The sequence below is a fragment of the Arvicanthis niloticus genome, chromosome 11, assembly GCF_011762505.2.
Source record: "Arvicanthis niloticus isolate mArvNil1 chromosome 11, mArvNil1.pat.X, whole genome shotgun sequence".
Lineage (NCBI taxonomy): Eukaryota > Metazoa > Chordata > Mammalia > Rodentia > Muridae > Arvicanthis > Arvicanthis niloticus.
In genome coordinates this window covers 506,079-711,864 of record NC_047668.1, presented here as the reverse complement: position 1 = coordinate 711,864, position 205,786 = coordinate 506,079, and the positions used below count along the sequence as shown (strand labels likewise).

Here is a 205,786-nt window from a genome sequence, read left to right as displayed (position 1 = left end):
GACAGTGGTTCTCAACCTGTAGGTTGACATTCTTTTGGCAAACCTCTATCTACAAAAAATATTTACATTACGATTCATAACAGTAGCAAAATACAGTTATGAAGTAGAAATGAAAATAACTTTATGGTTGGGGGGTCACCACAACATGGGGAACTATGTAAAAGGGTTGCAGCATTAGGAAGGTTGAGAACTAGTGCTCTAACACCTTTTTTTTTTTTTTTTTTTTTTTTTTTTTTTTTCCGAGACAGGGTTTCTCTGTATAGCCCTGGCTGTCCTGGAACTCACTCTGTAGACCAGGCTGGCCTCGAACTCAGAAATCCGCCTGCCTCTGCCTCCCAAGTGCTGGGATTAAAGGCGTGCGCCACCACTGCCTGGAACACCTTTGTTTTTTTATTAAAATTGATTTATTTTTATGAGTGTGTATGTTTTGCCTGCCTGTATGTATGCCATGTGTGTGGTGCCCACGAGATCATAAGAAGGCATTCAATCCCCTGGAACTGCAGTTATGGATGGTTGTGAGTCATATTGTGGGTGCTGGGAATTGAACCTGGGTTTTCTGCAAGATCAGCAAGTGATGTCTGAAAAAGTCATAAGGAATCAGACTATTAACTATCTACCAAGAAATACCCACACCATGTGGGGAGCGGAGGAAGCCCTTGAGAGAGTGAAGTCTGAGAGAACGTGTGCTGTTGATATGAGTTAACCATGTCAAGGACCCTAGCCTCAAACCCATGTGAAAATGGCAAAGCTTCTCCCCGCATCCACCAGGGTGAGACTTGGAGGCAAATGGCCAAGCCTTCCCTCTGGTCCATGTGTGAATGTGGACAGTGTGTGCAAAAAGTGTTCACCACATCTTTCTCCCCCTGGGTATTTATGGCCTGAAAACTGCTCCTCTACAGAATCTACTCCTACTGAGATTGATTAAATCTGTCTCCTTGACCAAGTTGTATACTATAAACCCTGACTATATGTATATAGTAACTCTGCCTCTTTGTTTAGCTGTATGCAATAACCCTGCCTCTGTGTTTAACTCTATATAATAATACACACTGAGCTTCTGGGGGCAGCAGCTTCCCCACCCAAGAACACAGAGCACCAGAACTCATTTTTTCTGTATGTTAAAGCTGGGCCCCAGAGCGTTACCTGCAACCCCAGTGCTGAGGTGGAGAGGCTGGGAGACAGGCAGATTCCCCGAGGCTTGCTAGCCAGCTAGCCAGCCAAGCTGAAACTATGAGCTGTTCAATAAGACTATTCAATAAGAGATGTCATCTCAAAAAGAAAAAACAGGTGGAGAAAAAATAGAGGAATAGATGCCAATCTCCTCTTATGTACCTATGTATCTCACGTACCTATGTATACAACACACACACACTCTCACACTCACACACACAAATATAAACTGAGTAACTATTCATGCTTTTCAAAACTGATTGGATTCTCTCTCTCTCTCTCTCTGATTGAATTCTCTCTCTCTCTCTCTCTCTCTCTCTCTCTCTCTCTCACACACACACACACACACACACACACACACACACACACACACACACACATTTTCCCAAGATAGGGTTTCTCTGTGTAACAGCCCTGGCTGTCTAAAAACTTACTTTGTAGACCAGGCTGACCTCCAACTCACAGAGGTCCCACCTGCCTCTGCTTCCCAAGTGTGGTGGGATTAAAGATATGAGACACAATTAATTTTAAGATATATGTTAAAAGTATTAGTGGTTCTAGAATATTTCTGATCTAAGAGAGAGTACAAAGAAGCAGAAAGTTTCAGAGATTGACAATAAGCACCAGTGTTCCCTTGTATCTTCATAAAAGATGCTGAAGGGAACCTTGGAAATTGGCTCAAGATACCCCAAGATGAAGCACTCAGCACAAAAGGCAATTTATTTTCCCCAGAGGGACAGAAGGCAGGGATAAGGGACAAAGACATGAGACAGGGGACAAGAGAGAAGGGGCAAGGAAGAAGGGTGGGGGTGATTGTCCCAGAGGACAAGAGATAGCCTCTAGATAGGGAGGAGGCAGATGTGGTCCATAGGCAAATGGTGGGTCTATAAAGGAAAAGAGGGGGAACCTGGTGCTGGAATGATGTGTGTAATTAATTAGGTGAGCCAAGGGGGGCTTTTGATGGCTGGACTTCAATAGTTGAACCTTGGTGGTCAGCCTCAGGAGGAGGAAGTGGCCAAACAGACCTTGGGGGCTAGCTTAGGGATGTTATCTAACAGGGTTTAGCAAGGCAGAGGGAATGGTGGAGAAGGCCTGCCAGGGCCATGATAGCCATGCTGGGCTCTATTGTGTCTTTAAATCATCACAGCGCAGACAATCACAGTGAAGCAGATAATCCAGGAAGACAGATTTGAGAAACACCACCAGGATGAAAATCATGGAGCCCAAATTCAGTGTCATTTGTTTTCAGAGTTTGCTAAGCACTGTGCCATGCTTAAGTTACTTGGGAGCATGGGATTGACTTAGCAAAGCACCTGTCACTGTCACATGTGGTAAGGGTTTTGTTAAAGTGTCACAAGTCGGTGCTTTATAGATTCTTAGGCTATCTGCTGATGTCACCAGCCCAGAATACATTCCTCCTTCTGCTGTGTATGAATCCCAGTATGTAGGACTATCCTTGCATAACCAAACCTTGTATTAATTCACAACTGCTCAGGTGCCATTCTCTCTTAGGTATCTGCATTTCCTAAAGATGAGAACTTAATGTAGCATGTGGAATTTTGTGAGGATATGCGGTCATGAGCCTTTCTGAGGTTCAATTGCATCCCACCCACCTATGTGAAGAGCTTGGCTGTAGGCACCAGAAAGGGGTGTTAATTCTCTGTTAGAGAAAGTTGGTGGTAACAACCCTGACACCTACACATGCCAGGTACTGTCAGGGTTTCACATGAACAGTCTCGTTTCTGGTATATTTTTGCTTAACATGGTGATTTTTAGTTTCATATACTTTCAGAAACACGACGTGATTTCAATCTTATGACAAACTAGAATTTGTCTACATACTGCATCTGGCTTTCCATATGATGTGGGCTGAATCTGTAACTTCAGTCCTTGTGAGTAATGCCACAATTACATATTAACTCTGTGGTAATCTGATTTTTGTGTGTACACCCAGGAGCAATATAGTGGGACCATACAGTGGTTCTAACATCAGCATTTTGAGGAAGCTCCATGTAACTGTATTCCCACTAGCAAGCAGTATATAAGGGTTTTATAGTAAAACATCTAGATTTTTAGCCAGCATTTGTTTTGTTAGCCAATCTACTGAGGAAGACAGACTCTCAACGTATACATTTTAAGCTTTATTTTACTTTATGTGTATTAATGTTTTGCCTGTATGTACATAAAACTTGAGGGCTTTTTGGAGCCCCTGGAACTGGGGTTACAGATAGTTGGTTGTGAGCCCCAGTGTGGGTGCTGGGAATCAGACCTAGGTTCTTTGTAAGAGCAGCATGTGTTCTTAACTGCAGAGCCAGTTTTGATTTGTCTTTCTCTGGTAGGACTTTTGCTTTTGTATTTTTTCTGTTAAGAACTGTCCAATTTATCTGTCCCCCTGTCGATTGGATGAACTTACTGGGCATTTGAGGCCTTCATATTTCTAGACACTGATCCACTAGTGGTGTAGCAAAGGCTTCTCCTGTTGTTCCTGATTTATTGCTTCCTTGGCCGCACAGAAGTCTTTTTATTTCACTCTACTTAGTGAGTCTATCATTTTTTGCACCACTGAAATCCTTTTCATAATGTCTTTCCCTATGTCTATATATTGAAGTGTATTCTGTAGGTTTTCCTTAGGAGTTTCCAAGATTCAGGCTTTTGGTCCATTTTTAACTGATTGTTAGGACAGAGAGAAGAATCTAGTTTTACTCTGTATGTGAATGTCCAGACATCTCAGTGCCACTGGTTGAAGAGGCTGTCATTTCTTCAACCTATGCTTTCAGTGTCTAAGTGATAGATAGGGTGGCTAGAGCTGGGTGTGGTTGCAGGTCCTTCATCTGAAGGCATGAGTTTGTATTCCTTGCTATGTAACCAACTGTCATGCCAGTATCCTTGAAATTAATGTTATTTGGTGTTTGTTTATAGTAGATCTTCAGGTTTCAAGTTTCATGTGTTTTGATCATGTTCACTTCTCCCAAAATTTTTCATTACATTCCTTTTGTGTGGTGTGTGCTCATGTCTCTCTGTCTCTGTGTGTGCACACCCCTGTGTTTAACTTTCGGGACTTATGTATGCTCTTTAATCTAGAATCTAATGTTTTTCAATACTTTGATACTTTTTTCCCCCGAGAATGCATCACTGTTTTGTTTTTTGAGACAGACTCTCATTATGTATAGTCTGGGCTGGCTTAAGAGATCTGCCTCAGCCTCCTGAGTGCTGGATTATAGGCATGCATTAACACACCTGGTGAACTATACAATTGATTTTTTTTTTTCTTAAACTCTGATGTTGAGCCTCCTGAACTATTCTCTTACCTTTTTTTAAATGTTTTAAAATTCAAATCTAAGCACACCATCCCCTTGTTACTTTTAATTTTCTTAATTTTAATCTTCCATATTTACATTATTTGCCAACATATTTCCTGAGAAATTTCCTTAATTTTATATTCTAAATTTCCAACTTGAACTATTCATATTCTTCATAAAAGTTCTTGCAGAGTCTGCTCATGAGTCATGGCCATGTCAGCTTCCTGTCATCTTCCAGTTTGTTTCCTCAAGAGCCCTCCCTCCCCATTGCCTTCTCATCTGTAACTCTCAACCGGTTGCTCATTTTTCACAGCACTGGACAGAAGACTGACTGCAAGCTCTGGGTACAGCACAGCTTCCATTTTTACTGTAATGTTTTTCTAGCCACGCAGCTTGTTAGCAGGAGGCCTTGGACACCAGGACCCTTCTTAGGTCTATTTCACTTCTAGTGGCCACCTTGTACAGTGTGGTTGGGTGGCTGCTGGGAGTTCTGAGAAAAAGAGGATGCAGTCTTTGAACTTCCGAAGTTTGAGGCTTGTCCTTCCGCCATCTATTGCATACAGCATTCCTCATGAGAGGACCTACTTAACACATCCCATGTAAACAACATTGTGCATTCTATTTGACTACTGTGTGTGTGGAAGGTGCAGGCACACACACATGTGGAGGTCAGATGACAACATTATAGAGTCAATTCTTTCTCTCTCCCCCTCCACATGGGTGGGTTCTGGGGACTAAAGTTAGGTAGCAGTCAGGTTTACATGGCAAGAACCTCTATCCAATGAGCATCTTGTTGCCCCGACCCCAATATGTGCACTTTAAAGAACAAATACTTTATAGTTCATTTGTGTAACATTTTATTACTTGTATATTGCATAGTGAAAAGAGGAGAGTCGGAGGACTCTTGGTCTGGCTCAAGAACTAACCAACATGTAACAGGTAAGTTGCTTAACTCTGTTAAACTCTTACTTCCTCACTTGGAAAGTGGAGATGATAACACGTACTTTATAAAACTGCTAAAAACGAGATAGGAACATTGTTTTCCTGTCAAGTATGTGGTCAGACTATTTCTATAGTTTGCTACTATTCGCCCTCTGTTCATTAACTCAAGGCTAACTGTTCTTAATAAATGCATTAAGACAGCTGGTACCAATAGAACACATCAATTCTGAATACTAAGAATTGTAAAAGAAAAATAAACTAAAAGATAGCCCTATCCTTTTTAAATTTTAGTATACCGGCTTTTTAAAAAATATAAAAACAACATCATTTAACCATACTCTCCCATCAGAAATTTTAATTTCACCTAAAGTGGTTTTTTTCCCCTCTTAAACCTACTCACGATGAATACCTACGTATGTGGAAACCCCAAGATTACACGTGCGATTACTTTGCAGTTTTCCCCTTGGCATAATATAAGTAAAATACATAATATGGGCAGTTAAATACATTTCTCCCAAACATTAGGGATCATGATATATATGAAGATTAATTTCTTATGCATTATCCCTAATATAAAAAACAAAATCACAGGTATATTATACTGCTTGTCAATAATATGGTAGTCACACCTAGACATTACACATCCCTGCTAAGGCTTTTTGCCCACCATCAGTATTTTTGCGTGAGCCTTCACAACCATCTGTAGTTGAAAACAAATTCCCTTTAAGGCAACCCTGCATGAAACTGTGTCATAAAATATTTTGTTAAATGAATCTGCATGTGCTGGACCCCCCAAACACACTGCCAGTAACCCCTAAAGCACTACTCTGTAAAGGTAAACAAAAATTTCACACATTATAAAAAATTTCAGCTGCTCTGCAACCTTCCTTTGCTAAAAGTTAGAAACATTACACCACTCCAGCAAGAGATTAATAAATAAGGATTAAATATTCTATCTTACAAAAACATACAGAATGGCCAATGTCAAAGTGAAAGGCTTGTTGGATAACTTCTTATCAAATTATGTTCACTAAGAAGGAGTATCGCATGGTATAAAATGATATAATGCTCACTAAACTCCCTCTCAAGATAATCACGTGAGTTATTTAAAAACACCATGGCACTTTGTTACAAACATTTTTTTTTTTTTTAAAGGACTGTGTTTCTTGGAACTAGAGGACTATTTGTCTCATAGCTTTTATTAAGCAAACTTGATATAACCACCACACAGTGGCAAGAGATTGACTAGCTGTTTCCAGCTACAGAAAATACTGAATTCTATCCTAATGTACAGTTCATTTGATATAAAACCCACAACAATTAAAGCAAGTCACACTGCAGTCTACTGAATTCCCTTAAAACACTCTTCCTTTCAATGGAACATATTCATTCATCTTCTTGTTACTTGGAATTCATCTCTGTTGCTTAGTAACTGTTTTCATGTCCAGCCAGGATGTAGAGATTACTGTGTGCTGTAGGGTTTTCTGTCGGCCTACTTTCCAAAACAACAACCCTAAAAGAAACCAAGGAAAATCTTTAGTATTCACATGGTGTCCACCACAGCCAGTAGTACCAGCTCCTTCCACACTTACAGAGACACAGCCAAAGTCATTAGCATGTTCCATAACTTCCAGCACAGCTGAACAACAGTTGTTTTATATAAAGTATTGACATAGTTGGGGATAGTCTCACCTTATTCCCACTGAACCCAAATATGCTTACTCAGCTATGTCAACAACAGCTGTGACAAATGCCTTAGGTGACTATACTAAGAGAAGAAGAGCTAGAGAATACAAAGGACACTAAGGAGACCTGTGAACTGCGCAGGGTCTTTGAAAACAAACGGTTTAAGGCAAAGAATGAATGGAGTGCTGCCTGGCCTACCTCTTCCTTTTCCCAGGAGTAAAGACAGGGAAAGTATCAAGAGGACTAAAAGAAAAAGGGAGGTGGGAGGAGATCAAGAGCTACTCCATAGCATTTGAATTGTGAGGAGGAGAGGTTTAAGAACAGATTAAGATCAGGCTGGAGAGATGGCTTGGAGGTTAAGAGCACTGACTACTCTGCAAGAGAGGTCCTGAGTTCAATTCCAAGCAACCACATGGTGGCTCACAACCATCTGTAATGGGATCTGACGCCCTCTTCTGGTGTGTCTGAAGATAGCTACAGTGTACTCATATAAATAAAAATAAAAATAAATAAATCTTAAAAAAAAGAATAGAGTAAGATCTAATTCACACAGAGAAGGAAGTCTAGATAGCAAATGGAAGAGACAATTCATATATACTGAATATATTTTGTGTGAATTTTACGCTATAAAAACATACCTTATGCATTGTGGAAATGTAGAAGGAAGAAATAAAATTACCTATCTGCCCAGAGTTAAGCACTATTAATATATAGGCAGGCAAGGGGGCTTTTGAGGAGCCCAGATACCCAAGTTTTATTCTTGGGACCTATGTGGTAGAAGAACCAGTTCTTGTAAGTTGTTTTCTGATCTCTACATGTGTGCACACACAGACACACTAAAATGTTAAAAAAAGAGAAAGAAAATAAAATACAAAAACGTGTGTATATATGAAAGAACCAAGGGGATGCCTAAACAAGAAGATGAGCTGAAGAAGTCACAGTTCAAAGGTGAAATTTTAGAGCAAATTGTGACAGAATAATGAGACATTACAAAGGACAGTCAGGCAGGGAGAAGAGTCCGGGCAAAGGGGAGGAGAGAAAAGCATCAGCCATGAGGTGTCATGGTCTACCACCAGAATCCTTAAGAGTTCCAGACCCACACTTCACTGGCCAGTCCTCCCAGCAGCACGAGTTGCTTCTCTAATTCCTGCTGCCTCCTGGCTTCTGGACACAGTACTTACTGTCATGCTTGCCTTTCTTCTTCATTAAGGAAACCACCATTTTTCAGAAACTCCTTTCTCCTTATAGCCTCCCTTCAAAGGGTCATTAAAACCCCAGTCTCCCGCTCCTTCCTCTTGCATCTAACACTTAAGCAATGTTGAATGGGACTGCCTAACGCCTTACAGTAAGAATGCTCACCAGACAAGGTGAGCTTTTTATGACACAAAACATCCGATGGTTTATGTAATAGTTATTAGGAAGAAACACAGCAGGAAGACACAATGGGAATAAAGGGATGAGAAGTCCTGTTCTGTCAAACGGGTGTGAGCACTCCCCATCTTCACATTTTGTCTTGGCTGAGTTAACTGTCTCTCAAAGCATCTCACCCTGAAAAGACTGGCAACCCAACAGACTAAGGATTACTCAGTCTCTCAACACAAGCATCATGATAAGCTCTCTAAGACTTTTGTAATGGGCTGACAGTTTGGTCAAGAGTTTGATCTTTCCTACTTTCACATAATTAAATCAATACAACCAACCTGTCTGATCCCAGCAGGCGGAAAACTCTTGTTTCATCTGAAATTTCCTGGGTAACCTGTGGACAAAAATGATCATCAGTAACACTATGGCCCTGGTATTGCTTACACAGAAATTAAGTTACACAGTAATTTAACAATCACTTAGTTCTAGCAATGAAAGGGAATAATTTTTCAAAGATTCCCCAAATCAATTTCAAAGTTTATTTTTTTTACTGCCTATCATTCTGTAAATGGGCTAATATTTACAGAACATATAGTCTGGGTCAGTTGCTTTCTGTAAGAATTGTGTGATATGCATTTGAATTCTTTCATTGTTGGGGGGAAAAAACCCCCAAGGCCAGAGAGGTTAAAAGTTACAAGAAGGTCATGTAAGCCTTCCATGGCGGTGAGGTAGGTGTTAAGGGGCACCCTGTTCCTCTTCATCCAGTGTTAGATGACACCTGCTGCTTTCTTCAGTCTTCCAGAGCTGAACCACTATGCACAAGTACTTCCCAAAGAGTGGGGACTGTGGTGCAGCCTCTATCCAAGACAGGGACAGCCACAAGACTGACTCCATCTCCCACTCCTCTCACAGAGTTGCTCTAAGGTGTGAATATGCTTTTGATGATTCCCTCTCTTTCTACTTTTTTTTTTTTTTTTTTTTTTTTTGAGACAGGCTGGCCTCAAACTCAGAAATCCGCCTGCCTCTGCCTCCCAAGTGCTGGGATTAAAGGCGTGCGCCACCACTGCCCGGCCCCTCTTTCTACTTTTATGTGTCTTATTACATCACTTGTTTTCTAGAATCTATTCCTAGATAAAGTACCTCAACTTGGATTGTTATCTTGGTCTGGCTCTTGGGGAACTCAAATTAAGATTGCTACGATTAGTGTAAAAAGTCTGCTAACTGGACCTTGTAGTCTATCTGGAAAGACATAATGAATGTCAATCTGCAAACAATTTAGGTGCTGTATACTCAGGAGGCTAATTTTCATAGTATGAAGTTGAAATACTCTAACTATTGTGGAATGTTACTTTATGGCAGAGGTTAAACTTTAACTAGGTGTGTGTCAAAGGATGAGAATACCAGCAGAAAGACAGAGGTGAGAGAGTAGTTAAAGTGAGATGCATTACAAGCAGGCAGCTACTTGTAACTGGGTATGTGGGTTAGCAGAAAGCCCCTTGCTCTCACATGCCTGAGACCCTGGGTTTGAGTTTCTCAAAAGTGGAAATGACAAAGTGCAGAGTGTGAGAACAGCTAGCATGCTGATGTGCTGGCTGCACACATGGACTCTAGGGAAAGCCTGTCTTGAACACAAAACAACAATACAGTTAGCACTGTAGCAGTGTGTAGGACTACAGATTTTTATTAAACATAGGGACCTGGTGACATTTAGTGACCTGGGTCAGTAAATAAACCAACACACCAATGACCGATGGTTCATGACATTTTTTCTCTTAGAAGTATAAATATTTATTTAAATATAAATAAGGGTACAGATAAACTAAATTCAAAAGCATGAAGATCCCACTCTTTCAGGCAGTTCCATGGATTTATGAGCCTTTGTTGTAAAAGAATCAGACAGCTGGAAAATGCTTCCATCAGGGTGGGATTTGTACCTCAGGGAGGAGGCCAACTCCACCCCCTGCATAAAGGCACCCTGATCATCTCTGCTAAAAGTTATGCTTGAAGACCTTCTAAATCTAGGCTCTGCCATTTAGCTAGTCATGTGCCTACTTCACTGGATCATTTTGAGCCTTAAATGTGCTAATATTTGCAAAATGCCTGGAACATAATAGGTTTTATATATTATTTATAACAACAGTGGCTATGAAAAATATCCGCTAAATGCAAGCAATGCTAGCAACTATATTTACGAATTATAAAATAAAGGGATAAAGTTATGAAAATATTTAGGAGTTCCTTGTGGCTACTGGGAATTTAAAAGCAAAGTATCAAAGTGGACATACAGGAAGAAAGAACGCAGATGTGCATCCTGCCGAGCTATGACATCAAAGGCACTAAGCAAAGCCATGTGACTCAGAGAGGAAATGAAAAAAATACAAACATTTCACCATTAAAACCTGGGGTAGGAATCAAGGGAGGTAATCTGCACAGACTTACCTCATCTGATTTGAAGCTTTTACCCTGCATCCCATGTTTCCAGAAAGCCAACACGCTGTCTTGAAGGCACACTGAGAAAGATGAGGGAGATGTAATGGAAGACAGCAGAGGTCCCGTACTGGTTTTTTTTTTTTTTTTTTTTTTTTTAAAGATTTACTTTTATTCCTTTTAATTGTGTATATGTTTGTGTGTGTGATGTGTGTATATGCAGGTGTCTAATGAGACCAGAGGCAAGGGGTCCCCTGGAACTGGAGTTACAGGCCTGAGAGCTGGACGCTGGCAAACTCTGGTTGCAGCCTGTGTTCTGCACACTGAGCCATCTTTCTGGCGCCTCCCTAACTTTTTAACGAATGATAATGTAAGGCTTTTCAAGTGCTTGGGGCAAAATTCCACTGTCTAGACCATTACTGCTCAACATTTTTGTGATTAGGGAGTGTTTAAACTCAAGTAATTTACTGAGACAGTTACGCAGCCTTCCGAGATATGTGTTGCAGACATTCCTCCAACATGGGCTGACTTCTGATAAGCTGAGTACTGGCACTGACTTCTCTTCCTTATGCTGTATCTTCTGTTTTAACTAATTAAAACAGTAAAAACATGCAGTGGGGTTTTGGATTTAGAAGTTATTCAAGTAGCTATCAAGCAGGTAACTTTTATGTTCATATTTTCTTATAAAATTAATTTTAAAAACAAACCTACTTCATAACCCAAAATTTAATCACGTTGAATATTGTGACCTCAGTCATCTTAGTTAGTATTTTATTGACTATTTTTGTAACTAGAATTAGAAAACCACAAACATAAATACATATAATGGTGGAAAAGATTCAAAATTACTTTTCTTTGTCCTTGTGCTAGGGAGCAAATCGAGGGTTTGTGTGTGCCAGACAAGCGTGGAACCCATGCTTCTCATTAGAATAACAAGGACGTGGTCAGTGCAAGAATGCCGGAGACATAACTCAGACTGATAGAGACAGAAGTATTTGACAATGACAGATCGAATGTTTTACTACATGTGACAAATGAGGAATCTGGTTACTTGTCTTGTTTTTGAGACATGATTTAAAGGGCCTCTCAGAGGATCCCTGTCACCATTTTAAGGTTTACTGAAATGAGGTGATGGCCATCTAGGAGGAGACTTCTGTGCAACAATAAAAATTCTCCAGACAGTGGGGCACATGTGACATCAGTACATCTTACTTAGGTAAGCTTAGGTTTTTTAAAGCTTAGGTTTTCTGCTTCAGGGAGTTAAATTTCCATCACAAGCAAAGGTATTTTTCTATCATCTATTACACAAGAGCACAGCATATTTTATTCATTTTGGTGTTAAGATAGTGCCCAGAGTCCTCATGTACTACCACTGAGCATGCTATGGCCTGTGTCCCTTACCCATGGTGCTACAAGAAAATTCTAATTTAGTATGAGCTCAGGTTAGAATAAAAAACAAAAGCAGAACAACCCCCCCCCAAAAAAAACCCAAAAAATAAAAATAAAAATCCAGAAAGTTTTTAACTAGTCAGAAACATTTTAAAAAGACATATATATAGGTAACTATTATATATATTTCTTTTATAGTACAATAAATATTTGGATCTATCATATTTTTTTCTCACAATTTCTATTCTCCTGGGGAAAATGCTGACATACCAGCAAAAGAGATAAAATTGGAAATTCCACTGTTGTTTGAAACTAGGTCTCACTAGTAGTCTGGCTTGGAACTTGCTCTGTAGACCAGGCTACAGAAACCTTGCACTCACAGGGAACCAATTACTTCTGCTGCCCAAGTGCTGAGGTTTAAAAGCCTGCACCACTACACCCAACGATAATGCTTTAAAAAAAAATCATAAAATTAATGAGCAATATAAAGGAAAATACTAACAAGGAAGCAAACCAAAATGACACACTCCTCTCTACAGCCCCAGGGAAACTGACTATTTGTTTATAATAAAAAAAAAAAAACAAAAAACGTTTATTTTATGTTTGAGATTTTTTTGTTGCTATTGTTTTTTGTTTGCTTTGGTTTTTGGAGGCAGGGTTTCTCTGTGCAGCTCAGGCTGTCCTGGAATTCACTCTGTAGACCAGGCTGGCTTCAAACTCAGAGATCCACTTGCCTCTGCCTCCCGAGTGCTGAAATTAAAAAAGGTGTGTGCCACCACTGCCTAGAATGTGTGTGAATGTTTTGTCTACATTCATGTATGTGTACCACATGTGTACCTGTTGGAGCCTCAGGAACTGGTGTTATGGGCGGTTGTGAGCTATAATATGAACACAGAGAATTGAACTCAGGTCCTCTGCAAGAGCAACAAGTTCTCCAGCCCAGAGGTGTACATTTCAGTTTATGTGTATGGGTTCTTTGTCTGCATGCATGTCTGTGTATCACATGTGTGCACGGTCCTCTGGAACTGGAGTTGCAGACAGTCCTGAGCAGGCACACGTGGCGCTGTAGTGCTCTTATCCTTGGAGGGGTCACTTCAGCACCAAACTTACTTTTTATATAGAAACAGATCTAAAACAGCAGCCATCAACACACAGAAACTGGATTCTAGTGCTAAAGAATTACAGTGTGCTTAACACAATGGTCACTTGACACTAGCACCTGCAAACTTGGAAAGAGTTGGGAAAAGTGTAATTCATTTTATTACAACACTGGGAATATTGAGCATATTTAAAAAACCAGTACCCAGGGAGGGTACCATGATCAATGTAAATTACATGTATGAAACTAATAAAAAAAATCAAAATGAAATTAGTTGAAAACTTAGAAAGCACTCGTCACACAAACTAGTTGGTGCAGTGACAGTGTTTCGGCGCAGAGTTATGAGCCAGCTGCTACTTTAAAACATCCCAGGGAGAACATGACCAAAGCCACCAGTTATCCAAGGTCAGCAACAGGAAGGAGAGGACTTACCTACAGACTCAATGCGGAAGTCAAAACTGAGCTCAGATGCCAGCTTCTTACTGGACTTCAGCTTTCCTTGTAGATTTACAATTTTTACAAATTCTTAAAAGAAATTTTAAAAAAGTCAAGACTGGAGATGAAAATTTCTTAAAATAAGTATAATGTGTTTTATATAGGTATCAAATAATATTCTTAATAAGGTTCAAAGATTTATCTTGGTTTGGGTATGCATAGTAACAAATCACCATTAATATGTCTTAAAAGACAGTTACAGTGCCCTGTTTCAATAGGCGGGACTTCGCTATTTTTAAAATTATAGAGCATATACTGAATATATTCATTTTTTAAAAGTGGCTGCTTTGATGTTTGAATATTTAGCAACAAGTTGTGATTTTCCCCTCACAAATCCCACTGTATTTATCAAGCAGCACTCGCAGCAGTTCCGGGCTGGCCATAGGAGCCCAGTGTGTCAGGGCACGTGGACCAATTCTCCCCAGGCGGCAGGTCTGGGATGGGGGCAAGCAAATGCAGTCTCTTTCCCTCTGTTTTCTGACTTCCTCCCATTAGCTCAAGGAGACTTCAAAACTACGTCTTTAAAAACAGAAATTGGTTTCATCAGGAAGCAGGAAGTCTTGTTAACCAATGTGTTCTTAAGACCGTTACAATATATGACATGGAGATGAAAACTGAGAATGAGGTCTCCTTTGATGATTCACAGACGTGCAGGGTTTAGCAGGAAGGCCTTAGCCCTCTGGGATTCCTGTCATGCTTATGTGTTATGCTAATAACACACTTTGTATCTATTAAGATTAAAAAAAAAAAAAACTGATGCAGTTTCCTTATAGATAACTTTATAACACTTCTACCTGACAGGTATTTAGAGTCAAGTCCCTCACTGAGGGATGGCAAGGAGCGAAGCCCGCAGGCTTCGGGTTACTCAGCTATGTTACTAGATGATCTTACAGTAGTCCAGCCACTAAAAGCAAGCTGTATAGCCATGCTCCAATAGAATCCCAAGACTAGGTCCATCATGTAACACTTACTGCAGGAAGAGAAGATGGGTTTTAGGGACCGGAGTGCCTCCTCTCAGAATCCAAGTGACACGCCTGCTAAGCTGCTCCTTCCTGCCTTCCCTGATTATGCTGCAACATGCTCCCATTAATAACATGTCTCCTGCATGACAGATCATGTAGCATGTGCAAGTGTCAGGGGCCTGAGTGCTTTACACCTGACAAGCCTCCAGACGTTCATGTTAAGTGACTCTGTGATCACAATTTAATGTAACCTACTCTCATAATTACAGCAAGAGGGGACAGTTTATACAGAGATTCCCTAAGAGGGGGACAGTGCTAATGTCTCCATGTGGGCCAAGTGTAAAACGAAAGGACAGGACCTAGGGACAGCAGCTCAGCCTCTTGCTGCAGTGGATTTAGCTGCGCAGTCAATGCAGCCAGGTTGAATAACAGTTTAATTTCACTAAAGGGGTTGCTTTATCAAGTAGTACACTCAAAATAAACTTCAAAATAATACTCACTGTCTAAACACACCAAAACAGTGTCTCTCTCCAACTGCGTCACGTGAATGGAATCCAGCTGTTGGCTGCCTAAGTGGGGAAAGGTTACAGTTAACAACATACTTCAGTAAAGCAGGGCTTAGAAAACCAGCAGTCTGAATCGCGCTGTGATTTACTCTTTGAAATACGGTGAAAACTGTATCTTGTCATGCAAGTATGCATCTCAGTTTAGAAGAACAAATGTCATCTCAGCTCTGACATGGATACCTGAGCTAAAAGTGCATTACTGCTCTAATTACTACTTTTGTTCTAGGAAGGTGGGCTATTGTGATGGTGAAGGGCAGGTATGTGGAAGGAAAGGAAGATACATGCACACAATGGTTAGATTTTGTTCTGCACTCACAACAGATGGAATCTGTCGAGTCCAAAGGAAACTTCACTTTCCCAAACCCCAAAGGCAGTCCAAATACCCAGAAGTGAGCTCAACCTGTGTCCACAGGAGGACTTCTGGCAGTTAGACAGAGCCAGCATTCCTCAGGAACCTGTAACACTAGTTCTCACCTACCAGAAGGAGTCACTTCCCTTACCTTTGGCAAAAGGGACATACGGCTGCCTGCGGTGCCCATGAGCATGTTAAAGCTGGTGCTGACCTCCAGGCCCCCTCAGTACCACAAGTCCTGTTACAATCTTCAGAGTCCACACTGCCATCCTAGATCTTCTCCCTTCATCCCCTAAACTTCTCCAGCTCCTGGGCTTCCCTCCCTGCAGCTCCTCACTCTCCTAACCCTGCTACTCTTGGGTTTCTCACTAGGCTTTTTCTATCTTCTCCCCTCTCCTGCAGACAGCCTGGCCATGTCTTGTCTGCTGGCATAGTCTATTTCTTTCTCTGCTCTGGACTCTCCCAGATGCCTCTATTTCCTCTCTCATATCTGTAATAAAAAAGTTTCTCCTTAACCATACCATGGAGCAGTCATGTGACCAGTTTCTACAGCAGGCACGTGGTCCCTTACAGCCATATCACTGAGCACAATGGCAGGGAGCCTTGTCAAGACAACCAATGAAGCATCTTCCAGGCAACACACCAGATGTATTTTTTTCTCAGCTAATCTAAGTTCATTCACTCACTCAACAAATACCAAGAAATGACCACACTGAGGGCTACCCTAGGAGTCAAGGATCATGCAGTAATGAGTCGGAATCTGCAAAGAACAGAGCTCATTTCAAGGCTACAGCTTTGCCAGCTACAGGCTCTTGGCTCAACAACGAGCACAGCTGGGTTGGATCAGCGATTACTTGTGAAAACAAAGCCTAATGAGGATGAAAGCTGGGCCGAAAGGGCACATCACCAAGTGCAAGGTGATAACCTCAGAGGCCTGGCTCACTCAAGAAGTTCTTACTGGACTGTTTTTATTTTAGCTGGGACAATATTAAAGGTGGATATAATATGACACCTGAGGCACTAAACCATAACAAAATCTCAAAAACCAACTCAAATTCTGAGTTTCAAAAGAGGACTCAATAAATTTCTAGCATAAAGAAGTGTAACCTTCCACACACCATCCTGAAGGAAGAGGGTGTGAATTGCTATGGGTTAACTATGCAACAACTGCAACGCTGGACTATGCAGCACTGCCGGCTGACTCCAGAATGCATGAGTTAAAGGGATACACCACCATCATGCCTGGCCCAATCACTTTTTTTTTTCTTTTTCTTTTCTTTTTTTTTTTTTTGGTTTTTCAAGACAGGGTTTCTCTGTGTAGTCCTGGCTGTCCTGGAACTCACTCTGTAGACCAGGCTGGTCTTGAACTCAGAAATTTGCCTGCCTCTGCCTCCCAAGTGCTGGGATTAAAGGCATGCACCACCACCGCCCGGCCCAATCATGGTTGTTAATAAACTGATTCATAGCCACTTTGTGTGGTACTTGCCTAACCAAGAATCACTTGCATTTTGGCTGCTTACTCTGGTGACAGGAACTTCACAGAGGCACATACCCAACTGCAGACACCATTAGGACCAACCAAGAAGGGGGGGGGGGGGTAACAGCTTTCTTCTTTTCCCGTACTGGGAGTTACAGCTTGGTCCACACAGCGGGAATTCACAGTTGAGGGCATGCAAGCTTGTTAAATTTTCAGTAAATTTGTGAGCCACACAACATCAGGCTTATTGTTTGAAACTGACTATGGTGGTAGTGTTACTTTTTAGGTAACCACAAAATGGCTACACTCCAAAATTATGTTATGAAACTAGGACATCTCTGGGTCACACTGAGTTTTCATTTTAATGTGTGGGATCAAACACAGTCCTTGCGCATGTTAGTCACAAACACTACAAGTGAGCTACATGCTAGTCTCACTCTGAAAGTGACATTAATATGGAATCAATGTTAGCTTCCCCAGTCAGGATACTTAATGTAAGTTATTGAAAGTCAAGAAGTATCAGTGCAATCCTTGTAACACAGTTCCTCACAATGGAGTGAAGACCATAACAGTGGTCTGTGATAAAACTGCCCCAAGTAAAGTTTGTTTGACTTCTGTTTAAAAGTGGCCTAATGAATCACGGCCAACAAATGACAAAACAACACAGCACAACAAACAGGAAAAGGAGGATACCCTCTCAGTTCATGTATTCCATAGATTTCAAAAATTAATTCTGCAAAGTCCTCACTGATAGCACTTTTGAAACAGAGATTTAACTGTTGTTAACCAGCTACGCTGTGTGGCTGTAGAATATCAGAAATCATTTTACCTGCCCAACCACAGCCCCGGACTCTCAACCACGCAGGCTTCCTGAGGGACCTAACCCTATCTGAGTTGAAAGGATCATTGCTTTCAGCATCTTCCGGTGAGGACACACAGCATCTGTCCTTTGATGAACACTTTATTTAACATGTTACCCACAGTCAAGTTAGCTTCATTCGTATTCTTCTCCAGTAGTGAGGTCTCTGGTGGGGCCCAGGATGGCCTGGCTAACTGTCCCCCTATCTTGGCCTCCTGAGTACAGAGAGGACAGGCATGTGCCATCACACCCAGCACAGGTTCACACTACAGCATACAGGCACCATGTTTCCTTTACCTATCCATCTGCTGACACCAATCTAAGGTGATTCATTTCCCTATCTTGGTTATTGTGGAGAATGTTAGAATGAATATGTGTGTGCAGATCTTTTTCCAGAATAATGATTTTATTTTCTCTGGAAAAGAGTACACTCCCAATAGAGACACTGCTGGGTGACACAGCAGCTCTGCTTACAGCCTTCTGAAAAGCCCGGACTGTTTTCCATACAGACTCTGCGACTGCATTCCTATGAGCAGCCCCTCTGCATCCTCGGCTACTGTTCCATCTCTTTGGTGACAGCTGTTTGGACAGGCATGAGATGGTATCTCTTGACAGCACTGACTTGCATGGCCCTGGGTACTGGGGTACTGTTCTCATTTGAAAAATGTATTCTTGCCTGATTTTTCCAAACTTAAACTGTGAGAAAAACTTCCCTGTCCTTCCAGAGTTTTCACTGAGACATGAGTGATAAACCCTTACGTTAACCAGCCAGTCATAGAAAGAACAATGAATATTCCAATGGAAAAGCTCCCATTTCAGAAGCTTCTATCCATTTCTGCAGAGCCAGCCACTGAGGGTAAAGGTGGAGAGAAAAGACAAGATAAACAGACTAGGGACAAAAGGGAATGTTTTCAATGAGAGATGCTAATAAATTAAGAATATATTATAAAACATAATTATTTATTTAGTTAAGCCCAAAGACAAACTGGTAACAATTCAGACTTGAAATTTAAAAAGCTATTTTGTTTATGTGTATGAATGTTTGCCTATATAAGTGCCAGTGTATCACATGTGTTGCCTGGTGCCCACAGAGGTCAGAAGAGGGCATCAGACCCTCTGGAACTACAGATGGCTGTGAGCCACTTTGTGGATGCTGGGAATTAAACCTGGGTCCTCTACAGGACCAGCCAGCTCTTAACCATGGTGCTAGTTCTCCAGCCTGTCAACAGCTCAGATTTTTAAATCATCAAGAATATTTAAAACTTCTTCAGTAAAATTTATTTATTTATAATTTCCTTGGGCAAGAGGGCAAGGAGATTCTTGCTGTCAAGCCTGACAACCTGAGTTCATTCCTAGAACTCACACAGTGGAAGGAGAGAACTGACTTCCACAGGTATGTGCATCACCTATAAATAAACAAACGAACAAAAAAAGAAAAAAAAAAGAAAAAGAAAGAAAAGGGGAAAAAAAAGGCCCTTGGGTAAACAGAGATCACAAACTATGTGTAAGTAATTTCTTATTATTTAGAAATGTAGATAATTTTTTATTTAGAAAATTATGTTTACATTATTTTTTAAAAATAATTTATTTGTATTTTATATTCATTGACATTTTGCCTGCATTTGTCTGTATAAGGGTGTTGGATCCCCTGCAATAGCTGCTACTGATAGTCACGAGCTGCTATGTGGGTGCTGGGAACTAAACCTGGGTCCTTAGAAAGAGTAGCCAGTGCTCTTAATCACTGAGCCATATCTCCAGCCCCTATGCTGTCATTTTTATTAGAAGCCCACAATAGTTGAACTTAAGCCTCTGTCTTTGATACAGGTAAAAGCATGAACATAACATAAAGTGAAAACTACTCACCTGCACCAATTTCTGTAAACCAGGAAGATGCAGAATTCAAGTTGATTGTCTCAAACTGAACTACTTGGTTTGACTCGGTGCCTTTGCTGACAGCCACACAAACCATGGGGTACTCTTGCTCTGGGGTCACCAGCATTTCAAACACATTTAGTGGGCTTGGTAAAGGAAAATCAAAATGCTGCAACAGACAAACAAGAGAAATACAGAAATCTCCAGTTCAAACTGGGTTGTATGAATTCAGCTGAAAGGCTGGTCCTTACCCTGCCTTGTTCTATAAAAGCTCGCTTCTCTGTGATGATGAGCAAGAGTGTTGGTCAGAGAAACTTAAGAGGACTGGCCACATTAATATCTGTGGCTATGATGATTCCAGAAGCATATTAAGTGACAGCAAGTTACAGAGAACATAAAACATTACACACATACTTCCTACTGCCAAGGAGCTGTTCCTAACAGTAGTAATTACAGCTTTAGCAGACTGTAGTCATGCACAGTGCTTTCTCAACAAGGAAAATGTAAGAAAGCCATATGTACCTTTATCAACATGAATTTCTGCATGGGTTCATACCACTGAAGCAGAACAATCCCAGACTGCAAAGCTCCACAGAGGTATTTATGTCCTGTGTAAGGGTTTCTAACTGAAAGAAAAAAGAAAAATCCTAGTCACATATACATCACTGAATTTCTTTTGGTGAGAAAATATAATTAGCTTAGGTAAAGTAACAGTTCAATGACATTCACCTAAAAGTCAAGTGACTTTTCTTTCTATACAGGGTCTCACTGTGTAGCTCTGGCTGGTCTGAAACTCACCTGGAACACACAGAGAGGCCCCTGCCTCTGCCTCTCGAGTGCTGGGATTACAAGATGTGCACTATTTCACTCAGCTTGTGACTTATTTATTTTTTAATGAACAGTTGCTGGCATGAGGAAACCCCAGCAGCATGTGATGTGAATCAACACATGTATTAATCCATCTTGCTGGACCATCTCTGACTCAAGTCTACAACAATCCATATTGGTCTTTCTCCCAGTGATTGCCATCAACCATATCACACAATAGTCATGTGAACAGGCACTTGCCCTAAGCTCTGCAGAACCGTATCAAGTCTTAAGACTGTAGGCTTCTAGACCTTTCTAAGCCACAGATCTTGGGATGACAGCAGACACATGATTCTCCCTAGGATGCTGAAATTGGGGTATGTCATCACACACTGTGTAACACGTCAGTCATTGAAGGCTTGAGAATATCATGGTGGTTCCACAGATGACATTACTTAGTGACAAATCACTTGGTTTGTGTACGTAACAGGTTAAATCACCCAGTGATACACACAGCATGAAGAGACGTGACTGTAGCCAGAGCACACTGTAGGTGAGTATTTTGTTCTACAGAGTATCTTTCATGAAGATAAATATGTAAGCTCATTGATCAGACAAACCAACAACTCCTGGACGTTAGAAGTTCAAGATTTGAAGAGATTGGACCTAGATCTGATCACGGGTCCTGTCTCTATCTGGTGACATAGACAGAGTCAAGTCCTATTTAAGTGGTAAGTGCGACAGTTCTGTAGTAAGGAATGTACCTCTGCTTAAAGCCTATTCACCAACATTCTTCTTCTACAAACACCGCTAAACCCTTGGACCTTTGGAATGCCATGCTTGAACCTCCCATCATGCCTTACATCTAACAACGTAATTTAGGTAGGGCCATCGACACCATACTATTTTAGTATGAGGAGCTGGTCATGCCAGAAAGACCAACAGTGTGACTTTGGGTGGGGGCTTTGGCTCATGTAGCATCAAGTAGTTACTAGATGGGTTGGAAATGAGATTAGCTATGTGGATAATCTCACACCTTCATGATGGAGCCCCAGTAAAAAGTCTGAACGCTTAAACCAACACCTGACTGGCAATGCTATGTGAGTCTCCACCCAGCCACACCACAAGGGACAACAGGATGTCATACTGCAGCAGCACCAAGCCCAGCAGCCTGGCAGCCTGGCAGCCCTGCACTCTGCCTCCTGCTCTTCTTCACACAGCTGTGCTCTATCCTGTAATCACGACCGTGGGCATCACACTTGTCAGTGACTCGTGGAGTCCTCCCAGCAGTTGCTGACTTTGCGGTAGTCTGGGGTTGTGTGGATGATGTATCCAAGCTCCCATACTGACTTCTCCTCTTATTTATACTGCGAGATTCCCCAAGTAATTTAAAAGATATTAAAAGTTCCAACCATCTAGTTTGAGAAGGCATTTACTCACCTATGCAGCATTTGTGGCACCCTTTTGTATCAGGAATCTTCGTTGTTAAGGCAAATTTTCTGAAAATATAAGACATTATGAATGGAATATATTGTGGCCTCCATATGGTGACATATGAACCACTACACCAGAATCAAACAGTAAGGGGCTTAAAAAAAAAAAAAAAAAAACCACCCTGGACTCTTACTTAGACAATGACTTTATCCAGAATTGCTTATCAAACTTCCTTATAATTTTAATGTATGAATATGAATTATCTGTAGTCTGGATGACATGGAAATTAAGAAAAGGAAGCTGTCACTAGACAAGGAACACTGGCAGCTTAAAAAGAAGGCACACATACTCGCAGCCTGAGCAGGATCTAACTGGTCTGCTGTACCTTGGCAGAATGCGGTCGGGAAACCTGTGAGTTTGGATGTGGGCAGCTAACCCTGGCTTTTTGGCTTGCTCAAACAAAGCAATCAGGTTGTGGGAGTAGAGCTGAAAGGTTTTTCCTGTGAAAGAGAAAAAAAGCTAGTTTTACTGTAAGAACAATTTTCAAGTAAAAGAAAATGCAACTAGCCAGGCATGGTGGCGCACGCCTTCAGCCCCAGGAATCAGAAGGCAGAAGAGGCAGGTGGATCTCTGAGTTCAAAGCTAGCCCAATCTACATGGTGAGTTCCAGGACAGCCAGGGCTACATAGTAAAGCCCTGTCTCAAAACAAAAAAAAAAAAAAAAAAACAAAAACAACAACAACAACAAAAAACCTGCCAAAAATGAAAAAAAAAAAAAAAAGTGCAATTACCTTCTAAGGTGATGAGTCCAGTAAGGTTCAAGGACCAAGCAAAACAGAAAAACATGCAAAAACACAACAAACAGACCTGGTTAGTATTATTTTGAAAGTAATGGGTAAACTTATTTTTAAATAAGTAGATAACTCTGTTTAGACATGTTTGACAAATAGGTAATCTAGGAAGAATAAATGTAATCTGATCCTTGTGGAGAAAGAGAAACTGTTAAACATTGTGCACACGTGTTACACAAGCAGTTATAAGAGCACAGACAAAACAGAAAATTCTGCAATGCTGCGCTTATCTCTATGGGACAGATTTATCTATCAGCAACTCATAGAATTACCTTCAATTAAAACTGTGAATAAATTTTAAATGCATAGATTGTAATAAAAGAAAAAGTGAAATAAGCCAGTACTGTGAGCCTTAGTATAGTGATGTAAAACCCACACAGACCACACTGTAGCTACTACGCTTAGCAGGAGATACACGCAACCATCATCTGATTCTGACAACACTCCTTTTACCAGCAGAAACACACCACATAGGCATTTTTTCCTCACAACAATTTCCGTGTTTTCTCAGAAGAGAAACATTCTGGCCAACATAGCACCTTTCTTTTCCCTCCACCTTCCCATTCACACGACCTTGTTCTGATACTTACGCTCTGTTTTAGGAATAATTCTAATTGCACTACAGAAACAAACTAATCAAAAGCTATTCCCTGCCACCCCATGTTATTTCATGAAAGTATAAGGTGTACCATGTGTGTGTTTAAAACTATGTCTAATAAAAGTGGCAAGAGTTACAGAGATTCTGTACTACTGACAAAATTCAGAATTGCTGCTCAGATGCAGTGGGAGGGGCTTCCACAATGATCTTAGGAGCCATGACACTCATGGAGGTAAAGTAGAAGACAAGGAGTGGATTTCTTTCACTGAGCTGGACCGCCTGGTCATGGACATGAAGGTCAAACTCCGGGCTTGGGGGCAAGCATGTTCTCTCTGCCATCAGGAAATCTGTGATCCCTGACTTTTCCTGGAGCATTCCTAAAACATGAGGTTCTAGAGATCCCGCCAGAGCAGAAGTGACTTGGGCAGTGCACTGGGCCAGCTTCAAGACTTTTGTCACTCCTGGGGACTATAATGGTCACACTGGTCTTGGTGTTACCTGCTCCAGGAGGGTAGCTAGTGCTGTTTGAGTGGCCAACATGTTGGCCGAGCTTTCACATTCTCCCTGTCCAGAGAGTACTTGGGGGAAAGGACAGGCAAGCCCCATACCATCCCATGCGATGGGAGAGGCTGCTGTGGCTCTGTGCTGGTGCACCTCATCCCTGATCCCAGAAGCCCTGCATCATTCCTGTTCCTGTGCCTGAGAAGCTGCTGGTGCTTGGGGTACGGATGGTTGTTTCCTATCAGTGAGGGGCTGCACTGCCACCCTGGCAACTTCACCTTTGATGTCATTTCCAAGATCTACAGCTACTTGGCCACAGACCTGGAAAGAGACTGTGTACACCAAGTCTCTCTCTCAGGAATTCACTGACCATCAGTGAAAACACACACCCCACTCTGGTTCAGAGGACCATGTGGCTCCATAAGGGTTTTTATGTAAGAAAAAAATCAAGTGAATTAAGTCTGGTAAAAAAACCAAAACAAACAAACAAACAAACAAACAAAAACCCTTAGAAGTCACTCAAATAGAATTCGGCCTGTTTCTTTTCACAAGAGTAATATATGAATATTTGCTAAATAAAATAAAAAAAATAACAGGCTAATCATAATTAAAACCAAAGACATTAAGTACTCTTGAGAGCAGCAGTTCTCATCTGGTAGGCTGTAATCCCTTTGGGGGATAGAACGACCCTTTCACAAGGGTCACCTAAAACCATTGGAAAACATTGATATTTATATTATAACAGTAGCAAAATTATAGTTATGAAGTAACAACAATTTATGGTTCAAGGTTACCATAACACAAGGAACTGTATGTAGTAGTTAGAATAGGTATGGCCCCCACAGATTCATATGTTTGAATGCTTGGCCCATAGGGAGTGGTACTATTAGGAGGTGTGGTCTTGTTGGAGCAGGTGTGGCCTTGCTGTAGGAAGTGTATCACTGTGGAGGTGGGCTCAGAGGTCTCGTATATAAGCTCAAGCTACACCAGTGTGGAAGTGAGCATCTTCTTGGCTGCCTTCGATCAAGATGTAGAACTCATGGCTCCTCTAACACCATGTCTGCCTGCAAGCTGCATGCTTCCCTCCATGATGATAATGGACTAAACCTCGCAAATTGTAATCTACCCCCAAATAAATGTTAGCCTTTTTAAGAGTTACTTTGGACACAGTGTCTCTTCACAGAAATAAAACCCTAACTAAGACACTATATTAGACCACTGCCTTAGAGCATCTCTGCTTCTTACAAGTCATTTACACACAAAGACTGTATTTTTCATAAACATTGTTATTAGCTCAAGTACAGATTCCGAAAGAATAATATAATATATAATATATAATATATAATATAATAATAATAATAATAATAATAATAATAATAATAATAATAAAATAATTAGATATCTTGTATCTACAAATGAAATCAATCAGTTAGCCTCCAGGTAGATATGTAAGTCTAATATGTAATACTGTTTGGTAGGTGTGGTGGTTTAACTAAGCATAGGTCCTATAGGCTCATATATTTATTTGAAAGCTTAGTCATTAGGGAGTGGCACTATTTGAACTGATTAGAAGGATTAGTCTGTTCGGCCTTATTACCTATGCCAGCCTAGTCTCCTGAATGTAGCCCTCAGCTACTGATCCTGCGCCTTCTTGCAAGCTGTCATGATCCCTGCTGTGATGATAAGCGACTAAACCTCTGAAACTGTAAGGAAGACCTCAGTTGACTGTTTTCTCTTTATAGAGTTGTTTTGGCCATGTTGTCCCTTCACAGCAACACAACAGTGAATAAAACTGGATAAGAACTTCAAGACAAAAGTCTAAAGATATGGTAACATATCCAATCTTTTCACTACCACCAGCTACCAAAAAAACCCAACAATGCTAAAATCAGAACAGGTTGTTCTAGAATGACCCTGTTTAGATAAGCTTTGTATGCCTGTGTGTGTATATGATCCATGTGTTGAATGGGCTAGAAGTAAATATTGAATGCTGTTCTTCAGTTAATGTCTCTCCTGTTTATGAGATAGGTTCGCCTCCTGGTCTGGAACCCACCTACCAGGCTAGGTTTGCTGTGAGCCCAAGGAGCCTCCTGTCTCTGCCTCCCTACTACTGGAATTACAAGTGTACACCATACCTGGCTCTTTACATGGATGCTGGAGATAGAACACAGGTCCTAATGCTTGCTGGAAAGCACTATACAGACTGAGCTATTTATTGTCCCAGACCCCTGGATGAGAAGACTTTAAAACACCAGTCTAAGGTACTTGATATTGATCTAGAACAACATCTGTATTTAGCACTGGGCTGTTATTTTACTTAACCCTCACAACAACCTCATTAGACTCTTGATGTTTTCTGTTGTTTTTAATGACACTGTCCTGTTTTGATAATTAAGAAAATTGAGGCTAAGAGTGGGTGGTTTGTTAGAGTTCATGGAGAAAGGAGACAGCGTGTCCCTCTGCTTCCTCCAGCTACATTGCTAACATTCAAAGGGAGGCAGAGTGCAGCCAGCAATGGTAGAAGTTGCAGAAGGAAATGGGCTGAGCACATAACCACCATGTTCCCCTCCCTTGGTATCCAGATGCAAGAAGGGAGCTGGGAAATGAAGCCCTCACAGAAGACCGGATCCTTTCTCAAACAAACGGCATAGTCATACAGTGTACACTGAAATTACATTTCTCTGCTTGCCTACGGTTTTCACCAACTTACATACCTGATAATGACATTAGTGTATTATTGATGACGTAGAGCCATGTGCATTTCCGTGGAAATAACTGAAGGGAAGAAGAAGATTATTAAACAGTAAGGCTTGCACTCTCTCCTCTTACCCTGTCCTCAAGTCCCCCCATAGTGAAGAGGTGTTGCTGGGGATGTGACTTGGGCACAGCATGGACTTCCCATGCACAGGGCCCTGGGTTCGATCCCTAGCACTACCAAAACAAAACAAATAGTACTATAAAATTCTTTCTTTGTAAAAATTATCAAAACTGTAGGAGAAAACAAAATCAACACAAATATGAAGACAGCAGCATGTCACCCCTTTAAATATTTAAACCACAAAAATTAAGACTAGAGCCCATAAAACAATTTGAAACTATGATACTTTCGTCTAATTTGCTCAAACTAATTCTTTAAGTTAAAATTCTTATTACCTGTTCCATAGTTGCTTCATGTAGCTCATTAAGATTCAATGTGTAAATACCATCTTCAGTTCCAAAAATAATATACTGATCTATAATAGCAAGTTACCAGAATTGATTATCACTTTCTGTAATTGTTCACTCAGATAAGGGCTACATGTAGTGATATTCAGCATGAGTCGGTCACACATTCACAATCATTTTCTAACATCCATGCACCATGTCTCTTTCCCATGTTTTAAAAAGTAAATATATACTGTGTAAGACCTCACTCTCATGCTACCTCTCAACTGAATTTTAAATTGCTGATAAAGTGGTGCATTTTTGCAAGTCACTCCAAATACTCAAATATACATCAAATATAAATCATGACATAACACAAATAATGAATATATTTCTTGTTCAGATGTTGGTTTCTAAATACCATTACCACTAAAAAGAACCCGAGTTTCTGGAAGAGAAGACTGATTCTTACTCTGAGGAAGGTAAGTGTGAAACAGACAGGAAGTAAGGGACTGTCCCCACACTGAAGGACACAGGCACAGACATCCTACCCACAAATCCTGGGAAGATATAAGGTGTCACCTTCCTGAACATGGATGCATGAATCAACCCAAAAGGACTGATGTGGAATTTTAAACTGAATATTAGATTGGAGAAACTGAAGCGACAGAGGCAATGAAACAGAAATATGGATAAGTTTCCTGAATTTTTTTTTTTTTTGGAGATATTGTTCCAGTATACCCCAGACTGGTCTTGAATTACATCTTCCTCATGCATGCCCACTCACACCCCCAAGCTAAGCTATGAGCACAAGCCCCTTTACTCCTAAATATTTTAGCGTGGTTCTTTTGCTGTTGTTGTTAACAAGTTTTATACAGCCAAGAACACTGAGACTAAAACACCAACCATTGCCTGTGGACTTCAAGGACTTGTTATGGACTATCTCATCCTTATAAACTAAGAACATGACGGCTGTGACAGCTCGTTAGCTTCCTCTCAAGAACAGGTCCTATACATTGTTCAACTTTAATGGTCGTCAAAGCCCACCTAAGTAATTAGCTTGTCATAGGTTCCTATATCATTTAGTATCTAAGGTGATAATTTTAAAGTTAATAATTTCAATTCACTAATTATAAAGATCTTCCCTACAATAAATATTTTATAGGAGGTATATACACATATATAATTCAGAAATCATACCTTTTGTATCAGGGTGTATCCAGGATGTTGCACAATTAATTTTCAAAGGGCAGCCATCAAATACTTTTGAAAAACATGCTCCCATCTTTATAAAGAAAGAAATAAGGCTTACTTTATTATGTAATTTTAGTATTTCCAGAAAATCATGCAATGTCAAACTCTTTGAAGAAAATTTGTGGTTTTCCTCAAAACAAAATAAAATTTTAACACCATCACATTTTTTGTCTCCCAAGGGTCATGGTCTTCCCTTTCTTTCCATTTTAGAGTCAACATATCAAATTTACCAAACATCTACATATTTAATGAGCTGCATGAACTTTAAGTTATTACTTCAGGACTAACATTATTTAAGTGAAATAATATTTGATTTCTTCAGCATCATTGCAGTGGTAAGAACTACAGTGTAATTCTAGAATGCATGCAACAGACAAAAGACCAAAGTTTATATTCTAGGTATTAACTGAATAAAGCATCCTATTTACATCTCACAGATACATCTCCCCATAAGATGACAGAGTGAGTGTGAACCCAAGCTTCCGTTTGTTTTCTACTGTGCATAGCTCAATGTGAGAATAGCTTCAGGGCAGAAAGACATTTATCATATAACGAAGAAGGCCCGCCATTAATATCAAATTAAAATTAAGCTGGTTTTTAGATGCTAATCTGAGAACCCACTGGCAGAATTTATAAATTCCCAATTTTGTTTTTCTTTTTGTTCTTGCTTTTCTCCTCTCCCTCTCTGCCCTCCTCTTCTTTTCTCCCTCCCTCCATTCCTGAACTTATCCTCTGCTTCCTCCTCTGATATCTGGTTGCTCAGATGTAGTCTGGAACATAACGTGTGGGCCAGGCTGACTCTGAACCTATGATCTTTCTGCCTTAGCATTAAAGAACGCTAAGATTATATATAGACCTGCTATTACATACAACTTGGTCTCCAAATTTTAACCATTCCACTCAAATTGGGGTATGAGATCAGACTACAGTACATTCATATCTACCCCAACTTTATATTTATAAAATTCTTTCCTTTAGTTGCTGAATGTGTTTGACAGGAAATCTACTTCTACTGCTTCTAAAGAGATTTAAAAAAAAATATTAGCAAATAGGTCTCACAAACAGTCCTTACCAGCACTTTTGGGGTGGGTGGAAGGCCATTGATGGTTGGTTTCTGTGAAAAAAAAAATTTAAGTCATTTTTAATATTGTAAGAAACCCTAGGTTTAAAAATAAAATGTGAGTTGCTTACTATTTCAGTTATTAGATATAAAAATTGTTTTAAAATTATTTTTAGTTTATATATATGGGTGTTTTGCCCGCATGTATGTATGTGCACCGTGTGTGTGCCTGGTGACTGTGGAGGCCGGAAGAGGGTGTCAGATCCCCTGGGACTGAAGTTACAGATGGGTGAGAGCTATCATGTGGTGGGTGTGGGAATTGAACCCAGGCCCTCTGGAAGAACAGCCAGTGATCTCAACTGCTGAGCCAACTCCCTATACATATAAAAGAGTCTTTGTGTTATCTACATGACTACAAACTTCTGAGCTCTAGTGATTCTTCTGCCTCAGCCTCTGGTGAAGCCCACACCACCATGCTCAACTCTAGTTACTTGGGTTCTTATGCTTGCTAAGAGAAACTATGAGTTATAAACAGTCTAAGCACCGGCTGTACTCACAGGGAAGTCCCGTTTGTCCTTTTTTCGAGGTAGCTGCGGAGCTTGTGCTGATCCCTCTGTATTTTCACTGATCAGTTTTGAAATACCATCACCATTTCCTAAGGGAATCATGGTTAAAGTTGAATGAGCAAACAAGAACATTCTGTGAAAAATAACCTTTCCTTGCCTCCATTATTTCCCTTCCTCTTGGGTGAGTGTGGGAGCACGTTGGTTTGTGGGAGCATGCTGGTTCCTGTCAGATGAGTTAATTTATCCTTGGTGCTGCCCTCCAGACTCTTAGGCTGCACAGCATCCTTAGTGGTGCTCTTAAGTTATGACAAATACATTGTGAATACAAATAACATCTATCCTACTGACAGTGATACTCGACAATCTTCCCAACATAAATCAATCTACATGCTCAGCCCTACTTTAAATATCACTCTTACAGCATATTAGACTACTTCAAACATGATTCAGATGCTAGTGCATTTGCCCACTCCTTCTTATTCTCCAAGAATGTCTAAGCACTGGCTCTCCATCCTGCAAGCTCCTGAAGCCCTTTAGCACCTCCAATAACCCACCTCACTAGTCTCCAGCCTCACCTCTCAGAAACGTCAGGGCTCTGCTAGATACAGCTATTGTTTTAGGAAATAACACACACCTGTCGTTCTTTTCTTCCCTCCATCCTATTAACTTTTTAAAAATTAATTACAGAGACCTGTCTTACTATGCTGTTTAGGCTGTACTCTGCCCTGGAGTACTGGGCATGCATCAGCATGTTCAGCCATCTTTCATAATGTTGTATGTATATAGGTATAACTTCTGTCAAGCGTCTACCCTCCTAGTGGGAAGAACATGAGTCTCTGTTCTACAATATTTGGAGTCTACAATATTTACTAAGTGGCTGAATAAGGCTGAACTGGTCTGAATCTTTTACTGTCCATTTGTGTATAATTAAAACACAGAAACGAAGGTCTGAACTGCAAAAAGACTGACTGAAGAAAAGAGGTAGTCTTAGACCCAGGAAGAGAATGGCTTTCTAACCAGTCTGTCTGACTCAACCTGGGATGCTGTGTACTCCAGGGATGTGAGATGCTAGTCGTACCTATAGAGGATGTCTCCGGTACAGGGACACAACTTGGGCTACTCTGTCTTCTGAGGACCTGAGGTGCTCTGGACTCCGGATCAGGGCAACGTTTGACGGTTGATGATTTTTCTTCATCTGGGAGGCTGTCTTCAGGGTAAGTGTTTATCCTTGGCTAATGACAAGAGGGTAAGAAAGTATTCTTCAAAAGGTCACAGTAATCTTCAGCAAAGGACTCAAGTAAGTCACTTCCCAACACAACTATGAATTTACCATGAGGGTTTTAAAATGAGTCCCAACCCCAAATCATAAAACTTTTATAACCAATAAAATTATGCAAGCAGATGCTATGTATTTAATAAGTAGAAACTGACAAAGATGATGACTTAATGAAAAATAGCCCAACTGAAATGTCAAATTACAGTAATAAATGGTGATGATAAATAAACTTTGTATCTCCTTCCAGGCAGTCAAATAGTATTCTAAATGAGCAAAACTCGATTTCTTTCTGGCATCTATTAAAGTACATTATTCCACATAAAAATCACCTTTACAAATGTACTTTTTATCTCCACCTTCTAAAGAAAATTAATAAATTTGAACAAATTTGAACAAAGCCAATGAAATTATTTCTAAAATGTAATTATATAAAGGAGTTATTGTTCACAACCCTTCAGCAGCTTACCTTAGGAGGTAGTGGAGGTGGTATTGCACGCTTAGAGGTTGATCTAATCAAAGAAAAAACTCAATTCAGATGGTCATACATGACTGGACCATAGATGGCACTATCACGTATGCACTGAGAGTTTTATATCCAGAGCCTCTGAGAGACAAACAGTGATGGCGACCTCTGACCTCACAGTCCAAGACTCTATTACAACAGCTACTGTAAAGCTGTACAAAGTCTTTTTCAGTTCTAGTCTGCTGTACTTAATGTGTAATTTAAATTAGATTAAGCTTAGTAGAGAAGTAAATTCAGGCTTTGGGTGCAGCTCAGGGGCAGAGCACATGGTTAGTGTGGTCACGGCTCTGATTTTGTTTCCCAGCAACAGAACAAACAAACCAACCCTCCATTATTCTGGAGCCAGTGGAGACCTGCTTGGAAGAGAGGAAGGTGATGGTGCAAGCTCCTTTGCCGGCAATAAGCAGGGTCCCAACAACAAGGGAACATAGAGAGTCTTTCTATAACCAGAGGTGCTGATGCTTGAGATGAAAGTTACTTTGTCAAGAGAAGCACTGACTGGTATAAAGCAAAGAACAGTGCAGGGAAGCCTGGTGGCAACCCAACAGAGCCTGGGTGACCTGGGAGAGGTGACTCACATGCATGGGGACATTAACATGGGGCATGTCACACTCTAAGCTACCTTTTTGCTAACGTGTTGTATACAGAATCCATGTCATGCTGTATCCCTAAAGGATCTAAATTAATGAAAAGTGAATAAACAAAATCAGGTTGTACATTTATAAAAAATTAAAAAGCAAAATCAAACCTCCCTCCCATCAAAGGTGGCATATGATGCACATGCCTGTAATCTTAGCACCAAGATGGCAGAGGCAAGGTAGACTAGGGGCTCAGGGCCAGCCTGGGCTATATGAGACCCTGTCTTATAACAAAAACCAAATGTCAACAACAACCAAATGAAAATAAAAGCACACAAGAACAAAACAGCCAACAATGAAACTCAGAATTCTGGAGCCCATGGCTGCACGTGCCTGCATGATTAACCCTTTGTTACTCAGGTGAAGGTCCTGAGACCGCTGACAAATGAACACTTGGAAGAACAATTGCATTGGAAACTGCAGCAAGAGCTCCAGGTGAGCAGCTGGCAGATCCCAGCCTGAGAGACAGTGACACCACTCAGTGGTCACTAGTACTTCTCCAGAGCTTTTGGTGAAGTGGGAAACTGCCAGGGTCTCTAGATCCCATTCACTAAGACTGTTGGCAGGGGCTGGCAAACTTCCGTAAGGGGCAGTTCTGAAATATTGTATACGTCAGATGGCATACAGCAGCCACAGCTCTACCAATGTAGGGTGAAAGCAGTTATAAACGGTACATAAAGTGGCTGATATGGCTGTGTCCTAATAAATCTTGACTGTCCCTGATGTTAATTTCATTTAATCTTTCCATATAACAAAATTTTATTCTTTTATTTTTATCCATTTAAAATGCAAATATCCCTTTTTAACTTTTAACTTTTATTGGTTAATTTTATGTGTACATATGCACATGTATATGTACCTGAGTATATGTATATGTGTATGTATACCATATATACGCAACTGCTTGCAGAGGTCAGAAGAGGGCATTGACTTCTCTGAAAACACAGCTATATAGGCAGTTTTAAGCTGCCTGATGTGGGTGCAAGGAACTGAACCCAGGTTCACCTGGGGGTGGGGGATGGGGAACAATGCTCTTAACTGCTGAGCCACTTCTCCACCTGCTCACCACTCCCTATGTGTCTCCACTCCTCTCTTCCCCAGATACCATTCTTTTTTTTGTTTTGTTTTTTTTTGTTTTTTTGTTTTTTTGTTTTTTGAGACAGGGTTTCTCTGTGTAGCCCTGGCTGTCCTGGAACTCACTCTGTAGACCAGGCTGGCCTTGAACTCAGAAATCCGCCTGCCTCTGCCTCCCAAGTGCTGGGATTAAAGGCGTGTGCCACCACTGCCTGGCTGCTTTTTTTTTTTTTTTTAATTTTATTATTATCAAGTCATAATTTTTACTTTTTAACACAAGGGTTATAAACACAAAAATGCAGGATGTGGGGAAGGGGATGACACAGGAACATAGCTGTTCAGGGGGAGTACAGGTATCTTTCAGAACAGGGTATCAGCTGGGTAAAGGTTTAGGGGACAGGTCACTATGACTCTGCCTATGATTCACTTGTCTTTATCTAAGTTGGTACTATCAATCAAGGCTGCCTATTTACAAGGTCTACGACTACTTAGGCTCATAAATTTCCACAAAAGCTGCCTGTTTACAATAGCTTATAGCCATCTGTTTCAGCGTTTTTTCACAGAGACCCAAGACTTTGTGTTAGTAGGCATGTATGTCAGGCCTATTGCTGATTTTAGGCTTATGGCTGATTTTAGGCCTTCAGTATATAAGCAGGGCTGCCCCTGACATCTCCTCCCTTCTCCAAGTATAGAAGAGCCATGGCAATTCTAATCTTGCCAAGGCGGGGATAGAGGCCTGACCTCCAGTAATTAAAGGGGACCTTGTAATGGCTCTGGTCCTCCTGTCGTTGTCCAGTGAGGCATGAGGGCCATACCCATCTTGATGTCTCCAAATACCATTCTTAATGAATGAGCAGCAGCTAGCTTTGACCCACAGGGTACAGTTTGCCAACCTAAGCTCTATTGGCCTAATGTGGGGACCCAGAAGTCCATATTTTCAATGAATTCTCCAGGTAACTGAAACGCACAAACATGTCAACAAGTCAGTGATTCACGGAGGCCAGTCCCTCAATTCACTGTTGAATAAAGATAGGTCTAGAATATGAAGAAACTACATTAGAGAAAAAGAATAAGGGTTTCCTGACCACCACTACAGTATTATGTTCTCAAAGACATCTTTTAATGCATCATCATTACACACAATATATTCAGACTAAACCAAAAACCACACCAGGAATGGTGGCACATGCCTGCAAGTTTGAGGCCAACCTGGCCTAACTAGGAAGTACTAGGCAAGCCAGGGCTACATAACATGATCCTGCTACAAAGCAAACAACTGAAAAACAAAACAAACAAAACAAACAAACAAAAAAAAAAAAGAGAGAAGAAAATAAAGAACTCCCTCCCTCATACAACCCTTTAAATCTTACTAAATAGTTCATGACAGTTTTGTTAACAATGTAAGTCAGAGCTCTACACTGGTAACTTTAAGACAAATCTCTTATCAAAGCTGTTCACATAATTAAGTTATTAATTAGAAAGCAACTTACCTGCCTGTATTTGCACCATCCACAAAAGGATTCCAATGTAATATAAAGTTTGGTTCTGATGACAGTCCCTGTGCAGGTCATAGTTTAGAGTGTTACTTTCACACATTAACCAAGTTATATCAGCTTTGATTTACTAATTACTATCAGCCAAATTATCCGGCTCCAGAAAAACCTGTATGTTTTGGCCGCGAGTTCCTGGGGCATCTAACAGGTTTTATGCCTCCACAATTTGTTCTGTCATTTGACACATTCAGATCAATGACTCATTATCATCTGATGTAAACTTAAGAACTAACTCACTTATATCTACTAAAGATAGCTTTCAATCTGACAAGTAAAAACAAAACAAAATAACCCACACAAATTTTAATTATTTGCATAACTATTCCACTGGCCAAGACAATTAAATAATCCATTAAATGTGTATGGAAAATGCTCATGCATACAGACACAAGCAATAAGAATGGCATTAAAATCCACTAGGAACTGTACTTGTATTGACCAAAAAACATAAAAAAAAAAAAACAAAAAACCCAACAACAACAACAAGAACAACAAAAAGTAGACATTATGGAACCTTCTAGGCCAATCTTAACAATATCTTATTTATCTATTCCTATACATAAAGGATTAAATATATAGTTAATCTCAAAATTGGTGTCACTTTGATATGATGACATATGCCTGACCCCAGCACTAGGCAGCTTAAGCAGGAGGACTGTAGCAATTGGAGGGCAGCCTGAGCTACACCATGAGTGCCCTCACAAACCACAGACAAAGCAAAAGAAGCTATGTAACAAACAGATGCTAGAACCCACAGCAAGTGTTCCACTAACAGCCAGGTGCCCAGTCCCACAGAGAAGATACCATAAACTGTAAAGCAATGCAGAAATGTGCTTAATGAAAATTCAAGAGAGTCAGTAAGGACAGAGTTAAGGGCTGAGTCCAAGTCGGAGTTCAGTAATCACGAGCATCCTTCAAAAGACTGGGAGTACTCAGGTGAGTGGGTCAAACGACGTGGCCTGAAGTACCATAAAAAGAGCCTATCCATAGATTTCTTACACTTCAGAATGAGAGCTAGATTTGTAAAGTCAATATGTATAAAAAGTAGTCACTTTACTTCTTGAAATATTTCTCAGTCACAGAAATGTTTTAAAGTCATAGTTACCATTTCATCCCGGGCTTCCGTTTCTTTTCTCAGAGGAGGTTCAAACTGTAATTTGTCAACTGCAAAATATACAACAGATATATAACTGTATAAAAATACATATACATATAAAGTCATCATCTTACACAGTTCACTTAAGGGATGAAATGAGAACGTCCACCACTGAGGAGACAGAGAGGAAAAAAATCTCTCTTACTTCTACCACACAACACTTTTATATTCACCCAGACAAAGTAACAATCAGAGATTTCCCCTATCTTCTAGGCTTAATTCTTGGCTGAAACTAGGAAATTTAAAAAGTACGTTTGTATAAGAGAAAATGGTTAAAATTTATTGGAAGTAGATGAGAAAAAAAAAACTTTCAAAGATCGCAAATGAGATTAAGCAGCAGCTCAGTGGTGGAGAAAACCTAGCAACATCCATCTAAAGAGAACCAGTGAGAGGTCAGAACAGTGAGTGCTCCTCATCTACAGCCACACCCTGCCTGTGTGTTATCCCATCTCGTCAGGCTGCTTTCAGAATTATGCCACGGATTCAAAGAGCAATTTCTTTTAGATGAAATAGTCCATAATAGAGAAAAGTTTTCATTACCTACATAAAGCTATTATAATTTAAAAAATTTTAAGAAACTAATGTGACGAAAGATCAAAGTTTTTTCAACATTTACACTCATATACATACAAGATTTCTAAATGCAATCTTAGCTCATTGCTGAAAGGCTTTCAGATAAGAGCTAGTTGTATTTATCCTTAAAAACAAGACTTGTAAAAAGTAATACAAACTACTAACATAATTAGTTGTATGGAGCCAAATAATAAATCATTAAGCTTTCCTCCCTCACTCCCTCCTCTCATTTTTTTTTTTTTTTTTAATGGCCTGCCACATAACCCAAGCTAGCCTGGAATTCACTATGCACAGCTTAGGCTGGCTTCCAACTCTGGGTCTTCCTCCTGCCTTAGACTCTTTAGTGCTGGGTGGGATACCAAGTGTGCACAACCACATCTGGCTTAACATTTTTGGTCCTCTAAGAGAGGAAGACATTTCATAAAATGTCATCTACTTAAAGCAACAATCTAAAATAAAAGCTACTATTCATTAATAACAGTTAACATAACCTATAAATATTCTTGTTTTATGTGATCTTGTCTTCAAAAACAAAACAAAACAAGGCAAGGGTTTAACCAAGTCATCTGGCAGGCTCTGAATACTTGTCATCCTTTGGTCTCAAACTTGTGAATTCTAAGATTCTGTGCCACAATACTAATATGCCTATATCTTGGTTGGAGAGAGGGGGCGGGGATCTTTCCTGGCATTCGACAGACTGGGAAGACAAACACAAATCCAAATATAAAGGCCGGAAGGAACATAATTTCTTCCCGGGACATTCTGAATGTGTCACGTTTCATGTAATGAGTACTCTCTCTGAGCTCCATGGCTCTCTGAGAAACCGCTCTTTAAGTCAGACTGTCAGGAACCTCCTGTGTAGAGTCTTGATCATTACAGTGAATCACTGTATTATGTCTGGAAGATCTAAGTCACTGACTTAAATGCAACTCAGACAGCAGGCTTCAAATGACAGCACTGCTAAGCACAGGGCCCAGCTTCAGGAGGCTTCAGTCTATACCCACAGTAGACCCAGAGCTATACACACACACACACACACACACACACACACACACACACCCCTCTTTGCTTTGGGTCACTTCAATCCTAACTCTACTACTCCTCTTCTACCACTTTGTTAGATATGACGACACACAGTTTCCATGGTACATTTTATATTGTTGCAAGGAATTCATAAATATGAATTTGTCAGACTATTTCTTTATCCTTGGTCAGTTCAGCACAGGATCTAAACAGTTTCAATGTGAAATGCCCATGAAAATCCATGTGCTAAGGTTGGTTGCCAGCTGATGGGCTCATAGGGCCGTATCTTCAGAATGGATTAATTCAACGTTGAGTTCAAAATGAAAAGGCAGAAATGACAGAGAGATAAGAGGTGGGGCCTAACTGAAGGCAGTGGGTCATTGGGGACTGCATTGTCTCTGGCCAGCTCATCTTACTTTCTCTGACTTCTCATCCCATGTGGTTGATAGCTTTCCTCCATGATGAACCCCAATTACACTGTTCTGCCTCAGTGCAGGCCCAGAAGCAATAGAGTCAACTGACCATGGACTGAAACTCAAGAGACCACGAGCCAAACCAAATCTTTCTTCCTTTGTTTGCCTTAGATTCTTTGTTATATCAACAGCCAGGTTTGAGAGTTACTCATGCCCACTAAAAATATATAGAAAGAATACATAGAATGTTCATAATAACCCAATACAATACCAAAAGAAGAATGGGCTTGGTGGAATAAAGATTTCACAAGTATGTATTCCTACACAATGGAGTGAACGACTTTCATAGATATGGCTGAATTAAAGGGACCACTGTGTCCAGCTATTTGTCTAAAAGTCAAGAGCAGCTCAAAAGGAACCTATGTGACAGGAATCAGAATATTGATTAATCTGGACTCAGGTAGGGATACACAATGGAAGGGTACTGAGTGTGATAGAGCATGGGGAAGTCTGAGACTGTGGCGAGGTTCTTCAGTGAGCTGTGGGCAGTCCACAGGAGTGTATGTATATTTAAATTTTACATGTGTCACATTTAAGATTTGATCATTTACTATATATAAGTTACCAGCTCGACTTAAAAAAAAAAAAAAACTGTAGCAAAATCTATAATAGAACTGAAACTACTGAGCAAGGAAGAACAGAGCCATAAAACATTCCGGTGTCTGTAGAAGGATAAGTGTTTAAACATAAAAACAGAAGAAAATCATCAGCAAAATAACTCTACTTCATCTAAGGCATACTCTATCAAAGCATCAGCACCCTGAGCACTCATGAAAAACCTCAATTTTGACTAGCTCTAAAAACCAAAACAACTCCCCTAAAGGAGGCTCTTTAGTTAAGACTGAGCATCACAAAGACGTCAACTATGTAAATATATAATATAGTCACACATCTGTGAAAATAAATTTTAAAACTAGATAACAAGACTCTAAAATTTATTTATATATCAATCAGATAGAATTAAAAGGACAATGTGCGCTCCTGGACAGGGAATGAAGAGAAGCAGGAGGGGGAGGCACAGTCCTGACAGACTTTAGAGAGGTGACACTCACAAGCGTGCTGCACTTACCATATGCAGGGGGATTTAGTACTACAACAAAGATGATATCTTAAATCCACGAGAAAAGAGATCACAAGTTTTAACAAACGGCATTGAACCAAAAGGGCTGAAGCAGCTGACACCACTGAAGCTGGCCCTCGCTTTACTCCTAACTTCATGTCAATGGGGTAAGTATCTAGAAAGTGGAATTGCAAACTACAATATACCGCAGAACATGCTTTTTGCAATTTTGGAATCAAGAATATACTAAAGGGGCTGAAAAAAAAATGGCTCCGTGATTAAGATAATTTGTGACTCTTGTGCAGGACCTAGATTTGGTTCCTAGCACCCACATGGTAGTTCACAACCATCCCTAGCCCCAGATTCAGGGGATCCAATACTCTCTTCTGACCTCTGTAGGCACCAGTTACACTCATGCTGTACCTACATACATGTAAGCAAAATACTCATACACACAAATAAAAAATTAATAAATTAAAACAAAGAATATAACATGAAGTACAAAGGCTATACATAAAAGACAAATCAGATAACATTAATAAAACATTATATAGCTACATAAGATAAATACAGTTTTATCAAAGAAGGTTATCTTTGGTATCTGGGCCCACAAAACTTTTCATAAGAAACAACAAGGCTCTGGCAAGATGGCTCAGCAGGCACATAATAAACAAATAGTTTTGGAAAGAAGACAGCAAGCTGGGCACTAGCAATAACAAAGGCACTGAGTCTAGAGTTATTACTGGCTTATCCATGACACACCCTGTTGAGTGAGCAATGGGTAAGGAAAGGCATTCTTTAAAGAGCTGAACATTTGGTTTGAAGAAAATGGACTTAAACTGGGGGTGGGTTGGGGTGGGGGAGGTGGTACACCCTACAGTCTCAGAACTCCAGGGACCAAGGAAGAAAAGTCACTGAGTTTGAACCTGGCCTGGGTAATACAGCCACCTTCCAAAAAATAAGATGCAGACAGTGATTTAATACTTACCTGTAAGAATTCTAATTGGTTCAAATACTTAATGAACCATCTTATCTCATTATGGTTAAAAATCTATTTGTATTGTTAGCATGCATCTCATTTTATAATGAAAGAAATCTTGAAAAAAATACACACCTATAAAGCCTCAATTAGTCTAAGATTTTATAATCCCCCAAAACATAAGAATACCCAGATCAACCCTCCAACACCACCAATGAAATATGTATACCAAGCACATACAGTTTATTTCTGAAGCTGTCCGCTCAGCTCTGGAGTTCCTGTTTGTTGACCTAATGGTATGACGAATGATTGCATGGGGCTGTGAACATAAGCATAACATACATACTTAAAAAATTTCAACAACAAATATGAGGTTAAAACTTTCTTTTTAAATGATTGCTTATTGACAACTATATATATCTACTAAAACATTTCTAAGAAAAACAGCAGCAACACAATGAACAGTAGATGCTGTAAACACATATTCAGCTGTTCCATGTTTATGCCATGGAAAACTTTGAAGGGATTCAAAGTCAGACAAACCCTGACTACAGAGTTCATTTCAGGAAGACAAAGGATATGAACACGTTCAAAGTTAGACAACACTCAGTGCCATTTATTAAGAAGAGAATTACTACTAAAACCTTCTGTACTGGCCTCAAGAACATAGGCTCTGCACTCACTCTACTTGGGGCCCAAACTACAGCAGGTGTTGGCTGTGCAGTATTTGGAGATGCATTAGACATAGAAAGTGATTACATGACGCACGACAGAAGTATTTGCAGGAAGAGCAGGTTGGTAATTATTTGACAGCACTGAAATGAGGTCAGATGAGGGAGCTGTGTGGATAGACTGCATAAGTCACATCACAGAAGGCCTTGACTGTCAGATGATAACTCTGAATTTTTATTTTTTCAGCAGAAGGAAATGTTTGGAGACTTTACTGGAAGGGAGTGGCAGCACCAGGGACAGCTTTAAGAGGAATTTTGCATGTGTATGAGGGTGCAGTATTAGGAGACATACTGGGTAAAGAGAGACTTTAAGCTATGGGGCTAGAGTTCATTAGTTCAGAGTCCCTGGGGCTCTTCTAGAGGACCCAGTTGATTTTGCAGCACCCACAAGGCAGCTTGCTCATAACCATCTGGGATTGTAGTTACAAAGGATCTGATGCCCCTTCTGGCCTCCACAGCACCAGACACACACGTGATGCTCAGACATATATGTATGCAGCAGCAGCAACAACAACAAAAGCTGATAGGCATTTAAAGAATGAATATTATAAATTAAATGAGTAATCTACCACTTTCACCTCTTAGCATAAGTCAGGCTCGTGTGAAGCCATGCCTCCAGTTCAGCCCTTAGCTACCAAATTTATGATGCTCAACAGCTATCAATGGCTCTGAAAGTGGGCTGAGCAACAGCTTTTCCTTCCTCCATTTCAAGGTCTACTACTGTGCCAAAAGATTTCAACAGCTGAAGTGAATGCACAGATCTGGGCTTAAGACACTGTCAGACAGCTGCATGTAGTCCACCTCTACGAGTTCCTCCTGGGCCATCAGCAGCTCCATACTACCTTCCCAGTCTGATTTTTGAACTTGTTCTCTCACTTCCAGCACAGTGGTACAATGGTCCTACTTGAATACAGACTTCATGGATCCATTATGATCTTACTCATCATTGGTATCCCATCTTCCCTTTTCTCCCTATCTAGTGTGTATCTGAAAGTCTAAAATTGTAAGTAATCTCCTATGACTCACATCTAAATAGGCCAAATTCTCCCCCTACAACCAGCATCTAACTCCTGACTAGACCTCTCCATATGGAAGCTGTTCAGTGTAAAAATAAACGCATCCTTCTCCCTAATCCTGACTTAGCTCATGGTTCTGCCTCAGGAAGTCCTTTTATCCACTAGGTTTTCACACTGAGATCTGGCAGCAATTCTCATCCATCTCGGCTGAGACTCACTCACTGTGTTTCACTCTGGCTGTGACTCTGAATCGACTGTCAACTCTATCCTGCTGCCCCTGGTAGTCAGCTCTTTAACAGACTTTAGTCTACAGCCTTTGCATGGTTGGACAGATGGTAGGAGGCTTTATGTCCATGACTTATTTCCTACTCCAGCCAGATTGAGTTGTCTTTAGTTCCCCAAGTTGTATACTTTCTCTGTTACCTTCAGGCTTTCAAAACATGCTAGGATTTCCTCTAGGATTATTATTATAATAAATAATAATCATTTATTATTGGGCTGGAGAATTGGCTCAACAGTTAAGAACACTGGCTGCTTTTGATTCCCAGTACCCATGTGACAGCTCATGAGTGTCTATAACTCTCCTAGAAGATCTGCCACCCTCAACTGGGCAAAACACTTGTACCCATAAAATGATAAAATAAATCTGAGAAAACAAAACAACCCCAAACCCTTATCCTTGCTCTTTTTAATTCTCCGCCATCCTTTAAGCATTTGGCTCTTTCCTGGTGTACCTATGGCATTCCTCCACAGTGCTCTGTATTTCCTACTCCATAGGAATTATCAGTTCTATCAATTTTGTATTGGCGTTCTGAATTTCCTTTGAGAATAACCCACTATCTCTGAATGCAGGGACAGGGTCAGCCTCACATCACTGTACCCATGATATGATGGAAGGTTCTGTGTTTCAAGGACTGGAAAGAACAGCATATTACTAAACTAACAATCAAACAAACAAACCAAAACCAAAAAGGACTCAGCAAGTAGGCAGAAGGAGGGAAGCCCAAGGGTTTGTATCTTTACATAGTTTACATAAGCTGGGAATTAACTAATTAATATCTAACAACATTTATGCTGTAAGTTTTAAATTAAAAGATTAAATCTGCTTGCTGTTTTCAGAAAGGCTTTCCACACAGTGGCTCTGATTTGACTAGAACTCACAGTAGAACCTAGGCTGGTTTTGTGTAATCCTTCTGAGTTCTTGTTTACAAGTCAAATGTCAATATTCCTGCCATAAAATTTTGTTAATCTTTTAAAAAAAGAATTATATTATGTGTATGTGTTCATGCACACATGTGGAGATCTAAAGGACTTGTGGGAGTCAGTTTCTCATTTCACTATGTGAGTATCTGGAATCAGACTCAGGTCTCACGTCATCAAGCTTAGTAGTAAGAACCTTTACTAACCAATCAGACATCTTGCCTGCCCAAGCTTTATTAATCTTAACACTAAAAATAGTGATCTTACTATTAGTGTGTGTGAGGAATTTATGTGTGGCTGGTTTATTTAATGTTTGCAATTCTAGTTAATTTAATATCAAATAAAAATTATTTAACAGAATTATAATTATATGAAGCACTGGGGGAATACATATTATCTTTTAAAGGTTCTATAAAGACTGTTTTTTTTTTTTTTTTTTTTTTTTTTTTGTTTTTCAAGACAGGGTTTCTCTGTGTAGCCCTGGCTGTCCTGGAACTCACTCTGTAGACCAGGCTGGCCTCGAACTCAGAAATCCGCCTGCCTCTGCCTCCCAAGTGCTGGGATTAAAGGCGTGTGCCACCACCGCCCAGCAAGACTGTATTTTTTAAGCACTTAAACAGAACAGTGGTACAGTTACTGAGCAGAAATTTCCTTATTCCTAATGTACATGTTGTGCTTCTACATATGGTACACTCAAAATAATCCCATATTTTCAGAGAAGACATGCATAGTAATAGACTAGTTACACATAATTATACAAGAAACAATACTTATGAAAAAATATTTTTCCTATTGAGGATTTCAACTTACTTCTTTAGAACTACCTATATTTTGTTAATATGCATAAATAGGAAAATTAAAAAATGATCAACTCAACTTACAAGGAGTTTCTTTTATAAAAACTTACATGCACATGTGTTGTGCCTAAACCTTTCCTTCTTGTTCCAAAGTGAGATTCCTAAAGCCTCTATTTCCTAGGCAACAAATGCCATTTCTATATGTTCTTAGGGAGATCACAGCTCATGACAAGCTGCAATCTGGCAGAAGGCACCTCTAGAGTTCTAGGCCTGTATGAGGGGTGGAGGAGGGTGATCTCAGAACTCGGTTGAGAACAGGAGTAGGAAAAGCCTTGGTGGGCTATAATTAAGTGAGTATGTATACAGAGTTTACACTGTTAATTTTTGTGGCTTCACCCATTTTAACTAAGTTGATGGTGTAAATTAAAAAATAAACTCTCAACTGGGTATGGTGGCTAACTTGGGAGGCTGAGACAGGAGGATACCTGAAAGAACTCAGGGTTAGCCTGATCAACATATTGATCCAGGCCAAGCTGGATCCTGTGAGACCTTGTGTATAAAGCCAAAATTAAATGAATAACTGAAATAAATGGAATACATGTTAAAAATCTCCAAAAATTCTCCAGCACTTGCCTGTGTCCCACTCTTACCTCAAAGTCATCGTCATCACCTTCACTGTAGTGAGCGTGGTTGTCAGGATTGTTCACCTTGTCCAACAGCTCTACCGCGAGGGCCCGAGACAGACCTGACTGCCCAACAAAAGTGTGCTAAGTAAAAATCAAACACAATGAAATTTCACAAATGTGCCTCCATAGCTATAGTTTATAAAAAATGTTACCTGTGATTTTTAAGTCAGTAACTTGTAAGAAGAGATGGGTGTGCAGTCTGCATTGAGGCATGGGGGGTACAGAGGTAGAGGCATCGATTGCCTGTGATTGCCTATGATCGCCTATGACCACATCAGACACTTGTGCTGAGATCGGAATGTGAACCATTTCTGTATGTATAGTTAATTTAATCTATATTATTTTGTAAATTATAACCAGCTAAATGATGATGTTCATTTATATAGTATCCTGGTATACAAATGAATACTGTGGGATGTTCCAAAACAGTAGGGTGCAGCATGTTATATAGTCACATTCATTTAATTCAGGTAAATTATAAAGTTTTATTAGGTTGCTGCACTAATTACTTTCTCATACAAAGGTATTTTACATTATATATACATGCAAAATATATTATAAATTTGCATAAATTAAGCAAGCAATGAATTTTAGATGATAAGATTTTGCAGAGTATTCTCAAAGGCTGGGGTCATCAAACTGTAGTTTCGGCAAAATCTGGTGTCCTGCCTACTTTTGTAAATAAAGTTTTCTTGGGGGTTAAAACTGTACCTATGTATGTATACTGCCTATGGGTACTTTTGTGTCACAACAGCAGAACTGCATAGTTGTGACAGAAACTGTACAGTCCATAGATATTTATGTAGATAGAAATATGTAGTATCTGGTCCCTTACAGAAAGTAAGGCTGATCCCTGCACTCATCTCTGAGATGACTAACAACCTAAGTTTTACAGTGTCAACTTTTGTAGTGGCATGTCTAGCTGCCAGGAGCCTCAGAACCCTCTGTGATCCAGTGACTTACAGTCAGAAGCCTTTCAGCAGTTGGTCTTTTCTTGGGGTTTTTAGTTAGTGCTATTTTGACAAAATTATGGAATGTCGATGACCTTCAAATAAAAAGAGACAGTATAAAAATATTTCACTTGTATTAGTTTTCTGCTGTTAGTATATAAAATCATCTTAGGAATAGTTAGGAAGTGAGAAACAACATTCTGCTTTTTCCTTAGGCCTCTTAGTTCCATACAGGCCAAAACCTAAACATAAAGCACAGTATACCCCTTGTACATATGTGCAGCTGTTTTGTCTAAGTACTGTGTAATTAAACAGCAACAGTAATAGACAACTTCAAGCACCGCTCTACAGACAGAAGTCAGCGGGCCGTGTCTAATGCATGATTTAAGGTGCTGTAAGAGCCAAATTCCCTTTTCTTATTGCCTAATTTACAGAGCATTTTTTTTTTATTTCTATACTGAGTTAGATTACATGGAGAGTAGAGAGACTAATACAAGACAATTTAAATTCTAAAAGAATTTCTGGAATTCATAATGAAAGGGCAAAGAAAAATGAATGATTTTGGCAACCAAAAGGATTTCCCTGCTATTTGCATTGATGAAGCACAGAGAGGGAGAAATAAATAAATAAATAAAATAATAATAACAATAACAACAACAACAATAAAAAAAAGAGAAAGAATTCTATTTTCATTACGAATAACAAACAGGCTTCTTTATGACAGTGTGTCAAGATTCCACCAGGGGAAAATAGCTTAAGAACCAAGGAGGTTGCCATACACAACACAGCACATCTCAGCAGAGAAATGCCTCACTGTTTTGCCTGTGGTGACTTGTGAGAGATACTTGAGAGTAACAGTATGAGAGACTGCTAGGGAATCGCTGATGTTAACAGTGTCTATGGAATCTGACCATGAACTTAGTGTTGATATACAATACTCAATGTCCCTGAGTGAATATGAAGACATTCTTGTCACAAAGCCTTCTAGTTCTAAAATGCTAGGAGCTTAAGGCCAGTGTCAGCATAGAAGGGCCACAGAAAAGGGTGACGTGCCTGTCATTCTTGCCATCACTCTAGGACAATCTTGCTCCTATATGAAGTTGTACCCCACAGGTTATGGCATAATACAGTTCAGAGTCTACCAGGGGGAGGGGCTACTAGAATCTGAAATCTCACAGTATAGACTGTCTTATCAAAAAATAAATGGACATATACATTTGGATGCTAACAGACCTTCAAGAAATCCATACAACTAAGAACTATGTTTATGATAATAGAAACCTCTACTTGGTGATTTACTTTATAAAAATATATGTAGATTTTAATCAGAAAAATTTTCAATTTTTGCCACCTAGTACTCATGAACTATATCAATAGTTGCAAAAGAAAAAGGAGATTAAGGTGAAAACTACCAGTAAGTCCTTTGCACACTATGGAAGGATGATGCAAAGGCCAGAAGGACTGGTTGGAAGTGTCACAATATCTGGGAAACTTTCAGACATCACAGTCCAGAAAAGATAACATTTAATTAGTGGAAATAAAAAACACAGGGCAAAAAAATACGACTTTCCAAATCCTTCATGTATTCATTTCCAGCCCCTTCCCTTGGCACACTTCTTTCACCCCAGACAGCAGCACAGTGGAAAGCAGCTGTTTGTGAATGGCAGGGAATGGCAGACATGCTCACAGAGGGACAGCTATGCACCATGGGGCATGCTGCTCAATGCCTGTGAACCCTGAACTGGTCATCTAGAACGTAAGGAACCAACTGTCAAATCTGCAGCATTGTGTAATCTGTAACTCACCATTTAGTTTTGTCCTTTAGCTTTGGAGGCTGGAAATTACTTTTTGACATTAAGAAGAGAGCCCTGAAATAGGAATATTTCAGTTAAAGGCAATACTAAGATACTTCACCATTGCAGTTAACAGCCAGAATGAATATCCTGTTGTAAATTTGTATAAGACTTCCTCATGCAAAGGCCCTCATGCAAAGGCCCTCATGCAAAGGCACTGAAGACATTGCTTTGGACAAAAATTTTTTTTCAAGATTTATTTATTTTATTTATGAGTACACTGTAGCTGTCTTCAGACACACCAGAAGAGGGCATCCAATCCCATTACAGATGGTTGTGAGCCACCATGTAGTTGCTGGGAATTGAACTCAAGACCTCTGGAAGAGCAGTCAGTGCTCTTAACTGCTGAGTCACCTCTCCAGCCAGGACATAGAATTTTTTGATAGCCATGTTTTATTTTCTGATGACACTGGGGGTCAAACCCTGTATGAGCTAGACAAGCAATTCTACTGCTGAGATGTGCCTGCAGTCCTTAGCTTTTTATGTTTTGGGAATGTTCTGGGATACTTTTGATAGTTTTAAAAAAGATCTTTAAATGTCAAACTGGCCCTTCTGTATAAAACAAAGCCATAAAATGTTAGTTTCATTATTGCAGTTATCTATATAACCCATAGTATATTGCAGGGATTTATATAACTGTGTATTAGCTTATTACACAGCACTGACATATTACTTTAAAATTAAATTACAGGTCTAAGCAAAGCCCGCCATTTACAATTATTCTGGCAAATTATACCTATATCCTGATGTTTCCTTTATTTGGACAATAAATTTTTATACTGTCTTACTGTATACAAGCTAACCTACAAGAGTACTCTATGAATTCACCTTTGAGAGAGAAAGGAGAACTCGCTCCTGAATGTATATGCAGTGTTATTTGTGTGAATGTTCACCCTTGCACATGTGTGCAGTGTTTACCTTTCCTGTATGTACCATGTATGAGAGTGTGCTTGCCTGCCCATGTGTGCAGAGGGCTCTCTTCCTTTACTTCTCCATCTTATTTTGGGGGACAAGGTCTCTTACAGAACCCAGAGCTTTGTTTTGTCTAGAAAGGCTGCCCAGTAAAACTCTGGGGATCTGCCTATCCCTAACACCCTAGCACACGGGTTCAGGTATGTGGTGTCATGCCCAGCTTTTATAAGGGTGCTAGGATTCCAAGCTGAGGTCTATAATTGTGTGTAGAAAGCAACCTGCACAGTAAGGCATTGCTCTAGACCCCTGAGCAGGTTCTATGACATTATTTGTGGGCCCCTTACAGTACTTTTACTAGTGTGGTACATGTGAAAATGAGCTCATGACCCCAGAGTAATCAGTATTTCATCTTCCCAAAGTGTTGTAAGTAATGAGAACACCTCATTGGATGAAGGTCAAACATAGGTGGTTGCAGTTCTCCGAGCTCGATTGCTGTTATTCCGACTGCCCAGATGTCACAGAGTTGGTTGTAGCCACCATTCTTTTCCACTGCTGCAACTTCTGGAGCCATCCTAGAGGAGCCAGTAAGTACAGCATGGTTTATTTTTATTAAATGATATAAAATATGTTACTCTTTGCTATGCTCATAGACGGAAAGAAGGAAAAAAACCTTACCACCCTGCCCCACACCCCATTTCATTTTGGGTGGCTAGAGAGACGCCTCAGTGGTCAAGAGCACTGGCTACATGGGGCTCACAAACACTCTAGCCCCAGGGGATCTGAGGTTTTCTTCTGACCTCTGTGGGCACACATGTGGTGCACATATATATATGCAGACAAACCACCCATACACACAATCTCAATCAATCTCTCTCTCTCACACACAACAAAACAAAAACCAAAACCCTAAAAAATACAAAATAAGTAAAATTCCCTATTTAAAAATCCTTACTTCCTCTTCTGAACCCCCTTGTCCTGGAATACCGTTGTCTTGCTCTAGTCTGTGTTAATATTAAACACCTGTGCAGGCCAACATGCCTAAAGGAAGTGAAACCTCGGGAACACGTCAGCAGGAAGCTGAGGGTTAAGGAGCCTGCACATTTTGGAGGAAACTCCTGTAAATGCAGAGAGCTGTGGAGAGTAGAGTGAACAGGGGGACTCAACTGTGACTGAGACCCTGGGAAGGAGCCAGACACAGCCTGTTACTGTTTGGGACCAATACAGAAACAGAAGAACTCTCTTTTGTCTAAACACATCACCAAGTATTAGTAATTCATTTTATTTTAAAAAAGTGTAAATCTGGTCTGAAATTCTTAGAGGGTCTGGAAAGTACATTGAAAACAGACTGCCATGGTAGGGTCTAGATATGAACAACCTACTTTTATACAAGTAAATTCAGAATTCCTTGTGAAAATGATGTGGACCCACTGAAAGACTTAAATATGGAGGCAGCAACTCGAAGCACAGTGTGAGAGGAGGTGAGACCAGGCAGGCAGAGGAGTTGCAGGGAGCTCAAAAATACAGGGTGTGGTAGCCAACACCAGTAACTACAGCCCTTGGGAGGCTGAAGCAGGAGTTATCTTGAGTTCCAGGGCAACCAGAGCCACACTGAAGATCATGTCTCAGTAATCACCACCCTCTACCCCCGACTCACCCCCTTAAAAAAAAAAAAAAAAACCCAAACAAACAAATAAAAAAAAACAAGGGCCTCAAAACACACAGTGATAACATAAGGTGTGATGACGCCACTCAGGGGGAATATATAGTTATGTTGGATACCCCAAGCTACTATTGTTTTTTATATACACAAAACGTGATGACCTACATTTTTTGAAATACATAAGGTATTTTAACTTAAATGTGGAATACATGTGTTCTAAAGTGAGGACATAATATTTATACTAAACTTCTTTCTTGCTGTGATGGGGATTGAACCCAGGGATCTGAGCATGGTAGCCAAGTACTCTGCTGTTGAGTTACACTCCAACCCTTCAAAACGTGAATATTAAAGAATGCTAACATGGAAATGTATATACCTATGCAATGCTATATAACAGCCATGGGCATCTGATGAAAGAAGAAAAACCAATTTCCCTTGAGCCGACGACTAACAGCCAGTTTGAGACTTGGAAGAGACTGAGTGGGAGCCCAGAATCAGCAAATACACTTGATTCCTCTGGATTCCACTGGATGACTGTGTAGCTAACTGGAGTGGCACCTGACTGACTGTGTTTCCTAACTCTGGAGGGGCCTGAGCTTAGTCTGGTCAGCTCCTTGGTGGTGGTATGTGTGCTTCTGGGCAGCAGCAGAACTTAAGGTGAGCACAGGAAAGGTTTTCCTGGGAGGCAGAGCACACGGCCAGAGTAGTTGCAGATGTGTTTACAAGAGGACAGTCACAGAAAGTCTTGAGATCCTATAGATAATCTGGTCTGTCTATATTTCCATCTTTAATTTAAATGACACCATATCCTTAGGGCTTCTTCTGTTATTAAAAGTGGTGTGTGTTAACTGAAGAAAATGAATATAGGAAGAAAATACGGAAGAAAACAAGCTGTGACCTCAATCAAATACAGCTACTGTCTCACATATTTTTTATCTGTGCTTTTTACTTAGAGACAGATTATCTTTCCTAAGACTGTAGTCTATGGCAGTCTATGTACTAATTTTAACTTTTGATTTTTTAAAAAATCATGTCCATCTGGGCCTGATTGCTAACAATTCATCTTAGACAACATCCTTTCTAACGCTGTCATGCTACTCCTCTGAACTGACATGTGAAATCCCCTTAGCTTACTTGAGCCACTATTTTCTTGAGTCTCAATATTACAGCATCGCTGGAGAGCACACTGCATATAAACGCACAAGCTTCTGAAAATTACCACTAGTAAACATGCTGAGGCTACAGGACACAGAGGGGTCAGAGCCTTACTGATAAGACTCTCTACCAACTTTCCCTCTAATATACTTGTGATGGGGTTACTCAGTGACTCCAAGTATTCCAATTTGACTGAAAAGAAAGTAATTCATCTGTGCTTATGCTCATGGGGAAACATTTCTCCTATTTTATGATTTCTTACATGTGTTATTATAACAATTGCGGCTCCAGGCATTTTCCTTAGTGGCATATTCAAGATTTAAATAGTTTGGTCAACTCAGCCGTCCTCCTGTATTTCACTTGCTGTTGATTTTTGTTCCAGCTGGCAGACATGAAGCTTTACACCGCCATGGGGTGGGAACAATCTTTTCCTTTAAACTTTGATGCCGGCAAAGGCTTCGTGCCTCCTCTTCCATTCTTTGCTGACCTCTGCCTTCTTGTTTTTCTGAGTCTCCTATACCCCAGGCTGGTCTTGAACGTGCTTTGAGCTGAGGATGAACTTAGAATTCTCCTACACATCCAAGTGCAGAAAAAAATGTGTGTTGTGTGCCTCCACCCTGAGTTTATGCGGTGATGGGGACCGCGCATGCTTGTGAAGTGCTCTACAAATGGAGCTGCCTCCCCAGCCCAACTCATTTGTTTTTAAGCTTTATTTTATTTTATTTTAGAGACAGGGTCTATGTAATGCTGACTGGCTTGGGACTCACTCTGCAGTCCAGGCTGGCCTCACGCTCACAGAGCATGCCTCTGCATCTTCAAAGTGTGGTACCAGGTCCAGCCCTTTAAACCTTTATATCTAACTCTATCCTCTGGAAGAGCAGTCAGTGCTATTAATCACTGAACTGTCTCTCCAGCCCCCTTATACAACTTATTTTGGCATTATTTATGAGGTATAGAATTACTTTAAACTATTTTCAAAAACATAAATTATCCAAACACCATATATAAACAAACCCAACTTTTAATACAAACTTTGAATGTTGCCTGCTATAGTATTCATTACACTATTTTAAATATTACAGCAGTTTTCTTACATCAGTCTCCCTAATTCTGAGATTATAGGCATAATCCACATGCCAGGCTCAATCTAATGATTAATATGAGGTCTTCTATTATACCCTAAACTATTCATCAATGAGGATGGCAGTGTTTTAGAGAAATTACTATGGCAGTCATCAGTAGGCTACACCACACATGTGGGGCTGTGGGACACTAGTGCAGGGTATGTAGGCTTTAACAACTGGGAGTGTAGTCCTTGATTAAAACAGAAAATTAGAAGAGGTAATACAAGTCTTTCTTTTTAAAGTCTGTATTTTACATAGGCCCTTCATCAAGAGTTAAGGTTCAGATTTGCAAGTGAAGATGTGTGGACAGAGGATTTACTATAGGACACACTGTGACACACTACAGCTTCCACAGTGACATGTTTTCTGTGCTTTCTTTGTTTGTGGGTTTTTTTAAATTTTATTTTAGGGAGGGAGGTTGCATGGGCTAAGGGCAGGTATGAGGGGGCAGGGAGATGAACAATACTGGGGTGCATGACGTAAAACTCAGAGAGAATCAATAAGAAGAAACAAGACTTAGTTCAGTGCAGAGCATGAAGAAATGAGAACAGAATGCTGGGCAATGAGGTCTCACCAGTAAGGAGTACCAATGAAGGACTTCCTCTTCGCAATGGTAGCTGTGATTTTTGCAGCCACACCAAAATCAGCTGGCCGGGGAAAAAAACAGAGCAGAAAATTGGTAGAGTTCTTTTTGACAACTAGCACTTTTAAGTTTTACCCTCAGCACAGCATCATTAATATTTTAGGTATTAATGTTAAGAACTGTGCATAAAGTTAGTACTAAGATCTGTCCTTACTCGGTTCATAACATATTCATTAAAAGAAAATTTCTTAAAATTTTACTAGAATCAAAAATTCATTTTATTAAGTTTATTAAACTATTTTAATTACAATCACAATGAAGTTAATTTGGGGAAAAATGGAAAAACTAAAAACATGCAGAAAACATATACTTGAATTCCTTTAATCCTAAAACAGTAAAAGGTTATTACTTTGTCGCTACTTTTTGGAATATTTTCCTATATACAAAAAATTTTATATTTGTTGTTAAACTCGGTAATTGTGGAGGCTTGAATATGCTTGGCCCAGGAAGTAGCATTATTAGTAAGTATGGCCTTGTTGGAGGGAATGTGTCACTGTGGGGGTGGGCTTCGAGACCCTCTTCCTAGCCTTTCGGGAGCCAGTCTTCTCCTGGAGGCCTTTGGATCAAGATGTAGAACTTTTGGCTCCTCCAGGCTCTCGTCTGCCTGGCTACTTGCCATGTTCCTGCCTTGATGAACCTGTGAGCCAGCCCCAATTAAATGTTGTCCTTTCTGAGAGTCACCTTGGTCATGGTGTCTCTTCACAGCAATGAAACCCTAACTAAGACAGTAATAAAAATTAAGCACACTAGTTCATTGTAGCCATTTAATACGCCAGATTTACTCACAGATTTTCATAAATATTAATGATTTGCTGGAATGTACTCCATGGTTTCTATCTTTCTATCATAAGTAATACAACCAATAGCTTTATAAACATGACTTTTTTCATCTGTAAGATTTTCTCACGTTCAGTGATTTTTCTCCTTTAGGAATAAGTATCACAGGTAATGATTATTATGATTATATATATATATATATATACACACATATATATAATGTTATATTTTATATATATATATATTTGAACTTAAATATCATTTGATTTTTCTGTAAAAAAAATTAAGAATTCAAAATAACATACCTAATTTTACATCCCCATGGTCTGTTAATAAGATATTTGCACCCTAAAATGAAAGCACAAATACTATTAACTAGCAACATACAATCTTTCAAAACCCAGCAATTTAAATATTAATATATTAAGTGAACTTACTTTGATATCTCTATGCATTTTGCCTTTAGTATGCAAATAGGCAAGACCCTAAAGTTAAAAAAAGAATATTAGAAAGACAGTATCAAATATCTACCTGAATTACTGAATAAGAAAAACTAGACTTCCTGTCTGCTGTGGCCTACTGTCTTGCTTCTTGAAAACCAGTATTTTATATATTTTGCCAAGTTTCTTGTACGGTATGGTGATTGCTAGTCTCTGTTACTCCATTTTGACCAAATGTAGAAGTCTATTAGCTTGAGGGCATTTCAGAATTGGAACAGATTTGGGAGGTCACTGTTTATATAGCCTTGTTTCATATGCAGGGAACTAGAATCATGTAACAGGCTGAAGTCATAGTTACTGGGCCTGACTATAAATCTAAGTTGCTGATCTTTCTCTTTGGTTTAGCATCCTGTTACTTAAACAATGAATGTCAAAAACTAAAATATAAAGAAAACTAATCTGTCAGTAATTCTTTTCTATGAGCCCATGATTAGGTTTGTATTTTATTAAATACAATATATTCCTATTAGGTTCATATTGTGGAAAAATAAATTTTTAGTCATTTCTCCCACTTGAATACATGGATTTAAACAAACAAAGATTGAAAATATTTGAGAAAAAAATTTACCACTAATATACATGCAGATATCTTTGTTGTAATTCCTGAACATCAGTAACACAATGACTTAAGCAACATTTATGGCATGTAAGCTATTTATTGTAAGTAATCTACAGGTGATCTCAATGATCAAAGGAACATGTGGGTATGTGTAAATACTATGCCATTTTATGTAAAAGATGAGTAGCTCAAGATATGTATGTATTCTTGGAGTCCTGGAAACAATCCCCCATGTACACGAAGGATGCTCACATGGACAGAATTTACCTGTATTTGTCTCACAGAATGTCTTGGAGCACAAGAAAATGCACTGTATAAACTGACTACAATTTTTCTTGGATTTGATCAATCTAGGTTCATTTTAAAATAACAACTACATAGACATAAAGAACATCAATCTCACTTCTAAACAGACTACATAGTCTAGGAAGCACATGGAAGAAGCAAATCTCAGTAAGTATCAGTTGCGACCCCTCCCTATGTCTTAAAGCAGATGGACAATATTGTTAACACTAATTTTTGCAATGAGTAGTCTTTCAGAGAACTGGAAAAAATAATGCAGAGATGCTGAATCTCTAGTGAAGATACACCTTGTACATTAAAGTTCTCCTAGGCTCTGGAGTAAAGAAGCACACACATGCTTTTATATACTGATGGAACTTAGAAAAGGGCGCTCTGCAATCGATGACCTGTATTTAATGCCAAGCAGAACAAGATCTGCAAACACCCTCCCAATTCTGTAGCAACATTCTGTTCACACTCTTAAAGCTTGAGGGGAAAGGTTAGACAACTTCTTACAACTTACAAGTCTACAGACTCACCCACATTAAACAATGTGAGGTATGGCTTTCCTCAGCTTTGGTGGCAACTCATGCCACCCAAGTACCCTACCACACATGGCCATCTGCACTTCAGCATCAAAGAAGACATGTGACCACTGTGCCCTCAACATCTGCTGAGTAAATCCTTGCAGATCATTCAGCTTTACACAATTACAGCACTGAGGCTGGACTGGGAGAGCACTGTCTTTTACTCTTCAGCTTTTGGACAAGCTACCACTTTACAGTTCCTAACTGTGAAACTGCCTTTCTTGCTACTTACGCAAATACCGTACCTGCAAGGTCTCTCTGCAGACATAGGCTATTTGCAATTCAGATAATGGTCCAGTAACTACAAAGATAAAACAACAAAAAACATATTATCATTTGAAGCTAACATTAAAAACAGTCTAGTTATAAAATGATAAAGCAGAATATAACTTGTACATGTATCTTCTAACTAAGAGCAGATAGCATAACTTAAGAAATGAAACAAATCCTGAGACTATTAAAGTCAATTCTGAAAATAAGATGTTATTTCCAGGCATCTCTGGACAGTGAAAATGTAAAGTATCCATTATGGTTAAAACTTAGTACAAGTGGCACAGGCAGGTCCGTAGAGAGCCAGGACTGTCAGCTCAGTCCTCACACAGTCTCAGGATCAATGCCAGGAGCATGGCTGACCCTGTTCGAGTGAATTACTTATAGAGGCACAGAGCAATGGAGGAAGACCTCCCTCCGCCTGACCTCCGAGAACATGCTAACACATGCATATACAGACTTTTTTTAAAATTTAAATTACTGTGCTTTTTAGTATAATACTTAAAGGAATAATACTCCTTATACTCAACTAAAAACAAATAATAATCAGGCATTATTTTTATTTTATTTTTGGTTTTTCAATACAGGGTTTCTTTGTGTAGCCTTGAGTGTCCTAGAACTAGCTCTGTAAACCAGGCTGGCCTCAGACTCACAGAGAAACACCTGCCTCTGCCTTCTGAGTACTGGGATTAAAGGCGTGGCTACCTGCCCTGCTAACTAACGATCAGGTTTCAATGCTGCAAACAGAAATTTCATAAAAATGTCTCAGAACGCCTTTAATCCCAGCACTTGGGAGGCAGAGGCAGGTGGATTTCTGAGTTTGAGGCCAGCCTGGTCTACAGAGTGAGTTCCAGGACAGCCAGGGCTACACAGAGAAACCCTGTCTCAAAAAAACCAAAACCAAAACCAAACAAAGTCTCAGAACAATTCTTTAAGCATAAAAGGGAAAGAGGTAAAATTTACCAGCTGCATTCATCATATTTTCAATAATTCTCATTTGTAAAGTAAGAGAGGTAAAAATTATATCTAAATAAAGACTTTTCCTAAAAATCATAACTCTTTATGAAATCTTAGATTCAGTGACATATAAATGTTACTATTTAACTAATACTTTTTAAAAATAATAAATGGAGAAAAGAAAATATTCATTCTTATAATACACACACACACACACACACACACACACACACACACACACGAAATTCTAAGAGAATAGTTTTCTTTCTTTTTTAAAAGTAGGGTTACTTTTTACTGAATTTTTTTTATCTTTTGAGACAGGGTTCTATGTAACCCAGGCTGGCCCTGAGTCGTTCCCCTACATAATCAAGGATGTCCTGATCTTCACGCCTTTGCCTCCCACATGCTGGGGTTATGGGTGCACCACCACATAGGCTCTCATTAAAGCTCTTAAGAGATAGTCGACACCACAGTATATTCTGTACTTCTAATATTTATGTGGCAAACTTAAAAAAAAAAAAAGAGAGAGACTGAGTAGCCAAGACTTTTATTTGTTATGGTTGTTTGTTGTGACAAAATTAGACAACTTTAAAGTTTACAGTTGAATGATATGATACATATTTATCATAATTCGGAATTTTACTTACTTTCCGTTTCCCTCCTTAGAGGCAGTGACTTACGATTTTGCATATAATCCTCTCATTTTGCCATGCGTTCACACTCATGCATATTTATAAAAATAAAAATTCAAGAGTCTAAGCATGATCAACTGTTATACATATTTTTGAGGAGAAATATTCAGGCCAGCATATACACAGCACTGTTATAAACTGTTAAGTACAGCTATGTTCCCTCGTCCCTGGCCACCTGATCATCTAAGGACTCATGAGCTTTCTGAGCTACAGCAGTGGGACCGCACTTTTGTTTTTACATCGCTGTGGCTATTTCAGAAGCCACACTGATGTCGATGACTTTCAATGTAAAGACTTTTAGCATAGAAATGTTTTCAAGTACTTTCCATAATTCTGGATGAATTATACATATCTGCAACAGGTCTTATTAAATAAAGAAAAGAAAACTATTTCATAAAGATTTTTTATTACAAATTTTAGAAATTCAAGAGGCTGCCAACAACACAAAAAATGAAACCGTGGAGGCCCCACAAAAACTATTTCTCAAACGGGTTATGAAGAAAAGCCAAGTTCAACTGAGGATACTGTCTAAATTACAAGAATACTAAATATTCTTTCTTTTCAAACTTATATTTTAATAAAAATTGCTAGAGTAATAAACTCCCTCCTGACAGCTCTGGATGTCCAGCTGACCCTTTTTATGACCGTCTTATAACAAAGCTTAGGTAGTCCCTTGGCATACGCCTTTCTGCTTTCTTAGAAATGACACCTAAGTATTTACATAATTTTTAGGCAGAGCTTCAGTTGTGCTGACTGGCCTTAAACTCTGGATGTTTCTGATTGTGCCTCAGAAGCATCTGGGGTAAGAAGAATATACACCAAGCCCAGGTAAAAAGTAAAAACTATATTGTACAGGTATTTATGGATCTCTTAGTTCAGGCTCAAACAAAATTAGCTGAATAACCAAGAGCAACATTTAAGAATTCCTAGTTTTTAAACCTGTCTCTTGGACAAGAAAGAATGTTAGAGACTAAATCTACACAACTCATTTCCCTTGTTAGTTAGAAATGTCAAACAACAATCAGAAAAGGCCAAAGTAGGCTTTAAGATGTAAAGTTGCATTAACAGTACCATGATAGATATCCTGAAGTGATCCGCCACCGCAGTACTCCATGCAAATCCACAGTTTCTCCCTACTAATATGACAAGGAAAAGAGAATTAAGTGAGAGTGTGATTCCAGCTACTGAAATGTGTACTCTACAGGCCCATGGCTGCCTCTCTGGGCACACTGGGCTCAAGGCGCTCTGCAGAGAGCCACAGGGTACTGGCAGAGCCATCCTCCCTCAGCACACGTGAGAGCCCATCAGCTCAGATCTCTCTCAGTTTGAAGGAGGCTAGGATATGATCTGTTCTCCGTTGTCACTCACAGTGCTCCATCAAGGCTGCCAGACAAGGCATGGTCATATACATAGAGGTGCTAATGTTTACATAGGAGGGAAGATGGCAAGAAAACCCTGCCAGATTCAGAATTTCAGACAATGTTTTCAAAATGCACACATATGGTGGCATTTACACAAGAGGAAGGGAGAGGAGTGGGAAAGAGAAAATGAAAAATAGTCAAATGATGACACTCATATTTTACCTGAGATAGCTTCCAAAGTAGGCTACGATGTTGCAATGTTTACATTCTTTAACCATAAATATTTCTTGTTGAATCAAAGAAAAATCATCACCTGAAAAACAAAATAAGTTGGTCACCATGCTACTCTAAATACATAGAAATATGAGAAGACTTGTAGTGAAAATTTTGGTTTTTCTAAAAACCACACAGATATTACGGAAATACGGTTTCACTTTAATCCCAGGTGTGGGATATGGGACTGCTTCAGACTGTTCATAGCAGCTGACTATGATTTACCCCAAGCTCTGGCAGGCGAGTGATTCTGCCAGCTGCAGATAGTTTCTGTGACTGTGTGACGTTTGGAATTCTGGGGACTTGTCAGAGGGTCTATAAATAAATGCTAGGGCTCCAAGTGTGCTGGTGGTAGTTGTTGGTTGGTTTTGGTTTGTTAAGTAGTCGTGCACAAAGAAATGAGAAGAAATTAGATATCGTGACTGTGAAGATCAAACTTGCCCCAAGGAACCTGATGCCCCTAGTCAGCAGGAGGTAGTCTATCCTTTTTCCCTCCATCCTTCTCTCTCTCCAATCTAGTGTTAGAGGCTTGAAAGGGAGGAAAGGGGTAGAGAAGGGTGGGAGAAAGAAGACAAGCTACAAAGACTGTGTTCTGCAGCTGTTGGAGTGAATATTGCAGCATTATCTGTTGTGCCTATTTGATCTATTTAAAACTTAAATTTTAAAAATATTTACATAATATACATTATATAGCCTCATGTGTGCTAGAATAGTACTCTCACCACTGAGCTATAGCCCATCTCTGTGAGTGATCTACACATTAATGAAAGTGGGGTAATGAAGGCACCACATCTTTTACTTGACCAGAGAGAGGGGAGGGTAATGAGACTCTGTGTGCATGCCTGTGCAGTTAGTTCAGAGGTCAGGACTCAGTGTCCTCCATCACTTTCCACTTTATTTGTGAATAGTCTCTCAATGAACCTGAAGCTCGCTGACTAAGCAAGCTCAGCCAGGGAGTCCCAGGGCTACTTTTGTCTCTGTCTCCCAGGACTGGGTTACAGGCACACCACCAACAGCAGCTTTTCTATGTGGATGCTAGGGGTTCAAACTTGGGCACCTACTCTTGGACGACAATTTACCCACTGAGCCATCTTCCCAGGCCAAGTTTCCCCCACTACCACTCTATCTAAACCCCAATGTCCCTTTACGTACAGCAGTTCTGTCTGATAAAATTAGGTTCAACACTCAATACACATTTATTTACAATCATAACTCCTAGTTGGACTGTTCCATTTGCATGCACACACACTGAAAAAATCTAGATTTCATGTAATAATAACATGTGATGTTTATTTTTCTAGGTCTGGCTTATTTTATTTTTATTGAGCTACAACCTCCAGTCCCTCCCCACCTTAAAAACTATTTTAACATAGGGTATGGCTAAGTTGACCACACTGTGGTGGTTTGAATATGCTTGGCCTATGGGAAGTAGCACTATTAGGAGGTGTGGCCTTACTGGAAGAGGTGTAGCCTTGTTAGAGGAAGTGTGTCACTGGGGAGGCAGGGCTTTGAGGTTTTATACATACACACATAGGCGTGCACACACACACACACACACACACACACACACACACACACACACACGCATGCATGCTCAGTCTGGCATGTGTGATCCAGGTTCTCCTCCTGGCTGCCTGTGGAAGATAAGTCTTCTCTTGGCTGCTTTCAGATGAAGATGTACAACTCTTGGCTCCTCTAGCACCATGTCTACTTGGATGCTGCCATGCTTCCTGCCATGATAATGGACTGAACCAACTGAACATCTGAACCTGTGAGTCAGCCCCAATTAAATGTTTACCTTTTAAGAGTTGCCTTGGTCATGGTGTCTCTTCTCAGCAACGAAATCCTAACTAAGACACCCCAGGCTTGAACTCCTATAACCTGCATACTGTAAACTTGCAATCCTTCTACTGTAGTTTCCTTAGCCTAGAAAATCTCTTAAGTTTTAAAGTTACTAATCTATAATCTGGCATTGAACATCAATTTAGAATCTGGCATTAAAGGTCATGATTTTATTATAAACAAACAAAAAATAATTTTAATTTTATTTGTGTTCAAAGCCAAACTGGGAAACAGAGTGCCTTAAGAATAAAATACATGGGGATTGCCTAGGCTTTAAGTGGCACCAATATTTCTATTTCAGCTTTATTCATTTTCTATCACTAAAAACTTTTGTGTGGGGGGCATATGTACATGTGTACATGTGTGGGTACATGTACCCATGCAGAAGTGGAGGCCAAGGGAGGATGCTCAATGTCCCATTCATTGTTCACCTCATTTCTCTGCAGTAGGCTTTCTCACTGAACCTGGAGCCAGGGTGGCAGACAGCAAGCTCTAAAGTTTTATCTTCTGTAGCCATCCCCACAGTGCTGGGTAACAGGTCTGCCATGTAGCTTTTTAGCTAGAAACTTTTAAAAAACAAACAAATGTTTTAGAAAAGATTTACTCTGTGTATGTGTGAGTGTGCAGGTACCCAGGAAGGCCAGAAGAAGCTGCCAGATCCCTGAGTTAGGATTTCTACTGATAGGATAAATGCCCTGACCAAAAGCTACATTGGGAAGGAAGGGTATATTTCGTCTTAGAACTCTCATCCATCAGTGAGGGAAGGCAGGGCAGGAATGTAAGGCAGAAACATGGAAGCAGGGGTCACGGAGGAATGCTGCTCATTGCTTGCTCCTCCTGGCTTGTTCTTACATACTATAGGACTACTTGCCAATGGATGGCACTGGCTGTCATGGGCTGGGCCCTTCCATATCAGTCAATAAATTGTTCCACAAGCTCGCCTACAGGTCCCTCTTAGAGAGGCATTTTCTTACAATGCCCACCCAGTTCAGAATGGAAGTATCCAATGAAGAGAGGGTTACAAATAGTTTACATTGTAGAGTTTTACAGATGGAAAGGATAGACTGTGACAGACTTAGCAGTTAGGAGGCCATGCTGCTCTTCCAGAGGATCTAATGCCTTTTTCTGTCATCTAGAGGCACCTGCACACATGCACACACACTTACACACAGAGGATACATATAAAAGTCTTTTGAAAATGGAAACTATGGGCCTGGGGATCTAGCTCAGTAAATAAGAGTATCTGTGGCACAAGCATAATGACCTGAGCTTTTATTCCCAGAACGAACATCAAAAAGCAGATGTGGTCATATACATGCTTCTAACCACAGTGCTGGGTGCAGGGCAAAGACAGGATGACTGGAGCCTTTTAGCTGTCAGCTTATCTCCAGGTTCACTGAAAGACCCTATCTCATGGGAATAAAGGAAAGAATTAGGGTCGGTACCTCCATGTGTACACACACACAGACACAGACACACACACACACACAGATAAAACTGTTTACTTCTCTTTTTTAAAAGGTCATTAAGGTTTTAAATAGAGTTCTAGGAAGCAAGAATGTCCCACTGAGCTCGAGTAGCTGATGGTCTTGTTCAAAGCACATCTCTATACCTGTCTTGACCTTTCCCCTCTTCCATTCTCTTCTTACACTCCCAGGAAACAGGATTTCCTGGTAGCATAATTAAAAAAAAATCTATTGAAAGATATTAGCACATTCCTACTTATTTAGAAAACTTTAAAGAAATACACTTAGCTTTTTTTTTTTTTTTTTGTAAAATACTGGATTATTTCATGAATATTCCTAACAGCATTTAAAAACAAAATAAAACAAAACAACAACAACAAGAAAATCAAGCAAATGAACAAACAAAAGTATATCACACTAATTATCCAGGACAATGACTTTCTTAGTGGTGCCCAGCTTTAATCCCAGTACTCCAGAAGGAAAGGCAGGAGGATGAGTTCAAGGCCAGCCTCATCTATAAAGCAAGTTCCAGGACATCCAGGACTTTACAGAGAAACCTTGTCTCAAAAAGCTAAAATAAATAAATAAATAAATAAATAACTATGAAAAAATAAAAAATAAATTAAAAAAATCTATTCTCATAAGCAAGATTCACAATACTTAACATACCACAAAGTGCCTATTTTAAAAAATATCCTTGTCAGGTATGGTGGCACACACCTTTAATCCCAGCACCTAAGAGGCAGAGACAGGAGGATCTCTGTGTTCAAGGCCACTGTGGTCTATGTAGTGGATTCAGGTCAGCCAGCACTACATGGTGAAACTGAATAAAGTAAATAAAATAAAATAAAATAAAATAAAATAAAGAATAAAGATCCTGTAGATCCAGGTGCAGGAATTCACTCTGATAACTCCAGCACTTGAGAGATGGAGGTGGGAGGCCTGGGCTACATAGCAAGTCTGATGACAGCCTGGTCTCCTGGGACCTTGTCTCAACAACAAACCAGAATTAATAACTATAAAGAGATAAGAGGAGAAAACAAAGAAAGAGAAAGTGTGTCTAGGCTCTTTGTTGCTGCTTTGGCTGCTGGCCACTACCAGCCACAGACTTGCTGAGCAAGCATCAGGCTAAGCTAAGCATTCAAACCTATGACAGGAAATCATGGTGGCACACACCATCATCATACCATGTTGGGAGCGACCTTGCTTAAACATTAACTGCCTTGTCAGCCATACATGCTTACTGGCACAAAGTCTTGGCCTCTGTGGGAAAGTACTAGCCCAGTTGAGAACAAATAACTATAGATCTTATGGACAGGTAGCCCAGTTGAGAACAAATAGCTATAGATCTTGTGGACAGGTACCTAGTAACCCATTCTGTTCTGTACTTTCTGCTGAACTTTTCACCCAGCCAACATCCTATTCTTGAGAACACCTGTGCTACCCAGAGATACAGCAACCCTACGTCATCCCTCTATCCCTCTTCCTCTCACGGAAGAGGCTGCTCACTATGAATCGGAGCGCTATCGTGATCCACCTAAAACAGCCACGAAAGCCCTAACCTCGGCCCCTCTGCTGACAGGCGCTGCCACACTCCCATCTTTCTTTCCACCACCACCCTATGGGACTTTAGATGTAGTTTTTGATCCACCTGCCATGTCCAGTGCCCGCTGTCAGTTAACTGCTGACATGGCATTCTTGTGTCACGGGGTAGAGAGAGGTAGAGACAGGGAAGGAACAGGTACAGCTGGTTAGAGCTCTCCAACAACTAGAAGCTGAAGTGCTTGGTCTAACACCTCCTTCCCTAGCAGCCGGGACAGGGGCCGTTGCCCCTTTAAATGGCAGCGCTCTGCACCTTCTCCCCAGCAACTGCCTCAGGTCTCTGGCCTTCTGGCTCAGGTCTGTCAGGCATGCTTGGCAGCCTGGAAAAAACTGCCCCCTAAATCGGTCTCCTCTGCTGCTCTTACTAAAGTGCTACAGGGAGCAGATAAGCCTTACAATTCTTTTTGTTTTTTTCGAGACAGCATTCTCTGTGTAGCCCTGGCTGTCCTGGAACTCACTCTGTAGACCAGGCTGGCCTCAAACTCAGAAATCCGCCTGCCTCTGCCTCCCTCTGCCTCCCAAGTGCTGGGATTAAAGGCGTGCGCCACCACCGCCCTTACAATTCTTTTATTAGGCGCCTTACGGAGACTGCTCAGTACTTGTTTGGGGTGCAAGAGCCTGAGAATCCCTTTATTAAACAGCTTGCCTTTGAAAATGTCAACCCTACTTGCTAAGATATTCTTAAACACCACTGTTCTAAGTCACTGGCAGACTATGTCTGCCTTTGTGCAGGGGCCAGAACAAGCCACACCATCAGCTTTGCGACTGGAACCACCCTTCAGAGGGTGGGCTTAAATAACTCTGAAAAGAGTTTTAATTAAACAGGAAAAGAGCATTTATTTGGGCTTCCAAGGTGTTATAAGGCGGTTCGCCCAAAATCTTCCTCAAGGTCCATGACTTAGTGTCTGGTCTCTTTGATTTTGATTTCTTTTGCCATTTCTGCCACTTCTGATTTCTATAATACAAAGTCGCCTCCAGTGAGTGCAGCTTTAATTGCAAACAACCCTTGCAAACAACCTGGCCACTTTCTGCAGGAGTGTCCCCATCTCCTCCAGTGTTGGAGACCTCTGGAAAGCCAGAGAGACACCCCTCCTGCACAGACATTACTGACCACCCTGTGCCCCCACTACCACAGGGGCCGACATTGGGTCAATGAGTGTAAATCCAAAACAGACAGTCAAGGATGCCCCTTACTGCCCCAGAATTCGGGGAAACTTCCTAAGGGGCCACCCTCCGGTCCCCACCCTCAGGACAGGCCCCAGACAATAGGGTTTGTCCCCTAGCAGACTCCCCATCACACACTGAGTCTGTTGCCCAACTCTGGAGAGCTACAAAAAGCAACCCAGGATGGACCTCGGTGCCACCTCCAGCACAGTACTGACCCCTGAGGAGGGCATTCAGGCTGTGCCTACAGGCATATATGGTCCCCTACCCCCAAATACCTTTGGCATTGTACTAGGAAGATCTTCACTTTCCTTAAAGGGACTCCAGATTACACCTGAGGTTATAGACTCTGACCGCCAGGGAGAAATTCAGATTCTTGCAAGTACCACAGGTGGTCCTGTGTTTACACCAGCACAACAGACCATCGCCCAGTTGTTGCTCTTTCCCAAGGTTTCTACTACAAATCTCTACCATAAAGACACCAGGGCCCCAGGTGAGAGGGGACTAGCGGAGGCCTTTTGGGCCCAAAAGACTACTTCCTCTCGCCCCATGCTTACTTTGAATCTAAATGGAAAAACATTTCAAGGACTCATAAACTTGGGCGCAGACGCCACTGTCATCTCTGACAGGTTTTGGCCAGTCTGTCTGCCTGGCTGCTGACAGACTTGGCCACATACTTACAGGGGACTGAGCATTCCAAAAACCTTCAAGTCAGCGCCCAGACCCTCAGGTGGATAGATCAAGAAGGACATTCAGGCACCGTAGTCCCCTATGTGATTCTTGATTTATCAGTCAATCTTTGGGGGAGATATTCTCTCCCAAATGAATGTCTTCAGGTATAGCCCCAACAAAGCGGTGACAAAACAAATGCTGGCCCACGGATTCCTGCCAGGACAGGGATTAGGAAAACAAGCACAAGGTATAAAAGAACCTTTGACTGTGACACAGAGATTTGACTGGCAAGGCTTGGGATCCCAGCCTCAGCCCTTTCCCTAATGGCCACAGTCGTGCCTGCTCCCCAGACTCATGCAGAGAAAATTTCCTGGAAAGACACTGCCCCGGTCTGGGTTGATCAGTGGCCACTAACTCAAGAGAAACTGGCTACTGCAAAACAGTTAGTGCAGGAACAGTTAGCAGCTGGTCACACTGAGCCATCTTCCTCCCCATGGGATACCCTGATTTTTGTTATTAAGAAAAAGTCTGGCAAGTGGAGACTTATAAGATCTCCATGTGGTTAACAGAGTCATGATTCCTATGGGAGCCCTGCAGCCTGGTCTTCCATCTCCTGCTGCCATCCCAGCAAACCTCTTTAAAATGGCTATTAATTTAAAAGATTGCTTTTTCACCATACCCCTTCATCCAGATGACTGTCATCATTTTGCATAGACTTCCTCAAATTAATGTTCAGGGACCCATGGACCACATTCACTGGCAAGTCCTCCCTCAGGGCATGGCAAATAGCTCTACCCTGGCTCAGAAATATGTAGCCCATGTAATCCAACCTGTCATTGTGGCCAATGACAACCTGAACATCAAGAAGTGCTTGGCCACAGACATGGAGGCAGATGTTCACATGTCTCCGCCAGTCAAAGATAGTTGATATATCTAGGTTAGGTATTAGGTTACACTTCTGATTGATATTGAGCATTACCAAATTTATAAAGCCATTGGTTAACATTAAAAAAAAAACTGTATAAAAGCAAAAAAGAGAAGGGGGTATGGGATAGGGGTTTTCTAGGGAGGGGAAATGGGGAAAGCGGATGGCATCTGAAATGTAAATAAAATATCCAATAAGAGAAAAAAAAAAAAAAAAAGAAGTGCTTGGCCACAAATACACATTATTCACTACATGGATGATATTTTACTTGCAGCCCCTAATAGATAACAGGCCCTCTCATGTTTTCAACAACTCCAAAAAGCACTAAGTTCACAGGGACTTAAAATTGCCCCTGAAACGATTCAGATGAAAGATCCTTATTTTTATCTGGGGTATGAACTCGAGTTGGGACAGGTCCATACCCCAAAGATTGAGCTTCAGCTTTCCTCCCTTAAGACTTTACACAATTTTCAACAGTTGCTTGGGAACCTCCAGTTTGTTTGCCCCTATCCTGAGGTTCTAGTTCCCCTCAATGAACTCCTCTCAGGAGACTCCCATCCTTTGTGCCCTCGAGCCCTTACACCCCAAGCCATTTCAGCCCTGCAGCAGATAAGTCAAGCCATGTCTTCCCAAACCTCATTTCAAATTCATTACACTGCCCTTCTTTATTTTATTGTTTGTGCTACAACACATACTCTGGTGGGGGTCTTTTGGCAACAGCCCCAGATTCCCAAAAAGAAGGGATGTCCTTTGTTATGGGTATATCTCCCCTCAAGTCCAAATAAGGTTTTGGCAACCTATTATTCCTTGTCTGCCGCCCTAATTGTTAAAGGAAGAAAAATGTCCAGACAATATTTTGACAAGGATCCTGATATTATTATTATCCCTTATACCTCAGATCAGGTTGAATGGCTTCTTCAATCTAATGATGATTGGGCCATAGCTTGCGCCTCCTTTGTGGGCACCATAGACAATCATAATCCAAATGATCCCCTTATACAATTTGTAAAGATGTATTCCTTGACTTTCCCCAAGGTAACCTCCAACATGCCACTTGAGGGCACCTTGGTGTTTACAGATGGTTCCTGAACAGGCAAAGCTGCCTATGTCATACAAGATCAGGTTATCTCAGTGCAGTCTCTATATTCCTTTGCTCAGCTGGTAGAATTGTTTGCAGTCTTTCAGGTTTTTAAAACGTTACCAATGACCCCATTTAATTTGTATACTGATAGTGCCTACATGGCCCAGTCTATGCCTGTCTTAGAGACAGTCCCATATATTAAGGCTGCTTCTACTGCTTCCAAATTATTTGTGGCGATTCGATCCCTAATCATCAAAAGACAGTGCCATTTTTTTGTGAGACACTTGAGAGCCCATTCCGGCCTGAGTGGTCCTCTGTTGCATGGAAATGCCCTGGCTAACGGGGCCACTGGCGCAGCATTCCCCGCCCTACTTGATTCCATAGATTTGGCAAAACTGGCTCATGCTTTACATCATTTAAATGCCTCTACCTTGCGCCAAATGTTTAAGATTTCTAGACATCAAGTAAGAGAAATTGTTAAGTCCTGTGGCGGATTCGCCACTCTGTTGCCAGGTCCTAATTTTCTAGAGCATTTCTGAGACCCAACCAAAGGACAGAAAACTGCAGTTTAAAGCTCACAACAGTGGCACCAGCATTAAAAAGTGGTGATCACAGCCGAGCCAGATCCTGTCTCACGCCAGTGTGTGCAAGGTGGGGCTTTATTGGTTCACACAGATTCTACTATAAGAATGAGACAGAAATAGTCAAATTATTCATGAAAATAATCATTTTTCTATATATTAAAACAAAAAGAACACAGGGCCAGAGAGAGACAGCTGATTCTACTTTTGTGGCCCAAAATGACTTTGTGTGTTTATCTTTATCCTTAAGGCTCACCTTAGCCTTTCTATAAGTACTAGATGAACCAAAAACAAAAACAAAACAACAAAAAAACCCAATTTCTTTCAGTAAAATATTGACTTAAATATTATAAAATTAAGCTGCCAAGGGCAAATCAGAAAGGCTGTAACAAAATTTAAGACTCTAAATTGTCCTAAATCCTATTTTTAACTACAAAGAGAGAGTTATTATTAAGTCTCCAGATGGCATTTCATTTACTTAATGGTAAAACAAAACAAAACCCTCTTTTTTTATGGTCTACCAGACATAGGCTCCTTCTGGTCATACTGGCAAGTAATTACCTTTTCCTGTCTAACATAATTCTAAACCAGTTCATCTGCTAAGTCAATACAAGGAAGGGCTTTTGTGTTATACTGGCATCAGTGCAATTTATTTAGTTGCTAAATACAGTTAAGAATTCAATTTTGAAATAATGCTGCCAAGAGAATTTTTTCAAAATATCTAAACTGAATCCTAGGAAAATTCATTAGCATGTTCCTGTGTTTTTGAGTTAACATTCCCAAAGTCTGCTACCAAGCATGGGAACCTCTATCGACTTTGGCTTCCCTGACAGTGCTGAAAGAAAAAACACCAGTCCCGCTCAAAAACTTACCATAAAAAAACATAACTACAGGATGCAGAAAACATGAGCATTCCCTGTAAAAGAAAATTCTAGACAACAGTGCTTCCTTTTAAGGAAATGAAAGGAGAAAAACAAATACAGGGACATCCAGGCAGCAAATGAAAGAGAACAGTGATGGCCCTGAGGAGAACAGCCCAATATGGAACCAACCAGAAGCAAGTTGAAATGCCGAAGAAGCCAAGTAAGCCATTGATGCATGGCGGGCAAAAATATACTTACAGAAAAGACGCCTAAAGACAGATAAGCCTGGAGAGAAAACAGGCAAAGCCTGGGTAAGGGGAGGTACTGTGAATAACTGGCACTATTTATTTTTAAAGACTTACTCCTTCCACCTGCCTCCTTCTTTCCCTCCCTCCCTCCTTCCATCTCTCTCTCTCTCTCTCTGCATGTGCAAGTGTCTGTGGTGGCCAAAAGAGGGTGACAGATCCCCTGGAACTGAAGTCAATGGGTGAGTGTGAGCTGTCCAATACGGGTGCTGTGAATTGAACACAGGTTCTATGAAAGAGCAGTATGAACTCTGAACTGAACTCTGAAACTGGCATTCTTAAAAGCAATGAAATTCTTTTAAAAGTCTAAGGAATGATAAAAGAAAAGTTGTGAACGAGAGAAAGAACAGAATTTTAGGGGGAAAGAGTTGCAAAGAGTTCTCAAAAATCAAAATGTAATTAGTCCATAAAGAACCTGGCTTTAAAGACAAGAGCAGACTGCCAATATCCTCTAATACAGAAGCAACTAGTTCTCAGGAAGAGGAGAGATGCACATCCAGGTAGACCCAAGAGCAGGCTCCGGCAACAGTCAGAGGAGAAACGCTGCAGACTTTCTGGCAGAGGAATGAATGACACGACTATCTACTACTAATGACTATACTTATTCAAAGGAAGAATCCAAGTGTGCACACGGTGCATGCTTAGACTGTCCTATGTGCTGAAATATGACTGTGAAGACTGAAGGTCACTGTTCTTGTGGATCATACGTTGTAGGAGAGAAGCAAATATCCATATAGGAAAAGTATCAAGCAGTCACATGCTATGCAAAGCTGCAACCCCACAGGCTATGGGTTAAGTTGCCACTGCAGACACAACATCTAAGCTGAGTGTGAATGGCAAGGAGTCTTCTGAACAAAACACCAGTGTTCCTGGTGGAATGAAGAGCTAGTTTAATCTTGGACCATTTAAATATGAGAAAACAGAGGCAGGAGAGTAGAGAGGGAAACAAAAGAGACCTGCTCAGAGAAGCGGCCAAGCACATCATGCAGGATTTTGTGAGCAAGGCCGTACCTCTGGTTATGACTGCAAGTGTCCCTAGAGCTCAGGGGACGGCTAAGCAGAAGTCAGCTATGACAAACATGGGTGTATGGAATGCAGACAGAAATAGATACATTCACATACATACACAGAGGTCATGGAGAGACAGAGAGACATTCAGGATTTGTTTTGGAGGTAGAACTGAAGGTATTTACTAACATTGATTCTGGAATATATATATGTATATGTACGTACACACACACACACACACACACACACACACACACAACACACACGAAATACAAATAAAGCCCAGTTTGGAGCTTAGCCAGCTGATTTCCAAAATGAGGAAGACTAAGAGAACAAAAAAGAGGGTTGGGAAGACAACCAATGTGTGGGTACAGATTACATTATTCATAATATTTAAAGGGACGTCTACTTGTATGTAGTTATTTTTTTTATTACTGTGATTAAAAACAGTGTCTTGGTTAGGGTTTCTGTTGCTGATTAAATGCTATGATCAAAAGCAGCTTGGGGAGGAAAGGGTTCGCTCTCAGTGTGTCCATCACTGAGGGAAGTCAGGGCAGGAACTCACAGAAGGAACCTAGAGGCAGGAACTAAGGCAGAGACCATGGAGGAAGGCAATTTACTGATTGATTCCTCCTGACTTGATCACCCTGTTTTCTATATTATCCAGAACTGCCCCAGCCCAGTGATCTGGACCCTCTCACATTAATCATTAATTAAGAAAATTAGGCCAACAAATCGGGGGATAGATCTTCTCAGTTGAAGTTTCTGCTTCCCACATGACTCTAGCTTATGTTAAGCTGACAAAACCTAACTAGCACAAACACCATGACCAAGGAGTTTAAAGAAGGATTTATTTGGCTTTACAGTTCTAGAGAGATAAAAGTCCATCAGGGCAGGACTTAGGCTGCAGGTGGCCTTCGTGGCATGAGGAACAGATGAGAGCTCACATCCTGAGCCACAAGTAGGAAGCAGAAAGAGCCAACTCAGAGTTTAAAGAGTGTCTTTAAACTCTCAAACCCCACTTCTAGCGACATACATCCTCCTGTGAGTCACAACCCTTAGGGCTGCATATCAGATGTCCTGAATATCAGTTATTTACAATTCATAACAGTAGCAAAATAGTTATGAAGTAGCAATGAAATAATTTAATGGTTGGGGTCACCACAACATTTGGAACTGTATTAAAGGGTTGCAGCATTAGGAAGGTTGAGAACCACTGCCGTACACTATAGCAATCATCTCATTAAAATTACCACATTACTGCTGGGCAGTGGGGGTGCATGCCTTTAATCCCAGCACTTGGGAGGCAGAGGCAGGCGGATTTCTGAGTTTGAGGCCAGCCTGGTCTACAGAATGAGTTCCAGGACAGCCAGGACTACACAGAGAAACCCTGTCTCGAAAAAAAAAAAAAAAAAAAAAAAAAAAGTATGTAAGTCTCAACATCATTAAATCTACAAAGTCCAACACTGGTTGGTCCTTTTGGAATTTTTTATATTATTTTATTTTTATTATTGTGGAGGAGTGTGCAAGCGTCATGGCACATGTGTGGGAGGCAGAGGGCAATTCTGGGGAGTCAGTGTTGTCCTTTTACCCCCAGAAGGCAGAATAGGGTATCTGGTTCCCTGGAACTGAAGGTCCAGACAGCTGTGAGCCATCATGTGGGTGCTGGGACTGACCCGGACACTGCTGGAAGAACAGCCGGGCTTTCAACCATGGACCATCTCTCCATGCCTCTGTTCAATTCCTTTTTTGTTTGTTTTGTTTTTCAACTTGTCTTTTTGAGACAGGGTTTCTCTGTGTAGTCCTAGCATTTCCTAGAACTCATTTTATAGACCAGATTAGCCTTGAACTTAGAGGTCTGCCTGCCTCTGCTTCTGGAGTGCTGGGATGAAAGGCGTGTACCACTATACAAGCTTCTTTCTTAATAGAGTTGTACAGATTGAAGCCTGCTACTCCAAAACTTCATAGACCACTCTCTGATAAAACTAGATTATGTTTCTTCCAAATTATCAACAGCAAAAATAAAAGAAATTTCAGGCCAATTAAATTCCAGGAAATTAAAAAACTTACAGACAGGGAAGGAAAGACTAAGAACAAAATAAGAGCCATAAAAAAAAGAAGCAGGCACATCTCTGAGTTTGAGGCTGCCCTGGTTTACAGAGTGAGTTCCAGGACAGCCAGGGCTCCACAGAAAAACACTGTTTTGAAAAACAAATAAACAGGTGAAGTGAGATCAAACATGCTATAAGTAACAACATATTGAATATATATATTAATGGAGTCATCTATTACAAAGGGAAAGGTTCAGATTAGGTTACAAAATAACCAAATTATAATTTTTTTTTCAAATGAAACGCCTAAAATAAATAAATAAAAAAGCAAAAACAAACAAACAAAAACCCAATGACTTCAGAAGTATTAAAGTATAAAATGCTAGGCTGGCTGACCTGTATAGGCAACATAAAAGGGGAATTGGCACTATCATAACTTAAAGTCAGGGTAAGGAGAGCACTGGAAGCATGGAGTAGACCTCTTAGGACAGAACACTAGGAGGATAGAGCACTGGGAGCACCAGGAGTGGATGTCTGAGGACAGAGAACTGGGAGCACCTGGGGTTGGAATATCTGAGGACAGTACTGGGAGCACCAGGGGTGGAATATCTGAGGACAGAGAACTGGGAGCACCTGGGGTGGAATATCTGCGGACAGAGCACTGGGAGCACCTGGGGTGGAATATCTGCGGACAGAGCACTGGGAGCACCTGGGGTGGGATATCTGAGGACAGAGCACTGGGAGCACCTGGGGTGGGATATCTGAGGACAGAGCACTGGGAGCACCTGGGGTGGGATATCTGAGGACAGAGCACTGGGAGCACCTGGGGTGGAATATCTGAGGACAGAGCACTGGGAACAGCTGGGGTGGAATATCTGAGGACAGAGCACTGGGAGCAGCTGGGGTGGAATATCTGAGGACAGAGCACTGGGAGCAGCTGGGGTGGAATATCTGAGGACAGAGCACTGGGAGCACCTGGGGTGGAATATCTGAGGACAGAGCACCGGGAGCACCTGGGGTGTATGTCTGAGGACAGAGCACTGGGAGCACCTGGGGTGGATGTCTGAGGACAGAGCACTGGGAGCACCTGGGGTGGAATATCTGAGGACAGAGCACTGGGAGCACCTGGGATGGATGTCTAAGGACAGAGCACTGGAAGCACCTGGGATGGATGTCTAAGGACAGAGCACTGGGAGCACCTGGGGTGGATGTCTGAGGACAGAGCACCGGGAGCACCTGGGGTGGATGTCTGAGGACAGAGCACCGGGAGCACCTGGGGTGGATGTCTGAGGACAGAGCACTGGGAGCACCTGGGGTGGATGTCTGAGGACAGAGCACTAGGAGCACCTGGGGTGGATGTCTGAGGACAGAGCACTGGGAGCACCTGGGGTGGATGTCTGAGGACAGAGCACTGGGAGCACCTGGGGTGGATGTCTGAGGACAGAGCACTGGGAGCACCTGGGATGGATGTCTGAGGACAGAGCACTGGGAGCACCTGGGGTGTATGTCTGAGGACAGAGCACTGGGAGCACCTGGGGTGGATGTCTGAGGACAGAGCACTGGGAGCACCTGGGGTGGATGTCTGAGGACAGAGCACTGGGAGCACCTGGGGTGGATGTCTGAGGACAGAGCACTGGGAGCACCTGGGGTGGATGTCTGAGGACAGAGCACTGGGAGCACCTGGGGTGGATGTCTGAGGACAGAGCACTGGGAGCACCTGGGGTGGATGTCTGAGGACAGAGCACTGGGAGCACCTGGGGTGGATGTCTGAGGACAGAGCACTGGGAGCACCTGGGGTGGATGTCTGAGGACAGAGCACTGGGAGCACCTGGGGTGGATGTCTGAGGACAGAGCACTGGGAGCACCTGGGGTGGATGTCTGAGGACAGAGCACTGGGAGCACTAGCAGTATTGAGGACAGAGCCCACAAGTCACAAGGAAAACAAGCCACTTACCAATATGAGCATTATTGGGCAACCACGGCATCATACATTAATTCCTGTGCTCTGCCTCCCCCTGTAAAATACAAATTCAAGTCCTATGCCCTGCTGTTATCCTCTCCATTCCTACACTCTGAATGGTTCTCTCATGTACTAAGAGTCAACAAATAGCTGTTAAGACACGATGAGCTAAGTGACACAACAAAAGACACATTCAACAAACAATGTCAAAGGCAAGGTGAAGTGGGCAGAGCCACCACCATGCACAGGCCAATGAACTCTTCATCAGCCCTTAATGCTTAACAGGCAATGCTGGAGGCACCATCCTAAAGTGTGGAAGCCTGGACCCCAAACCATCAGTATCTATAACATGTCCATGTAAAAACCATCAGAAATGGCATTAGTTCTGTAAGACAAAACTGTGTATGAGATTTTAGGAGTTCCTCTCTACAGTCAGGCATAGTAAGTGGCAGACTTACTGTAGTCTGCTGTAGTTGCAACTACTTGGGAAGCTGAGGCAGGAGGAATGTCTGAGCCTAAAAGTTTGAGGCTACCTTGGCCAAAACTGAGACTCCTGTCTCCAGAAGAAAAACAAACTAAAAGACTGAATGTTATTGCAAAATAAATGAATAAATAAATAAATAACATTTGAAAAAAAGAGGATTTTAATAGATAAGTTTGGAAGGAGACAACGGTAAGGAATTTCAGCTAAATTTTAAAAACATATAATTATCTGCCAGGCAGTGGTGGTGCAAAGCTTTAATCCCAGCAGTCGAGAGGCTGAGACAGGCAGATTTCTGAGTTCAAGACTAGCCTGGTCCAGAACAGCCTGGACTACACAGAAAAACCCTACCTCAAAAGACCAAAACAACAATGACAACAACACCACTACCAAAACAACAAAAAACATAATAAAAAGGGAGCAAAGAGAAGAGAGAAAGGAAGACAGTTTCTAGGCAGGCAAGAAAAATACCAGAAGCTGGTACAAAAATAAGGATGCACTGAGGACAGACAGATGTGAAGAGTTACTAAATTCAAAGTGCAGGCAACATCTAAAAATCAGTAATAATAACAATAACGATGATGATGATAAACAACCTGACAGAGGGCAGGCAGAGCAGGTGACACGTAATTAACTACCTAGAGAAATGGCCGACATTGAGAAGCATGGCAGGATGCCTGAGGACACCCAGAGACCTGACAGCTGCCACGTATCCAAGAGGAGTCCCGGTGAAGATCTGGTGACAGTGTAGCAGAAGCCAGAGGCCTCGATCCAGACCAATGACTCATTGCAATGAACATTTGCAAGGAAAGATGTGTGGACAAAAGGGCATGCTCTGACATACCGCAGCTTCCACAGTGAGATTTTTTTTTAAAAATTATTTTTTGGGGGTGGGGGAGGGGTGAGGTTGCAAGGGCAGAGGGTGATATGGAAGGGTGGGGGTGCATGATGTAAAATTCACAAAGAATCAATAAAAAGTTTTACAAAATGGTCAAATATTGAGGAGATAGCTCACTGGGTGAAGTGTTTGTGGCACAAGCCTGAGGACCTGAGTTCAGATTCCTAGAACCCTTACAAGGCCAGGTGTGGTTCATGTGTCCACAACTCCAGTGCTACAGCGAGATGTAAGGTGGGAGCAGAGACTCCCCAGAAGATAGGGAGATTTAGTGTGTGTGGTAGTGAACAGACTGACCTCATCTCCAACAAGGTGGAAAGTGAAGACAGGGACCCAAGGTTGTTCTCTGACCTACTCAGACACACAAAGACACTGGCAAAGACACAGACACACACAGAAATACACACACTCACGTACATAGTCACACATACAAACAAAATGGTGAAACACTAGTGTTACATCATCAGTGTTTACTGAAATCTGTTTCCTTTGTGAAGAAGAATTAAATACTACTTACTCTTCATGGGTGACCTCTAATAGGAAACCAATGGCTTTTACAAAATAAGGAAGTGAGAGTTCCAACCTTTCAAAGAGGCTTAATTTATTACCCCATATTTAACCATTAAGCTAAAGAGTATCATACATGATCCAGTTCTCTTTTTCTTGGTGAACATACATGTGTGAGTATGTGTGTATGCAGGCCAGAGACTGACAGTGGGTTTTTTTTTTTTTTTTTTTTTTTGTTGGCTTGTTATCTCATACACTGAGCCAGGGTCTCTCATTTGAACTTAAGAGTTTAGCCATTTGGCTAGTCTAGCTAGCCAGCTTGCTCTGGGATCCCATCTCTGTCTTGCTAGTGCTGGAATCGCAGAAAGGCCTCCACACCCACCAAAGATTTGAGGCTGCTAGAGAACCCAACACTAGTCCTTACAACTGCAAGGCAAGTAATTTACCCAGAGAGGCACCTCCTTAGCTTTGATCTTGTTCTTTTTTTACTGAATCATTTTCTACACTATATGTAAATGAGACCTGCAGATTTTTAAAATGTACTTACCAAGGTGAATTATAATCAAAAGTCAGTCATGTGCCAGTAAATCAGTCAGTATAGGCCCTATGCTCTTCCTATGGGCAGCAAAGAGATAAGTATCTGTGCTTCCTCTTGGATCCATCCCAGCCCCCTGCACACAACATGAGGTGTTTACTCAAACAACTCCTCCAGGCAAGTTTGTTCACAGTCCCATCTATTTAGTTGGTGACATTTTAGAGATCAGTCTATACTTATCACATGAAATAGTAAAAGAATTCTGAAATATCACAATTTCTTATTGTATCAAGAAAAGGTATGGTGTCATTCCAAAATAGGTTATTTCCAAGTATCTGTCTATTGAAATGATGCAAATAAAAAAATAAGTATCTGAAATACAAAAGCCACTCGGATTAAGAATCCCTCATAATTACAACCACGCACTATCATACATGCCTCAGTTTATAAACCAGGCGACCACCTGGTGAGAAGACCACCAAATACTCACCCCCTGGTCTAACACTTTCAGGAACTGGCCAGGTTTTATGTAATTTTTGTTTTCAAAACAAATATCTCAAGGTGTTTAAAAATAATCTTCTGAAACGTAAAGTGATGATCAAATAAGCACTGAGCTAAGATCTTATTTATAAAAAGTAAACCAATCGGGGAATAGCTTATGTACAGATTATCATTATCTTGGATATTAACTGACTTTTTCTTTACAAAGCCACTGGCTCTTCCATAATTAATGCTTTAAATTCATATTTATTAGAAAGCTTTGTTCTTTCACATTTCATACTCCCCTGCCACTCCCAGCAGCCCTGTCTCCTGCCTATAGTCTTTCTCCCATTTACTAGTTTTGGTTTTATTCAGTGTCCCCTAGAATGTTAATTAGGGCTGTGAGTGTGAGTTCTAATTGAATTTTTAAAAAAAAATTATTTATTTATGAGTATTCTGTGTGCATACATGGTGCACATTAGAAGAGGGCATCGGATCCCATTACAGATGGTTGTGAGCCACCACATGGTTGCTGAGAATTGAAGTCAGGTTCTCTGGGAGAGCAGCCAGTGCTCTTAACTGCTGAGCCATCTCTCCAGCCCCTAATTGCACTTTTTTAACGCCTAAAGATGAAGTTAAAATGTTCACTATAATTGCTATAGAAAATTACTTTGTCACTGTGAGTTGATGCAACTTAAAAACTTTTGAACATGTACTTTTCAAATTAAATTTTCTTTAGCAACAAAACAGTCACGTCAGTTGTGACTATCTTTCAATTTAATACATAATTTAATATGATCAATTGGAAATATTCTATTGACCTGAAAGAATACATAAAGACTATTTTAGGAAGAAAAAAAGAGGAAAAAAATACAAAATATTCATACCTTATAACTATATTAAAAACTGATATAACATACCCACAGTAGATAGGGTTTAATCCCTAGCAAAATACACACATACACACTACAGAAATACATACCAGGCTCCAATTTGATGATTTTTACTGCAGCTAATTCTCCTGTATGTACATTTCTAGCCTAAAAATGAAAACAGAAAATTTCAAGTTTGTTAGTTGTATAAATATTATTAGGTACTATGCTAATAAATTACCTATCAACCATGCTTTTAGTAAAACAAAACATCCAAATCTTTATTTACAGTAAAATGAATATACTCATTTTCCTATTAAATATAGAAAATACACAAAGGTCTTTTTAAAAATTACTTTAGTCTCACCTCTCTTACTGTATTTCCTATAATATTTTTTTCTTTATATGTGGTTTATTTTTTCAGTAAAAGGAAAGAAAAAAGCATAGCTAGATTGAGGAAATAAATCCGGCATTCTACTGTACAATACAGTGACTACAGGAAATTATGTGCCGTATATTAACAAACAAACCAACCACAAATGTGGTGACAGACAGGCTTACTCTGACCTGTGCATATACAGTGTATCCACCTGCCAGTCCCAACCTCACAAATATGTAACTTTATCATGTATCAGTTTAAATAATGAACCAATGAGCTGGGCACCATGGTACCAGCCTGCAGCCCTGACCACTGGAGGCAGACGTGGATCCCTTGAACTCAGGATCTGAGACCAGGCTGGCAGCATGGAGCGATAAGAATTTCAATAAATGAATAAATAAATACAATTTCCATTTGGCCAAAACCTTTATGTTCATTTTATACTATAATCACAAGCCACTAAATAATTTTATACTATAACCACAAGCAACTAAATAAAAAATAAACCTGAATGATTCATGTCTAAATTCCCAGAGAAAGCAATCTTTCCCATGCTTACCCCTCCCCATCTATACATGCATGTGACTGTGTATGCCTGTGTGTAATGGAAGATGATCCCACTACCCTCTTCTACAACATTTGCAATGCTGCAATCTTCTACCTATAGAATACAGGTTATACAATTTACTACTGTTGTATATCTAGGATTTTAGCATTCTGTAATTATTAACAAAGGAGTAACTATGTCATAGCTTTATATCTATCCATAGCTTTGATCACATCCTTCATACAAATCCTCAGAAGAAAAACCACTATTTTATAATGGTCTTGGTCAAGCTATAATTAGTGCTACAATGAATATCCCTACAAATATTTCAGCATGTATCAGCTTATCAAATAAGGTAACCTAAACATAGAATTCTTAGCTTAAATGGTATGTGGACTTAAAATATCTGTGCTTCCACATTATTCTAAGAACTGTTTGACACATTAAAAGTACACTTTGTCCTTAAGTGTGGTATGGTATATAATGTACACGCTGGTTTGAAAAACTTGAACTTGTACTCCTCCCATCACCTTGGTGGCGTGTGCATTCTACCAAGATCTAGTGTAGATACAAATTTTTATTGCTTTAAAAATAAAAATATACTTCCTACATGCAATACACAATCTTAAGTGGCTATTCTAAAATGGTCCATATAATAGTTCATTTGTAGTTCCTACTAATCTCACAGATGTTGTGTATCCTTATTGATTCCATACATCTAACATAATAGAATTTCATGTCAAAGCTTATGAACACTTCAAGCTGTTCACACAAGCTGTTAAAACAGCATAAAACATTATACTCTTATCATTAATATCATATCTCATTTTCACTGTGACCCGTTGTATTCCATATGGAAAAATGAAGTTCAATTACTGATAACCTCTTTACCTTTATGTTAAATGTCAACTTTTGGCAAAAAAAAAAAAAAAAAAAAGTATGTGGCAAGAATAACTTTGGTAATCTGCTGGACTGAGTAAATCACAAGAGAGAAATAAGACAAAGAAAGGGGATACATAGAGCAAAGATGCAGGAGGAGACTATTAGATAAGACATCTTCAGAAAGACCCAGAGGCTGAGAAAGCATGGTGGAAAGCAGTAAAGACAGACAAGCAGAAGAGAGGACAACTATTACTGTCCAACGAAAGTTCCAATGACAAATGAATGATGAGTTCACATAGTCCTACTGAGGTGGACTAAGAACATTCTTCAAGTCCCCATCTTTAGTCACTGCTCCTCAAACCATGAATGCATTTAGGAAAAACAGAACCAGAGAAGTTTCACAACTTCTTACACTCTCTTTTTTGTCCTTGAATAAAAGAACTACCCATAACTTCAGGTCTTGTAACTCTTGCTACAGTTGAGCATTTTAATCTCTCCTGGGTTGTAGGAAGACTGTATATACTGAGCTATCCACATGCCAGTGAGGCTGTACAGAAAACATGGTAAGAGGTTACAGAATAAGCAGAATTAATTGAACTCCTGTGATTCTTACTCAGTCGATTATAATGTGTATTAGAAGAAAGACTCCACAATGACGATGGCTATTACACCTTTATTGCTTTATGGTTTTTAGAATCCTTCACATGTTATTTAATTCAATTAATTTAATTATAAAAAGATCCAGCTCAGAAAGTCAAATGGCTGTGTGCTGATCACCAGGCAATGAGGTTCCTGTCAGAACAGAGTGCCCCTCTTTCCTTTTCAACTATAATAGGTACTTGATAAAGTACTTAATTGTATAATATTTAATACTGACAACTTTTATTGAAAAAAATCCACTAACATAATAATCATCTTTCACAATGAACTGATGGTTTCTATGAGGACTTTATTTATTCATTCACTGATGCATGGGGATAAATGCATGCTAGACAAGCTGTATTTCTAGGTCTTTGTGGTGATTTTTAATGTCACAGAATTTATTATACATTAACGTCTCTCTTTTTTTTTTTTTAAAGTCTCTTTTTTTTAAGTCTTAAAAACTCAACTTAATCCACAGAAAAGTCTTTTAAATGTACTGGAACACACACACACACACACAGTCAGAAACCTTCTAACACGTGTAAAATTCACCTTGAAGGATGGGATAAAATCCAGACAAAATTCTTTTCTCATCAGCCTGTAGCTTGCACGCCAGCACCTTTCCTGACTGTCACTTGGTCTAGGACAACCTCTTAAACCCTTCACTGGAATTCTATAGAAAACAGGAAAGCATTATGGACAGAGTGGAAGTTCCGTGCTGGGAAGAAGGGCGGAAGGATAAAGGCAACCGAGAATGCCAGAGAGCCACGCAGGCACAGAAGGCAGTTAAAGCCACAAGTTAAGTCAAGGCTGTAAGTCTTAGGTAGGAAACACAAGGTTTAACACAGGAGACACTGCCTGACACAGTTCCAGACACAAACTAGCTTCAGGATGGATATTCATTATCCCAAGTCTTGCTGGTATCTCAAGGCCAGTTAAGTGTGTAGTCCTGAAGACTGACCTTTGGAAGGCATTCTACCAATCCTGTGAATACAGAGAATACAATACTCCAACTTCCTGTCACGTAAGACTGAAAGTAGACTGAACCACTTTGGTTTTGCTCTTGTTGGTTCATTATTATTTTTATTTTCGCAAACTAAAAAACTGTTTTGGCAAAAAGACTGTAAAACTATCATAGAGTAAGATTTTGTTGTTAAAAAAAAATTAAAATGTCAGCAAACATGGTACTCTGCTTTCTCATCTTGCTAAGGAAACTACTGGTGATAGTGTAGAGTCCATGCTTCCAGGCTTTGGATTAGCTTGGGTTTTTGTTTTTTTTTTTTAAACATTTATTTTCTGTGCATGGGTGTTTGCCTCATGTATGGCTTGCACCATCCACAGGCCTGGTGCTCACAGATGTGAGAAGAGGGATTCAGATCCCCTGGAACTGGATTTACATGTAGCTGTGAGCTGCCATGTGGATTCTGGAAATCAAATCCAAGTCCTCTTGAAGAACAGCCAGTGCTCTTAAGTGCTGAGCCAGCTCTCCAGCCAGAGATCAGTATGATTTTTAAGAGTACACATGCAGAGACATGGACACTGAACATTTGTCTGTTTCTTATAAAGCTAAACAGTTTGAGCATATGATACAGCAATCTCTGTTCCTAGGCATGTACCCAACTGTACTGAGAACCTACTTCTGCATACAAAATAAAACAGTATAAATGTTTATAGCAGTCAATCCATAATAAAATAAGACAGGTGACATTCATGATGTCACATAATAGATAAGTGGGTAACTGTGGTGCATCTACTGGTAATAAAGACAGAAGCCCATAAGCCTTTAGCACAGATAAAAGGGCCTTAAACACTGAAAACTGAAGAAGTCAATCTTACGAAGCTATCGGTATAAATATAATAAGATACACGTATAACCCTATCTACATGAGAAGAAGAGGCAAAGCTTCAGAAATGGGAGAAACAACTACAACCACAACCACAACTTCCATACCAAACCCAACCAACCACAACAAAGGCCAAAGGAAAGAAAAGATGCTAGCAGTGGTTAGCAAGAGAGACAAATAGGTGGCATGCAGAGGGTTCTTGAGGCTGCAACATCATCATGTGCTTGTCAAAAAGCATGCTCAAGGCTAGGAGTAACCCTTTACTTAAATGAAGAGATACACAAACATACCGCACAAATGCAAGGCAGTGAAACAAGGTGAACTTGTACATAGGTTAGGGATAAAGAAATACATTCTGTGTAATGTTGGATCAATTTTGTAACTATAAAAGTGCACAAAGATTAAGTCATCTGTTAAGACAGTTTCAAGAATTATTTTTTAAAGAATGTATCTGTTCAGACACATCAATTTTTAGTGTATAAACTGATGACATGGCTGCTCCTTGGTATGATTAATGGGAGATTTTTATTATAGATGAGAAAGAGACAGAGAGACGGGGAGGGGGGAGAGGAGGAGGAGGGAGGAAAAGAAGGAGGGGAGGGGAGAGAAAAGGAGGGAAAGGGAGGGGAGGAGGTGGGGGGGCAGGGATGGGAGAGAGGGAGAGGAAGAGAGAGAGAGGGAAGGAAGGAGATAACAAAGAAATAGACTGGACTCGGCCAGGGCTGTCCAGAGAGGGCAGATTAACGGGATAAACAACATAATGAGAAGAACAGGAGTAGAGTATAAAGGGGTGGGGGCAGTGGGTTGGAAGGAGAATGAGCAGCTGTGGGGAGGAAAGCACGTGAGGGAGGAGTTTGGGGTAGGGGAGGAGATGCCAGCAAAGACTCTGAAATGTGTAACCAATGCACCAGGTGCTGAAGGAACCTGAAGGCCAGCATGGGCTTGGACATGCTCACAGGCACCACAGGTAGCCAGCCAGAAGTCGCTTCTGCCTGAGAAAAAGGGAAACGACTTCCATTGGTAGAACTAGTTTCACAAGTTCCTGAGAAATGCTGGCTTTCATCTAACCAACAGAAGTGCCCCCATCCTCAGGTTGTGCTCATTTGTGGGTATCTGGATTGCCTTTGGGGGCTTGAGGGGATGGGGTTTCATTTGACAGGAACCGGTATAAACATACTGTTTCAACTTAACTAAAATTTAAAAAGTTATGCCCAAGAACTCCTTACCACCCCCCTCCACCCCCCCTCCAGAATGGCTCAGAAAGAAACAGAGCTTTGGAAAATTTGAAAACAACCACGGAAACTCAGAAAGATGGTATTTTAAAATTCAGTTGCACTGTGTAGAAGCCCGAGTATATGTAGTTACAGAGGTAAAAGCAAAGAGCCACAAACTACAACTCCCACCGACAGACACACTCGAATGTCAGCTCGCCCTGGGAGACATAGTTCTGTCTCTGAAGAAAAAAACTGATGGGCAAACGTTTGTACTCTGTAATTTTCCAGCTGAAATTTTAAAACAGAAAGCAGTACCAGGCTCTTTTATAATGAAAGGCAAAGAGGCTTTCGGGGGTGGGGGGGAGGGAGCAGAATACACATGCTCACACACACACAGAGACTTTTCAGATTCAATTCAAATCAAGTGATCTTCCAGAAACTTAACTATTTCACAATATAACCCAAAGCAGTACTGGATTTCGGAATACTGAATTTTAAAGTCCAAGGCTCCCCTCCAACAAGTTATCCCCCAATGTACTGCTTTTTAAACTAACACACAGAATTTGAATATTTTTGTACTGCTTGCAAAATGAAATAAATTCCCACAGCACTCTATATTAATTCCTATTTTAGTAGGTTGTTTGGTATAATAAGCAGACAAGCATGGTAAGCACCCAGGAATCCAATACAATGTAATTAGTATTGTTACACATCTTAGTTAATTCTTATCAGATGGCTACTCAAATTATTAGATGGAAAAAGAGAAATCCTAATAAATGGGCTTTGCTCTTCTTCACATTAGGTACCTTATCTTACTCCACAATAACTTTCTTCTTGCATATTTTTAGGGTTACAAACTTCATGAAGCCAACTGAAGGCTTTGACTTCACTTCCTCCATTTTTTTTCTTAAATAACTAAAAACAGGAGTCTCAATATTCAGTAAGGTTCTCTATGTCCAGAAAGTGTTTGGTGGGGTCAGGTTTAGAGACCTCAGATATAAGAACTAGAATTATACTACAAAAATTAGCAACATAGCATCTACAAGGTTTTTAAAAAGGAACAGAAGCTCGTTTATACACAAAAAAAGTAATTAATTATGCCTCGGGCTCTAAAGTTCTATGACCAATTCTTTAAGGACATTATTTTTAACAAGTTCATTCATACCACAATACTACAGAGCACTTACTATGTGTCAGGCACTGGTACTAGTGATGTAATAAAACCTGTGCTGTCTTCAGAGAGTTTTTACTGGTGGGGAACTATATATATATAAAGAGGGTAAATAGACCACAGTGTATGAACTCCTGAACATTACAAAGCTCAGGAGTGTTCTCAGCCCAGGTTCGGTGGACTGGAGAAAAGGTTTCCAAGGGGTAAATAAATCCAAAATGAGACAACAGAAGAGATTTTCTGGGTGGTGGGAAAAGGTGCCATTACTGGGTTATGGATGGTGGAATTCTGTGCAACACTCAAGGACAGGAGACAAGATGGGCAGTTCCAGGAAGTCAGTGTCTGCCATGATCAGAAGCCCACTAGAGGGAATGGTGAGAGGTAAGGATGGTCTGAAGCAGGACAGGCTGTACCATTCTCTGTTTTCCTGTAGCCATGACCTATTAACATTGAGGCTTTCCCTCTTACAGCTTAATAAATAACCCAGGCAATTCCCTCGTTACCCCCACTTGCCACCACTCCTGCTGATTTCAACGTTTAGCTCCACCCTCCCACCTCTTAGTCATTGGTCTAACAGAATTTCTGATCCTTCTTGCCCCACGTTGGTATTGTGGGGTGTGCTCCCAAGCTCAGTATATACAGTGCTAAGCTCAGGGATTTGTGTGTACTATGCTCTATTCTAAGCCAAAATTTTTCTTTTCTTTTCTCTTTCTCTCTTTCTTTTCTTTCTTTCTTTCTTTCTTTCTTTCTTTCTTTCTTTCTTTCTTTCTTTCTTTCTTTCTTTCTTTCTTTCGAGATGAGATCTCACTCCATGGCTCAAGCAAGCTTGGAACTAAGTGTAGCCTCAGCCAACCTTGGACTTGCAGTGATCCCCTTGTCTCTGCCTCCTGCATCTGAGGAGAGTCATGTCCTGCACTGACACATCCAGTCTCTCAGGAATACTTGCTTTCCCTCCCTCCCTCCCTCCTCTAATCCGACAATTCCAGAGATTCTTTCACTGCACCAACCAAGTCCTTTGCTTCTAAAGTGCGCCGACTTCTACACAGTTGAACAAATCTGAACAGGAGGATCCTCTCAGGGGAGAGGTCTGTACTTGCAGGGCTTTTCCATTATTAGGCAGACAAACTCAGATTCTCTAGCCAAAATCTGAGCACACGCTTTTTTTTTTCTTTTTCAAAAAATTTTTAATTGAAAACATTTTTTTCCATATACTATACTGATTATGACTGCCCCTTCCAACTCTTCCCAGATTCTCTCCACCTCCCCAAACCGACATCCTTTCTGGCCTCAAGTGTCTAAAAGAAAGAAAGAAAAATAATAAGATTAAAAAGGACAAACCTAAATAGGAAAAACCAAAGGAACAGAAAAGCAAAGAGCCAAAGAAAAAGCCCAAGAAACATATACAGATGCAGAGACATACACATTGGTACACACAGAAATCTCCTAAAAACACAAAATCAGGAGCCATAACAACAAAGAAAAGACCTGTTTAGTATTGGGTCGGGGTGGGGGGTGGGGGGAGAAAAAGCATTGTGAGATAAAAAGCCTCCAAGAATACCAGAGTCTGTTGTGCCTCTGCTGATAAATTTCTAGAGAGACTGTGAGACTCCGCTGGAGAGAAAACAAGTGGTCCTCACCTGGAGACAGTTCTTATGGATGAGAGTTGCCTCTCGCAGCACTGGGACCCCATCGAGCACAAATCCAGAGGACATGATTTTTATCTCCAGTCAACTAAAGCCTTCTCCTCAGTCTGCTAGAACATCTATGTGTCTCCAAAGACTTCTAACTCCTTTCCAATACAAACCAAGTTTGTTAACAGGCAACTTGCTTCAGAAGATCATCTAATAACTTCAAAACAACTTCTTAAGTTAGTGTGCACAGGAGCATACATATGGTCCTGTGACAATCTTTGAAGTTGACCCTCTCCTTCAAACACTTGGGTGCTGAGGACTGAACTCAGGCTGATGGCAAGTATTTTTACCTAATGAGAATCTTGCTGGCTAAAAGAGCTTAACTTTTAAAATAGGAATGATATGGACTTTTAAGTCACTGCTGATGGGTCCAACTGTTTTGGAGACTACCTGGTCAAAATTCACTAAAACTTTAAAACAACTTAAAAAAAAAATCTGATTCTAAAAATGTACTGAAATAACTGAGGACCCATAAAAAGGATCTGTGGATACTAACCAGAACTTTGTTTATATCAAGGAACTATATAGTGGATTATAAACTAGCAGGAAGGCCAGACGTGAGGATTTAAGTTCATTTTCTAATCTAGCAGAGAACCCAGGTTTGGTTCCCAGCACCTACATAACAGCTCACATCTGTCTGTAAGTCCAGCTCTAAGGGATCTGACTCCCTCTCTTGGCTTCTTTTGGTGCCTGGCATGTACACATAAATGTAAAAAATAAAACACACACACATTTCTATAGGGAAAGAAAACCCTAGCAGGTAGCATGGTATGATGGTTTTTGCCTTTAATCTCACCACTTGAGAGACTTTAGAATTGGGAGTTCAGGACTAATATGGGCTACACCAGGATGCTCTATCTTACACACACACACACACACACACACACACACACACACAGAGAGAGAGAGAGAGAGAGAGAGAGAGAGAGAGAGAGAGAGAGGAACAAGAAAAAATGTACAACCAAATAAATAATATAAGAAAGTAAATGTGTATTTACTGAAACTAAAAATTGGGCATACTATTTAAGAAACATTCCAAATATGTCTATATAAACCTGTATTTTAATGACTACAAATGTCTAGACTGCCATCTATGCCTCTTTCTTCTTGTTTGCTCTTTGTGACTGTGATTAAATATTCTAACCAAACAATTTGGGAAGGAAAAGAATCATTTGGTTTACAGTCAGGTTACAATCCATCATTGGAAGAAGTCTAAGCAGGAGCTCGAGGGAGAAGTGAAGGAGAAACTATGGAGAAGCAATGCTTACTGCCTGTTACCTGGCCTCCATCCACATAGCTTTGTTTCTTATACATCCCAGGATCTGACTAGGGGTAGGGCTGCTCACAGTGGGCTGAACTATTCTACAACAATTAACAATTAAGAAAATGTCCCACAGACATGTCCACAGGCCAATCTGATGTAAGCAATCCCCCAATTGAGACTCACTCAGATAACTCTAGACCAGTGGTTCTCTCCCTTCCTAAAGCTGTAACCCTTTAATACAGTTCATGTTGTGATGACCCTCAACCATAAAATTATTTGTTACTTCATAACTGTAACTACTGTTTTGTTACTGTTACAAATCATAATGTAAATATCTGATATGTGGTGTATCTGATACGTAACTGCTAGGCTGTGTCAAATTGACCCAATTAAGACCTATGTCCTTAATAAGAACGTTTTTAGTATGTAACAACATCTTCCTACTGGTAGAGAAAACACAAAGATATTTTCTCTCTCTTTCTCTCTCTCTCTCTCTCTCTCTCTCTCTCTCTCTCTCTCTCTTTTTTTTTGGTTTTCCAAGACAGGGTTTCTCTGTGTAGTCCTGAACTCACTCTGTAGACCAGGCTGGCCTTGAACTCAGAAATCCGCCTGCCTCTGCCTCCCAAGTGCTGGGATTAAAGGCATGCGCCACCACTGCCTGGCGCAAGGCTATTTTCATTTCTTCCTGTATCATAGTTTTCTAAAATGAACCTATAGTACTTAATTAAAAAAAAAAAAAAAAAAAAAAGATGGTAAAGAGAAAGCAGCTAATCCACAGGTCTCGAAAAGAAGGGCAAGGTGAGACTGTGAGTCCCACCCGTGAACTAGCATCACTGCAGAAATAACCCCAAGCGGCCCAGGCAGCTCTGCCACAAGCTAGACAGTTATTAGTCAGTCATTACAAGTTGTTTGTTTTACAATGTATTAATGCACACAGGGCATGCAATACACAGTTGTGATCCTACAATTCAGAAAGTGGAGGCAGGAGGACTATGAGTTTGAGGTCAACCAAGCTATAGAGTAAGACCTGTCTCAAATGTTAAAAATTACCCATGTATGGGTGAGGACAGGCCTCTGGTTCACAAGCTCACACTGGAAGTCTGCTCAGGCGATCCTATTTTCATTAGAGACAAACAAGTACTCTTTGATGCAGAATAAAGATTTTGTTTGTCTAAAATGCTTTGTGTTTTGTTTAATTTATAATCCCACTGCCAACCTAGTCAGTAACAGTAACCATAAATCCAAAGTTCCAAAGCTCGGAGGGCAAAAGGCAGCAGGGCAGGAAGGAGTCTCCTCAGTTGGGTGGGGAGCAGCAACCTTGGTTGAGAGAGTAAAGAACTGAGCCTGAGCTGAGACTGGAAAGCATGAGAATGAGATGACCACAAAGTAATCAGGAGGAGGCAAGTGCCTCTGCAAACTGGTGCTTATGTGCACAATCAAACATTAGTCCATAAAACCCTCCAGCCCTCAGCAGAGGAACAAGCCTGCCAAGCCTCACTGAAATGTGTAGAGAGCTTATGCACCAGGCAGTGTGTGAAGGAAGGGCTGTGTACTTACTTAAAGGTTAATTGGTGAACTGAAAGATGCAGTTTATAGAAGGCCTGGGATAAAGAAAACAAGCAGGAATTGGGAGACTAGGAGATCCAGATTCAAGTCCTGATAGTTTCAATCTACAAACAAGGCAGACACAAGTTTCTTTTTGAGTGAAATACGGATGAAAATACATCTGTTCCACCTCCTTTATAGGATTACTGTGAGAATGTATAGTAAGGTTATGCAAACATTAGTCACTCTTAGTCATTTTAATCCGATTTTACTTTTATAAAATGTTGGAAGGTGGGGGTTAGTATGATTCATGTGCTCAAACACCTGTGAGGACAGACCTGGCCATCAGACAGTCTCCCAAGGAGATAATGATATTCAAGACAGGGAGCTACACTAGCTTTACATTCTTGCCCTTTTCAAAGGCCGCCCGATTTCTCTAACTTAACTCGGACCTTGCAAAATCAGGACGCAAAAGTCTACACAAAGTACTCCACGTGCACCAACACTAAAAATGGTCCAACGCACGAGAAAGTGCTTGCTCTGGTTTCCCTGGTCTTGGGGAAGGAAGTTCTCATATTGCTAAGCAAGCCCAAAACACAAGTATCACTTTTAACAGGCTTCGTCTTTCTTTTCCTGTGTTCTTGGTCCAAAACCACAACTTAAAGTTTAGAAGTGAAACTTTCTAATTTTTGAAAGCAAAACTGAAAACAACAACAACAACAACAACAAAAACCTAGTTAATTTGTATTCTATCCTGTGTATCTTCATTAAAATCACTGGAAATAATCAAAGTAAAAATGCTTCCCTAAGAAAGTGAACAGGGTAATAGGGTCTGTGCAAGACGTGATGACATCGGAGCTCAGAGCTTGTTCTCCGAGATAGGACCATAACCACCTCACATGTGTCTTGTCTACGGTGAAAGATTTCTTCCATAACTTTCACATTTCTATGCAAGTAGAAAGACGTTTTGAAATCATTTGCTCTCAGCTATGGTTCAGAGTCTCACACCCATCATTGGGTCCATGTTTTCTTTTCAGGCAGTCTTAAAACATACTATTTCTGAACTGTAAGAAAAACAAATACTAAGTAAGATCTTCACTAGGTGACTTATAAATAGTAAACAGGTATAACACTTCATCTCAACAAAACATAATTTATTTTCATAGTAATATCCTATTTAACGTAACCTATTTTAAAAGCTTTCAGCAAGGTATCACTGCTTAACAAAAAATGTAATTTATGATAAGATTTTTGAAACACATTCCTTCTTCTTTTACTGTTAGCCTTACTTACAAGTTACTCGCTCTGCAAACTCTAGTGTGAAATTACAGTCTCTCTAATGCCAGTGTCCCAGGACAAACTTTAATCACACCCCTGTCAAAACCATTCTCTCTTAACTTCAGGTCTGAGGCCATTAGGACTCTTGACAGGCTTTATTAAGATTTAATGACTAGACAATACTCACAGAGCAAGACAAAGAAGACAGTGACATATCCTTGCTCACAAAATCAGGCTTTAAAGAGTATCACAAGATTTGGTCATGTAACTGGTGAACTATTTAATTACATTAAATACTTATAATAATTACAATAACTTGTAGTTCTTCTCCCAAAAGTCGTATGGCAATTTTTGTCTTGGTTTTAGTGCCTGCCTCTGAGCTTGCAGTTTAGCTATGGAAACAGGTTCTGGGGATTTGCTAAAACAGACAGGTACCTCCCATTCCTCTAACTACTCAGATGAGCACCTGGTTAACTCCCTCATTTCCAAGGCTTTGCTCAAATCTAACCTCAATGAGGCTTACCCCAACAATCCCTGTTAACTCCTTGACCTGCCTCCTGCATCCCACATGGCATTCTAGATCTGAACCTGTTTAGTTACTTCTTGCTCACCTGTAATCTTTCCAGCACAGTGCACATGTATTGCCTCTCTCCTGCATGCTAGAATACCATGTCGCACAAAGGTAGCAGTCTTTACACACTGTGATCAGTTGATATCCAAGGGCAGTGTCTGCCCCATAAGAGGTCCTAAGCAGACACCCTTCACTTCGATCTCCCAGTTCTCCATCATGGTTCTTCATCAGTCAGTGCACCTCACCCTAACCATCCCAACAAGGAAAATGGGCTGGTACTCACTGGAGGAGTTGGCTTTAGCCTTGTACCACGTGGGTGCTAGGGAATCAAACTCAGGGCGTCAGGCTTGGCAGCAAAAGCCTTTACTTGCTGAGCCATCTTAACAGTCCCACACCTCCATGCTTAACAAATCTGTGACTTTCCAGGACATTGCTTTCTTTTTCAAGATCTACTTATTGAGCAGATACTGTGTATTGGCACAATGCTAGACTACCTGATACAGTGGTTCACCTAAGGTCACTGTTTTCATGTAGTTTTATTAATAATAACACTAATTTCATAAAAAACTATTAATAAAATAATTTAGTAAGTAAAATTGTTATTTTATTATTACTGGAAGACCATTCATGTTTCCTCATTACAATCAGAGCATACAACAGCAGGAGATGGGAAAGAGCAGGTCTCAAGACTTCTATGCAAAGAACCTCCTCAGCCCTTCCTTCTGACAGGACCAGGGTACAGTTTTCTTCTGCTACCTCTCTAAGACTACAGTCCCCTCAGCACTCCTCAAAACTTTCTGAGTGAAAGCTTCCTGCTGACCTCATTCCATGTCACGTGTAGTCTCCCATGCACTGATGATGACTCCTAAACCTGAATCCCCAGTTCAGAGCTCCCAAGACTGAAGTCAAATTTCCTCTTACCTAAGTGACACAGTCACTTATGAAATGTCTGAAGGGCAAACAAACCTGAACACAAAATTCACACCCCACAAAATTTGTATTTCCTGTTAACAGCACAAAAAAAAAAATGTCACCTAAGAAAAACAAACACACCCAATGCCATAATCACCTTGTCTTTCAGACCATGGGCATTTTTTTTTAAAAATCTTATAAATCTGAACTCAAATTCATCTCTCTTTGGTCTCCTACACCAGTATCCAAACTTACACAAACTCTCATCCAGATTATTCAGTAATGGTCTCCATGGTTCAACCATTCTGTATTATTTACCCTTACACCAATGAAACCTTCCTCCTAAAATACTTTAGACTAAAGAAAAAAAAACTACACATTTCTTCATCCCAACAAGATCTGCCATCTTGGTTTTTCCTGACCTCAATTACCCGCTCTTCTTATTGCAAGGGACCTGGAAGGAAGATGCATACCCTTTAAGACTCATTAAGGCTTTTTGGCAGTGCCAGTCCCTAGGTCCCTAGATGCTTGCTCATACTAGAAAAAAACAATTCTAGTTCCTGTCTCTTCTTTGGTTACTCTTCTCCAGTGATACCCAGACCCCATCCCTTAACAGAGACAGAGTTGAGTATTTCTTTCATATACTTTATGGCACTTACCAAGTCTGTTTTCCTGTCTGGATTCCATGCTCCTCTTTGACAGTGTACTTTCTGTTTCAGGCCTGTAGCTCTAGACCCCAGCACAGAGTCAGCACTCACTATTACTATGTACTAAGCTGTTTCTTTACCATTTGATATTAGCATATATTTCAAAGTGCCTAAAACCATTCCAGAATTCTGACTATTGGCTTGGGGGAGAGAAAGGATGCCATGAATAAAAGAGGGATTCATTACAGCAGATCTGACTCATCTAGCTTCCAGAAGAACTCGCGGAAATGGTAAGACTATGTATATGACAAAGCTTTCTATGCAAATTATGCCATTTACAATGGCAAAAGAATCTTAAAAATTGGAAATAACTAATGTGAAACTTGGAGATTCATTCAATGGATCCTTTAAAAAACAGTAATTTTAAAGAAACTGTTGGTCACTGTAGCACGTCATCATGACTGGCATCATAAAACAATGTAAGTCATTTCAGAAACAGATTCAATTAAAAACATTTAGTAAAAGGCCTGAAAAAACTATATTATTAGCATATTTATTACATCTGGGCAATTTACTACCACTAATATCACTAAACAAATATTTCATAGGCATTGGTCTGTTTGCTATAATACAGTTGTAGGATGTTGCCCTGGAACGAAACATGTCACTTTTGGATAATCAATCGAAGAGTTGAAAAGAGTTTAAAGGAAGTACATGGGTCCCTTACTCTAGATTTACACCCAATGAAAGGTGAAGGGATCTTAGAATTCTCTGGACACTAGCCTGGAAGCAATTTTGGTATAAAATGGCAGAGGTTCTCATGCTGCTGCTGTGAACCATGGTAATGACTCCAAGCTGCTCTGTGGACAGGAGGTGGGGGAGACACTTTATCCAGATTTTCCCTTCCTTTAGCAAGTGTTAAATCTTACAAACAGGATCTGCCTAGCTGGGACTTAGCCCTTCATCCATCACCCACCACATTCTTCTCCCCTCCACCATCTCCTGCTCTACTCTCAAAGATTTCCTCCATTTACCCACATCTTAACGTTCCTCTCCTTTCAAGCAGAGAACAGCCATTTAAGATGGAGTCTGCACCTCTTGGGAAAGAATGGAGGTTCTCAGGGGACCTGTGTGTTCACAGAGTGTAAAAACTACAAAGAATCTCAAAGCCAGGGTACTTTTAAATTACTACTTCATAATATAGCTCAGGCATAAAGACAAACTGGGATTCGTAAGAGATGAAGAGATGAAATTATTTCTCACTAATTAGTTTACTAGTTTGCATCACAGATGAAAAACACTTCTGAAGTGCCCCAGGATTTTCAGTTTCTTAAAAATACAATCAATCCGGTTTAAAAAAAAAATTCCAAAGTTTCATGTTCTAGGCATGTTAAGGAGTAAGTATAAACTCACAAAATTCCACAGGACTTAGATCACTGATAATAAATACACTATGAAACAGCTTTTCAGAAATGTTTTCCCAGAGAACTCAAGTTATTGAAATTTGTAATAAAAACAGACATGCAGCTATCGTTAAAACAAAACAAAAGGGTGCGGGAATACACAGAGAATTAAATACCAGCACTGTTGTGATGTCAAAGTTAAGTGCTCAGATAACTAGGTGACAGAATCACCTAGAGCCCTCTGTCACCCTCTTAGATCCTTTACTCCGTATCCTGCCTAATTTTAGGTGTTAAGATACAACAAAATGGGGATGGGTGGGTGTAAAATCCCTGTCCTTGTGAGGATTTATACTATTGGTCAAAACAGACCAGTAAAAAAAAAATAAGTGAAACACTGGGCTAGACAGCATAAGTATAGTGATAGTTAGGTATGTCTAAAGGGAAGGAAGCAAGACACTCACTGTCTGGGGAAAAGATACTGAACAGAGGAAGTAGCAAAAACAAAGACTCCAAAGTTCGAAGATGCTTATTGTTGTTTAAGGAAAGTCTGCAGGCCAGTGTGGTTAGAGCAGAAGGGAGAGGGAGGGTGGTGGGTGAGGTCAGAGGTCAGGGTGAGGGGCTGGGGCTTACTACAACTGAGTAATGTTTTCCTGGACAGCAAGGACAGCAACAGGTGGAGGAGGAGGGAGGGAGGTGGTCCCAGGTAATTAGAACACACCAAGCAGAAAAAAGGCACACCAATGTCTGAAGGCTGCATGGCACTCAGAGGCTGGCCTAGCCCTCAAGGAATACACATAATACTGTGAGCTTGATTGTGAAAGGCGGGAGGGCGAGGTGGAGTGGGAAGCATTTAGCCTCTGATTGTGGAGTTGTAGAAGTGAGCAGCAGGACCAGGAAGCAGCTGGGTAAGGAGGAGGCAGTCAGCTGTCCTTTTAATGTAAACACTGCTTTCCTAGGGAAGGATGCAATCCTTCCAGAGAGCTGCTCAGGTCGTTATTCTGTAAAGAAAAATGTGGAGGTCTTGGCAGGATCCTTGTGGGGGAAATGCTCCCTTTAAGTTTTCTGTGTAGTAGGGGAGAAAGGGGGTCGGGTGGAGCAAGAACTAGAATTTAGAGTATTGTATAATTAACACGAACGGAATGGAACTGGTCTAACTTACAGTGAATCATAAGACAAAGATGACTTAAAATGGGACCAAGAAAGCAAACAGGAGTTTCTGTTTCTTTAAAGAGTAAGCATTTCCTGAAATGGGTAATGAGCAAATAAACAAGTTTGTGCTAACTACCACTAATTTTACAAAAAGAAGGGGATTCCATTATAACTGTGCATTTGCATCAAAGGTACTCAAGGCCAGAGTCAGTCAGGACTTTGCTTACTGTTGCACAGCTCGGTTTCTAGAACAGTGTCTGGTTGGGCCCAAGTGCCTGATCTTAAGGGGTAAAAAGCCTACCCAGAGCCCTCACCTCAGAATCAAACACCCCAAGGTACTACTACTAGCAGAAAATTACTCAAAAACAAGCAGAGAAAAGAGATGTTTTCTTAGCATAGTACCTGTGCAAGTCAACATACCTCAGTGGAGTCAATTGAAACAGGGCCTCATGAAACAGGGCCATTAGGGCTTTATGCAGACTGCTGTTTGGAACATACTGATATATAGGTCAAAATATCAAGCTGTTACAAAAGGAAAATAAACTTTTCTTAATACCCATAAGCAATTGCACTAACTCTGCCCCTTTGGAACAAAGAACAAAAGCCATAAGGGAATATTGGACAGTCTTTTCCTCTGAACCCTTCAAAAACTTAGCTGACTTAAGAAATTGGTTTGCTTTGCTATGGCATGGGGTTTTTTTTGTTTTTGTTTTTGTAACGGCAGATTACAAATTTATTATTATTTGTCTTAATATAAGAGACCAGTAAAAAGGATAGCAGCAATTACCACTCATGATTATGGAATACTATAAATCCCAAAGAGAAGAATTCTGGAGTAGGAAAACCCCGTAAGTTATATTCATTATTATCAACCAAATACAAATGCTTAAACTTCTGCCAGGTGAAAAACGTCTTTCTCTAAATTTGTTTAAATTTAATTACACTTTGTTTCTTTACTGGGTTTGTGTGAATGTGTATATGTGTGAGTGAGTAGGGGGGTACGGGGGGGGGGAGGGGATCCGTGTGGAGGTCAGGAGACAACTTGATTCCACCAGGGAGAATCCGGGGACCTTTCTGGGGTCCTAAGGCTTGGCTCTAAGGGCCTTTACATCCTGAGCCATCTCACGGGTCCCCAAAGACATCTTCCTACAGGCGTCATGTTTACACACAAATCCTTTTACTCCAGAACCAGATTACTTACAGTTCACAATTTAGAGCCCGGTTCCACAGAGATTTTTAAAGTCAAGTTTACTCATAACAATAATTTAGAATGCAAATGTCTAGATTTACAATATTCTTTCCTATCTACTGCCTTCCGCGAAGCATTTTCCCCCCCACATTCACACCAGAACAATCTTCAGAGTAACTTCAATACCATAAATACGCCTTAAAACCACAAAAAAGCTTAGCCGTGGTTTGTAAGGTGCGGTTAAGTCTGCCGGTCGGTAGCAGTAGAACAGATGGGGAACCCGGGGTGCTCGGAACGGTGCCGCGGGGTCCGGGCCGCTTCCTGGCCGGACGCAGTGGTCCGGCACATCCCGGGGGCGCCCCACGCTCGCAGGCCGGGCCGGGGCCTCACCTTGTAAACGTCCCCGTACGTGCCGCTGCCGACCCTCTGCACCAACTCGTAGTCGTGCTGCGGGTTCCGCCTCAGGATGTCGGCGGCAGGCCTCAGTGGGGCCTCCATCTTCGCTGCGCCCAGCCCGGGGCTCTGCCCGCGGCACCCGTATCCCGCTAACGAGGGCGCGCGGCGTTTCCCAACATGGAGCCTCGGCTCGCAGCTGCGCCTGCACCGGCGAGAGCGAGCGCGGGGGCGTCACGGGGCGCGACCCCGGCAGCCTCCGGGCCTCCTCCGCCCCGCCAGGCCCCGCGCCGGCCGTATCCGAGAGGCCGTCGGTTCCTTGCCGAGCGCTGCGGAGACCCGCGTCTTCTCCGAGACTGCCGTGCGCACAGTCGCCGCCGCACCACGTTCTCCACCCGCGACTGCGTCACCGGGAGACACGTTCGCGGCCGGCGCGGATAGAGCCTGGCCCGCCCGAGAGCGCAGGCCGCGGGCCCAGAGTGCCGCCCTGAGGCCCGCCGAGTGCACGACACCCTCGCCGCCGCTGCGCCCCGCCTCCCAGCTGCTTGCGGGACGCCTTAGGCGTTTGTGCGGCGTCTGTGCGGCGTCTGACCCGCCCAGGAACGGCCAGGATTCCTCCAGTTGCCGGCAGGACTAGAGGAGGAGGGCCTGTGCGCAAGCCTCGGGAGCGCTGCCTCCTACTTCCATTTGGTCCAGGTAAACTGAGGCTGCCTGGGCAGGAGGTGGGGGAGTGCCGGGTTAACCAAACGCCGGCACGCCCGACTGCACCGTCCTGTTTTACACACTGTTCCCGGTGGTACCAGTTCTGAGGCTGGACCGCACACTTGCATAACCAGTCTTTCACCGGGGTTTCCTGGGCCATTTTTTGAAAACCCCAATTCCTACGAAGTTCCTGTGGTCTCTGGGGATCACCGCAATATTGCAACGTTAATCAGACAAGGAGTTCTGGAGCTTCTAAAGCAAAGCTAGGACCTTTGTCTGATTCTGGTCCCAACACTTCCAAAGTAGGTGATCTGGGACAAGGCATACTTGGCAACATCTCAGTGTCCTTATCTGTAGCTGGAAGAGGATAGGTTTTGCATTTGACACCCGAGAAGTGTTTGTAAGCCATTTACTGCATTGTAAAGAGGATTATAAAATGTAAGAGGCTTTAAAATATAAGAGGCCTAACAATGTACAAAATACTGGGCAGGAGTTGTGAGAAGTGATTTGGTTAATGTTTCGGCCTGTTTTGTAAATTGAGTTCTACTCTTGTTCTTAAGGTAGAAATGAAGTTACCAATTTTATGTATTCTGATAAAGTTATTTCTAGAGTCCTGCAGAGATTTTCAGTAGAAAAAACAGCTAAGGACTGGAAAGATGGCTCAGTGGTTAACAACACTGGCTGCTCCTCAGAGGACCTGGGTTGATTCCCAGCACCTGCATGGCAGCTCACAGCTGTCTGTTGTTAACTCCAAGTAGGGATCCAGAGTGGGCTGGGGGGAGGTCCGATGCCCTCTCTGGCCTGTATAGGCACCAGATATGCATATGGTGCATAGGCATACATGCAGGCAAAACACAAAATTAAATAAAAATTTAAGAAAAATTGGAAAAACTAGAAAAGATTACAACAGAACAATCTAATTCTGTTTTGAGAAATACACTTCTTATAGCTAATAAATGAAGAAATTAAATCAACACCTTAATAGAACAGAGAATATATGCATTTTCTTGTATTCCACACACAAAGAACACTTATTTAGGGAACATAAGTAAGCCCAGACTTACATGCTCCAAGGACAAAGCCTGTGTGTGTGCTGCATTGAAAAAAATGGTTGAAGAACAGTTCCTTCTTTCAAAGCTTCTTGGCACTTGTTTTGGTGGGCACATATTTTTGGCTTCGATGACTCAAAATCTCTTCAACTGTTCTATTGGTATCTTAGTACTTGTTTACTGTCATGGATTTATGTTGGTCATGTAGTCAAACCCACCCTTACCCACTCTGCGACTAAGGCCATTGTGGAACAGTCATGGGTTGAGGGTCCTGCACCACACTGGCCCCAGGATAGTCAAGTCAACTTGGAGGGTGGGTGTTGTGTCAGGGGAGAGCAGCCTTCCAAGTTCAGAGTCAAAAAGGAAACACTGATCCTTTCTCTAGTGTGAGATGTATTTGTTCTTATTTATACCTGCATTATCCCGTAGAGAGTTTGAGGCAGCTCACACAAAATACTTATTTTTACACAAGATAAAAATAAGTGAGAGGAAACTGCATAAGATTTGAAAGGGGGGAAGCAGGAAACCAGAACAATGCAATCAAAAAAAAAAAAAAAAAAAAAAAAAAAAAAAGACCAAAGGAAATTTGAGAGTGGGTTTTCTTTGTTTGTTTGCTTGTGTTTGAGAGAAAGATAAACAAATTGATGAAGAGAGGCATATCTTTTCCTGATGCTAAGACCTCAGAGAAGTTTCCCTTGTTTGCCTTCACCAAGTGGAAACCTGAGGACCCAGTTTGAGACAAAGATAAATATCTTCTGACAACCCTCCAAGTGTATTATTGTAAAAACATACTCTTTGAAATGAATTAGGTAATAAAAAGTTCGAGGTCACAAGTGAAGATAATTTATGTTGCCAGTAATGGCAGCTCCATATGCTCTTGACCATCAACCAAAGAATGGATAGCCTGGAAAGACAGGAGTCTGTGTGGTGGTGGAAACCAGTGTCTGCTACAGTCATCATTTCCCTTGTGCCACAGATGATGCAAACAGGAAGACATTTGCTTTACACTAACTTCAAAGGAATTTTAAAGATTTTTTTTCAGAACTAGCTAAGTTAATTTTAACAAGATCAGTGATGTAAGCGGTAAAGAAATTCAAATTCAATTTACTTATAAACTGTGAGTAGGCTTAATTTGTATCTTAAACAATTAAGCATATAATTTCAAGGTTATAAGTTATATAATAGTAAGTCAGTATAGCTAACATTGAAAGAACTCTTAAAATTGCTCAGTTTTATAAAGACAAGATATGGAATAAGAAAAAACATGACTTAATAGATATTTCATTCAAAACATTATATATATATACACATATATATACACACACACAATAATACTTAACAAGTAAATGTCTTTCAGCTTTTAAAAATTTAATTTTCTCTAAAAACCAAAAAAATTTAATTTTGATAAAGTTTATTTCTTGCTGGGGGGCCAGTGCTAATACTATGGTGTGTATACAGGTGTGTGTGTGTGTGTTTGTGTGTGTGTGTGTGTGTGTGTGTGTGTGTCTTGAAGGACAGCTGTGGGAATTGGCTCTGACTTTCCAGTACGTAGATCAAACTCAGGCTGTTAGGTGGAGGCAGCAGCCCATATAGGCTGTGTGGCCTCACCAGCCCTATTTTCCAGCTTTTTGCTCTTTTCCATATAACAAACTATAGTGGTTTCCTGTGGGTTTGCTATGCTTTCCCCACCTCTTTTAATCTTCCTCACTAAGTGCTAGTTCTGATTGGTAATCTCTACAGTCAGATTTAATTTTAGCCAAGACTAAATGACAACAAAAATCAAGGCCATGGAATTTTTTATGTTTTGTGTAGCCTTTAATTCCTGCACTTGGGAGGCAGAGGCAAGACTTGTAGAACTACATGGGCTACACACTGTAAACTGAATAATTCCAAGATCTCTGTTAAGCTAAGGTACAGGCACTGAAGGGGATGGTCTGGGGTCCTGTGTTGGGACTTGGGTCATTTGAACAGGTAGGAGTAAGAATAGAAGTTGGATAGAATATGAGTTGGATTTTCAGCATAACCCAGATAGAGAAGTTATAGCCTGGGCTTGGATGAAAGAGTTCATAAACTTGAAGATGCTATAGAATCTTGGCAAATACTTCCCTAGAATTGAGATGTGTGTTGACTTGAGCATCTGCCCTTCCACATGGGTTACTTGAAGCTAGTACATAATAATGGCAGTCTTACATTTTAAAATTTTCTATTCTAAAATGACATGTCTAAGGAAAGTTATATAAGGGATTTAATTTGGCGTACATTTTTAGAAGGCTAGCATCCATGATGGTGGCATGAAGGAACAGCTAAGAGATCACATCTTGATCAGGCAGAAAGAATCATATGAGTCATTTGAAACATCAAAGCCCATACCCAGTGACATACCTTCTCCAACAGGGCCATACCTCCTAATCCTTCCCAAACAGTTTGACTAATTGGGACAAAGTGGTAACATATATGGACCTATAGGGGCCATTTTCAATCAAACCACTACAATGGCTTACAGTCTCTATATGGAAGTGCCAGAATTTCCCTCATATAAAGACTCTAGGTTCAGGAAGATGGAAATGTTGGACTTTGTTTTAGATATAAAGTGTATTTCCACATGCTGAGGTATGGAAGGTTTTATTCATAGCTGGTAGATCTAGTCATTAGTGATTGGTTTATGAGGACTCTGACCTAAGTGATGGCTTGGTTCATTGAGAGTGTCAAAATCTGAATGAACGTTTGGGTATGTTGGAAACAGGTCACTGGGGACATTCCTTTGAAGGATATTTTTGTGCTACCCCCTACTCTGTTTCTCTTTCCTTCCTGGCTGCTTTGAAAGGAGCAGCTTTGCTTCAGCAGGCTCTTCGGCCATAATTGCTTCCCTCAGCACACAACCAGAAACTATGGGGCCTGTTGACAACAGCTTAGAACCTCTACATGTTAAGTTTTAAGTGGTTTCTTTCAAGTGTTTTTTCACAGTAATGGAAAGAAGACTGACATATGCTCTACTGTGTTCATCCTGCACAGTTATACTCTGTGCACACCTCCTCCAGAAGGGCCTGTAGAATTTATCCAACCAAGACATTGAGTGAAGAACAGAGAGATCCTTTCCAACTCCACTGGTAATTGTCCTCAGTAGGTTGCACATCATGTTGCCACAGTAACACAGGGAGATTCTTGCAGAGGCCAGAAGACATAACTATCAAACACATGCTGAGTACAGTTACTAACTATAGGTATAGTTGATAACCCTCAAGAAGAAGTAATATTTAAGGTATTTTGACTACAAGAGTTTGGGATGGTGGCCTATTGATCCTCAGATTGATGGAATAAATGAAACCATAGACTACTTAAGTAGCTACCCATAGTTACTTATTTTTAAAAAGATTTATTTATTTTATGTATGTGAGTACACTGTTGCTTCCTTCAGACTCACTAGAAGAGGGATTGCATCCCATTACAGATGGTTGTGAGCCACCATGTGGTTGCTGGGAATTGAACTCAGGACCTCTGCAAGTGCAGTTAATGCTCTTAACCACTGAGCTGTCTCTCCAGCCCGAATAGCTACTTGATAAATGTGAGTGGGATAATTCTAGGAATGGTGAGCAGAAAAGGAATTAGAATCTGTTATAGTATGATAGAGATGCAAAACATTATGTAACATCTGGTGGTAAGCCAGTTCTTAAACCTGGAATTCCTTAAATAAGGAGTGGGAGGCAGGTTTCTTTGAGGAAGGATGCTGCCTATAGTTAAATTTAATGATTGTCCCTTACCTGTAGCAATTTCCAAAGAGGCCTGTGACCTTTCACCAGAATGAATATGAATTGAGGAAATGTGAAATTCTCAGACTGTCTAGAGGATAATGGCCTGCACAGAATTCCCTGCAGCATTGTTGTCACACACCAGCATTCCAGTGATCTCAGTAGACACTGATGGAAGTCGGATGGATTCCTGGCTAGGGTGTTGTTCAAGAGAGGTCTAGAAGTAAAGATAAATGCTGGGGCTGTTTTCCCAGTTCCAAAATGTATGTGAGAATGGGCACACTGCACAGAGGAAACTCAAAAGAGGCATGTGAATGTCAATGAAGAGATGTGAAACTGGGGGACTGATAGGCCTAGTGTGACCCTGGTGCCTACAGGAGAAAATCAAGTTAAACCTTATCACACAGAAGATTAGTTTAACTGTTAAAGACCTGAAAGACATTAGTCCAATTGTTAAAAGTCTGAGAGATGGGGCTGGAGGAATAGGTCAGAGGATAAGGACACTTGCTTCTCTTTCAGAGGACCCATGATGACTGACTATATCTACCTCCAGTTTCAGAGGACCCAACACTCACTTGTGACCATTGCAGTCACCATACATGCAGGCAAAATACACATTCAAAAAAAAAAATTAAATCTGAGAGACAGAGGTTCAGTGGTGTCTTAATCTGAAAGGGTTAAAAATTTTCAAAACCTCCTAGCAGACTAAACAGAACCAAGAGTGCAGGTCAATTTGGTCGTGAGCTCTGTATTTCAGGAACTTGGCTGACCACAAGATAGATAGCTGATTATGTATAGGCTCTTAGAGAATAGCCTGTTCCTTGTACCCTGTCACAAACTGAATAATGGGCTGGGATTTTCCACAGGTGCTCTCCAATAGCCCTCCTTTACTCCCCCTGGGTTGTGGTTCCCCCCTCCCCCCGAGTTGTAGTTTTTGGCTTTAAATTCTCTCTGTCTCCAAAGCCTCGGGGTCAGACCCCACTGCCCCTGTGTGGGTCATGGGTCTTGACCTCAGTATACTGATTGAAATATACCTCTTGCTGATTGCATCAAGTTCGGTGTCTTGTGAGTTAATGGGTGGCTGCGAATTCCTGAGGCTTGGGGGCCTTACATATCCATTTTATGTTGTTATAACACCACAGACTGCAAATTCATATCTCTCAGTTCTGAAGGTTAGACAGTTCAATATCAAGATGCTTGCGTCTGATATTGACATTTTGGTTATATTATCACTTAGGAAAAAGGCAACAGGACAAGAACTTGCTAATGTGAAATAGTTAGATGAAGGAAAACCTTCATTAAAGAATGTAATAGGGCCCAGCCTTCATGGCCTAATCATCCCTTAAAGGGGCCATGTTTTGACATGGTTACAATAGGGATTAAGTTTCCAACATATGAACTTTGGTGGACACATTCAAACCATCCCAAATAGACAAATTAGCTTGGATATGTTTGTGAATTACATAAAAAATACAATAGTTTCATGGAAATACCTCTATAGATAAAGAACTTGCTGAGCAAGTGTGACACCCTTAGTTCAGGTCCCCAGCACCCATTTGAAAGCCAAGCATGGTGGTATCACCTGTAGCTCCTGCACTGGAAATGCAGAAATAAGAGGACATTATTGACTTTCTGGCCAGCCATTTTAGCTGAAACAGTGAGTCGGATTCAGGGAGAAACCTTGCCTCAAAGAAATAAAAAGGTAGAGAAACAATTGAGGAAGACATTGTCAGTTCCTGGCCTCTACATGCACACACTAAAGTGAGCACATATAGGGAAGCTTACTTGTACATGTGCATACATGTGTAAACCACACACACACACACACACACACACACACACACACACACAGAGAGAGAGAGAGAGAGAGAGAGAGAGAGAGAGAGAGAATATGAATGAAATGTTTAAGCCAATTAATTTGTAATACTGCATCTAGGACCTTAACTAGGGCCAGTAAACTTAAGCTTGGTAGCCTGAGCTCAGCTGCTGACTTAAGCCCAAAATGTAGCTTTTCCAGTTCCTGTGAACAAGGATAATCTGAAGCATTTGCCTTCCTGAGGCTGTGATAGGCTTTTCAGTGCAGTAACACAGTATAATTCTAGACTGACCTTTGTTTCCTTGCTATCAAGAAGAACATCATGGCAGTCTATTATTTTGATTTCATTATAGAAATAGGACTGGGGAGCAGGAAGTAGCTACCAGCCTATATACTTTAGAAAGACTATTCATGTAGATGTGATCTCATGCATATAGTGATGGATATTAGGGACTTAAGATAGGACATCCATCAGCCTAGGAGTTTGGGACCACACTGGGCAAAGTATTTTAACTCATTCCTTAAAACAAAACCAAATTATCCTTGTACCAGAGGATGAAACATAAATCCATGTGGTACTAGCACCTTATTGAATTTTATCCATCTCAGAGGATGAGTGGATATGCTTAGCTCTCCTATTTGAATTCTGAAGACAATGTACTACATTCACTGCTCTTTGATCCTTTCTCTCATACCGCATGACTATCAGTTGTCATGGGACTTTGAACAAATAACATGGCTGAAGTCCCATGCTATGTCTTTATACTTGGGTTTTAAGACTCAGCAGACCTGATGGCAAACACAAATATTATACAAAGTCTCTTGTAACCCCAAAATGAGAATCATAGCACTAGGGGCCCTACCTAGGATTTTGGAAGATGACCATGCTCTATCTGTGATGTCTATACTACTGAAAGCCAACTCTTGGCTTGCTACCAGGCATTGGCACATATTTGACACCAGACTATGGGATGCTAAGTGACAATGTGACAAAAACTAGTCTTTAGGAACTGTGTGTTCTCTAGTTTACTGATCTATAAGTGCAGACAGCAGAATTCCGTTGTTGAATGGAACAGTACATACTTGAAAAGCTTGGCATGATCTGGAAGAACAGGTAGATTTCTAACAAACTTCCATGGCATCTTTGATTCTGTCGGCACCCCATACCTCCTTTCTTCTACTTACATATGCAGGCTCAGGGTCAGTTAGCAGAGGAAGTACATGTACAGGCCTTGTTTATTAATATTTGTTATTCTGTGTTAGCACCAATGTGAAGAAGTTTACTGCTGATTTGTGGCCCTATTCCACAAAGAGGAATGTTGACAATGAAGAAAAATTCTCTAGTGGGCACAATATTGAATAGTACATTTCATTGATCTTTTTATTAGGAAGGAAAGTTGGCCCAAGTTATGAATTAATATTGATGTATGCATAGTAGGTAATAGGTTTGTCAGTGACTTGGAAAGGAGATTCAAATTAAGGATGTCAGTAGATAAGGTATTGTTGATGGGTTATTAGAAATACATAGAATGTGAATATATTTGTGAACCATACTACCCCAGACCTGAGGGTATCTACCCTGATAAGTGATTCTTCAAGATGATATGCCCTGTAGACGTAAACTAGCCAGTCTCTTTGCCCAGTCACTGTACTACTTGCTTAGTTGCCTCATGTGACAAGAACTTAAGCTAAATAGTAGAGTCAACAATATGGATTTCTGTTTGCCAAGTATAATTCAGTTATTGCCATTGTGGAGTGTTTAACCTATGTATGGCAGAGGCCATGGCAGAGGCTCAAGTCTGATGTTGTTGTCTAAATCAGCCAGTCATCTGATGGTAATTTAATTGTACTAGATCTTTTCTGTTTTCATGGGAAAGGCAATTTGCCTCCACAGAAACAGATTCATATTGCACGTGGTTTATTTTTCCTGTCATAAAGCTCTGTCTTAGAGTTTTACTGCTGTAACTAGACACCATGAACAAGGCAACTCTTATAAGGATAACATTTAATTGGGGCTGGCTTAACAGGTTCAGAGGTTCAATCCATTATCAGCAAGGCAGGAACATGGCAGCATCCAGGCAGGCATGGTGCAGGTAGAGTTAAGAGTTCTACATCTTCATCTGAAGGCTGCTAGTAGAATACTGGCTTCCAGGTAGCTAGGATGAGGGTCTTAAAGCCCATACACACCTACAGTGACACACCTACCCCAACAGGGCCACACTTCCTAATAGTGCCACTCCTAGGGCCAAGCATATACAATCACATTCCACTCCCTGGCCCCCATGGACTTACTCAAACATGTGAGTCTATGGGGGCCATACCAAAACATAGCATAATGCAAAGTACATTTAGTCCAACTTCCAAAGTCCCCACAATCTATAGCAGTCTCAACAATGTTTAAAGTCCAAAGTTCAAAGTCTCTTCTGAGATTCATCCAATCACTTAACTGTAATCCCCAAAGACAGGAAACCAGCTGGGCAAACTCTGAAGTTTGCATCTCCATGTCTGATGTCATTGGTCTTCAGATCTCCAACTCCTTTTTCATCTTTTTTTTTTTTTTAAAGATTTATTTATTTTATGTATGTGAGTACACTGTTGCTGTCTTCAGACACACAGAAGAGGGCATCAGATCCCATTACAGATGGTTGTAAGCTGCTATGTGGTGGCTAGGAATTGAACTCAGGACCTCTGGAAGAGTAGATGGTGCTCTTAGCCACTTAGCCATCTCTTCAGCCCCTTTTTCATCTTTGTTGACTGCAACAAACTTCTTTTCCTAGGCTGGTTCCACTCCCTGTGAGCAGCTTTCCTCAGCAGATAGCCCACAGCTCTGGCATCTCAAACATCTCGGGGTCTCCAAGGCAACTTCAGTGTTACAGCTTTTGTTTCAATGTCTGGGATCCACACGTGAACTTCTGGGCTCCTCCAAAGGGCTGACATCATTTCTTCAGCTCTGCTCTCTGTAGTGCTGTAAGTGCAGGTTGATCCAACTCCATTGCTGCTGTTGTTCTTGGTGATCATCTCATGGTACTGGCATCTCCAATACACTGGGGTTTTCCATCGCAACTAGGCTTCATCAATAGCCACTCATAGGCTCTCTTTATGGTTCCAAGACCAAACCCTTTGCATGACCTCTTCAGTTCTGGGCTGTCAACTGAAACTGGGGCTGCACCTTCACCAATGGCCTTCTGTGGCCAGTGCCAAGCCTCAGCTGTTCTTCATGACTCTTTTATGCCTTCAAAACCAGTACCACCTGGGTGACTCGTACACATAGTACAACTGCAGCACAAGGTATAACCTTGGCTATCTCTCCAACACAGGTTCTTTGTGCTCTCAGAAAACACCAGATTTCCCTCCAGTGATGCTGGTCTCTTCTTAATCACTGCTAATTTCTTAGCTCTAGCTAATGACCATCAATTGTCCCAGTTGTCCCTTCTATTCTGGACTCTAAAGCCAGAGCCAAATGGAAAAACTGCTGAGTTCTGCTGTTTGTTGGGGCTGGAACATCCTGGCCCTCCTCTTTCAGCTTGATCAATGTTTCAATTAAAGTTGTGTACCGCCACACCTGGATTTAAGCTTTTCTTCACCTAGAATTTCCTCTATCCCAGGCTGGCCTTGAACTCAGAGATCTGTTTGGCTTTATCTCCAGGGATTAAAGGTGTGTACCACCAAGCCTGGATCTAAATTTAGCTGGGTAGGATCTTGTCCTAAAGTCCTACTCCCTTTATCAGCTAACTCCTAGAACATAGAATTCATTTCCATTCTATTTCCTGGTGCCCCTTTAATATTTAAAGGGGCATATATTTTATATTTTTCCTTTCTAAGTTTGCTATGCCTGTTCAAAATGCTCTTCATGAGACTTAACCAGAGAACAAAGTCTATGCTCTATGTTTCTGAGACTTCCTTGGTCAATGCAATTAATCTGAATATGTTCACCTTAGCCTTAGTCAGATTCTTTGGACAATGGCAAGAAGCAGCCACATTCTTCATCAAACTATAACAAGAACAGTCTCTTGGCCACATACTAAAATTCTCCTCTGAAACCTCTAGAACGTGATAGTGTTTAAGCTAGATGAGTAGGTAGCTTAAATCACATGATAGAAGCCCCAAGTAAAGAATGGAAGAAAATACAAATCTTGTTCTTCTTGTTGAAGGTACCATCTTGTATGTTCATGTTATTCCATTAGAGGGAAATATTTTTTTATTTAAGCCATTAGAATTTGTTTTACACAGCCCAATTTACTTCCTAACTAATATAATCCATATGTTGAATTGATCAGTTATCCGCCAAGGTCAACCTATTTCATGTGAGAGTTTTTAAGCCTTTTTGAAATACATGCAAAAGCATGCTAATGGATACAAATACCTCTTCAAACTGCTTGTTATAGACTCATATAATACAGAAGGAAGCAGCAGGTTTGGGTATTGGTGATGGGAAAACTAAGTTAGGAAGGACTTTATTTATGATGAGGTAAAATGAATGTGAAAAAGGACAAAGAAAAATTAATGGAGGCCGTGCGGTGGTGGCGCACGCCTTTAATCCCAGCACTTGGGAGGCAGAGGCAGGCGGATTTCTGAGTTCAAGACCAGCCTGGTCTACAGAGTGAGTTCCAGGACAGCCAGGACTACACAGAGAAACCCTGTCTCGAAAAACCAAAAAAAGAAAAATTAATGGAGGATACAAAGGAAAAAACAGTTTAAATTTAAGATTTTTGAGATGCAAGCACTTTACCTCAAAGTTTATTCATGTTGTAGCATGTATCAGTATTTATTTTTTCCTTCTGACTACATAGTATTTCATTGTAAGGATATGTCACACTTTGTTTACCCATTTGTTATTTCGCATTTGAGATATTCTTAGTTGGGTTTGGTTGCTGTGAAGAGACACCATGACCACAATAACTCTTATAAGGAAAACATTTAATTGGGACTGGCTTATGGTTCAGAGGTGTAGTCCATTATCATCATGGAGGGAAGCATAGTACCATGCAGGCAGACATGGTGCTGGAGAGGTAGCTGAGCGTTCTACATCTGCATAGGCAGACACCAAGGAGAGAGAGAGAGTGACACTTGGCCGGGCTTGAGCTTCTAAAACCTCAAAGTTCAAACTAGTGGCACTGTTTCACCAATAAGGCTATAAGAACTCCAACAAGGCCACAAGTCCTAATTCTTTCAAATAATACCACTCTCTATGAGCCTGTGGGGACATTTTCATTCAAATCACCACAGGTTGCTTCTGTTTCTTCTGTATTGCTAACACTACCATTTGTAGACAAGTTTCTGTGTGGACTTCCATTGTAATTTCTTTGGAATGTATACCTAGAAGGAGAATTGCTGAATTGCATAGCAATCCTATAGTTAGTTTAAGGAGCTACCAGACTTCTTTCCCATGCTGCTGTAGCATTTTATGTTTTTACCTGTAGTGTGTGAAGGAGTCAGTTTCTCTACATACTCATCAGTGCTTTCTGTTGTCTCTTTTGGTCATTGTCACCACAGATGTGATATGGTAACATTTGGTTTTGATTTGCATTTCTGTAACTACTAAAGATGTCCTACTGGCCATTTACATGTGTTCACTTGGAACATACAAAACATTTTAGAACTTTTGGCTACTTGAAATTTCATATTGTGTTTTTATTATGTCATTTCTTAGATTATACTTCAGTGTCTCAGAGTTCATTCTATCCTCCTTCTTCTACACCTTAGGTAACTATCTCTATCTCTTTCATTATGTGCTTTATATCTCTTTAATCCTAGTACATACATAATTTCTAACCCATGATGCTAAGCAATACAAAGCTAACTAAAGAGCAACAAAAGAATACAGTTCCTATATGTGGTTCCTGATTTATTTATTTAGTCACTCACTATGTGGTTCACTTTGCCACTGAGTTCATTTATTCAAGATTTGCCTTGGACTTGAAATCCTCATTTTTCATCCTCCCAAGTGATGTGTTAAGTTCACTGTTATTTTATTGACTAATCTTTACATTTATTTGTTATTTGGAGGAGAGGATATATAGAGGTCAGAGACTAAGTTGCTGGAGTTGGTTCTTTTCTTCTATCATGTGAGACTGAGGATTGCTGCAGGCTGTCAGGCTTGGCAGCAGATGTCTTGCCTGATGAACTTTACTACTGACCTTCACTTTTATGTTAAGTGGAGTCTTGCAGTTGAACTTTTGTTGTTTTGTTTTTTTTTTTTTTTTCTTTTTTTCTTTTTTTTTTTTTTTTTTTTTTTTTTGGTTTTTCGAGACAGAGTTTCTCTGTATAGCCTTGGCTGTCCTGGAACTCACTCTGTAGACCAGGCTGGCCTCGAACTCAGAAATCCGCCTGCCTCTGCCTCCCAAGTGCTGAGATTAAAGGCGTGCGCCACCACCACCTGGCAGTTCCTTCCATATCTTGTACTTGATGGTAGCCAAAGGACTAAAACACAATTCTGTCCACATGCTGGTTGGTTTACTTATTTATCTTGGGAATGTGAAACTGTCATGACTGTAAGAGAGCATGTACACAGACTACACTTGGAAAACATCGGTACCCCTCATGCCATTTTCATCACCCTGGTCCCACCTACCTCCCATCAGCAACCCATCTCATTGTCTCCTGGGTTATTTCTACTGCGTTCATCGCACAGATACACCAAAAAATTATTTTGAGGCCATTTCTATTTTATGGAAGGGTATATTATTAGTTCTTTGGGCCATCATTCATTGAAATGGATGGAAATCACTTTTGTCAGTTTAGAATGATTTTCTGAGTATTTTCAGGACAACTGCTGGTACACTGTGCAGTTGTATTCCATCTTAAGCAACCCCTCTGCAATGTGTGAACATTTCACTTGAGTCTAGTATTTTACAATTATAGTTCCCACACACACAACAAATAACTCTTTATGTTTATTTTCATATAAAGTATTTCCTTTGGATTTATTAAGTTCATGGTTAAAAAGTAAACAAAATCCAGAGCCCAGACATGGTGGTACACCATGTTTAATCCCAGTACTCAGGAGGTAGAGGCAGGAAAATCTCTGAGTTGGAGGCCAGGGTAGTCTACATAGTGAGTTCTGCACCAACCAGGATTGTATATGAGACTCTGTCTCAAACCATATATAATAAAGTAAAATAAATTTAGGCATGGCAGTAGCACATATTTATAATGGATTACTCAGGAATTGGAATCAAGAAAACCAGGGATCATGTCCTAGGCTGTGAGGCAATATCCTGTCATAGGTAAACTATTGCAGAAATGCCTACAGAAAGAAGCAGGGAACAGTGGCGCTCCAGCAGCAGTGAGCACAGCCTGACAGGAGCCAGAGCTACCTGGAGAAATGTCCCATTCTAGTTCTGAGGTAGGGAAATAGGAGGGAACCCTGAAACATTACCTTGTGCCAGAAAACAAGCAAGTGCCTAAAGTAAATTAGGCAAATGTTAATTTAAAATTATAGGAGCAGACTCAAAGAGGCTCCTTTGGGCTAAATCTAGGAAATTTTGAATATTAAAGAGCAGGAGAGCTGAAGAGATGCCTCAATGGATAAGAGCACCCAACATGTAAGGATGATGGCCTGAATTCAAGGAGGAAATCTCAACTCAGAAAAATGCCTTCTTTAGATCTGGCTATAGGGTATTTTCTTAATTAATGATTGACAGGGGAGGACCCAGCCCATTTTGAGTGGTTCTGTCTTTGATCCTGGATTCTTAAAGAATGTAAGCTGGGCAAGCCAGTAAGCACAGCCCTCCATGGCTTCTACATAAGATCCTGCCTCCAGGTTCCTGCCCTGTTTGAGTTTTTGTTCTGACTTTCTTCAATAATGAACAGCAGTGTGGAAGTCTAGCCAAATAAACCTTCCCCAACTTGCTTTTTGGTTGTGATGTTTCATTCCAGCAATAGAAGCCCTAACTAAGACAATGACCAAGGCAACTTATGGGAGAAAGGATTTATTTTGGGCTTCAGTGCTGGGGGGGGGGGAGCCTATTACTATCTAGGCTGGGAAGCATGGTAGCAGGCTGGCAGCATGCTAGGAACAGCAAGGAGCTCACATCTTCAACTGCAAGCAGCAAGCAAGTTCTCAATGACATATTTCCTCCAGCAAGACCACACTTGGTAAACTGGAACCGTGCCACCAGCTGAAGACCAAATGTTCAAATGTCTAAGATTATTGAGAGATATCTCATCTAAACCATCCTACCATCCTAGGAATGCTCAACATATAAAAGATGTGTGTTTGTGTGTGTGTGTGGGGGGGTGAGTAGGAGATGAGGGGGAGAGAGAGAGGGAGGGATGTAGGAAGGGAGGGAAAGAATGAGAACTGCTGACTGTAAAATGCAAAGAAATTATACAAATGTTTTAAATTTTCCATTTAAAATAATATAAAAGTAATTCAGATAAGGATACCAGGATGTGCTGAAGTCATTAGGTGAAAAATCTTTGGGCAACCATTGAAGAAGACACATTATATACATAGTTATTTACTGAGGCTTTTTTTGTAATGTCCAGTCTCATAGTATTTACCCATAGATTACTTCACTAAAAGGGGATATGGGTTTTACAAAAGTGAGGAGTTGCTTGTAACATGTTCCACTTAAGTAGAGACCATGGATCTGTTCTTTAAGAGGTTGTCAGTGTGTGGGTTAGTGGAGTATGGGCAAGGGAAAACTGAGGAGATACATGAAGGTGAAAATATTTAATGGTCAAAGAGCAGGAAGGGATGGTGTCTGTAGGATGCTGACTGCACCAGAAGTTTGGGTAGAGAGGCAGAAACATCAAAAAGAAAGAGTAAGAGTATTTTAAAAGTGTTTGTTGCATTTTGCTTTTCCTTCATATTTGCCTGCAGCCTTTATGGCTGGCGGCAAGGCACCCTGTACCGCCCAGACTATGGAGCCTGATCTTAGTTCTCCCGCACGTGTGTGCGTGTGTGTGTGTGTGTGTGTGTGTGTGTGTGCGAGAGAGAGAGAGAGAGAGAGAGAGAGAGAGAGAGAGAGAGAGAGAGAGAGAGAGGGAGGGAGATCTTCAGATAGTCTTTACAACTTTGGGGTAGATGTTGCAATTAGACACTGAGTCAGTTACAAATTACAATGAACCTCTAGCTTACTTTGATCTAAATTAGCTTAATTTTAAGATCTAGTCTTACTTAGCATACATATACAACAAGGCAAGTTATCCTCTTTTTAAAATATGACATTACTTTAAAAATGATACCTGGAGGATATTGCAGAGCACTTTAATTTGTCCAAATGTTGCTAGCATGTGTTGGAACAGCCAGAATGATGATGATTTGTGTATTTCTGTCGCTAGATACTGCTTTTAAATTCTGTGAAAGTGTGCAGGGGCACTGTTTATTTGTGTGTGTTTTGTGTTGAAAACAATGCAGTATGTAGTCTATCACTGTCTTCACAGCCTGGGGGTGGGCCAAGGTACAGAGGGTGTGACGCTGGTATTTGTGTGAACTCCAGCTGGTGATGCTGAGCTCCCTTCATCAGCTTTCCCCTCCCTTTTCCTCCCCAGTCCTTCCCACCAGCGCCACAGCAGCATCCTCAGAATCTGAGCGAACTGCGCCCAGAACGGGCACAGAGCCTCTTAACTGCCAGAAACCTGCGGGCCCTGGAGAAGACCACAAGAGCAGTGACAGCGCCTCGCCACAGCAGCCGACAGACCACCATGGCCAAGAGCCGCAGGGACAGAAACAGTTGGGGTAAGTAGCAATCGGTAACTTGTGCAGCCTTCACAGGGTCTGGCCTTGTGTTTTCTTCTGCTAGCCTCAGCAGCCAAAGACTGCTCACTGCTCCGAGGAATCGCCCTGTCACCAGTGCTGAGCCTGGTGCAAGCCAGGCCTGCCGCTCCTTCCCCATCCTGTGCCGCCTCCTCCCAGCATTTGGACAGCACCCACACGGATGCTCCCGGACTCTGGGCTCCGCCCTAGAGATAGGTTGGAATATGGGCGCAGAGGGTGGTCTAGGGCTGTGGTTTGCCAGCAAAGAGGGGAACAGAGTTGATCTGGAGCAGGCGGAGCCCCAATCAGCTTTCTGGGGCAAGGGCTTATTTGGATGCTGGCGGACTCTGGGCCGGCGGTGGAACAATGAGGCGGAGCGCGCGGGCTAGGACACTGCGCTGCAGAAGCATCTCAGCAGCCTGGGAGATGGGGGAACCCTCCTGAGAGTCTCCAGCACTATACACTTACTTCAGTTTGGGGTTAGTAGAGGAATGGGGAAGAAGGCGAGCAGAGTTGGGGTTTCTAGCCTGCTGGCTGACTCGGACCTTTCGCCTAATTCAGACTCGCCTCAAGCCTGGCTTTGTTCTTCAATTTTTACCTTATGGAGATATAGGAGATGATTCAGCACCGGGCCTAGGGAAGGGCTAGGCCTAGTGGGTTCACGCGCGAGTGGGTGGGCGGTGCTCACGCAGGCAGAGAGGAGGGATCACAGCGATGCGATGCGGGAGAAACCGCGCCCCACCTGCTCTGCTGTTCCTGACCAGATCTGGAAGAGTGTGGGCAGGCTGGGCGGTTGGCTTGTGGGGTTGGGCTCCAGATTTCTTGCAGGCACAGAGTTTAGCTCATCAACATTCTAACTAAAGCCCTATAAACTAATTTTATGATCGGAACCAGAGCGAATCTCAAACCATAGACAGGTGGTGCATAGAGAAACATTGTGTTCAAGTGGCTTTGCCTTGTTATTGTTTTGAAAGTTCACTCCCACCAGGGGAGTTCAGTGCTCCTTGGTTCTCTGATTCTAAGTTCTATTTGTGTCTATCATACTAAAAGGATAGTTGTACCTTCTAGTTAGTTACTTGTTTTCCTTTGTTAAAAAATTATAATGCCTCTTTGCTTTCCATTGATGCGGTGGTCACAAGATCAGCCTGTCCTGTGGGCAAGGTTTGCATTTGAGAGTATTCTAGATTCTTGGTTGCTGTGGAGAGGTGGGGCAGGCAAGCAGTAGTCAGAAGCAAATTTCATTTCCAAGATCACCAAGCCTGGATTTCAGTATTGCAGATTCAGTCTTTGCTTCCTTTGAAAACTTGGTTGAAGGTTCCTAGTGTCCCTTTGCATCATGTTCTCCCTCTAGAATAGGATTTTTGAATACTGTTGACCATCACAGTATGCTTATGTTCAGCTCGGATTTTCCTTATTAGTCTCTGGGTTGGATTGTTGACGCCACCCAGCTAGGACCCAGGCATGTAGAAATTTATTCCGAGAATTAAAATTTTTCTTATCTTTTGGCTCATTATTCTTCAGTCTTTGGTTACAGATTTCTTAGATAGTGGGTTTCCCACCCCCCTTGTGTATGCCATTCTCAAATGGGATTTACATACGATCACACTGGAAACTTAATAGAAATAAAGGTCCCCACAGGATCTAGCCAGGGGTTTTGAGTCAACAGGTCTGGAGTAAGGCCTAGAAACTTGTCTTTTGATTAATTAGTATTGTAAGTAGTTGAGGAGCAGCTAGCCTCTGATGTTACTTTGAGAAACCATCTCTTAGCTCATTTATGTTTAATAATCATCTTCCTAACATTTCAAAAGTTCCTATTATCCAAAGTCATCAGGACAATATTGTAAGTGATAAGTTAGGGGGAAATGTCATAGTCATTACTTGTTCACTAGAAACTTTAAATAAACACTGGAATTGTAGAGTGTGACTTGTGGGGGATGTTTTACTACTATGGCTTTACATGCTGTAAAGTATCTATAAATTATTTAGAAAATAACAATGATAAGAGGCAGAAATTTTAATGAAGATGTTAACCATTCCTACCTTAATTCCACTTTATTCCCAGTACCTGCTATAGTACTGTGTGCCTGGCAGATGTGCATGATGGCATTTCCCGTGCAGAGTCATCTGAATTATTTCATTTGCTCTTTAACCTTTAAAGTACTCATGTCTTTACTTATGACACTTTTGCATATGGAAAAAATGGAAGTCACTGGTAGGATAAATGACTAAAAGTCGTATATTTTGTAAGTTAAAAAATTGTAGTTGGAAGCTAGGGTTTTCTTCTGATTTACTTTTTGTAGCATGGTACCATGGAGTGTGGGGGGTAATATGGAAACCAGGTTTTCACAAGAAGCCATGGGTTTCTCTGATGAGAAAATAGTCCACTGATGCTTAAAGAAAACAGTGCAGTGGCCCTTTAACCTAGCTGCCATCAGAGACATCATAAAGACGAAAATGAGGCATAGTAGATAACCCAGTCTCTGAAAATACAGTGATTCCCAAGTAAAGAACAAGAAAGTCATTTGCAAACAAAACTCAGGGCCCTGTAGAACTTTGAAATGAGGATTCTTTTACTGAGGGGACAATGCCTTTTTGCAGAGATCAGGGAGGCTAGAGAGCAGAAAAACTTAAGTTGTTTACCAGAGTTTGGGGTGGTATTGAGGATCCTACTCAGAGTCACCACTGGGAAGCAGGTATGTGAACTCCATTGAGAATCCACCACCTGCATGAAGGAAGTTTGAGTATATGTTAGTACGTAAGAGTTGACCTTTCAAGGGTAGGCATTATTATTGTTATTTTAATGATTGAGAAATCTGAGATTAGAGAGCCTAAGGAACTTGCCAGAGGCATCACAGTTTTTGTGTGCTAGACTAGTATGTAACTCAGTAACTCAGGGTTGGTAATTTCTGCAGTTCTTGTACTGAGGATTAGAAGCTAGAACAGTGCCAAAGGCTGTCACAACAAGCTTATTTAGGAATAAGCAGGTAGAAGAAGTCAGTGCTCTATAAACTCAATCACTTTGGACTAGAAAAGTAAATAAAGTGTGCTAGTGTGGACAGTAAAGGGGACAGATGCATATCAGAAACAGTAGCCCAAAAAGCAGTCTTTGAGTGCAGGCTGGAACACATCTACTAGAAAGAGAACAACAGTGTATACCATTTTGTTTGTTTATTTCTGTTAACTTTCTCTAAAACTAAAGATACAATGCAAGAATTTGGTTTTCTACAGTTTGACAAAAACTGATAGTACAATAGTATCTTATAAAAATGTTTGAAATAAAGTGTTAATTTGAGCTACCTTGAAACAAAACCCATCTTAGCTGCACAATAAATACAAGAATATATTTCTGTTTGTAGAAAAATCATTTGTGGAAATTTAAGGTTAGGAAGTTTTAGCTTCTGGCTTTGATTTTGAGGGGAGACTGACCGTGGTCAGGATATAATACAGGTGTAAGCAGAACTATGTGAATGGCTTAATATTGAAGAGGGAGGTGTGGAACTTGTCTAACAAGCTTGTTAAGTGCGTACTTGAAGCTTGGGAATAAGAGAAACAGATTTGAAAAACAAAATGCAAGTCATGAGCCCCGAGGTCTCACTAGTAGAGCCAATAACAAGCATCGTATGCGGCAGGGAAAGAAGCAAGAAGCAAAGTTAGAATGTGAAGTGAGCGAAAGAAATAAGTGAAAGTAAAGAAGTATTGGAATAAAAAAGTACCATGTTTCCAGGGTCTTAGAGCAAAGTCCAGGTCCAGATTCTAGTATAGGTTTTAAGCGAGAAGAAGCTTTCAGAGTGTAATACAAGGTCATGATGTCGGTCCCACTCAAGGTTATCTCAGAGGACACAGCCACTCTCTCCCAAGTCTACTCAGGCCTGTCATTCAGGGAATCAGGAAAACCCTGACCCCAGCCTGCTATCTCAGAAATGTGAGCTGAGTTTGATTACCATACAAAGAGATTGTTAAAGACCTATTCTTTAGATAAATTCCATTACTGATATGACTAGCAGTCTAAGAGTTCAAGTGAACTTGCCTTTGTGTGTTTTGGAAATATAAATAATATCAAAGAGCTGAAGAACATGGTGGTGAAATGGAGCTGAACTAGAGGAGGACAGAGCTGGTGTCTCTCTAGAAAAAGGCCATATACCCAGCAGCAGGCGCTTACATGAGTGAGCAACCTATACCAGAACACACTGTCAGGATTATCATGACAGAGGGTGTGGCTGAGGTCAGATCTAAACAGGATGTCACGTTCTTCTTATGGACATGGAGGAAACAGTACATTCCATATCATGATCCTACTCTCTTCCTGACTATGGAAGTGTGAAGTTGACGGTCTAGAACCTGCCCTAGAGCTGGGCTATTGTTTAAGGTCATTATCACGTATCGCCTTCTCTTTAAAAAGTGACAATGCCTAATTATATTAGTTATTTTTCTTATTTTCATGATGAACTAATTGAGAAAAACAACTTAAAGAAGAAGGGTTTATTGGGGCTTATGATTTAGGAGGGAGATTAACAGGAAGCAGAAAAAGCAGACAGGAAGTAGGGCCTAGCTGCAAAACCTCAAGGTCCACTGCCATTGATCCACTTCCTTCATCAAGCCTCCTCCTAAAAGTTCTACAACATTGTCACACAGTGCCACCAATAGTGAACCAAGTGTTTAAGCATGTGACCCTATGGAGGATGTTTTTCCACATATGTCATCCTTATAAAACAAAACAACACAAATTTCTAAATTTCTATTAGGTTTGATATGTACTGTATGACACATAGATATATATGACATGTGCTGCATGACTCATACATTTATATAACATGTGCTATATATTCTCACCTCTAAACAGTTTCTCATTTAACTGATTACACTGTTTACTTTTCCATATACAGTTTTCATACATATACACAGACATGCACAGACACACACCCCATTCACACATGTATATGTGGACACACTTGTACACATATACATTCACATGTGCACACATGCACAGACACGTGCATATAAACCTTTGTGCACATGTACACACATAGACTTAGGTTCTGATACCAACTTGTTTTAATGACTCCTGGGATACACCTTTGCCCTTCTTAAACTTACCTTTAGTCCAGACTAACTATAAATTAGACTCCGTGCTCATTAGGAAGATGATTCACCCTAAAATACTTCCACTCTTGAAAAGGTCTTTAGATTTGAATGTTTTTTTTCTATAAAAATTCATATAAATATTTTTATAAAAAGAGCATCTAAAGTATACATAGTAAGCTTAAAAGTGACAGTGACCCCATGTCTGCACTTCCCGATGAACTGTAAAAGTGACAGTGATCCCATGTCTGCACTTCCCGATGAACTGTATCAGTATTTCCTTACTTTTCCGTGGCCCTTCTTAATGGCAGCTTCTCCTTCCCCCTACAAAGGTGAACACGTTTACACACTTGGTGTTCTTATCCTCATGATAATTTGGATGGGTCCCTTAAGTAAATAAATATATGTACCTAATTAATAGAGTTTTTCTTCCTTTCAGTCTTGGTGAGGGAACCAGCCCTGTGTGAGTTTGGCCCACACTCTGCTACTGAGTTCATTCTCAGCTCAGTTTGTGCTTTTCACTGGAGAACAGAATCTCACTACATTGCTCAGACTAACCTTGAACTCATTCTGTAGTTTAGGCAGGTGCTGAATTTATCTTCCTACTTCAGCCTCCTGAGTAGCTAGACTGGTACCACCAGGACTGCCTTAATTTTAAACTTAAGGTCTGTCTGTCTGTCTGTCTGTCTGTCTGTTTTTGTGAAACTAAGATTAAATTATATCATTTTCTCCCTTCCCTTTCTGCCTTCTAACTCTTCATGCACCCCCTCCCCCGTGCTTTCTCAAATTCTCTTTAACTGCTGTTGTGAGTGTGTGCGTGTGTGTGAGTGTGTGTGTGTGTGTGTGTGAGTGTGTGTGTGTGTGTGTGTGAGTGTGTGTGTGAGTGTGTGTGTGTGTGTGTGTGTGTGTGTGTGTGTGTGTGTGTGTGAGTGTGCGTGTGTGTGAGTGTGTGTGTGTGTGTGTGTGAGTGTGTGTGTGTGTGTAGTGTGCATGTGCCTATATTCCTAAATCTATAAATACAGCCTGCTCAGCTCATATAAAATTACTTGTAAGTAAGTGATTTCAGGACTGACCGTTTGGTATTGAATAGTCAATTTGAGGTCTCTTCCTTGGAGAAAACTATTTCTCCTGCTCTCGGTATTCCTTAGTTCCCTGTAGTTCTTTGCACAGGGTTGAAGACCTGTGAGATTTACCGCTTCCATGTTAGCATGGAAGGTCTTGTTTAGGCAGCCATGTTGATGAGATTTCATGGGTGTAGCTTCTATGACATTTCTAGGAGACAAAATCTCACAGTGTAATATAATCGGAATCTAGAGTGTGCATTTTTTTTTCAAAAATATTTTTTTCACCTGTGTCTCCACCCGCACCTGGTGTTGTAACATGGAGAGAGGCCTGTCACTCTTTTTGCCTGCCTGTACTGAAGTGTGAGCACCAGTCTCTGTGTTTATTCATGCTTATTTTAATAGTTTTTTTTTTCCTTCTTGATTTTCTGAATTCTTTATTTATCTTTGTTGTGCAGGTCCTCTTTCCTATTTTGTGATATGACTTTGCTCTTTGTAAACAGACATTTTATGTTTAAATATAGTAAAGTTAATCAGTATTTCCCCTTATGGCTTACGATTTTTACAGTATAAGAAATCTTTCCTTATCTGAAGGTTAAAATGTATTCTCTTACTTGATTTTTAAATGGTAGTACTTACTTTTTCAAGTATTTTTTATAGCAAGATATACATCTTACCATTTTAATCATTTAAGTGTTTGGCTCAGTCACATAAATACTCATATTGTTTTGTATCCATCACCATATTCATTTTAAATTAATTGTAAAGCTGAAACTCTGCACCTGTTAAGCAGCACTTTCCTATTCATCCATCTCTGTCTGAGCTCCTTAAGACTGATGCTGTATTCTCTTTCTCGATGATGCCGGCTACTGCAGTGCTATAAGTGCAGTGTTAATCTTTTTGTAAGTGGCTTGTTTATTTTTCTATCTTTGTTTGTGTTTCAGCATATTTCAGAATTATCTTATAAAGACAAATGATATTCCATTGTATATATACAGCATATTTTGTTTATTTTTTCATACTTTAAGCTACTTAATGTAAATGTTTCTATAAATATTGGCATGTAGATTTCTCTTTGAGACCCTGTATCTTTTAATTTTTCTTTGGGAAATGATAATCTTCTATTTTCATAAATTACAGGATTATAGTCCCAGCCTGCGGACATTACTTACTTTCCTCTGTCTCCTTATCTCTTCCAGTGCAGAGCGTGGCTCCGCCCTAAGTTTCCTGATGTTCCTGTTTTCCTCAGATTGTGCATTCTGTTTTCTTTTGCCATACTTGCTCTTTTTATTGTAGATTCTAAGAGTGATCACTAATAGCCACGTAACATGTGGCTGTCTTGAAATCTCCTCTGCCAATGAAATTAGTTCCAAACTCTTCAGTTTAGTTTAAGCAGAAGTGTAACTGCTGAATCTCTTGGTAGTTTTTTGAGGAGTTACTGTGCTGCTTTTACAGCACCTGAATCATTTATACTCTTACCAACAGGGCACTCATGTTAACACTTGCTTTCTGTAATTTTCCATATTTTGGGTAACCTTTAAATAGGAGTTTGAAGCTTTTACTTTCATTTTATGTGCATGGATATTTTGTCTACATGCGTATCTTTATACCACATGCATGCCTGGTGCCTGAAGAGCCCAGAAGGGAAAGTATCAGATTTCTTGGTACTGGAGTCACAGATGGTTGTGAGCCACCTTGTGAGTGCTGGGAACTAAACTTGCATCCTCTGGAAGAGCAGCCAAGTGTTCTTAACTACGGAGCCATCTCTCCAGCCTCCACTTCAAAACAAAACAAAACTATTCTAATGACTATGGATCATTACTGTTTTGATTTGCATTTAATTGTTGAATTTCTGCTGCGATCCATTGGTTATGTAAGAGTATTGTTTAATTGCCAAAAAAATATGAAAATTATCTAATCCATACCTTTCATCAAGTAGGAAGTTTGTGGTTACTATTTTTCAAATCTTTCTGATTTTTATAATATATTTGCTGGCACACTTGTGGTTTTCTCAGGTTTCTTAGGCTGTATTCACTTTTAAAAATTATTTTGCTTTTTGTGTATTTTTGTGTATCCCTCCCTCTCTCTCTCTCTCTCTCTCTCTCTCTCTCTCTCTCTCTCTCTCTCTCTCTCTCTCTGTGTGTGTGTGTGTGTGTGTGTGTAGGCCAGAGGTTGATGTTGGGTGGGTTCCTCAATCATTCTCATCTTCTCTTTTGAGACAATGTCTCTCACTAAACCTAGAAGCCAATCTAGCTGTCAAGCCCCAGGCATCCTTCTGTCTCTGCCTCCCATGCACAGGGACACAGGCATGTACAGTTGCAGGCTTTTACATGGGATTGCAGATCTTCATGTTTACATAGCAAATACTTTGCTGAGTCATCTACCAAACCCCTCTTTTTTTTTTCTTTTTTGTTCTTTAGACCAAATAATTAAAAATTGACTTATTTTCAGATTTATTGACTTTTTTTCTTGCTCAAATCTGTCCTTAAATCTTCCCCATAAAATATCAATTCACTTAAAAATTTCAGCTATGAAATTTGTTTCTTTTTAAGTTTCTTATCTCTTTACTGAAATCTGCACTACATTTGTTCTGTTGTTAAAACAATACTGGCTTTTATGGTTGCCTGTATATTTACTTCTGCTAAGGTCTTTATTTTTCTTTTCAAATAGCATTGGCTTGCTGTGTTTCAACATATTCGCTTTAGTATTTATTTGACATACTGCATGTTCTACTGTATTGTAAGAAAGTTTTTAAACTCATTTTCTAGCATTTTTGTTTTCTTACCTTTCTTTGGAAGAATTTCTGTGTTTTTTTTTTTCTTTTAAATAAGTCAGACATGGTGTTTGTGTGCCTTGTGATGTGCTGAGAAGTGGACATCCAACTCTACTGTGTGCGGTGATAGGAGTCACAGCCTCGCCTTTCCCTATGGTTTGCTGTTAAAATTGTTTTCTGTTTTGTTTTAATTATTGTGGTTTGTTTCTGTACTGCGAAATCAGCTTGACCTATAAACTCAGGGTCTTCTCATGTCTTCTGGGCTTGTACATTTCTTTGAGCATGTGAAGTGAATAATTTCCCCTATATGTTTCCTTGCCTTTTTGAATACTCTTCGATTTTTCAAAGGACAGAAAGAAACATGGAGCGGGTGATGTGCTAGTCCTTTGGGACCTTTGGAAGTGTATATGAGCCACAGTGAAAGGGCTTTCAAGAATGACTTCCTGCTTGTGGATACCCTTCCATAATCAAAGCTACACTCAACAGTGAGAATGTAGATGCCAAATTTTGAAGAGCAAAGTCCTTATTGGCCATTCTAGATCTAACCTGCTCACTTACTAGTCCAGACAATGGAGCTGAGAGTAGGGTGTGAGATGGATAGCTGCTGCTGAACTAAGGGTTGATGTGGACTGAAGTTGACCGCAACTTACTGCCATGCTTTCCCTCAGCATTGCATGCCTTCAGGAGACCCTAGTGTGCTCCCTAGAACTCTCCACCCTCCTGCTGTACTACTGCCCAGGGACAAGACTTGTTCATCTTTCTTTCTTTTTTTAATGTAACTTTTTACTGAATCTTTCTGAGTTTCACATCATACACCACAGTCCTGCTCATCTCCCCATCTCCTCATAGCCATCCTTTGCCCTTGCAGTGCTCCCCCAATAAAACACATGCATGCACACACACACACCACCACCACCACCACCACCAACAACAACAATAACAACACCACCACCACCACCACCAACAACAACAACATAACAAAGCATAGAAAACATGTCATTGTGGAAGCTGTAGTGTTTCAAAGTGTGCCTCACAGTATAGCCCTCTATCCACACATCTTCACTTGCAAATGTTCATTGCCTGGTCATTGGTCTGGTTCAACATCTCTGGCTGCTGTGATACCACCAATAGTGGATCTTTACTGGGACTCCTCCAGATTATCCTGCTGATGCCCTGTGTCATGGAGATCCTGCAGCTTTGGAACATCAAGACCAGCCCTTGGGATGGGCCAGCTCAGAGCCCTGGAACTGGGCTTGGGTGGTAGGGTGAGCTGCTCAGCTCAGTGGTTTCTCTCTTATCCACACCACCAGGGTGAGCTCTCTAGCACTGCTCTGGCTAGGACACTCAGTGCAGCTGTGGGCAGAAGGGAGGGTCAGCTCTTCTGCTCTCATGCTCTTCACCTGGCTCCCCACTACTTCCACCCTTCTGCAGAGTCAAGGCTCAGGCCCCACTCTCCCAAGTGCTGCAACCTGTAAGGGGCTGGGCCAGCTCTCCCAGTTTCATACTGTCAGGGCTGGCCTGCCTGTGCCTTAGCCATCAGCCTGCCAACACAGCCCCACTGTGTTTGCTCAGGCGAGGTGCAGGGCCTGGTTTCTGAGGCAGCGAGGGGCAGGAACCATGCATCTGCTCTCATGACCCCAGAACAAGTTCACCTAACTTCTACAGCTGGTGAAGGGCAAGGTGGGGAGGGGGGCATTGCCCTTGTACCCATGCCACCTCACAGGTGACTAGGGGCAGGGCCAACTCTCCCTGTTCTCGCTCTTAGGGCTGGCTCACTTGTATCCCTGCCACCAGGGTCAGCTCTGCTGTGCTGTCCAGATGAGGTGTTGGGCTGGCTTTTCTGATTGCTATAGCTGGTGAGGGGCAGGGATAACTCTCCCAAGCTCATGACCCTGTCAGCAGCTTTCCCAACTGCTGTATGGGGGCAGGGGGTGCATTATCTCTGTGTCTGTGCCACCCCACAGCAGACAAGTGGTGGGGTCAGCTCTCTCATAATCATACCCTGGGCAGGCTCACCCATTACCCACCCCCTGCCCCCAACCAGGGCCAGGCCTACTGTTCTGTGGCAGCACTCAAGAGCACCACATACTGTGAGGGGCAGGGCCAGCTATTCACAGACTCTGGATACCCACATGGTCCTCAGCAGCTGCCCCAACCAGGGACAGTTCCATGATCTCTAGTAGTAATATGAGCCACAGACATCGACTCTGACCCCTGGTGCTGTGTAGCCATGGACTCAGACATGGTCCTCTGAGGAGGCAGCTCGGGATGCTGCCTGCCTGCCTGCCTGCCTGCCTGCCTGCCCGCCCGCCCTCCCTCCCTCCCTCCCTCCTCCCTCCCTCCCTCCCTCCCTCCCTCCTCCCTCCCTCCCTCCCTCCCTCCTTCCCTCCATCCCTCCTTCCTTCTTTCCTTTGTTTTTAAAGATTTATTTCATTTATATAAGTACACTGTACCTATCTTCAGACACACCATAAGAGAGCAATGGATCCCATTACAGATGGTTGTGAGCCACCATGTGGTTGCTGGGAATTGAACTCAGGAAGTTTTTTAGAATCATCACTGATGATTGAATTTTAACAGATTTATTAACAATTGTTTTGGACATTCATTGGAACAAAACAATTTTTCTTTAGTTCACTAGGATGTTTAAGTACATTACTAAATCTCTATTAAAGTGATCTGGTGATCCTACAATAAAACTAGGATACTTAGGCTGTTACCTTTTTAAACACATTGCTGAGTTTGTTAATCATTTGATTAAGATACTTGCAAACATACTGACAGCTAAATTTCTTTCTTTGTACTTTCTTTTTTTTCTTTAGAAAATGCTAGTATAATTTTATTTTATTTTATATTTTATTTACATTTAAGATGCCATCCCCTTTCCCCTCTTTGTATTTTCTTTATTTGACTTCAGTATTAAACTATCAAGACTATATAAAGGTTATAAAAATGAGCAGAGGCTATTTATTTTTCTATTATTCTATATAAGTGAATATAAGATAGTGATCCAGTTCAAGGAAACTAGTCTATTAAATCTCCTTAACCTGCTGTTTTTTCTAATAAGATTTTGAACTATTGACTCAATTTCTGTATTGCTTATAGAGTAATCAATGTTTTTTTCCTTTTCCTAGAACTACTTATATAATCACAGCTTTCTTGTCCATTTCATTCACAGAGCACAATTTGCTCTTAGTTTCCGTTATTTTTCTTAGTTTAGGTTTTTTTTTTTTTTTTTGTATGTTTTATATCTCTAATTATTCAGTATCTTTAGTTGTATTTACCTAACTTCATATATTATTTTTAGACATATTCTTTTATTTTTGTCTTAAAAATTGTAGGATATACCCAAATTTCCCATTATATACACATACACATACATGGCTATAAACTGGAAATTTTGTTTTAAGATATGCTGATGTAATTTATTGTCATTGGGTTAATTAACTGTCCACAGTGGTTTCTTGTTTTACTCATGAGTATGAAATAGACTTTCTTAAATTACTGTTTGTTAAATGTATCTTGGGCTTTATTCTGCTCAGAATGTGTCTTGTGCAGCCGCATTGCCTTCTGTGGTAACAGAGATGTTCCAAAGCTGCAGTGGTCTAATGTGAGTAGCCACAGGCCAAGTGTGACAGTTGAACATGTGTATGACCAAGTGACAGTGAGGAACCAAATATTTAATGTATTTAAATTCAGTTGCCTAAATTCAGTTGTTATGTATGGGTAGTAGCTACAATTTAAAGCAATTTATGCTCTAGAATACCCATAGTTTGAATTATTTTTAGATTTTTTTAAAAAATTATATCTATGAATGTTTACCTGAATACATGTCTGGGCATCACATGAATGAAGTATCTGCAGAAGCCAGAAGAAAGTGTCAGATCCCCTGGCCCTGGAGTCATGGATGATTGGGAGTGCTGGGAATTGAACCCAGATCCTCTGGAAGAGCAGCCAGTGCTTTTAACTGCTGAGCCATCTCTCTAACCTTCAATAGTTTGAACATTTTTGAAGCTTACTTTATATTATAAAATAATATTAATTTTGTGCGGGCACACGTGTGTGCGTGCGTGCGTGCATGTGTAGTGTGTGTGTGTGTGTGTGTACGTCCATGCATGCACACAAGCATGTACATGTGCAAGCCATATGCCATTCCTTGAATACCATTTGCCTTGCTTTTCAACAGTTCTGTCATTTGGCCTGGAACTAGCCTAGGCTGTCTGGGCAGCAAGCCCCAGGAATCTGCCTGTCTCTATCTTGCCAGAGCTGAAGTTAAACATGTGCATCACCACTATTGGCTTTTTCTTGTGGGTCTAGAGATTTAACTCATGTCCCCACTTTACAAAGCAGGCAACTGAGCTTTGTCCCCAGCCCATGCTTTCTAATTGTCCATAAAATGTATTTTCTAGATCCCGTATTAGCTCAGACTTTCTCAATACATAGTTCATTCTTTTTCATTTACTAGTAAGGTTTGGTCTTTTTATCTATCAGATACTATGAGCTGATTGACATTTTAAAATTATCAGATTGGTTGGTACATTTGTCAAGTCTTCCTTCTTTTCTGTTAAGCTTTACTTATATACTTTTGAATTATTAAGAACTTATCAATATGACAGTATCATGTTTTTTTGATGAATTCAGTCTTTTATTTTTGTATAGTAGGCCTCTAGAGTAATATTTTTGCCTCAATTTTTTTTGTCTAATACTAACATAAATCTTAATATTTTGTTTGCTGGTTCCATCTGTGAACCTATCAAACACTACCTATAAAATGAATCCCCTTACCTGCCTTATTACTAATGATCTCTTGAATAGTGGTTGTTGGAGAACTTACATGAGCGTGAGTACTCTGTCCTGAGTACCTGGCTGTCTGGCTGAAGGCTCACATTTCCCCAGTTCTATTGGATGGTGACACTGACTTTGTCTCACTGTCTTCCCTCTACCCTCAGTGCCTTTCTTTGACAAGATGTAAACTAGAACTCTGTTAAGAAAAACTAAGTTACATAAGAGGTGTAGCTTCCAGTTTGTGTTTTCAGTTTCTTCACACAGAGAAGAGCTGGGAACAGTGGGACACAGAGAAGAGCTGGGAACAGTGGGACACAGAGAAGAGCTGGGAACAGTGGGGAGACCTGAGCAGGGCAGACAGTACTGCAGACAGAGTAACCACTCTTTTCTTCTCAGAGTTGCTCACCCAGATGTGACCAGAGAGCTGGATAATTGTGTAGAAAGAAAGTACTCCTAAAGCCAACTCTAAAGAACTCCAACTCTGCATATTTGATTGTTTTCCTTCTTAGGAATTTCACTTTCCATCTGCGTTTTTGCTTAAAATTATAAATGTTTTTCTTATAATTAGTTTTTTCTATAATGTGACTTCAAATGACTGTGTATTTCACATAAAATTCCTGTGTCACAATTTATTTACAGTATCTTATGATTAGGCTTTTAGATTTCTGATTTCTCACCATATAAATGTTGTCATCAGTCTTTATATAAATACATATGCACCATTCTGATAATTTTCTTAGAAGAGATTCAAGAAAATAGAATTGTTTTGGGCAAAAATTACATGTATTTTTAATTTTTATTGATTCCAATGTCAAGTATATGTATACTGTGTACATATGTGTGCATGCACAAAACATATATACATACATATTTATTTAATGATTAATAATCAGAAAAGTTTATTCCTTTTTAATTAATGTGTCTTTGCTAGGAAAACTAAGATTTCCCGTGTATTCCTATAAGGAGTTCTAATGTCATTTTGATTTTGTTTCTTTACTTTTTCTGTTGAGGTATGCACACGCACAGTGCTCTCTCTCAGCATGAAGTCAGGAACAAATTATACATAGGTGTTTATGGTCACTGGCATATTTTGGATGGTTTATGCAATTTTGCTTCCAAATAAATAAAAATTGAGCTAAGTGATTTCCATATTCTTTCCAAGGCTTTGAGGCTTCATGACTGCATTACTGCTTGCTTTTAACCCTGATTCTCAGCAGTACCAGCAGCAGCAGAATACCTAAATGTCTACATGGTGGCACTTTAAGATACACCACTATCTCTTTATAGCCCATAGATCTGCTCTTGCTCTGAGCACCTTCACGAAGTAGCATGTTGTAGTTGTCTTCTGTGTAAACACTGTCTGCTGTGTCACGGCACTGTGGACCATTCTCAGCACTTATTCAGACTACGGGTCAGTCCTTCAGTAGATGCTCAGGCTCTGTCATAGGCACAGTACTGTAAAGAAAAGTAAGTCCTTTACAGTTTTTTTGCAAGATAGTTTCCTAGGCATCATGTATTTTCTCCAAAGTATCCCCACTGTACTCAAAGTTGGTTCTCTCTCTTGGTTAAGTATTTCCTGAATAGATAAGATTATAGTTCGTCTGTCCGTTCTTTTTTTCTTTTCTTTTCTTTTCTTTTCTTAACTTCCTTCCTTCCTTCCTTCCTTTCTTTCTTCCTTTCTTTATTTCTTTCTTTTTCCTCTTTCTCTCTCTCTCTTTCTTCCTTCCTTTTCTTTTTACTAAATTTACAATTATAAAAATCAGTAAAAATTTCTGATAGAATTTCTATTATAACAGTTATCTGCTCTGGTTATTCTAAATGTTTCATTTTTGTGCATATCACAATTCAATAGCTGAGTACCAGCTTCTAGTGACTTAGAAATTTCACATAAGATTCAATTTTTCCTGCTTAGAATACAAAACCCAATGTGCAAAAAGTTAAAACAGTTTGTTTATTTCTTTCTCAATTTTCTGGTGTTGTGATAGAATATCTGAGACTGAATGATTTTTTGAAGAAAGAAGATGTATTGTGACCCACTTCCTTCAGGTGGATAAGTGCATGATCAGATGGCCATGTCTAATGAGGGCCTGCTCTTATGTCATGACAGAAAACCTGAAGTGCAATGGCTGCATTAAAGAGTCAGCACATCAGGGTCAGCTTCTCATTTCTTTACTATTTTTTTATATAATTTATATATTTTGATCAAATTTCATTCCCTTCCCTCCATTTCCCCTCATCCACCCCTCACGCCTTCCCCTCTCAGCTTCATGTGCTTTGCTTTTGAATCCACTAAGTCCATTTAGTGCCTCCTATGTGCGTGGGTGAAGGACCATCTATTGGGACAGGAGAAGCTTCTCAGAACCCACATCCCTAAAGAAACAGTTCCCTCTTCCAGCAGCCATTAGTTGTCAATAGCTCCTCATCTAGGAATGTGGCTTCATAAGCCCATCCTTGTGGGACTTCTCTAACTTGATCTTGTGCAGGTCTTGTTCATGTAGTCATATAGCTGCTGTGAGTTCTGTGTGCAAGGACCCTGTCATGTCTAGCAAATACTGTTTTGCTGCATCTGGCCCTTATAATCTTTCATGCCTCTCTTGCCTCTCTGTTATGACAATACTGTGCCCTAGGCCAGAAGGGTTTGATATAGATGTCCTCTGTGGAGCTAAGAACTTCAAGTATTTCATTCTCTGTGTAATAAACAATAGTGACTGGCTGTATTAATTACTATCTATTGCAAGAAGAAATTTCTCTGATGAGAGTTGGGAGATGCACTAATCTATGGATGTAAAGATAAGAATTAAGGGGATAGTTTATTTCTTTGTACATGTAGCAGGAGAATAATACTAAGTTCTCCCATGAGACCTAGCCAGCCACAGGTTTGGCTCAGTTAGTAGTACCAGGCCTGGGTTCTGTCTTTTGGAGTGGGCATCATATCTGATCAGAAAAGTGGCTGGTTGCTCCCATAACTTTCACGCCACTATTGTACAGTGCACGTATATTGCCTGGTTGTTATTGCAGCTCACAGAGTACATAGCTAGGTAAGGCTGTTGATTACTTTGCTTCCCTGTTTGTGTACCTAGAACCTTCCAGTGCTGTGAAAGCTAGCCAGTAGGCATGAAGATTCCAGGTTGGTACTAGCTTGATTTTTTTACATCTTATGATTCAAGTATGTGGTAATCTCAGTAATGCAGGCTTACTGTCAGCTTCTGCAGGGTAAATGATGGAACAGGTGGATTAATGGAGGAGGGCATAGGGTACAGGGGAGAGAAAAGTATGGGGAGGGATTATACTAACATTTAAGACCTTTAAAACAGCATCACTTTTTAACAATCCACTCTTGCTGTTAATAATCTAGTTCTGCAAAAGCAGAACATTGCACACTCTGAGAATTCACTGAGTTCTTTAAGAAAGACAACAGCATGTTTGTAAGAGTTCTCATGTCCTCATCACTTTCTAATGGTCCCACCACCTCTCAGTGGGAACCAGATTTCAACGTGTCTCAGAGGGGACTAAGCATACTCAAACCTTAGCCAGTTGGTTCTCTGCTGGTAAACCATCTGTCCTGTCCATATCCACCATAGTAAAATGCTTTCCCTACCTGGCTTGTTTTTACCCTCCTTCCTTTTTTTTTTTTTTTTTTCTCTTTTGACATTTGAATACTGTTTGGAGAATTAATATTAAGTTTAGTTTAAGAAAACATATTTAAGAAGGCAGAAATCTGATGTAGACAAATCTTGGTTTAGGGCTGGGGTGAAGGATAGCTTAGTGGTAGAGGGCCTGTTTAGCAAAATAAAATGTTTCGTACCCAGCACTGTGAAGAGAAGAAACAAAACCCCACAGGTTCAGACTTACCTGTATTATTCACTTCTGCCCTGCAAAGGCAGAGAATGATAAGCAGGCAAGCAGACAGTCTTTCTTCTTTCCTTATTCCCAGTACCCACCCTGTTTCAAATCCTCCCATATCTCTTATCTTTCTCTGACTGATCTGACCCCTGGTAACCCTGTCAACCCATTCTGTCTAAGCCGTATTCCTTCCTACCCCACAAACCCCGAATCACACAAACATTTCTCATAGTTATATGTATTGTACATGCTATGTTATATCTTGAATTATTAGAATATGCAGTGGTATTTATTCCAAATGAGCCTCCTCATTTTTTGCAGCTGTATTATACTTCATAGGTGAATGAACCACAGTTGATTGAGCAGACTCCCATTTGAAGGATATTTATATTGCTTTCTGGTATTTGTATCTATGTGATTACATCTGTGGAATAAATTCCTTGAAATAACCTCTGAGTTGGAGGATATATATACATTTATACTCTTCACAGTTATTTGCTCTCCTGTTAGATAAGACGCTGTGATCACTTTTCTGCTTTCCTGCAGTGACTGACCAACCATGCATGGAATTGTCACATCCTTGATCTTTGCAAATCAGATATGTTAAAGTACTTTTCAGTATACTTTTCAGTTTTATTTGGATGATATTGATTATCTTTTCACACATATGGAGCCTTTTGCTATGTTTCTTTTTCAGTTGCTTTGTTTTTTTCTATTTTATACTTAGATATGTGGTTTAAGTTGGTTTTTTGTATGATGAGAAGTAGAAGTGGAGATTCATTTTTCTCATGAATATTTAATTGCTTTGTATAATTTATTGGGAACATAAGTCCTTGTTTATTGCAGTTATATCTTTGTTATAAATAAGATAATAATAAGATACATGTATGTATCTGGAATCCTTAAACTTTTTTTTATTACCTTTTCTACTTTCTTGTCTTTTCTTTTGTTAAACAGAGTCATATTCTGTAGCTCAGGTTTTCCTAAACTGAGGCAATCTTTTTGCCTTAGCTTCCCTACTGCTGTTATAGGCATGAGCCACCATACCTGTTTGTTTGTGTTTCCCATACCAGATTAGAACATGCTCTGTAGCTCAGGCTAGCCTTCAACTATCAGCAGTTCTCTAGCCTCAGCCTCCTAGGTGCTAGGATTAAAAAAGCATGTACCACCACACCTAGCTAGTATCACCATATTTTAATTACTGTGCATTCGAAATGTCCAACTTTGTTTGCCAAGATTTCTTTGTTGGCTTTTGTTCTTTGTGTTTCCATCTGAACTTGTTAATTTGTGTAAGAAATATTGCTGAGAATTTGATGATTGTTATAGCTAATCCAGAAATGAAAGGGAATATTGACACATTTACAGTGTAGAATCTTTAAGTCTGGGAACATTTGTATTTTCATACTGTTTTGTATTTTCCTTAGAGGTCTGAAGTACCGTTCATTAGATTGCTGTAGTATATTGGCATCATGATGGCTGACTGTGTGCTCCTCTTCCCATTTCCACAGTCAGATGCACAGGCCTTGGTAGTAGCATTTATCTCATGGCACTTCACAAATACTGCAAATCTAACATTTTTTACCCTTTACAAAGGTACTCCAGTTGTACTCTGTGTACCAACATATCGCTTGTTTATTGCCAAATGCATCACAATTATAATCTTATGTAAAATGACATTTCTTACTCAAAAACTGAAGCTTAATATATAAAGTAAAATTTATGCTTTCAGTATACTGTCCTATGACTTTGACAGGTTTGTACAATCATGTTATGAGACTATAATCAGAGTATAATCTTTACATTACTCCATATACCTCTTCCTCTCTTTGTAGTCAGTTTCTTTTATTCCACTTCTGGCATGCAATAATTTACTTAGCCTTTGGTTGGCTTTTCATATGAATGGAACCATAACGTATTGCTATTTAAGTGAGATTTATGAGGTTAAATCATGTTGCATGAATCAGTAGTTTATTTCCCCTTATCCATGAATAATAACCCATTGTATGAATATGCTAGTTTGTTTATTTAATCCCCAGCTGAGGAGCATTTGTTTACTGTTTAAATTTTTAACTAATATGAATAAAAGCTACTGTAGACATCTGTGGATAAATTTTTGGTTTTCATTTACTTTGGGTAAGTTTCTACAAGTGGTATTTCTGAGTCTTTGGGTATGCAACTGTGAAAAAGAAACTTTGCACATGTGCTGTATAGTCTTGCTTTTCTACATGGAAAATATTAGCATTCTCTTGGCTTTACCTTCTTGTCAGCACTTGCTTCTCTGTTTTCTTTCTTATATGTGTACAGTGTTATCTTTTTTTATTTTTTAGCTTATAATATAATTTCAGTATTTTTCCTTTTCCTCCCTCTAAGCTGTTGCCAGCTTCGACACCGCAGGGTAAACTGTGGCTGAGTGTGAAGTCAACTATTGATCACTCAGCAGACTTTTTCTGGGGGAATAAAGCTTGATTCACTAGATCCAGCATGAGAAACTCTCTGAACTCTTTAAATTCTTTGAAGCTTCAGAGAAGGAAAAGAGAAAAATGGAGGATGGGGAAACACACACACACACACACACACACACACACACACACACACACACACATTTAGTAGATGGAGTAAACTCCAATGAGCAGGCTTCAACAAACTTCACATATAACATATATACCCATATACATATTTGGTGGATGAAGCAAACTCCAACAAGTTGACTCCAACAACCTTATTTTTTTTCTCTTAACCTTTCTCTTAACTATCTAAGACAGAATATTCTATATGAGAAAAAGATTACCTCATAACCACAAGTTACATATTCTCTAAAAACAGTCACCACAAAAACATATTCATCAAAAAAAAAAAAAAAAAAAAACCCAGATTAAAGTCATTACCCAGAAGGGAATTATAAAAGATTATTGATTATGTGATCTTTTGAAACTTATTCCTAACTAAATATTTCCCAGCTAGTGTTCTCTCCACAAGCTCAACACAGTCTCAAAGCACTAGTTCTTCTGTCATTGATTAACAGAGTCTAAGCAAGCCAGTCTATATTATATTCATTTACCAAGAAAAAGATCACCATCTACCTTATGCCTTATTTTTGAAGTCTTGATCACCTAAACTGGCAAATTGTTTGCTGTCTAGTCTCATGCTCATTACAGATTATTTACTCTTTATTCATAACCCTCTCTTTTCATGGTACACACCGAAACCTGTGGCCACATCCTTAGAACACAAGGTCCAGGGACTCAGACCCAACCTAGAATGAATATTTTCTCTGATCATTAACTTGTCCCAAGCTTGCCGGGCGGTGGTGGCGCACGCCTTTAATCCTAGCACTTGGGAGGCAGAGGAAGGCGGATTTCTGAGTTCGAGGCCAGCCTGGTCTACAGAGTGAGTTCCAGGACAGCCGGGGCTATACAGAGAAACCCTGTCTGGAAAACCAAAAAAACAAAACAAAAACAAAAAAAAACCCAAAAAACAAAAACAAAAAACTTGTCCCAAGCCTTTTTCTCTCCCAAGTTCAGTTACATGCTTGTAACGCCTGAAAGCTCCCTACTCTTCCTGCCTAGCCTATTTAGGCTTTATGTACTATTCTACAAGGAGGGCAATTTTACTTTTAGTCTAACTTTATTATGTATCAGGCAAAACAACTTAAATCATCTTCTTAAACTTTCTATCAACTACTCTAACTTCCTAAAACTATTTAAATCAAATCAGGAATTCTGTAAAACATTAATTCATCTAAACAATATTATCTCATGAAAGTTCATCTTTATGTTGATCTACAGGAAAATTTGCCCAATAGAGTGGGTTATCATCTAGGAAGTAACTACACTAGGCTATGTAGGCAGTGGAAGTTTCCCCATATCCAGTCACACCATGCCAGATATGACAAACATGAGAAGGCACATCAGTAGCAAGAAGTAATCCTGAGACAAAGCTTCTGGGGCTGTGCCTCTCCAGGATATACCCATTGAAGCTGTGAAAAATGGTGGGCCTTCTTTAGGAAGTTCACTTTCCCACTGCAGCTCCTCCTGCATGGCATCCACACTGAGCCCTCCCATATACCTTACATGCTCTCTTTCATATTCATGGCCTCTTTTTTCATTAATGGTTATTATATTCAAATACATATATACATATATTCCTAAGTATATCCTGTTCATAATGTTGTATGTATCAGGACTGACCATTTGATATTTGATAACTATTGGTGTGCTTGTCCATAGGGAAGGCTGTTCCTCCTGGTCTCAGCATTTCTTAGTTGCTTGGAGTTCTTTGTGTAGGAGTGAGACCTCATGGACTTTTCTGTCCACTCTGGCATGTCTGCTGATGTGATCCTTGTTCAGCTCATGTTGGGCAGTCATATTGGTGAGACTTTATGGTTATGGCTTTTGATATTACTAGGAGATATTACATGGAGTTTGCTGTGAGATATTATGTAATACCTAGGGATCTAGGGATGTGGCCACAGGTTTCAATGTGCACCATGAAAAGGCAGGGTTATGAATAAAGAGTAAATAATATGTAACGAGATATTATATAATATCTCACAGCAAACTCCATGGTCCTCTGGTTCTTACAACCTTTCTGCCTTCTTTTCCATAATGTTCCCTGAACTGTGGGTGTGGCTGTGGGTGTGTTTGGTGGATGCATCCACTGGGAGTGGGCTATTCCATAACACTACAGTTTGATTGGTTGTGGTTTTCTGTTGTGGTCTTCATCTGCTGCAAAGAGAAATTTCCTTGATAGGGAGGAGTGAAGACTCCTTCTGTCTGCGGGTATGAGAACAAATAAGATTATGCTGGCACACATAACTTGTGCTAACCAACAAGTGTCTAATTGTACTTAAGACATGCTCAACAAGAGGGGAACCATTCCTGGTACTGAAAACCTACTACTCATGGACAATGAAGTCATGAATCTTAGAGGAAAATCTCTAACCACCACTCTACTAAACTAGCACAATCCTTGGTATTATCTTTTTAAAGGGGTTTTATTTATTTATTTATTTATTGATTGGATATTTTATTTATTTACATTTCAAATGTTATTCTGTTTCCCGGTTTTCCCTCCAGAAAACCCCCTATCCTATCCCTCTCCCCCTGCTTCTATGAGGGTGCTCCCTCACCCACCCACCCACTCCCACCTCCCTGCCCTCACATTCCCCTATACTGGGGCATTGAGCCTTCACAGGACCAACGTATTGTTTGGTAGATGTATCTCTCCTTTTATTTTCTGTGTATGAGTGTTTTGCCTGCATCTGTGTATCACATGTATGCAGTACCTGAAGAGGCCAGAAGAGGGCATAGGAACCCTTTTCTTACTACAAAGCCCACATTAATTTCAAATTCAAGATCCTCTTGCCTCAGCTTCCCCAGTTATTGGATTGCCACCATGCCTAACAGAACAATGCAGTTTTAATTAAAAAACAAATTTAGCATATTGAGTATAATATCTAGCTCCAAAGGGTTAAAATAGTCTAAACTAATATTAATCAAACAAGAGAGGCTTTCCATACTATAGATAATAACTTTTCTAAACTATTTCAAGTAAGATAGAGTATTATTGATATAGGAGAAGTTTGATTTTTATTATATACTTTATGCAAGTATTGACTCCTGACAGAACTTAAACACCAAAAGTAAAACTTTAAAGCATAATAGATGTATTTTCAAATTTTCATAAGGAGTTTATGAATCATAGCAAAGTACTAAATACATAAGACTGTAATAAAGTTTATTAAGTTTAATTGTTAAATTAACAGTTGCTCTACATCAGTGTTAATTTGTGAAGAGTTGAGATGTGCACATGTGCTGCTTGTACAGTACTTTTACATGTTGTGTATATGTTGTTTCCTGTGTTTTCTGTTTGTCATTCTAAATGCCTTAGGATGAAATGTTCATTTCTTCCTCAGGCTGGAAAGATTTCTGCTGTAATTTCATGGAAAACCCTATGCTTTAGTGTTTATCTTAATTCTTTTCTATCTCATGAGTTCTTAGATTTAGTCTCTTGATTGGCTTCTGAAGTTGTGGTCATCTGGGTCATTCCTCTTCTTGTTTGTTTGTTTATTTGTTAAAATATGGTATCTGGAGAGATGGCTTAGTGTTTAAGAGCATTTGTTGTTTTTCCATATGACCTGAACTCAGTTCCCAGTACCCACATCAGGTGGCACACAACTAGCTATACCTCCAGCTCCAGGGATACTATGCCCTCTTCTGACCCCTATGGGCACCTGCACCTACATGGCATACACATGTACATACACAGAGGATACTATCATACCATACACATAAACAAAAATAGCAATATGTATGTATGCATGCCCACATATACACATGTTAATGATATGAGTGTTGACATGAATGTAAATGCCTGAATACAAGTTTTTGGAGTCAGTTATTCACTTTCTATTCAGGCCTGGGGGCCTGAGTTTGATCTCCAGCAACCATACAAAAACAAGGCATGGTGGTACTCACCCATAAGCTCAGTGCTAGGAAGGTAGAGATAGTAAGATCCCTGGGGCTTGCTAGCCTGCCAATCTAGTTGAATCAGTGAGTTCCAGATTCAGTGAGATGCCTTGTCTAAAAAAAAAAAAAAATAGAGTGCAAAGTGATTGAGGAAGATATTGATAAAGACCTGTGACTTCCATCTGTATGTACACCAATGTGCATGTGTACTCTCAATACACTCATGCGTAGACACAGAGAAACATTGCAAGGAACATTTGTTTAAATAACCAAGCCTACTCTTAGAGGATGACAGATGCAAAATATAATCATGAGATTCATCTGTTCTAAAAGTTAAGTGCTTGCCCAGTTTTTTTTTTCTTGTTTAGTAAAGAACTTTGTACTGACTTAGAGCATTTTAAAAAGAAAATAATGATTGATTGCATCACATGACCAGGAAGACAAGTCTGGCCTAAGTGACATGTTCTGAATGATATAAAACATGTGACTAGAATGAACATGCCCAGTTCTGTATGAGTCACCTATATCTTGGTGTTGTGATATAATTAGGTGAAGTAATTGATACTTTGTCCAACAGGTGGGTTTTCAGAGAAGTCAAGTGAATGGAGCTCAGAAGAGGAGGAGCCAGTGAGAAAGGCAGGACCTGTCCAAGTCCTCATTGTCAAAGATGACCATTCCTTTGAGTTAGATGAGGCTGCACTGAACCGGATTCTTCTGTCTGAGGCCGTCAGAGACAAGGAGGTGGTTGCTGTGTCTGTCGCTGGAGCCTTTAGAAAAGGAAAGTCCTTCCTGATGGACTTCATGTTGCGGTACATGTACAACCAGGTAGGGAAGGGTCCTAAAGTCATTTGTGCCCAGGGTCCCTCCACATTGTGTTCTGTTTCTATTACCATGGGTGCCTGTGTAAAGGCTGTAGTGTAGCTATTCCAACCTGTGCTCTGGAAACTAACCACACACATGGTTTTACCTGGATGCTACTGTGTGGCGTTTACCTGAGGATATAACTTACTTTTTACTCTTTAAAATATTAACATAGTAATATAATGATGAATTGTTACAGTTTTAAAATGTCAAGTAGCTTTTATCGTAAATTTGTGAAAAATAATTTTCCCATAATGTTTTCTTTTCCCCACAATGTTTATGATGACATTCATAGAGCTTGAGGCAAAGGGATTTGACAGTGAGCGCTTGGGTGCCAGTGCCTGCCTTCTTCCACTGACATTAGTGTCTGGGTTTATCTTCTTTATCTGTATGTACTTGCTCTTCCTAGCCATTCATCACTCCATGATACTGAAAAACTTCAAATTAAATTGCTAACATCTGCACTTTTTCTACATTTTTCAATATAAATTATACATTATTCTTATAGCATTTGTTTTTAAATAAAATATATACAGAGAGACACAAATATTAAATGTGCACTTGTTTATGTTTATAAATACACATCCTTCTGCAGCCCAGAACTCAAAACAGAGCACTGCCATTCCTCCCAGAAAGTTCCTTCAGCCTTTCCTAGTCTGTTCTTACCTTGCGCCATCCTTACTTGAGGCAGCTGACAGTGTCTGACAAAATCATGTGGTACAGAAACACAACTCTAAGGACCTTGGCTATACCAAGTGCAGAAGAGTGAATGGGAAACTAGGACAAGGCTAGAGGTTGGCAAAAGCAGACATTCTGGCATTTCCCCCACAGTGAATTCCAGTACAAACATGGAGTGTTAAAGTAGAAGAGATACACCACCTGAAGAACTTTATATTCTGAAGCACTTAAGAGTGGGCTGGCCTGGCATAATAGCAAACACTTTTAATCCCAGCACGTAGGACAGAGAGGCAGGTATATCTGCATGAGTTACAGACAAGCCTGGTCTACAAAGCAAGTTCTAGCACAGCCAAGACTACACAGAGAATCCCTGTCTCAAAAAAAAAAAAAAAAGCCTAGACTGCATAGCAAGTTCCAGGCCAGGCTGAGCCACATGACAAGACTATGGCAAAAGGGCTTGACCTGTGTGTTTATAGCACAGTTAAACATTTTTGGTTTGATCTTTTATGTATGAAGTATTTTAAGACAACTTTGAGGCTAACATTTATCCAGTGTTCAAACAAATAATGAACAGAAGCACAACAATAATTCAGTCTTTGAAAGCAAGCAGAACTCTTTAAACCCTGATTTCTAGCGTATACCAAAGGTGTTATTGAACTTAACATAGATGGGCTATTCATGTACGTCTGTTGAGATCAAGTTGCCTGTGATAAAGAGTGCTTGCTTGGATCCTTCTTTATCTGTCTGCACCTAGCTGAGCATGAAGACAGAGAGGCAGAATGTGACATCACTGACTCTGTGGACCTGTTCTAGTCCTGCTTCTGCACATACAGCTACCACTCATGTTAGGATGGTGAAACTTGATTTTAAATGTGGCAGGCAATGTTTTTTAATCAGGAAAACTGTTAACTTTAATTTATGCCTGAACCATAGTATTCAATAATTAATCATAAAATATATAGCGAATGCATGCCTGAAAGAATGAAATTTAATTTAAATTACAAGCTAAATTTTTAATCTTCCAAAGTCACTATTTGTGGATATCCCTTATCTTTTAAAGTTATTTTTCTGGGATAGAACTTTTATAATATCAAGTAGTTCATTGTCCTCGGTTAATGTCACAATAATGTTGTTTTCCTAATTCATAACCATTACAATTTATCCAATGAGGGGTTAGGGATTTAGCTCAGTGGTAGAGTGCTTGCCTAGCACTCTAGGTGCTAGGACCCTGGGTTTGGTCCTCAGCTCTGAAAAAAAAAGACAATTTATCTATTGAAATATACTTCCTAACTTTTTTAATGTATCATGTTTTGATTAATTTAAATATCTACATTGGTAATTTAGTTAATACAAGGTTTTTAATTCAAGGATTATATAAAGAGGTCTTCTAGAAATCAATAATTTATCCTCTGTAACAGATACCAAAGTGAGTATAGCTACTATTACCCAAAGTTATTAATGAAAAATTGCTAAATCTAAGTGATTCTTTGTATTTCCTGTCTTACTTGGCATTTAGTTCTGACATAATTTTCAATTTAGTTTTTCTTCTTTTGGATTCTCAAATCCTTCTTGTATATATTCCTGGTGTCCCCCCCTCACATGCCCTCCCCCAGTCTTAAACAGGGTTCAGGCCCAGGAGCATGTGCTGGTTTTTATAGTGACCTCATCGGTGCTTCCTGTTATTCATCTCCCTTACTAGCTCTTTACTGCCTCTAGAATAATCTCTCTCCTCATAGCTATGATGGCGATTCCCTCTGGGACAAACATCTGTATCAGGTACTTGTGCTCAGCCCCTGTCCAAAGCATCAGTGTATGTCTTTAGGTAACATTCCTCCTTCTTTACTCATTCCCTCCTTTCTCCTCCCTTCTTTCTTTACTATGTTCTTTTCTTGACTCCTTATTTATTTGAATGTCTTCTTCAAGGTGTTTACCTAGACAGTTCCCAAATACTCTTCAAATATCACCTTTTCCTTGAAGTCTTACCTCATCACAGATTAATTGTTCTGGAGAGATAGAACAATTCTTAGAGATTTAAGAGTGCTCACTGCTCTTCCAAAGGACCAGAGTTCAATTCCCAACACCCATGTCAGGCAGTCTGCAAGCTCCTGTAACTCTAACCCTCTTCTAGCATCTGCACACATATGTGTGTACTCACACTGGGCACACATAGATGTAAATGAATGAATGGATGAATGAAATAAACAGCTGTTCCATTCCTATGTTTCTTCTTCTATTTTATATACATTTCTATTCTGGCATACACATATATATTATACACATGTGTATGTGCATAAATTGTAATGATGTTAGCCAGAACCTCACATAAACCATAGCAGACGTTTGTTCCTCTGTAATCACTTTTGAGTGAATAAAGTGATTGTCTCAATGTAACAGATATGCAACGTTTTTCCTTTGGACTTAGAAAAAGAAAAGGGTTGGAAAGGATAAAAGGAAAAACTATACATGCATATCCAGTTCTGAATCATAGACTTTATTAAATTTATAGGAATCTGTTGACTGGGTTGGAGATTACAATGAACCATTGACTGGATTTTCATGGAGAGGTGGATCTGAACGAGAAACCACAGGAATCCAGATATGGAGTGAAGTTTTCCTCATCAATAAGCCTGATGGTAAAAAGGTATGACACTTTTTAAATAAAATTAAATTTTTATTTTCAATGATAACTTTGAGATGGTCTTTTGAAAATTTATTTGGCCATTTCACATAATGAATGCTACAAGGGTCAGAGTAGTGTCCCTTGAATGATCCCTGTTTAACTCTTTAGTAATCCCAGGTGTCAAAAATCATAATGAACACAAAATAGCAGATAATAAGCTGATATTTTTACATTGTCCCAATGCTAGGTTTTTATCTTAGATTATTGGAGAAAATTAAAAGTGACGGTAGCCAGCAACTAACTGATATTCTTTTTTTTTTTTTTTTGTGGTATTCATAGCACATACAAGAAGTTACCTTTTAAGTATTCATTGACAATAGATGTTTTTAGTTCTTTCATTGTTAATGTCATGGTAACCCTGGTACCCTGGATATTCAGTACAATGTCAGTAATGTACTCTACTTTCCTATAGGTTGCAGTGTTACTGATGGATACTCAGGGAACCTTTGACAGTCAGTCAACTTTGAGAGATTCGGCCACAGTATTTGCCCTTAGCACAATGATAAGCTCAATACAGGTATGAAGTAAAACAAATCTATTTGTGGGTGTTTCTTTAACTAAAGTTCATGAATAGTGTTTGTATATACATGAGGCAGTGAGACAGAGAGAATGGCAAATCCTATGTGTTCTCAATCAGCTCCACACGAATAGCCATTGTCACTATAGGCTATGGTAGTCTAACCAATGATCAGTTTTCTACATTGGCTGCTTTAATTCAAAATGGCTTTATTATTGTTATCTTTTCTGTTAAAGTTTAGAATAAATTAGAATAAAAAATTTTATAGCTAGGGGTGTAGCTCACTTGGTAGAGTGTTTGCCTTACATTTACAAGGTCCTGGATTCAATCCCCAGCACCAAATAAACCAGGTGTGGTGGAGAATATCTGTTATTCTGTACTGAGGAGATGGAAGCAGGAAGAGTTTAAAGTCATTTTTTGGTTATATAATGAGACTGAGACTAGCCTGGTCTACATATGACCCTGTCTCAAAAAGAAAAAGAAAAGAACACTCTTGTGTCAGTGAGATAGCTCAGCAGGTAAAGGTGCTTGCAGTATAAATCCGTTAACCTGACCCAGTTGCCAAAATGTGTGCAAAGGTGGAAACAGAGCAGACTCCCCCCTCCACCTCCCCAACTCCCTGGCACTGCCCTCTGACCTCCAAACACCGGTCATGCATGCCCATACTTCCCCTATGTGCACACATCACATATACCAACAATAAGAAATAAGACAGTTTAAAAATCTTATATGCAAATTTGGGGACAATCTATTATAACTTACTTAGTGAAACAGGATTTATAAACATATACTGTTATTTTACATTATCAATGAAGTTATTCCTAGATGTAAAAGCCATTTTCATAGATTTAAAAAACAGTTTATTTAGATGTAACACTTAAATTTATATGTAAATCATGTGTACTTAAAGCTTTCCCCTCTTTTGCTTTTTTTTTTTCTCTTTTTAGAAAAAGTGCTATTGGGTGGGAGGGGTTTTATAGACTTTCTAAGTTGTTGTGGAAGTTGGTGTACAGCTGAGACAAGGTTAAGGACTACAGCTAGATGTTTATGCTTGTTGAAGAGAGCAGGGAGACAAGACAGGGAGAAACAAAGCAGAAGTTTTTCAAAGGCAAGATAACTTTTAAAGGTGAGAAGGCAAAACAGGGTAAGTCCAGGCTGTGGTCATGTGCAGATGGGGACCTGGAGTTACTGAGCAGGCAGCCAGGGTGTCTAGTCAGCACCTCCCAGACCATACAAAGGAAGAGGAAGTGTGGACTGAATTTTTAAATAAATGAATTTAACATAAAAGTTATAGTTATGATCCATGGTTGATGCTTCAAAATAAATCTACCTGTTGGGGCTGAAGAGATGGCTGGGAGATTAGGAGTACTTGTTACACTTGTAGAAGACCTGGGTTCAGTTTCCAGCACTCACAGCCATCCATGCTTCTAGTTAGCTCCAGTGGATCTAACTCTGTTCTGACTGCTGCAAGCACCTGACACAATACATGGTATATACATGTACACACAAAGAAAAATTCTTACACATAAATGAAAAAGGTAATTTTAAAGGATTGCCACAAGAAAGCTATCTATGAAACACAGGTTATTACTGTAATTCAAAAACCCACTTCTTCAATGAATCTTTAAAGTACAGACTTAATATCTGTTTTCTTTAAAATCAATAAAAAAGATCATTTTGTACAAGCCAATTAAAATCAGTTTAACTTTGCTTTTACCACTCATCATTTACTATTTATATTTGAACTGATAAATTGAATCTTTTTATAGAAAGCCTGTCAAGTAATGACTATTTTAAATTATTACCTGAGAAATTTCTTTATTTAAATAAGTACAAATGGATACTGTTTGTGTCAATATGTAAACATATAAGCACCATTAATTTATCTTTAAAGTTACTAATGTTATCACCTCAAGGGGGAAAAAAAAGAAAACATGATGTCATCTTAATACTATGCTGTAGTGGAAGAGAAAGGGGCAAGAACATAAAGCCGTGAGCATGACATTCAGGACCTAACTTGTATGGGAGGGACTTTCTGTGGACATAAACAAATCAACAAATTATGAAGATATAATTGTAATTTTCCAAATAATTTTCCAGTTGGGCAGGAAGACCCATTTCTGTAAACCCTGCTTCATGAGGGGCTGAGGCAGGAGACTACAGGTTTGAGCAATATGATGAAACCTCCTTTCTTGGGTCTCATAAATGTATGTAGGAGAGTTGATTGTATAATAACTGACATTTATGAAAACAGAACAACGAAGTTGTTAGAATGATGCTGATTGTCTTTCCGTCTTGACGTCTATCCCACAATCAAGGTCTACAACTTATCCCAAAACGTGCAGGAGGATGATCTTCAGCATCTGCAGGTAAAAGAACCATTCGTGTGTCTGGTGGTCTTTCAGACATACAGACTAGAGTTTCGAGAGATTTTAAACACATGACCATATCAGGGTCACCCTGATGCCAGGTTTCTTGTCCAGTCATGTATCGCTGTTTCCATATTCCTTGTTTCCATATTCCATATTCACTGTTTCCATATTCGCTCTTTCCATATTGCTTGTTCCCAGTGCGGAATATATGATAGTATGTGGCAAGTCAGAGGGGACAAGGAATCTTCAGTGTAGAATCTCTGAATTTCAGTGTCAAATCTTAAGGTCAAGAATTTGATAACCTGTTGTATTGTGTCTGTATAAGCCAGACTTATGGACTTTGTGGCTCAGAACTGTTAGAGAAGGCAGGAGGACAGGTCGGAACTTGACTTGAGATCTGATCTGAAAGAGACTGTGGTGGTACCTAACTAACCTTCATGACTTATAGATGAGGAGAGTGAGGATGGGAAGATAAGTGACTTGGCAAGGCTCCTGTGGCCATCCAGCCAGTGGTTGGATCGGGTAAGAACACATGGCCAGGTTCTGTGTTCTTCCCACTCTCCAAGAAGTTGGAGTCTCAAGTAGAAGAGTGGATGTGTTCTAGAGATGTTTTCATGTATGCAATAGTGTTCTTTTCTGTCTCAGCTCAAGTTATTTTTGAGTAGGTAGCAAAGCTTCTATTCCTCTGTTATCTCTCTTTCTATGTGTTTTACATAAAATTTTACTTAATATGTGTATTAAGCCCACGTAGTGAAATGTGGAACCTTACTAGATATAAAGGGCACCAAAGTAACCCGTGGCATTGGATGCACCACGTGGAGTCCCCTCCAGCATGACTCCCTCACATATTCTGTACCTCACGCTGATCATTTATGACAAATAGGTGAGATGTAGAATAATGGCTGGGTGTGCTTCCATAATAAAAGCAAGTTCATAACACAGCCAGCTACTTTTCTAGTGAATGGCGTGGTACCATTGCACAATGGCATATTTATCCATCTCTACAAAAGGATAATTTGTGCTAGTAGTGATCCTGAACTAACAGGATATTTTGATAATTTAATTTTTTTCCTATAAATGACAATGCCTTGCTCTGAAGTGACTGAATTCAAGTTATATCAGTACACAAGCATGATAATAGTGTACCATCACTGGACCATTCGCCTTTTAGACATACCCAGACTTTGAGCTCATCACTCTAACACGTCTCTAATAATTACTCTTTGCTTCTTGATTTTTCCTGCCCTGTATGGATGGCAGAATGAGGCTGGGATGATACTGTAAGGGAGCAAGGGGTGGGTATCAGTGTTCTCCCTTAACTCCACAAGCTGAGTGACTTACCAGCCATTGTGTGAAAGGCGCTCATCCTGTGTCATGTGGGAAACAGTAAACCAGCCTGGAGCCCCATCAGTCATCTCTGAAGGCCTGTGTTCACTAAAATTTTGCATTTGCCAAAACAAAAACTCTCCTCGTGCTTCGTGTTCTTAACTGTAAGCAATTAAAAAAAAAAATAAGAGAAGACAGTTCACTTAATTTCCTACTTTTAAAGCCAAATGCTTAATTTTGTAACCCAGGGCGTTGTACCTTTACATTTTCTTGGACTACATGCATTATGTACATGTATTATGGCCCTCTAAGCCAAGATAAGTCCTACTTTGAAAAGTCATTTCACATGTGCTTCCATTCTACATTTGTTATATTAAAGACATGAGTTTTAGGGCTGGGGTCTACTTTGGAGCAAGGGCTTAGCACTCAGTCAGTACTCATAGTTGCTTGCACACATGAAGCACACATGGATAAGAAAGAGGGCTAGGTTTAAAGTGGAAGGTTCTTCTAACGATGTGTTATGTTTGTAATTTTTGGATATATAGTTACTATAGCTTTGCTTTGTATAATGAATGTTTTTTCCTGAGATTATTATGTAATGTTAATACTGTAGCACTCTGTTACAGCTAGGAATGAATAGAAGAAACCCAGCAAGTAAACAAATCTCATCTCTTTCTCCTCTCCATCCCCATCCTTTTCTCTTGGATTCTTCTCCCAGCTTTTCACTGAGTATGGCAGGTTGGCAATGGAAGAAACATTCTTGAAGCCTTTTCAGGTGGGTAAAAGTTGAATGATGGAAAATTCTTACTGGATTTTTACAGAATCTTTAGCTATGATCCTAATTAGGGTCATGGTTTTTTCCCTTGATTTCTTTCATTCAAGAAGCAATTGTAGGTTGGGTGTGGTGGCACTTGTCTTTAATCCCAGCACCAGGAAGTCAGGGGATTTCTGTGAGTTCAAGGCAAGAAAATTGCTTTGAGTATGAAACAGATGGATGTCTATGAGTTCAAGGCCAGCCAGAGTTACATGGTGAAGAAGAAACCCTGTCTCGGAGGAAGAAATGGAGTTTTAAATTCCTGTCCCACGCTATTTGGTATGAAGACAAGATGGAAGTAGGGAAGTAAAAGTGTCTTTAGATATCTGTTTCATGTGAGATTATCAGCTTTCCCTGAATTTAGTTGATTGGCACCAGAGCAGGTATTGGGGAAGAGGCTTTTTAAGTTCCCTTTCTTACACATTAACTTCTCTCCCTGTCTGAGTGTACAAGCAACCAGCCAGGCTGATGCTGGTGCAGCCATTGGGTCAGGGGTCTAAAGAGTCACTTGTGTTTACCCCTTGAGCTATCAGACCTTTGAAACACCAGGTTCCAAAGAATTAAAAGCTTCCAAGGAATCCCATTCTGGAGGAAGGAAAAGATTGAAGCTCTAATACCAGCCAGAGGAGGAACTGGCCTCCTAAGAAGAGAGTCTGGCAACTTATTGGAGCCCCTTGCAGAACTGATAGTCAAGGTTGTGGTGGGCAGGTAACAGGCAGGACTATGATTTTCCAGGATCACTTAATTGTACATAGCTCTCACTCTATATTTAAACCTAAACCTCATCTCAGCACTCCCACAATAGACTTGGGGTCGGGGAGTCACTGGACCCTTTTATTTGTTCTTCTTTCCAGTGTAGCCACACCTAATACTCCCTCTTCTCTTCGTTTTGTCTCTTACTGGCATATTGAGAGGATGGTAGCTGGCCAGACTTGCCCTAAGAACTCCAGTAACACTGGGGTTAGTGACTAACATCAAACTAACATCTGAGTTTGACCTGAGCATTGTAAGTTACTTCTACAGTCCTTCCAATCCTGCCCTTTACAAGAACAAGAGTTAGAACTGAGTTGGGCACCCTTCAGACAGTGTCTGGAGGAGGAAACAGGTTCCATACCATCTAAAATCTAACTCCTTCATCCTAAGCTTGTCAAAGGAAGCCATAGCTAAGTTCCAGATACATATAAAATCCAAGGTGGGTCCTAATCTGAGGGGAATACAAGCCACAGGGTAAACAGTGCCTGACAAAGGACCTACAAAGTGAGAAGCTCTGTGGCAAACAGTACACTGACATGAGCTGTCCATTCTCTGTGGCCAAGTGACAGATGATCTTAGACTGCTGACACAGTTGTAAGAGTGGGGATCTGGAGTGGCTTCTGTGTGTACATGTGACTGGGAGGTCTCCCATCAGATTGCATTCAAGATGTCCAGGAGATATTTCCTTGAAAAGTTTAATGGAGGATTCTTTAGAAGCAGTCTCAGTCTGGACCCCAATGTTGAGGTGAGGATAGAGGAGGTGTTGAGGGAGAACAGAACCAATCCTGCTTTAAAATATTCAATGTGGTTCACAGTATTTTCTGTGTTCTTGTGTTTCTTTTTAATTCATCTATTAGGTGGTGTTGAAGTGTTGAATGACAGCTGGAACATTTCTTTGACTTTTCTACTCTCAGGACTGGTGACTAGATTGTAAATTCTAGAAACAGACTTCAAGTCACTGTTCCTAACACGTGGCCAGATAAACCAACAGGAAGACAGACAGAACACACACAGACAGACAGAACACAGACAGACAGACAGACATTTTGTCTTTGATTAAGAAAAATGCCAGTGACCTAAAAATAACAGGAAAACCTTTTGAGATTCCTGCTTATTGGTGAAACGTAGATGTTATGAAATAGTGAGAAGAAAGTTTGGGGGCTGGTAAAACGTCTCAGTCAGGTAAGTGCTTGTTCTAAGTTGTGCTTCCTGCACCTAGCACTGGGCATGTGGAGACAGGCCATTCCTGGCTGCAGGAGGATCAGCTAGCCTAGTTTACTTCGATAGTTTTGGGCAAACAAACAAAACAAACAAACAAACAAAACAGTTCTGAGACTGGCTCAGCAGGTAAGAACTTCTGCTGCTCTTCCCAAGGACCTGTGTTCTGTTCCCAGCACCCACAGTTAACTTCAGTTCCAGAGGATCCAACGCCCTCCTTTGACCTCTCTGAGTAATGCATGCACATAGTACAAAGGCATAAATGCATGCAAAATCATTTATATACATAAAATTAAGAAAACAAAGCCCCCACAGTTTTGACTGAATGAATCAACAATGACTTTTTAAACATTAAAGTTTGGGTTTTTAATCTATAAAGTCTGTGTTTTTAATCTATAAAGTTTGGGTTTTTAATCTATAAAGTCTGTGTTTTTAATCTGTAAAGTCTGGGTTTAAATCTATTTGAAATTGAAATGAGAAACTTATTAAGCAGTAACATCCAAAGCCTCTGAATAAAATTTGAGATTAAAGTAACTAAATTCAAAATAAAAAGATACTATGCATCATATAATTAAAAGGAAAGATGCAAATATATATAATACATGCATTATACACATATAATAAAATAATACTATAACAATGTTCTCAGGACATATAACATTAGTGACATAATTCATATTTAGAGTAGAAAAAATACCTAAGGATGAGGCTGGAGAGATGACTCTGCAGTTAAGCACACTGGCTGTTCTTCTAGAAGACTCAAGTTTTATTCCCATTATGTAAATGGTGTTTCACAATCATCTGAAATGCCAATCCCAGGGGAGTCGATGCTGTCTTCTAGCTCCTGTGGTTACCAGGCACTTGAGTGGTGTTCAGACAGACCTGCAGGCAAAATGCTCATGTATATAAAATATTTTTTAAAATAGAAACTAACAGCATACAATAGCTTTTAGATGGTATTTCAGTTTACTTAACAAATTGTAAAAACTGTTCCTTGCAAGCCCCAAGAGGCAAGCTCTAAGCAATGTAACACAGATCACAATCTATGGTAAGAGATAATGAGATCTCTTCTAGTGAACTTGCTTATTTTTTGATTATTTTAGTCTCTACCAGCACTCCCATTGTAAGTATCACAATCCAACAGGAGCCATTTGATGTTATCTGACCTATAAATAACAAGGTTCTTTACATTAACTATAGCTTTAAAAGGTGCAGTTGAAAACTTTTTTTTGATCAAAACTAATGTCCAGTCCTGAGATGCTGGTGAAAATCTCTGGTCAGATGTGACAGGTGAGTGATTGCTGTTGATGGCTGGGAATGCTGCTTCCTTGGTCATTGGAGCTTTCATGAGCCATGCCTGGCTGCACACTGATCTGCACTGGATGAGCAAATCCTTGGATCTGGGTCTGTGTGACTAATTGTAGGTATTTTTCAGATTATCAGATGTTATTTAAAGTTCATTCTAAATCCAACTTCAAGTCTGAAGTTTTCTAATGTTCTCGGGTAAATGTAGCCACCAGTTTCTTGTGACTCTCACAGAGCGTATTACTTATAACCTCTCAGACTGGGCTGTAGTGGCAGTGACAGTGTTTATCATTGGATCCATGCTGAGAAGATGCTCCCGTATGCTGGAATATGGACTTCAGGATGCCCTCTGCTTTACTGTTAAATGCTTTCTGGTTATCACAGTCCCAGAGCCTACTATTTAGCCAGTTTATACCCTCTAATTATGTAGGTTACAAAGAAATAGAAATAGTCCCCACCTGATTAACAGTCTCACGATTTACTCAGGCCAGTGTTGTATATACTGATGCATGTCTATATGGCAGATGTGTTTAGTAGCCAGTCTACAAAACTTACATAGCTGTCTTAAACTAAATAGTGGCCATGATATTGCTGACTTCTAGGCCTTTCTGAGCCTGGTGACTTGAGGCAGGTGGGAAGTGCTGGCAGAATTGTGGCAGTGAAGCTTTTAGAGAAGAGATGACGACCATAGCCTTGGTGATGGATGTAAAGCATCCTTCACAGAAACACTTGAATTAAAATCATTCCGGCATCATACCATCTTAACTCATAGTCACTGTGAAGAAAAGGAAGCTGAACTGTCCAGGTCATGCACAGTATGGCTAAGGTCTGTTTCAGCCACTGTGCATACCCAACAGACAGCATCTACAGTAGGGAGGGTTCCAGTACCAGAGAAGGAGTTCTGTGTCTATGAACAGGTGCTCAGTAAGTTCAAGTTTACTTGTAATAGGAAAAGTAGAGGCGGTAAGTCCTTAAAAAGAAAAAGCTTTCCTGGGCATGAACTTCCCTCACTCTCAGAGGCCTTGATTCTTTCTCAGATGTGCAGTTGAGGAAGGACTGTTGACATTTAGTCTCTTACTACTCATCTGCTCAGTGTTAGTACTTTATTTTCTCAATTACCTTTTCATAGTCTTTTCTAGAGTTCTCTCTCTCTCTTTTAAATCGAATCCAGGACCTTACACACAAGTAAGTACTCTTTCCTGAGCTGCTCCCCCCCACAATGCCTTTATTAACCATTTTCATGTTCTCAAATCCCACCAGTGCTTTTGACATCAGAACAGAAATTAATCCTCTCTGGGAGATAAAAGTTTTTTTCACACTCATCTGAGTGGAGACATAATCATGATCCAGTCAGTCCCAGTGAGCTTTCAGTGAGGCTGAAAGTTGCTTGCTTGTGTGTGTGTGTGTGTGTGTGTGTGTGTGTGTGTGTGTGTGTGTGTGTGTAGTAAGGAAATACATGGCACAATTAGTTGGCTTGAATCACTTCCAGGGAATTTTGCAAGCCACTTTGAAACAAAACATTCTTGGGCAAAAATCTGTGCTGATTGGAGCTGCCAAATAATACCAGAAAAATACCTGACCTCACTGAGAAAAAGAGGCTACAGTCTGCCTGCTAGGGGTGGGGAGGGATTGGTGTGTGATGAGACCACAGGGAAGGACAGCTACCTGGGAGAGCCACCCACCCTACCTAGGTTCTGTCCAGAGAGCAGAGTGATCCCAGAGCTTCATGAATTAGAGTTAGGCATCTGGCAACAGAGTTAGGTCAAGGTTCAGGCCAGAGTTCTCTTGGTTTCCACATTTAGGTTATGGAATGTAACTGCTAGACAAAGATGACAACTGCCAATGCTTGTTCTGTGCCAGGCCCAGTGCAGAATCCGATTTTATACATTATACAGGTTGGTGCTCACTGTGGTAGGGCTATTACTTCTCAGTTTCTTTCTCTTTTTATCCAATGAGGAAGTGGCCAATTTGAGTACTTTGTAAGCTTAATTCTGCTTAGACATACCTTGACAGTGCAGAGCTAATCTCTGTCCAGGCCATGGGTCTGAAGCCTTGAATCCAGCCACCATCTTCTCTTCCTGCTCCTTATCCCTAGCCCTTGTTGAACTATAACTTGTGATTTTGTATTTTAATGATCATATCCCATCTCATTAGTTAACCTGTAGATCTTAAGGACAGCAGCTTTGTAATTTGCTTTTTTTATCCTAGAGTACCAGTTACATGAAACTCCTCAGACAAACAATGACTGATAATCAACATTGTCCACTAATGGTCAGAGTACATACATGAAGATTTGTACATAATTTTCATATAAGGAAACCTATTGAGTTCAAAATCAAAGTCTTAAATTCACTGACTCTAGAATACTGCCCCTCAGTTCATCTTGCTCTCTGGAACTCACCACCCTGTATTCTCTCTGCTCAGTTTCTCTCCACCAGACATGCTTTTTGTGGAGTTCTTTCCTCTCTGATAACCTCTAAATAAGCTTCTCTCTTGAAGGGTCTCATAGCAAAGGCAGTGCCACACTGACCCAAGTCTGCTTAAAACAGCTGGCTCAGAGGCTGTGGAAGTTGAATTTAAATCTTGGTCCAGAGCTGTGTTTTAAGAAATTTTATGTAGCTCCAGGAGATAGAAATGGACTTCTTCAGTATTTTAATAGATAATGCACTGTCCACAGTAGCAGTCACTGTCTCTGATCCAGCTAGTCTAGTTAAACCCTCAGGTGGAAAACATGGTTAGGCCAGGTGTGGTGGGGAAATGCCTTTAAAACCTGCAGGCCTTAGGAGGCAGAGCCAGGCAGGTTTCTATGAATTCAAGGCCACCTGGTCTACCTACATATTGGGTTCTAAGCCAGCCAAGGCTACATAGTGAGATCCTGTCTTTAAAAAAAAAAAACAACATAAGAAAGAGAGACAGAGACAGAGAGACAGAGATAGACAGAGAGAGAAATGGTGAAAGCATTGAGAAGCATTGAGAGCCTTCCATCAAGTCAGGTTCAGGGAACTCACTGTGGCTGGGGTCAGCCTGTTCCTCAACCTTGAACCACACAGCATGCTTCAACAGAACAGACACTGTAAGACCAACACTACCCATTCTTGTTTCTGTAACCCACAAAACAAGGTCATCAGTTTGTTTTCTCACAGAATGAGTCTTGCTGATGGGCTGGCTATCACAAGCTGTTGATGGAAGCAAGCTGTTGTTTATAGGGTCTCAAAGTATTTGGTAGTCTTTTTCTCTACTTGAAACAGAAATTAAAACTGAAATTGATTGATTAAACACATCAAAGACTAGTTCAGATATTTATCGACCACTGATTCTCAATCAGTTTTTCCTTCAGAGGATATGATTAATTTCACATATTTTATATGATGTGCACATAGATGTAGTATTAGCTTTCCAGAATTAGATCCTTTAAGTATTTTATATGGACATCAACACATGTACTGACATATTCCATATACTGGTAACATTGATAGAGCTACATGTGTTTATTGTACTTTAATTATTTATACTCAACTTCTTTTATTGTTATTTCAAAGTTCTTACTTAAAAATAAATAGGAGACAGAAGGAAAGATAAGAGGAAGTATGAAAAGGCTAATGTTTTTCATGGCAAGAAGTGAAGGGTCAAAAATATTCTTAAAAACAGATACCTAGGCTAACCAACTTTGGTCATCTACAGCAGGACAAATAAACAGTTACTCACATAATGGAATGCTGTGCAGTGATGACTATGAACGATAAAGCTATGCAACAGCATGGTCAGTTTCACAAATGTAATGTTGGATGAAGACAAGCAAAACTAACCTATGATTTCTCAAATCAAAGTCAAAATAGTGATGTCCATTAAGCAGGGGTGAGGGGAGGAAGCAGGGGTTAGGGCTCGTGGAACAGCAGACATTGTTTGTCCATCTAGGTGCTGATTACATGGAGTGCTCAGTCTCTGAAAATATGTTAAGCCATTCCATTATATGCGGTTTTCTGTATAGAACATATTTTAACACAGAAGACTTTAAAGTGAACATACAACTTGTGAACTTCTAGTGAAGTGAAAAATCAGTTACTTGGAGCTCATTACTGTCTTTACTGCCATCCTATGTCTGTAGATATTCAATTTCAATTATATTTTATTGTAATGTTTTCACTTTGGTTGTGTCATTAAGATATTGTCTTTAAAACAAATAGACTTGTCTTTCTTTTTTCCTTGACCTACTACTTGTTAGCTGTGGTTGCTTTTGAGATTTGGAATACATTTTAAATTTTCTTCTTTGGACTTTGTACTTTTGTGATAAAAAAATGAATGTTATCAGTTATATAAAATAATAAAATAATTCAGTTTAGAAAAAAAGCTGGTAGAGGGCTGGCAAGGTGGTAGAGGTAGGGATGCTTGCTGCTAAGGCTTATACCTGAGTTTAGTCCCTAGAACTCACATAGTAGAAAAAAAGAACCAACTGCCACCAGTTGTCCTCTGACCTCTACACACATATGCATAGATACACATACCCAAAAAGTTCAAAAAGAAACTTTTAAGAAGAAAACAAAAAGATAAAAGCCGATATAGTGTCTTAGTCAGGGTTTCTATTCCTGCACAAAACATCATGATCAAGAAGCAAGTTGGGGAGGAAAGGGTTTATTCAGCTTACACTTCCACATTGCTGTTCATCACCAAAGGAAGTCAGGACAGGAACTCACACAGGCTAGGAGCTTGGAGGCAGGAGCTGATGCAGAAGCCATGAAGGAATGCTATTTACTAGCTTGCTTCCCCTGGCCTGCTCAGCAAGCTTTCTTATGGAACCCAGGACTACCAGCCCAGGGATGGCACCACCCACAGTGGGCCCTCCCACCCTTCATCAATCACTAATTGATAAAATGCCTTACAGCTGGATCTCATGGAGGCATTTCCTCAAGCGAGACTCCTTTCTCTGTGATAGCTCCAGCTTGTGTCAAATTGACACACAAAACCAGCCAGTACTTAGAGTATGCTTGACAGAGGATTGTTGTTGAGTTCAGGGACAGCCTGGTCTACACAGTGAATTCAACACTAGCCTGGACTACATAGTGAAATTGTCTCAAAAGTATTAATTTTTAAAAAGCAGTCTGGTATCTTATATATTCTGCTGTAGCATAAAAAAAAAAGAAACAGAAAGAGAGAGGGTGAGAGGGAGAGAAAGACAGAGACAGAGACTCATAGGAACACATCAGACAAAACCTAATCATAGCTCCATTCAGCCAGCTTAATGGTGGGTTGTGACTATCTCACATCTCAGTGGGATGCATTCATCCTAGAGTTCTGAGGCAGCTTGCTGTTCATACAGAGAGGAAGCAAAATGATGTCATATGGACTGCTGAGAAACTGGTATTCGCTTTGAATGCTACAGTATGATAAGTCATGATGCAGTAATGTGATTGGCTCCAGTAAAAGGCAGAGGGCTGCAGCCTCCAAATACTCTCACCTACCCTTTCTTATGCTTTCAGAGTCTGATATTTCTTGTTCGAGACTGGAGTTTCCCATACGAATTTTCATATGGAGCTGATGGTGGTGCCAAGTTCTTGGAAAAACGCCTCAAGGTTGGTTAGTTGTTTACGTACATGCCATATCCCCTGAACTAAGCCAGAGTATCTCTGTTAGATGACTTCCTGACTACTCAGGAGCCACAGTTTCACCTGCCCCTCATAGTATCTGTATAAACAACCCAAGGTAGGTTTGTAATAACCCATAGAATTGTATAAGTATTGTCAATGATTTGATACAAATACTTTTTTAGTAGTTACAATAAAACACTAACTTGTTTCTAAAGGCAAAATTTTTATCTTGAAGACTCAAAACAGTACAAGACTACAGTGTAAAGATCTAGACTCACTTTTCCTGGCAGTTTAGATAAGTGTTTCATTCTGTGGTTTCTACAGACTGTTAAACACATGTCTAAGATGGACTGTGAATATTTAGGGTTGTATGAAATACCTAGCCATTCAGATGCCTGCCAGGAATTTAAGTGTTGAGCAGCTTAGTTTTGTTTGTTTTGTTGATTTGCGGGGTGTTGTTTGGTCAACTTTATCTAAGCTAGAGTCACCTGGGAAGAGAGAATTTCAACTGAGAAAATGCCTCCATCAAACTGGCCTGTAAGAAAGTCTGTCCAGCATAGGGAGAAGGGGTTCTTGATGATTGATGTGGGAGGGCCTAGCCCACTGTGGGTGGTGTCACCCCTGGACAGGTGGCTCTGATTGTACAAGAAAGCAGGCTGAGCAAGCCATAAGGAGCAAGCCAGTAAGGAGCACTCCTCCATGGCCTCTGCTTCAGCCCTCACTTCTGCCTTGAGATCATGGCCTGACTCCCCTTGGTGATGGAATATAAAGTGAAGTGGAAATAATCCTCTTCTTCCCAAAGGTGCTTTTGGTCGTGGTGTTTGTCATAGCAGTAGACAGAGAACTATGACAGGAATTTATACCAGAGACTGGACCATTGCTGCGATAGACATGACTGTTGTTTTGTAGGAAGACAGAAGCTTCTTAATTGAACTAAGCATTTGCTACATGTAGATATGGCTGTATAGTCTGTATAGCCACATCATGCTGTTTTTATCATTATGGAAGCAGACAGGCAGAGCAAGTATAGGATGCTACAGAAATCCTTTGTTTGGTTTTTGTCCCAAGAAACTTTTAACTTCAGAATGATTTCTGCAGGTCTCAGGGAACCAGCATGAAGAGCTACAGAATGTCAGGAAGCATATCCATTCCTGTTTTACCAACATTTCCTGTTTTCTTCTACCTCATCCTGGTTTAAAAGTAGCTACGAACCCAAACTTTGATGGAAAACTAAAAGGTTTGTCAGCCTCTTAATGAATACGTTTGCATTGTTTATCAGATCATAGAATCGACTCTGCTGGCTTGTGGTTTAGCTTATACACTACTGAGGTGGATGAAGAGAACTGGGCTTGGTGCCATATGGTCCTGAATGTGAACACAGACCCAACCCTGCCTCCACCAGCAGACAGCACCCTCACCTCTCATTTCTATGCTTTGAAAATTGCTTCCTTATGCACTTAGCTCTTTTATTTATATTAAAGTGGGAAAATATCTGTGTTTTGGGATGTTTCATTTGTTGAAATACATATTTAAGAACTGAAAGCAAACACTGAATTCAGTAATGAAATGAATCTAGACTCTTTAGGTTACTGAAGAATTTAACTCGAAGTCTTCTCTATATAGGAACAATGTCTGTAAAACAAAAGAGTAAGCACTAAGTGTTTTTCAGCTAATATCTTCTACAGCATGCTAACAGAGGTTGACTCATGTTTGAAAGGCATGGGAGTAGAGGTAGGGTCTTCAGAAACGGATTTTCACATTCCTTAGAGAGGCAAGGCACTGTCTTTAGACATTTGCTTTGTAGTTCATTTGAGGTAGTTTGAGGTAGTTTTGACTTTTTGACTTGTGAGCCTATCATTGAACACACTGGAATTTAAGCTTTCTTGTCTTTATTATGACTTTTTTGCATTGCACAAGGCGAGACAGTGAAATTACTTTTTTTTGTTTGTTTGTTTAGCACAGTTATTGTCAAAGGGATTTTAAAATTGGCAACATATCTTGTATCAGTTTTTAGAAACTAGCAGATTTGATCATCAAAAATATTTTCTCTTGCACCCATAGGATTATCTGACACTTTTATCTTTAACATTGGCCATCGATATAATAATCAAAATTCTAAATTTCTGAGCCACCAGCATTGCTTTTGTAAACCTAAGAATCTTGTTGCTGGATATTTGATCACATTATGAACCCCAAGATTGTGTTATTTACTGAAAAATTCTGTTCTAGTTGTGGTGTAGCTCAGCCTGTAGCAACACCTTTAATCCGTCCAGTTGGGATACAGACATGTCCTTAGTACATACCTTTAATCCCAAACAATGAAGGTAATATTAGTTTTTAGGAGGAAGCATCCATGTTTGAAAGTCATGTCTAATTGAGTGGCAGACAAAGTGACAAATCAGAGAAAGATTTGACAGAATGAGATATGCCCAACTCTCATGAGAAGAGAGAGAAAAGGGAAGCTATTTAAGGGGCAACACAGAGAGATAGAAGAGAGGGGAAAAAAGGAGGAAGTTTTACCAGCTTTCAATGACAGATTGAAGAGAGATAAAGACAGAATGAGCCAGAGAATAAAAAGGAGCCAGAAAATTAGAACATATTGCCAAAGTTAGTATGAGGCCAAGCAAAGCAATTCAGGAGAGGCTAAGAGAGAGAAGCCAGACTGAATCAGTCAGCTTGGAGAGAAGTTTGAGCCAGAACAGCTGAGTTGAGCCAGCCAGAGCTCAGAAAGAACTAAGAAGGGGTTCTCTTACTCAGCAGTAACTCTCTTTCAGTAAACTGAAAACATTCTATGGCTAGATAAGATTGTAGATAAGAGTCTAGAAGCTTTCAGGACTAGACCTAGGTTAGCAGACTGAGGCAGTAAGCTTTGGAGACAGTTCTCTTCAGGCAAATAATAATTACTTTTACATTTGGCGCCCAATGTGGTTGGAAGAAAAGCCTAACCAAGACAATAAAATAAAAGTTACTTTTACAGAATCTTCCTCTTTTTTTGTTTCTTTATAACAGCAGACAGCAGTGGGCACATCATACTAACATGCAGATGTCAAAAGCCTGTAATCTCACTGTTGCTTCTCACTTTTAACCCACTAGTGGACACACAGTCCTCTTACTGTTATGAAATTACTAAAGGTTTCAGTGTGTCTTGAATAAAGTACATAAAGAGCAGGCTTCTATAAAGCCTGTTATTCTTCTCTAGAGTTAGGAGCCATAAACAGAAGTAGGGGGTATGGGGTGGAGGAATAAGCCTGAACAAAGGTTCCAATTGGGAAGAAAGAAGCCCACTAGTCTGTTCTGTTACAGTAGCAAGCAGCTGGGGCCTCATGCGTCTGCTTTCAGTGCCTAAGCTCAGGAAGGGTTAGGAAAGAAAAATCTCACAGATGTACACACCTACTTTGTAATAATTTGTTCTCTATCCATTTGCATCTATATGTCCATGTAGACATTGGCCGATGCAGTTGACTAAAACCATCTGCCAACTGAGAATTTGCAAACGAGTTAGTCCTGGGAAAAAGAGAACTGAAAATGGCTCAGTTACCCTGAAGTTTTTGTTTTAATGAGGCTTATATACATTATAGGATTGCTACTGAATCTACCTTGTATACACAAATATCCTACTTTATTTAAGTGGTTTCTTTGGCAGTTTTGAAAACCTGTTATCTACAGTATTTTTCAATCTCAGAATCTATTTTTCTTTTATTGAAAATAAATTTTTTCTCACATAATATATTCTGTTTATGGCTTCTCTTCCCTCTTTTTCTCCCAGCTCTTCCCTACCTCCCTTCCCATCCACCCCCTTTCTGTCTCTCATTAGAAAATAAATAGGCTTCTATGGGGTGACAGTGAAATAAAATATAAGCTAAAACCCAAACTAACACATCAGAATTGGATAAGACAAACAAATAGAAGGAAAAGAGCCCAAGAGAAAACACAAGAAACAGAAACCTACCTGTTCACACACTCAGGGGTCTCCTAATATATACACAGAGGACTTATGAGGTAAAACAGAACCCCACCTGTTCACACACTCAGGGGTCTCCTAATATATACACAGAGGACTTATGAGGTAAAACAGAACCCCACCTGTTCACACACTCAGGGGTCTCCTAATATATACACAGAGGACTTATGAGGTAAAAGGATAGAAGAAAATACATAAATTAAAATAAGAATTATTTTTTTAAAAAGGAAGAGTCCCGTCATGACATTATGAGACAGGGAACCTCCAAAGATGCCCTTGAGTCCATTTTCTGCTGGACATCTATAGCTGGGCATGCCCTTAAGAGTAGTTTGCTTCTCCAGTGAGACTCCCTTGGAGGAAACTAAATTTTTATTTGCAAGTAGTTATCAATTGGAGATGGCTTCTGGGTTAGGGATGGGGGCAAATGTTCACTCTTTTTCCTTTTTAGGGCTCTAGGACCCCAGCTAGTGTGACACATGCAGGCCATGTGTGTGTGGCCTCCATCTCTGTGAATTCATATGTGTTTCAGTCATGTTGATTTAGAGGGCCTTATTTTCTTGGTGTTTTTCCATTTTCTCTGGCTCTTGCAGTCTTTCTGCCTCCTCTTCCATGGGTCCCTTGGGCTCTGAGGGGAGGAATTTGGTGGAGAGCTCCTATTTAGAGCTGACTGTTCCAAGGTCTCTTGTTCTCTGTATAATGTCTGGCTGTGGATGTCTGTATTTCTTTCCATTTGCTGCAGGGGGAAGCTTCTCTGATGATGGCTAAGTAAGATATAAATAAATAAGAATATAACAGAATATCGTTAAGAGCCATTGCTGTTTTGTTGTTTGTCTGTTTTTTTTTTTGTTTTTGTTTTTAATATTTTTAGAACAGTAGTACTTGGTTTTTACCCTAGGTCCCTGGGATATCTAGTATCATGTTTTTGGTCAACCAAGCAGTGTCAGGTATAGGCCTTCAGTCAAATCAGATGTTGGTTGGTGGTGGCCCTAGCCTATCTTGCAGGCAGGACATCATTGTAGACCAAAGGGTCTGTGTCTGGCCTGGTATTTTGCAGAATACCTTCCTGTACCTAAGACACTAACATGTGGAGGTGAAAGTTCTATGTTGACCAGCTTATGATGTGGGTATTGTTCTCAGCAGTGTGCTTCTGCTGTCTTAGGTCTCCATACTCCCTCTCCAGTAGCCCTTAATTTTTTCTGCCTCTCTGACTTCCCTTCTCTTTACACTTGATCACCCCATTCCAATCCCTTGCCCATCTATTTGCAACTTATCTATTCTCTTTCTGTTTCCTAGGGAGATCTGTCTGTTCCTCCAGATTGTAGCTTGGACTGTAGCTTGGTCATCATTTGTCCTAGAAGCTAATATCCATATATAAGCAAATGTATACTACACTTGTCTTTCTGGGTCTATGTTTCCTCATCACTTGGATGATTTTTTTTCTAGTTCCATCCATTAACCTGAAATTTTCATTGTAATTTTTCTAGCTGGGGTAACCATGGTATTTTTCAGAAGGTTGGCATCTCTAGCAAAAACAAATGTCTTCTGGATACAAATGATTATGAAAATTTTATTCTTTGGTAGTAGATTCCCCCATGCTATTTCACAAGCAGAAATAACTTTCTAGCTCATCATCAATGCTAATAATTTGTCCACTGTTCTACAAAGCATTCCAACTATTAACATCTTTAATAGCATCTTTACTAGACATTTGTTTTTGCTAGAGATGCCAGGCCTCTGAAAAATACCATGGTTATCCCACAGGACATCCAAGCTAGAAATCATCACATTATAAGATCCAGGATTTGCATGTTCATTAGTGATCTATTCATCAGACAGTAATTGGAAACAACCTAGATGTCCCTCAACAGAAGAATGGATAGAGAAAATGTGGTACATTTACACAGTAACTGTATTTCCAGTGTTCTTAAAAATATTATGATGAAATTTAACTGCTATAAATGGACTTTCCATACTTGAAACCAGAGGTCAAAACTGTTAAGTCATGTTTCATTCATAAAACATTCGACTAGCTTTTACTGAATTAAATTCTTCTGCTACCATCCTAGTCTTTTAATTAGCAAGGAGTTATATAGAACGACCAGGCAACCACAGCTTCCTTAGCAGCAGTTAGATTTCAGAGTCAAATGCTATATAATTTCTTATAAGGAGAAAAGGATATTTCTAATGACTTGGCAGGTACTCTTGAGAAATTACCTTTCTTTGTTAGTTTATGACCAAATCCTATGCTAATGCACTTTCTCTGTGGAGTTATTTATAAAGCATACATTGTGAAGTGTATATTTGGTAATTAAGGTAACTACCACATTGGCCCAGCCCCTGGATGCCCTTCGCTCTCTCTTGAGGCAAAACTTCCTGAAGAAATTATGAAAATGCACGATTGTCTTGAGTGTTTGTCCACAGATCTACTGAACACTTACAGAGCCCTCTGCAAAATAATCTGAACTTATCTAAGAAGGTTCAAGATTGTGAATTTACTGTGGTCATCTAATATCTGTAAGAGGTCATCACTTGTGTCTATTATTCATATGTTATTTTCTGGACTCAGAATTGTTAGCAATTCTTTCAGGCAAAGTAGCGATGTCTAACAATTGTCTTCAGAGCACGCCATGCCAAAATATACTAGTTGCTTTAGCAACAGTTTTCTGGTTTAGTAGACATAGGTATATTTTAATCCCATTCTAATTTCATAAGAAAATGTTTGGGAAGAAATTATGTATATGTGATTTTATAAGAAGAAAACTTTATTATTATGTAGACATTTAAGAAGAACTGGTATATTCTAGATATGTTATACTAAACATTTCACTGGTCATACATCTTATACATAGTATGCACATTATTCCATGTATTTAAAATGACTTACAAAATTTTCCATGTATAGGACTTATCTGACCATCTAAATTCTGTAGCTTTACTAAGTCTGTATATTAAGCTTGAACTACAGCTAAGAACAGATAAATAATGAAGACTGCTGATCTGCAGGTTGCCCAGCTTTCTATACTTCTAATACAGGCACAGGAAATGTAGGAGAATGTGGGACAGTTTTCGAAGTCAGTGTACTACATGCCATGAATTATCTGCCTCATACTTTTTTGTTAGCAGTAATGGTCTCAGCTGCCTATGATGCACATACTTACAAACCCAGAAGTTAGGAGTTGGAAAGAGGAGTTCAGAGCCAGCCTTGAATGCATAACAAGTTGGAGACCAGTCTTGGGCTACATACAATCACATCTAAAATACACACCCCTCAACCCCATCCCAAATAGGTGTGGTAACATACATCTCTAAGGTAAGCATCTAGGAGACAGAGATGAGGAGATGCCTGCAAATCATAGACATGCATAGTGAGACCCTGGGGGCAGGGCCTGAGCTTGTTATTAACCAGGCCTGACCTTAACACCAGGACTCAAATGATTCTGCCCCAGCTACACAAGTAGTTGGAATTATAGGTGCACACACCACACCCAGCCTTCCCCCTTTTGAGCCTCTCATAAGTCAGACCCCAAAGATCCCAGACTGCATGAAACACTTACATAAATGGAGTATAAAATATATTTAACAATTAATGCCAAGAAATACTTTATAGATATGAGTCATGTAATTGGAGTGGAGGTGTGGCAAAAAGAATGACTTCCTAGTAGCAGGTCTCCAGAGTCGCTAAGTTATGGGAAAGTGAGTGGCAGCACTGCCACTGGGGCCAGGGCAATGGAGGCAGGGAAAAGAGGGTTATTCTAAGGCATGGAAGATTGGACTGGATTTTTAAAATAATGGTGAATTTCCTTTCCTTAATTGTAGAAATAGATGATGAATTCATCAAAAACTTGAAGATACTGATTCCGTGGCTCCTGAGTCCTGAGAGCCTAGATATTAAAGAGATTAATGGGAATAAAATCACCTGCCGAGGTCTGCTGGAGTACTTCAAGGTACTGTTCTCAGTTCTAGAGCTCTTTTGCATGCTTCCCCTGCCATATACTGGAATACACGTCCTTCACACAAAAATTCTATGGGCAAACACATAAGGTCCCCATTAAGAGCCCTTGGAAAATTATGACACACCTAAGAGATATCACTTTGTAAGGAAATAAAAATCTTTTTTGAGGAAGGAACTATACTCAAAATGAAAATGTTTCAAAGAGTTGAACAAACCTTTATGGGGGTGCTTCCCAGAGTCTCCTTGTGCTGAATTTCACCTTTAAGATTGTCCAAAAGCAACTATATTTTCTTCCTGAAAAATATTCTTCCAAACTGTTAACTGTACCATTGGAATTTTTAAGAGAATTACTTTAAATTTATATTTACCTCTTGACACCAAAATGCCCTTTGGTGCATATATTTAATTCATATATTTAATGAAGACATTAGCTTGATTTGTGAAGTGCTTCAAGATCAAATGTCAATTTTAAAATTGGTATTTTACCATCTAAAATGCCTCTTTGTGTGATCTGTTTTCCTTTATCACTTTGAACAGTGTCTTTCTCTGAATTTCTGGTCTAACCCTGTAGCCAGACTTACGTTTTGGATTCAGAGATTCATGAACCCTGAGCAGGTCAGCCCTGTGAGCTTCTGCTGATAGAAGGGCACGGGCTCAGAAAAGGGAGGTTTGAGGAAAGCCTGAAGGGAGAGGAATGGAGTCTTTCTGAGGAAGGGCATCATTGGCGTGTGGGTACAAGTGAGAGGGCAGTGCAGAAGGATCGAACAGCCTTAACTAAAAAAGCAAAGCAAGAAAGCACACTTCCTAAAAATATTTTAAGCTGTCAAGACAACCTAAGAGGAGAAATGTTGATGGAACTGCTGGCCTGAGGCTCTCCTTGGTTGTTTTGTTCCAGGCATACATAAAGATCTACCAAGGTGAAGAATTGCCACATCCCAAGTCCATGTTACAGGTATGGGTTTGCTGGGAGTCATGGTACTGAGAACATACTTGTCTCTGAAGCCAAGGTTTTCTGACCACTTGCCTAACCACCTGTCCATGTTTCCACCAGAACATCCCACACAACAGATTTACTTAGATTGAGATCCATTTTGTTCCAAAGGCTTCCCCTCTTCTTTATACTGAACCAGTTTAGAAACAGACTCATCATGTTCTGGCTGGTGCACTGATTCCCACCACTGTTATTGAGATAATACTAATATACTTTTAAGAGAAAACGTTATCCAAATGAAGTCATTTAGCATTATGGCTTATTAAGTAAAAATCTAGGTTTTATGCATCTTTAAAAGTTAATAATAATTTAAATATTCAGTAGAAATACTTGTTTCAGTTCCTTGATGGTTGATCCAGCTACATTTCTTGCATGTGATGATCTGATGCTTATGACTCCACTTTACATTATAACATGTACTTTGTCCAAAGGCCACAGCAGAAGCTAACAATTTAGCAGCTGTTGCAACTGCCAAGGACACATACAACAAGAAGATGGAAGAGGTAAGAGCTCAGGATTTTAAAAAAATAGTATTTTATCTTTGAACCCTTTCTTTAATGTCACATCACACTGTGTATATATGCAAAGAGGTAACTTTAGTCAGTATGTATGTATGTATGTATCACATGTCATGTATTCCTAATATACTTTAAAAACAAAACCTTACATAATGGGCATGGGAAGCTGAGACAGAAGAATTGCCACACAGATGAAGCCAGTCTGGCCTATGCAATGTGTTCAAGCCTAGCCTGAGATATATGTAGCAAAAGGAAAGTCCACACATACAATGCACAGGTTTTGGTTGGTTTGGTTTGGTTTCTAAACAGGTTTTCTTTGTGAATCCCTGGCTATTCTAGAACTCACTCTGTAGACCAGGCTGGTCTCAAATGCATAGAGATCCACCTGCCTCTGCCTCCTGAGTGCTGGAATTAAAGGCAAGTACCACCAACACCCAGTCACAATGAACAGTTTTTAAAACATTTAAAAAAGAGTTTTCTCCTAACAAAATATTCTTACATTTTATTTGGCCAGATTGCCACATTGGAAGAGTTAGTGACTAACAATAATATGCTTCTCTCTCCACTGTGCATATTTAATTCTACAGGCTTAATATTTCTCTTTAAACATGTAGGAAACAAAAATCAACCAAGAACCAATATTTGTATGTAGTATATATTCTCATTTTAGTTTTAACTAATTTGAGAAGTATTATTTTCTCCTAAAAATGTAAGATCAAAGTGATGTCTAAAATTGGTGGAACCTTACAATTAAGAGAAACATGGTATATAATTAAAGAATAATCAGATGTATTGTCAATATTAAAATTGTAACCAAAGTTAAGGACATGGTTAACCAAAAAAATCCCTTTGTAATGCTTTATGTATATGCATGTATGTGGCAGTCGGTGCCCACGCACATGTGAAAGTCAGTAAAACCTGCTGAGTAATTTCCTGTTGCTCACTACAGTATTCCGTGAAGAAAGTCTCACGTTGAACTAGAAACTAAGCTGGGACAGTGAGCTGATAGGACTGCCTCTTCCCTGCTCAGTGCTGGGCTACAGGCATGTGCAGCTGGGACAGTGAGCTGATAGGACTGCCTCTTCCCTGCTCAGTGCTGGGCTACAGGCATGTGCAGCTGGAACCAGGTCTCTAGTTGGTTGTTTGGTTGTTTTCTTACATGGTTGTTGGGATTTGACCTCAGGTTCTCTTGCTTGCATAAGCAATTATTTCTACCCACTGAGTCATCTCCCCAGCCTACCTTGTAACTTTTTAAAAACTTGAAAGTATAGTTCAAGAACATTTAATGTGCTTCTACTCAGTCTAAGGAAATATTTACTTGGCTCCATTCAAAGTAAACCAGTGCAAATGCTAAGAAAAATATACTTCATAGTTCAATAGTTTTATATTTGATTATTTTAAATTAAACTTTATTGGTCAAAATTACTTCAGTATAATTTGACTTCCAGGGGAACTGAAATATAAACACTTTGTATTCATTCTAAGAACAAATAGTTGGCAATTATGTTGAGTCATGTCTTTTCATCTTTTTTAAAAAGACTTATTTATATATTTAGTGTATATGAGTACCACCATCCCTGTCTTCAGATACACCAGAAGAGGGCATCAGATCCCATCATAGATGGTTGTGAGCCACCATGTGGTTGCTGGGAATTGAACTCAGGACCTCTAGAAGAGCAGTTGGTGCTCTTAACCTCTGTGCTATCTCTTCAGCCCCTGTCTTTTCATCTTAAAGAACTTGTTTAATTCATAGATACTATTTCCTATGTGTTAAGAGAACTGGCCATGGTGGCACATCTTTAATCCCAGCACTTGGACCCAGAAGTAGATGGATTACTGTGAATTTGAGGCCAGCTGGTCTACAGAGCACATTTGATGCCAGGGATGTAACAGTGAGTCCCTGTCAAGAGAGACGGAGATAGAAGGGGATTAAGAATAACTTTATTATCTGTTACATGGTGGTACAAGTCTGGAACCTCAGCCCTTGGGAAACAGAGGCAGGCAGATCTCTGAGTTGGAGGCCAGCCTGGTCTACAGAGCTCGTTCCAGGACAGCCAGGGCGACACAAAGAAACCCTGTCTCAAGAAACACCACCAACAAAAAATATAAAAAGCCTTTATTATAGAAAGCAGTATACGAGCCACATTTGATAACCCTCATGGATATGGAGGTAACTAGTTGGACTGATGACACATATCAGCCTTCTCTGAGAAATGCATCAAATAATTCTGTCATGCAAACATCGATATGTATGTACATATACCTAGATGTTTAGGTCAATCACGCAACTTGTCTTGATGCAATCAAAATATATAAATGCAGAAAGTATGAAGTTGTAGTTAGCATAACACAAAATACTATGTTACAGTGAACTTTTAAAAAAAGAATTATTTATTTATTTAAAGTATGTGAGTACACTATCACTGTCTTCAGACACACCAGAAGAGGGCATCGGATCCTATTACAGATGGTTGTGAGCCACCATGTGGTTGCTGGGAATTGAAATCAGGACCACTGGAAGGGTAGTCAGTGCTCTTAACTGCTGAGCCATCTCTCCAGCCCTACAGTGAACTATTTTAATAAGTAGAAATGGGCTCTAAAATCATGATGAGAGAAATAGAGTGTAATAAATATAGTTATTTATTACGAAAATTTTGTACTCCATGTAATTGTATATGTCATACTTTAAACAATAGCAGTTTAATAGGCTTTTCATATTAACTGTACCATGACTGGCAACACTGTTCTGGCTGCAGTGTCACAAGATAATGGAAGTGTGCCCCACCCCTCAGCTCATCATTCTTATAAGCATTCCAGTGTACTCCAAGAAAAGGCAGCTACTAGTGAAAACTTTAGATACAGTTGTTAATTTACTCCCTATTACATAAACAAAAACCTCTCTTTCTGACATAGATTTGTGGTGGTGACAAACCATTTTTGGCCCCTAATGATCTGCAAGCCAAACACCTGCAGCTAAAAGAAGAATCTGTGAAGTTATTCCGAGGAGTGAAGAAGATGGGCGGGGAAGAGTTCAGCCGGCGTTACCTGCAGCAGCTGGAAAGTGAGATAGACGAACTCTACATCCAGTACATTAAGCACAATGACAGCAAAAATATCTTCCATGCTGCTCGCACCCCAGCCACACTGTTCGTTGTCATCTTTATCACATATGTGATTGCTGGTGTGACTGGGTTCATTGGTTTGGATATCATAGCTAGCCTGTGCAACATGATCATGGGACTGACGCTTATCACCCTGTGCACCTGGGCATATATCCGCTACTCTGGAGAATATCGAGAGCTGGGTGCTGTAATCGACCAGGTAGCTGCAGCTTTGTGGGACCAGGTAAGGGTACCTTCAATTTTCCTTAGTTAAATTATGCACATACTGTGTAATTGGTGTTACATTCAGTATCAGAAACATGCAGGTGAACATGACTTGGGCCTAGTCTTTAAAACTTTAAAACATGCCAAGATTTGAACAACTAACTATAATACAGTAAGTCCTACACAACTGCTTTCTAGTTGACATTTTAGTATTTAAAATGTACTTACTTTCTGATTCTAAAATGTTAATAGTGTTAGGAGCTAATAGCATTAATAGTGTATGAGAAAACAGTCATTTAGCGGTTGTGCCCCCGAGTTAAACTTAGCACTTGATTAGCACTAGCTTTGTGAGGGGCATATGTGAACCACAGTCATTTAGTTATATAGTATCCCTTTAAGTATCAGATTACTTCAGACTGTATTTGACCTGGACTTTTGCACTAAGCCACATCGGGAGCCAGTGGTCAGCCTCTGAAATAGCTGCCTGTGAGTCGGCTGCTACGCCTTTTAGTCTAGTTAGCTTCAGCTGAGGAAGTCAGGGCTGCCATGGCATGGTGTTCAAATAACTGCCTATGGACAGGAAAGACAGTGGTAAATATAGAGAAAAATACACAGTTAGTAACTTACTAACTAACTGTTCCAGAAGTCTCTTCAGTTACTTATTGAGAATTTAGGGAAGTTGAAGGTGCCCATACAATTTTATGTTTTAAGCTTTTGACCATTTGTGGACTAGAGGCAGCTGATAGTAGTCCCCGCACATCCCAGTGTGAAGAGGCACACTTGTCTGTATAATAGAAGAGTAACTAATGAGGAATCAAGCTGAAATAAACCACTGCCTCCCAAGCTACTCACTATCTCAGCATCTCTCATGCACACACAGCTAAAGATGGGTTATCTGTGTAAACCTCAAAACCCTCTTAGACCACAATCCTAAAACCTATCTGAAATACAGAATTAGGTTCTTTAAAATATTTTGATAAAATATGGAATATTTTTTCTTAATGCTCACAATTGATACTGCAAATGAAGTTGAAAATTACATTATTAAGCAAGATATAACACTTTGCTTTCTTTTAAAATTGCCTTTGCTACAGGGAAGCACAAATGAGGTAAGCTAACACTTTTTAATTAACATATATTATTTGTAAACATGACATTCCTATTTTTGGCTAGTTATTAAAGGATATTTTTGAGCATAATCTTATAAAATACTTCTCTAAAATGTAAATTTGTATGAATTTTAATATATTCCAAATTATAATTATATAGGACTTAATTTGAACAAAAGTGTCATTAAAGGTTGTTTGATTTCATTCCTGTGTAGAAAAGTTTATGTTTTAAGCTCTAATGTTGCAGTATTTAGTTTCCCCATATTGGCCAAATACTGGACAAGCAGAAACATACAGGAGCAAAGGTTTAATTGGCTTAGTGTGAGAAGGGATCATGGCAGAGAAGGCATGGTGGCAGGAGAACAAGGCAGCTGCAGGCAGGGAACAGAGAGAGGCGGGTGCTCGACGCTCAGCACACTTCCTCTTTTTATCCATCTGGGACCACAGCCCATGGGATAAATAGTCTTGCCCACACTGAGGGTGGGTGTTCTCTACCTAGTTAATCTTTCTGGAAACAACTGCATAGTCATACCCAGAGGTGCTTCCACAGTGATTTTAAATCCTGTAAGGTTGACTATGAAGACTGACCATCATAGATATCCCCCGGCAGTTCTGCAGTGAAGCCAGAAGGAATACAGTCTGAGTAGATTCCATCGAAGAGGAGATTTGGTAAACTAAATTCACTAGAAGAACAAAATAAATTTCAGCTTGTACATAAATCTTGGGAAACTTAATACCTGAAGAGAACTGGAATTAAGCTAAGTACACTAGGAGCAGAGTGTGGCAGAACTAGGGTGACACCATGCTGTACTGACCACGTTTACAGAACTGAACATGGCACTATCCATATTTAGTGTTAAGAAAACAGCTATAGAGGCTGGAAAGATGACACAGCAGATAAGAGCACTGGCCGATCTTCCAGAGTTCCTGAGTTCAGTTCCCAGCACCCACAAGGCAGCTCACAACTGTCTATAACTATAGTCCCTTGGGATTTAATGCCGTCTTCTGCTGTGCAGATATATATGCAAAGCATCCGTATATATATGTGTGTTACACTAACGAACAAATTGTCTTTAGAATCACAAGTTTTTTTGAGAATAGCTCTACAGATATTAAGCTTTTACCCAGTTCTTCTAAATATTCAAAAACCATACACTCTAGAATAGGTGAGTCAGAATTGGGTGTTCAGTATGTGACAGAGGGATAGCTCTTACATACTAGCCAAGGGGGAAATATGAAGATACTTAGGAGAACCCAGAAATGTTTAATATGTAAATATGAGAATACACACTGTGGTGGCACATGCCTGTAATCCCAGTATTCAGGAGGTGGAGGAAACAGGATCATAAATTGAAAGCTAACCTGGATCACATAGTGAAACTTTATCTCAGGAAAGGCCCTAAAATTTTCTGGATTCAAACACCATTAAAATAATACAAGGAATAATCAGAGGAGGTCATTTCAGTGGTAAAAGGCTTTTTGAGATGGTGGTTCTGAGTGAGATTCTGTGCATTCAGAACTGAGTAGTGGAAACACTGCTGGAGAACACAGGAAGTAAGGGAGCCCAGCTGGGATGGAGCGGGACCCCCTGTAGCTGATCTAGCACACACATAACCAGTTCTGGAAAATCCATTCACAGCAGGACGTTACAGATCTAATTTGTCTAAAACTGGCAATATTTCAGTGTGAGATGTCCACACGCTTGGGACATGGAAAGCTACTGGACTGGGAGATAGTATCCTAGGAGAAGTTTAAGAAAAAGACAGTGCAGTCAGAGAGCAGAAGCTTGATAAAGCTCAACCAGCAGCACAGGCTGTGGAACAAAAACTGTTTGACATGTTAAGATGTTAGGCACTGCTCTATTTGTTTTACATGTGTGTTGAGTATTCAGCTGCATGTAAAGTCTGTGTACCATGTGCATGCAATATCCAGTGAAGGCCATAAGAGGGCATCACATCCCTTGGGACTGGGATTACTGGTAGTTAAGAACCATCATGTAGGTGTTTCGAATCAAACCCAAGTCCTCTGAAGAGCAACCAGTACTCTAACCAGCTAAGCCATCTCTTCAGCCCCAGCTAGTGAGTGTTTGATAAAGGGTAATGATATAAAGAAGATGTATCAATTTGGGACTGAGAAGAGGGCTCAGTGGGTAAATCACTTGCCACCCAAGGATGAAGACCTGAGTTCAGATCTCTAGCACCCACCTCAAATGCCAGGTGGATGTGGTGGCCCACCAATAATCCTTATGCATAGAAGATAGAGATGAGATTCTTGGGGCAAGCTTGGTGGCTAGACTGGCCAAATTGGTGAGAGACTCTGCCTCATATATAATGTAGAGAGCAATAGAGGAAGATACCCAACAACTGTGGCCTTCACACCCACCTACACACATAAACACGCATACACACATGCATGCACACCATATACACATGCATGCACACTCATACACACATGCATGCACACCATATACAAAAATGTACTTGAAAAGTATGACTTCAGCATACTGAATTTTATATAGTACTATAAGCTAAAAAGGGAAAAAGTTATACCTGTGTGCTTAATGTCTTATAACCCTGATTCTTATATTCTAGGCTTTATACAAGCTTTATAGCGCAGCAGCAACCCACAGACACCTGTATCATCAAGCTTTTCCTGCACCAAAGTCAGAACCTACTGAACAACTGGAAAAGAAGAAAATTTAATTAAAAACAAATGCAGGCGCATGACCATTTTTGTCAGTTAGCTATCAAAGCTTTTGTTTTTATGCAGACATGCAAAGTGCTTCCTTCAGACAGAGTGAAAGCCAAACACCTGAGAACTCCAACAGTTTCATTCTTTACTCCAGTGTTTAATGAGCAGATGTATGTATGCATGGTTATTTGTTAACATGTGCAGTTTCCTGATTTATGTCTCTAAATATGCTGTTATCATTTCAGGTATTTGTACATTTGAGGACAGTAGATTTGTTCTGCTTGACTTTTCTAAGTTCTACTACTGGGTTATAATTAAATAGTGTGGTATTACTCTAGGTTTGGATATGCTCAATTAATTTCTGTAGAGAATTTAAGTTATTTTACATAGCTCTTTGTTAAAGCACAGCATAACTCGGCAGGCTTGATTTTAATCTGTATAATCTTATACATACCACAGGCTCTTATCTTGAAACATATTTAAGAGCTTAAAAGTTGCTTTACCAAAAACTATACATTGTTTCTTTTATATCTTTATGAATTATTATAGAATGTAAATTTCTTGATCAAAAATGCACAAAAATTGTTTTGTATATGTGTTGGGAGTTTCACTGCACTGTATATTTTTTCATTTGGTACATCACAAATGTATTCTTCATAGGTTTATTCTTTTAATATGTGGACTATTAAACTTTACTGTTTCCTAACATGAAAACAGATGCTCACTGGCTCCAGAACTACTTGGGAGGTACTGGTGTGGCATGAAAGGCATATCCTGCCATAGTTCAAGATACATTTTCTTTCTGATACCATTTCAAGACAAGACTGGGTGCTCAAGGTGGAGTGACCATACACTATTTCTGATCCCACTTCAAACTTAAGTATCCATTTTAAGAAACACAAGTTAATTGAATTAGGTACTTTCCAATTTATGATTTAAAAGTTTATTTTTTAGGCAAGATTTTACTATGCAGCTCAGGCGGGCTTTCAGCTTGTGATCACCCTGCCTACCTCCCTAATCCTGGAATTAGAAATATGTGTTGCCACCTGTAGCATCCTTCCAGTACATTTAAAACAGGGAGTCTATATTTCTTTTGGGGTGGGAGGGACGGTTCAAGACAGGGTTTCTCTGTGTAGCCCTGGTTGTCCTGGAACTTGCTCTGTAGACTAGGCTAGCTTTGAACTCAAACATATCTGACTGCCTCTGTCTCCCAAGTGCTGGGATTAAAGGTGTGCACCACCACCACCTGGCTATAATATATTTCTAACAACTGAAATCTTTAGTGACATTTTATTAATGAAACTAAACCCCTTAGAGGAAAATAAAAAACTAAGCGGGAGGAGAGACTATTGATGGGGGAATGGTAATGCCTTATCTACCTGGGAGCCCAAGCAGACAGTTTTAACTATCTCAGAAATGGTGAATGAAAAGTAACTGAGACAGACGAATGTGTGCAAGCTCAAAGGCTATCCCAGCATTTACACTTTACAGACAGCTGGCCGTAGGCTCAGTAATTCCATCCCTTGATAACATCCCAGTCGTCATACTTTAGCTTCAGCTTCTCTTCATTATAGGCTTGTCTTGTGGGCCTTCTGAACAGAAAGCATCAAACATTATACTAAATCTAAAACACCAAAACATGCTCTCAAGGACCAGACTGTTTCCACAAAAATATATTTAATAACTTGTTATATAAAATCACACACAAAATTTTATCAATAATTCAAAGTCACTTCTAACAGGGAATGCTTATATTTAGGAAAAGAACCAAACTATATACATATTCACATCTGTAAGTGCAACTGAAGAGCTACGAAACTCAAGTGTTCAGCACTAATTATGAACAGCCATTAAGCCCAAAGCAAGAATAGAAAGGAATGACCTGTTTCTAAAGCCTTTATGACAAATATTTCTCAAAGATAAAAAAGGCAATATAAAATTTATTTAAGTGACCAAGATTTCTTATTGGATCCCTGATTGTCATTTTTGGCAGCTTAGCCCAGCCTGATGGAAGGCAATGTTCTGTGTGTCAGGAAGCCTGTGGTGTGTCTCACCAGAGCCTTGCTAACTGTACTTATGTGCTCTGGCTCAAAGGAAGGAAGCAGTATTAGCAACAGTTGTGCACTAAGATGCATGTATTTATTATATTCCTGTATTCCTGAATGTAGTTTATAAATACTTTACTTCCCTCCTTCAAAGGTGTTCCCTCTATTAGGGAGGAGATGGAAGCAGATGACCACACATAGCAAATACAAGCTCATCACACTTGACACCACACGGAGCAACTGTTCACAAATGTGTTCTCATCCTCTTCTATTTTCTCCACAAGAAGGGTGTGTCCATAAAAAGTCGGAGTGACTGTTTCCTGTTTATGATGATGTGCTCTTCCTGCACTCCTTTTCATCCACAGTCTCCAAAGCAGTTTCCTAACACAGCATTTGGTAGCATATGCCATATTGGCTTTTTAAATGGTAAAACTTTCTTGGTTCAAGAAAAGAAAAAAATTTGATAACAAAACATATGTAAAACTAGCATTTTATAATTCCAAATAGTAAGTTGCCTTTATTAACCAAAGAACTTGTTTGCAGTCATTTATCTGAAAATATTTTAAAGCTCTTACAAAACTTGGCTTGTGATAAGTTAACTTAAAAACTTCTTGCCATGCTGCTGGGCATACCACTGCTGTCTCTGCTTGCGGTTTTCCAACTCAGTGAGAAGAGCCTGTCTGTAGGCCTCGTACAGCTTGACAATCTGCTCCAGTTCCTTCATGAAGAGCAGCTTCAGCATTCCCTGGTATGTGTCCAGGTCAGCCAGCTGGAAGAGCTCCCACTTCAGAATGTGGTCATATCTGTTGTAAAATATGTTAATAAGATAAGACATAAATGTGCATTTACAACAATAAACTGGTCTATTTTTATAGATATCTTTATTATATATAAAACTAAACTTTATTCTAAAATATCTGAGTTAGTAAAACTTGCTTTTTTTTTTTGAGCTGGGGACCTAAGCTGACCTTGAACTTCTGAACACAGGATGTCCCCCTGGCCTCACACTTCTCAGTAGCTGGGAATACAGGAGCATGCTAATACACATGGCTCTGAATACACTATCTTCCCCCATTCTCTCTCTTAAAATTCATTTCCATTTTTTATGTGTATGAATGCTTGACCTGCATGCATGTAAGTGCACTGTGTGCACCCAGGGTGCCCGAGAAAGCATCAGATCACGTGGAACTGCAGTTACAGTTTTAAGCCACCACGTGGCTCCTAGGAATTGGACCAGGGTTCCCTGCAAAGGCAGCAGCACTCTCTCTACAGCCCTAAATTAATTTTTAATTGAGAGAATCTTTTTTAAGATTTATTTTTTATGTGTATTGGGTGTTTTTGCCCACAAGATATATCTGTATACCACATGCATGCTTGATACCCATGAAAGACAGAAGATGGCACTGGATCCCCTAAAACTGAAATTTCAGACAGTGATGAGCTGTCATATAGATTCTGGGAACTGAACTTGGGTCCTCTAGTAGAGCAGCCAATGGTCTTAACAACTTAGCCATCTCTCCAGCCACAAAAGTACTGTTTTTTTAAGGAAGAGAAAAAACTGTTAAATGTTACTTCAGGCTAAAGAGTGCCTGTTTATTTTAAAAATCAACTGTAATATTAGTCCTAGGTAACCATTAATAAAATTCCAGACTATAGTGGTTCTGTAATTTCCAGAAAGCACATCCTGTGCTCTTTCTAAGTTCATATAAAGTTAATGTTGAGAACTTAGACTACTTGAGAGCATACTGTGCTCGCAAGTGGTAGTAGACAAAAGCACGTAAAGTCACTAGTGGCATCAGTGCTGGCAGACTGACAGGTATATATGAGGAACACTGTTCAACTACAACAGAGACAGAAGATAAATCATTACTTGTGGGCCAAGTATTCCTGAGGATGAGTAACAAGAATTAAACAGCAAGAAGACAGGGTTGGAGAGATGGCTCAAAAGTTCAGAGCATATACTATTCTTAAAAAAGACTAGAGTCCAGTTCCCAACACCCTCATTAGGCAGCTCCCAGCCCTATAACTCCAGCTGCAGAAAATCCAATACTTTCTTTTGAACTCAAGCTACATTACACATATGTGTGCACAAACACACAAACAATTAAAAATAAATTCAAGAACTAAAGAAAGAATAAACTCTTTCAAAATGAGAGAATAAACTGAAGAAAACTCCACAAGGTAAGTATACTTATGTGTGTCTTGAAAGGCCTTTAGTCCTCCTTCAGTGCTTAAGTGGCTCAGAATAAGTTGGAACTACAAAACCAAGGTATTGATTTCTTTTTCAAAGTGTAAGTTAAGAGACAGCAGTCTAATTCAGTTTTCTCGTTTACAGATGAAAAACTCCGATAGTTAAAGGAACTCTTAATTATTTCCTGTAAGAATGTTTAGTGACTAACAGTCCAGGAAGGCAGAGGTGTGTGGACCAAGGAGCTTTAGAGTGACATTTTTAGGTGACTGTCCATCACTAGAGGAATGTAAACACAGAAGCCATGCACCATGTGATGTTGAGCTCATTCCTCAAACCGCTGCAGGGTAAAAATAAAAGGAAGCTTTATGTTACAAGTCTAGTGAATTTATTTTTAATAATCACTTATGTCCTATCTAATGGATACTTTGCCATTTTATTCCAAAATCTATATAAAAACATATATGACTCCAAAAAAAGTGTAGTGAGCAGTTCCTGCAAGCTGTCCAGGCTGCAAAGAGCCACACAGTTCCATCATCTTGGGTGTGTGTCCCAGGAACACCAGCACCGTGGCAAAGCTGCAGGCAAGCATTTTAGTCGACTCTTACTTTTATTCTATTATTTGAGGATTGGAAACGTACTACTAGACTAATTTCCTTGCAGAACCTGGATATTCTCTTTACTGGGCAATATAAATACTCCTTATGAATAGGAGCTGGAGTTGCATGAAGGAGTTACAATGCATTTCAAATGTCTCCTAGCACAACTGTCATTCAGATAGTTTCATTTACTCATGATTTCTCTGAAATTCACTAGTAATTCCTCACAAAGAACTAATCTCAGAGTGTCCTGTTGTGTTTCACCAGAGTACCAAGCTCTTAACTGAATATTCTTGGTTATAAGTACTATATCATGTTACATGTTAATGTCATATAAAAATGTAAAGAAAACAAAAATTAAACTTGTCATATTTGGTATTCTTATGTATCCATTACCAGAAGTTTATACACAAAGTAATTAGGATTCAAACATCTTTGAAGAATTTTTACTTCTAATCAAAGAGTCAAACTTTATAACCTCTGATATCCTTTCTTAAATGTTAGATAGAAGACCAATATTATAAGAAAACTACAATATTTTCTTTGGGGAAGGGGGTTCTGTGTAGCCCTGGCTATTCAGAAACTTTGAACATGTTCAACATGTAGCCCAGGCTATCCTTGAACGCAGAGAGCTGCCTGCCTCTGTTGTATGTCCTAATCCCCATCCGTGTCCTATCCCCGCCTCCATCCCCTCCACCCCACCAGTGCTGAGATTAAAGGTATGCCACTACCACCTAATCCACACTGGCTAAACATGGAACTTAAGTCGAGCTTGTTAGAGACCCCAAAGATACTCATGCTGTGTGCTCACTTACTTCACAGGGGCTCGGGCATAAACCTGAAGCCAGTCAGGAATTTCTGCAGTATGGTAGGGATTTGCAGGAACCAGAAGAGACTGATTTCTTTCAGTTTGCTGTGGCTGATACGTGATGGGTGGAGGCTGATCATACCGAGGTACACTGAGAAGAAAGAATTGACATTTATTAAAACAGAAGCCCTTTACCTAGGGTAGAAACTATGACGACCATACAGCTTTTAAAAATCTTCTACGTGCTTTCTGACCAAACTGACTATCTTTCAGTTTAACAGAACTTTTCATGATAAAGGTCTGGAAGATTAAAAAAAAAAAAAAAGAAAAAAACTAGACTGTGTGGAAGTATACACCATTTTCTTTTGGAAGCTGATATGCTGCCAGTGATAAACACCAAAGTAAATAGAGATGGACTGGGGCAGCCCCCACTGTGGCCTGCCTCAAGCCCTAGGCCTGAGTCCTACTTTGGCATGCCCTCTCCCTTGCTTATTTCTCAGCCCATTGTCGCCCAGTCCTTTGACCCAAAGGTCCTCTCAGACCCCACCTCCATCCTTGTTGCTCTTTGTGTTCTCCTCACCGAAGCATTTCTCCCTCAGTTGGCCGTCAGGCCTGACCTATGTAAGTGGGATGTGTTGATAACTAAGTTGCACTTGAGTGGATGGAGTGGGTTGAGAGTTAGATGCCAATCCCAGGGTTACCTGAGCCAGGAGCAAACTTTTCTGGGAATTGGGGCTGAGGGACTGAAGTGCCAAGATATAGGGGATACCTCCTATCCTGTCCCCACCCTGCATGCTTCAAGCTAAGATATGAAGGAAAAAATGACTACTACAAGCCATGGCTCTTAGGTTTCCAGCAGTACCTGAGCTAGCAAAATACTGGCTTATAAGGTGATACAGTTAAAAGAGGAGGAGGAACCAATAGATACTTCCAGTGTTAATCACACAGAACACTATAAGACACCAATAGAGGCAGACCTACCACAGAAGGCAGCAGAAAGACTTGATGAAATGTTTTAGACGGGGTTGGCAGTGTATGTTAATCTTGCTAAAAGAGCAATTGATGCTTTATGAATTTAATAAAGAGCTATCTGTAGTACACCAGTTCAAGGAAACATGAGATGGCTCATGAACTATCTCATATTCAGGGGGAAAAGATCTGTGGCATAGCACAAAGCAAAAGTCTTCCCCCACCACTTTATACAAACAAAAGTGGAGTGATGAAGATCTACAAGCAAAGAGCAGGAAAAGATGCAAGAGTCCACAAAGGGGCCTGATGAGACAAAGACCAAGCAAAGCCTCGCTTGAGGGGACAGGTTATATTCTGGATATAACCTTGGGATGGAGGAAGTATGGTGGTCTTCCACCAGACAGTGTGTACTCAGCTGTGCAACCTGGAATTGCAACATAGGTTTTCTTGAGTAAAAATCTCAAGAAACTTGTATAAGGATGAGTTGGTGCCCTTTGGTGAGAAATCTGGGATTTATGTCTCATGGTGGAACCAGTCTCTGGTCAGAACAAAGACCATGCATTTATCACCTTCTGTGGAAAGGAAGCTGCCCAGGAAGCAGTTAAATAAGCTGTGTGAGAACTATAAAATTTGTTCTGGCAAACACCTAGGCATGTGTATTTCTGTGGCAAACAAGACTTCTTATTAGATCCATTACAAAGAATAAGGCCAAAAGAAACATTCTGAAAGAGTACAGCACTCAGGCTTACCTGAGGGTTTGGTGGATGCTATTCTCTGCCATCAACCAGATGACAAAAAGAGGAAGGGAGGGTGCATGCTCTGTTTTCTGAAGATCACAAGTCAGCAGCACATTCCAGATGCTGGCTGATGAGTGGAAAAGTAAAAGTGTGGCGAAACGTAGTTACAGTGGTGGTGGTTTGAACAGGAATGTCCCCCAGGGACCCCAGATTTGAATGATTAGTCACCAGGGAGTGGCACTATTAGGAGGTGTGGGCTTGGAGAAAGTGTATCACTGGGGGCAAGCTTTAAAGTTGCAGATGCTCAAGCCAGGCCAGTGTCTCATTCCCACTGCCTGCCAAACCAGATGTAGAACTCCCAGCCACCTTTCTAGCACCATGTCTCTGCCTGTACAACACCAAGCTTCTTACCATGACAATAATGGACTAAATGTCTGAACTGTAAGCCAGCCCCAATCAAATGTTTTCTTTTATTTATAGGAGTTGTCATGGTCATGGTGTTTCTTCACAGCAACTGAAACAAACCCTAATTAAGACACAGGTGAATAGGATGACCCTGTGCAAGAACCAAATCCAGAAGTCATGGCTATAGTAAAAGTTTTTAAGAAACTTGGCTACTACAGTGACAGAGGAAATATTGGAAAACTAATTTTTAGAGTTTAGAAAACTGGAGAGAGTAAAGAAGTTGGAAGATTATATGCATGTGTTCATTTTGGAGACAGAAAAGCTGTTGTTAAGGCTATGGATGAAATGAATGGAAAATAAACAGATGGGGAAGGAATTGAAATTGTCTCAGCTAAGCCACTAATCAAAGAAAAGAGTGCCAAGCTGATGGACAGGCCTCCAGAGGCACTGCATATGGAGATTATTACGATCACCCTCCTTCAAATGAGAGGCCATGGTGGAGGGAGAGGTAGATATGGCTACCCTCCAGATTACTCTAGCTATGAGGCTACTATAATGATGGTTGTGATTATCACAACTATCATGGAGGCTATGCTGATGGCTATGCAGTGAGAGGAAGAGAAGGAGGGAGAGGGTGTGGTATTCCACTGCCACAAGGGAACAGAGAGCAATACCTCTAAGAGGCAGAACTAGCTACTCACAGGGAACATATTTGGGAACACCAAGAGGCTCAAGGAGTGGCAGAGGGGGTCTTGTAGAATAGCAGAGAGGCCAGAGAGGCCACTGGAACTCAGGGCAATTGAGGGGGTGATGCAGGAGGCAATAAAAAGTAGATGGGTACAACCTGCCTAATTCTAAGTGTCATGAGGCCAACAACCAACAGAAATCCAGATCAGCAGCTGCCTCAACATGGTGGTAATTATTCTGGTCACTATAGTTACAATAATGACATTCAAGAATTTTATCAGGATATTTAGAACAACAGTGGAAATAGACAAGGTCTTGAAAATGATACCAGCAAGATATGATTGGCTCTAGATCTACATTTTTCAAAACAAAATCGGTGTAACTGTTTCATCTTTAAGTAGATTGTTGTCATTTGTATTCAGAAATCAAGTCATTGAAGAAATCATTATTGTATATATATTCAGGCTTTCTAATTTTCTTCTTTTCATAAATACCCTTGAACATTATGGATTTACAGAGTTTCTTTGTTCTGGAGTTACTGACTTTTTTGTATTGAAAATAAGCTATGACTGTATGTTTTACATCCCTAGAAGCAGGTTGACTGGGTTTTTAGGTTGTTGTAATCTTCACAACCTTTTTGAAGTCTTCCCTACAAAATTTGCTTGGTTTACATGCCAAAGCCTCAACAATTTGTTCTGTGATGTGGCTGTTTTTCCAATTTCATGTAAAATTCATGTAAAATTTCAAAATCTATTTAAAAAAAGAAAGAAAAGCAAGCAAGCAACAACAACAAAAAGTCCAAGTTAATCTCTTCTGTATTTTAAGACATGTTTTTCTGGCTGGTATATATCCTTTTTAAAGACAGCCTCAATGGTGATAAAAAGTTGGGTCTGAGTTGTAACTTTTATACAAGGCTTAAATTATAAGTTTCTGCAAATAACTTGTAATTTGCTAACATATATATTGGAAAGGGCTATAGCTTTTCTCAAAAGAAAAAACCAAAATCATGTCTTTCTTCCTCTTTTGACTGGAAGATGAGGTTGGGTTATGCAGTGCAGCAGGGCTCTGCACTGTGCCAGGTTAAGAAAACAACTGGGAGTTGACTAGATCCTATTTTAAATCGTAGAGAATTAAAAAGGATCAAGTTTCAATTAGCTCTAACAGCCTGTGTAAGCTGAGCAGGAATACTTATATTCACGGTGAGATGTTTGCAGAAGGGTCTTATGCAAAGTGCTGGATACCTGCAGGCTCAAGTGAATTCTGGAAAACCAAACTGAGCTATTTCAGACATAAAGATAAAATTAAATGGAACCTGCCTCTGAACATAAAAGATATGAATATTAAAAAGGTCACTGTTTTCTTAACCATCATTAAAATAAGGTCTAGATTATATCATGGTTAACAGTTCATTTTAAGATTATTTGTATCTACATCTCTGTCTCTGCGTATATGTGCATGTATATGTATATATCCATGAGGCCAAAAGAGGGTATCTGATCCCCTAGAGCTGGAGTTACAGGCCACTATAAGACACTGATAGAGGTGCTGGGTTATGTAGTGCAGGAGGACTCCTATGCCGAATTAGGAAAACACCTAAACTCAGGTCCTCTGAAAAAGCAGCAAGTGTTCTTGATGACTGAGCGATGTATCTCCCCAACCCCAGCAATTTAAAGATAACATAAAAGTTGCACTGAATTTTCAACAGTTTTTAATAAGTAGGTTAAAAAAGGAAATAGTAATTGATACCATATGCTTTGGAATCAAATATGCCTGTGTTTTTGTTTTATTGTACTTTTGAGACAAGTTCTCCCTAAGACTCTGTATAGACCAGGCTGGCCTTGAACTCAGAGTTCCTCTACCTGTCTCAGTCTCCCAAGTACTAAGATTAAAAGTATGCATGACTATGTCCAGCCTATGTTTTAAATTCAGTTTAACCACCTACAATTTGTATGAAATGTGGGCAAAACTGTCTTTACTTCTCTAGACCTCCTTATTTAAGGAACAAATAAACTCTTAACATTCCCAAAATTTAATGAACAAATGTAAGTCATAAATTCTATGTAAAGAGTATATCATATAATGAAACAGCTATTGATATTACTATGTGAACTAGAAGAATGCTGAGTCTCTCCTGCCTAATATCTACAGAGTTGCTGAGAGAAACAATCATTTGGAAAAATGCTTTGTGAACCATCAAAACTCTACAATAATACAAGGCTGAGATAAAGTTACCTTTTGAATCTGTTTGTAAAGACTACTACTATAAGACAGCAAACAATAACCATGGCCTTAGTTCTTCATGAAGCCATTCAATAAATGCTAAGTGCCATTAAATATAATCATTAGGAAAAAGTTTCAAGGTTGAATCACTAAATATAAAAATATAAAATGTTTATAGCAATATACCAATAATGTCATCTTTGTAGGTAGTAACTCCAAAATGTATTTTCATGATTCTAAAAAAATTTATCACTACCTACCATAACCAACAAACTGCATTAGACCAGATGATCCCAGGCAGTGTCTATCAATGTGTTTATGACATTTTACCCCCTGTCCTCAGTTCTTGTACCTTAAACATTACAATGTAAACACTTTTTCACTATTAAGCTAATATAGTTTTATATTTACTCTGAAAAATAAACTTCCGGCTAGCTACAAAAACATTCTGACATCTCCTAATTGGAAAATGATCACAAAGATACATTTGTTTCAAGTTGCTCAAAGAGAAGATACTTTTAAAAACTTATTAAAATTATTAATCACTAAAATATATTTAGGAGAAATATAAATTTTGAGAAATAACTTTAAAATCTCAAGCTTCAAAATGCTTATTCCTTCAAAAAATGTGAGATCAAAATCTAACACAGAATTCTCTCAAAACAGATAACTGAAAAGGAAGCCACTTGTTTACCTGGGAGCACAGGGGTGCCTGTACTGAGCCCTTTTATTTGTGTGATCCACATAATAGGTTCCAAATTCTGATGACTCCACTCGTTCCCACCCAGGAGGAAGTCCTTCTCGTTCAAGAGGATGACTCCAATGAGTTGTGTTTGTGTTATGATCTATATAGTATTTTCTCCCTCTCATTGTCCAGTCCACAGACCAGCCAGGAGGAAGGGGTAAATCTTCAGATCCATGGTTGGTTAAATTCCCTAAGGATGTAGCAGTGACTCTCCCAATACCTGAGGAGAAAAGGAAATGGAGCAAGTATTCAAATGCCTGTTAAATTTTATTATTACATCAGTGTAAAACTTCCACAAAATTCACATTACTATTAAATTAGGAAGAAGAGCTGAATTTTGAAACGATTATGAGTTTTGGCTTGTTTGAATCTTCTATCACCAAAGCACAGGAACACTTAAATATTTATACTGCTAAAGGAAAAGGTAAAGAAAAATCTCAGTTAAAATTTAACATTTGTCATTTCATCTAAAACAAAACAACTTGTAAAACCTTTCCCAGTTTATAATTTTTTTTTTTAAAAAAGAACCTAGCTGTGCCCTAGAATTAAGTAAGATTATCAAGGCAGGTTATATAGTCAACATGCAAAAATATATATCAAATAGCTACATGCTGACCACAAGTAGAAATACAGTTAATGAAATAACACCACTTATAATAGCTCTAAAAATCAAAAAGTCAAGTTTCCAACTATCTGAAGTATATATTTTAAAATATATACTATATATTTTATATATTTGGCTAAGCAAAATGTTTAACTTTAAGAAATAGCAATAACCCCATTTTTCAACTCGCTTAAAATTACACTGACAATCATAAACTGACTGAAATTTCAGAATCCACTGTTTCTATTAGAAAAGCAGTGTCTGTCAGTCATTTCAGTATCTATGTAATCAGCAATGACAAAAAGTAATTCAGAAGAAACATTAAAATTAAGGTAAATGCTTCTATTCAAACTATGAAATTCTAAAGGATGAAATGTAAGTTTATAAATAAATATAGTTATTGGAAGGTAGTTTAAAAACTGTATTCACTTAATATACAACATACAAATGGTAAATACAAAAAGCTAGTTACTACAGCATAGTCTTATAGAAAGGCTAGCAATAAACCAATATTGACATTGTAGGTGAGTATTGTAGGTATTATTATGCTATTGGATGCAGAGCAGAGCAGAGCAGGTCAGAGCAGAGTTCTGGACTACAGAGCTATACACAACAAAGATGCTCTCTACTTTCTATCCTGAGTGATTAAGAGTAAGAGAGAAAGCCAGGCAGGGCGACTCTTGCCTGTAATCCCAGCACTTGGTAGACTGTGGTAGGAAGAATGCCACAAATTTGAAGTTATCCTAGGCTGCACAGTGAGTTCTAGGCCAGCCTGAGGTAGAGGAAGACCCTTTCTCACCTATTCCCACACCACCCTACCCCACCCAAAACAAGGAGCGAAAAAAGTGCAGGTAATATGCTTCCTTTATATAATTATACTTAAAATATTCCTGGGCTCCACCGTCCCAGACTTCCTGCTCACCTGTCTGTGAGCAATAATTTATGACAGAAAGGATGGTGTGTGATTTCTGATAGGAAGATACAAAAGGCCATGCAGCTTCTGTCCTTATGAAGCTCACGTGCTTCCCCTTGAATTACTGGGGGGAGAGGGAGGAGCCAGCTGTTCTAATATCATAAATAGTGCATCTAATGAGGAACAGGGGCCTCCAGCTAAAATTAAAGTCTCTTGCTAACAGCTTTGGTAGTGCTCTCTAAACTATGTGAATCTAAGGAAGTGGATCCGACCACCCTGGTGAAACACTGATATAACTGAAACATGAGAGAGAGGCCTTGAGTCAGAAACAGCCAGCTGAATTGCTTCTGACATCATATCCACATAAACTCAAATGTCTGCTGTGTCACTGAGTTTAGAGTAACATATAAAAGAAAATCAATAGAGTTGAGGAAAAATATATGTACACATACCTGTATATATACTGATTTTCATAAGAATGCTAAAATATAAGAATGCCACAAAAGTTGATGAAACTGGTTATTTATAGAAGGAATGGGATAATGACAGAAATGATTTTGTATCCCAGGATGGCCTTAAACTTTGCAGACCAGGCTGATTTCAAACTCACAGAAATCTGCCTGCCTCTGCCTCCAGAGTTCTGAGAGTAAAGATGCAAGCCACCGCACCAGACAAATGACTAGCATCTTAATTGTCAATATAAACCACTATTTGCAGTGTGAATGTCTGCAAGCATGGCAAAACAATGTGAATATACAGACTCTTGATACTACAGAGCAAAACACTCAACATGCTTAAAGATGGTGAATTTTATGTTTCACATGTCCTACAATAAAAATTTTAAAGAAAAACGCAAAACCTAGAATCTTCACTTAAATCACCAATAGTATAAACTGATGTTAACTGTTTCCAAAACAAATCCCAAAATGTCTTTTCTAGATTCCTCCACTGAAAAATCTGGAAGCAAAAATCCGTCCAGTTACAAAAATCAAGTAGCAATCCCAATACTATGAATCTGAATCCCTATGAAAAGGAACCAGAGCTCCTAGAGGATGCCTTGACTCAATGGTTGATTCTAAGTCTGACACACAACAGGAGTCTGGAACATCCAACCATCAAGGCACACTAGAAAACACAAAGAACAATAAAGACCAAAGAAAACCAGGTCTTGAGGAGACCTGAGTGTCCACTAGGGAGCAGTTCAAACAACAGAAGTATCCACCAAGCAATATAGTAACCCTAAAGCCCACAAGTTCACCTTGAAGAAACAAGTGGACCTAAGTCTGGGTCAGGAATCATAGGATGAGTTTAACATTCTGTAGTCTCAAAGAATTATTAAAAAATAAAATATACAAGTCACCTATAAAGGTTCTAATGTCCAAAGTTGGAACCATATGGTGGAAGGAGACAACCAATTCTTGCAAGCTGTCCTTTAACCTCCACACATGCCTATGCCATGAACACAACCACCCCTTCCCACACATACACTCCTTCCACACACATACATACACATGTATGTATATACTACTGGCTAGTTTTATATCAACTTGACACAAGCCAGAGTCATTGGAGAGGAGGAAGCCTCGGTTAAGAAAATGCCTCTATAAGACTGGGCTGTAGGTAAGCCTGTAGGACATTTTCTCAATTAGTGATCAGTGTGGGAGAATCCAGCCTTGTGGGTGGTGCCATCCCTGGGCAATTTGTCCTAGATTCTATAAGAGAGCAGGCTGAACAAGCCATAGGGAGCAAGTCAGTAAACAGCACCCCTCTATGACTTCTACATCAGCTCCTGCCTCCAGGTTCCTGTCCTGTTTGAGTTTCTGTCCCCTCTTCCTTCAATGTTGATATGGAAGTGTAAGCCAAATAAACCCTTCACTCCCCAAATTGCTTTGGTCACCGTGTTTTATCATACCAACAGTAATCCAAACTAAGACAGATGTACTTTTTAAAAATTAAAAGCAAAAATTTTTTCTTTAAACAAAAGACTCACAATGGAAGCCTATGGACATTAAAAGCAGATGTTAGTTATAGCCTAAAATCAATCTTATATTTGCTTTGTTTTTTGAGACATGGTTTTTCTGTGTAGCTCTGGGCTGTCCTAGAACTTGCTTTATAGACCAGGCTGGCCTCAAACTCAGAGATCTGCCTGCCTCTGCTTAAAACTTACTTTTAATAATATTACATCTGGAAATTAACTTGTACTTTCTTTGTATATGTTGTATATGTAATATAGAACAGTATGGCTGTGTACATGTGCATATATACTAACACATGTTAACACATATGCTTGTGGAGGTCAAAGAGGCTTATGGTTTTGATCAGGCGCCTTTCCTCATCTGCTCTCTAAACACTTTTTGAGGTAATGTCTCTCAGTGAATCTAAAGCTCATCAATTCAGCGAGGCCGGCTGGCCAATGAGCTTCAGAGACTGATCCATCGATCTCTGCCTCCACACCAACTGCTAGGTTACAGGAGACACATGTCACCATTCCTGGCAAGGTTCTAGGGATCTGAACTCAGGTCTCACATTTGCTCAGCTGATACTCTTCTGACTGAGATATCTCCCCAGACTTTGTACTTTCTTTCTAAATGTGATTGGAATGTTGTTTTAAAGTCTGCCTTTTTTGTAAAAACCATGTCCTATTGCTCTACATAGAAAAGACTGGTAGAAACTTAGAACACTAGATGCTTGTGTTTTAGATTTGAAATTGATGTGTATGTAATATACTGGGCAAACGCACCAAATCTGAATATCAAATTCATGTATGTTTTACATTTCTCTTAGAAAAACAGACTGAAGATAATTTCATATAGCACTTTCAGTGCAGCTGCCATTTTGACAATGAACTATGAGGGACTTACTCCTGTAATCCAAGCACTAGGAAGACAGAGGCGGATTTGAAACCGGTTTGGGCTACACAGTGAATTACAGACTAGCCTCAACTATACAGTGAGACTGTATCTTAAAACACATACACAATATGCATACACAAAACAAGTTTTAAAAAATTGTCTCAATGTGTCATGTTCATGCTCAAAATATTTGGATTTTGAAGTGTTTCACAGATCAGATTTCTGGAGCTGGGATATTCAGTCTATTTGAGCTCTCAGTGAAATGTGAACATGAGTGCAAAGAACTGAATAAACCTGTGGGTTGTGACTCCTCTGGGGATCGAATAACTTTTTCACAGGGGTCACCTCTAAGACCATCAGAAAACACAGATATTTACATTATCATTGTTAACAGTAGCAAAATTACAGTTATGAAGTAGCAATGAAAATAATTTTATGGTTGGGGGTCACCACAACATGAGGAACTGTATTAAAGGGTCGCAGCATTAGGAAGGTTAGGACCACTTATCTTTAGTAACAATAAACACAGCTAATGAACTGTGTCATACGTCTCCAGATGTGAAACCTCTGAATTAACTCACTCAGTCATTTACTTTATTCTGCCTTCCCTTTGTCCTAAGGTGCTATGCTTAGCACATCTGACTCTACTGTCTCCCTTCTCTCTCCAACCCTCTTATGGACCTAGTTCTATGAATCTGGATATATCCTATTTTCCTCTTGTCCCTTCTAAATTCTGAATCAGATCTTCATTAACTTGCTTTAAAATGTTAACCACTGGGGCTGGAGAGATAGCTCAGAGGTTAAGAGCACTTGCTGGTCTTGTAGAGGACGTGGGTTCTGTTCCCATATGGCAGCTTACATGTACTTAATAACTCCACTTCCAGAGGATCTGATGCTCTTTTAGTACTGGAGGGCAGTGCACATACATTGTACCACTTGCATGTCTGGTGCCTACAGAAGCCAGAAGAGGGTGTCAAATCCCCTTAAGCTGGAGTTAAAGGTTGTGAGCTGCCACATGAGTGCTAGGAAATGAACCCAGTCCTCTGAAAGAACAGCCAGTGCTCTTAAGCACAGAATCATCTCTCCAGGCATAGATTTTGAGCTATGCAATGTTTTATTTTTATGTCAAGTTTAAATTTTCTGTTGGACCATGAATCTCCATTTCCCCTTATTATCATGTTTCTTAAAACGGGTAGGTATACAGTCTTTTACATTGAAACCATCCCTCTGTTTGCAGTGGGTATTCCCAATTTCCACCTAAAATGTCTTTCTTCTGCCTTGTTAATGTCTGTCCCAGCTCAAAGTCTACTTCTAATTTTACCTGCTCCTTGGAGCATGCATTCATTTAAGTATTCCAGTTATACTGATATTTTTTCTGACTCCCTCTAAAGTATAACCATTAGTTGTTCCAGGACTATTATGTGTATGCTGGTTTTGTCTCACTAAATAAGGTATCTCAAGAGGATCAAGAAAGTGCTAAACATAATAAATATTAAAGAAAAGCAAACTTCCTGTGGCCAATACAGTTATGTTCCAAATTGTTAATTCAATTTATTAGAAGCTGTGGCCACTTCTAATAAAAAAAAAGCAAACCAACCCCACACATCCATCTTTACCTTGCCAAATGTAAAGCCTAAAATTTACTAAACGGGATAAAAGTTTTCTTTTTAGCTTCTACCAGTTCATCTACAGTAACAGGCACTTTAGAAATCAAGTGGAGCTGCAATATTCCTTAATCCCTACATTGGAGGAGTACTTCCAGGTCAAGGGGTAAAGGAAGTGCAAATATTTCCTGCTTGTTATTAAAAAAGGGCATGTTTCACACATAATTAGCCATATGGTGAGTCTCTCTGACCAACCTGGGAAATAGTAACTGTCTACAAAAAGCCAAAAATATGATGCCATAGAAAACAGACACAAGAATTCTGTCATTCATTTTAAGTTAAGAACAACTAGCAAGCCAGACAGTGGTGGTGCACGCCTTTAATCCCAGCACTTGGGAGGCAGAGGCAGGCGGAGTTCTGAGTTCAAGGCCAGGCTGGTCTACAGAGTGAATTCCAGGACAGCCAGGGCTACACAGAGAAACCCTGTCTCAAAACAAACAAACAAACAAACAAACAAACAAACCAACAACAACTAGCAAGCAGGAGAAAGCAAGAATGGCAAAATGAAAAAATTTTCCCCCAGAAGTATGTTTTTGTTTTGTTTTGCTTTCCAAGAAAATCCACTTTTAAATTGAAATATCAGTATGAATAAACCAATGTGCTGTTTATTATATGAAGTTACCTGAAGTGTGCCTCCCCTGATTCTGTGGCATTCTCTGGAAGAGATCATGGTTGTATTCATAATATCTGTAGTCTTCTTGTGCACGGTCTCCAAGTGGCCGCCTTCTCTGACTATCAAAAAAGTTATCTGAATAAAAGTATCGGGAACCAGAGTCTCCATTTTCAACAGCAAAATTAACTTCTGTTAAAAATGACTGTGATGAGCCATACTCTCGAGGGACATCTGCTAGGCTCCTGACAAGATAAGAAGAAGGTGCAGACAGTCTGTTGCTTTCTCTTCTCATTACTTCATGAGGCGTCCTTTGAATTGGAGTTCTCAGAAAACTCTGGTTTCTTGAAATTACGCCATCTCCAGAAGCTGAGAAAGCACTAGCACTTGAATCTGGAAGACAGAGATCAGTCCGTCTGGGAATTGTTGGACCGTGCCGAATGAATGAAGGCATGAGATCTACAATAAAACAAATATAATCACCATTTCATTAAGTCAGTACACACTTCTAAAGTTATATGTACTATCCTGACATCAAAATAGCAAACAAAAGGGTATAAGAAAACAAATTTTAAAGTTTAAGACAATACTAGAACTTTAAATTAAGATTATTTTCCCAAGCAAATACATTTATAATCTGCATTAATGTTCAGGTGTGAACTCAGCTACAAGTAAACAGATACTGCATATTGCCATAATACGATACAATGTCACTAAGATGAAAAATAATCTGATAAACCAGCGCTGTCACCGGCATCATGGATGACCAGTTTGAAATTTTTCATGTGATTTACGTATCACCAAGACTCTTTCTTCACATGAATATAGTTTCATTAAAATAAAAAAGTGTTCTCCAAAAAATGCAAAGTCAGATTTCTTGTAAAAGATTTTTTTATTAATAGTTTTGTCTCTCTCCTAGGAATTACCCAGTTCTTAGCACAATTATCAAAACTTGAGTGGAAATTGAAAAATAAAGTCATCTAATTCCAAAGATGCACACAAATGCTGAATCTACTGAAAAACGCTGGAAAAAGTTATGGCTCCTTTAAGAGTAGATAATTCAAAACAAGATAATGGGCTGCTGAAATCAGAATGTGCAAACAGCTTATAAGTTCTTAGAGAGAAAGCAACTGCCCTTAAAACATGAAATCTGGACACAGAGCCATTGTCTGAATTCATTAAATAGATGTTACTAAGGGTGTCAGAAGCTAACATACAATAACTTAATATTGGAATAATTAAGTCAATGACAGAAACTCTGTATCGAGTCATTCACTAAAAGACTCTTACACATTGCATGACTTCAAATGATGTTTAATAAACTTTATTTGAAGCAAAAAGCAAGCTATTAAAAATGGTTTCAAGTTACTGACACATCCACCCCACCAACTTTGTTGTCAAGCACTACAATTACTAACAGAACCTGTAAGGGTTGACATATGGTCACAATGGAAAAAGAAGCTCTCCACCCCTTTCTGCGTGATCTTGAGCAAATACTAGGAACCTCTGTGAACAGCTTTCCCAATTACAATATGAGGTAATGCTTAATTTAAGTCACACGGTTACAGGCTTCCAAGAAGGAAACGTACCCAAGGGGCCCAGCTCCTAAAATGAGAACCAAAGAATTAGCTCTCAGAACTATTCCAACTAACCAAGAAGTTTAAAAAGGAAAATCAAGACGTTCAAGTCAAAAACTCAAATATCTTAAACAGAGAAAAAAAGCTATGAACATACGCTGGAAAGAGGGATAAAGTTAGTAACTTGCCTGCTATGGCAGAAATTATTCTGAGTACTTTGCTTTTTTTTTTTTTTTTTTTTGAAATTTTAGGAGCAAAGCCTAATCCGAATATTTTAGTGGCTCATCTGCTCTGAGAAATGAGGAGGCTCTGGGTAGTGGCTACAAGTATCAGGCTCTTCGCCTCACAAGTCTGTGTCCCGCTGCAGGACTAAGGAATCCAGTCTTCTGTGTGTGTGCTACTTAAGGCGCCGGCGAGTGGCGCCCGCGATGGTCGCAAACACGGGGCACACCCCGACGAACCCAGCAGAGAGGTGCCCGGGTTGCAGCACTTTTTCTCCAACACCAGGGACAGCCATGCATTTCCCAGAATCTGTCTTCCAGCACCACCCGAGGCTGCGCTGAGTCCCAACCCGTCACGGCCCTTGATACTCACTCCGCAGCAGGGGCGACGTCTCCTTCTTCACGTACTTGCCCTGCACCTCGGCCGGCTTAGACACCTCGTTTTTGGTTTTCTTGCGGGACAGCATCCTCGCGGACGACGCCCGCCGCCGCCCCAGCAGCCTCGCTAGGGCCGCGAGCCCGTCGCCCGCCGCCGCCTCCCGGGCCGGCGCCGCCTTCGCCTCGGGTCTCCGCCGCCCGCGCCCGCCCGCAGGCTCCGCCGCATGTTGGCGGCGCTAAGCGCGCCCGCCGCCGCTCAGTCGCAGGGCAGCTCCTCCCGGGAAGTCAGCCGGCTCAACGACGCCGCCCGAGGCCGCCTTGGGACAGGGCCGCGGCAGCCCACTAGGGCCATGGTCCGCCGCCGGGAGCCGCTACCGCTGCGGCCACCGCCTACGTCCGGTAAACTTTCCCCGCGCCGCTGGGAATGCTGGGAAAGCCGACGCGCGCGAGCCGCCCCTCCCCCGCCGGGCGCGGACGCGGCTGCGTGAGGCGACTGGCGGCGGGCGGCTAACGGGCCGGGTGTGGCGACCACCGCGGTCGGGCCCTCGGCTCGGCTCCGCGGGCCGGCTTCCGCCGCTGAGGACCCGGAGTCCAGGCTGTCCGGAGCCCGCTGTCTGCGAGCCGCTCTCGCCTCGGGCTTGTCGACCGCCCAGCTGGAGGCAGTGCTGCTGGGAGGGAGCCGCAGCCGAGTCCTGATTGCTGAGGGAAGGTGTCCCTCCGGTGTGCTTGGTTGTTGGGATCGCGGGACCGGACAACAACCAGGGCCGCACCTAGTAACACGGATGCCTCTTCTGGTGACAGCGTGCCAGCTGTAAAAATTGAGTCTCCGTTTCTTCTGTCCTCTTCTCTCCCCCAACCCTTGGCACCCCACCCTCTTTTATGCCCCCCATCCTCGCTGCTTTCGGATTAAAAAGACAAGAAGGAGTTTCTACAACCCCTAAGATAAATTTGACGTAGATGTATTTATCTCATCATTTTAATATGTATACTTAATAACCACATGCTTTCTCTTGCAGTTAAGTCTTAGTATCTTGAAGCCTTTGAGCACCAGAGTTCAGAACTGGGAGTTTTCTATTTAATACATCAGATTCTACTTTGTTCTCTTTAACTCACACAAAATAACTTGGAAAATAGGATGGGACTCACTCCTCTTGACCAAAGTAAGGCTTTCATAATAAAGAGAATGTGCTTAAAACACAGACGCAAAAACACCAACCTCATAACAAGACAACAGAACTGCTCAATGTTTTTTTAGCTGTGCACAAAGGAGACATTTTATCAGTTGTCTGTCTCCGTGTTTTTTTTTTTTTTTAATGAAATGTTTCCTTGTTAAAGGCCCCTATGATTCTGTAACAAATATTTTATTGAGCACCCAATATCCAAGGTGCTATTTTAGGTGTCTGGGATATGACAACAAAGGTCCTGCTGTTATGAGGAAGAGAGATCACAAAGACTAAAACTAGTAAACATGTATGTTACATAGTGAGTGCTGAAGTAAGCATAAACGAGAGCTCAGTTTTGGAAAGGGTGACAGATAATGAAGCCAGTGAGAAGGTGATGCTGGAATTAACTTGCCATGCAGCTATCCTGAGTGAGACCTCAGAAGAGCAAACGCAGAGTCACTGCAAGTGGTCATGTTTCCAGCTCTGTAGGAATAGGAAGACAGTCATGTAGCTGGAACAGAGAAGAGTAGAGGGAAATGAAGTTCCCTGGGAACAGGCCACCCACTTAGGCTTTTGGAGTAGAGGAGAGACATATTTAATGCAGTCACTTTGGATTCTGTGTTGAGAGTAGACTGGGAATGGGGTTTCAAATTAAGGGAAGGTGATCAAAAAATATTTCTAGCATGCATATGGATAAAGGTGACAGGACAAGCAATAAGTGATTGTAGACATCTTAGAGATTTGGCAGGGTTTGCTGGCAGATTGATTATGGCATTAGAGTAAGAACAAAGGGTTGCTCCCTGTGTAAACCTTCGTTACCTGAATGGAGTTCAGAGAGCACACTGTCATCTGAGGAGAGGAAATGCATTGAAGTATTGCCATGGTTCAGACACAAATGCTAACACTGAAGAGTTGGTGGTGTAGATAGAGAACAGGCAAGGGTGAAACAGAAAAGACAATGGGATTTTCCACGAAGAATTTGAGGAAGGGGAAGTAAAGGAGAAGGGGGTTGCCCTAGAATCCCCAAGGCTGACCTCAGAGGTGAGGAAAAATGAGGTTGTTGGGATCTTGTTACTAAAGATAGTCCCTTATTCCTGGGCTTTCCAGAGAATGAAAGGAAGTATGTTTCCCACATTGAAGAGGGGAAGAATCAGGATTTTTGTAGCTGGATGGGAATTCTGAAATCAACTATGCTAATCTCATGAAAAAACATTACATGTTGTCTTAGATTACCTTCCTGTTTAGTGGCAGAACTACACTAGTCACCTTTCTCCTTATTGTGACCAGATGTCTGACAAAACCATATAAAGTAGAAAAGACTGATTTAGGGTTATGATTTTTAAAGGTTCAGACCATGGTCACTTGGCTTCTTTCTGTTTCTGGGCCAGTTGGGGAGGGTCTTCATCATCACATGAGGTACTGGAAGCAGAGGAACAGGAAAGCATCATGGACAAGTTACTTCCAAGAATCTGTCCCTCTATTGTTTCTAGACCATCTAAAAAAATGTAACTTTTATTCACTTCATGTGATTGTCATCTCCAGAGGCTTACTGTCTCTGTCTGCTAACCTAGGCTTAGTTCTGGAAGCTTCCAGCCTCAGTACAATCTAATTTAAGCTTAGAATGTTTTCAGCCTGAGACTTGCTACTTAATAAACTCATCCTTTCTTGTTCTTATTGAACTCTGGCTGGCTGATTCAACTCAGTTGTTTTGGCTCAAACTCCTCTCTGAGCTAACTGATTCAATCTGGCTTCTCTCTTGGCTTCTGACTCATTGCTTAGCTTCAAACTAACTTCAGCAATATATGCTAATCTTCTGAATCCTTCTCATTCTCTGGCTTGTTCTGTCTTCACCTGTGTCTAGTTTGTTCTCTCACATCTGTCTCTCTGTACAATTGTCCCTGTGAAACTGCCTCCCTCTTTCTCTTTTTTCTGTGGTGCTCTCTTAAGCTCTTTTTCCTGTCCTCTTAAGGGGTGGGCATATTCTATTCTGTCAAATCTTTCTCTGATTTGCCACTTTGTCTGCCACTCAATTAGATATCACTTTCAAACATGGGTGCTTCCTTCTACAAACTAACTTTACCTTCATAGTTTGGGATTAGAGGTGAATACTAAGGGCATGTCTGTATTCCGGCCAGAGAGATGAAAGATGCGTGCTAAGGACTGAGCTGTACCACAACTAGAAACAAGTTCTATAAATAACATAATCTTGGGTCTCACAGTGTGGTCAAATATCCTGCAATATCCACCAGCTGGAGATGAAGTCTAAAGCTAGGTATGGTGAGCAAACCTGTAGGCAATCTTAGTGATTGAGGGGTTTGACAGGAGGAACAAGATTTCAAAGTCAGCCTCTGTTGAGGCATATATCCGGGTCAGCCTGCACTAGTGAGAGTTTGTCAACAATTCAAAACAACAAAACAAAGGCAGTTACTTAGCCATAACAAAACCAGTGTCAGACTGGAGTTTTCTACTCCGTCTTGGGCCTTTTTCATACCATACCTTATTAAAAATCCCACTAACCCGAGTCCACACTGTTTGTTACACATTTGTTTAAAAGCCATCCACATTCCCTACAAAGCTCTTTTCCAGAGCCTTTTAATTCTTTGAATTACAGCAGAGAGAAAACCTTAATTAGGTACTTTCTTGAAGACCTATAATTTGTCTTTTTGACCAAGGAGGGTGCAATCCAGAATCAGCAGTCTATAGGCAGCAGTAGCAGTTCATGGTAAATAAATGGGGCTTTGAATCAAGACGCCTTAAACTCACATCTGTGTTATAAAAATCCCCAGATTCCTGGGATAGCAATAGGAGCATCCAGGATTTGCAGCTATAATTCTCCAGGCACTGCTGCTGATAATGCTAGTACTATATTACACAGTAGAGATATGTTTCCTTTGAAATTGCAGTCTCAGTAGAAAAGATGGCAGGTAGGGAGCTGTATCTTATTAGCAGACATTTTAATTGAACATTAAAGGTTTGTTTAGAGGAGACAATACGGTGTGACTCTGGGCTAACTTCATAACTCCCTAGTCTTTCTAATCTGAAAATGAAGCAATTTGACTATTTGATTTTAATAGATTTGTAATATTTAGCTCAACATTTTATGCCACATATTAAAAGGCAAAAACATATATTTTATAGACTAATTGGTATATACATTGGTATCTTCCTATTACAAATTTTTTATTGTTTTATAAAGAATTGCTGAAGTATCAGAATGTTAATGTTATAGAAAATCAAACTTTTATTCCTACTTTTTGCTTTCAGTAACTCAAATTCTTTATGCTATTTTTTATTTCCTTTTACAAGATACCTGTAAAAATTAAACGGATGGGCTAGAAAGATATAGCCCAGTGGTTAAGAGCCTTTGTTGCTCTACAGAGGGCCTGGGCTCAGTTCCCAGTACTCACATGGCAGCTCACAACCCTCTGAAACAGGTATGTGTATGTTTGTGTGTGAGAAGTTCCTGCCATGATGATAATGGACCAAAATTCCAGAATTCTCACTACCAGTTGCCTTGGTCATGGTGTCTCTTCACAGCAATGGAAACCCTAAGACACTATGGTTCATAAAGTAGTTTTGAGTGTCCCTAGAAGGTCTATGATGGAATATTTGACCTAGATGGTGCAATTGAAGATGAAGCTTTCCTTAATAGGGATGTGCTGTAGAAAAGAACTGTGAGGTCCTGCCTCTTTCTTCCTTGTCTCCTCTTCTCTCTACCTCTCTCTTTTTGCTTCCTTCTTTTCCCTCCTATCCCTCCATCCTAGTTAGATGAGAGCTAGTGGACACTTTATGAGTTCCTTCCTGCCTTATGTGCTACCATCCATTAGAACTGAGCTGATGATGCCTTTGAACATCTAAAATTGTGAGCCAAACAGGGTTTCTTTCTCTTATGAGTCAGGTGCCTCAGGCATTTCATTATAGTCATTTAAGGCAGATTTGTATAATACTGTTACTGCCAGGATTTAGAAGTCATCCAAAATTCTGAAAGCCAGACTAAGTCTTGCTCTTCCCATTCCTGTCTTTTGACTTCAGCTGTCTATTATAGGTCTTTCTGTTAGTTAGCTTTTCTGGATGGAGAAACTTTTATCTTCTAAAATTTAATCTTATCCTTAGCCACTTCCCACTTTAATTATTCCTTGAAAATAGTCTTTCCTTGGCATATGGTAAGATGTCTTTTGAGAATTCAATAAAGTTTACTTAGTCTGCTATTATAGGCTCTGCATGTAAACATTTGTATTGGTTCTATATCTCACAGGAACCAAGAGGTAGTCAGAAACTCCATGGCAAACCTATCTGACCAGATGCTCCACTCCATGCTTGTTTAAAGGGTCCTGTTAAAAATGATTTCCAAGAGTGGTAAATGGACATGGAGATGAAATATTTGTATCTTAAAAAGTTATTAGAGACTTCACCTGTCTCTTAGCACTATTCTTTCCTCTCCCAGTAAGAGACCTGAGCTTCCCCACACCATGGAGTCTTTCTTCTCCCTGACAAAAAGTGCTCTACTTGTATTTAATATCTACTAGGGAATTTCTCTGTAATGTTTCCTTTCTATGTCACTGAATGAGTTTATGAAGACTTTCTTGACGATTATCTAGGGCACACACACACCCCAATTTAAATGGAATCAAACACCTTTAAAACTAGAAACATTGAACTGGCTAAAGGAAAATATAAGGCAGAAACTAGGATATGGGTGCTAGAAAGAAATTTTTTAATAAAATTCTAATACTATAGTAAATAGCCCCGAGAATTGACAGATGTGATTACACAGAAGTAAGGCTCTTCTGCACAGCAAAATATTAGCAGAGTGAACAGACTCCTACAGAATGGGAGAAACACTTTGCCTAATATACATCTGACAGAGGATTAGTATCTAGATGATATAAAGAACTGCAATATATAAGTAACAAGCTCACTTTCCAAAACAAAACTGGTAGTCAACAAATGGGCCCATAGACAAGACAGTTCTGAAAAGAAATACAATAGCCAATAAATATTTTTTTTAAAGCTGTTCAATATTCTTAGAATCATGGAAATAGGAATGAAAACTATTTTGAGATTCTGTCACACCCAGTCACTATAACTGTCATTCAAGAAAGCAAATAACAAATGCTGACAGTGGTGTGGGTAAAGAGGAGCCCTTAGTCACTGTTTGAGGGTGCAAATTGGTATAGCCACTATGGAAATCATTCTGGAGGCTTCTTTAAAAATAGACTTAAAATATGACCCAGCTATGCAATTCCTGGATGTATATTCAACTCCACATCCTGCTAAAGAGACACTTGCATATCAAGGTTCACCATTGATCTCTTCAAAGTAGCAAAGAAACTTAATCAACATAGATGGCTATTAACTGATGGATAATGGAAATCTGGTTTACATGCTCAGTAGAATTTTTGTAGCCACAAAAAATTTAATTTTCAGGAAAATGGATAAAACTGGAAAACATGTTAAGCAAGATTGCCCAAGATCTGAAAAATGTGTGTTCTTGCTTATAAGCAAATTATGGATTTTAATTGTTAAACATGTGTATTAATGAATTTAGGTAAAGGTCTGGGAACCTGAAAGATGTCAGTGAGACAAGAAAAAAATAGGTTTAAAGAAGTGGGAATGAGAATACTAGGAGCAAAAGGGTCTAGGATCCAGTGTAAGATGAGTGTAGAGAGAGAAGGAGGAGTGCCTGTGAAGGAGAGCCACCTGAAATAAGGTGTGGAGGGAAATGCCATAAGGAAAGTGATTATTTTGTTGGATAAGAAGGGGAGTGTGGAAGGAGGAAAATGAACATATGGTATTGGAATAAACAGATGCGGAGCTGGTGAGATGGCTCAGGTAGATACGAGGCCTGTTACCAAACCTTAGGACCTAAGTCAGATCCCTGGGACCCATATGGTAAATGGAGCAAACTGACTCTCCCTCCTCACCCCCCCCCCCACACACAATCACATACTCACATACTCATAAATATCATTTAAAAAAAGATGTTATAGATCAATGAAATAGAAGAGAAGGTATAGACATAAACCCAAGACAGGACCTGATTTTTGTCAAAGATTCCACAAATAGTCATTGGAGTAAGGACAGCTTCTTTAACCGTGCTGGGAAAACTGGGTATCTGCCATAGAAGACTGAAACAAGATCCCTGTCTTTCACCCTGTACATGAATTAAGTCCATGTATATCAAAGACCTTCACATAAAACTTGAAACTGAAAGTGCTCGAGGGAACATAGGGATTCATTCAGACACAGGAAAGGACTTTCTGTCAGGACACTAGTTGCTCAGAAAATCAAGCCCAAAATCAACAAATAGAATCTCATGAAATCTTAAAGACCATACAGCAAAGAAAACAGTTGAGTGAAAAGACAGCCTTCAGGATGAAAGAATTTTTGTAAGATATACATCAAAATATCTATAATGTGCAAAGAACTTAAAAAATAAATATGCAACAAGAAAAAAACATTAAAAATGTGCTAAGGAACTTAAGTTCTTTAAAGAAAAAATACATATGGCCAATAAATATTTCAAATCCTCAGATATCAAGGAAATGTAAATTAAAACTATCTTGAGATTCTTTCACACTCCAATCACAATGACTGTCATCAAGGAAACAAATGACTACAAATGCTGCCAAGGATGTGGGTAGAGAAGAACTCTTATTTGCTCCGAGGAGAATGTAAACTGGTATGGCAACTATAGAAATCATTCTGGAGGCTTCACATAACACTAAAATATTACTCCCATATGACCCAGGTATATCACCAATGGGTCTATACAGATTCTATATCTTACCACAGAGATACTTCTTTGTAATACTTCTGTAATAAAATAGCAAGGAAATGAAATCAGCCTGGATGTCTATCACCTGAAGAAGAGATAATGAAAATGTGTTGCATATACCTAATGGAATTTTATTTAGCTCTTAAAAATGAAATGATAGATTCCTAAAAATGGGTAGAACTGGGAAATATAAATTAAGGTAACTGAGGCTCAAAAAGAAAACATCACATGTTCTTGCTCACTTTCAGACTTATGTTCTGATTTTTATATGTGTGCTTATGTGGGAATGAATGTTTGCAGAAGACAGAAAACTAGAAATGGGCACATGAAAGAAAAAAGAGGTTTATGGTGGGGAGGCAGCAGAGACAGGAGATATGGAGGTGGACGGGAGAAGCCGGAGGGTAGAGGAGGGTAGAGGATGGAGCAGGAGCAACTAGAATTACATGTGTATGAAAGAGCCACAAGGAACCTAATTATAACATTAAAAAAAGTAGTGTTCAATGTTGAATGGAAGTATTCTATGTGTGTGGGAGAAAAAACTCCCAGAAATTCTAGGGTCTGGCATGGGTTCTACCCCCCTTACAAGTTGTCTTGTTGTGAGGACCATGTCTTAGAGTTTCTTGCTGTGAAGAAACACAATAACCACAGCAACTCTTATAACGGAAAACATTTCATTGGGGCTGGGTTACAGTTCAGAGATTTAGTTCATTATTGTCATGGCGAGAAGCAGGGTGGCACACGGGCAGACATGGTGTTGGAGAAGGAGCTGAGAATTCTATATTCTGATCTTCAGGTAGTAGGAAGAGAGAGTGATCCACTGGGCCTGGCTTGAGTTTCTGAAGCCTCAGAGCCCACCCCCAGTGACACACTGGGCCTCCAGTAAGGCCACACCTACTACAACAAGGCCACAAGTCCTAATCCTAATCAAATAATGCCATTCTCTAGGAGCCTATAGGGCCCATTTTTTTTTTTCAAACTACCATAATCCCCAGACACTATAGGCTATTGACCCTGCTGCTGGTTGTTCAATGGAACTATATGGTAATACCCTGCTCCTGAAGAGATCACATACTTTGGTTGTAGAACATTCAGAACCCATACTGGTTCTGGAGGGACTGGGATGTTGTGCAATAGAAAGAATGTGCCTAGCAATCTAAGTAACATGGTTTCTGTTCTCTGTATCACAACTGAAAAGAACTTGGGATTTCAGAAGTAATTGGAAAAAAAGACATTAAATGTGGAATATGCTTTAGCATATAGGAAAACCTTGGGGTCAGTGGAAGCGAAGGAAAAATAATTTTAAACCATACTTTCTTTGCCCCAAGTTTTTCCATGTGAACACATCTTTAAACTTTTTTTTTTTTTTTTAACTTTAAGAACCTCATATCTTTAAAACTTCACCTAAGTCATGTTCTTGGTCAGGGCAGGTCTGAGCAGGACAGACAATATCAAGATTCTTTGCCTTTGGCTGGTAATGCTGGTCAGCTCATGCAGCTCTGCACTGAGGACCTAGAGATAACAATGCAGACAAAGGCTAGACTGATTGGAGTGGGGAAACATGAGAGAACAGGAGGTTGTGGTCAGAAAGGAATTTCAGTCTGAGATCAGTCTGAGTTATCAAGTATGGCTAACTAGTCAGTGGTTGGAGTAAAGGAAATAAAAAAAATTGAAAAAGTTAAAAAAAAATTCAGCATGCTAGAAGCCATGGGATATGGCTAAAAACAAACAGTGCACCACTAAAAAGGATAAAAGAAATTTCCTGTAAATTAGTAGAGAAAGAAGATAAAATGTTAGTATAAATAAAAGGCATAAGAAAACAGTTCTGGGTGACTCCTGAGTCACTCAGTGAACTCTTATTTCTTGCACATCTACTCGTCTACTGAGAGCTCCAAATGATTGAACAATGACAGTCAAATATATCTCCATTCTGTGCTTTATTCTTACATTCACAATGCTGTCAGAAGCCTCAAGTTTCGAGACAAGCCACTATTCAGACTCCTCCCAACATTGCCTGTGAATCTAGAGTACGTGGCAGCTTGTCAGCCAGACAGGACCCAATGATCTCAGACATGACTTCTTAATGGAATGATCATATCTGATGATGAAGGCAATTTTCTTAATCATAATACCATTCATCTTTTTCAGTGATGCTTTGACGATAATTCTGACTCGGGATTATGCTGTCTAAAGTCTAAAGAGGAATCTCAACTGGCGTTCTTGCTGTTGATCCTTCTGACCACAACCTCTTGTCCCTGCCCTCCTGCACATTGCCCTTCACATAAAACTGTTCCCATCCAAATCCTGAGCCCATGCTGGGTTCTAATGTTAATATTAATAACTTGTATTTGAACTATAGACACTAGTGGGTATAACTGAAGGATCCATAATTGGAACAATTCAGAGAATCAACCAACACTACAGCCTTTTATGGTGACTTAAAAATTTCCTTTAAGGATCAAATCAGTGCTTGGTTTTGCATGTAAATGTTCTTCTAGTTGAATCCTTGTGCCTATTTCCTCAGAATTTCTGGGCCGAAACATTAAGGCTAAATAATGAACTTCCAAAGATAGTCAGGTCCTAATCTCTAGAACCTGTGAGTACACTAACATATTATGCTAATTAGGTTTTTGCTTATTCAACGTAAGCTGGAGTCAACTAGGAAGACGGAACCTCAGTTGAGAAAATGCTTTCATCAGATTGGCCTGTGGCCAAAACTGTATGGCATTCTCTTAATTAGTGATGAATGTGGGAGAGCCCCCACGTTGTGGGAGGTGCTGCCTATGGGCTGGTGGTCCTGAGTTGTATAGAAAGCAGGGTGAGCAAGCCACGAGGAGCAAGCCAACAAGCAGCATTCCTCCATGGTTTCTGCTTCAGTTCCTGTCTTGAGTTCCTACCCTGACTTCTCTTCATGACGGACTGTAATGTGGCAGTGTAAGATGAAATAAATCCTTTCCTGTCCAAGTTGCTTTTGTCGGTATTTTATTACAACAATAGAAAGCAAACTAGGACAATGGCTTTAAGACTATGATACATTTAAGAATGTTCAGGTCGGATGAATGAATTTAGGTTATTCCAGTAGGTCCATTGTAATCACAAAGGTTTTTATGAGTGGGAGGGAGGCAAGGAGACATCACTGAGGGAGTAAAATGGTCACATGATGTAAGGAATGAGTCACGAGACAATATCAGCCATGTCCAGAAGCTGAAAAACTCTCCCAAGAGCCTCCCAGAAGAACTAGCCCTCTGACACCGGTGAGCCCAAAGAGACTGAATTAGGACCTGTAATTTCCACAAATATAAAATAATGCATTTTTGGTGTTTTATATTTTCTAGTCTTAGGACAATTTTTCTAGAACTCATCCATGTTCCGTGCACAGTAGCTCATGCCTTTCCACTGGAGAGTCATCCAGAGGAGGTGCCAGAGGTCTTGTCTGTTTATTTATTGATGATCATTTTGGTTGTTCACAGAGTTGAGCCATTATAAATAAAGCTCCCACAAACATTCAGTGCATTTTAGCACTTGCTTAAATATGAAAGAGTGCAATGACTGGGCTATGCCAGGTACATTTTTAACTTTTTAAGAGACTGTCAAACTGTTTCCCATAAGGTCTTGGATCACTTACAGCCTTTCCTACAAAGTATGTGAGTTGCAATTGCTGAACACTTTGACACTTTGGTTGTTTTTGGTTAAGTACTTCAGTAGGAACAAAGAACTCTTGTAGTGGTGAGTTTTAAAATTATTTTTGGTCTTGCTTTGTGATTTTGAGGCAGGGTCTCACTGTATAGCTCTAGTAGGCTTCAAACTAAAAAATTATCGGCCTTCCAAATGCTACAACTATGGATGTGCTCATGTACAAAATATTTCATATGGTTTTTGTCACCTTATCTGCATTTCTGGCATTTACTTACTGATGTGTATTGAAAATTCATTCATCTTTCAGTAAATACTTAGATTTGCTTCATAACACTTTTAAAAAGAATTCTTGTATTTATATTCAAGAGTAGCATTTTTCTTCATGCAGCCATCAGGCTTGACCAGCACCATTTATTGAAGATGCTGTCTTTTTGTCAGTGTATATTTCTTTGTTAAAAAAAAATCCTGAGTCATGGGTGTGTGGACTCATGTCTGGGTCTTCAGTTCCATTCCATTGATCAATGTATCTATTTTTATGCCACTACTGTGCTGTTTTTATTACTATAGCTCTGTAGTAAAAAATGATGTTGGGGATGGATACCTCCCTCCAGCAGTTATTCTATTACTCAGGATTGTTTTAGCTATTCTGGATATTTAGTGTTTCCATGTGATGCTGAAAATTGTCCTCTACGTTTCTATGAAGAATTATATTGGAAATTTGATGGGGGTTGCACTGGCCTGTGGGTTGTTTTTGGTGGGCTGTCAAATTTCACTCTATTAATCCTACTGAGCCACATGCACGGGAGATTGTTCCCT

General features: G+C 40.1%; 3 protein-coding genes and 2 pseudogenes across 5 annotated transcripts; 3 read left to right on the top strand and 2 right to left on the bottom strand.

Moving 5' to 3' along the window:
• Positions 1-5,309: 5,309 nt before the first annotated feature.
• Map4k5 (mitogen-activated protein kinase kinase kinase kinase 5) lies at positions 5,310-97,751 on the bottom strand. Of its 2 annotated transcripts, none has more exons than XM_034514003.2 (31): positions 97,494-97,751; positions 78,886-78,943; positions 59,435-59,525; positions 58,923-58,987; positions 56,178-56,233; positions 54,442-54,489; positions 54,310-54,352; positions 53,159-53,231; positions 49,086-49,217; positions 47,686-47,748; positions 45,894-45,975; positions 44,895-45,011; positions 40,741-40,819; positions 36,342-36,400; positions 35,174-35,241; positions 31,915-31,957; positions 31,251-31,404; positions 30,164-30,261; positions 29,619-29,660; positions 28,493-28,577; positions 27,302-27,381; positions 26,863-26,923; positions 22,584-22,698; positions 22,205-22,263; positions 20,480-20,583; positions 19,949-20,126; positions 15,332-15,400; positions 13,807-13,899; positions 10,899-10,969; positions 8,798-8,853; positions 5,310-6,924 (listed from the first exon to the last, which is right to left on the bottom strand). In XM_034514003.2, the coding sequence occupies exons 1-31, from the start codon at positions 97,599-97,601 to the stop codon at positions 6,837-6,839; spliced, it is 2,538 nt and encodes an 845-aa protein (XP_034369894.1). In that variant the 5' UTR covers positions 97,602-97,751; the 3' UTR covers positions 5,310-6,836. The 2 variants fall into 2 exon arrangements, with proteins under 2 accessions (XP_034369894.1, XP_076797928.1); XM_076941813.1 differs by lacking the exon at positions 97,494-97,751 and adding an exon at positions 75,000-75,060.
• A 113-nt stretch (positions 97,752-97,864) lies between these two features.
• Positions 97,865-173,885, top strand: Atl1 (atlastin GTPase 1). 2 transcript variants are annotated; one of them, XM_034514004.2, is made up of 15 exons: positions 97,880-98,192; positions 114,308-114,494; positions 139,098-139,345; positions 142,566-142,700; positions 143,152-143,256; positions 145,575-145,625; positions 147,673-147,729; positions 156,519-156,611; positions 157,725-157,863; positions 164,404-164,531; positions 165,435-165,491; positions 165,962-166,033; positions 168,962-169,393; positions 170,469-170,483; positions 173,075-173,885. In XM_034514004.2, the coding sequence occupies exons 2-15, from the start codon at positions 114,461-114,463 to the stop codon at positions 173,183-173,185; spliced, it is 1,677 nt and encodes a 558-aa protein (XP_034369895.1). In that variant the 5' UTR covers positions 97,880-98,192; positions 114,308-114,460; the 3' UTR covers positions 173,186-173,885. The 2 variants fall into 2 exon arrangements, with proteins under 2 accessions (XP_034369896.1, XP_034369895.1); XM_034514005.2 differs by lacking the exon at positions 170,469-170,483 and having other exon boundaries at positions 97,865-98,192; positions 173,075-173,509.
• Positions 173,886-175,584: 1,699 nt separating this feature from the next.
• Sav1 (salvador family WW domain containing protein 1) lies at positions 175,585-193,623 on the bottom strand. The gene is made up of 5 exons (XM_034513999.2): positions 193,392-193,623; positions 191,233-191,679; positions 184,527-184,797; positions 178,822-178,965; positions 175,585-176,022 (listed from the first exon to the last, which is right to left on the bottom strand). The coding sequence occupies exons 1-5, from the start codon at positions 193,483-193,485 to the stop codon at positions 175,815-175,817; spliced, it is 1,164 nt and encodes a 387-aa protein (XP_034369890.1). The 5' UTR covers positions 193,486-193,623; the 3' UTR covers positions 175,585-175,814.
• On the top strand, positions 179,288-180,845 carry LOC117716939 (heterogeneous nuclear ribonucleoprotein R pseudogene; annotated as a pseudogene).
• Positions 180,899-181,902, top strand: LOC143433735 (heterogeneous nuclear ribonucleoprotein R pseudogene; annotated as a pseudogene).
• Positions 193,624-205,786: the final 12,163 nt, after the last annotated feature.

Coding starts and splice junctions, on each gene's coding strand:
- Map4k5 (XM_034514003.2), bottom strand. CDS start 97,601: ATGGAGGCCCCACTGAGGCCTGCCGCCGACATCCTGAGGCGGAACCCG. Junction 54,490..56,177: donor TCTGCAGAGAGACCTTGCAG/GTACGGTATTTG, acceptor TTTTAACTTTAG/GGTCTTGCCTATTTGCATAC. Junction 8,854..10,898: donor AAAGCTTCAAATCAGATGAG/GTAAGTCTGTGC, acceptor TTTTGTCCACAG/GTTACCCAGGAAATTTCAGA.
- Sav1 (XM_034513999.2), bottom strand. CDS start 193,485: ATGCTGTCCCGCAAGAAAACCAAAAACGAGGTGTCTAAGCCGGCCGAG. Junction 191,680..193,391: donor GACGTCGCCCCTGCTGCGGA/GTGAGTATCAAG, acceptor GTTTTATTGTAG/ATCTCATGCCTTCATTCATT. Junction 184,798..191,232: donor TCAGGGGAGGCACACTTCAG/GTAACTTCATAT, acceptor TTTTCTCCTCAG/GTATTGGGAGAGTCACTGCT.
- Atl1 (XM_034514004.2), top strand. CDS start 114,461: ATGGCCAAGAGCCGCAGGGACAGAAACAGTTGGG. Junction 164,532..165,434: donor GTCTGCTGGAGTACTTCAAG/GTACTGTTCTCA, acceptor GTTTTGTTCCAG/GCATACATAAAGATCTACCA. Junction 165,492..165,961: donor ATCCCAAGTCCATGTTACAG/GTATGGGTTTGC, acceptor CTTTGTCCAAAG/GCCACAGCAGAAGCTAACAA.